General features: G+C 43.4%; 1 protein-coding gene across 2 annotated transcripts; it reads left to right on the top strand.

Moving 5' to 3' along the window:
- Window positions 1–50258: 50258 nt before the first annotated feature.
- On the top strand, window positions 50259–248664 carry LOC121287443 (pleckstrin homology domain-containing family G member 4B-like). Of its 2 annotated transcripts, XR_005945191.1 has the most exons (25): window positions 50259–50284; window positions 73989–74178; window positions 126805–127002; window positions 146735–148061; window positions 164343–164540; window positions 167632–167755; window positions 172421–172514; window positions 174601–174687; window positions 179037–179153; window positions 195714–195812; window positions 196909–197057; window positions 199372–199510; window positions 202333–202455; window positions 204501–204692; window positions 206310–207136; window positions 212345–212597; window positions 213610–213699; window positions 215164–215388; window positions 220353–220523; window positions 222807–222984; window positions 231707–231934; window positions 233973–234190; window positions 237289–237353; window positions 245400–247404; window positions 247898–248664. XR_005945191.1 is itself a non-coding variant. In XM_041205331.1 (24 exons), exons 2-23 carry the CDS (start codon window positions 74158–74160, stop codon window positions 237331–237333), a joined length of 5103 nt encoding a protein of 1700 aa, XP_041061265.1. In that variant the 5' UTR covers window positions 50259–50284; window positions 73989–74157; the 3' UTR covers window positions 237334–237353; window positions 247898–248664. The 2 variants fall into 2 exon arrangements, 1 of the variants encoding a protein (XP_041061265.1); XM_041205331.1 differs by lacking the exon at window positions 245400–247404.
- The last annotated feature ends 39694 nt before the right edge of the window (window positions 248665–288358 follow it).

Raw genomic sequence — 288358 nt, 5'->3', positions numbered from 1 at the left:
GCTACTGCAGGATTTGGTGCCATTGGGACATGGAAGGCATCCACTGCCAGTGGCTGTGAAAATGACCATGAGACTTAATTTTTAACGCCCAGAGGGCTCCACGGGTGACCTCTGTGGGATATCGCAACCTCCACCCACAAATGCATCTGTGAGGTCACGGATGCCATCTTCGCATGGGCACACAACTTTAAGCATTTTGCCCAAGACCAGGAGAGCCAGGATGCAAGAACGAATGGATTGCCCAAATCTCAGATTTCCCACAGGTGCAGGGTATCATTGACTGTACTCATGTGGCACTCAGATCTCTGTCGCAACATACAGTCAACTATGCCAACTGCAAGGGGTTCCATTTGCTGAATGTGCAGCTGGTGTGCGACCACCACAAATGCATCCTGCAGGTCTGCTCCACAGGTGACCTACATAGAAACATAAAAACTAGGAGCAGGAGTAGGCTATTTGGCCTTCGAGCCTGCTCCACCATTCAATATGATCATGGCTGATCCTCTATCTCAGCGCCAAATTCCCACTTTCTATCCACACTCCTTGATGCCCCTAATATCCAAGAATTTATCAATTTTTTTCTTGAATATACTGAGTGACCTGGCCTCCAAAGTCTTCCATTGTAGAGAATTCCACAGGTTGACCACCCTCTGAGTGAAGAAATTTTTCCTCATCTCAGTCCTAAATGGCCTGCCCCATATCCTGAGACTGTGGCCCCTGGTTCTAGACTCCCCGACCAGGGGAAACATCCTTCCTGGATCCAGTCTGTCTAGCCCTGGTAGAATTTTATACATTTCAATCAGATCCCCCCTCATTCTTCTAAACTCTAGTGAATACAGGCCCAGTCAAACCAATCTCTCCTCATACGACAGCCCTGCCATTCCCAGTATCAGCCTAGTGAAACTTTGTTGCACTTCCTGTGTGGCATGTAAATCCTTTCTCAGGTAGGGAGACCAAAACTGCATCCAATACTCCAAGTGTGATCTCACTAAGGCCTTATATAATTGCAGCAAGACATCCCTACTTCTAAACTCAAATCCTCTTGCATTGAAGGCCAACATATCATTTGCCTTCCTAACTGCTTGCTGCGCCTGCCTATTTACTTTCATTGACTGGTGTACAAAGACACCTGGATCCCTTTGTACATCCATATTTCCCAATATATGACCATTTAAACAATATTCTGACTTTCTGTTTTTCACTCCGAAGCGTATAACTTCACATTTATCCACATTATGCTGCATCTGCCATATGTTTGCCCCCACACACAACTTGTCAAAATCGCTCTGAAGCCTTCTTGCACCCTCCCCACAACTCAACCCCACTCAGTTTTGTGTCGTCAGCAAACTTGGAAATATTGCATTTGGTTCCCTCATCCAAGTCATTTAAATATATTGTGAATAACTGGGACCAAGCACTGATCCCTGCGGTACATCACTAGTCACCGCCTGCCACCTGGAAAAAGCCCCATTTATTCTCACTCTCTGTTTCCAGTCTGTCAATAATTCTCAATCCATGCCAGTATATCACCCCCAATCCCATGTGCTTTAATTTTGCCCACTAGCATCTTATGTGGGACCTTATCAAAAGCCTTCTTGAAATCCAAATGCACCAAATCTACTGATTCTCCCTTAACTATTCTGCTAGTTACATCCTCATAAAACTCCAGTAGATTAGTTAAGCATGATTTCCCTTTCATAAACCCATGCTGACTTTGTCTAATCCCGTTAAAGCTTTCCAAGTGTTCTGTTACTACATCTTTTATAATAGACTCTAGCATTTTCCCCACTACTGATGTTAGGCTACCTGGTCCATAATTCTCTGTTTTTCCTCTCCCTCCTTTTTTAAATAGGGGGGTTACATTTGCCAACCTCCAATCTGTGGAGCTACTCCAGAGCCTATAGAATTTTGGAAGATGACCACCAATGCATCCAATATTCCCAGGGCCACTTCCTTTAGTGCTCTGGGATGTAGATTACCAAGCCCTGGGGATTTTTCAGCCTTTAACACCATTAATTTCTCTAGCACCATTTTTTCACTAATACTGATTTTCTTCAATTTCTCCCTCTCACTAGACCCTTGGTTCCCTAACATTTCTGGGAAATTATTTGTGTTCTCTTTTGTGAAGACGGAACCAAAATATGCGTTCAATTCTTCTGCCATTTCTTTGTTCCCCATTATAATTTCCCCATTTCTGACCTATATGGATCTCACATGCCTCCACCCACAAGTGCATCCAGAACATCAGAAATGTCATCTTCACTAGGGCACAGAACTTTGTGTATTTCCACCAGGATCAGACAAACCAGGAAGCAGGAGTGCTAGGATTTGCGGTGATCTCCGGTTTTCTACAGGTGCAGGGTGCCATTGACTGCACTCACGTGGCACTTAGATCTCCATGGCAACAAGCAGCCCACTACGTCAACTGCAAGGGCTTCCACTCACTGAATGTTCAGCTAGTCTGCGACCACCACAAATGATTCCTAGGGAGCATCTATGGCTCCCACATCCTCAGCAGGTCTCAGATCCTTGACATCTTCCAGGTTTCACAGAGGCTGCAGTGTTGGGTTCTGCCACAACCCGGACTTTGTTGAAGCAAATGATAGGCATATTGAAAACGAGGTTCCGGTGCTCAACAGGTCTAGTGAAGCACTGCAAAACAGTCCATCGAGGTGGTGATGCATCATTGTAGCTTGCTGCGTGCTATACAGCCTGGCGCTGCAACGGGGGGAGGACCTGTCTGAGGATATGGAAGAGCTGCATGTCTCCTCCGATGAAGAGGATGTTGAAGGGGATTAGGGTGATGAGGCCCTCAAAGTGGAGGATGCCGGCGATGAGGCCATCGCGCTGGCCAGATGAGGCAGGCACGCTGCAAGGTTCATGCAGGATGATGACGAGATACAGTGAGGACAGTCCTGACAACCTCATCTTGCACCTGTGAACGTTTGATTCCTGTGTGGCTGAGTGCAGCTCACTTGCGCTCTGTGAGCAGGATCATATCATGGAGATTCAGCTGTGAAACTTTAAGTGCAACTGATCATTTGACAGCCTTCAGCACCTGTCCCCTTCAGTAGCACACTGTCACCGGACACAGATGCCGAAGAAATGGTTTCCAGCCACACCTGAAAGGTGCTGAGAGCACACAGAGAGAATGATGGAACTCTGTGACTTATGCCCATGACATTCTGGCAGCAATGACCAGCACCATTGCGGTACAGGCATTACTGATGTGTCCAGTGAGTGTGAAGCCAGATAATTACTTTGCTGTGAAGGTTACACCCTGGACAGGGAAGAGGTCCTGCACTGAGATGCTTACTGAGACTGCACTGAGATCTTGTGCAAGAACCAAGGTCTCATATCTGAATGACACGAACACTGCTCATCATAACAAGGACCCATAGGCAGGGAGACATTCTTGGGAGTTTATTGACAATAGTGAACATTATGTTCAAGTGATTAACACCCATGCCCAGTGTACTGTCAAAGAGTTTGGAGTATGCGCAGTGTTACTGATGGCCTTGCGGGAAGAGGCGCCTGTTTGTCCTGGAGAAGCGGAGTCAGAGCGAGGCGGGTATTAGAAGAATGCAAAACTCAAACCAAACATCACATCGAGATCTGGTTGAGTCACTCGATTAATCAGGGCCTGAATATCATCCGCAGTTGAATGTGGAAGGAAAAATGTTTGTCTGTACTGTCTGTAGAAAAAGATTTCGAATACATCTTCTCAACTTTCCTAACCCTGCCGCTACTTCTTGGTGCTCCCCCAATATCCACAGCGGAGGTGGAGGCAGCCTGCTGACTGCTATGCCCTGTTTGTGATGACCTTGGTGGAGGTCCCCTGGAGGGCCAAGACCTGGAGGGCCCCAACCTGCTTTGTTATCCTGCTGTGGGTCAGGTGCCATTTCCTCGGCTTGTACAGCTGGAGATGATGGGGTCACAGGAAGAGGGGACTTTGATCGGCCGGACATTCCTGGAGTCGCTTGGGTTGATGGCCCTAGGGTGCCGAGCTGTTGGTCATTCTCCCTATGGTGCCCGAGGGCCACTGGCTGACTCCTTGAGGAGAAAGAGAAACTGGAGTGAGATCGAGCAGCCCCGCACCCCTCTCACGTTGACACTGTTGGAGGCCGACTATAGTGTCAGTGATGGAGTTCAGCCTGTGCAGCAGTGCAGGAACAATGTTCTGGACCAAGGTCTCGATGGCGGGCACCATCCTGTCAGTGTTGACACTGGTGCATTGGCATGCGAGCGCTATCACCACAGACTGAAGGTGGATGGACTCATCCATCGTCCCTTGCAATTTGAGGAGGGCACCAGACATCCCTTCCTGATGTTGCTGTGATTGTCTTTGAGCTCCACCAACTGATTGAAGACTGAGTCCAGAAGGCTCATCAATTGACTCAGACTCAGCAGGTTCCATGCCTCCAGCAGTCCTCCGAGTGCCAGCGACCTTGGATGTCCCTGCCTTCCCCTGCTGTGGAACAGATTGTGAGCTGTGCTCACCAGATTGTGATCTCGAAGCTGCCCTTTATTGAGGTCCCACTGAGGTGTGTGTCATTGCACTGGTGGAGGGTGTGGGTGAGCGCTGTGATGGGTTTTCAACAGTGCTGCCTTCAGGATCCTCATCCGATGTTCTCTCAGCGCTAGGGCTGGAGTCAAGGTTGCCTGAGGGCGACATGGCAGATGTGTCTAGGAAAGAAGGTGGAGATTATTATTCTTGGCGGCCACATATCACACAGAACAGTGAACTCAGAGTAACATTGAGTGAGGGATGATCTGATGCAGGATTTTCATGTGGGTGTTTGCCGTCAACCTCACCGTCGCCGCAGGAATGGTCCAAGTCCTCTCCGACCAGATCCAAAGCACGAGTCTCGAATGGAGTGAGGACTTTGATGTCTGGCATTCCACCCCCGGTCTGGGACCTCTACTGTTCATTATGCGTGATCTTGTCCTGCACGAAGACAGATGGAGAGAGTGTGAGCAAGGCGCGTGCCAGGCCAAATAAGAAGGATGCCAGGCATGTGTGTGTTATGAGTGGAGCCATGGATGGGATGAGGAGGCGATCTCCAGAGGAGCTGAGGCCAGATGGACATGTGATGCTGTGTGAGGAAGTGAGTGGTAATGTCCCTTAAGCTGGCAGTGAGTGAGATGCCAATGAATGTGTGATGAGCTTGTGAGTGGGTTAGTTGAGATTGATGAGATGGCTGCCTTACCCTGGCAGCTTGGATGAGATCATTCATCCTTCTTCTGCACTGGATGGCTGACCTCTTGTGTGCAGTGTTGCCACTGACCACCTATGCCACTGCCTCCGAAGCTGGAGTGGTGAGATTGATGGGCCTCCTGCCATCAGAGCAGGGATAGAGGTGGACCTCCATGGCATCCAAAATGTGTCTTAATTAGACCAGTGATCACCAGTGGGGTAATTAGGTAATTATGGTGTGTGAGGAGGATTCCTGCAGGAATTTGTGAATTGGAGAGGGAGGTACGGCACTCTTCTTGACTTTTGAGGCCATGTCTTCACTGGAACAGTCGTGGGCTGGCAGCATTGAGAACTGTGTGCACAGCTGCAGTTTAAATATAGCGCCCGGAGTGAGGAAGCAGCAATGTAACAGCATGGCGGGCAAATCAGAGGCTGCCCACCAGCATTCCAGCATGTGGCTGCATAATTTATGAGGTGGGAAGGGGACGATATGGTACAAAAATCCACCATTGTGGTCAGTTCTTCATGCCCACGACCGCACTTAGTGCAATTCTTAGACGATTTTGCCCTAAGAGTGCTTTCGCTCCTAACACCATAATGGGTAGAGATAATGACATCTCATGTTAATCGCATAGTATGGATTTTTTGAAGTTAACTTTTGATACCATAGTCAACACTCATTGGTGAGAGAATAATGTCAAATGGAACATAAGGTTAGATCTCACGTAAAGAACTTGTGGGCCAAGACCTGGCTTCATGAAGGAATTGCTAACCTTTTACAACACCTTCTGGAACCAATACCACCATCCACTGCAACTGATCTAACTGGTGACCTTTGGATTGTCTGACCCACAAAATCCTGCAGGAATCCTCCCCACATACCATAACTACCTAATTATCTCACTGGTGATGACCACTGGTCTACTTGATTTTCAGGCCCAAAGTCTATCTCTCCAGCTTTACACATGTAAGTGAAAATTCCCTCTTAAATGTCTCCTATGAATTTATAATCTCATTATTTTACGAAATAGTTGAGAACCTGTTGGAAAATCATACAATTTGTGTGCAAAACTGAGGGAGGGGCTAAGTCTGAAGGAAGAGGTCCTCTGTGGAGAAATCAGAAATACAATATTTATATAGATAATGAGGCAGAGCTTTTTTGGGCACAGTCAGTGAAATGGACATAAATTGTGGCCAAAAATGTGTCCATTTTCAGAAGCTATTTCTTCCCCTTGATTCTCTGCTGAAATTCATTTTCACATCCATGGAGAGACAATATAAAATAAAGATTACAACTCTAAAGTGGGTGCAAGAGCAGAGGGACCTGGGTGTAAATGCGCATAAGTTATTGAAGGTGGCAGGGCAGGTCGGGAGAGTGGTAAAGCATACATTATCCTAGGCTTTACTAATAGGGACATAGAATATAAGAGGAAGGAGGTTATATTGAATGTGTATAAGACACTAGTTTGGCCTCAGCTGAAGTGTTACATCCAGTTCTAGGCACTGTGGTAACACAATAATGAGAAGAAAAAGGAGTGAGGGAACTTTACAGATGGTTTTAAGATAAACAATTTTACGATACAATTGAAATGGTAAATGAAAAAGAAAGTGCACAATGAATGAAAACACCTTATCTGCACATCACCACTTGGCATTATATTATAAATTTATTGTTCATAATTTAAATAAAGACGGAAGCAATTCAAAATAATTTAAATTTCTGCCACAGCTGTTATCCAAACCTGTTACATCATGTACATTTTAATTTGCATTTTACATTTTACACCTCATTGGTAACATTACTTCAAATATCTGCATAATAATCTAGGATTCTTAACTATGCTTTAAAGGAAACATTAGCTGCACCAGCACGTTATAAAGTTTCAAGACATTCCTTAATTGCTTGCCATTAAAACCAGGGATAATAATTAACTGGAACTAAATTTGAGTTTATGGTATTTAAAAGACAGCCCAACTTGCCTGTTCAGGTAAACATAAAAGACCCAATAACGCTTTTGCAGTTTAATTTTCTTTGTTCACAGTTTTAGGCAAAAAAGGAATTGGACATGGATGAAAAGCAGGTTTGACTACTTTATGCTCACATTTATTATTTTGTTAAACTTAATCAAGGCAGGCTTTTTAGTCCCTTTGTTCTTGTGCCATTCTTCATGAGAATTCTTCATTGGCTGGAGCAGTAAATGGTAATGTATGATTAATTGTTGATTAATGTTATCCAGTGAAAAAGTAATTAATATCTAACGCTTGAGCCAATGATTGGTGTTTAAGCCAAAAGCAACAGCAGCTGATTGCTGGAATGATCTTGCGAAGAATAAGACACAGGCCTCATTGCTAAAGGGAGATGATTCTGTATGTGGGTGGTCCAGTGTGATTGATGCATAAAAAGACAAAATCTATCCTAAGGCTTTTAATTGTCAATGTCTTAAAGTGGAATTCTGACCCTTGTGCCCCAGGAAGCATTTTGTGTGTGCGATTTTTTTTGTTGTTGAATACAGAGATACTCTCAAACCTATCTTGCTAATGATATTTTCATATGGGGCTAATGTAAAATCAGTTAGCCCCACAGCTGTTTGTTGAAAGGCTGTATTGATAGTTCACATCACTTCAAAGTTTCACATATGACCCATTACAGTATGGACTGCAATACCTTCTATTAAATATTATATAGTTTTATACATATTATATATATTATGTGTGCATGTCTATATATAAGTCAATATGTAAATATGGGGTGTAAATTTGTTTCTCGCCACCTGAAATCATCAAATCAGTGTAAAACATTGTGGACTTTTAAACATAAGTTACGTTGAGCATAGGTCAAGTTTCTAAAATCTCTGACACTGGTTTAAAAAACATCATAATGGAAGATGGACCCACACTCAAAACTGGCCATGGGCCAACATCAAAATAATGAGAAAGTGAGTTTCCACTGATTGCACCTGTTTGTGGCTGTTTGAGGAGGTTCTTGAAAATAAGCTCACTTTTTTCAGGCAGAAAGGCATTAGTAGGAATGTTTAAAAGTTTTTAAATTTAAAAAAACATATCTAATTTACTAAGAAACTGACTAGTGTACACCAATGAAACCAACAAATAGTTCTGTGTAGTTTTCTAAAGTCATTTTCAGTGATTTTAAAATCCAGTTACTCAGGTTAAGGGCTAGAAACTTACTAAGAATGCTTATATTTTGTGATAAACCCATTTTCAGATGTATTAGTAAAAACACAGCAGATTGCTACTCTTAAATACATCAAGGATTTCTTTTTAATGCAAGTAAGAAAGATGAACAATTGCTTTCAATTACACTAGACAGTCGCATTGGTTTGTGGAAGATTTTACATGTGCTGTTATACAGATCAGTCTGGGCGAGAAACATGAACCAGAGCTTTGCTTCTGAAAACCAGCAACATTTCAAGTGCAATTTGCACCCATTTTGCCAATTGCACCCAAAGCGGAAAATCTATCCCTAAATATATGACAGATCCAGGGTCAGTGTGAGCACCGTGTGATTTGCACAATACCACAGGCCCAGGAGTGAATCCATGGTTTCTGATCAGCAGCATCAACTATACATTCAAGGTTGGTCTCACTGCCCTAAAACTCTACTTTAGTTGACAGACCCACCTACAAGTAAGTGCCAACATCAATTTGCGTATAAAATGTGATACATTCCAGATGGGACATGTTGCTGACATATTGGTTCCAGACTGGATGCATGGAGAAGCTGCGTTATCAGTGCATACAATCCTCTTGTCTCCACACAATCATAACTAGCAATCACTAGCATGCAATAAGATTCAATTTCTGCAGGTATGTGGAGTTAATTTTCAAGTTATCCTCCCTTCCACCTTCCCCTCTTCACTCCCTCTTTCTGTCCCTTCACTCACTCTTTCTGATTCCTCCCTTTCTTTCTCCTTCCTTTTCCTCCTTCCCTAATTCCCTTCACTTCTCTCCACCCCCTCCCATTCTCCACCTAGGCCCCTTTCAATTAAAATGTCTCTAAAAATGAATCAAACTATAAAAAATTGCAGGTGAGTTAGAACTCAGTTCTTTACAGTTAAAATAACAAATGCTGGACTTTATGCAATAGCTTGGTCATGATTTGAAATGGCAGCTTAGTATTTTAATAGAAACCTATCTACAGAGTATTTTACACTTCTCAGACACTGATGCAGATTTGACACCAGATTTGGTTGGCAGTATTTAATATTGTTGTGTTGAAAAATGTATGAGCCCAAAACCGAACTTTTGCACAGAGTCCCCACAAAGCCAGTGCCAGCACTGTGAAACTTTACCATTGTTGTACCAATGCAAGCTCTGCTGCATTATTTATCATTTAGACATTTTATATCTTGTTTTCATGTGGCATTGTAAATAATACTATTCAAAAATACCTCATTAGATTGAATCCTGCAATCAATTTATACTGTCATTTGGGTAAAATTATATAATGGTGAGTGTTGGCATTCCTTTGAGAAGCTGGATAACTGGATAAATATTAGCTGCCACATTGCTGCTCATTCAACTAATTCCACTAGAAGAATAGATTTGAAATGAACTCTTCATCTTTCAGATTTAACCAATACATCTCCCCCATGTTACCAAATATTTTGACACCCATTCCATGAATTACTTAAAGGCAACCAACACAATAGTTAATTCATAATTACAAATTTGAACTCTGACATCCAGGTACACAGAATGGCTCAGGTTTTTGTGGAGTCCTGGAGACCCCGTGGAGCTCCGAAAATGCTGACCAGGACCTCATTTCTGACGGATCCAATTTTTACCAGTAGAGGAAAGGGGGAGGGGCATGATTAGCAGGAGGGAAGCACAAAGCCAGCAAGGCCATTTGAACTCAGTTTTGAGTTCAAACAGACCCCATTTTGACTGTAGTAAGGGCCTTAACTTGCAGTGTGGGAGTCATGAATTTATGGGATGGAGGTAAAAGCTCCTTAAGGTGGATAAGTTCTATATAACTATCATGATGCAAAGTTTTTTCAATTCCCAGCCCTTTAAAATTAAAATAAAACAGATTGCCGGTGTCAATGGGAGTTGAAAAAATTCTGTTTTAGCAGTTACATTAGCGGCCTGTTGACATTTTGCTAAGGGCTGTTTATGAATACTTGGTTGATTTTACCAAGCTATAATTATCTCAACAGGGGGAATCTAAGTTCACAGTTTGATGGACAGCTCAAAGAGGTTATTAAATGATTAGATGATTGTCTTTGATAAGGACTTGCGAAGAAAAGTTTCTTCTACAAGAGTTTAAGCATTAGAAGAGATTTAACTGTTATGAATGGGCTTTTATGAATGAGGGTATTTTTTTAAACAGTGAAGGCTATATTAGATTTTTAATATTAGCACGGCTCCTGGGGTCTGCCTATGCTAGTGGGTTGACATGGAGGGTATAAGGGCCAAGGATGGTGGGTGGGTTGGCATGGGTGGCATGAGTTAGCATTCAGCTGACATGGGGCTATAAGAGGCCATGGAGTAGGTGAGGGCATGGGTTGGCATTAATTTGGCATGGGAGCATGGAGGTAGCATGGGGAATGTCTAGAGATGCTGGGGTGTTACTTGTGAAGGCTGGAGGACCTAAAATTTTAATAGAACTGGATGAAATCCAAGATTATTGAAGCGGGCCTTTTAACCAGCCTGCCTTGGCCGACCCCCCGCGCCCCCCCAGAAGTGGAAGAGGAGATGAACTCGGAAGAGGTTTGCAGGCCAGGTTAAGATGGAAAAGTAAATGACTTAGCTGGAGCGTTCTGAAGGTCAAGTGTATAATGACTAAAAAACCAAGGGCAGGATTTTCGTTCTTGGCGCAGGGACATGCCTGACTCAATCGGGCATAAGATAGTGTGCGATGATGTCGGGTAAGTGTCCCGACATCATCGCGCACTCACATGAAATTTTGGTTGGCGTGCATACACGAGAGTCGGCAGCGCACCCGACGATAATTAAGAGAGCTATTAAGCCCATTAATCAATTAATTAAGTAATATTTTTTCCTGCCCATCCAAACTTATGGGTGAATCAGCCAAGCAGCATTTGGATTTTTTTAGGAAAACTCATCCACGGGTGGGATGAAGTTTCCAATATTAATTAAAAATAAATTTAAACATAATTTTTAACATGTCCCTCTTCGTGTGACTGAGTCACATGCAGGGACATGTTTCCCTTATTTTAAAATCTTTATTTTTGATTGTAAAATTCTTCAACTCTGCTCTGTGCCCTCAGGAAGCTTTCAGTGCACGCTCCCCCGTGCATGCGCAGACATTTGCGCTCATGCTCCTCCTGCCCTCACCCTGGCAGTGCTGAGCTCCTCAGCACCCCTTTCACACTGGCTGGCCGTTAATTGGCTGTTCAGTGTGAAATCATGGGCGGCGGTCCATTTTATGGCCACTCCTGGGCCTGCCTGCTGTTCTTGCTCGACAAAGGGAAAATCCTGCCCCAACTTCCGATAATGCCGTGAAGTGAGCAATATACCAGAATCCAAACATATAGTGTAAGATGTTTTTATATATGTGCAATAGATTTAGCAAATAGGAGTTGTGAGGTCACTTGGGGATTTGAAACCTGAATTATGGATCTTCAAACCAATTCATTGGGCTACAGGAAGTCAATGGATTTTGGTTAATACTGGGACAATATAAGTGTAGAACTTTGTGTGGAAGAGGAGAGTGACCATGAACTCCTGCTTACCTGAAGTTTGTGAAAACTGGAACAGGATGGCTGGTGAGCAGAACATTAGAGAAAATGACTCTTGAAGTGATGAAGACATGGATGAGGATTTAACAGTAGCGCTGGGCTTAGGGTAGTAAGTAGTTAGTGTTCCACAAATGAAACAGGATGGCCTCAATGATGGACTAGACACAAAGTCAGTTTGGGGCCATCATAACTGGGTTTTACACCACCTTGTTCAGCCAGAGCAGGTAACCAGGGAGGTTTTTTGAGTCAAAGCTAAAGGCACACACATGGTGATATGAATTGAAACAGATGGCTTCACTTTTGCCAACAATATGATATTACAAGAAGTTACCATTCATCCATTTCGAAATCTGCATTTGATAAGTGGGGTTACCTGCACTCCTGATGACTTGCCTCTGTAGCAACAATATCCAAGCTTAAAAATTAATTGGCTGTGAAGTACTTTAGGGCTTGTCAGAGCATGAAAGGCGCAATATAAATGTGTGGTCAATCTGCTGACATTCTCTTAAAGGTGTATTGCATCTCAGATTACACTTTTTAAGAGAATGTGAGTTGATTGATCCCGAAATGCAAATTATTTTTCCTTTGTTACCTTTAACTTTGTTTTGAACCTTACAACAGTGCTGTCCAATACATTAGCTATTGACTACTTGGGCTAATTGGGACTCCAGATGTAATTAATTGTATTTCTGACACCTAGATAAAAAAATGAATAATAACCACTGTCTTTCCACATGTGATCTGAATTCTTATATTCACATATGTGAACTTTAAACTTTGTGTGTGCTTCTTGGTGAATAAGAGAACATGCAGAGACTCTGTGTGCTTTTTGATCATTGTGATTATTTCCTTGGTTACTGAATGGAGGTAGACATTTATTAAGTAATTTAACCCTTGTGAATATATGTGCATTGTGTAAGCTTATGTATGACCTTTTTTTTACTAAAATTAACAAATGTAACTAAAACGTTATTACTGTGTCTCGTCAGTAATTTTTATTAAACCATGCCTTCTTAGAACACGTAATTCATCTACTTCATTTACTTCGTAATTAATAAAACATTGGGTACAATTTTCCTAACTTTGTCCCTGGCCAAACGATGGGACCAGTAGTGGGTTGGTGCCTCCTGGTATGTTCTGTCTCCCCAGCCAGTCAGGGAGGATGGGTGGAATTTCTAATTAAGGGGATCCTTGCATGGGTTACAATGAGGTCACTAACACTTGGATTTGCAGCAAGCACAGGAATGGAGAGGAGACCTGGTAAGGCTGCTCCCCCGGTCTCTCACCTCTCATATAGAGGCCCGCCTGTGACATCTGAGGGATTGAAGTGAGATAAACTCTTCCAAGAAAGGGAAGAAGAAGACAATCTCTAATTAAACAGTCATGAATAGAAGGAGCAGTGGAAGTCAGCAGCAGGAGTATGATTCTTCCAACCTGGATACAGTGCACCAAGAAGTTGCAGGACCTCAGAGGGCATGACAGGAGAGTGGCATAAGACTTCCCAATGCCAAGCCCCACACTCTGACTTTCCCAGCTTTCTCCTGCACAGCTCCCCTCCGAACAACACACCTTGCAGCTCCACTCATTCCTCTCTCTCCAGGCACCTCACATCCCCATCTGAGCAGCCAACACTCACCATCAGCCTATTGACCTCTTGCACCCATGACTTACAGCCACCCTCCACAAATGTTGCTTTTAGCTGCTATCTGCTGAAGCCATTATAAACACTCACACCTCCCTAGTTTCTCTCTTTGCAGAAGTAGAGAGTTTTCAACCTCAGGGAGAAGTAAGACCCTGGGGGTTGCCCTCCAGTGATAGGCACCTTGCCGGCCACTGGCAGTGCATGTCCATGTGCTTCATTGGCAGGGGGTCTTGTTCCAGGAATCTGTAAGTGTTCCACCTGAGGCACTGATTCTCAGTCTTGTCAAGAGAGCAGATCCTCTACTTGTAGACCCTGTGGTGGGGGCCTCGCCCCCTTCCAGCTGAATCTCTGTGTCTATTCCCATTGCCCTGCGGAGGGACAGCTGATGTGGTTGCTAGAGCTGTTGGCAGTGATATGGCTTCTGGTCTTGCCTCTCAGCAGAGGTGGATGGTGCAGCTGCAAAAGCTACTCCCATGCATGATGAAGACTGGCAGCAGGCAAGTGCAGCTGAAGGTGAGTGAAGTGTTAGGTAAGTGAAGTGCTTTCCAAGAAGTTGGCAATCAACAGTAAAGCAGCAATTGCACTCTCTGAGAAAAGAAGTGCTTTGAACAGCAGTCTCACATTGAAGGGTGGAGCCCTTCGCTTTCAGTGATCAAAGCTTTCCCAACTTTTCAGCTTCACTGAAGAATCTTTTCCCAATGCATTCACCTTGGTGCTCCTGGCAAGTTACTGAAAGGTCGGGAGGCAAATGTGCTGGTTGTTAAAGCCAGAATACTAGGTTAAAACAACAATTAAGTACCTACTAGAATTTTTCAATGCTTCACCTGACAGCTGCACTTTCAGTTCCCTGCTCACCCTCAATTCCACCCCCATGACACCCAGAAGTGGGTGGAATGATATCAAGATCTCGAGCCGACAACACTTTTAGTGGATTTAATTATTGCATGCACCTAAAGCTGCCTTCTGTTGCTTGTGAAAATTCTACCCTTTAAACAATGAAAAAGAATTTTGTTAGAAGTATTATTGATTAAAAGATGCAGAATAACTTAATTATCTTTCTGGGTTAATTGCAGAAACATGAGCATCACACCTTGCCAATGACAAATTCACAATAAAATGTATAGGCTTGAAGAAAATAATATATTAAATGCTTTCACAAGGAGGAAATGTTTAAGAGATTGGGGAGTGACACATACCAGTTTATCATCATTAGATTATCTATGAGGCCATAACAATATACCGATAAAGCTGTTGAAGTTGGGCTGTGAATTGTTTCAATTTCTGTTTAATGTCATGTTGTGTGATAATCATTATACTGCCTTGTGCAAAATGTACAAAATGCTTAATTCTTAATGGGCATTTTGCAATGTAGGTGGTATCTCTTTTAACTTTTGTAAATCGTGTCTTGTCTTTTTCTCTGCAAATTATTTTCTTTTTTTTCCCCTTTTTTTACATTCAAATCTCTCCTCACCTTCCTGGCCGAGATGATATACTGGAGATTTGTTTTCTGTCACTGCTCCTCAAAACTGACCACTAGGTGCTGTATGAGACATGGTTTCGCCTTTCTGTTTGTTTCGTCTTTCTAATGGGAGGATTTTGCTTTTGCTACTATTCTGCTGTAATCTCATGTAAATCCAATGTGGGACAGATATATCAACTTTGTTATAGAGTCCGACGAACAGAAGACTAGATGGATCTAAAACCGGAAACCGAGATATTTTGAAATGTTTCTTAAGGGAAAAAAGTAATGGAGCAGCAATGATGAATCAGACAATTAGCTTTTACTCTTAGTAACATCTCATTACTCTTTTTTCTGCTGTTTTTGTACAGGTGCTGGCATGTTCCACAAGAAATGTAGAATATCTCATTACCTAGTCTCTATTGTGAACTCCAGCAGACACAACACTATTTAAGATCATGTAACTGAGTGATACAGGCAGAGTCTGGCCAACCTGGCCTTACACTGAATCATGTCTAGTGTTAATAACTAATGTGTTGTGTAATAATCCACAAAAATAATCATACCCAAAAATCTAGGTAGGGCTGTAACAGTCATAATTTCACACCTCCACAGATTGGACTATGGACCAGTGTCTGTAAGTAACAGTTGATTTTTTTCCCCCTTTGAATGTGAAAATGAGTTGTAGAACATTGCAGTCATTACAAAGTGATTCCACAATGACTTGTCAACTTTTGTCAACTCATTTTATGTTATCCAGTTCCAGTGCTTGGCTTGAAAATTCTTTGCCAACTATTATTTATTATTTGCTGATGAGTGTCTTAAATCAATAACCAATATACAACAGATGCTTAATCAGAAAGTTACGAGATTATGATTACCCACTTATGCGGTCAATCTTAATGTAGACTAAACAATGAATACTTACAGGCTGTTTGATATCACAGAGTTGATTTCAGCTTGTATCAGCTGAATGCCAGCCCAGGATTAAAATCGATGTTGGCATGTCAAATCCAATCCTATTCTTGATCGAGTTACATTCATGTGCATTTTCCAACAAAGGTCACAGGATTGGGATAAGGAGTTGGAAGTCGGGCTATGTTTCTCCACCTCTTTAGCCCAGGGTGGCAGAGGCCAATTGCAGAACGACAGCATCTGTAACAATAATCCACACCTCTTTTTAACAAGGGCAGCCAGGGAATCCCTCAGAGCTGTTAACATTTCACTTGACCTTACTTTGCCTGAAGAGGTATTGCTGCATTGCCACTGATCGAATGCCAGTGGAGCTCTGAGGAATTTCCCAAGAAATAACCCTTGAACACTTTCCCATAAGAACTGATTTCACCAAAATACATGGTCTAAACATTAATACTTTTGATTTTTTAAAGAAAATAACCACAACATTTAGGATAAGGTTATGCAAAAACATTACCAAAGTGTTGTGACATAATGGTAAATATCTCTGAATATTGCAATGCTTCCCAGTGAGGATCATATAATTTCTTTGCTAAGTGGTTATAATACTTAGTAAGCTACAGCTAAAGTAGGTTTAGCCAGAAGAATAGTAAGAAATACTATTCCTTCCTGCTCTCTCTTGACTTTTACCGCACAATGTTTGTGCGCTCAGTGACCATGTGGAGATTCAAGTGAACATTTCATACAATAGGAATGTTCTCTACTGAATTAAAAAGGATGACAAGCCAAGCTACTAATGTTTGAAATTCGGCAGCTTGTCTTCTCAGAGTGTAAGGCTGCCAGGCTCATATAAAGTTTTGACCTTCTTCTGGTTCATGTTTTTAAGAGTTAATTAAAGCCAGAGCAAAAAAAAACGCATTCCTGAACAGTGGCTTCATCTTCTTCTCATAACACATAGACCATTGCCCAACTGCAGCCCAGAATCTGATTGTTGTCAACACAAAGAACAGCTGCTAAAAATAGGAGATGAGACTTGAAGAAGCATTCCTCAGGAAACCTTCATTCAGAGCCAATTTTGCAGCTTCTACAAAGTTTCTTTCACTGTGTAATGTTTGAAAATGTCAAAGTTGCCATAATTTAAAATAAAGTTGACTTTAGGATTGATGTTATTTACATATATGGCTGTGTAATAAACTCTAGGTTACAGGCTAAATTCATAGCTATTGGGAAGTTAAGTTTGAAGAAATCGCGATGTAGCTCTGAGCCACACTACCTTCGTGTGTGACTGTTCTGAGAGGATTATCGAATTTACCCTTGTTACTCAATAAACTTGTAGCGTTTATAAATTCTTCTGTCAGCACCTCATTACATCAACAATCTGCAACATCCTGGATGTGATGTTGTTCCCATACGCCTACTGCCCTTGTCCTTTCAGGAGGTAGTGATTGCCGGTTTTGGAGGTGCTATGAAAGAAGATGGAAATAGTTGCTGCAGTTCATCTTTTAGATGGGACACATTGCTGCCACAATAGAGGGAGTGAATGTTTAAGGTGGTGGATGGGGTGCTGATCAAGTAGGCTTTGTCCTGGATGGTGTCAATCTTCTTCAGGGTGAAGTAGTTGCACTCAACAGGCAAGTCTACTTAGAGTATTCCATTACGCTCCTGAAATGTATATATGGAAAGACTTTAGGGAGTCAGGAGGCAAGTCACTTACAACAGAATACCAAGCTAATGACCTGCTGTTCTAGCCATGGTATTTATGTAGTTGGTCCAATTAAGTTTGTGGTCAACGGTGACTCCCAGGATCCTGATGCGGCATTTGATGATGGTAATGCAATTGAACATCAGTTGGAGTCAGTCAGACTCTCTCTTGTTGGAAATGGTCATTGCTTGGAACTTGTGTGGTACAAAAATTGTTTGTCAGTTATGAGCCCCAACCTGAAAGTTGTTCCGATCTTGGTGCATGTAGGCATGGATTGCTTCATTATCTGAGGAGTTGTGAATTGAACTGAACATTCAGCAATCAACAGCAAACAATTCCACTCCTGACTCTATGATGGAGGGCAAGTCATTGATAAAGCAGTAGCAGCTGGTCACCAAGTACATTACCCTGATGATCTGACAGGATGGGGATACTTGCTGAGCCACCTCCTCCAGTTAGTTTAATTGTCCACCAGTGTTCATGACTTGCTGTGGCAGGTTTCCCAAATTTGATCTGATCCATTGGTTGCAATATTGCTTAGCATGCTGTAAATCGCATGTTTCTGCTGTTTAGCATGCATATAGTCCTGTGTTGTACCTTTAGTAGGTTGCCATCTAATTTTTCGATATCCCTAGTTTACCCCTGGCATGCCCTCCTTCATTGAATTAGGGTAGGTCCCCTGACTGGATTGTAATGAGAAAAAGAGGGATATGCAGGGCCATGAAGTTACAGATTGTGGTTGAACACAGTTCTGCTGCTGCTGGTGGCCCACAGTGCCTCATGGATGCCCTGTATTGAGTTGCTTTATTATATTTAGCATGGTGGTAGTGTACCACAATGGAGGGCACCCTCACTCTGAAGACAGGATCACCTGTAGGTCTGATGGTCATTCCTAGCAACACTCTCGTGGACAGACATATCTGCAACAGGTAGATTGGTATAAGCAAGTAGATTTTCACTTTGTGTCAATTCCCTCATCAATCTCCACTACTGCTTCCCTCCTTCCCAAGCTTAGTCTGGATGGTATGTTCTTCTGGCCTCAGCCAGCAGTGATGCAACAGACCCACACTTCAAGAAGGTATTGGAGTCTCCCACCCAGTGTTCTGTGCCTTTAATACTCTGAAGTTAAGCTCAACCTGGAGGAGCACTGATTCATCTGCTGGAGGAAGGGTGGTGGGTGGTGTTCAGCAGAACGTTTCCTTGCCTATGTTTGACCTGATGATGTGGGAGTTCATGTGTTCCTGAGTCAATGCTTAGGACTCCCAGGGCAACTCCATCCCGACTGTATACTACTGTGTGCCACATCTGCTTGGACTGTCCTGCTGGTGGCAAAGGATATACCCAGAGATAGTGATGGAGGAGTCTTGGGCATTGATTGTAAGGTATGGTTGTGTAAATTTGACTATGTCAGATTATTGCTTGTCTGGTCTGTGGGACAACTCCCTTAATTTTGGCACAAGTGACCAGATAGGGGCTTTGCAAGGTCAACTGGGTGTGCCTTTGTCATGCCTGAATTTGATGTGTCGATGCCAAGTGATTCGTCCAGTTTTATTCCGACTGTTCTTTTCTGTGAAAGCTTGATACAACTGGTTTGCTAGGCAATTTCAGAGCTAGTCACATTGCTCTGTGAGTGGAGTGTGAGCTCTTGGCCAGACCAGGTAAGAATGCTGGTTTGCTTTCTCTAAAGGACATTACTGAGCCAGTTAGGTTTTTTCCAACCATCTTCATGGTCACCATTGCTTTGTATTCCAGCTTGTATTTTAGTTAATGGAATTCAAACGTATAAACTACTGTGGTAGCTCTTGAACTCATGTCTCTGAATTATTAGCCAGGCCAGAGTTACTTGTCCAATAACATGACCAAAACGCCGCTGCATTTGTTACTGTTGTCCTGACTTACTTTAGCAAGTCTGTAGAGTGCAAAATAAAAAATATAACTGCTACAGGTATTCCCCGTTTAAAATGTGTTCTAATAACATGTATTCATTTCAGTACGGTTTGTAAATTAGGGAAATTCCCTGAATAGTGCTGCCTCCATTTTCGTTTGAGGGCAGGTTACTGCACACATTCAGTTTTTTTAAAACAAACCATCCCTTCATTTGTCTCCTCTCTCAATCCCTTCGCTTCATCCCGCTCATCGCCTCCCTCTCCTGACCCTTCAGCTCACCGTTTCCTTCTCCGGATCTTTCTGCTCACTGCTCCCATCTCCTGACTGTCCCAACTCCCCCCACTTGTTGTTTCCCTCTCTTGATCCTGCTGCTTGCTGCTTCACTCTCCTGACCCCTCACTACTTTCGCTCCCCCTGACTCTCCAGCTCACTGTTATCCTCTCTTGAGCCTCCCACTAGCTGCTTCCCTCTCCTGACACTCTTGCTTGCTGCTTCCCTTTCCTGAACTGCCCATTCACTGTTTCCTTCTCCCGACATTCCTGCTTGCTGCCTCCCTCTCTTAACCCTCCCTCTCACTGCTTCTCACTCCCAACTCTCCCACTCACTGCTCTCCTCCCTTGACCTTGTCGCTCGCTGCTTCCCTCTCCCAACCCTCCAGCTCCCTGTTTCCTTCTCCCGACCATCCCACTTGCCGCTTTCCTCCCTTAATGTTCCTGCTTCCTGCCTTTGTCTCCTGACTCTCCTATTTGCTGCTTCCCTCTCCTGATCTGTGCACTATTTTTCCTTCTCTCGCGCTTTCCACTCGCTGCTTCCCTGTCCCAACTGTCCCGCTCGCTCTTCCATCTCCAACTCTCCCGCTCGCCGTTTCCTTCTCCCGACCTTCTCGCTCGCTGCTTCCCTCTCCTGAACCTTCAGCTCACTGTTTCCTTCTCCCGACCCTCCCACTCGCCGCTTCTCCCCCCCAACTCCCCCCACTCGTTGCTTCCCTCTCTTGATCTTCCCGCTTGCTGCTTCGGTCTCCTGACCCGTCCCCGCTCACTGCTTTCGCCCCCCCACCCCCACAACCCTCCAGCTCACTGTTTCCCTCTCTCTACCCTCCCACTCGCTGTTTCCCCTCCCCCAACCTTCCTGCTTCAATCCCCCACCCCTCCTGCTCACCACCTCTCTCTCCCTCTCCCAGCCCGCCCTGCACCCCCATAAATCCTACCGCTCACCATTTCCCTCTCCCTCTCCTCACCTCTCTGCTTGCCACTTCCCTCTCCAGAACCCTTGCAACTTCCTGCTCGCCACCTTGCCCGCTGCCCCTATCCGTCTTGCTTGCCGCCCATCTTCCAAGACCTTGCTGTAAGTGAGGGCTCGGGAGAGGGATGGCAAGAGGAATGGGGTGTGTGAGGCAGTGAAGGGGATGGTGAGTGGGAAGGAGGGAGCAGGAGAGGAGTAGGTGATCGGATGTGGTGAGCATGAGCATTGGGGTGGGAAGCAGTGAGCAGCAGGGTCAGGGAGATGGCAAGCAGGAGGGTTAGTGGAGGCAGGAAACGGAAAGGGCGGGGGAGGGAAGTGGCGAGTAGAGGGGGTCAGGAAAGGGAAGTGGCGAGCAGGAGGTAAGTAGGAATGAATTAGTTATTAAGAATTAGTAAGTTAGTAAGACTTAGTAAGAGGTAGTGAGTTAGTAAGTTAGCAAGAGGATTTTTGGGCCAGTTAGGTTCAAGGCAGGTTTTTAATGTAAAAATTTCAGGTCATGAAAGTAACCCACCCTTATTACATGTTTTCTTATGGGAAAGTGATTTTTGTTTAGTACGTTGTGTTTTTACGAATACATTAGGAGTGCTAAACTCCATATAATTAGAACACTGTCACCTCTCACTTTCTCGCTGAGTTTTGGCTAATTCGGAAGGGATCCATGCCTTCTAATGGCACCGGAGCCCAGAGTCCATAGGAAATGCCCCCAAACCTGGCACCCACCATTTTCTCTGGAGGTGGTGGGGGAGCAGGGGTGGGAGGTATTTCATACACCTGCTGTTCATGGAGGCAGCTGCACATTTAAAAGTGCAGCTGTCTTCAAAAAGAAGCAATTTTTGTCATGAGCATTTCAGAAACACGATCCATGGGCTTTAGTCTTTGAGAAAAAGGTTTGCATCTACCAGAGTTCTTTGGAGAGCTAAGTTATCCTTTTGGAGAGCTCAGGTACCCCTTTGGGAGACATCTGATACCCCTTTTGGGACTGTTAAGAGTAGACCGAAATGTGTGTAAAAAGTGGATAAGTTCTGTGGAACTGTCCAGCTATGAATTCATTTAAATCTCCTGCTCATTAAATTTTGAAAAAAACAGCCTGCTCTGACTCTCAGTTGCTCTGAGAGGGGGGTTCTCAGTTGAAAAATAAACAGCATTTGCCATTTCAAGAAATGTTTGGTGACATAAGCCTGAGTGTTATCATTGTAGGATTAGTGCTGCTTGCCTACTTCTACAACCTATAATTATCACAGCAGGGGCTTGTAAATTGACAATTTGATTGACAGTTCAAAGTGGTTATAAACAGATTAGCTGTCTTTGTTGTGGGGCTATGAAGTCAAATGTTTGTTTTTATAAGGGATTATGTACTTGAAGAGTTTTAAATATACTGAATGGGCTTTTGTCATTGATAAAATATAGCAACATCTGTAATAGATATTTAGGCCTGGATTTTCACTCCCAGCTCAGGTGTGCAAACTCAGGACATTTTCTGGCTCCGTGAATCCAACCTGGGAAAAAGAGGCCCAGAAGGTCAGATTTTCATTTGGGGGTGGGGTAGTGGGGGTGGGGGGGGGGGGGGGGGGGGGTGGGGGGTGGAGGAGGTGGTCTGGATTAGAAGGTGAGCCCGCCACCCCCCTAGAATGAGTGCAGGGGCTTCCGTGTACGAAGGCAGGCTGGGCAGAAGGCCTGCCTTGGTGCCCGATACTTTGTTGAAGTTATTAAAAAAATGAATAAAACATAAAAAGCCCTCCAGCCTTCACTCCTCATACTCCCACACACCCCCACACACCCCCTATTCCCCTCATGTCACCTTACGCTCTTCTACCCACTTCCCATGGCCCCTCCTCATATGTCTTATGTCACTGTATGCCCCTCTATTCCCATGGTCCCTCATACTTCCATGCCATCATATGCCCTTCCACCCTACCCCATGGCCCCTCATTCACCCTCTGTCACTCCATGCCCCTCTACCCACATCCATTGCCCCTATAACCCCTATGCCAAATATGTCCTCCACTTATTCCCTTGGCCCTTTATAGCCCCATACCAACTTAATGCCAATTTATACCAACCTATGCCCCTCACCCACCATCCTTTGCTCTTACCTCCTCCATGCAAACTCACCTAGTGTCCACCATGGGCAAACCTCAGGAGCTATGCTGACATAAAATAATGTGTCTATTGATGATATCATGATCTAAAAAGAACTCTATTGATTAAAAAAGATTGAAGTTCCTTCAACTAATCTCTTATGAAAACAAACATTTCACTTACATCCTTCATCTCTTATGAAAACAAACTTTCTACAACCATTTGGAGCTACCAATCAAACTGCTCACTTAACAGGCACCCCACTTAGACAATGTTAGGTTGTAAATCAGTCATGCAGTGCAAATCCTATAATAATAGTCCTTAGGCTTATGTCAACAGAGTGAAATATCAAGCACTGATTTTTTAAAAATTCCACACTGTTTAAAAACATTTAAAGTCCAATAGAGTTAAACCCCTTGAGAGCTTTGATAGTTCCAATGAGTTTTCAGTTATCTGATGGCTTGACAGTTCTTTGACAGCTTTGATATTTCTTTGACGGCTTGGCATTTATGCAATTTATGCACACAATCATGCCTACTTTTAGCCAAAGGGGTACCTTACTTCTCCAATGTGCACCATGGCTATCCCAATGAGTCCAAAAGGTTCAGACCTGATCCAACCTAGTCCAATTTGCACATTTTGCGTTTCAGACATCTACCTCCCTAAAATCACGAGTGGAGGCAGATGCTGATTTATATGGGCAACTGCCTCCGTGAACCATGGATGCACATTTTAGAACCTGCCCCACCCTCACCCTGCATCCCCCGCCCCCTGAAAATGGCAAAAGCCAATTTCAGGGGTAGGACTTCCAGATTCGGGTCTCTGCCGGTATCTTCATGCAGATGGAGAGCCTCTACATCTGTACTAAAATCCAGGCCTTAGAACTTTATTTTGTTTCATCTCACTGTGACTCTTCAGCTCTGCCCATGGTGGATATTGGCTGAGTGGGCATGGAGGTCATGGGTTGGCATGAGTTGACACGAGGTAGGCATAGGGGCTCTGAAGGGCCATGGGGATGAGTGGGAGTCAGACATTGGCATGATTTGGTGCTAACTTGGCATAGGGGCTATAAAGGACTATGGGGGAGAGGGTAGAGACGCATAGGTTAACATGGAGGGTATGAGGGGCCGGGGCTGGCAGAGGGCCTTAGGTTTGCAGGGAGCAATGATGTGGCATGAGGTAGCCTGAGTTGGCATGGGTGGGGCATGGGGAGTATGTGAGGGCATGACGGGGAGGCTAGAAGGCATTTTTGTTGTTTGTTTCTATTACAACTGGGATGAATTCCCAGAGTACTAAGGTGAGCCTTTTAAACAAAGACAAAATACTGCGGATGCTGGAAATCTGAAACAAAAAAAATGCTGCAAAAACTCAGCAGATCTGACAGCATCTGTGGAGAGAAAGACAGAGTTAACATTTTGAGCCTGTATCAGCTCTGAAGATGAGTTATATGGACTCAAAAGATTAACCCTGTCTTTCTCACCACAGGTGCTTTCAGACCTGCTGAGCCTTTTAAACAGCCTGCCTTGGCACCCAGCAGCCCCTATGGCCTCCTCCACTTTGTTTCCAGGTGGCAGTGGGCCTGACTCCTGTTAGCACTCCCCCCCTCCCCCGGAACGTAAATTCTTGTCCTAAGTCATAATGTTGAAGGTTCAGGTACCACTCCAGAGCTTGAATGCAGAAATCTATGCTGACTCTCCAGTGTGGTATTGAGGAGAGTGCTTCACTATCAGGGGTGTTGTCTTTCAGATGAGACATTAAACTGAGGCCCTAGCTCCCTGCTTAGATAGATGTGAAAGATCACATGCACTGTTTAAAAAGAAAGCACAGGGGGTGTCCTGACTAATATTTATCTCTCAGTCAACATCACAAAAGAAAACAGATTGTCTGGTCTTCATCACATTGCTGCTTGTGGGAATTTGCTTTGCACAAATTAGCGCTCATGTTCCCTATGGGCACGATCTTCCAGTCGGTGAGTGGGAGCGGAGCCTGCTCGCCAACGCATAAAATTATGCGGGATGATGTCGGGTGGAATTCCCAACGTCACCCCGCGTTTTTCCATTTGCAGGTTGGCTGGGGTGCAGCTGAGTCAGCTGTGCGCCTGCTGACCTGTCAACGGCCTATTGAGGCCATTGAAAAACTAATTAAAATCATTAATGGACCTGCCCGTCCAACCTTAAGGTTAGCGGGCAGGCCAGGAGCCCTGGCGGGCTTTGGAAAAAGCATGAAACCTCATCCACGGGCAGGATGAGGTTTCATGAGGGTTTTTAAATATTTAATAAAGGTTTCAGTAAAAGTGATGGACATGTCCCAACACATATGACAGTGTCACATGAGGGGACATGTCAGGGAAATTTTGCTATCATTTCTTTAACATTTTTAAATTTGGAGCCGATTTCCGTGAGGCAGCACTTAGCCTCAGGGAGATGAGTGCGCTCTTTCACGTGCATGCGTGAAAGAGCGCACCCCACCCCCCTGCCCGCACAGGGAGTGCATAGCACTAACTGGTGTCATCACGCTGGATGGGCCTTAATTTGCCTGCCCACGTAAAATGATGGCGCACAGCCGATCTGGGGCGCCGATTGGTGGCGCGCCTGCCCGCTCCTGCACTTCCCCCCCCCCAACGGGGGGACAACCTCTCCCTATATTACGGCAATTACTGCATTTCAAAGATACACCATTCGTTGTAAAGTGCTTTGAGACCTCTGGTGGTTGTGCGAAGTGTTTTATAAATGCAAGTCCTTTTTAAATATATTATAAACATAAATAGCAGTTATTGCCTGTCACACGGTGTGATATCTTTAACGGTAAAAATAGTCCTCATTGCATCCCCAGAGCAGCAGCGGATGCATGGGCTTTCAATGCAATGCATTAGCACTTCAACATGCGCCCACATCTGGGGTCATCCAAAAGAGGGATGTTCAGATGTTATAACTCATAACTATGGTCAGAAATAATTATTCTTCTGATAACAAGTTCTTCCGCCATCACCAAGCATGGCATTTACAATAGAAAGTTCTGTGCATTCTGCAGGAACATATACATTGGGGGCAGGATCTTTCGGCGAGCTGGGGCAGGGCCCATTTGCCGACGTGTAAAATGATGCGGGATGTCAGGTCCACCCACGTCATTTCCATTTTCAGGTCGGCGGGGGCTCAGCCAAATCAGCTGTGCGCCTGCCGACCTGTCAACGGCCTATTCAGGCCATTGAAAAAGTACTTAACGTCATTAATGGACCTGCCCGTCCAACCTTAGGGTTGGTGGGCTGGCCGGGAGCCCTGGTGGGCTTAAGAAAAAGCAAGAAAACTCATCCAAGGGCAGGATGAGGATTTTTAAATATTTAATAAAGGTTTCAGTAAAAGTTATGGACATGTCCCAACTCATGTGACAGTGTCACATGAGGAGACATGTCAGGGAAATTTTGCTATCATTTGTTTAACAATTTTTAATTTGGAGCCGACCTCCCTGAAGCAGCACTTAGCCTCAGGGAGATCAGTGTCTTTATCGCGCGCATGCATGAAAGTGCACACTCCTGGCTGAGGGATGCTCCCCCGCCACTCGCACCAGGAGCGCATCGCGCTTCCTGGTGGATGTCATGCTGGGCGAGCCTTAATTGGCCCACCCACGTAAAATTGTGGCGCGTTTCCGATCGGGCGGGCCAACTGGAAGCGCACCTGCCCATGCCTGCTCCTGCACTTGCCCCCCAGTGGGGGGAAAAATTTTCCCTGGGAAATAATGTATAATTATTTGTAATGTTGCTACCAGATAACATAAAGCTTTTGCTTTGTGAAGGATACTGGAATAAAATTTGAGGTTTTGCTCCATTAGGAATCATATTCAAGGTGGTCACCTTTCAGATGAGGCAGCTGGTTCCATTTCCATTAACACTATATGAACCACCCACAACAGCATCAGCAAAACTATACATGTTAGTAATATTCATTTGCCCTTTGCTAATATACTCAGTTTCAAAATACATTAGCAGAAAAAGCTATAAGATAAAATATACTGTGAAAAAAACATTAGATCAGCTTTATTTGAATAAATTGAGATTGAGGCTCCCACACCAAGCCCCATCTCCATTTGGCTTTTTCATTACCTGACTGTATTTGTTCCATGTATTTGCTCATGCTTATATTTTTTTCCATTTAATAGTTATGTTCCATTGAATCATTTGAGTGGCATTGGTGGCACAGAGTTTGACTTCAGAACAGGAGCTCATGGATTCAAGACTTAGGGCTGTCACCTGCAACTTTCAGCAGTTAGCTTCCTCAGTTGGCAGACCAGCCACTAGAACACCTACTACTTCACTCCTAATATCATTTTTTGCTTGGGTGAGCTTGAATGGGCACCCATGGCCAGCAAAACTACATATTGCAGTCTGTTTTATCTTTAAGCTTGAAACGTTGGAGATAAACTTCACCAAGCCGCTGTCACATAGCAATTGTGAAAAAGCATTAAATTTAGATATTTGCTTGAATATTGAATATTAAGGGGTTTTTGTGGTGGTTAAGTTGACCAAAGGAGTTGATAGGTTAAATAGAAAGAAACTAGTTCCTTTGATAGGAGACTGCTGAAAAAGAGGACATAACTTTAAACTTAAGCTAGATCGTTTAGGGAAGATGTCAGGAAGCATTTCTTCACACAAAGGATAGTGGAGATTTGGAACTCCGCTCCCCCAAAACACTGTTGAGGCTTGTTCAATTAAGAAATTAAGAACTGAGATTGATAATTTTTTATTTGGCACGAGTATCAAGAGTTACGGAATTCAGCAGGTAGTTTGAATTAAGGTGGAAGTACAGCCATGATCTAATTGAATGGTGGAACAGGCTCAAGGGGCTGAATGTCCTACTCCTCTTCCTATGTTCCTTCCTAGATTCCTTTTTCTGCATGCACAAGCTTTACAAGGGAATGATAAGGAATGACCTATAATGGTGGAATATTCTGTCTTGAGAAAAGCAAAATACCTGTTGTGATGTACAGTGTTGCCATCTCACAATGTAGAAAGTGCAATTTCCCTTTGACCAGTTACACGGGGGGTCGAGTTTAGACTCATCCATTCCTGTGGTAACAGAGTCTGTGCCACAGACTTCATTCTGAGTGTGTTACCAGCTCTTGTAGGAAGATAAGAAGAAGATTTTAGTAAGATAGTGGAGTTAATGAAACTTGACTGGTTGAGAGAAATTACAAGGTTCATTCTTCAGGCTCAGCCTTACGAAAACAACCATTACGATTTTAAGAATCTTTTAAAATGCTTCTTCACCTTTCATTTTTCACAATTTGAGCCTGTAATTATGCTTGTGTTGTGTATGGACTTCAGGGGCAATTTACATTTTACTGTTGTTCATTTTTCACTATCTATCGGTGAAATAGTGAGATGAACATAAAAAAAAACTTACAGTCATGCTTCCATCTGGGGCTTATTTGATGCAATTTTCAAGTGGATCTCAAGTTAGAAATCTAATAGATCATTGAAGGCCCTCAAACAACCTGATGATTTTTTTTGGACTATTTTGTATTCCTCCTGGCCTCACATATTACCAATGTCCCTGCTACCTGACCCTCTGCTAAACCCCTCCATGGCACTTTTGCCATTGACTGATTCCACCCCAATCCCCTTTCCCCACCTCCGCTCCCTGCAGCCCCCTCCCCCCCACCACCTGACCCCCTGCCCCCCACCCCCCCACCCCACCCCCCCCCCACCACCCCCAACCTCACTAAGTTCTCCCTGTTGGCTCAGCTCTGTGGATATGCTGCCGGATTTCTGAACCATTAGAAATGATTTAGTGCTGACAGCTGGCTGATTTTATTGGAATGAGGATGAATCACCATAATCGTCCTCCTCCCGGTAAAATTGGGTGAGTTCACCTAGCACTGTCTGAATGCAAGCTCTAAATAAAAATCATCTTCTACTTTTATACCTGAACTTGCTTGTGGTAATTCCAGTAGAAAACAGCCGTTACGTATAAAGTTCCAATTTTCCAGCTATATTCAACTTTGTAATACCTCATGGGAGATAGACATTGTTTAGTTCTGTAAATTATTAAAGAAATCCAATAAGTTGTATCCTTTTCCGCTTTTACGCTTATCTCAAAGGCTTAGTTGATCAATGACCTTCTGCAAATAATGCTACAGGTTTGTTGTGTAATGACTTTATTTAGTTAGATTAAATCAACAAATACATAACTTCCTCAGAAAGTAATACAAAATGGTCACCAGGGAATGCACTTAGGAAATGTCGCTACAATTGAATCTACTTGTGTTCAAAAAGGCTCTTTATGTACACCCTGTTTTATCACTGCAATTACTGACTCATTGCAACCTTTTCCTTTGTTGTATTCCTTAACTTTTAAGGGTCGCTATTAATGACAAACTACAATTCGAGAACATATCTTCATGTAACATTTTTTGTGCATGGAAAGGTGGCTTCTAGCTCTTTATGAGACAGAGGAAAAGAATGAACACTGAAGAGAAAAATAGGAGGGTTGATGTTGTTTGTGTGTGACAGCGAAAACTAGCTGATAGCAAATCAGCAACTCATTATACATCTCTCTCCATTTATGATTACCTCATGGAAATAAAAATTGAGATTGAAACATGGTTGCCAACTCGTTATCACCTGCTCTACATTTTCGAATAAAGTCAAGAGCCTCATTGCGTTTGGAGGTGGTGACAAAGATAAAGATGAAGCGTAAGGTTTTTAGGAGACTTTTGAAATCAGGGAGGGAGATAGTGTGAAAAAGAATTAGAGAGTTGAGATTTGGATAACTGGGGCATAGTGACTGATAGAACAGTAACGAATGGGGAATTGGAGGATGAGGAATAAGTTAATGCTGGAGGAGTGGACGACAAAGTGAGGGTAAGAATCTTGGATAAAAACAAAATACTGCCGATGCTGGAAATCTGAAACAAAAACAGAAAATGCTGGAAAAACTCAGCAGGTCTAGCAATGTCTGTGGAAAGAAAAACAGAGTTAACATTTTGAGTCCGTATGACTCTTCGTCAGAGCTAAAGAGAAGAAAAAATGCTATGAAAGTTATACTGTTTAAGGGGGTTGTGGAGCAGGTGAAGCTGGATAAAAGGCCAGTGATAGCTGGGGCAAAGGAGAGATTGACAAAGATGTCATGAACAAAAGGACAAAGGAGTGTTAATGGTGATGGTACTGACTAAAGAAGATGTTGATGGTGGCATTAAGGTCAGAAAGCGGAATGTGGTAATAGCAGGACAAGGGTAAGCACTCTGGAAAGAACAACATGAACAAATGACAGGTGGCCCTTGTGAGGGTGGGGTGGGGGAAGGGGACAATGGGAAAAAGATTGAAAATAGGATAAAAGGTGAGGATAAAACAATGAATAAAAATGAAAATAAAAAAGGGGGTAAAAAAGAGGTGAAGGTGGGAGAGAAGGTTCATGGTCTGAAGTTGTTGAACTCAATGTTAAATCCAGAAGGCTGTAAAGTGCCTAATCAGAAGATAAGGTGTTGTTCCACCGAAGCCTAATGCAAACTGGAGGAATAGCACCTTATCTTTCGATTAGGCACTTTTCAGCCTTCCGGACTTAACATTGAGTTCAACAACTTCAGACTATGTCCTGCTATTATCACATTCTGCTTTTTTTACCTTAATGCCACCATCAGCACCTCCTTTAGCAAGTACCACTGCCATTAAAACCCCTTTGTCCTTTTGTTCATGACATCATTGTCAATCTCTCCTTTGCCCCCACCTATCGCTGGCCTTCTATCCAGATTCACCTGCTCTACCCCGCCCTTCAACACTATAAATTCCATCACATTTTTCTTCTCTTTAGCTCTGAAGAAGAGTCATATGGACTCAAAACGTTAACTCTGTTTTTCTCTCCACAGTTGTTGTTAGACCTGCTGAGTTTTTCCAGCATTTTCTGTTTTTGTAAAAATCTTGGAGTTACTTTCTGGGCACTGATGAGCCAAACAACTTGGGATAGATCAGAATAATAGGTATGGGTATTTTGTGTGTGAGATGACCCTACAACTTCTGAGTTGTGATTAGGGGAGGGTGGAAAATGGGATGCCAGCTAGAAGACCCTTTGAGAAGTTGAGCCCCTCGGTCTCAGCAATGTTGGGAGAAAGATAGGGATGGGACTGGAGACATTTTGTAGTTGGAATAAAATAGCCTCAAAGACAGATCAGATGTGGGGAGAAAACCTTACTGTGGGATCAAGGAGTGCACTAAATTTCCATGCCTCTTGCCGAATCCTGAGGGAGTACCTAGAAAGATTGTGAGATTCATAACAAAGGCATTCAAGTGCTACGGGGAGCAATAAAGACTGGCTTCAGTTTTGCCCATAATTAAATTGGACAAAGTTACTTCTTATCCAGGACAGGCAGTTGGAATATGCAGCACTTACTTTGGGAAAATATGAGTAGTTTTTATGAATTTGCACTTCCAGCAAGGAGCTTTGTGCATTGGTGCACACATCCAGGCCAGGAGCACAAATTAATAAAACTTATCCTGTAATAACTTTGTTATAATGCATCACTAGAACCTTGATAGTGTCCAGGTCTTGCTGCATTTGAACATGGACTGCTTCAGTATCTGAGGAGATGTGAATGGTGTTGAACATTGTGCAATCATCAACGAACGTCCCCACTTCTGACCTTATGATGGAAGGAAGGTCACTGATGAAGCAGCTGAAGATGGTTGGGCCGAAGCCACTACCCTGAGGAACTCCTGCACTGATATTCTGGAACTGAAATGGTTGACCTCCAACAACCTCTGTGCTAGGTATGATTCCAACCAGTGGACAGTTTTCCCTCTGATTCCCATTGACTTTGCTGCCACACTCGGTCAAATGCTGCCTTGATGTCAAGGGCAGTCACTCTCACTTCACCTCTGAAGTTCAGCTATTTTGTCCATGTTTGGACCAAGGTTGTAATGAGGTCAGAAGCTGGGTGAACCCAAATTGAGTGTCAGTGAGTAGGTTATTGCTGAGCAAGTGGCGCTTGATAGCACTGTTGATGACCGCTTCTAGCACTTAACTGATGATGGAGAGTAGACTGATGGGACGGTAGTTGGGAAGGTTGGATTTTTCCTTCTTTTTGTGTACAGGTTATACCTGGGCAATTTTCCACATAGCCGGGTAGATGCCAGTGTTGTAGCTGTATTCCATCAGCTTGGCTAGGGGTGCAGCAAGTTCAGGAGCACAAGTCTTCAGTACAATTGCCGGAATATTGACAGGGCCCATGCATAGCCTTTGCTATGAAGGCATAGTGCCTTCAGCCGTTTCTTGATATCACGTAGAGTGAATCGAATTGGCTGAAGACTGGCATCTGTGATGTTGAGGACCTCTGGAGGAGACTGAGATGGATCATCCACTTGGCACTTCTGGCTGGAGATTGTAGCAAATGCTTCAGCCTTATCTCTTGCACTGCTGTGCTGGACTCCTTCATCATTGAGGATGGGGATGTTTGTGGAGCCTCTTCCTCCAGTGAGTTGTTTAATTGTCCACCATCATTCACGCCTGAATGTGGCAGGACTGCAGAGCTTAGATCTGATCCACTGGTTGTGGATTTGCTTAGCTCTGCCTATCACTTGCAGCTTATGCAGTTTGGCATGCAAGCAGTCCTGTGTTGTAGCTTCACCAGGTTGACACCTCATTTTTAGGTATTCCTGATGCTGTTCCTTGCATGCCCTCCTGCACTCTTCATTGAACCAGAGTGGATCCCCAGGCCTGGTGGTAATGGTAGAGCGGGGGATATGCCAGGCCATGTGGTTACAGATGTGTTCGAGTACAATTCTGCTGCTGCTGATGGCCCACAGCGCCTCATGGATGCCTAGTTTTGAGTTGCTAGATATGTACGAAATCTATCCTATTTAACATGGTGGTAGTGCCACACAACACAATGGAGGGTATCCTCAATATGAAGTTAGGACTTTGTCACCACAAGTACTGTGCGGTGATCACTCATTATGATGTTGCTATGGACAGATGCATCTGCGGCAGGCAGTTTGGTAAGGATAATGTCAAGTATGTTTTTCCCTCTTGTTGGTTCCCTCACCACCTGCCACAGACCCTGCATAGCATTTAAGTCCTTTAGGTCTCAGCCAGCTAGCTCTGTGGAGGTGCTACCAAGCCACTCTTGGTGATGGACATTGAAGACTCAGAGTACATTCTGCGCTATTGCTATGCTCAGTGCTTCCTCCAAGTGGTGTTCAACATGAAGGGGTACTGATTCATCAGCTGAGGGGAGGTGGTGGGGGATAGGGGGTGGCGTTGTGTGGTAATCAGCAGGAGGTTTCCTTGCCCATGTTTGACCTGATGCTATGAGACTTCATGGGGTCCGGAGTCAATATTGAGGGCTCCCAGGGCAACTCCCTCCCAAATGTATACCACTGTGCTACTACCTCTGCTGAGTCTGTCTTGCTGGTGGGACAGGACACACCCAGGGATGGTGATGGAGGTGTCTGGGACATTGTCTTTAAGGCGTGGTCCCACGGGTATGATTCTGTCAGGCTGTTGCTTGACTAACCTGTGAGACAGCTCTCCCAATTTTTGCAAGGAAGAGTTTGCAAGGCTCCCTGAAGGAAAAAGGCAGTTCAGACCGGTTCTCTTATTTCCCAGTTTTTACTGGTGTTCCATTTTAAGGTATACAAGACCAGTCCAGACCAGCATTCCTATTTCCCAGTTTTTGCTATATTTTTGTTCTGGGCTGAGTTTGCCATTGTCATTTCTGGTCCCTAGGTCAATGCTGGGTGGCCCGTCCGGTTTCATTCCTTTTGGAGTCACACGTCAGCCAGACCAGCTGAGGACAGCAGATTTCCTTCCCTAAAGGGCATGGTGAACCAAATGTGTTTCTACAGCAATAATTTCATTAGACTTATAATTCCAGGTTTTTTCTTAATTGAGTTCAAAACCCTGTTGTGGTGAGAGCATTACCCTGGGTCTGGATTACTAGACCAGTGACAATACCACTACGCCATCACTACTATGCAATGGGATGGCCTGGGGAGATGAGGAAAGCCAATGTTATTCCTGATTTACTGTGGCAAAGGCTGGAATTGATGAGATAGTGAGAGGTATTTTGAGGATGCAAATGATGACAATGTTTTAATGAAGTGTTATGTTCCTTCTGTCGGGTCACTTTGCTCGTGAATACAAGTTGGCAAACAATATACTGCAGATGCAGAGACCAATATAATATGAAGCACATGCTGTTTATTAACACAAACAACAGAGCACTAACACAATGTGTGCTTTCTAAACCAGACCCTATTCTAAACTACTGATTAACCTTGTAGCCCATGCTACACAGCCATTGGGCAATACAGTTACATGGTCAATCTGCTCACATTCTCTTAAAGGTGTATTGCACCTCAGATTATCACATTCCTCCCCCTTTTCTCGAAAGTACAATTTACAACCTTTACAATATATCAACTATTTATATAAATAAACTATTTATAAATTCAGTCTCTCTGGGGGGCTTTAAACATGTCGATCGTCATAGTTCTAGAACTTTGGATGGTTTATCCGAGGCCTCCCTCTTTGGAGTTATCTGTCCACTCGGCTCTCCAGTAGGAACTGTAAGTTTGTCTCTTCAACTCTCTCAGTCTTAACAGATCCTACAGGTACTTTCAAACCAAGTGGAGTTCCTCCCACATGTGGTGTAGAATCCAACGGGAATGCTTGGCGCTTTCTTAAAGATCTGTTTCCCTTTTCCTGAGATGATCTACGTGTCTCCTGATTATCCTACCTTCGACCGATATGTGATAGGAAAGGGGTCCTGTCACTGCACTAACTTCACCTGATAGCCATTTGGGCCCATCTCCAAAGTTCTCTGCAAAAACTATGTCTCCAACAGTGAAGTTTCTTTCATGACTGTGGTGATTGTGTGCATTTTTCTGAGCCACCTGAGTTCTTTCTACCCTCCCCCCTAAATTCACCCTTATGAGGCTCAATCATGTCCTGAGCCATCACTACATCAATAACTCTGCGGGGGCAATGCCATTGGTCATGGTGGCGTAGTTCTGTAGCGGAGTAGGAAACGTGATAATCTAGTTGCAATAGATTTGCCATCCAGTTTTTTCATTCCAGACTTGAAGGTCTGGACTGCCCTCTCAGCCATACCATTGGATGCAGGGTGGTATGGTGAGGTCTTACAATGTGTTATGTTATTGAGACTTGTAAATCTTTGGAATTCCCCACTGGTGAAAGCCGTTTCATTATCAGACACTATTATTTCCGGTAACCCGTGTATCGTAAAACTCTGACGCAATCTGTCTATGGTGATCTCACCTCCTATACATCCATCCACTTCGAGTGAGCATCTATAATCAAGAGGAACATTGTGCCCAAAAAAGGTCCCATGTAGTCAATGCAGAGGTGGACCCATGGCCTTCCTGGCCATTCGTAGGGATGCAATGGAACAGAAGGGGGTGATTTCTGTACCTGTTGGCACTGTGTGCAACTCTTGACCAAATTTTCAATTTCTGAGTCCATCCCTGGCCACCATAAGTAGCTGAGCACCAACATTTTCATTCTAGAGGTGCCAGGGTGAGCACCATGCAATTCGGTCAGTAATGGCTATCTTCCTCTTGGAGGCACAATGACTTTTGCTCCACACAGCAAGATGCCATCCTAGCAGGTGAGCTGGTATCTTCTATTAAAATAGGGCTTCATTTCGTCAGACTTTGGCTCATTAGACCATCCCTGAAAGACATGTTCCCTCACGTGAGACAAAACTGGATCATGGTCTGTCCACTCTTCTATTTGTTTGGGATGTACTGGTGAATCCAGAAAGTTTAAAAACAAGACAAGGTTTTCAGGAAGATCACATTGCTGTCTATTAAAGGTAATTGGCTCAGTGCATCAGTGCAGTGCCATAAAAAGGGGGCGTGTTCTGCTTTTCTCATCTCTGCTCCACTGCAACAGAGTTTCCCGATGGACGCTGCACATTTCTGGGAAAGCCGGACTCAGGAGGTCCCGGAAGAAATGCGGAGCAGCATCGAGTTGGGGGATTTTGCAAGCACAGCGGCAATTGGACCATCATTGCTGCTGCTCAGAAGATCTGGGCCGAAAATTCAATATCATTACTCCAGGGAGGCATCAAATTACATTTTAGCTGCTTTACTACCCAATGCTCTTATTCATGTTTTTGTTCAATGTCCCTTTTCCCCACTTGCGTTTTCACTTTTGTTGTCTCATTTCCTGATTCAATTTTTATTGATCACATTTTTGCTTGTTTCTCTTTCCTTTGATCTTACCTCTTCTTTGTACTTAACTATTCCCTTTAATAATTTGGGGAAATTACATCACATTTCACTTTGCTCTTTCATTTAACCTTCAGCTCCCTTTATGTGCTCTTCTTTTGTCTTTTTAATTAGTTTGTTGTACCTTATCTTTTAATACTGCAGTTTTCTGAACTCCCCACCGTACTCCTTACTCCCGTTTTCTCCTTTTGGTTGACTCTTCTCATTGGTCCACTGAGGATACGCAGACCCGGCTGAAAAACACTTTAACCCAGAAAGCAATAGTGTGAGGTAAAGAAAACAAAAGGATCGAGGTAAGTAGTTAGCTGAGGGAGCCAATCAAATCCAGAGCAACATGGTGCGGAGGCAGCAAAGAGCTTGAACTATATGCAGAGACAAATGGAAACAATTATACAGAGGCAAGAGCGGGGAGATTTACTATGTCAGTAAATATGAATGTGTTGTACACTGAAGTTTAACCTCTATGCATAAATTTTAAGTATTGCACAAAAAACTGCCCTAGCCTTTAATTCATGTTGTAAAGTGATAATTATGGAAGTACTTTTGCCAAATTATTTTGAATTTTATTCAATGGTTTGTGCTCACTATTTGTCCAGGAACGCAAGCATTTTGAACACATTTCTTCCCTCCCCATCTTCCCCTTCTCTTACCTCTCACTGTCCTTGACGTATCAGTGATGCTGGCTACACGTTTTCCCCCGAGGTACATTTCGGATCATTCAGTTTAGTACCTATATCATGCAACTGAACAAATAGTGATCGTTCACTATCACGTTTCCAGAATACTGCTATATCAGCACAGCAGAGTTAGAGGGAATAACCGAGCATAATGATAAGGGTGAGTGTCTCCCAAAAATGGAATTAATGGAGTGGTATGTATGTAAATGTATAAAGCATTCTGAACAAAATTAAAGTTAAAAGAATTAATAACTATGTGACTTAGATTGGCACAGGATGGATTTAATGTTCCTAGTTTATAACACTTTCAGAGAGGTAGGGAGAGAAACAAATGGTTGGGGTGGCAGAGTATTTAAGGATCATTTCACAGCAGTAGAATTTAAGGGTGGTGCTAAGACAGAATTCATATGGAGAGAATTTAAAAATAGGAAGTGAAATAGTTCAATTCTCATGTGCATTACAGAACACCAAACATATGGAGATGAGCTAGAGGGGAGATCTGTAAACAGTTCAGAGAGATATGCAAGAACAACATGGCAATAATATTTGGTGATTTTAACTATCCCAAGATAGCCTGTGGTCAAGATGGGGTGTACATTTTTAGAATGTATCCAACACTGCTCCTTGATTGGGGAAAACATTCAACTGCTGGCTGCATGTTTCTCTTCTGAAAAATTGGAGGCCAGCAACTGAAAGTCTAATGTGGATATTATGCATCCATTTTCTGTCTGAATCAATTTTCATGATTGCCATTAAATGGATGCCCAACGCTTCCACCCAAAGCATGTGAGAGACTGATTAGATACGCAATCTGGGATCCAATGCCTGTTACAGGAGAGTGATAGCAGTTTTTAAAGAGAAATGAGTGAAGGAAATACAGTTCATGCCTGTCTCATTTCTCTAACTGTTGAAAGGTCTCATTAACGATCTTCAATGGGATTGCTCGAGGCTGCTCCAAGAAGCTAAGCATTTTGTTCACCTTTATAGGACCTTTGGGAGAGCAAGAAGAGTACTATTCTTCCACAAAAATCAGCTCATTCTTGAAGCCGCACCTCATTCACATCCCCAAAATGCCTTACCTGCCAGTTTAGGAAACCAAATGTTTTGCATAAAATGCATTACTTTAAATTTAATTCGAGGTGTTGTGCCCCTGAAGAGTCAGTCGCTTGCTGTATAGCAGCCTTAAAACAACTGACAGAGCACCGTGAGTTTGGGACGTCGATTAATGACATGTTAAGAGACCGATTAGTATTTGAGATTAATGAAGACGCCATTCAGAAAAGAAACAAATTTAGACTTCAGCAAGGTGCTGGAGTTGGCACTCACAATGGAAAGCACACCAACAACATGTTAATAAGACCTGAACCCAAAAGACTATCATGACCAGTATTTCATAATTCCTCTGTTTGCTATATTTCCCCTTTACACCATTTTAATTTCAGTCTGACCTTCCAGCATTCATGAAATTTATGTCAATTATGTGGCCCTCACCTACATTCTCTACTGCTTCCCCCCAGCAACCCAACTTTTCTGTTGCAGCCCCACCATCGATCTGTCCCTATTTCCTGTCTTTTATTCTATCTTCTTGTGGTAACCTGAAGTGCAATACACCTTTAAGAGAATGTGAGCAGATTGACCACATGACTATGTTACCCAATGGCTGTGTAGCATGACCTACAATGTTAATCAGTAGTTTAGAATAGGGTCTGATTTAAGAAGCACACATCATGTTAGTGCTCTGTTACTTGTGTAAATAAACAGCATGTGCTTCATTTATATTGGCCTTTGCGCCTACAGTTCATTGTTTGCCAACTCACCCACCAGTAGATAGGCTTGCAACCATGTTCGTGAGAAAAGCGACCTGACAGAAGGAACATAACTGGTGCCGAGGCAAAACACAACCAGTCAATGACTTTAAGGAAATCAGCAAAAACTCAACTGTAGTGAATCAGCCATGCCTTGCAGGGTGATTGTAAGTACAGCCCTCAGCATAGCCATCGAAGTTACCTCCCTCAAATATGCCACAGTTTAGTTGTATCGAACCATTTGATCAGACCACTGATGACTGGTCACATTTCTTCATTTTTGCCGATGACATATCGGGGGAGGAGAAGAGGCAGGGATTCCTCTTATTGACATGTGGCAGTAAAACATACAGCCTAATTCGTAATGGCACCCAACGTCCCAGATTCCAAGAGCTGGCAATTCATGTGAAAAGCCACTTTCAGCTGACCTCCTCAGTAACAACACAACATTTTAAATTTAATTCGAGGTGTCGTGCCCCTGGAGAGACAGTCACTTGCTATGTAGCAGCGTTAAAACAATTAACACAGTACTGTGAGTTCGGGACAACAATTAACAACATGTTAAGAGACCGATTAGTATGTGGGATTAATGAAGACGCCATTCAAAAAAAGGTTGTTGTCAGAAACAAAGTTAGACTTCAGCAAAGCGCTGGAGATGGCGCTCGCAATGGAGAGCGCAGTCAGGGATTCAGAAGCAACCAAGGGAGCACAAAATGGCGCCTTCCTTCATGTAGGGAGGGAGGCACCAGTTAGAAATGGTGCAAAAGTGCTGGGCTCCACGGAAAGGTGGGAAACAGCCATCATTAACAGACAAGCAAAAGTTTAACAGAGAAAATCCACATTAATAATGGCAGAAATGGAACCAGACAGCTGCAAACGAATGACAATTTAAGAGGCTCGAGTGTTTCTACTGCCATCGTAATGGGCACATTTTGCGATATTGTGAAGACAAATTGAGACAAAATTTTAAACAAAATGGTAGAAAGAATAAAAGAACCAGAAGAAACAGAGCTAGATATTTACTCATTATACAAACTTAAAAATGGGTAAAACAGAGCCAATCTACGTGATAGTGGAAGTTAATGGAAAACTCATCCAGATGGAGGTGGATACAGGGGCATCCACGACAGTTATAGGGGAACATACATTCAAATATCTGAATGGAGGAGACCACTCATTAAATCTGGAAAATTCAGATGCTAATTTAAAGACTGGTGAAGGCATAGGAGTAAGAGGTATATGCAAGTATATGAAAGCCAGTCTGTTAATTTACTCCTAACAGTGGTAGCAGGGAGGGTCCAAGCCTACTCGGTCAGAACTGGCTTAAGGAAATAAAGGTGGAGGGGACCCAGATTTTTCAACTCAGAATGAAAGATCTGCAAGAATTATTACTGAAATATGCCTCTGTTTTAAGGGACGAGCTTGGGAAGATTCAGGGGCTGCAAGCTAAAATCCATGTGGATCCAGGGGCAACCCCCAGATACTTGCATTGCGAGAAAAAGTTGATGTTGAATTTGACAGGCTAGAAAGGTTGGGATCTTACAACCTGTACAACTTTCCAAATGGGCAGCACCTATAGTTCCAGTGCTAAAGCCTGACTCGAGTGTTTGAGTATGCGAGGATTACAAGTTGACCATTAACAAAGTGGCCAGTCTTGATAGGCATCCGAAAATTTATAAATTGTACTTCAAACTGGCAGGGGGATCTGTATATACGAAACCCGACATGAGCCATGCTTACCAGCAAGGCAAGCTAGAAAAGGCCTCTCAGGATTTTGTGAGTATCAACACAAATAGGGGGTTATACCAATATACCAGATCACCCTTCAGAGTCTCATCGGCTTGTGCCATTTTCCAATGGACCATGGAAAATTTACTTCAAGGTCTACCCCATGTGGTAGTTTAACTCGATGATGTCTTAGTAACAGGACCAACTGATGAAGTCCACCTGGCTAACCTGGAAGAGATATTGAAGCATTTCTCACAAGCAGGAGTACGTTTGAAAAGAGAAAACTGTATCTTCCAAGCAAAAGAGGTGGTTTACCTGGGGCATAGGGTCGATTCACAGGGAATTCACCCAGTAGAAGAAAAGGTGAAAGCTATTCGTGAGGCGCCAGCCCTGAACAATGCCATAGAACTCAAGACCTTCTTGGGAATATTTAACTACTATGGTCGTTTTCTCCCAAATTTGTCAACAGCACTGGCTCCATTATATGGTTTACTCAAGAAAGACCACAGGTGGACTTGGCAAGCCCCACAACAACAGGCTTTTATGACAGTAAAGCAGTTGCTACATTCATCAGCCCTGTTGGAACTTTTCAACCCAAAGAAAGAATTAATTTTAACCTGCGATGCAACCCCTTACAGAGTAGAGGCAGTACTCTCCTGCCGGATGGAGGATGGCTCCGAACGGCCCATTGGCTATTTCTCAAGGACACTCAGTGTGGCAGAATGATTATTCATTAATCCATTGGCTGGGAAGCCAGATTGCAAACTTCCATAACGTGTTTAAACGTCCGGCCTTTGAATGTTAGTGAATGGGTGAGTGGATGAATGAGGGAATGGGTAAGTGGGTAGGGTGGTGAGGTAGGTGAGTGAGTGAGGTGGGTAGGTGGGAAAGGTGGGTTGATTGGTGAGTGGGTAGTTGGGTCGGGAGGGTATTCGGGGCTTTTGCGATATAGCCACGGCGTTGCGAGGGTAATCTGGAAGGTAGTTAGGGGTGTAGTCAGGGGGTTGGGGTTTAGTCGGGGGGTCAGGAAGGCATTAGGGGTGTCAGGGGGTAGTCAGGTCATGTCAATGGGTAGTCGGTGGGTCGGGGGTATAGTCAGGAGGTCAGTGTGAGTGATTGGGGTGGCAGTTCTGGTTTTAATCTAACAACTCCTGGTTAACTTTCCAGGTAAGCGTCGTGGAACTGTCCAAAGTCTCCGACCAACTCAGAGTCAGAGATCTTCACGGAGGGTCCCAGGGAGCAGGGGAATTTCCCCTCAGATGTTGAAACTTCCTGAGAAATTTCCAAGTAGCTCCACGCATCAGGTCTTCCACAGGGTCTTGAGTGCATTTTTAGTCCTAGAACATACACGTTGAAACCCTAGTTTGTATTGAGTTTGCAATGGCTGAAATTACCCGAACCATCATCAGAATAGGGATGGAAATTCACCAAGGGTTCCTGATGCTGGTCATTAGATAGGATAGTGGGATTTTGAAGTTGTCTTGTGCCCACACAACTAACTTGCCAAATGAGCCAAGAAAAATATCGCTGCCAATTTTCTATTACCCAGGACTGATTTCACACTCAATGCAAATACGTGTTGCGGTTGCTTAGTTCCCATATGACTGTGAAGAGGCAAAAAATATGGGCCAAGCATTCAGTAGTTTTTGTGGGCAATCTCCCAATCGTCCGCCATAACTTCGGTGGATGTGCCATATACACAGATGTAGAATTTAAACGCAGAAACAGGTCATTCAGCCCAACTGGTCTATATTGGTATTTCACACAAGCCTCTTTCCACACTAATTCATCAAACCCTATTCACATATCCTTCTATTCCTTTCTCCCACAAGTATTACTGGGGACGGGTGCCAACATTGAGAGAGCTGTCTCATAGACTAGTCAAGCAACAGTCTAACATTGTCCGACTCAGCAAATCATACATTGCAGCCAATGTTCCAGACACTACATTACCAACCCTTGGTATGTCCTGTCCCACCAGCAGGCCAGACTCACCAGAGAAGGGGGCACTGTGGTCTACAGTCAGGAGGGAGAGGCCATAGGAGTTCCCAACATTGATTCTGGACCGGATGAAATCTCAAGTTATCAGGTCAAATGTAGCCAAAGAAACCTCCTACCATTTACCACTTACCACCATCACTATTACAACATAAGAATTAGGAGCAGGAGTAGGCCAATTGGCTCCTTGACCTTGCTTTGCCATTCAAGAAGGTCATGGCTGATCTGACTGAGGTCTCAACTCCACATTTCTGCCTGTCAGTCATAACCCTTGACTCCTCCTTAGATCAAAAATCTGCCTAACTCAGCCTTGAATATATTCAATGACTCAGCCTCCATTGCTGTCTGAGATAGAGAATTCCAAAGATCATGACCCCCTGAGGGAAGAACTCCTTCCTCATTTCCATCTTAAAAGAAAGACCCCTTATTCTGAATCTCGTTCATGATTTCCCCATGAGGGAAAACATCCTCTCAGCATCTACACTGTCCAACCTGCTCACAATCTTATAGGTTTCAATAAGAACAGCTCTCATTCTTCTAAACTCCAGTGAGTATAGGCCCGATCTGCACAACCTTTCCTCATAAGACAACCTCTGCATCCCAAGAATCAACCTAGTGAACTTCACTGAACTGCCTCGCATCCCAATATATCTTCCTTAAGGAGACCAAAACAGTACACAGTTCTCTAGGTATGATCTCAGCTATGCTCTGTACAGTTGTAGCAAGGCTTCTTAGTTTCATACTCCATTGTCCTTGTAATAAAGGCCAACATTTGATTTGCCTTCCTAATTACTTGCTAACTTTTGTAATTCATGTACGAGGGCATCCAGATTCCTCTAAACCACAGCATCCTTTAGTCTTCTTCATTAAAATAATACTTTGCTGTTCTATTCTTCCTACCAAAGTGGACAACATTATGTTTTCCCATATTATACCCTGTCTGTCAAATTTTATTCCACTCACTTAACCTGCCTATATCTGCTTACAGACTCTTTGGGCTGGATTTTAACTAACAAAGCAGAGATCTCGCTTCAGACAATTTCCCGACTTGGCAGACCCTGCCTCTATATACATAGCCCCTGCAAGCACTATGTTTGCTTCAGGGAGGTGGGTGGAGGTGGGGGGTGGAATTGAGCCAGTTTGGAGGTGGTCACAGAGGTGGGTTGGTGCCGAGGCCATGGTTAGAAGGCCCGCTTCGGTTATTTGGGACATCAGCCTTGTTGTATTAAAAGCTGTTAGGTACTTTAGCCCTCACTCCTCACACCCCCTCACCCACTCCCCATGCTCCCTCTGTGCCTCCCATGCCAACTCATATCTCCCCTACCCCCTCCATGCACCTGCATCCCCCATGCCCCTCACCCAGCATGCACTATGTACAGAAAGAATGAGCTGTATAATGGCAATGGCAAATCTTGAAATGCTCATAGAAAAAACACCTATTCAGAAATCTGCTTTGAAAAAAAACCTGCTGCACTTGCAGCATTATAAAAGTGTCAATCAGACACTGCCATTCCTAGTTTCAGTAATAAAAGCTTTGCCCCACTTCACACCTCTTAATCTTACCCAACTTACATAGAGATATTGGAAAAAAAATCAAAAAAGGATAACTAATAATAAACTTATAAAGAGGTAAAATTAGTTAAAACTAACACTCCACCTCAATCTGTGTAAGCATATCCCTGTTGAACTGATCCATTATTGAGCCTTGGAGTTCAGGCAAGCATTCATAATGAGGCTATCTGGAAACTGTATCAGTAGAAACAGGTGGCCAGACATCTCCTGGATAATGGATTCCAGCATTTCCCAAAGACAGAAGTTAAGCTAACTGTCTTGTAGTTTCCTGCTTCCTGCCTTCATCCTATCTTGAATAGGGGAATTACATTTGCGTTTTTTGAGTCTGATGGGACCTTTTCAGAATCTCGCGGATTTTAGAAAATTAAAACTCATCTATTTAATCAGTATATTCTCACACGTAAAGCCCAGTATGCATTCTCACATATAAATTCCAGGATATATTCTCACACATATGATGGAATTTAATGCCTTCCTCTTGGTGAGTTTGGTTAATTTATTTGAGTGGGATGGTGCTGGTTGGGGATTCTGCTACATTTGTGCTTCCACCTCAATTAAGTCTGTGGTGGGAAGAATCTTGGGTGTCCTCCCACCCACTGACTATTGAAGCCCTTAAGTGGGTAATTAATACCTATGTAAGGGTCTGATCCCACCACTGCTGGTATTAACCCAATGGTGAGCAGGGTGCTTATCATGTGGAGATATTGACAAGCAAACCCTGGCCTGTTTGCTTGCGGGCTCCCAGAGGAATCCGTGGTTCAAATGTACTCAGTACTTGATTGAAGGACTGGGCGTTGGGAAGTGGTGGCCCATTGAAAGCTACCCGCTGTCAATCCTGCTGAATTCCATCAGCCACCCTCTCCCACGAACCCCACCCCACGACCCCCCTCCTGCTATCACTCACTTGTGCCTAGGTCGCTCCTGAACATGAGGCCTTCAGTGGGTGTTGTCCCAGCAGCAGCCACTGCCTCCCTGGTGGTGCTGTTAATTACAGGAGAGCTGCTAGCTTCTGATTGGCTAGCAGCTCTTGGCGACGGGACTTCTGTCCATGGGGTCCCAGGGGAAATCTTGTTAACTGCCTGAGTGCCATAGGATACAGTCTCAAAAAGAGGTGATGTGAAGGTCTTGCTGGCTCTCCAGCCAATGGCCAAGACCCCCATTGCCACCACAAGATTATAAACCCTAATACACATTCCCATACATGAAGGTCCATAACAGATGCACAAATGTAAAAAAAAACAATCTATCGTTTGTTTTTCCAGGATTCTTGTGTCTGTTAGATTATAGGAATAAATTTGATGATTTAGCAGTCCAGGCAAACCTATTCACCTGACAGTGTTGCATGTCCAAGAACGCAGGCACTAATTGGGCACACTGACAGTCATGCACTTCTGTGCCAGGATGGCTAAGTTGCAAAATGTGAGGTGTGTGTGTTCTGAACAAAGTTGAAGAGGTCATCAAAATCAACAATTTGTCAATGTTCTTGGAAATTGTCATTTTTAAGACCAACATCCGAAAGCATATTGCTTATCCAAGGAGATAGAAGCTTCTAAATTTTGATTAGATTCAGAGTGAAAACAACCTTGACAATTAAAGACAGACATCTGGCAAAGAATTTATGGAAAATAATGTACCACATTCGAGATCCACAGGCAGGCACTGAAGACTTAAAGCAGACGTAAAATAGTTGAACTAGTGTGGAGGTGTTCAAGGTGTCTGTTTGTTGACTGAATTAATCTAATGATGCAAGTGGAACTTGCATTTGTCTGCACTATTCACATGTGCCAGCTAGTTTATAAAACATTCAGCAGTTAATAAAATAGTCATTTTATCTGCTAATTATGAGTGAGGTCTTACTGAGGAATTTTCTGGGAAAGAAGAGTTGATGTTATTATCATCCTGTGCTGTTCAAATAATGAATACAGAAATTCAATACTCTGCATTTGACTCAGCTTTCACATAGTGTACTAATTCATTGGGCAAGTTTTAATATGGCCAGCATGGGATCTCTATCACCAGCTAGAGAGCTGGTGAGGGTCCAACGTGACTATTTTTCGGGAAGGCTGCCACATTAGGTTAAGTGTAACCAGGCACTTAACTGGGCAGTGGCAGGCCTTCCCCGAGATTAAGGGCCTCAGGGGCAGAGGCCCCGCCCACCAAGAGCTGCCAGCCAATTAGGCCAGCAGCTCTTCATTGCTCAGTAGCACCGTGAAGATTCTGGCTGCTACTCATTTTGCACCCACCTGAGGTCCAGGGTTGCTGAGGGACCCAGACTGTAGGAGGGGCATTGCGGGTGGGATTCATTGGAGAAGGGGGTAATTGTTTGGCAGCAAGAGAAGGGGTAGCTCTCAGTGTGCATCCCCCACCTTCCCAATGTTGGACCCCTCGATCAGGCACTGAGTTCCAGGCAACATGGGATCCCCTCTCAACCTTTGCTTTTGGGCTTCCCTATGCGAGTCCCCTTGGATTAATACTTGCAGCAATGGGATGAGTCCCTCAAGCATGCATTAATTGCCCACTTAAGGGCCTCAATAGGTTTGAGGGCTGGGATCTGGGGCTGGGGGGCAGGGTGCATGAAAGCTGATCAGGGGCCTTCCTGCCATTGACTTAATCAGGTCCTCACCTGCCACCCCCAACCTGATTAAATGCACCCCCCCACCAAACTAGCTGGTGGGGAGGGCATTAAATTCAGCCCATTAAGTCTGTAATGTTAAAGACCATTTTTGGTGTTAACTGGCCCTATGTTATCACACCCCAAATTTGAAGCATTTAAGGATAAATTTTCTTCGACGATATGTGAAAAACACTCTATAGTCCAGTGGTTGGAAAGTGCAGTTGAGGAAGTTAGTTGATAGCATGGTATTGTTGAATCATACAGCATTGAAGGATGCCATTCGGCCCATTGTGCCTGTGTCAGCTCTCTGAAAGAGCTACTAATCCTCTTACCCCGTATCCCTGGAAAATTTTTCCCTCTTAAGCATTTAACCATTACCTTTTGAAAGTTACTGTTGAATTTATTTCCACCACCCTTTAAAGCAGTGTCTTCTGGATCACAACAAACTTTGCAAGTTATCTTAAAGCTGTGTCCTCCAGTTACCAACCCTCTCCTCATTTGACTATGACAGTAGGATGCCCAGCTGTATATCAGCAGGTATGTTGTACATCAAATGTCGCTTCCAGCACAAAATCAAGACGAAGTAAGAATGGCTGGGTCCCAGTGTCACTGCCTGTTTATCCCAGTGTCGCTGCCCGTCAATCCCAGTGTCGCTGCCCGTCTATCCCAGTGTCGCTGCCCATCAATCCCAGTGTCGCTGCCCGTCTATCCCAGTGTCGCTGCCCATCTATCCCAGTGTCACTGCCCGTCAATCCCAGTGTCGCTGCCCATCTATCCCAGTGTCGCTGCCCGTCAATCCCAGTGTCGCTGCCCATCTATCCCAGTGTTGCTGCCTGTTTATCCTAGTGTCGCTGCCTGTCTATCCCAGTCTCACTGCCCACCTATCCCAGTGTCGGTGCCCAGCTATCCCTGTGTCACTGCCTGTTTATCCCAGTGTCGTTGCCCGTCTATCCCAGTGTCACTACCCATCTATCCCAGTGTTGCTGAAGGTTCGGTGATGGAAGGGCAAAAGCCTCCTAGGGCGGAATCGTCCCAGATTTGCACAAAGTGCGGTAGTGGGCGGGAAAAAAGTCGTTTTACCCGCTGGCCACATTGGCGGATTTTCGTGGCGTATCGTCCTATTCCCACCTCATTAATTATGCAGCCACAGGTAACGCGCTGTCTCGCTGGCAGGCGATCTCCGATTTGTCCGCCACACTGTTACCTTGCCACTTTTTATTGCAGAGCGCCATCTTTAAACTTGTAGCCACACACACACTTCTCAATGCTTGCAGCCCAGGACTACTCCATTGAAGACATGGTCCCAGAAGCCAAGAAGAGTGCAGCCTCCCGATTCTGTGACGCATTCCTGAGACCCCTTCTGGATGCCATGGAGCTCATCACGATGTCCTCTACCCCTGCTCTGGCCCGCAGGAGACCCATCCGTCTCACCAGTCCAGCTTGGGAGGTGGTGGCAGAGGTGGTGGCACAGGTGGTCAGTGCCAGTGCTGCACACAGAAAGTAGGCCATCCAGTGCAGGAAAAAAGATGAATGATCTCATCCGCGCTGCCATCTCATCAGACTAAACGCATACACTTACAAGGCCATCACACATTCAGTGGCATCTTACTCACTGCCAGATCAAGGGACATCACCACTCACGCTCTCATACGCACCTTCACATGTCCATCTGGCCTCATCTCCTCTGGAAACTGCCTCCTCAGCCCTCACCATCTGAAGGCCACTTGCACAGATCAACATGTGCCCCCACACACACCCTGGGATACCACTCTTCCCCAGTACAGACCTCCCTCTGCAGCCTCTTTCCTTACTTGAGGCCACTTCACCACCTTCTCCAAACAAGCCACAGCCCTGCAGCTGTTGTAAAGCCAACCCCGCCTTATGGCTGGTCTGGTAGGTAGAGACCTACCTGTGAGCCGCCCTAAAAGTGATGTGGTGCTGCCTGTGAAGCCTTGTGCTGATGACTGCGAGTGCTATCAGAAGAAGATAGGCAAACAAACCTCGAAGTCCTGAGCAAAGTGCAGCTTGCCAGGTGCATGTCGCTTATACACAGTTGTGAAACACCAATGTGTCTGGATGATCCAGCATGGGGGGATGATTCCAGTGAGCAGGGCATATAGTTAGATGCCAATGTATTAAAATGACATTCCTGACCTGCAGTAACAGGAAACGTGACCTGCCATTGATGGGTGGAGCGGGCGATTGCAAAATGCTTTCACGTCAGCATGGAACCAATTTTTGGCCTTCTTGCCATATTGTCCACCCCTCGCCCACCATAATGCCCAACGCCATTGGGCTAGAAAATTCCAGCCCTAGCTTTGTCATTTAAGAGTCCTGCATGAAGAATAATACCCTTGAGCGATATACCTAATGGCTGCTGATGCCCCTTGAACTGTCCTCCAGTGATAGTCACTGAAGGAAAGAAAAAATTGGAAAAATGGGAAGATAAGACAGTCAACATATTTAAAAAATAATAACATTCAAAACAATTAGGCAACTGTGGTAAATATATTTGTGCATCTAAATATTGTGTCCTCCAAGCCAAAAATTCAAAGAGCTTATAAATATCATAAATGCTGATTTTCAGAAAATCAAGCAAGCACTGGTGAACATCAGCATCACCCTATGTCTTTAGGCCATTTAAAACTTGCACAGATCATGTTGCCAACTTCTGTGCTCATTGATTCAGGGGCTGCTAAGGATACCACAGTAGGTCTGTCACAATGTTAACAGCCTATACAGTACAAAGTTGTTCCATACCTCACACGAATGCCATAAAGTGCCAGGAACTTGGCAAAAGGCCATTAAAATTCTTGAGGACAAATCCTTTCGAGGGTGTGTTTAACAGTTTGATGATATATCTTACAAGAGGGAGGCGTTCCCCGTCAGGAAGACCAGGCACGGAAGTCTAGAGGCGGGGTTACTTGATTAGTGAGTGGAAAGACTGGACTGTACAGTGGCAGAGTGAGCTACAGTAGCTCAGATGGAGCTGCCGGTTCAGGCAGTTCTAAACTTAGTGCTGGATATTCCAGAATTAACTTGAGCTTTATACAGCTGTGGGACACAAAATAAAAGTCAGCCGTGTCACATGAAAGGGGCTTTGTGTCTGAACAAGCTGTAAACCTATTTACAATGTGGAAGAGAGAATTTAACACATTTTTTTTCTGGCTCTCTGAGCACCATAAAGCCGTCTGAGAGAAGCATGCTCTCTCCATGGCAAGTGCAAATATTTGTTGTAAGTTTATAGTGTCCTGTGAATTAAGTGACAAAAATGAACTTCTGCTTAATAGAATGAGGTAACGTGAATTTATTTGAGCAGGAGATCTTTCATGGAACCCTTTACGTTTGGAAATCTTTAAAGAACTATGATTCTTAACTGGTACTTCAATGCTAATTGAAATGTTCAGTTGAAGTGTTTTTTTGAACTGGTAGAGAGGCTTCAAGCTTCGGGAATTTCTGAAGACAGGATTTATTTTCCCAGACCTCCTCCACTCCCTCCCCTTTTTATCAACCTACTTGTCCACTGAAGGAGTCACATTCATGCATTACTTCTCCCACTGCTAATCACTTTTCCGAGTTCAACAGAGCTCTGAATTCATCGGGTCATGCTGCATTCTCTGAGCTTGCTGCTCTGGAGAGACCTTACAGTGTGTGCAGCTGAATGCAGAACTTTGATCGTTATGAGTGGGGAGTGCTGACCCTTAGCACAGGCTTGTTCTTCTGAATACAGACGGTGTAGGCGGATCATACATCCTGAAGCAATGCAGTTGTTCAATGGGGTGTCGGCTATACTCTGAGGAAGATGGTAAAGCACTTTTTTTTCAATGTTTAAACGCTGGCTTAGAGAAGTTTATAGCTGCATACTTAGCTGGATATGTAACACTAAAGTACCGAGGACTGGAGTAACATTTGTAAACTTAAAAAAATCTAGAACAAGCTTGCAATTATTAACATATTAAGAAATATTCTTTGGAGCATTATTCAGTATTGGAAAAGTACAGGAAGGAATGTTCTGGGTATTATGTGTAAGAAAATTGCTTACTAAGCCCTTGATTGACTGCAGATATCCTGTATTGTATTTTTGTCTGCTAATGTTAGACTAAAATTTTACCTTTGGTAAGTAAAAAAAACTGTACATAAGTAAAAAGTGATGACTACCTCTGGCAGAATTATTTTGTGCATAATGTTGGAACTATTTAAATTTCAAGATTAATAGAGAGTTAATTTCTCTTCCATATTTGGCTTATTATTTTAATACCATATCCAGACACATCATGGGAATTGATTAATTTATCTTTGGGGATGTCTTGTGCATCCAGAATATGTCACACATGTGCAAATTAAAGCTGTTTATTGCCAATGACCAGCAGAACATTATTCTCAGTAGCCTTTGGCATTGCTTATAGGATTTCATAAAATCGATAGGATACAAGTAGAATAGATTATAGAAACCTGAGTATTGGATGCTAGCAAAGAAAACATTGGCGTAATCTGGTCCGGATCATGATTTTTTTTCTATTCATTTGAGGGAATATGGCCATCACTGCCAAGGCTAGCATTCATTGCCCATCCCTAATTGCCATTGAGATGGTAGTGGGGAGCTGCCTTCTTGAACCACTGCAGTTGTGTGGTGTAGGCACTCCCATAGCGCTGTTAGGTAGGGAGTTCCAAGATTTTGAAACAACAACAGTGAAGGATTGGCGATAAATTTCCAAGTCAGGATGATGCATGACTTGAAGGGAAAATTGCAGGTGTTCCCATGCACCTGCTGACCTTGTCCTTCTAAGTGTAGAGGTCACGGGTTTGGAAGTTGCTGTCGAAAGACCATTGGTGGGTTGCTGCAGTGCATCTTGTAGATGTTACACACTGCTGCCACTGCTGCTGGTGGAGAGAGAGGATGTTTAAGGTGGTGAGTGGGGTGCTACTCAAGTGGGCTTCTTTGTCCTAGATGGTGTGGAGCTTCTTGAGTGTTATTGGAGCCACACTCATTGAGGCAAGTGCAGAATATCCCATCATTATCTTGATATGAGCCTTGTAGATGGTGGACAGACCTTGGGAAGTCAGCAGGTAAGGTACTCACCTCAGAATTCCCAGTATCTGATCTGCTTTTGCAGCCATAGTATTTATATGGCTGGTCCAGTTAAATTTCTGGTTAATGATTGCCCCCTGAATGTTAATAATGGGGAATTCAGTGATGAAAATGCCATTGAATGTCAAGGGGAGGTTGTTAGATTCTCTCTTCCTTGAAATAGTCATTGCCCGACACTTGTTGGGCTCAGTGGCAAATTGACTGAGGTAGGATTGAAAGTGGGTGATGTTACAGTGGCGAAAATAGTCAGTCTGTGATGAAGAAGATTTGGGGTGGAATTTTCCTAAATCCCTGGTTGTCTCGCCACAGCGACTGAAAGTGAATGTTAAACCCAGGTGGACGGCGGTACTCTGGGTGGAATATTTTTGGCAGCAACCAATTAAGAGAATTGTTTTGTCACAGTGGAGAAATTTGACATTCCACAAATATAAAATCTGTTTTTCAGGACCAGATAGGCCGTTCATCAATAATTATAAGCTTAGCTTGTTGCTAAAAACTCAATTACACCTCATTCAACAAGGCTTAACCTTTTCAAGGGTTTTTACAGTGAGATTAATGGTGCATAAATGGAAGCTCACACTAATTCAAATGATTTCAAAAGATTTCCATCTGTGGGGACCTGAACAGTGCACCCTGTGGATAAGAAGGAAATCACTGACAGCAACCTCTGGGTTGCTTGTGTTTAACTGTGTATGAGTGGATGTCTGAAATTGCTGTCAGCTTCACAGCTGTAATGACAAAGAACTGAAACAGTTTTGTTGCCATTACAACTGCAAAATCCAGGTCATTTGCCACTGGACTATTTCCCCTCAGAATGTAACTATTCATTTGGTGAATTACTGAATCATCTTAAATCTGTGTCCTCTGGTTACTGAACTTTCAATCATTGGAAACGGTTTCTCTTTATTTATTCTTTTTAAACCCATCATAATTTGAAACAACTCTATTTAATCCCCTCTTCACCCTCTCTGCTCTAAGGAGAACAAACTCAAGTTCTTCAGTCTACCCATGTAACTGTAATCCAAAACCCCTGGAACCTTTCTAATGTAACTTGGGGGAGACGGCCTTTCAATGGTGCACCAAGGTACAACTTTGGCATTGGCATTAACAGTCTCTTTAATGATCAGTTGCTGAATTCACTCAGTATCACTGAATTGTTACAGCACAGAAGGAGGCCATTCAGCCCATCATGTCTGTGCTGGCTCTCCAAATGAGCAATGCACCTAGTGCCATTACCCCACTTTCTCCCCATAATCCTGCGCATTGTTCCTTTTCAGATAACAATATAATTCCTCCTTGAATGCCAGGATCGGTGGAAGCTTTTCCTGTATAAAAACAAAAACAAAATTGTTTGCTTTGTTTTAGCAAAAAGCTGAAATATTTTTAAAAAAATCCACACCAATGTTTGTTTGCCTAATATACTAGAAGCTTTGATTATGCTACAGGAGCAAAGAGTTGTAATGACAACTCTCTCCTTGCTACATCCTGTATCAGTCCAGCTGATGTGCTTCTCTTAACACTTTAGTAAACAAAGTGTGTCCAAGTCCTCATGGGAGTTTCCATATACCATACTGAGTCAGACCAAGGACTCAAGAAGAGTGAGAATGTTCTAGGTTCAATGCTTTATCCAAGATGATCTCACATAGTATCGGAGAGACTCCTTTAAATGGCCTCAGCATCTCTAATGAGAAGGAAAAGGACTGTAGTTGCTGAATTTTTGGTTTTAACATATGTAAACGTCCACTGAATGTTCAAATCTTACCATTGCAGTTTGAGAATTTGAATTTAATTTTAAAAATCTGTAAAAGTAGCTTTGAAGCTATCAGATTCTCGTAAAATCCCAGCTGGTAAACCTGCAATCTTTACCTGCCCTGGCCTATATGTGCTTCCAATCCCATACAAAAGTGGTTGGCTCTTAGCTGCCTTTTGAAGTGGTCGAGAAAGTCATACCATCAAATTAAACCACTATGAAGAATGCCACATAGTTCAAGAAGGCAGATTTCTAATGTTTTATTAACTATGATCATAGCATTATGTAACGTTTAATGCTTCTTAAATGAGGCAAAAATTGATAAGAATTACTTATTTTACTTAATAATCTCTACTATACATATAATGCAGTGTGAAGGTGCCTTGGGAGTTTTTACTAAATTAAAGGGGCCTACAAATGCAAGTTGTTGCTTTACCTCTAAGCTTCTGTGGCTATGTTTATTTGTCTCACTATTATTAGTTCACTAAACTTAAATACCCCTAAGAATCCATCTGTATTGTCCCATTTTAAGATTTGGTATAAGGTTTAGTTTAATAAATTTATTAGGCATAAATAAGTATGAATAAGGGGCCTAATTTATTGGACCTACATCCAATAATCTTGCAAATGTCTTGCTTTGTTCTGTCAATAAAAGTTCATGTTATTGCTTCCTGTTTTCCTCCACTTCATATCTGCAATGTTTCATCAGTCTTTTGCAAGTCAGCTTAATTAATTCTCACTTTCTTTTAGCCAATCTTGCAATTTGGGCATCGCTGGCAGGGCCAGCATTTATTGCGCACAAAAAAATAAATTATAGTGGATGATGGAAATCTGAAATAAAAACATAAAATTCTGGAAATCTGAAATTAAATGGAAAATGCTGTAAATGCTCAGCAGGTCAGGCAGTATCTAAAGAGAGAAATAGAAAGTTAACATCTCAGGTCAATGACCTTTCAACAGAACTGGAAAACAGGGGTGTAACAGGTTTAAAGTAAGTGTGGTAGCAGGAAGGTGGGGGAGAGTAGGAAAGAACAAAGGGGAAGACTTGTGATAAGAGTGGAAGTCAGTAAAGGAGTACATCGGAAGGAGTGTAAAAGGCAAGGGATGATGGTGCAAGGTAAAGAGGGGTAGGTAATGGAAAAGTAAAAGATGTGTCTAAGGGTGCTGAAAATGTCCACGGGAAAATCATTAGCAACAGCTACTGTTAGAAAAATGGGAGCAGTTGTTATGACTGAAATTGTTGATATTAATGCTAAGTCAAACAAAAACTGTAAAGCACCCAGTTGAAACATGAGGTGTGGTTCCTTAAGCTTCAGTTGAGCTTCATTTGAACAGTGTAGGAGGCCAAGGACAAAGAGGTCAGAGTGGGAGCGAATGGAGAATTAAGGTGATAAGCAATTGGAAACATGATTGCTTCACTCACCCAATCTTGCACTAGTTTCCCCAGTATAGTGGATTTATTGTCAATTTCCAGTTTCCCTTGAGAAGGCCTTCTTCTTCAACCATTGGTATCCGTGTTGTGATGGTACCACCACAAAACTGCTAGGCCAGGAGGTAAAGAGCCCTTCTTCTTTTCTCTATCCAGAGCCAGTTTGCAACATTGAATCTCATCTTACTGCTTGAACTTCTTCTCAAGTTTGCAATCTTCTGATCCTTTCCCATTCTGGAAAATTTTCTTCACAAATGGTGTTGGACATCCCTTGCTGCCAGTCAAACCATTGCTAACTCTTCTTGTACCATTAGCATTTCCATTTCTTCAGTTTTTTTTTGATATCCCCTTTATCTGGAAGTGATGTATATTCCAACAGCTGTCACTAATTATTGCTAGTTTCTGTAAGTGGTGTAGAGCTCATGATCTATATTGTTGGGTTATTTTGCTTCTTGTTCAAGCAGGCACATACATCTGGGGATTAACAGTAATCCAGTTTATGATATTGCTATTGGATTAAGTGCAGTCTCAAACCACATTCCCACATTCAGTTCAAATCAGTGCTAATACTTACACAAGCTCCAGATTCCTCAAGATAAGACAACTTTATTTATTTTGTAAAACCAGGAACAGTTTTAAAATGCAAAACATTTGACTAATACTAAAATAGACATAAATAATTTGTAACATGCTGTTCATTAAAGCCCCCACCAAATAGAATGGTCTCTTGAGATGAAATAAGCAAAATACGACAGCATCAAGTTTGTAACTTTTATATAGCACCTTTAATATAGTAAAACATACCAAGGATCCTTCACAGGATCATTATCATCAAATTTGATACTGAGCCACATGAAGAAATATTAAAGCAGATGAGCAAAAACTCATCAAAGAGGTAGGATTTAAGGATTATCTTAAATAGTCATTTAATAGTACAGAATTTGAGGATTTCTGAAAAAAGAGACATGTCAAAGCTTTTCATCTTGCACACATCCGCATAGCTCGTAAGAAATCACCAAACTGTAATGGGGGAACAATGATTTATACTGCATGAGAAGAGAATGCTGATTGATTGGTAAGTAGACTCTGATTGGTGGAAGCTTCCAGTTTGGTAATTTCTAGCAAGCTATCCTGATGAGTGCAAGACAAAAAGCTTAAATAGCATGTCTCTTTTTTCAGTGATCATCTTAAAGTAGGAAAGTGAGGTAGAGGGACAGAGAGGTTTCGGGAAGGAACTTCGGAGCTTAGGGTTCAGGCAGCTGAAGGCGCAGCCACCAATGGTGGAGCAATTTAAGTCAGGGATGCACAAGAAGCCAGAATTGGAGGATATCTTGGAGAGTTGTAGGGCTTGAGGAGATTATGGAGATAGGGAAAAACAAAGTCATGCAGAGATTTGAAAACAAGGATTTTAAAATCAAAATGTTTAGCCAGGATCCAATGTATCCCTGACATGGAAAATGCTAACATCCAAATTTCCCACACTCCTTGATAACTGAACAGTGTCTTCCGCAGTATATCTTAGATAGGAATGTTCATGTGTAAAATGTAAGTTAAAAATTCTTGCAACAGTTCCTTCTGAACAGCTTTCATTAAGAAGCAAAAATATAGGCAACTTTGAAGACTTAGCCACTTAATTGAATTGCATTTCCTTAGTTTTGAAATATAAAGACAATGAAATCATCTTTGAGCTTGATGTTACTTAATGATGACATTCATGTAAACAATTCTTGATTTTGAACTGATTGGAAGGTACCAATTCACAAAGTTGCTATTTTAAAAGGAGTATTAAAAGCATTTATGTTAAAGAGAATAACACCAATGCTAAAATAGCAAACCGAGGAATGTCACAGAAGTGCATTTGCTAATTTAGGCAGTATTATTTCTGGTGTTTAGTTTCCCAAAAGTGACTTGGACGACCTTGAACTTGGTTCTGGTTAGTGCCAATGTTACCATGGTGCTAGCTACTGCGTTAGTGCACGATAGGGATTTTGTTTATGGTACCTACTTTGTGTTGGGTGGAATTTGTTCCAGATGCTTAATGTGAAGCTTTGAATAAATAGTGGCTGGAATTTTCCAGCCCCATTGGCATCAGGCGTCATGGCAGGCGAGGATGAACAATGTGGCAAGAAGGCCAAAAATTGGTTTCACGCCGTTGTGAAACCAGTTTGCGATTGTTTGCTCCACCCATCAATGCCGGGCCGTGTTTCCCGCCGCCATATGCGGGAACCTAATTTCAATACTTTAGCATCTCATTATAAGCCCTGCTTGCTGAAATCATCCCCCTCTGTTGGATCATCCAGGTACCTGGCAAGCTGCACTTCACTCAGGACTTCGAGGTTTGTTTGCCTACCTTGCTTCAGTCAGCACTTGCAGCCTTCAATGCCAAGCTTTGCAGACAGCACCACAGAACTTTTAGGGGGGCTTACGGGTTGGGGTCTACCTACCAGACCATCTGTAAGGCAGGGGTGGCTTTTCAACGGCTTGGGAAAGGGGGAGAAGTGGCCTCAAGCAAGGGAAGAGGCTGTAAGGCGAGGGGTGTTCTGGGGAAGTAGGGGATCTCAGGATGTGTGGGAGCACATGTTGATCTGTTCAAGTGGCCTCCAGATGGTGAGGGCTGATGAGGCAGTCTCCAGAGGAGATAAGACCAAATGGAGATGCGAAGGTATGTGAGAGAGTGAGTGGTGATGTTCCTTCAGCTGGCAGTGAGTGTGTCAGTTTAGAGTGATAAGATGGTTGACTTAACTTGGCGGCACGGATGAAATCATTCATCCTTTCTCTGCACTGGATGGCCAACCTCTTGTGTGCTCCATTGGCACTGACCACCTTTGCCACCACCTCCCAAGCCGGAATGGTGAGACAGATGGACCTGCTGCAGCCAGAACAGGAGTAGAGGATATCACGGCGGGCCTCCATGGCATCCAGAAGGCATCCCAGGGATGTGTCACTGGATTGGAGGGCTGAACTCGTCTTGGCTTTTGTGGCCATGCTCACCGGAGCAGTCCTGAGTTGCAGGCATTGAGAAGTATGCATGTGGCTGCAGTTTAAATATGGCACCCTGCCTGAGGTAACGGCGTGGCAGGTAAACTGAAGGCCACCTGTCAGCAAGAGGACATGTTTCCTTTGGCTGCATAATTAATGAGGTGGGAATGGGATGACACGGTGCGAAAATTCACTATTGCAGCTGGTAGGTAAAACGACTTTTCCCCGCCCACTACCGCACTTTGTGCAAACCTGGGACGATTCCTCCCAGTGTCACAGTGACTTAGCCATCAGTAAGCTATGGTATGGAGAACCGTTGAATTCAAGAAGCTTTCCAAGTTGAACTTAATGGGATGTATCTTTTTATTTTAATAAGATCTTTTGAATAATGCTTTCATATAAATTGACTGGGTGCCAGTCCTCCTGCTGCCACCTGCAGTGATGGGTTTGGTCCTGTTGAAGTCTAAAACAGAGGGAAAGCCCACAAACAAACCTGCAAGAGCATGCTTGCTGATGATTTTGTCCATCATGTCCATTTAAAAAAATAACAGTTGTGGAGTTCAGGGTTAATTTTATTATCCACACCCAATGCTTTCAGAGTGCACAGTGCCCTATATTTGTAATAGGAACGCATTTAGCTCAGTGCAGCAGAATTGTTTCTGCAGTGCGATTGTCTGTTGATCCTGTTACTGTTTAATTTGTACAGTAATGCTGTTTGCCTTCTATAGTAGTCAGATCCCATTTTAAAACTGTGGAAACTGTAATTATTTCCTAAGGCTAGCATGCTTCACAATGACTGGCACAGCTCTGTACAGGCCAATGGGAACATCCTAATCTGTTTGGGAAGAAGTTGAAACTTCACCCGCCCAAACTGCTGTCAAAAACAAAACAACCTCCGGTCCAACTCCACATTGAACTAACTGACATTTATTCTGCAGGAGATTGCAGTGTCAGTGATGCCTCCTGACTCAACTTTCTTCAGCGATGTATGCTATCCCCTGTGGCTAAAATTGTGTCTCCTGCATCAATGGTTTGTCACTATTATGATGGATGCAGCCCCAGCACCACTCAACAACCTCAGGACAGAGTAGTTTGCTTGATTAAGCAGTCATTTAATTCAATGTGACACCCCCCCCCCACCCCACCCCCCACCCTGCCACGCCCGCCACCCCAATTTTCATTACAAGTGTGCTGTGGCTAGTGTTAGTACTACACTGTGGCAACTCACCAAGGTACCACCACCTTCCTGCATTAAGATCTTGATCATTGACAAGAACAGAAAGAGCTTCACCTCCAAGTTGATTTCCAAGTCTCACACCATCCTGACTTGGACGTATATTGCCATAGCTTCATTACCGTTGGATCGATATGGAATTCCCTATCTGACACTATTGTCGGAGTAAAATCCTAAAGGACAGCAATGGTTCAGGAAGGCCCACCAACACATTCTCAGGGCAACTAATGACGTACAATAAATATGTATTCCAATATCGCTCACATCTCTAGAATAAGGTGTTCATGAAAATAACTCTAACCATTGTTACATTTAAGTTTTGAAGTCTATTTTATTGATTGTTCTCTGCTTATCCCATTAGTTACCTCTACTTCAATCTGATCTACAAGTTTACTGTCCTAAAATAATTAAATAGTGAATACAAGATACATTTTAGAATTTGTTACTATTGGGTAGAATGTGCTGAAAGAAAATCCATTCTCAAACTATGAAAATTGGTAACTTAGCAACACAACTGACTCAACATATTGGTGTAAAACGTGTGGGGAGGGAAGGGACTGTATTGCCATGACATCCAGCACTGCATATACCTTAGCACAAGAAATACAGTGCAGTTGGCCAGTCTTCCATTTTAGTTGCTATCCATAATGGCCAGACACTGGAACGGAAAAGGTGCAGGAAGAAATTTGGAGAATTTCTTTTAAAACAAATACAAAGGATTGTTAAAGCCTTGGGCTGGACTTTTTGTCTCAGCCAGTGGCAGGAAGAGGCAGGCGTGGAATTTCCCAATGCCAGCCTCCATACTGATTCCCTGGCTCTATCCCACCATTTGCTCAAGGACAGGTTGCAGATGGTGGCAGTGTTACCCATCCACAAGTGGTGCTTAGTCTATTAAGCTAATTAAAAGCCTATTGATGTCAGTTAACGGAGGCCAACTGGGATTTACCAGTCGTCCTCCAAATCCCCGCAGGCAGTGGGGGACAGTTTACCTGCTTGGAGGGGGCCTCCCTTTGGCAATACTCCTGGAAGGCTTAGCGGCCAGACAATAAGGAATAGGTCTTCTTAAATTAGTGAGAATATAAGAAAGGCAAGGAGGGGAGGATAGGCAAAAACATCTGATTGAAACAGTAAAGTCTCAAAATGTGAGTTTGGGAGAACCCTGGACTAGATACTTGTGCATTCAGAATGTGTAGATCCCCTCTGACATTTTTGATCGAAAATATGAAGGATTAACCAAGAGAACTTAGGCAGATGCAAGTGCACCTGAGATGTACTAAGCCCATCTGCTGCTACCCACATACCTATAACGACTGATCAAGAACTGGACATTAGATGTGCTAGGCAACGTCATCTAGTCCAATTGATAGTTCTGAACCAAGAACTTAAGAAACAGTTGGCCAATCTGTTTCATTTGAGCTTATCCAAAACTCTGCTGCCCATGTGCTCCCAATGCCTTCATTGTAAAATTATGATCCTTGTTTTCAAAATCCTCCTTGACCATCCCCTTTCTATCTCTTTAATCTCCTCCAGCCCTACAACCCTCTGAGATACCTGCGCTCCTCCAATTCCGGCTTTCTGACCATCCCTGCTATTCATTGCTTCACCACTGCTGGCCATGCCATCATCTGCCTGGGCCCTCAGCTCTGGGATTGCCCCATTAAACAATTTTGCCTCTCTACCTCACTTTCCTCCTTTGAGACACTCTTTGACCAAGCATTTGGTCATCTGTCCTAATGTCTCCTAGTGTGGCTTGGTGCCAAATTTTGTTTGATAACACTTCTGTGATCCACCTTGGGACATTTTGCTACATTAAATGCAAGTTAGTTAGTATTTTGCCAGGGCCAAAAGTGAATGATTCCCCCAGTGTATTTTTTTCATATTCAGCAAATTATTAACAATTTTACAGTTTCCATACTTGGCATGTTTTCACATACAGGAATGTAGAGAGATACATCCAGGAAAATGATTAACTGTATGAATGATAAATGAGAAAATATGAGCTGTAGGCAGGAAAAGCTTTCTCATAAGCTGGGAGTAGTAAGCTAACCTGAAGGTAGTTAAGTGTTCAGGGAATGGCCGATAAACACAGATAAGGCTGTTGACTGACATTGTAGCAACTAGATTATGGATTTTCCTCAACAGAATCACACTTTGTGCAGAGAACTGAGTGAGTTTGTGTACATTTCATGCCAACCATTGATTTAATGCTTGATTGAAGTATTGTACATCCTGCCTTGCCCTCAGCTTCTTCTGTGAGTCCATGACCCCATTCTGAGACTTGTGTGCTGGGAACTGATTTAGTCATCTCTCTCCACCTCACGAAAAACATGGGTAGTTGAAACGGTTTGTATAAATAATCATTTTTTAACAAACCATGTTAGAATTTTAAATTGGCGTTTCTGTTCACAATGGTAGGCCTAATTCCTGGAAAACCCAAGCAGACTGCCAGGAGGTCATCTGTGCTACAACAGAGCATCAAATGTAGTGTACATATTTCCATTGTAGTTATAATTTTGTTTTAAAATAAATGAAAAATACTATTGTTTTGTGCACCACAAGGAACTGGGCCAATGGTTTTGTTTATATCCCTTCATGGGATGTGGGTGTTGCTGGCCAGGCCAGCATTTATTGCCCATCCCTAATTGCCCCTGAGAAGGTGGTGGTGAGCTGTTTCCTTGAATTGCACTGATGGTGCTCCATAGACTGGTCAGTAAAAAAAGAAACAACTAGCATTTATATTGTACTTTTTCACATCATCTGGATATCCCACAAAGTGCTTTACAATCAATGAATTACATTTGATTACTGTTCTTAAGCAGGGAAACATGACAACCAATCTTCCAGAAACAGGAAATGTGATAGATAATGGTATTAGTTGAGAAACACTTTGTGGTCAGTAGACCTGGAGGATAACCTGTTTATTTTTTGAATAATGCCTTGGGATCTTTTATGTCCACCTGAACCACCAGAACACACAATAATGCCTTATTTGAAAAATGGCATTTCCAACAAATGCACTGAAGTGTCATATGGGCTTAGTTTTGAAGTGGGGATTGAATTCCAGATGTTAAATTCACAGTCTCAACATGAATGTATTTTCTCTGTATGTGAGTGTAACATCTTACACTACCATGATTGTGAACTGATCTGATCCCTACTCACAGATTACAAAGTTTAGTGGTATTGAGCTGGATTTGCATGGAGTGATGGAGACTCCGTGGAAGTGAAAATAATGGTGGCTGGAACCCAATGCTGGGATCCCAACTCCATTCCCAGTTCTCCCAATTTTCACCAGTGTAGGTTAAGAGGGTGGGCTGGCTCCATAGCAGGAATATGCATCTCCTAAAGCCCCACTGTTTTCAGTCAGGCCAGCTTTTAAAGGATTTGTGGTTCATGGTCCTCAGAGGTGTCACGAACCATAGTCTGGATGAGGAAACCTTTTTAAAGGTAAGTTTTAAAGGTCTTACCAATGCCACCATGATAAGCTATGCCCCTCCACCTAACCCCCTAAGCCCCTCATAGCCTCCAAGTCAAGCTATGGCACCCCCATGCCCATTCACCCACTATACCTGTAGAAACAATTAGATGTGTGAATAAGCTTTAAAAAACACATTCATTAATTTGTAACTTCTATATTCTTAAAAAGAACCCTATGAAAGTGTCAATAATCCAGACTCTTTAAAATATCAATAGCAGAAATGCAAGCACTTGACAACTCTTTATCTTGTGTAAATAAATATTGTGCAATTAACAGAATATATCACAGAGCAAGACCTGTCAACCAAGCAATGTTTTCCCTCAGTTACAGCTGTTTCTACAGATTAATAGATGTCTGGGCTCTTAGCCGAGAATGCAAGTAGGTTTGGCTGACAGCCTAGACATCCATTAGTTTGTTGAAACAGCTACACCCCAGGGAAAACTTAGCTTGATTGATAGCTCTTGCCTTGTAATCTATTCTGTCAATAACAAACTGTTTATTTACACAAGATAAAAAATACTTTCTGCTGTTGGCACTTTAAAGGGTCTAGATGATTAACATTTTTATAGGGCCATAGTAAGAAATTTTTAAAAGAAAGTTATGAATGACTTTCTTAAAGCTTTCTCGCACATCCTATCATTAGTATAGGGTTCATTGATCTGTACAGAATGTATAGTGGACGAATGGGCATGGCAGTGCCATAGCTTGGCATGTGGTTTATGAAGGGCCATAGGGGGTGGTGGAAAGGCATGGAGGGTCTGAAGGGTTATCAGGAGGGTGAAGGGGCATGGCTTGGCATGGAGGGTATGAGAGGCCATGGGTGGTGGTAGGGGGTATGAGGTGGCATGAATTGACATGGATAGGGCATTGGGAGTGTGAATGTTGGGTGACGGGATATGAGGGGTGAGGGCTGGAGTGATTTTTTTGTTTTATTGATTTTATTATAACTGGGTTGAAGTCCCAGAGCACCAGGATGGGCCTTTTAAAAAGCTCGCTTCTGCACCCGGCAGGACCCTGTGACCATCTCTGAACTCCATCAGGGACTGGTGGGCCCAACTCCAGTTATCACCCATAATCCCCCCACTCACCCTCCCCCTAACCCCCGCTCATCTGGAACAAAAATTGTGTCTTTGCAGGCACTTCTTCCCAACGTGGGTCCGCCTTCACAGAATCACAGAATCACAGTGCAGAAGAGGCCCTTTGGCCCATCGAGTCTACACCGACACTTGAGAAACACTTGTGCAGACTTAACTTTCTTTAATGCTTATAAGGTGACTGCAGCAAGAGAGTTCTCACCAGCTAATCTGATCTACAGGTGAATCCCATCTTGAAGAAGTTGCATTGTTCAAAACTCATACGTGACAGGCAGCCAGTGGATGAGTGTTATGATAGAAACAAAATCAGATACTTCTAATGAATTCTGTTTGTGTTAAGTAGAATTTTGGCAACCAGCACTCGTAAAATGGAACAAATCTATTGATGCTTTCTGCTGGTCCCTTAAAAGATGGTGAAAATACCCTTTCACCTTCCAGGTTTCCCCATTGGAATTAAGACTAGAGTCTCACTTGGGATGCAATGAAAATCTGAAAACATATTCTGAATCTCATTTCGATCATTTTAGAACTCATCCATTAGCATAGCATGCTTTACTGCTTTTTGAATCATTGAATTCACTAATCAACTCAGTATAAAATGTGCATTAGGTAGACATTTCAAATGTCTCTGTGGATGGTAGAAGTTTATAATAGTCACATATAAAACCCTCCTGACATTTAAAAGCAATGCAAGCACAAATGCTTTGTCCTGGCAGAAAGCTTTCTTTAGTTTGAGGATTGTTGATTGCTTAGATTGTGGGATTGGTATTCCTAGATATGAATATTTCTGAATTGCAAACCCTGATAAACTGACATAGAGGAGCAGCCAAATTTTTAAACTTTCTCTGGACATTATTTCATTTTTAAATCATTTGCTCTGCTGCCTTTATCCTGCAATTTTTCAAAATTTGTGTCATCATCTTGAACCTCAAGGCATCCTACTATCATGTGTTGTTCCTTACTGAAACCCAGGTCACACTGGTTTCTGACTACTCTTTCCAATATTAATGTCAGATTTTCAATTGAAGTTTCAATCCTAAAGAGATGTCTCTACTTCAATTCAGTCTGACATAGTTTCCTTGAATTATTTGCCCAGCATTCTTGCTTTCTTTTACTCTTCTGTTCTTTCTCTCTGTGCCTGTGAAGCAACTGATGTTACTCCAGCTAACATGGAAGGTTTCATATAGCAACATTCTCCTGTCATATCTAGTACTAACCTTGATTCAATCAGTCTGCCATTCAAATGTGTAATAATATGTATTATCAGGCCTGGAGAGTGGTAATGCTTTGTTTAAGCTGCTTAAAACAAAATCAAATTTAATGTAATACCTACATTAAAATAACTCATAAAGAAATTTTACACAAAATTGTTAACCAGTGCATTATCAAAAGACATTAAAGCCCTGGCATATGTGTCAGTCTGAAACAAGTCAAGCCAATTTTTTCTCAGCTTATATCCCCTCTAAACTCACCATTAGCTCCCAAATGTAACTTTATTCAGAAGTTGTGTCAACTGCTTTCTTCTTGTCTATCCAGCAGCTATCACCTCTAGTCATTCAGCAAAATTGTCTCCGGTAACCTCAATAAATCAGCAACAATAACTTGCATTTAAATAGTGCCATTAGCATAATGAAACATTGCAAGGCATTTCAAAGGGGTGTAATCAAGCAAAAAATTGTACAGAACCAAAGAAGGAGACATTAGGTCGGTGACCAAATGCTTGGTTAAAGAGGTAGGTTTTAAATAGTTTTAACAGGGTCTGAAAGGAAGGCAGAGAGTGAAGGGAGTGGAATGGGGGTGGGGATCAGGTGTGAAGGAAGTCAGGGAATGCTCAAGAAGCCAGTGTTGGAGGAATGCAATGCTCCATGAGATTTGTACGGTTGGAGGGTGTTAAAGTGATCAGGAACAATGGAGCCAAGGAGAAATTTTAAGGGCAGAATTTTCAGCTGAGCAGGCGGGCGTGCGCCTGACCTGCTTGAGTGTAAAATAGCACATGATGACGTCAGGCGAGTGTCCAGACATCATCGCACACTTCCATGATATTTCGGCCAGCGGGCGCGTGCAGGGGCCGGAGCCGTGCCGGCCATTAATTAAGAGGCCAGCGAACGCCATTAAAAAGGCAATTAACGCCGATTTTTCATTGCCCATGTGATTTCACACGCGTCACATGGGCAAAACAGGCAGGTGGCCAGCCGACAATTTCAAACCTCATCCACGGGCAGGATCAGCAGCATTGCCAGTCTGAGCAGTGAGGGGTTTGGTAGATAGTTCATTGCTGGTGATGTATTGGTATATGGCAGTTTCATCTCTGCTCGGGGCTTCAATGTTAGCATCTCCAGACTTCAGTTCAGGGCTCCTTGGTGTCTCCAAGGACCCCGGAGAATTCAGACCATGTGGACCTTCCAGATATCAGACAGCCTTCTGTAATCCTGGTAATGGGGATTGTGGTCTCCGCTGGTGGCAGCTCCTCTGAGGAGGAAGAATGGGGCAGAAGGGAGAGGAGGCCAGGTGTCTCAATGCAGCTTCCAAGGGAGATACCTGTGGGAGGAGAGGCGCAGGCACAAGAGGTGCAGGGCCAGCAGGAAGTCCAAGGCATTAGGGGCCACAGAAGATGCCACTATCCTGTTGCCAAGGTTTACAGGCGTCGATGCAGTTACCTCAGTATGTCCGAGGTGCAATGCCAAAGGAGGCTCTGCCTCTCAAGGGAGACGGTGACCTCCATCTGTCATATTGGGCCTGAGGTCACCTCCAACTGTATGGGTGGACATCCCATGCCAGTGATTCTGAAGGTCACAGTGGTCCTCAACTTCTATGCCTTCGGCTCTTTCCAGGGCTCAGTGGGAGATCTGTCTGGAGTGTTCCAATCAGCTGTTGACAGTTGCATCGAGCTGGTGACAGACATTCTGTTCAGGTAGGTAATGACATTTATTCATTTCCATATGTTCGAGGCCAGTCAGTCTGAGTGAGGCAGAGGGTTTGCAGCAATTGCTGGCTTCCCCCGCATCCAGGGTACAATCGACTGCACACATGTGGCCACCAAGGTGCCAGCGTGTCAGCCAGGTGCTTTCGTCAACAGGAAGGGCTTCGACTCAATGAACGTGCAGATAGTGTGTGACCACAAGATGTAGATTCTACAAGTCTGTGCAAGGTACCCTGGCAGCTCCCATGACGCGTACACTCTGAGGCACTCCCAGGTGCCGAGGCTATTCATCCCAACTGGATGGATAGCTGCTGGGTGACAAGGGCTATCCATTGAAAAGGTGGCTTATGACGCCTCTCTGCCATCCAAGAACAGGGGCAGCGAAACATTACAATACGAGTCATGCCTCCACAAGGGCGGTGGTGAAGAGGACCATAGCTCTTCCTAAGATTTGCTTCCTATGCCTAGACCATTCAGGGGGAGCACTAAAATACCCTCAGAGTGGGTGTCACTGATAGTGGTTGCATGTTCCACTCTCCACAATCTGGCCCTGGCATGGGGTGGGGGGGCCCACTGGAGGAAGAGTATATTGACACAGCTCCACAGGCCACAGAGGATGAACATAGTAGTGAATCAGAAGAGGAACTCAGTGAGGAGAACGCTGGAGGCAGACCTCTGTAAACTCCAGGGAGGTAGGGACACCAGGGGTGCTTTGATCCAACGGTCCTTCAGCTAGTTTGCCAAATAAGCCCTACCACCTAATGCCAGGGCTGCCGCTTCCATCCTGGATGTCAGAGTGACCCTTTCATTTGCCCCCAAAGTCCACTCAGCACCTGAGCAATAATGTTTTGAGCCTCCCAAATCCAGCACTATATACTGGCGTACCCTACACCACATTAAATAAAAAAATGTTGCATACTCAGGCCATTACGACAAAAGGAAATTTATCTCATGTTGACAGTCAAAATAAATTGACAGAATCTTCTCTGGTCTTCAACCAGTTAAAATAAACAAAACATTGCACAGCAGAAGGTCACCTGTGACCTGTCCCTCTTGTGCTGATGCTGCTTTGTTTGTGAGTGTTACGTCTTGCTGCTTCCCCCCTCGGTGGCATCGGCATTGGCGACAACCTGCTGACTCTGCTGTCCTGTTGGCCTTGATGACTGGTGGCCATAGGAGTTTGTGCTGGCCCAGCCTGGGAGACAGTGGCCAGTTTCATTGCTGGCATCTCCCCAGTCACCGCATTCTCATCAGATGCCATGGCCATGTGCAGAGGGGCGGAGGAGCTGCTGCCGTCATCCAGAGAGCCCTGAGAGGAGCCCGCAGAGATGAAAGGCAGCTCATGCGCCAATGTGAAGTCGCTCTGGACCTGCCTGCTCGCAATTGATGTGTGGGCACCTAGCTGGAATACTGGGTACCTCGTCCATCTCCCACACTGGCATTGATCACCTGAGGTCATTGCTTGGGTGAGGGCTTGCAGGTCCGAGCACAACCCCAGGAATCCTTGATTCTGTTCCTGAAGCTGCCTCTCCATGAGAGTCGACACTCTCTCAATGGATGAGGCAGTGCGCTCGTCCAAGAGGGTCAACGCGGTGCTCATGCTCTGCATGGACTCTTCCATAGCGGAGTTCATGGCACACATATCCTCATGGACTTCCGCCAGATCCTCCCGCACATCTCACTGGACATCCAGCATCTGCTGCCTAATGGACGACTCCAGAGGATCATCATCTGCCTTTGACTCAGCATTGTCCTCCAACTGCCAACTGACTGTCCTCTCTGCCTCCACCTGCACCTCAAGCGAATGTGAAGTGCCCTCTGCTGTGCACAGACATTCTAGCTGAAGGTCTAATGCCCACCAAGGTGCTGGTATCTGGGCTAGGGCTTGGTTCAGAGAGCGGGTGTGACGCAGGTGCATCTAGAGCCTGGAGGTCCTGTGGTGTCAAGGGTGAGTCTTCAGGGTCCTGCGATTGGGTCCGTGATGGTAAACTTAAGGGAGAACCAACAACATGTCATCAGTTTAAGTCATCATACTGTCACTGTGCATGCCAGGCATCCTGGTGAGACAATGGAGATCTGCATCATGGTGCCATCATCTTTCAATGTTCAGTGGGAAATCTAATTTTGAGGCTTCTATCAATGGTGAGGCTACACAAGAATGTTTGCACCATCCAAAACTCTCACCTCTGTGCACTGCACTCTTACCTTCACCTGACACCCCAGCCTCCCCGTGGCCAGTTGACCGAAGTGCATGGCGCCTCTCCAGCTCCAAGGCGTCCTGTTCAAACCTGGATAGGATTAGGAGGTTTGGGCAGCCTCCACCTGTTCGCGACCTTTCAATGTTGTTATGGGCCATCTTTTCCTGAAAAGACAGAGGAGCTCTCTACCTGCAACGCCATTACAGCCTAGCCAATCCCACCTGAGGAGCACCTTGCAGGGCACATCCAAGTCCCGCCCCTCGGGTCGCAAGACACTCAGTCCAGACAGTCAGTGCTCACCCCCTTGGCCAGCTCTGGAGTCATTGACAGTTGACACTCAAGCTCTAACACCCCTGAGCTCCATGGGGAGACGGCCAGACCTTAACGCTGCAACACACTGTTCCATGCCAACATGGCACTCGCCCTTCCTGAGCACAGCAGGTAACTGGACGCTGGTCTGCCGCATTATATCACGGCTGCTGATTAGCACTGCTGCCTCCTCCCACGGTTTTTTTCTAAGACGCAGTGACCTCCTCCTTCCATGCCTGGGGACAAGGGTGTCTCTCCTGGCAGCCACCTCCTCCAGGAGGACCACGAGGCACTCATCAGAAAACCAGGGATTGGAGAGGAGTTGAGTGCCCATCGACCTGCCCTCCAGCCTGTTGTCTGTAGCTGCATTTGAATCCATAATTTATAATCTGCTGATGACATCATCGAAGATGTCTTAGTCACTGGCAGCCTTCCAGGGCCTGACTGTGCCAGTTTTAAACCATCTGGTGGGCCGCCATTGGACCCGGCGGCCGACAGGGTCCCTTTCCCCGCCGGCCCCTTCCTGCCCATTAAGGAGTCGCTGTTCACGCTCGGCGGGCCTTAATTTGCCTGCCAGCGTGAAATCACAGCTGGGGTCCGATCGTGGGCAGCGGCACCTTTCCCAGCTGCTCCCGTGCCCGCCGATCGCGCCCGCCTGCCGAACTCAAAATTCTGCCCTGAATGTGAGGCATTGCTAAGCCAGGACTCAGTGATGGTCAGAAAGCAGATGGGTGATGGGTGAACGTGGCTTGGTACGAGTTAGACCAGAAGTCTTTAGCATTCCAGATCAGATGTAATTTGTGCTGAGTGCCCGGATAGAGAGACCCCGGGACCTAAGTAAATTTGTCCTTGTGCTTCATCAGAATAAATAAAGTGAATTGTAGGCAGCAAGCATTATCTGTCCAGGCCTCATGAATTTCAGCCCATATTGAGGCCCTGTCTGGGCGAAGTGAGAGGAAGAGCATGGGTAGTTACATAGATCAGGAAGGACAAAACTATGGAGTGATTTGAAAAAAAGGATAAGAATTTTAAAATCAAGGCACTGCCAGACCAGGAGCCGAGCCGATGTAGATCAGTGAGATGAATCAGACTTGTTGTGAGTTCAAATGTGGACAGTTTTGGATGAGCTCCAAGATTATAAGGGACGAATGTGGGACTTTTGGTGAGGCTGCTGAAGTCTGGAAAGGCTAGGGCTGCCTCTGGACTTTAAATTGGTTATTGTTGTGCCCTTTTGGGCTTATAAAATAGTTCAACAATGTTATGACTAGGATCCTGGGTCAGAATTTAATGAGATTGGTGGGATGCCTGATGTCTGCCACCAAAACAGGTTGCACCCCCACCAACCAATCTCTGGGAGCTCTGAGGGAAATATACCACAATTGGCAATGGGAACGCTGCTATGTCGGCTCCCACTTTAGGGGTACCATTTAATTGCAGGACTTCACCCCGTAGGGTGGAAATCCTGCCCCTGAGAGCTGCCAGCCAATCAGAGGCTGGCAACTCACCATTACTGACAGGCCCACCAGTTATGATGGCCACTGCTAGTAATTCACTTGGGCCTTCACCAAGAATCCCTGGAGAAAGGTAAGTGAGGGTGGGATGCGAATTGGTGGGATTCCCCTTCCCCCTCTTCCTGATTCTGGGCCCCTTGATGAGAATGCTGAATGCCTTTGAGTATGGGATGCCCTCCACTCCACCGACTAGGCTGTAAGCAAATTGGATAGGCTGTGGAATGAGGCCATTAAGTGGGCATTAATTGCCCACTTAAGGGCCTCAGTTGGCATCTGGGAGGGAAGGCTAACCACAAGCCTTCCTGCTGCCAACTCAATTGGGCAAAAGTGGCACACGCCTCCAGGGGGAAGAGTGGTGGGCATTAAATTCCACCCCTAATATTTCATTTGAGAAATAAAAGCATTTGTTAAATATAAATTCCTTGCTCTTCCTTTGGATTCCTTCATTCTCTGTGTTGGGAAAAGGCTATCCAACAACTAACAGTAAACGAAGAAGGTGGGCATAACAGTCCTGAACTGAACCTCTTAAAACAAAGCTGTTAGTGTATGGGCTACCAAAGACATTTTCAGCATGAAAAGCGTAACAGTTTCCAACAATTCTGTGAGGAGAATTTTTATTTACTCAGTGGATTGTTGTCTCTTGAGATCTGCAGCAGGGTTCTCTGTGCAATGTCATTAATTAAAAAGTTGGCCTTTTCCACTACATTCAAAGACGTTAAGCGTGATCTTTGGATTCATTTTCTTCACACTGAATGAAGCCATTCACATGGAAACTCAGGCTCACCAGGTTAATTCAAACAGGCTTTTTAATTTAGTTTATTTCCTGTTTACACTGCAGTCTACATTTTCACAGGGGAGTTGCCAAAGTGTAGTTACAGATCTATAAGATCTTAGTTATTCTACCTTCAGCAATATGAAAGAACAGATAATTTCCTTCGTCTGTTACTAGGGAGGAGTAAATGTGAAATGAGAAGAAATATCTCACAACGAACAATTTATTTTAACAGCAAAGTATTTATCAGATATGTTTTATTTCAAATATACACTGCAGCAAACAGTCTACAGAGTCTACTTAAAAAGAACCTCTACAAATTGTAGCAAAGAACTCATGAACCAAAACGTAACAGTATCTCCTGATGGCATAAGATGATTTCCACAGCAAAATGCAGTGAATAGAGGATAGTTACATAGAAATTATGGCCTGAATTTTTCAGCTTGGCAGACAGGCACAATCAACGGGCCCGGGAGTGGTCGGGAAGCAGACCGCTGACTGCAATCAGCCCCTGACCACGAATTCACACTGGCTGGCCAATTAACAGCCAACCAGCATGAGGTGCATGCTGGAAAGCTCTGTGCTGCTGGGGTGGAGGCGTGAGGAGGTTGGGCAATGACATCGATGCGGGCGTGGGTAAGCGCTGACAGAAAGCTCCCTGAAGGCAGAGTGCTGCCTCAGGGAGCTGAAGACCTGAAACCCAGGAAATAAAGTTTTTAAATTCAGGAAAGGAATGTCCAATTATCACAATCAGGCACCTGTACATAGAGGTTATGAAAATGCTGTCCATAGTTTTCTATTTTAATTTTATTTAATAACAGAAACCTCTGGCGGGATTTTCCGCACCCGCCTGCCACCACGATCTTCCGGTCTCGCCGCAAGTCAGTGGACTTCTGGCTGGGGCATCGCCTCACCTGTGACTGGTCCTGCCTGCGATGGGGCCGGAAGATTCCGGCCTTCATCCCGCCCTTGGATGAGGTTTGCTGAAAATAGTAATGGCTGCCTGGCCAATTCGCCGTCCACCAACTGTAAGGTTGGACGGGCTATGTAAAATGGCAGACAATTGTGCCATTAATGGGCTTAATTGGTCTCTTAATTGTCAGCAGGAGCGCCTCCAACTTCTGCATGGGCCTGCTGACTGAACTATCGCATGAGCGTGGGGTGACATCGGGACGCTCGCCCGAAGTCATCTCACGCAATTTCACGCCAGCTCGGGTCGGATGTGCACCCACCCGATTAGTGTAACATTCAGCCCTATGTGTGTAAAGTCAAACCCAGTCACTTACAACAGTGATTGACCCCAGTAGTGTTTGATGGGGGATTTTGCAATCTTCTCCATTCTCATTAGGAATATTGGTGTCATTATTTGCACCCTTAAAGTTAGGCTTCCCTTTCTTTAATGACCTAGATGTTACAATGATAAACCTGCACCTTAATTTCTGTGATATAAATATCCAAAAAATCCAATAATAATGTAGTTACTATAAAAGCCTCAATTACTGAGTCAATAAAATTGTTTGAGTCAATTCAACTGAAATGGAAAAATATACCAATACACTTAGCTTTTCTTGATATCCCTGTCAAAATGCATCAACAATTCTTAGAATATTGACTCAATACTGGAATATCCTGTCATCTACCATATACTGGACAATTAATATCTGCCACAAACATACACTGCAAATTAGTTTTCATAATTTGTCAACACCACAAGCCTCTCTGTTTCAATTAAATGTAGGTTTACATTCAAACACATGTATTGAAACTGTAGAATATTTTGGTTTCATGGTGATTGTTGTGAAGTACGATTGGTGAGTTGGCATGGTTGTGCATGGATTGAGTGCTTAGCAATTAAATGAATTAATTTAAATTTGACCCTTGGGATTTGGCTGGGAGAGCATTGTGGTATTGGTCTACTTTGATTTTTTAAAAATTTGTTCATGGGATGTGGGCTTTGCTGGCTGGGCCAGCATTTATTGCCCTTGAGAAGATGTTGGTGAGCTGACTTCTTGAACCACTGCAGTTTCTGTGATGTATATCTACCCATAGGGCTGTTAGGGGGGGATTTCCAGGTTTTTGACCCAGCGACAGTGAAGGAACCGCGATATATTTCCAAGTAAGGATGGTGAGTGGCATGGAGGGGAACTTCTAGGTGGTGGTGTTCCTATTTGTCTGCTGCCCCTGTCCTTCTAGGTGGTAGTGACTGTGGGTTTGGAAGGTTCTGTCTAAAGAGCCTTGGTGAATTCCTGCAGTGCATCTTGTAGATAGTACACACTCCTGCCACTGTGCATCATTGGTAGAGGGGGTGAATGTTTGTGGATGGGGTGCCAATCAAGCGGGCTGCTTTGTCCTGGATGGTGTCAAGCTTTTTCTTGAGTGTTGTTGGAGTTGCACTTATCCAGGCAAGCGGGGAGTATTCCACCACAATCCTGACTGGTGCCTTGTGGACTGTGGACAGGCTTTGGGGAGTCAGCAGGTGAGTTACTCGCCACAGGATTCCTAGTTTTTGACCTAATTGATGATGTTGCTTGAGAGAATAGTTGTTCATAGTTGGCGTCTGGCAGGGAAGGATGTTGCTGTTAGTTCGGCTTCTTTTTTTGGGAAAATGGTTTCAATAACCAAACCAAACTGTTTCTGTTTCAACTGGAGTTTTGTGTCTAGATTGGGTTTCTTTATGGTTTGCTTGGTTCCCTAAGAGAGCTACTTTAGTCTGTAATTCATTAAAAACATTCCTCTTTATTTACAGATTTATGGCCTGAATTTTAATCTTGGCGTCTGCGTGTGATTGGCAAGCCCAGGACCGTTCGGGAAACAAACCACTGACTGCAATTGGCCCCCGACCGCGATTTCACACTAGCTAGCCAATTAATGAAAAACTCAGCGCTGCCGGGGTGGGAGCAGGAAGAAGGTTGGTGATGACGTCACCGCGGACATGGGTGAGCGCTGCGAAAGAGCTCCCTGAAGGCAGACAGCTGCCTCAGGGAGCTGCAGGCCTTCAAATTATTAAATTAAGGTTTAAAAAGCTGCCAAAATATGTCCGTGAATCACAATCAAGCACTTGAAAATATACCTAATAAAAATTATGTCCACAGATATTTATTTTTATTTTATTTCATAATGGAGATTTCATCCTGTCCTTGGATGAGTTTTGATAAAAAATGCAAAGTCCGCCTAGCCGATTCGCTTGTTCACCAATAGTAAGGTTGGGCAGGCCGCAAAAAAATCAGAGACAATTGCGCCTTTAATGGGCTTAATTGCCCTCTTAATTTTCGGCAGGCACACTTCTGACTTTTGCGCGCGCCTGCTGAGTGAAATATCGCGCGAGTGCGCAATGATGTTGGGATGCTCGCCTGATGTCATCTCGCGCGATTTTGCATACGATCAGGTTGGGCGTGCGCCCGCCCACAGGACGTAAAACTCTGCCCTATGTGTATCTCAGTAACCTTACATGAGGTTGTACTTCTGCTTCCCTCCAGATCTCAGTTACTTAATCATGTGACAGTATGTCATAGTTACATCGTCGTTACATCAGTATCAGGTGCTTCTGTGGTTAACCTTTCAGTCTACATCTCCCCGCAAGTCTTTACCCCAACTATATACATACATCCCCACATCTCCTCCCAAAGTCTTAAGCTTCACAGGATTAGCCTCCCTGGTGCCTTGATAAATCTCCCTGATCTGGTCATGATTTAGTTTTGAGGTTGGGGATGAACAGCACTCTCTTGGAGTGTCTTCCACCTGGGTGGCTGTAGAGTTTCTACTTGTTTCTGGTTGCTTGTCTCCATTCAGACCTAACTAGTATATCCTAGGTTCCATTGATTTCCTTCCCAACAATATCAAGCCCCCTTGGTTCCTTCTGATATTTCTCTGCTCCGTCTCAGTTCTATAACATCTTGGCTGTGGAATTATTTCTATTACAATGCCTTCTGTCTGCTGATCTTGTATCCATTCTCTCTCCCTGGGCTCATGCTTTGTGCCTGAAGTTGAAATTACGATCTTGATTGTCTCTAAGTTGCTCCTCATGGTTCCTAACCTTCTCACAATCATCTAAGGTGATATTAGGTTGTAGTGGTTTTTGTCGAGCTGGAAGATGTGTTCACAGCCATCAATAGTTCTGATGGTGAGAACCCCTTTTTATAGTGAGGTTCTGTAGTTAAAAAGGGCTAAGTTAATATCTTTGTTCTTTTTCATCAAATCTTTGATTGTTCAGACTGCTCTTTCTGCTTCTCCATTTGACTGAGGATATCTAGGCAAACTAGTCACATGAATGAAACCATATTCCTGTGCAAGGTTGTGGAATAGTTCCTTAGCAAACTGAGGACTATTGTGTGACTTGACAATATTTGGGATGCCATGAGCAAAGGGTTAGCATTAGGAGCATGTCTACATTTCTGTCCAAACACCCTCTAGGAAATTATTCCAATTGCCTGGTTACTCTCAAATTCAAAGTGCAGTCTGAGGATCACACATTTTTAATCATCAAATCCCAAACCATTGATTCATCAGGCAATTATCGATATTTTGAGGACAAATTTTGACACATTCCTGATCTGATTAACCAAAATGATTAATGCCCTGTTGTGACTGTGTAAGGAAGGGTAAAATGGCTCCCCTATTCTACCACTCTAGGTCTTACCATAACAGTGTTTTCTGCGAATTTCGAGAGGATGAGCTTTGCCAAAACAGCAGGAGCCCCAGTATTTACGCTTTCAGATTGCAAAGTATTAGTCAGACAGGTTTTCTTAGGTTAAATAAAGAACACAATAAGTTATAAAAACAAAAAACTGCAGATGCTGGAAATCCAAAACAAAAACAGAATTACCTGGAAAAACTCAGCAGGTCTGGCAGCATCGGCGGAGAAGAATAGAGTTGACGTTTCGAGTCCTCATGACCCTTCAACAGAACTAGGTGAATCCAAGGAGACGGGTGAGATATAAGCTGGTTTAAGGTTGGGGAAGGGGGGGTGGGTTGGGTGGGGGCCACACACACACACACACACACACACAAACATACACCCCCCACCCCCCCCACCTGACACCAGCTTATATCTCACCCCTCTCCTTGGATTCACCTAGTTCTGTTGAAGGGTCACGAGGACTCGAAACGTCAACTCTTTTCTTCTCCGCCGATGCTGCCAGACCTGCTGAGTTTTTCCAGGTAATTCTGTTTTTGAACACATTAAGTTTATTGGAATTGTTTCCTGCATTAAAAAAAACTAGATAAATCGCAATCACCTTTCATATGTCACACACATTCCTTGGGACCACATACATACTGGTACAGATGGTAGAATAAGAGGATAGGCTTAAAGGTTTTTTACAATTTGTGAAGAAGGTCAAAGGAGTACATGGTTAGCTGTCCTTTGGCTGGTCTCGATGCAGTGTTTCCACATTGCGGCCATTTTGTTCAGTTGTCTTCCTGGGTATAATTGTACGGAGCGGATTTCCACATTTTATTCCCAAAGGATCTTATTTTGCAGTTGATTTCTCTTCTTAGGATAGTTACTTTACAAATCCAGGCACAATACTTTTGAGAGAGAGAGCTAACAGCTTTTAGCAGCCAGTTTTAGTACAGCATTCTGATCACTGATCTTTCTCCTGTTTGGTAGCAGCCTCATAAAGTACTCTGCTGCCTGTATATTCCAGGGAAACTCTATGCATCCATGTTTGCTGTAGTTATTGTTTGTAGAACAGGTAATTGCATTTTGATGTCTCAATTCAGAATCTTTTGAAAAATTTCAGGGTAGTGTAAAGCCAACAGGCAATGGGGCCTTTCATAATCCCCAGGGGGTTGAGTGTCTGTTATGTTTCATCCCACTTGGTGGAATGCAAGTTTGTCTCATGTAGCAGTCTGGCTGTCTCCAGTGTCTTAAGAGGATTTCAGTTTATTTTTAAAATCCAGCCAGAAAAAAGAAAACATAGGAATAGTATCTTTTTGAAAAGAACACATCTTGTAACAGCCCCTCTGCCATTACATCATCTAACCCAATGAACAAACTATTCAATCTCTAAAACCAGTCAAGAACAATTGTACATCTAATGACATCCTGAGATAAGCTTAGTTTAAGATAATATTTCAAACTAGTTTGTGTTGACAGAAGGAACAGCTCAATTCCCTGCTTTGTTTACCTTCAAACCTTTTCAGCAATCATTCAAATCTTGTGGCATGACAGGGAAAGGCTGAATGAAGCACTGAGACTACATGCAGGTACATGAGAAAAAGAGTTGACAGGTTGTGCTAGATTCAAGCTGTGAGTTCTTGTCAACAGCAAATATAAATATTTTAATATATTCTTTGTGTTTAAATACTATTGATTTTCTGCCTTCATAGAGAACTTTTATTCCAGGTCTTAATCCTAGCAGAACCGCTGCACTCATGTGAGGTATGGAGAGGGACCACAAGGCAAGTATGGTTCCACTTATTTTAATGAATTTGAACATTGGGCAAGTGTAGGAGTTGCCTGAAGCTACCTGTTCCAAAATTGATTCCTGCCAGTTGAATTTACAGCAAACACAAGCTTTGTACAGACAATCATTAAATGGCTACACATTAAATGGGCTAAGACGCTTGTGCAGTTCTTTGACTTTACTATTATTTAAAGGATTCTTTAAAATCATTTTGCTAAACAGCTCTATAAATGGTCATCTATTTTGTACATACATCAATGAACATCATCTTGATTTAATATTTAATTCTGGAGCTTGTAGTATAATGGTCTGGCACATAAAGGGTTAATGTGGGACTGAGTATGGCACTGCCCCACAGTGATGTAAGAGAGCACATGGTTCGCACCTACTGTCATTTTACTGTTGGATCAAGCTGTGTGTACCAGGAAGCACGGAGCCAGCTCCTAGTTTTTACCCTTTACTGTATATTTGTAAATAGTTCTAAGAGTCAATAAAGGCATACAGTTAACCTACATTAACCTACATATGACTGTGAAGACTTCTTCAGACCTACCAAACTGTATCCAATGCCCTACAACAGTGTTAAACATTTTTTATTAATAGCAATGTAGGTTTAAGATGCCTTGAAGGCATTTTTCTTGAGCTTGTAAATGTTGATGTAAGGGATTTGATGACAGATTTATTTTTAATCTCTGGGGTTGTTACAGTATGACAGAAAATAGATCCCCTTGGGGAGAAAATTCAAAACCAATGGAGAAAAAAATTGCCACATCTAGATATGTGTAGACGCATTCATAAATATTTTAACTGGTTGGTATTGCTAGTAAAATTAGAATTATATTCTTACCAAACAGTGGAAATCTCTGTGAATACATGTACCCATGCTGCTATAAATAATAACTGTAGCAATTATTTTCTCTGTCCTAACACCCGATATTCATAAGTGTTGAAAAGCTTAATATTTGATGCAAGTTCATTTTCACGCACCTACAAAACTCAATGGGCAGAATTTTGCCGTCAGCGAGCAGGGGGTGGGGCCTGCTCACCGACGTGTAAAATGACGTAGAATGACATCGGACAGAACCCCCGATGTCATCCCGCCCCATTTAAATTTTCAGGAAGGCGGGCCTGAAGCAAAATCACCTGCGGGCCCACCGACCTGTCAATGGCCAATTGAGGCCATTGACAGGATCATTTAAACAGTTAAGGGACTTGCCCATCCAACGTTAACGTTGGTGGGCAGGCCAGGAGCCCCAGCGGCAAATAGAGAAAACATGAAACCTCATCCACAGACGGGATGAGGTTTCATGCAGGGTGTTAAAAATTTTAATAAAGTTAATCTGTAAATTATGAACATATCCCATCTCATGTGCCATTGTCACATGAGGGGGACATGTTAGGGAATTTTTTTTTCTATTTTTAATATTGTTCAAAGTGGAAGCGATCTCCCTGAGGCTGCACTTAGCCTCAGGGAGATGTGTGCTCTTTTGTGCGCGTGCGCGAAAGAGCGCACTCTCGCTTTTAGGGAATCCCCCCCTGCCCACACAGGAAATGCATAGCGCTTCCCGCCATGCATCACGCTGGGCGGGCCTTAATTGTCCCACCCACGTAAAATGGCAGTGTGGCCCGCTTCGCTGGCAGGGAACGGCTCCCGGCCCACTGGAGACTGGGTCGGGCCTGCCCGCCTGACAGGCAGAAAATTCTGCCCAATGTGTTCAGCGGCTTCTAATTGTCATAATTATGGACTGTTGGAACATCCAAAGGCACCCTAGATTAACACTTATTTTCCTTGGTTTCAATATGTAGAAAATCCTGATGGCAAGATGAAACCTTAGGATTCACACCAAAAAATGAACTGAATTAACTTTTACTTTTGTCTTCTCAATCTATTTGACAAACTAAAGGCCAATTTGTATACAGTTGCAGTTATTATCGGGTTTATTTGGCCGGGATGAACTCACCAGTCCATGTGTTCATGCCTGGCCTGTTATTTTTAATGAGTCATGTTAGTGATTGATTTTAGAAGAGCGGCTGACAACCTAACCATGAAGTGTCATCGTGCATGCCTATGTTTAAGGAAAAATGCACAAAACATTAGAGCAGATTCACTTTGGGTCTATTAAATGTCATGCAACACGCAGGCTGATGTCTAACATTAACAACTGGCCTCTTAATTCACTCCCACAAATTTATTTCTTAAAGCTATAGAGTTTCATTTTTCAGTATTGAGCTTCTTCAAGTGTCCAACATAAAATATGATAAAGGAGGGAAATTTGCAGATTTTTACACCAGTGAGCGGAGGTAGTTTTAACCCCAAAGAAGAGGTTGATTTGGGTTGGGTGTGAGGTTAAAGTGTTAAAAACCTCCTTCCTGACCCCAACTCACCTGTAACCAGTCCACTTCTGGTTTTAATGGGGGGGGAACCAGAGGAGGGCATGCCAATCCCTTCCAGGGAAGGAAACTTAAATAATTATAATGAGGCTGACAGCCTCTTAATTTTGCACCATTCTAAATTTAGCTCTGGATAGTCGGGTTTCTTGAGCTGTTGGACCCAGTGGGTAAATGCATTTCCACTTATCTGCTGGATCCAGCAAACATTCCTTGCCAAAGTCCTAACAAATCCCTCAACCGTCCTTATCTTTGCACATGTCCCAGCCAGAAGACAAGTAGAAAAGAAAAAAAAAATGTATATCTATGTCAACCTGGCTACTTTATAAAATTATTGGCCTGAATTTTACCTTCGGCTGGTGTGCGCTATTGGTGAGCCTGGGAGCAGTCGGGAAATGGTCCTCCAACCACAATTGATCCCCGACCGTGATTTCATGCTGCCTGGCGAATTAACAGCCAGCCAATGTGAAACATGTGATGAAAATGTCAGCGCTGCTGAGGTGGGGGCGGGAAGAGGGTAGGCGATGATGTTTCTGTGAGTGTGGGTGAGTGCTGCAAGAAAGCTCCCTGAAGGCAGGCAGCTGCCTCAGGGAGCTGCAGACCTGGAAATTATCAAATAAAGGTTTAAGAAGCTGCAAGAAAATGTCCATGCATCATAACCAAGCACCTGAAAATATAATTGATAAAAATGCTATCCATAGATATTTATTTAAATTTTATTTCATAAGGGAAATATCATCCTGCCCTTGGATGAGGTTTAATGCAAAATGGCCGCCTGGCCAATTCGCCCGTCCGCCAACCTTAGCATTGGACAGGCCACAAAAAATCAGAGACAATTGCGTCGTTAATGGGCTTAATTGCCCTCTTAATTGTCAGTGTGCGCGCTTCTGACTTTTGTGCATGCCTGTCGAGTAAAATATCCCGTGAGTGTGCAATGACATCGGGATGCTCGGCCAACGTCTTCTCTCATGATTTTACGCCTGATTGACCCGCGGGAAGTAAAACTTTGCCCATTATCTTTATTTTCAAAGTCGACAAGTCTTTCCCCATGAATATTTCCATGAATAATACCAGAGGAATTTCTAACCTTCAGAAACAAGCAGGGACTTCATTATCTTTAAAGTGGTGTTAGTGCCCTCTGTGACTGCCGACAATCAATTTCCAAAGAAATGCACCAACCAGCTTTGCATTTCTAAGGCAGAGCTCTGGCCAACAGAGACAGTTTGTCTACAAAGGACAAAAGGGACCCTGACTTCTCTGTTAAACACCTCAATGAATCTTTTGTTCAACACCCAGGAGAAGAAGTGGGAGGTTCACATGACCTCCCCCAAGCTGCTAGAACCTGTAATATTCCCATGTGGAACTGAACCCAGACAGTCTACCATTTTATCATTTAACAGGTAGCAGCAGAAAGAGCTCTGTCCAGGTGAAGTGCCTGGCTCTCATGTACAATGTGAACCATTGGAACATTGGAACTTCTGTATCTGTGCCTTCAAGACTAATTCAACTCTATGTGCCTTCTCCCATTGTGGAAGTCCTCACTTCTGGTCTCCAGCAGTCCTCCGACTGCTGGCGCCTTGGGCACTCTCTGCCTCCACTTGCTCCTCAAGTGAGTGTGATGTGCCCTCACATTTGTGCTACTACATTCTAGCTAAGGATCTAATGCCCACCAATGTGCTGGTATCTGCGCTGATGCCTGGTTAAGAGAGTGAGCGTGATGCAGGTGCATTTGAAGCCTGGCAGTCCTCTGACACCAGGGGTGGCTCATTGGGGTCCTGCGTTTGAGTGTGTGCTGGCGAATCTAAGGGAAAACAACAACATGTCATTAGTTAAAGTCATCACTTTGTTGTTGCTGTGCATGCCAGGCACCCTAGTGAGACAATGGAGATCTGCATCATGGTGCCATCGTCTTTCAATGATCAGTTTTGAGGCTCCCATCAATGATGAGACTACACAAGAATGTTTGCACCATCTGAAGCTCTCACCTCAGTGCACTGCACTCTTACCTTCGTCTGACACCCCAACCTCTCTGTGGCCAGTTGACTGAGGTGCATGCCGACTCTCCAGCTCTGAGGCGCCCTGCTCAAATCTGGATAGGATTAGAAAGTTTGGGGGGCCTCCGCCTGTCCACGACCTATCAATGATGTTAATCATCGTTTTCTCCTGAAAGGACAGAGCAGCATTGATCAGTCCACTCTCTCCCTGCAGCGCCATTGCAGCCTGGCCAGCCACACTTGAGGAACATCTTGCAGGGCACATCTGAGTTGTGGCCCTTGAGCCATAAGGCACTCAGTCCAAGTAGCCAGGGCTCACCCCCTTGACCAGCTCTGGGGTCATTGACAGTTGGCACTCAGACTCTAACACCCCTGAGCTCCACGGGGAGGTGGCCAGATCTTAACACTTCAACACACTGATCCATGCCAACACAGTACTCACCCTTCCCGAGCGCATCTAGTCATTGAACTTTTTGTGGCACTTCACCCATGTGCACCGCACAACATCATGGCTGCTGACCTGTGCTGCCACCTCCTCCCAAACTCTTTTTGTTAGGTGCAGTGGCCTCCTCCTTCCACCTCTGGGGACAAGGGTGCCCCTCCTGGCAGCCACCTTCTCCAGGAGGACCGTGAGGCACTCATCTGAAAACCAGGGGGGCCGAGTGCCTGCCCGACCTGCCCTCCCGCCTGGTGTCTCCAGCTACACTTGATGCCATAACTTCAGTTTTCACAAAGCAGAAGATGTGTTCTTCCCTGGCAGCCTTCAAGGAGCTGCCTGGGCCATTTTTAAACCTGCTTCTGGGTCGCCATTGGACCCGATGGCCGACAGGCCCCCACTCCTGCCCATCCCTTCCCGACTATTGGGAAGAGACGTTTCATGCTGGGCGGGTCTTAATTGGCCAGCGTAAAACTGCGGCCGGGGGCCGATCATGGGCGGTGGCCCGTTTCCCACCAATCGCGCTCACCTGCTAAGGGTAAAATTCAGGCCCTGGATTTCCAGGTTTTCAACTCACGACCTGCACATCCTCTCCTCTCCTCCCCTGTTCCTGGCGAGTCAAAATTCTCCCCGACTCTTAGTGATGATATTAATTAAGAGATTGGATGTTAATCCATGGTAAAAGTTACCTTAGTTTTACATACCATTTTTGTCTTTTGTATTGAATTAAATATTGACTGAAGACTGAGTTATACTTACTGGGCACTCTCCATAACTATGCTAAAATACCCATTATTAATGTGTGAGTCTTGACAGTAAGAGTTAGTAAGCTATTTAATCACAGCTGAGCCCAATCTTGCCCTTGTTCAATGCCCACAAACATGCACATGAGTATACAAAGACATGCACACACACGTAGACACACACACATATATATATATATATATATATATATATATACACACACAGGCACATGCATGCACACACATATACACACACACACACACACACACACACAGACACACAGGCACATGCACACACACACATGCACATATACACGTACATACACACATAGACACATACGCACAGACATATACACACACATGCACACACACAGAGACACATACACACACATACACACACACACATACATACGCACACACATACGTACACACACACACACACATACATACAGACCCACCTACATATACACACACATACGTACACACGCAAAGACACATTTACACACATACACACATTAGAAGTGGCTGTCCAATTTATCCCTCGCACTGGCAATCAAAACAAGTCAACTGATCGTTCAGCAATAAAGCAGAAGTAATACAGAAGCATTGCAAGCTCAAATGCGAGTGCTGGCATCAGCTGGTATATCACATGTAGCTGTTCTATGGCCCGCGGACAAAGCTGCTACTCCTTCACTAGTTACTGCAGATGACTCTTGTAATGCTGTTCCTATGTTCCTATTAAATTGTCGAAGTATTTTGTCTTGCACTCATCAGGACAGATTCACAAGAATACCAAATCTAACGAGAACAACAATTTACACTGCATGAGAAGAGGGTGCTGAATTGTTGGCAAGAGGGCTTTGATTGGTAGAGGCATTGCCATAGAGAATGCACAAGGGAACAGTTAACTGCCAAGTTTTTGTTTAAACTTAAGCCATACAGGTTGACTTTGATTGGCCAAGGCATTGCCATGGGGAATTCTGTAATACCAAGCTACTATTAAATTGTGCTCTGTGGTGATTACTGCTGGCAGATTAGAGCTGATCCTATTTTTCAAGTTGAAGCATCCTGCATAAAGTCTTAAATACCAAATTATGCCAAATTGAATTGATTGCTCTGGCAAAAGGAATATTTGTCTATATTATTTTCAAAGTATTTTTACAAAGGAGTATCAATGGTTGTTATTTATATGGACTTGCAGAAGGTATTCAACAAGGTTCCACATAAGAGACTGTTAATTAAATTGAGAATGCATAGAAATAGAGGCAACCTGTAGATTTGGATAATAAATTGATTAAGAGGTAGGAGGCAGAGAGGAGGGAAAATGGGTGTGACCTCCAATTGGTTGTATATGACTGCTAAGTTCACCATGGATCTGTGTTTGGGCTTTGGCTTTGCAGTTGATTTTTGAATGACTTGGATGAAGGAATAGACAGCTACGTATCCACGTTTTTTGATGGCATTATGTTAGGTGACATTGTAGATAGTGTAGATGGAAGCAGAAAGTTGCAAAAGGGCATTAGTTGATTAAGTAATGAATAAACAAATCTGTGGTAGATAGAGGGCCATAACTTCCGAGCTCCCAAGCATCAGGTTTGGCGGGGTACCACAAAGGTGCACTGGGGAATCTCTCTCAGAAGTTCCCAGGCAAAGGTTTGCATGACAATTGCCCAGAAGTGCACACTTTCTCTGGACACTTGCCCTGCTCTGGAAACTATCTGAAAATGTGGTTTAAATCGTGAGCTTCAGATGGTTCTGCCAGGGTTACACCAATAGTTGCTCAGAAAAAGTTTGAAGAATTAAAACCTCTTCTACCTTCCAGGTATCTATTGCAAACACCCAGACCAACCCTCAAGGGACTCTCCCCATACCCCCGACCACTCCTCACAAGGATTCCCTTCACTGCCCTGACCTCCGAACCCCCCAACTCTACCCCCTGACCTCTGACCCCTCCAATCTCCCTGACTTCTGACTCCCATACTCTCTGACCTCTAACCCCCGACCTCCAACTCCTCTATCCCCCACCCCTAACCCCCTGACTCTGAGCCCCCAACCCCCTCAACCCAACTCCTGGCCCCCTCACCCTGACCTCTGACCCCCAACCCCTGATCTCTGATTCCACCCACCCCCTGCCTTCAGATATCCCCATGCCCCCCGCCCTCTAATCCCCCCAAATCCCCAAATCATATCCACTTACTTTAGACACTTACCTCCTCCCTGCATGACAATTTCACTTGGCCCTTTAAATTTACCTGGGCATTGCCTCTCGAATCCGCTGGAACTGCACTTCACTGGGGCCTGCGAGGAGCCTTTCAATGCAGGCTCCAAGCAGCTCCAGTGAACGGAAGCATCGGGGTAATTTTCAAAGGCAGTTAAGTATGTATTTATTTCTTCTAATTCCTGTGGGCCATCTCTTTCCGATGCTATTTGGAAGTCACAGCCCAGAATTAAATGTGGGAAAGTATGAGTTTATCCACTGGCACTGTTTTAAAATTAGGGGTCGCTCTTATAGGACAGAGGTGAAGAGAATTTTTTTCTCTCAGAGGATTGTGTGGCTTTGGAACTCTCTGCCTCAGAAGGTGGTGGAGGCGGGGCCATTGAATATTTTTAAGGCGGAGGTAGATAGATTCTTGTTAGGCAAGGGAATCAAAGGTTATCAGTGGTAGATGGGAATGTGGAACTCAAAACACAAATAGATCAGCCATGATCTTATTGAATGGCGGATCAGGCTCAAGGGGCTGAGTAGCCTACCTCTGCTCCTATTTTATATGTTACGAAGGGTGAGCCATTGAGAGCTCTGTGTTGCCTCCTTTTCGAAGGCTCACCAAATTGATTGCCAGTGGGCAGCGACAGGCCTTCCCCGGGATCAAGGACCCAGGAGGTGGAAATTCCCCTCCCCCAATCAGAAGCCAGCAGCTGTGCATTTACCAGTGAGCTGGTAGCAATACGCCTACCTGAGGCTCAGGATCGCTGAGGGATCCAAGCCACAGGTAAGTGATGGTGGGATGTGGAGGGGGGAGGGCAGTTGGTAGCAAGGACAGGGGTTAGCTCTCAGTGGGCCTCCTCTTCCCGATGCCAGGCCCTTGATCAAGTACCGAGTGCCTTTGAACAAAGGAATCCCCATGAAAGCTCACAAGCAAACTCGACAGGGCTTGCTTTTCGGCTCCGAGCATGACGAGTCCACACTGGGTGTATACCAGCGGCTTTGGGATGAGGCCCTTAAGTGAGCATTAACTACCCACTTAAGCGCCTCAATTGGCTGTCCACAAGCCTTCCCATACCAGACTTAGTCGGGGCAGAGGCAGGAAGGGGCAGGGTTCCCAAGTGCTACCATCCCACTCAATTAAATGCTGCCCCCTCCACCACCACCAAACTCACTCCAGGGCAGAGCATTAAATTCCATCCAAACAGTGGTGGAAATCTGAAACTGTGTCCCCAAAAGACTGTTGAGGCTGAGTTAATTGTAAGTTTCACAACTGACATTGATAGATTTTTGGCGGATAATGGCATTAGAGATTACAGAACCATGGTGGATGCTTGGAGGTAAGATACAGATCTGCCATGACCCAGCTGAATGATGGAGCAGGATTAAGGGACTGAATGGCCTATTCCTACGTTCCTATATTTTTGTACTACTAATAGCAGCATCTAACTTGTTACCACCCAAAATCACACAAAGTATTCATGTCAGCAGAAGTGAGCAGTTGGGATCAGACAGCTGTCTGAGGAAGGCAAATTTGTTTTGGCTCAAACAATGATAGTTTGCAGTGTTTATTGGTTAATCACCCTGGGTGGGGGGCCCATTCTTTATAACCATCTCGTGTTATGGTCAGACATGACCTATTGTCTCACAGAAATGTCATTCATTGTGACAAACAGCTGATTTATTTGATTTGCCTAGTACAGTATGAAGTCAAAAGCAAAAATCAAAATACTGCAGTAAATCTGAAAATAAAGTAGAAAATGCAGGAAACACTCAACAGGTCTGGCAACATCTGTCGAGAGAAACAAATGTTTCAGGTCCTTTCATCAGAACTCTGGTCGTTCATCTGAAATGTTATCTCTGTTTTTCTCTCCACAGTTGCTGCCTGATCTGTATTTCTAGCATCTTATGTTTTTATTACAGTCAGTCACATTTCTGTAAGCTAGTCATGTCTTCAAGGAACAACGACCAACTGAGGGACAGAGACGAAATGGAATAAGGTCCTTAATTAGCTGGGGCCCTCTGTAATTGACAGCTCATTGTGGGCAAGAGCACATGGGTTTAGGTGCAGATAGAAGTTAACATTGAGGAAATTGGCAATGTGTCAGGAAGATGGGTCCAACTTGCCAACTTCTGCAATTGAACAGCAGTGCATTAGGCTGCGTATAAGCAACTTCCTTGGGAGAGGTCAGTTGTCAATTTCAATATGTTAAAAGCTCACTTAATGTGTCGTTAACATGGCTTTTACTATTTAACTGTGGGTCTAGGGGTTTCGTGGACTTCCTGGAACCTGCCAGTAAAAGTTAGGTGAGAACACAGTGGCAGTTGATGGGATTGAAGACCTGTCAGGGAAGCATGGTAAAAAATGCTGAAACCTCACAGCTGCTTCCTTGCCTGGTTGTGTGAAAGGCATTGTTCACAGTGCTTGTGCTGGAAGGTTACTTTGATAGCTTTGGAGATTTGTATGCCTGATCTCCATTTGGGAGCTCAGATCTATTCGATCAACAGAGGTGCTGCTTAGGTTGTCCAGCTTTGGACCTCAGATGATAACCAAAATGACCAGCATTAGCAAAACCAGCAGGAGCATTAGTAATTTCAGTAGGAGCTTCAGCAGCACCAGCAGGAGCATTAGCAGCACCAGCAAGAGCATTTGCAGCTTCAGCAGGAGCATTAGCAGCTCCAGCAGGAGCATTAGCAGCACCAGCAGGAGCATTAGCAGCAGGAGAAATGCCAACAACATCACCACCATTAGGAGCAGGAAGAAGTAGAAACCATGGCAGTGTGTTCTGCACAGATCTGAGGCACCACAGGAGAGGGAGAATCAGCAGAGAGGTGCAGATGAAAGGAAGTGACAATGGCCATACAGGATGTACAGACAGAGGATAAGCTTCCTCAATGTGTCAGAGCACCAGTGGCTCAGGAAGGCTCCAGGTCTCATGCCAGATGGTGAGAGACATTAGCAGTCTGCTGGAACAAGACCTGCTGTCAAGTGGACCTGCTGGTTGTGCTTCACTATTGACTGTCAAAATCACCACTGGCCTCAATTTCTTTACCTTTGGTCTTTGCAGGGCTGTGATGAAGATATTTGCAGGATCTTGCAGTCGGCGGCTGACAAGACTGATGGCTGAAGGCTTATTTGCTAGGGTGGGCTGTTATGTCATCTTTGCCACCGATGATGCCAGTCAGAATGAGCGGGTGCTCGGGTTTGTAGATCTGGTTGGCTTCCCATAGGTGCAGGGTTTCATCAACTGCTTGTTTGTGCTTCCTTCCTTGCTTGCTTGTGCGAAAGACTTTGTTCACAGTGCTTGTGCTGAGAGGTTACTTTGTAAACTTCTTATCCGCCTTGTCAGCCGCTGACTGCAAGATCCTGCAAATGTCTTTATTACAGCCCTGGAAGGATCTAAAGGTGGTGATGTAGCTGGCATGGCTCCTGCTGCTAATACTTGTGGAGACTAAGCCACCCACAGATCATCCAGGAGTGTTAATCCACTCCATCATTGTGAACCTAGTGTGAAACCACAAAAAGATGCTCATGCATGTGTGAGAAGGATTCCTGATCCTTTTGTTCTGATGCAGTTCCCCCTCCCTTATCTCTTTGCATACTGAAGCGGGTTTACCAGCTGGCTGCTTGGAGGCAAGGGATACCTACTTAAAACGTGGCTGATGACACCTATGAGAATCCCAACAAATGAGTCACAGGAGTGATGCAATGAAAGCCATATAACAGCCAGGTGTGTCATTGAACAAGCCATAGGCATACATGCTTAACCTGCCTGGACTGATCTGGAAGCATCCTTCAATACACACCAGCCAGGGTCTCCAGAACGTTCGGGGTGTGCTGTCCACTGTGTTACATTGCATAGCAGTGAGGGTTGTACATTCAGGCGGGGCAAGGTTTTGAGTACAGACCATCTTCAGATGATTCTGAGGAGGAGGAGGAGGTGGAAAGTGATGTGGTCAGTGCACCAGCAGTGGCACATGTTGCTGCGCAAGCTGCCTTCATTATTGTACAGTTTAGTTAGGTTCCATAGGTTCACATACCTGACAGCCACACGCACTTCCCCCTATCACCCTCGGCTTTGCAAACCTCCACATTCTGCGAATACCAAACGGCCCTGCAAACATCTAGGCATCACCCTCCCACACCCGCAATTCCTGTCTGCTCATTCATCACAAGTGAAAAGGCCACTTGACGTCAGCAACCAAAACCAGGCAAGATGGGTAAGTGGTGGAAAGAAATACTATTCTGTTGCTCCCAAAATAAAACACAAACTCACAAATCTAACATCATGTGACATGCCCATGTGCATTCCCTTGGGTAAATCTTTACCCTCCCAGAAGGAAAAAATAGTAAAAACTGGGAAAGAAGAGTACTGGTCCAAACTGTTTTTTCCTTCTGGGCTGTTTCTTCTGAGCACCTCCAGGTGGTGCAATCTCTGTGACATTAGCAGAGATAGAGACAGGCTGCTCAGGACCCTGCCCTCTCTGAGGAGATGCTCTCGGTTGATGTTTTCTGAGTTTTGGTGATCGTGAGAACCCCATCAAAGACTGTTCCACCTGCACCTGTGAAGGAGCAGATTCGATGATCAGGAGACAAGGCAGCATGTGTTGTACTGACTGGCGGTGTGGGAAGTGGAAGCTTTTTGTGCCGAATCTCCTTCGCCATGCCCCCTTTCACCATTATCCTTCTTGTGCCTCACACACACACACACTTCCCTGCTAGCAGTGAGCTAGAGAGCACTATACTGTAGATCAGTGGAATAATGAACAGCCAAACAGGCTAGCCTATCATGCCAGGGAAACAAAGGAGTGGCTGCAGTTGTCCTTGAGGTCAGCAGCAGCAACGTGGTGCCATGCTCATGCATTCAATGCTGAATCAGGGCAGGGAAGATAAGTACAATGGCACATTCAGCGATCCTGATATGTGCACCCTTTTCCTGATGGAAGGCCATGTGGACCATGCAGGAAGCGCTGGCAGTGCATTGTGCCCCAGTGAAGCAACACACTGTCTCCATTGAATTGCCTCCAGCAACACGGTGTCGATGAATTTTGCACCCATTGTGTCTTCAAAATGGTTCAGTGCCACATCTCGATTCAGCACAGAGATGTGTCCAGGCTGTTGGTGTATGCTGAAAGGAGGATTCACCTAGAGGCATCTGAGACCTTACAGTAATTGGTAAACGGAGGAAACTTTCTTCTTCAATTGTGACCTTTGGCACATTCTCAATTTCTATCACCCCATGACTGACGCCTTTTTTGAAATACCTAGGCTCTAAGTTCTGGAATTCCCTCCTTGAAGCCACCTCTCTACCTCTTTCTCCTCTTTTTGACAAATCTTTGAATCACATGTTCTGATATGGCTTTATGTGGCTTATTGTCTTTTTGTTTGAAAGACTCCAGTGAAGCTCCTTGGAATGTTCTACTATGTTAAAGGCACTATATAAGTGCAAATTGTTGTTATGATTCTGGGGTCAGGTTATGATTTATCTAGATATCAGTTAGTAAAAGTTGCATTTTAATTCACAGAGGCAATGAGGCTGCTTGCAGGATTATCCAGCAACACTGAATCTGAGTAATTATCAATTGTAAAAATTGCTAAAAAAATGTCACTTAATAATGAATGTTGTAGTTGCTTCACAGTGTTAATATTGATTGCCACAATTTGCCAATCTAGTCTTCTATTGGATTGATCTGATCATGTGAAATGATTGCTAAGCACTCCTAGACAGTGCTACTTTGCAGGTAGGCATTGGGACCGAATGATCTCAGCCAATATTAATTTGTTACATTATCAGGCGTGTTTGCCAATTTGAACAAGGATTGTGTGGGGGTGGGGGTGGGACTGATGTCGAATGAGTCAAAGACATGTAACAACTCATGTTCTGAGGATTTAGCCACTGCAACCAAATGTTTTGATTATTTGTCTGCAAGGAAAAGATATCGAGGTAAGTACTTAGTTTTGTTTTCACACAACATGTTGTTTAGATAGTTTGTTGTAAAGATGACCTTTCTATATTTCCCTTTATGTTTGTTATCAGCTCACTCATGAATGGCAACATTAATTTACTTCCTGTAAAATTGGGGTTAATTTTGGGCTACGATCCAGCTTGCCATATAGAATGTCATAATATATCTTTGCATTGTGGCTAGTAGATTGCGGGCTTCCATGCTCATTTCATTTTAAATATTTTATTTTTAGTTAAGATTAGTATTAAAGCATGCATTCATAAGATATTGTCCAGCTTGATTGAGTTTTAATTATCACAGCCATCAGAGTGGGATCAGAGGTTCGGTTTGTTCAGAATGGAATTGGTTTTAAACTCTTGAGTATTCCATCAATGAGGCACAGGTTTCACTTACTTTATGCTTCAATACAACTCCAACCTATCTAATCATATATTTGATGCATCTATTTTGTGTAATGTTAAATGAAATTAGAGGATTAGGAGAGTAATATATTATATATAATATGACTTGAGCTAGATAACTAGCAGACAATCCTCATTGATTCAGAGGTTCAAAGTGATTTTTTTTTCCCCTGCTGGTTAGGTTCAGACTTTTTCAAGATAGTTATACATATAGTGCTCATGGACCTTATAGGAAGTAATACTGTAAATCTTGTGTGTTATACTAGGATCTAAAACTTGTAGAAATTTCTCAAGAGCTTTATTTATAGTAATCCTTCACTGGCCAAAAGCAAACTCATTTTCTTAGAGAATAATCCAATAGAATATCAGCCAAAGGGCAGTTTCCTGAGTACTCATTTATTTGAGCTGCTGAAAGTAAATTGTTTATCTGTGTGCTGACCTCTTGAACATTTATGTAGATAAAGAATTAAAATTATAAACATTACATGAATGGTATTAAACGTAATGGCATGAATAAATATCAGTAATCTCTAATATTGAATCAGTAGGTAAAGATGTGCTCTGGTACAATTTCTCTTTGAGTGTGTTTGCATGGAATTGCTTTGGCACAACTGGGACAGGCAGTGGAAAACAGCGTTATGTTATAGGGTAGTGAATAATTGAAGGGCTAAGGCACTTCTGCATCTCTTGCTGTATACTCAGGAAGTGAAGAGGTGCTACTGTTTTGCTGTGCTGGTGCATTTTACATTACACCAATGTGCTGAAGCAAAATTTTATTTTAATTGTGGTACAAATATTACTAAGTACCCTGTACGTAGTCTTGCAAAATATCACTATATGCTCACAGTGCCCATGCTCAATGGCAGCATCACTAGGAAGGCTGTCTCTGCTGCCAGTACGACACACACTCAAGGCCCAGGATTATTACTGGATCCCAGGCCAGAGGTGAATCATGGTGGGAGATGGCTGTGGCTTGGGGGTCGCAGGGGAGGGGTGGAGATGGGGGTTGGCAGCAAGCACAGGGGTGGGGGGGGGAGGGGTTGCGGTCGTCCTCAGGGTCTTCCCTTCCCAATGCTGGGTCCCATAATCAGGCACTGAGTTGCTGCAAATGAGGGACACCCCTGGCAGCCTGCAAGCAAACCTATCAGGGTTTGCTTGTTGTGCTCCCCATATGGTGAGTCTTTCGCCGATTCATTGGCCGCTTAACATTCTCAATTGGCAGCGGCGGGAAGGCTGTCCACAGACTCAATTGGAGTGGAGGCTGAAAGGTGGAGTCCCTACCTGCTACCCTCTCACCTGATTAAATATTCCACCACCAAACTTGCCACAGGAAAGGGCACAAGGTTCCACCCTGTAATTAGGCCAAGGGACTTTGTCAGCATTGTGAATTTTGGAGGTTTTCACATTGGGGCAGATTTAATATTTGCTGCTGTGTGAATTTCTGTCAAGGTTCTACCAGACTTTTCCAATAATATGAGGATTGTCAATATTCTCTCTAGCTGCGCTAAGATACTTGGAAGAGTCTGGCAAACCAGCCCCAAGGATTCAAAACCCCATCTGATTTGAAAAGCAATTTTATTACTGGGTTCATGGTTATTGGACTCTATCATGAAAAACTTTTAATCTTTTAATAGTCTATTGCAGTTGCATGCTAGGTTAGTGAAGAGATGTCTGTTGATATATAAATCATGCCGCAATATTAAGAAATGCTAATTTGGGTTTAGGCTTCCAGTCTGTCATGGTTCATATATATATAAAAGAAATAAATAGACTGTGTCTAAATGTCACAGACAATATTCACAAACCAGCTGAAATACTATCCTCACCAATGCAGAAGGACCTGGACAAAATATTTTGTCTGGAAAAACTTAGCAGGTCTGGCAGCATCGGCGGAGAAGAAAAGAGTTGACGTTTTGAGTCCTCATGACCCCTCAACAGAGGGTCATGAGGACTCGAAACGTCAACTCTTTTCTTCTCCGCCGATGCTGCCAGACCTGCTGAGTTTTTCCAGGTAATTCTGTTTTTGTTTTGGATTTCCAGCATCCGCAATTTTTTGTTTTTATCCAAATATTTTGTCTGTTGGCTGGTGGTTTTAATTTTAATTTTTAATTAAAATATTTTAATATTTGCTCTTTATCTAAGATCTATTGTTGAGTAAGGCTGGCGCCAGTTGATGTTTTAGCCCTAAACCAATCCATTCCTTCTGACACTAGAATCCATACCTATCCGGACTTTGTCATTCCCATGATTGCAAAGCAATAGTACATTGTCGAGCTTACTGAACTTGCACTTCATACTCCAGGTTCAGTTGTGGGCTTTGACAAATGTGAAAGATGGCAGGCTTTCATCCCATTAGTCCAAGATTAGTTACAGAGTTAAAATTAAAACCTTTAACCACCTACATCATTCAATCTCCTGAGATTAAGTTCATCTTTAGGAACTAAATGATACATTTGAAACACACATTACTATTTGTGATACTTGGAAAGATACAATGGTGCATTTGGTCTCAATAGTTTCATACAAGGTTGGTGGTTGGTGCCCATTTTGCTTTAATGTTCAAATAACTTTGCTTGACTCATATCTCCTCTATGTAAACATTTGTGAATATAGAGTACTATGGTTGGTGCTGGGCATTGAAGCAGACTAATGCAAACTTCTTAGAAAAGCTAGTTGCTAACTGTGTGCTGAAATTTTTGGCCTCTCGTAACTAACTATATGTCTCCTGTCAATGCTGTTCAGCTAAAATATTGATGTTAATGTATGATAATACCACTGCATGGGAGAAATAAAAACTAAAGATGCTTAAGTGTGTATAACAGTTCAGATCAGCTAAAGAGTGTGAAAGAGATCAGTGCAAAAACAGACAGCTTCCAGTATAATATTGGAACTGGAATTTACAGGCGTATCCCACTTGACTAAAGCTGATTATATCCATTACCTTTCACCCCTAACTAAAACCCAGGAATGAGATATTTTTCACCAGTTATATTATCACAGACCAGGTGTAGGCTACTTTTTCTTGTGTCCTCTCCTTCTACAAAACTGGTGGTAAATCATGAGAGGTAATACCTTTACCAGGCACACAGGAAAAGCCACCATCATTATCCATGTTGAGTGCTCCAGAGATCAAATGCACAGCTCCTCTCAAAAAGGGATTGCAGGGAGAATATCTGCAAAGCAAAAACCTTGAATACAATCCATAGACAGTCATATTCCTCACATTTCCCACTTCCAGTGGCAGAGAAATGTATGTTTTAAGGCAAAATAACATATGCATAACAGAGAAAACCAGCATGTGCCATAAGACATATGGGACTGAATTTCATGCCCTTCTCGAGTTTGGTGATGGGGTGGCATTTAATCAGATGGGAGGGTGGCAGGTGGGGATGTCACTACCATCCCGCCTCCACCCTACATAAGTCTGTTGCAGGAAGGCCCGTGGATGGCTTTCCTGCCTCTCTGCCAATTAATGCCCACCTAAAGAGCCATGTTCCGCCGTTGCTGGTATTAACCCAGTGGCGGGTGGGGTTTCGTCAGGAGGAGCACAGCAAGCAAACTTCTGCAGGATTGTTTGTGGGCTGCCGATGGGGTTAGGAGCATGGTGTCCCCTATTGTCAGGCACACAGTGTCTTATTGAGGGACCAAGCATCAGGAAGGGGAGCCCACTAAGAGCCACCCTTCTGCCCTTGCTGCCGACTCAATGTAGCCTGCCGCACTGCCCCTATGATTCCCATCTCGTGATCCTGCACCCGCCATCCTCACCTGTGGCCTGGGATCCAGCCACTGCCTGTCTGGTCACACTGATCTTCAATAGTATTGTTGGACTCTTACTGGCCAGAAGCTCTTGGCAGGCAGCACTCCCACCTAGACCAACACGTCCTTGATCTCGGGGAAGTCCCACTGCTGTTCAGTTAAGTGCCTAGATGACATTTGATTTTTGATGTATTTTTTTCAATAGTTTTTCAATTGTTATGGGTTAGAACTTTTTTTGTTGAAGTGATTAGGTTAACCACTGGAGGTTGGAATATGAAATTTTTTTAACACACATCCCAGAATAAAACAACAGTAAGGCCTTTCAGTGTGGTTAAATTGTAAGATGTGGCCTACAGTTGGCTTTTGCTGAATAGCCTATTGATCTGTAGTAAATTATGTTTTTCAATGACACTTAGGGTTGCCAACCCTCCAAGATTGGCCTGGAGTGTCTAGGAATTGAAGATCAATCTCCAGGGGACTGCTGTATGCAATCCTGGAGAAAAATCATCAGGACAATGAAAAAGTATTTATCATTTCTTCAAACATTTCTATTCGCCAGACTTAAGAATATTGAAAATGGGGAAAGAAATAGCTGTTTGGCTGACAGTCTTTTTGCTTTCCAAGTGGAGTAGGAAGGCCGTACGTCACAAGGATGGATGTGTTGGCCAACTAATGGATAGAATGTGGGGCAAGTCATGTGATGAAACCTCCAGGAATACATGTAATCACAGTTGGCAACCCTATTGATACTTCACACAATACTGTAATAGTGCAAGTTTGTTACTGATTAAAATGCTAAGTAAGCTGTAATTTGAACAAACTTTCTACAGGATTTATATAAGAAAGTGTGTCCATAACATAACATTTCACTGAGGTTTAAATTTTGTTCTAAAGCAGCACTGGGGCAGAAAAAACAAAAGTTGAGATCCCAGTAGTTATGCTTAGTGATACAGAATCACAGTGCAGAAGAGGCCCTTCTGCCCATCGAGTCTGCACCGACATATGAGAAACACCTGACCTACCTACCTAATCCCATTTACCAGTACTTGGCCCATAGCCTTGAATGTTATGACTTGCCAAGGGCCCATCCAGGTACTTTTTAAAGGATGTGAGGCAACCCGCCTCTACCACTCTCCCAGGCAGTGCATTCCAGACCGTCACCACCCTCTGGGTAAAAAAGTTTTTCCTCACATCCCCCCTAAACCTCCTGCCCCTCACCTTGAACTTATGCCCCCTTGTGACTGACCCTTCAACTAAGGGGAACAGCTGCTCCCTATCCACCCTGTCCATGCCCCTCATAATCTTGTATACCACGATCAGGTCGCTCCTCAGTCTTCTCTGCTCCAACAAAAACAACCCAAGTATATCCAACCTCTCTTCATAACTTAAATGTTTCATCCCAGGCAACATCCTGGTGAATCTCCTCTGCACCTCCTCCAGTGCAATCACATCCTTCCTATAGTGTGGCGACCAGAACTGCACACAGTACTCCAGATGTGGCCTCACTAAGGTTCTATACAACTCCAACATAACCTCCCTACTTTTGTAATCTACAGGGTGGAGGGAGGGTTTGATCAGGCCCTGTTCCACCTACCCCCCCCACCCCACCCCACCCCAAAACTTGGTAATGGTCTCCAAGGCCCACTGTGCTAGAAGTTCAATCTTTTTCTCAGTCTCCAATCTGCTTCTCTGGCTGGACCCCACTGGTGTGAGGCCCATATTCATTTAAGCGGAGACCAGTATACCTCACCTCACTCAGTGCACTGCCCCTCTTGTAAAACATGACAGCCAATTTGCATACACCAAGTTCCTACAAACAGCAATGATTGGGTATTTTTTTAATGATGAATAAATATTGAGAGATAAATATTGGTCAGGGCACTGGGGAGAACTCCCTTACCTTTCTTTGAAAAGGGCCAGAAGCCCACCTGAGAGGGTAGATGTGGCCTCAATTGAACATCTCATCTGAAAAACAATACTTCTGACGGTGCAGCAATCCCTCAGCACTACACTGTCAGCCTAACCTTTCTGGTCAAGGGCTGAATTTTTGTTAGGAAGGCAGGAAAGAGGAGCTGTGTCTTTTTTTGGGTCAGAACCATTGCCACTGATTAAAGTTCATATTTTTGTGTAGGGAAGCCCTTAATTGATTTGGAGATGAAATGTGGGACTCATTTAACCTCTCCACAGCAGCCATCTTTGATGTAATCCACAGTTTGAGTCAAAGTCTTCCGCTTGTGAAGTACAATGGTCTACAGCTATTTGTGAGATGTCACTAAGGTCTGCAGCTGATCTTTGGAAGGATCCAGGAGTGAAGAAGTTCAAGGCCATAGTGACTGTGATGGCCGCTGGCAGGGCATGGCGGCTGATGCTGCGAGGTGTGAGTTCTTTGGTGACAAGGGCACAGATGACAGTGACCATCTTTCTGGAGAGTCACAGTCTCCTTCGGCACTGGGTCTTGGTCATATCCAGGTAGCTCCATCTTTGGTAGTAGAGCCTATGATGGGTTGACCTCCTTTGCCTTTCTGTGGAGGGTGTTTCCCCTTATTGCCACTAAGCCCAAAATCTGACAGCTGTGTCCCCATTGCCAGCTGCAGCTTTCTTTTTAGACAGGGTGGCTGTCCTATTGTAATTGATGTCCTGGGGCAGCTTTGGCTGGCTCCCCATTGTCTACCCTCCTCCCCTCAACTGTTCTGAAACTAACAGCTTCTGAACCCTGTATGCTCCTTCAATGTTCCACACTTCCACTTTAAAGAGCTTTAACAAGTTAAATTGACCTCGATGGGGAGGAGGGCGGGATTGTTGTCCCACCTTTCCCCCACCCTGGTGATTATTACCGGCACCAGGATTGGCACCTTGAAATTTATATGATGCCTGGTATTTGCAGGGCTAACCTCGGCTTCATTCCTATCTTTGTGGGGCCCCGAAAATTCAGTTGCAAGTGTCTGGAGTGTGATTTGGATCCATGACTTTCTGACTCAGAGGTGAGAATTCTGCCCACTAAGCCAAAGCTTTATGCAGCTGGCTGCTCATGATAGACTCAATTTATGATTTCTGCCCCTCCCAGTCTTGAAAGCACTTAACTTACCTTTGGTGCCTCATTCAGACATTTGGTGAATCACAGGTGAAAACTCATTCCTTGGGGCATTGGATTGTTACATCAACATATAAAGTGAAGTTTAAAGAACTTACTGAGTCCAATTTTCTACTAGAAACATTTGTCAAGCTTATCCCACTGTTGTAGCCTTTCAAAGTTAAACTATTTGTAAAACTCATTGGACAAGATGATTCCAATAGTTTTGGGACTGCAGGAGAAACTGTTGCCTATGGAGGGCAGCAGAGTAGGGCAGGAGGTAGGTAATTTGGAATTACTGCTTGATTACTATTGGGATCACAGAGTATTTATACAGCACCTCAAGAGATTCTGTAAATGGAATTGAAGCCACAATCGTGCAAAGTATATGTGGTGTGTAAAAGGAGGAGGAATAATGAGCTGAATGCTTTTTGCTAAAATGTATGAGAAACCATTTTGTATTATCTGATTTTTGGTGAATTTATTGCTCTTTTCTACTTCAAAATTCACCTCTTGATTTTGGGTCCATTCTGTATTGACAAAAAAAAAGTAGATGACGGCAGTGTTTCTTCAAAATGGGAATCAGCCCAAAATATCACATGCAAAAGAAATTGGGATCGGAAATTCTAATCTAATTTTGATTTTGTCTGTTTTGGGGGAGGTAAGAGCCAGGTGATGGATGAGAAATGTAAAAACTAGCACCTGTGTATATGAAACACAGTAAACTGATAAACACTATCAGTAATAGTATTTGATGATATGTGTCATTTGGCAGTAAGATAAATTGTATAACATGATAGGATTAGATGAAGTGGGAGGAGGCTCATGAGGAACATAAAGATCAGCTGAACGAGCTGTGTGCTGTAAATTCTATGTAAATCTATAAACAATGTAGAGCTTTTATTTTATATATTTAGAAATGCAACAATTTAACTCTGTAAGTACATTTCTCCCAATTGCAATTTATTTATACTATATATATATGTTATGAGGTGGGAGCATTAAGGTTTTACATTAAAAAAGTAATTGCTTATGAGCGTTATCGTGTGAAAAAATCTAGGTTATCAGTGAGGATGCCAGAATCCAAAGACATTTTTGTGGCATGGATCAAAATTGCCTTAAGGCAATATTGTAACACTCTTGCAAATTGTTGCAAATAGTGTTTCAAAATACTGAGTCAGAATGAATTGCATATAATAATCGTCGTCATGGCATTAAAAGCCAAAGGTGTGTTAGTGTACATAAGTATGTATCATATCCATGTGCAGCTTTTACTTTGTTATATCGCAACTATACTTCCTATGCTGAATGGCTAGTCATTAAATTTCTATTAGTCACCATCATAATTATTCTCTAACCTCTTCTCTTGCTCTCCTCTCTCGCTCAAACCAGTCCTGCCAGAGCTGTAATGCCCCATTTCCCGTTGATGACATGCCTGGCCCTTCCTCCTTCCCTTTTGTCCTTCTCCCTCTTGCTCGCCAGTTCCCTGACACTTCAGATCCTTTCCATCATCATACCAAGCCCCAGCACCTGGCCCCTAGATGACAAACTCCAGAATCCCCTCTATGGTTCTGCAAAACTCCCAGTAAAATCATCCCACTGTTACCATTCTAATGCTATACCCTCCAGAGCTATAACCTCCCCTTTCAGTATTAAAAAGTATCAAATGGCTACCTTCAGTAGATATTTCTTCTGTACCATCTTGCTGTGGATCTTCAATATGGATAATGAGTAAAAATTAAGTGCAAAGATAAAGGAAGGTAGATATTAAAACATTTACAATGGAACAATAATTTGTATTTATATAGTGCCTTAAATGTAATAGAGATTCCAAGGTGCTTCACAGAAGCATGGTAAAGCAAAATTTGACACTGAACAAGATAAGGAAATATTAAGGCGGATGACCAAAAGGTTGGTCAAAGAAGAAGTATTTTAAGAAACAGCTTAAGGGAGGAAAGAGAGGTAGGGAGGTGGAGGGGTTTGAGTAGGGAATCCCAGAGTTCAGGGTCTATGGCAGATGAAGCCACAGCCACTTATGGTGGAGCAATTACAATGGAGAATACTCAAAATGACAAAATTAGAGTGGCTCGGATATCTCGGAGCAATTTGAAAACAAGAATGGGAATTTAAAAATTGAAGTGTTTTTAATTGATAGCCAGTGTAAGTCAGCGAGCTTGCTACGAGTTAGGACAGGGACAACAGAGATTTGATGATCTAGTTTATGAAGGGTAGAATGTGGGAGGCCAGCCGGGAGCACGTTGGCATAAACATGTCTAGAGGTAACAAAAGCATGGTTGAGGGTTTCACCAGCATACGAGCTGAGGCAGAAGCAGATTGAATGTTGTTAGGGAGGTGGAATTACACAATCTTAGTGATGGAGTGAAAACATGGTTGGAATCTCATCTCAGGGTTAAATGTGACACAGTCGAGTATGATTCCTTATCTTCCTGCCAAATAACATCAACTTCTGTTTCCACCTATTGTGTGCATTCAAAGACTTCTAGGCTGCTGGATCTGTTTTAGATCTACTATGACCATAGCCTGGTTCATTGCTGTGACCTGATGCTTGTTGGAAACCTGCAGCTTGACTGCAACCTGCTCACTGTCTGGATGTAACCAGCTTTCCCTCAGGCACAGCACTTTGACTGGAAATAAAGGCATTTAGATGGTTGGTGGCTACCATGACAATCATATAACATCTAAATTTCTGACTTTGAGACAGTGAATTTGGCTGCTGTGGCCTTGATCCCACTGAAATCTGATCTACCTCTCTTGTCAGCTCAGGAACAGAACTCCCTTGCAATTTGCAACTATCTCTTTCTGCCATTTCTAAGACTATGGCCACATCACAGGCTTCTTTCCATGTTTTGCCTTTGCTCAAAAGCCTGGCTGGGATTTCGTTGTTCTTTAGGCTTCCTAAAAAAGTGTTTCTAAGTTTACGCCATACCCACGATGGTGAGAGAGTTTCTTTAGCTCAAGAATGTAATCTGCAACAGCCTCACTTGGCAACTGTTTCCTTAGATGGAGCGCAACTGTCAGTGCAATTTCATTCTTAGTCAGGCTCAGTCCAGGATCTTATTAATTTCAGCATTTTCCATCGTAGAGGTGTCTCGCGGGCAACAGTGGTTAAAGCAATCTTTATGACAAATCTTGATTGTGCCACTTTCTTAGTACATTCCCCCAACCGTGGTATAGGAAATGAATCCTTTTTGGTCACCGCATTCACCTTTTGATAGTCTGCACACAGCCTTTGTGTCCCATCCGGTTTCTGTACCATTACAATAGGCGAATTCCAGTTACTGCAACTAGACTCAACAATATTTTGAAGCATGAAGCTTCGAAGCAGTAAATTTCTTTCTGTACTTGTGATAACTTTGCCGATTTAATCTATTAGGATGTTGCCTTATCGAAGTTGAATCTTCTACAGAGATGCCATGTATAGCTAAATCTGTCTTCCCCAACTTATTTCCACAAATAGCTTTGTGTGATTGCAGTAGCTTTTCCAAATCACTTTGTGACACTTATCTGGAAGGTAACTCAAAATTACATTTAAGTTTTCAAGTACCCCCTCATTATCCAATTTAATTAGAAGAAAACCAATTTTAGAGTCTTGCATTTTTACCTCTTTCTCATTATCCACCACCACTAACATCTCCTTTTGATCCTCTTCCCTGTCAAAGTACTTTTTAAGCATATTTACATGACACACCCTCTGCTTCTTTCTTCTATCTGGAGAGTTTATTGAATAGTTTACTTCAGTCAATTTCTTTTCAATCCTACATTTAATGAATCACCTAGTACTGGTAACAAAACTAGTATTTTCTCTCCAGAAACAAAGCTGCAAGTTTTAGCTTTCTTATCTGCTTTCACTTTCATCACTTGTTGTGATATCTTTAAATGTTCCCTAACCAACTCATATGCTCTGTCTAATCTCTCTCTGAAGTTTGATATGTAACCCAGGGGAGTACTTTCTGGATTTTGACTCACCAATTTGTCACAAATCATTTTCAGTGGTTGTCTTACCTCATGACCATAAACTAGTTCAAAGGGGCTAAAACCAGGCGATGCATTAGGAGTGTCTCTAACAGTAAATAACAAGAATGGAAGTCCCCTGTCCCAATCCTGTGGATAAGCCTGGCAATATGCTGTCATCATAGTTTTTAAATTTTGATGCCATCTTTTGAAAGTCCCTTGTGATTCAGGATGGTAAGCTGTTGATTTAAACAGTTTTATCCCCAAACTATTCATTACTTACTTAAACAGCTGTGACTTAAAATTTGAACCCTGATCTGATTGTATTTCCTTAGGTAAGCCATATCTTGTAAAAAATGTAGTTAACTCTTCCACAATCTTCTTAGTTGTAATATTTCTTAAAGGTATCACTTCAGGAAACCTAGTAGATACATTCATTATTGTCAGTAAATACTGATTTCCACTTTTAGTCTTAGGGAGGTGTCCTATGCAATCAATTATAACCATGGTAAAAGGTTCTTCAACTGCTGGTATTGGGATAAAAGGTACTGTCTTAATCACTGCTTGTGGTTTCCCTATCACCTGACCTGTGTAAGATGTTCTACAGAATTTGACTACATCCCTATGCAATTCTGGCCAATAAAAATGTTTCTGTACTTAGCCCTTTAATTGATAAATCTGCAACTCCTCAAAGACAGGTAAAAGGAGGATTTCTGCAAGCATTTTTTTTTTATTATTCATTCATGAAATGTGGACATTGCTGGCCAGGACAGCATTTATTGCCCATCCCTAATTGCCCTTGAGAAGGTGGTGGTGAGCTGCCTTCTTGAATCGCTGCAGTCCATGTGATGTAGGTATACCCACAGTGCTGTTAGGGAAGGAGTTCCAGCAACAGTGAAGGAATGGCGATATATTTCCAAGCCATTGGTGAGTGGCTTGGAAGGGAACCTCCAGGTGATGGTGTTCCCAAGTATCTGCTGCCCTTGTCCTTCTAGATGGTAGTGGTTGTGGGTTTAGAAGGTGCTGTCTAAGGAGCGCTAAATGTCACCCCATTGGAATTTCATGTGCAATCTTCAGAATCTCATTTCTATATCCTAATGGGATAACAATCTGATGTACCTCCATCCAGCTTTCACTCACTGAGACATGATCCAACCTCCATTTTCTCATTAAAATATCATCATTCTGGAATACATTTTGTTTCTGTTTCGGAGTAAGCTTTCTGATATAACTGTTTTAATTGCAAATATTTTTGCTGCAACTCAATTAACTGCCTTGCGTTAAACACTTCAGCTAAATGGTCCTCTCCTGTGTCTCTCTGAACAATGTTATCAAAGACAGTGCCTGCTAATTGGATTTCAATACCTTCTTCCTGCCTTTGAACTGGCTGTCCTCCTTGTTTTCCTTGCTTCAACCTCTGTGCCTGTGATCTTGTTATCACACAATCTGGAAACTATCCAGAATGCTTCTTCTGTAACACTTCTGTTGAAGACACTTCTACAGCCTGCTCATTTACCATAGGCATCACCCATATTTGTGATCCAGTTATATCATTACCCAGAATAGATTGAATTCCTGCAATGAGCAATTTTTGCACCACCCCAACAGTCACTTCGCCAGTTTTCCTCTAACTCTTTAGATTTTCCTTCCATAATGGAATAGGTTTAGCATCTCCATGAACCTCATTTATTATCATCTGTTCCTGCAATACTCCCTCTGAAAAATATATATCGCTATCCCAAAACATGAAGCCTTGAATAGCTCCTGTGTCTCTTAAAATTTTAACTACTCCACCCTGTACATATGGAAAGACTTTACCTTCACATACAAAACCCTTAAACATTTCTGCAACATGCTCCTCAGAATTCTCTTGAGTAAACTGTGAACACATTCCCTCTTCTTTATCTATCACTTATTCTTCCTGTTTTACTTGTGCACAAACTGTTTGTTTCTCCTGTGCCTGAATATCAGAACCCACAGTACTTTTACTTCTAGGACTTTTCAGCATCCCAATAATTCCAACAGATTTTCCCTGCAATTTTCAATGCTCTGAACTCATGTGCCCCACTTTAGTACAATGAAAACATCTCAACTTTCGAATGTCACTTCTACCCTCAGCACCTTCCTTTTTATTCTGAGAAAAAACTTCCTGGGAATTTCCAGCTATTCCTCTTCCCTGACTCTCTACCTTCCTTTCACCTTCCCAGTTTCTATCCATTTCAGATTTAAAAAGGTGACAAAAAATGGTTTAGCTCTATGCACTAACTCATAATCATCAACTATCTCTGCTGCTTATCTTACAGAATCAACCCTCTGTTCCTCCACATGAGTTCCCACTACCGAAGGGATTGAATCTTTAAGTATTTTCAAAAGAATTATTTCTCTAAGAGCTGCATATGTTATCTCTGTTTTTAATGCCTGTATCCACTGGTCAAGATTATTTTGTTTTATTTTCTCAAACTCAGTATGAGTTTGCCCAGGCTGTTTTCTCATATTCCTAAATTTCTGCCTGTATGCTTCAGGAACCAACTCATATACACTCAAAATAGCTTTTCTTACCACATCATAATTCATCGCTATTTCTTCTGATAGGGAAGCATATACCTCATGCGCTCTGCCCACCAACTTAGACTGTAACAATAATGTCCAGTTCTCCTGTGGCCATTTCATCTGTTTAGCTGTCTTCTCAAATGAAATAAAGAATGATTCAATATCTTTTTCCTCAAACTTTGGAAGAGCTTGTACAAATTTAAACATCTCCCTGCTGGGTTCTGCTCTGGAGGTAAATCATTCCTCACCCCCTAGCGTCTCATTTTTAACTGCCAGTATTTTCAGTTGGAATTCTGTCTCCCTCTCTCCTTTTCTCTTTCCTCCTTTTCTATCTTCACAATTACTAACTCCTTTTCCTGTTTTCTTTCTCTCTCCTGCCTTTCTACCTGTACCCTTTGGAATGCCCTTTCTCTTTCCTTTTCTTCCAATTCAATCATTTTCATTTGCAACTGAGTTTGAGCCCATTCCAATGAACCACCCCTTGGAGAACTCTATCTCTCAGATATTCCTTCCAATTTCAAATGCTGTGCTATCACTTCAATTATGTCTGATTTCCTAGTCCCCGCAGGTAACCCCAATTGTAATTTATCCACCAACTCTGTTAACTTATTCTTGGATACTTTTTGCAACCCAGTTAGAGTTATATCTTCCACTCCCAACAAAGGTTTAGCCATGGATACAGCCATTTTTGCAGTCTCACCACTTCAAAAATACCTCACACCCATTCCTAAATTCAAAGTGCTTCTCGTACTCGTAGCCTTAAGATTCACCAATTCCAAAAATATCAAGGAATTTCAAACAAACCCTGCAAAGAGCCCCCAATTATTATGCCGATGGTAAAGGCTGAGTTGTTCAAATCCCAGAGGGAAAATTGAAACAAGCGTCATAACCCATTTTTTGCAATTTGTATGTTTTGAGATGCAGGCTTTGAATTCAGTAATAATAAGACCACCGAGTCTCCAAATGTTTCTCGTAAAACTAAATTAAGCATTTATTAATGCAAGAAACGTTGTAAGCGCATATGTATGTCTACAAAATTACTACTATAATAACCACAAAAATCCCCTAATTAATCTGATTCTCAATTACACCTCTAGTAAGTCAACAGCAAATCTCATAGAGTTAAACAGACATCCGACAAAGCACCCCCTGGACAATCATGTTCAAAATAAGTTTCCTTCAGCCCTGGGTCCTTGCAGAACAGCAGTTCAAGGCTTCTCACACTTGTTGGATCTTAAAATGCCTCTGCCGTACCCACAATCTCATTTCTCTTTTATACATATCTTTCTCTTTGAATGTAAAATTCCTATTGTATCACTAGGCTTTTAACTTTACCTCTTCTAACAATAACATCCTTTCATCCCACACATACATACACAGGTAGATACAGACACCACTAACTCTATTTTAAAAAATAATTTCCAATAACATTATGGACATTAATATCTTTTCATGGCACGAGATATCTATGCTCCTCTAATTTTGTGTATTTTGAGTATTCCCAATTGTAATTGCTCCACCATAAGTGGCTGTGGCTTCATCTGCCATTGGCCCTGGACTCTGGGATTCCCTCCCCAAACCACCTCCCTACCTCTCTTTCCTCCTTTAAGGTGCTTCTTAAAATACTTCTTAAAACCTCCTTCTTTGACCAACCTTTTGGTCATCTGCCCTAATATTTCCTTATGTCATTCAGTGTCAAATTTTGCTTTACCATGCTTCTGTGAAGCACCTTGGGATCTCTATTACATTAAAGACATGGAAAATGAAAGTAATAGGGCTGAAGGTATAATTTCAGTGCCCAAGTAGAAATAAAAGTTGGAGATTCACAACTTACTTTCATCATTGATACAACTGCTGAAGTGTCTGTTATCTCAGAGCAAAATACAAGAAGCCCCTAAGTCACATTCCCTTATACAAAACTAAAGTGAAACTGATTAGATATTTCAATAACAGTATTTCACTGTTAGGTCAAGTTAGAGTTAGGGTAGAATATGATAATACATGCTATTACTTGCCACTGATAGTAATAGGAGGGAACAAAGTCTCCCAGATGGGAAGAAATGGGCTCAAAAATAAGGTTAAATTGGGCTGAGTTATTGATAGCAGGGATTAGTAAGAGTACATCTGACATTGAGAAAGTGCTAAGAGAGCACAAAGTGGTCGTTGAGCAAGGGGGACCAAGTAATCAAATTGGACATCACAATGCTGAAGTCAAAATAAAGGACAATGGACAGCCAACAATTTGCAAGGCTAAGCCAGTGTTGATGCACAGTTAGAAACAATAAGAATTGGATAGATTAATAAGGTGAGGAGCAGTGAATGGGCTGCATCCACTGGCGGTAGTTCAAAAATCATACGTTATTTTGGATTTGTGAAGATTATAAGCAAACGGTTTTTTAATTTAGTCAATGTAAAGGTGTTCAGTAAGACAGATTTGTCAAATGCGTATTTGCAATTAGAATTAACTGACAAGAGCAAGGAACTGTTGACCATTTGTACACACAAAGGGCTGAATTTTCTGTTGGTCGGGCGGGTGGAGCTGACCCAATTGTGGGCGGGCGCGGACCCAATCTCCGCCGTGCTGCCATCTTACGCAGGCTGGCCAATTAAGGCCCGCCCAACATGACGTCTGCAGGAAAGCGCTATGCGCTTCCTGTGCGGGCGGGAGGAATTGCCTAAAATTGAGTGTGCACTATATTGCGCATGCGCACAAGAGAGCACACACATCTCCCTGAGGCTAAATGCTGCCTCAGGGAGATCGGCTCTACTTTCAACAATAGTAAAAATAGAGAAAAAAATTCCCTTACATGTCGCCTCATGTGACAATGTCACATAAGTTGGGACATGTTCATAATTCCCATTACAACTTCATTAAAATTTTAAAAACCCTACCTGAAACCTCATCCCCCCAGTGGATGAGGTTTCATGTTTTTTCTAGTTGCCGCTGGGACTCCTGGCCAACCTTTAGGTTGGACAGGCAGGTCCTTTAATTGCTTAATTGATCCTGCCAATTGGCCATTGACAGATCGGTGGGCGTGCAGATGATTTTACTGCACCCCCGCCTTCCTGAAAATTCAATTGGGGCGGGGTGACGTCAGGAGTTCTGCCCGATGTCATCCCGCATCATTTCATGCGTCGGCGAGCGGGCCCCAACCCTGCTCGCCGACTGTAAAATCCTGCCCATAGGGTTGTACCAGTTACTAAAGGTTACCATTTGGAGTGTCTACTGCATCCACAATGTTCAAGAGCATCATGGGATGAAGAAGTGTGCTGCTTCTTAGATGACATTCTAATTAGCAGTAAGACAGAGGAAGACACATTGTAAGGTTGAACAAAGTCTAAGATCAGCTTCAAGAGTATGGCATCAAAGCTAAAAAGCACAAGTGTTGCTTTATGGTGTCAAGTGTAACCTACCTGGGTCACCAAATAGTTGGTGAAGGTAACCACCCCATTCAGGGGAATTTTGAAAGCAAAGAGACCAGAGAACAAAGAACTTAAAACATTCATAGGAATTGTTGTGTGTTATTCTAAGTGCATCCCTGATTTAGCTAACACAGATGCGCCACTGTATCAACTGCTGAAAGCTGGAATAGATTGGGAGCGGTCTGTGGAGTGTCAGAAAACATTTTAAGGAGTGAAGAAAGCATTGACAAGTGATGTTGTTTTGACCCACTATGATCCCAAGAAGCAACGGGTTTTAATGTGCGATGCCTCACCACAAGAATTTGGTGTGGTGTTAACTCACACAATGGAAGACGCTGCAGAGAAGCCTGTACGCATCACATACTTTATCAAAACTAGAACAAAATTACTCACAAATAAAAAAGAGGTATTAGCGATCATTTGTGGTGTTACAAAATTCCACAAATACCTTTACGGATTTATTTGATTAACTGAACACCAAGCCCTTGCAATTGTATTTGGTTCAAAGAAGGGAAGCAAAATCGCAAGGGAAAGCACAGCTTCAGAGATGGGCATGGATATTGATGGTCCATAAATCAGTAAGTTAACAGATCATGCAAATATAGGTGTTAGACTTATAGGCGTAGGCTCATAGATGTTTACAGCACAGAAGGAGGCCATTCAGCCCATCGTGTCCACGCCGGTCAACAAAGATCTGACAACATTAATTCCATTTTCCAGTGCTTGGCCCATAGTCCTGGAGACTATGGCAATGCAAGTGAATATCTAAATACTTCTTAAATTTTACGAGAGTTTTGACTCGGCCACCCTTTCAGGCAGTGAGTTCCAGAATTCCACCACCCTCTGGGTGAAAAAAATCTCTCCTCAACTCCCCCCTTAGCCTTCTACCTCTTACCTTAAATTTATGCTCCCTGCTTTTGATCCCCCTACTAATGGAAAAAGTGCCTTTCTATCCACCATATCTATGCCCCTCATAATCATAAAAACCTCTATCAGGTTCCCTCTCAACATTCACTGCTCCCAGGAAAACAACACCAGCCTATCCAATCTTTCCACATAACCCAGACCTTCCAGCCCAGGCAGCATCCTGGTAAATCTCCTCTGCACCCTCTCCAGTGCAATCGCATCCTTCCTATAATGTGGTGACAGAACTGTACGCAGTACTCCAGTTGTGGCCTAACCAGAGTTATATACAGTTCCAGCATAATCACCCTGCTCTTGTATTCTATGCCTTGGCTAATAAAGGTAAGTATCACATATGCTTTCTTAAACACTTTACCTATCTGCCTTGCTACCCTCAGGGATCTGTCGATATGCACACCAAGGTCCCTCTGACCTTCAGTACTCTCCAGGGTCCTACCCTTCATAGTGTAATCCCTTGCCTTGTTAGCCCTCCCAATGCATTACCTCACATTTTTCCAGGTTGAATTCCATTTGCCACTGCTCTGCCCACCTGATCAGTCCATTGGTATCCTCCTGCAGTTTACAGCTATCCTCCTCACTATTTACCACCCTACCAATTTTTGTGTCATCTGTGAACTTCTTGATCATACCCCCTACATTTAAGTTCAAATAATTTATATACAACACAAACAGTAAGGGCCCCAGTACCAAGCCCTGTGGAACCCCACTGGGAACAGACTTCCAGTCACAGAAACATCCCTCTACCATCACTCTTTGTTTCCTGTCTCTTAGTCAATTTTGGATCCAACATGCCACTTTGCCTTGAATCCCACGGGCTCTTACTTTCTTGACCAGACTGCCATGAGGGACCTTATCAAAAGCCTTGCTAAAGTTCATGTAGACCACACCAAATGCATTACCCTCATCAACATTCCTGGTTATCTCCTCAAAAAATTTGATCAAATTTGTCAAACACAACCTTCCCTTAACAAATCCATGCTGACTATCTCTGATTAATCCGTATCCCTCCAAGTGTAGATATATTCTGTCCCTCAGAATTCTTTCTAGTAACTTCCCCATCACCGAGGTTAGACTGACTGACCTGTAATTTCCTGGTCTATCCCTTCCTCCTTTTTTTAATAATGGGACAACGTTAGCAGTCCTCCAGTCCTCTGGATAGAGGCCATTTGTGGCCAGAGAGGATTTGAAAATTACTGCCAGAGCCCCAGTATCTCTTCTCTTGCCTCTCTCAACAGCCTGGGATACATCGCATCTGGGCCTGCGGACTTATCCACTTTTAAGGTCACTAAACCTGCTAGTACCACCTCTTATTCTATTTAATTTCCTCCAGTATTTCACAGTCCTCCAACCTGATGTCTATACCTACGTCATCCTTTTCCATTGTGATCGACACAAAGTATTCATTTAGGACTGTACCAACGTCTTCCGGGTCCACTCACAGACTACTTCTATGGTCCCCAATTGGCCCTACTCTTTCCCTAGTTATTGTCTTGCTCTTTATATATTAAAAAAAACCCATTTGAATTTTCCTTTATTCTAACCACCAATGCTTTCTCATGCATTTTCTTAGCTTTCCTAATTTCCTTTTTAAGTTCCCCCTGCACTTTTTATACTCCCCTAAGTACTCTGCCTTATTCAGCCCTCAGTATTTGCCAGAAGCTTCTGTTTTTTTCTTAATCCTAATCTTTGTCTTTTGACATCCAGGGTTCTGCAGACTTGTTTCCACCCAACCCCACTCCCCAGCCCCTTTGTCTTTAAGGGAATATATATGTCCTGTACTCTCGCTATTTCCTCCTTGAATGCCTCCCACTGCTCTTACCCAGTTTTATCTGCAAGTAGCTGTTCCCAGTCCACTTGGGTCAAATCATATCTCATTTTAGTAAAATTAGACTTTCTCCAGTTTAGAACTTTTATTCCTGGCCCAACCTTATCCTTTTCCATAACTATCCTAAATCTAACTGAGCTATGGTCACTATCTCCAAAATGCTCCCCTACTGATACGCCTTCCACCTGCCCGGCCTCATTTCCGAATATTAGGTCCAGAACTGCCCCCTCCCTTGTTGAGCTTTCTACCTACTGGCTAAAGAAGCTGTCCTGGATTCAATGTAAGAATTTCGCTTCCTATCCTAGCTAATATTTGGATAGTTAAAAATCCCCTGCATACTGCCTTATTGTTCTTACAATTCTTTGAGATTTGATTACATATTTGATCCTCTAACTCTCCCTGATTTTTGGGGGCCTATAGTACACACCCAACAGCGTATTTGCCCTTTTATGTTTTTTACTTCTACCCATAAGGCCTCATTTGATGATCCTTCCAAGATATCAGCCCTCCTCACTGCTATAATTGATTCCTTGATCAATATTGTGACCCCCCCTCAACTCCTCTTCTATCCCCCTCTCTATCTCATCTGAACATCCTATAACCAGGATTGTTGAGCTGCCAATCCTGCCCTTTTAGCCAAGTTTCAGTCATAGCTATGATATCATATCCCATGTGCCTATCTGTACCCTCAGATCATCTCTCTTATTCTTCAGGCTCTTTGCATTAAAAAAAATCAATTTAGCTTTGCTAAACTCATTTCTTTCTTAGCTAGCCTATGTTTCCTCTGCCTTTCAGACTGACTTACTGGTGTTTTAACTCCTAATTCCATCTTAGCTTCTCTCCCCTCTGAGCTACTTTTCAGGATCCTGTCACCCTGCTAATTTAGTTTAAATCTACCCCAACAGCCTTAGAAAACCTCCCCGTGAGGTTATTGGTCCTGTTCAGATGTAACCCGTCCAATTTGTACAGGTCCCACCTTCTCCAGACATGGTCCCAATGCCCCAGGAAGCTAAGGCCCTCCCTCCTGCACCATCTCTCCAGCCACGCATTCATCAGCTCTATCCTTCTGTTCCTATACTCACTACTGCGGGGCACTAGGAGTAATCTGGAGATTACCACCTTCGAAGTCCTGCTTTCCAATTTCCTACTTAGCTCCCTAAAGTCTGTTTACAGGACATCATTTCTTTTTATTCTTATGTGATTAGTCCCAACATGGACCACGTGTTCTGGCTGTTCACCCTCCCTCTTCAGAATGACCTGCAGCCATTTCATGACATCCTTGACCCTGCCACCTAGGAGACAACATTCCATCCTGGAGTCATGTCTACAGCCGAAGAAGTGCCTGTCTACACCCCTCATTAATGAATGCCCTATCACTATTACCCTTCCACACATCTTCCTCCCCACCAGAGCGGTTGGACAACCCAGTGCCATGACCTTGGCTCTGGTTGGCCTCCACAGAGGAACCGTTGCTCTCACTATTTTCCAAGGTTGAAAAACTGTTTGCAAGCAAGATGCACCTCCTTGCTGCCAGCCTGGTCTCCTTCTTCTATCTGGCAGTCACCCATTCCCTCTCTGCGTGTGATTCCTTGAGCTGCAGGGTGACTACATCCTGAAAAGTGCTATTCATTAAACTCTGAGCCTCGTGAATGCTCCAAAACTCGGAGCTCGAGTTGCTCTAGTTGGAGGCTCCTCCTGCACACATGGTCATCCAAATTGCCAAGAATGTCTAGGATTTCCCACATTGTGCAGGATGTGCAAATCAAAGGACTGAGCTCCCCAGATAAATCTTAACTAAATAGAATATGGACCCTTGCTTTTATTTTATCCTTAATCCTACTTGAGTCTCGCTGTTTTAGCCTCTCTCTCCTAAGGTCTCACTGTTTTAACCTCTCTCCCGAAGTCTTGCTGTTTTAACCTATTTACCAAAGTCTTGTTTTACCCTTTCTCTCCTGAAGTCTCTCTGTTTTAATCTTTCTCTCCTGAAGTCTCTCTGTTTTAATCTTTCTCTCCTGAAGTCTCTCTGTTTTAACCTCTCTGTCCCGAAGTCTTGCTGTTTTAACCTCTCTCTCCTGAAGTTAAACTGAAGTCGCTTCAGCTCTCCGCACCCTTTTTAAACTGAAGTCTCCGCCAGTCTCCGCGTCCTTGTTCTGTCAAGACTTTCCATGAAGCTTGATTCACTTTGAGCCACTGAGTTACTTGTGAATTACTTTACATACGCAAATAACCTGTCAGAGAAATTAGTGAAGAATTTCACCATTATGTGATGCTCAGTAAAGTGTTCAGTTATGTCATGAATGGCTACCCTAAATAGTGTGATAATGGGAAACTACAGGAGTATTTTACACATATAATTGAACTGAGTGTAGATCAAGATTGTTGCCTTTAGGGTTTAAGAGTCTTTATTCCGCCCAGATTGAGAAAGCAGATTCAAGCCAATGGAAATGGGAAGAAGATAAGCAGACAGAGAGAGAAAGAAGCCAGATAGGTTAATTGCAAGTATGTAGGAATGAAGAAAAAATAAGTTAGCTGGTAGTGCAGAGCTTGTGTATTGCTGAAAAAGGGACATGCTATTAAAGCCTTTCATCTTGCACTCATCAGGACAGATGCAAGAATGCCAAATTTCAAAGAGAGCAACAACTTATACTGCATGAGAAAAGGTGCTGATTAGTTGGTAAGTCAAATCTGATGGTCATGGTGTCCCATGGAGAACATACCAGGGAACCAGTGTCCCCATGCCGCTGTTTAATTCAAAAAAGGCACAATGCCTGGATATTGCCCTTCAGAGTGCATATGAATATATATAACTTTTAGCAAGCCATATTGCGAGCCCAACTAATAATCTTAAAATGGTTGTTAGTGTCATTCTTAGCACACTCGGGATTGTTCAGCAAGTGCTGCCCAATTATGGAATTACATCTAATGTTAGATGTTATGTTCTCAGTTTTGCAAACCTGTGTAGGTTGAGTACGGTTAGACTCTGCCGGTTGTGAGTAGCTGAAAGGGCAAGCTAAGGCCTGATCCTAAGGCTGCCACCTTCAGACCTGAAAAGTGCCCAGGCTACCTCAAATTACCCTGGAAGTGTAAGGTACCTCAAAATGTTGAGCAACAGGGGAAGTTAACATTTCATGCTGCTACTATGCAGTAGCAACATGAGTAGTATTTTCCACTAACAGGATGATGCCATTAAGCTAAAACGAAGTTCTGCCTACCACACAATGAGTAATGTGGTATATGAATTTCAGTGCCAGTGCAATGCCAGGGTACATAGGCCATATGCCCCAATGCCTGGTGGATTGTATCAAACAACAATGGCTGCTTGCAGTGAGTCCACATGTTGGGTCTTTTCTCAGAGCATTACACAGTAGGTTGCACACTGCCTGGTTCAAGCTCAGACAGTTGCCAGGAAGATGCATAGAGTCATTAGCTAGGAAATGGAGATTGGAGATTGTAGTGGGGACCAAAGACAATGGAAATTTCTGCTTATCAAGTACTGGATTAGGACAGCAGCCTGATAATTTAGTGGTGGGTCGAGAGAAGTGATGCCAAGATAGAACTGGGTGTCGTCAGTATATATGTGAAAACTGATACTGTCTTTTTAGATGAAGTTGCCAAGAGGAAACATATGGATGAAAATAGGATAGATTCTTGGAGGACACCATAGGTAATGGTGTGGGAGCAGGAAGAGAAGCCATTGCAGGTGAATCTCCGCCTACGATTAGATAGATAAGAAGGGAATGAGGTAAGGGCAGTAGTATCCTGCTGGACAACAGTGGAGAGGCTTGCAAGGGGATGGTGTGGTCAACTGGTAAGGCTGCATACAGGTCAAGAAGGATGAAGAGAGATTGTTCAGCTTTACACAATCACATAGCATGTGATTTGTGAGTTTGATAAAAGCAGTTACAGTACGCTGGCTGGGTGGGGAGCAAATGTGCTTGAAGGTAAAGTTGGGAATGGATTTGGGACGTGACAATACATTCAGGAATTTTGGAGAGGAAAGGATGGTTGGAGCTGGGATGGTATTTTTCAATGACAGAGGGGTCAAGGGTTAATTTATTTTAAGAGGAGAAGTTTGATAATGTCAAATTTGAAGAAGACAGTACGTGAACAGTGGGAACTGTAAAGAATATTAGCTAACATGGGAATCAGGAAGGGAAGTTGGGTGGTCAGCAGTTTAGTGGGAATACAGAATCGGGGGCAAGATTTGGGTCTTCTGAACTCGAAAAGGGCAGAAGGAGAGATACATGAGCAAATAGAGATTGATGGGAGTTTAGAGTAGGCCGGGAGGTAATGTTAGAGGACCTTTGGCTTGGTGGACTAGGGGAAGGGAGGGAAGTGGCAGAGGCAGCTGATTGGATGGTATCAACCTTAGGCCGAGATTTCTGGCCCTGTTGGCACAGGCATCATGGTGGGCGGGGAAAAATATGGTGAGAAGGCCAAAAATTGGTTTCACACCATCGTGAAATCAGTTTGCAATTGTCCGCTTCACTCATCAATAGCGGGCCGCATTCCCTGCTGCCGCATGTTGGGAACTTAATTTCAGTACTTTAGCATTTCGTTATAAGCTCTGTTCACCAGAATCTCCCCCCACACTGGATCCCCTTGGCACATTGGCTTGATTGCATGCCGCTGTGTTTCACAACTGTACACAAGTGACGTGCACCTGGTGAGCTGCACTTCACTTGGGACTTAGAGGTTTGTTTGCCTACCTTGCTTCAGGCAGTACTCGCGATTATCAGCGCCAGGCTTCACAGACAGCATCACATCACTTTTAGGGGGGCTCACAGACAGGTCTCTACTTACCAGATCAGCTGTAAGGCAGGGATGGCTTTTCAATGGCCGCAGGGCTAGGACTTGCATGGAGAAGGGGGAGAAGTGGCCTCAAACAAGGAAAGAAGCTGTAGGCTAGGGCTGTACTGGGGAAGGGGGTATCCCAGGGTGTGTGTGGGATCACATGTTGATCTGTGCAACTGGCCTCAAGATGGTGAGGAATGAGGAGGCAGTCTCCAGAGGAGATGAGGTCAGATGGAGATGTGAGGGTGTGTGAGAGAGAGAGTGGGTGGTGATGTTCCTTAAGTTGGCAGTGAGTGAGATGCCAGAGAATGTGTGATGAGCTTGTGAGTGTGTAAATTTAGAATGATAAGATAGTTGCCTTGCCCCTGGCATCATGGATGAGATCATTCATCTGTCTTCTGCACTGGATGGCCGACCTCTTGTGTGCAGCATTGGCACTGACCACCATGGCCACTGCCTCTCATGCCGGAGTGGTGAGACTGATGGGCCTCCTGCAGCAGAACGGGGGTAGAGGCAATTGCGGTGGGCCTCCTTGGCATCCAGAAGGTGTCCCAGGATGCATCACTGAATTGAGGGGCTGCACTCTTTTTGGTCTTCACCGGAACAGTCCTGGGCTGCAAGCATTGAGAATTGAGTGTGCGGCTGCAGTTTAAATCTGGCGCCCTGCATGAGGAATCAGTGAGGTAATGGTGTGGCGGGCAAATCAGAAGCCGCCTGCCAGTGAGACGACGTGTTGCCTGTGGCTGCATAATTAATAAGGCAAGAATAGGGGTGGGAATGGGACAATACAGCGTGAAAACCCGCCATTGCGGCTAGCAGGTAAAACAACCTTTTTCCCCATTCACTGCTGCACTTTATTCAAATCTGGGACAATTCTGCCTTTGGTACTGGTAGACCAGACAAAGGAGAGGGGTTTAAAAAGTTGATTTGGGTAACAGAAAAGAACCTGTAGGTTATCTTTGTATTACAGAATGATTGTCTACTAGATAGGAACAGGAGTAGACCATTTGGCACCTCAAACCTGTTCTACCACTCAGTTAGGTCATGGTTAATTTGTATCACATCTCCATTTACTTGACTTTGACCAATATTGCTATACCTAACAAACATCTATCAATATCAGTCTTGAAAGCTTCAATTGCCCCAGCATTCACAACCTTTTTTGGGAGAGAATTCCAAATTTCCACAGCCGTTGTGTGTAAAAAATATTTCCTGATTTCCCTCCTGAATGGCCTCACTCTAATGTTAAGATTGGACTCCCTTGTTCTGGATACTTCCTCTCTCTATATGCAATTCTTTTAACATCTTAAACACCCGAACTAGGTCGCTGCACAACTGTCTAAACTCAAGTTTATGCAACCTGCCCTCATAATTTAACTCTTTGATTCCCTGCATCAGTTTGCTGAATATTCTGTTATGTGACACCCTCCAAGACCAAGATATCCTTCCTTTGGTTTGATACTCAGAACTGAATGCAGTTCTCCAGAGGGGCTCTGACCAAGGCTCTCGACAACTGAAGCAGCACTTCCTCTCCTTTGTCTTCTATCTCATTTGAGATAAAGCGCAACATTCAGTTAGTCTTTTTGATTACTTTTTATATCTGTGCACTAGCTTTTAGTTGTTTCTATACATGGATAACAACATGCCATTGCTTCTCTTGTTTCTGTTCTCTTGTCATTAAGAAAATATTCTGATTTGTCTTTCTTGGATCCAAAATGGATTACCTCACGTTGAACTCCTGCTAGTTTTCCTACTCACTTAATTTGCCTATTGTTTTGTTGGGTTGCCACTACTTGTGACGCGTACTGCTTAGACACCATTAAGCAGACTTGTAGAAGTTATCAAGAAGTCTTTATTAATATTACTGAACTATGTACATATTTACAGTAGAGGGTACAGATATGGAGAGGACTCCATGGCATGTCCTTACATGTTGCTACCTAGCTTTATACTCCTGAGCTAAGATGCCTTCTTACATCACCGGTGGGCGGTACTGTACTCATTCCCAGGTTAACCCTTAATGTACTGGATCCTTCCACCACACCTGTGCCCCTTCACAACTCCATCTACACAACTTACTGCTCCTCCTAACTTAGTGTAAACTTCAAACTTGGATAATAATCTCTGTATTTGTTCATCCAAGTCATTGGCATATATGATGAAAGGCTGAGACACTGATACAGTTCCCTTGGCAACACAACATATCACACGCCCTTTATCCCTATATTGTCTACTACCTCAAAACCAATTATCAACCCCTTTCCAAAAGTTACCTCCAATTCCATAATTCTTACAATATAATCTTTCAACATCTACCATTGAAAATTTAAATATGGTTTGTTCCAACAAATGAACATTTGAGTTTAACAGATCTGATAAAAGACTGCAACCCTGAAATGTTAAATTTTACAGCAAGTGAGATCAGTGAACCAGGGCACCGGGAACATGAAGTGACAGGCTTCTGTACGCCTATATAATCTTTATTGGACATAGTTAATTTAAAAAAATCTTCCAAATCCAACACACCTGTGTTTCCTAGGAACTCAAATTGCTACTAAGTGTACTTGGCAACTCAAGTCCAATTATCCTAATCCTGTTTGCTTTCTGCCATCTCCTCCCATGTCAGCTGCCTCTGAAACCTCCAGCTAGAGTCTTTGCCTCACTACTGGAGCCATATCAGAGAAATTCCTTCTGCGCCATTTCAGACTACATAGAGGGGTTTCCTGCTCAGGTTACCCCTGCACACTGTCCACCCCCTAGTCTCATGTCCAGACACATGTCAACTTGCCATGGAGCAGAGGGGAATGATTCTAGTGAAACATTCTTTAAGCAGGAGGCCCTCTATGCACCATTCAAGATCCGAGATGCAAAGAATTCCATGTGAATTTTGTGGCCTAGAAGAGTCCGTGGCTCACGTATCTATTCATCGTGAGAGCCCCTGTATAGTTACCTGATGGGGCTACTCTTAACTTTACTTACATGTTAGCTTCATGCATTGAATCTTTGGCTGTCCAGTGCGGATGGGGTTTGGGGTTAAGTCAGAGAATCTTCTCATGGGCCTGGCTAAAACAGCAATTTCTAAATCCAGGATGGGCGGGATTGACGGCAGAGAGTGGGGAGGGGTATTACTTTGACTGGGCACCTCTCTTTTTTTGGCTTTTTTTAGATTGATTAGACCATAAGTATCTTCCCTAAATTAGTGATGCCCTAAAAGGGGCATGTGCTTTGATGACTCTTGTTTGGTGGCCTTGGGACAGCCCAATGTTACCCTTATTGGTCCATTAGAAAAGGCCCATACTGCCCCACTAAGCACTCCTGGGGCTAGTTATTCATTAGCCCTATATTCAACTTCCTTCCTATCCCTGACTCCTTGCAATAACACTTCCAGAGCTTGCATATTAAACTGTCTTCCCTCACTCTGTAGCACCCCATTCTTCAGAACTTCTGTTCAAAATAGTTGTATAAATTCATAGCTGTAATGAATTGATAGAAGGCCAAAGGGTATAACTATTAAAGATAATAGGTGCTGTTCGGACTAGCAGGAGATATGAAGAGCTTGAGGCCAAAATTTCAAGTTCTGCAACCACCCTTGCTTTCTGCAGCATATCTTCAGAGAGTCTTTGCAGTAAGCATTTGTCTTTTCACTGCAAGACACCTAGCACTGTTTGAATTGTCAACAGGTAGTAACTGGGATCTCCTAAGCCTCTGCTGCAAGTACATGTGGTCCACCTCCATCATCACATTCTCTGGCTTTGTTGTGGACTGTGAAACAGCCCATGGCAATGCCAAATCCAGACAATCTGTATCACTTTGAGTTAAGCAGTTTGGACTGGTAGTGGAAATGATAAAATTTGTGATGAATGGGCCAGTTTCTGCTGGCAGTGCCAGATGTAGAAGGTTTTGACATTAGTTCCTTTCTCTCTATCTCTTTGTCTCCCTCTTTCTCTGGTTTTTGCGGAGAAAAGGAGGAATGGAGGAAAGCCCTGATTTTTTTGGAAAGGCAGGGAGGGTGCAAGGAGCAAGCCTGGAGGGGAACCTGGAAATTCTGGGATCTGATTTGGCAGGACTTCATTTTCATTTTCTCTTCTGTTTCTTGTCTGGAGCTGGCTGATTAACAGACTGATCAGCTGCTGGGCGGGATAGCCAGCTTTGAGAGTGATGTTAGAAGAACAAAGAGTCACTGGATGAATTTACTATTTCTGCATCCTCAGCAGGAAGCCATGCTCAGAGAATCAGGGCTACAATGCCAGCATTTATTCACACTACCTCCGAGTGTGGCTCCCTAAGGGTTCAGTGACCAATGTTAGCATCTTACCTTCCACCTACGCTGTCCGCAAGTGTAATCCCCACAGTAACAATGAATGTAACTACCTGAATGCAAGTGCACAGTTTTGGCTTGTAAGGGGGAGCGATGTTACTAATGTGGATAAAGTGGGATTTCCATTCGAGATTAGAAGAGATCTATCTCTGGTAGGACTGAGCCTGAAAGACAAAGCAGTTCTTGTTATACATGTATGATATTCATTTAATAGAGGTAAGAACAGTTCAAGGTGTGTTGTAAAGATATTCTGGAAATCTCTAGATATTTTGGATTTTAAACCTCAAGAAGATTGGTAAAGCATCTTTAGCTTTAAATCTACAAGCTATTCTCAGTTCTAAAATGCAGCAACTATCATTCATGTGATTGGCATTTTATTACTTTCTTAATGGAAGCAGTGTCTTTGTGGAAAAGTATTCATCATTTTTTTTTTATCTATGTCATAAATTTAATTGAAAATATCACTATCATACCAGCTAATAAAATGATTGTTTTTTTCGAACATACGAACATATGAATTAGGAGCAGGAATAGGCCACACAGCCCCTCGAGCCTGCTCCGCCATTCAATAAGTTCATGGCTGATCTAGATGTAACCTCAACCCCACATTCCTGCCTACCCCCAATAACTTTTCACCCCCTTGTCCCTTCATACATAATAAAAAAGCTAATAATAAAAAAGCTAAAAGAGAATTGTGAGCAATTTCCTATATATTTAGTAGTTTGTTAAAGATTTTATTATGGGAGAAAATTTACTCTGTGCACTCTTTCCTCTTTCCTCTCCAAAACCTTAAGCATATTGCTGCCTCCCAAATCCATGCCCATCGTTCCTGGAATTCCATGTTTGAATCCCTCCAATCAGGTTTCTGCCTCTGCCACAGTATTGAAATATCTCTTATCAAAGTCACAAACGATATCCTATGTGACTGTGACAAAGGTGAGCTTTACCTCCTTGTCCTGTCTACAGCTTTTGACATGGCTGACCATACCATCCAGCTCTAATGCTTCACCACTGTTGTCCAGCTGGATGGGGCTGCTTGGCCTGGATTCCATTCTTGTCTATCTAATCATATCCAGAGTGTCTCTTGCAATGGCTTCTTTTCCTGCTCCCCTGGTTACCCCTGGTGTCCCCCAGAGAGCTATACTTTGCCCCCTCCTAGTTCTCATCTACATGCTGCCCCTTGGCAACATCATCCGAAAACACAGAGCTGAATCTTGTGCAGATGATGGGCATCTCAGCTGCCAGCTAGAGTGCCAGCAAGACCACTGCATCACCTCTTTTGGGGAAGGCCCGCCCCATGTTGTGCAATTCAGGCACTTGGTAGGCCAGTGGCGAGCTTTCCTTGAGATCAAGGACACCGGGGGCAAAAGTTCTGCCCACTGAGAGCTGCCAGCCAATCAGAGGCCAACAGATCTTCTATACTCAGCAATGCTACCAGGGAGGTGGTGGCTGCTGGTACTACACCCACCCAAGGCCTTGGATCGAGGAGGGGCTTATGCACAGGTGAGTGATGGCAGGAGGAGAGTTGTGGAGTGGCAGTCATGGGGGAAAGGGAGGGTTGTTGGCAGCAAGGGCAGGGGGTCACTCCCAGCAGGCCCCACCATTCCTTTGAATGAGGGACCCACCTTAAAAACCCACAAGCAAATGCCCCAGGGTTTGCTTGTCATGCTCCCTGCCTGGCATGCCTTTCACTCATCGCTGGGTTAATACCAATGGCAGACAAATGAGGCCCTTTAGTGTGCATTAATTGCCCACTTTAGGGTCTCTGTTGACAACGTGGCAGGCTGTCCATTGGCCTTTCCACCACAGACGTAATCGAGCTGGAGGTGGGAAAGTGGAGGGATCTCCACCCACTAGCCTCCCAGCCCATTACAAAGCCGCCTGCCACCATTTGCCACAGGAGACTGCTTAAGATTCTGGCCACAGTGTTAGTTTTCACATGTATGCTGACCACCACCTCTCTTGACTCTTCCACTGTTGCTAAATTAACTGACTGCTTATCCGGTATTCAGTACTGGATTAGCAGAAATCTGAAGCCATGGTTTTTGGTCTGGCCAAAGCTGCGTTCCCTCGCTCCCAACTCCATCCATCTCCCTGGCAACAGCCTGAGATTAAGCAACCTGTTCAGAATCTGGATGCTACATTTGACCCTGAGATAAGCTTCAAACCAAATTTCTGTGCCATCATCAAGACCGCCTATTATCACCTCCGTAATAAAAACAAAGAACTGCGGATGCTGGAAATCCAAAACAAAAACAGAATTACCTGGAAAAACTCAGCAGGTCTGGCAGCATCGGTGGAGAAGAAAAAAGTTGACGTTTCGAGTCCTCATGACCCTTCAGAACTGGGTGAATCCAAGGAGAGGGGTGAAATATAAGCTGGTTTAAGGTGGGGGGGGCGGTGGTGGGGTTGGGTGGGGGGAGAGAAGTGGAGGGGAGTGGTGTGGTTGTAGGGACAAGCAAGCAGTGATAGGAGCAGATAATCAAAAGATGTCAAAAGATGCCACCTCTGTGCCTGACTTTGCCCCTATCTCAACTCATCTGCTGCTGAAATCCTCATTCACAACCTCTAGACTTGACTATTCCTAACTGGTCTCCTACATTTTACTCTCCATAAGCTTGAGGTCACCCAAAACTCTGCTACCCTCATTTTAACTCACACCAAGCCCTGTTTACCTATCACCCCTGTGCTTGCTGACCTACATTGGCTCCTGGTCAAATAATATCTTGATTTTAAAATCTTCATCCTTGTTTTCAAATTCCTCCATGGCCATGTGTCCTCTCTATCTGTGGCATCTCTTCCAGCCCCAAAACCCTCTTGAGATATCTGCACATATTTAATTCTGACCTCATGAACATCCCCGATTTTAATTACTCCACCACTGGTGGCCGTGCCTTCAGTTGCCTTGGCCCCAGGCTCTAGAATTCCCTCCCTACACCCATCCACCTCTCTACCTCAGACCACTTAAAACTTTCCTTTTTGACAATGGTTTTCGTCATTAAACTAATATTTCCTTATGTGGCTTGGTGTCATATTTTGTTTTTTAATACTCCTGTGAAGTGTCTTGGGACATTTTATTACGTTAAATTTGCTATACAAACATAAGTTGTTGTTTTTGAATTCATAACCATCTTCTTCATAAACAGTTTTCTTGCACAAGTGGCAGTATGCAAGTGATTAGGAAGGCAAATGGAATGTTGTCGTTTGTTGCAAGGGGGATGGAATATAAAAGTAGGGATGTTTTACTACAGTTGTACGGAGCGTTGGTGAGATCACATCTGGACTACTGTGTACAGTTTTGGTCTCCTTATTTAAGAAAGGATATAAAGGTTCACTTCATTGATACCCGGGATGGGGATGAGGGGGTGGGAGTGTTATCTTACAAGGAAATATTAGACAGGTTGGGCCTGTTTCCATTGGAGTTTAGAAGAATGAGAGGTGATCTTATTGAAATATGTAAGATCCTGAGGGAACTTGGCAGGGTGGATGCTGAAAGGATGTTTCCCCTTGTGGAAGAGACTAGAACTAGGGGATACAATTTTAAAATAAGGGGTCTCTCATTTAAGGTGGGGATGAGAAGATTTTTTTCTCTCAGAGGGTCATGTGTCATGCGAACTCTCTTTTCCAGAGAGCATTGGAATCAGGATCATTGAATATTTTTAAGGCAAAGGTAGATTCTTGACCAACAAGGGAGTTAAAGGTCATCAGTGGTAGGCAGAAAGTGGAGTTGAGGCCACAATCAGATCAGCCATGGTCTTATTGAATGGCAGAGCAGGCTCGAAGGGCCAAATGGCCTACTCCTGCTTCTGGTTAGAACATAGGAACATAGGAACATAGGAACATAGGAACATAAGAACTAGGAGCAGGAGTAGGCAATTCAGTCCCTCGAGCCTACCCCGCCATTCAATACGTTCATGGCTGACCTCATTTTGGCCTCAACTCCAATTTCCTACCCTCTCCCCATAACCTTTCAACCCATTACTAATTAAAAATCTTTCTATCTCCTCCTTAAATTTATTCAGCGTCCCGGCATCCACTGCACTCTGAGGTAGTGAATTCCACAGATTCACCACCCTTTGAGAAAAGTAATTCCTTCTCATCACTGATTTAAATCTACCACCCCTTAGCCTAAAACTATGGCCTCTCATTCTAGAATGCCCCACAAGGGGAAACATGTCTACTTTGTCTATCCCCTTTAGCATCTTATATACCTCAATTAGATCTCCTCTCATCCTTCTAAACTCTAGTGGGTATAGGCCTAAACTGCTCAATCTCTCCTCATAAGACAAGCCCCGCACTTCTGGAATCAATCTAGTGAACCTCCTCTGAACCGTCTCCAATGCAATGACATCCTTCCTCAATAAGGGGATCAAAGCTGTGCACAGTACTCCAGGTGCACCCTCACCAATGCCTTGTGCAGTTGCAACAACACTTTCCTATTTTTATACTCTATTCCTTTAGCAATAAATGCCAAAATTCCATTTGCCTTCCTTATTACCTGCTGTACATGCATATTAACTTTCAGGGATTCATACACAAGGACACCCAGATCCCTCTGCACTGAAACATTCTGAAGTTTCTCTCCATTTAAATAATAAGTCACCTTTTTATTCTTCTGACCAAAATTGATAACCTCACACTTATCCACGTTAAACTCCATCTGCCAAATTTTGGCCCATTCACCTAACCTTTCCAAATCCATTTGTAAATTTCTTATTTCTTCATTGCAACCTTCTTTCCCACCTATTTTGGTGTCATCTGCAAATTTAGCTATAGTACCTTCTATCCCTAAATCCAAGTTATTAGTGAAGATTGTAAATAGTTGGGGCCCAAGGACCGAACCCTGTGGCACCCCACTAGTTATAGCTTGCCATTCAGAAAAAGACCCATTTATCCAGACTCTCTGAATTCTGTTGGTTAGCCAATCTTCTATCCAAGCTAATATATTACCCCTAACTCCGTGTGACCTTATCTTGTGTATTAATCTTTTGTGCAGCACCTTATCAAAGGCCTTCTACAGGATCCCCATCATCCACCTTGCTTGTCACATCTTCAAAGAACTCTACCAAATTAGTCAAACATGATTTACTCTTCATAAAACATGCTGACTCTGATGGATTGCATTTTGACTTTCCAAATGCCCCATTACTACTTCCTTAATAATGGGTTCCAACAATTTCCCAATGACAGACGTTAAACTAACTGGTCTATAGTTTCCTACTTTCTGCCTCCCCCCTTTTTGAATAAGGGCATTATGTTAGCATTTTTCCAATCCACTGGAACCTTTTCAGAATCCAGGGAACTTTGGAATATTATAGCCAATGCATCCACTATCTCCGCTGCCACTTCCTTTTAGACCCCAGGAAGTAGGCCATCAGGTCCTGGGGACTTATTGCCCTTTAATCCCAATAGTTTGCTCAGTACTTTTTCTCTAGTCATGGTGATTGTTCTAAGTTCCTATTTCTCTACACCCTCTGCACTACCTGTTACTAGTGGGGTGGTGCTCGTGTCCTCCACCTTGAAAACCAAGGCAAAATATTGATTAAGCATCTCTGCCATTTCTGCGTTCCCCACTGTTAACTCCCCAGTCTCATCCTCCAAGGGACCAATATTCACTTTAGCTACTCTCTTTCCTTTTATATAGTTGTGGAAGCTTTTGCTATCAGTTTTCACATTTTGCGCTAGTTTTCTTTCATAATTTACCTTTGCTCTTTTTATTATTTTTTTAGTAACCCTTTGTTGATCTTTAAAAGTTTCCCAACCTTTCAGCCTGCGACTGACCTTTGCAATTTGCTAAGCCTTAGTTTTTGCCTTTATGTTATCTTTAACTTCCTTGGTTAGCCATGGATGCTTTTTCCCCCTCTTACATTCCAAAGAGGAAGAAAGATGATATTTAACTTGGGAGGAATTGAATATCTCCTTAAATATCTGCCACTATTCATCAACTGTCCTACTTTGTAGTCTTCCTGCCTAGTCCACTAGGGCCAAATCTGCCCTCATACCTATGTAGTTACCTTTGTCTAACTCTAGGACACTAGTGTGGGACTCAAGTTTCTCGCTCTCAAACTGAACTTGAAATTTTAGCATGCTATGATCACTCTTCCCTAGAGGATCCTTTACTATGAGATCATTATTTAATCCCATCTCATTACACAAAACCAAATCCAGAATAGCCTGCTCCTCGAGGCTACCCTTGCCAATTTGATTTGTTAGTATGTTTGTATGTAGGTATGTATGTACAAAACTCACCGAAATATGTCTCTTAAATGTTCTCCTGTAACACCAGTCTCTGTTTTTGTCTAGAGTTCATAATTAGTCTGTCAAATTGAGCAAATGTAATTTTGTATGTGTTTGGAAGAAGTAACTGATATATTTTTCTTCTTTTACTCAGAATTCACAATCGCTGGACACCTGTATTCAACGCATCCTCTCTGCTTTGTTTCCTCCGTTCGACGCCACTGCTCCCACTGTCCTCAGTCAGATCTTCAGGGTCATCGACACAATATACAAGGGAGATGGGCTTTGCTGTTTACTGGATTTCCTAATTCCAGCAAAACGTATCCTGGAGACTGTACAACAAGAGGCTTGTGTAAGTGTGGTGAACAACAACCTGTATATTTGTTAGTCTTTTAAAAAAAAAATCATCGCCAGAAGAAGTGGGAGGACATTGTTGTGATCTGAATTAATATCAACCTGTTTACTGCCTTTCTTATGTGTTCTCTTTATAAAAATAATCTGGGTCTCCTGTGCTTTACACTGTTTGGTGGACCATTCTGCTTAATGCTCAACTTGTAGAATTCCTGGTCATTGCTTAGACCATTGAATCCATCTGCATGAGGCATTATTTGGTGGAGTTTCACTGTTTGAACCAAAATGTCATAATGCACTCTGTCTAGATATAAAATAAACTAATTTGACATGCAACTGATTCATGTATACATCTGGCTGGATCATGTCAAGCACTACCAGCCTTCAATTTTCTTTGATAAAACCATTCATCACTTCAGAATCATCAGAGCAAAGATAATTCTTGTGTCATTTTCTTCATGATCGACACCCATATCCCCTGTCCCAACATGCAAGGAACTCATGGACGTCTTTGTCAGTAAGATTGAGATCATTATTGAGTTGCATTTAATGGCTTCTATCCAATTTTCCCAACCACCTCCAACCCAACCCTGAACCCACATCTTTTTCTAGTTTTTTTGCCGTTCCCCTCTTGTCTTTCAACTTGTCCATGAGACCCACTTCCAGCTTCCTTGACCCCAATCCCACTATGCTGCTGACCACCCAATCCAACATGTTTGAATCCCAGCAACACTACTAAATAGGCTTTAATCAAAGACATTTTCTGTGACTGTTACCATGTGTACTATCCTTACTTGTCATCCTCAACAACTCTTCTGGTCTTTGACTTGATTGATCTCATCATTCTCATTCAATGCTTCTCCTTTATTGTCCATCCCAGTTCTGCTCTCACTTTGTTCTGCTCTTGCCTATCAAATCATAGCCAGACCATCTTCAGCAATAGCTTCACTTCTAGACCCAACATTGCTCCCTCTGAAGATGTGCAAACATCTATTCATGGCCTCCCCCTCTTCCTTATCTATGTGCTACTCTTATGGTGGCATCATAGGTCATTTTCCACATGTAACTGACAACACTCAGCCCTAGCTCTCCATCACTTGCTTGTTCAGTATAAAGCTTGGATGAATCACAGTTTCCTCCAGTTAAACACTGGGAAGATCAAAATCGTCACCTTCGCCCCTGTCACTAATTCTGCTCTGTTGCCATTGACTATCTCCCTCTCTCCAGACACTATGACCAGGAGTAAGACAGTCGGCAGTGGCCCTACCCACTAGCTGGAAAGTTGCGGGCAAACCTGCTTCTGCCGGCACTGGAAGCCATGATGCTATTTGCTTAAGGTCATGGCTTTCACACCCCTGAAGCAGGATTTCCTGCTTTCAAGAGCTGCTGGCCAATCAGATGCAACCAGTCCCAGACCAAGCCAATGGTGGACACTGGAGAAGTGGGTAAATGGGGTGGGGGATCACTGGCGTTAGTCAGGCAGGGGGAGGATCCACTGGGAGGCCATGCATGGGGCATAGGGTGCTCAACCAGGATGCACCCTTCCTCACCTGAGCCCTCAGTCAGTCAACCTGGTTATATCTGGCAGTCTTGCCACCTGGCGCAGGCATCCCCCACTGCTGGTAAAATACCAGCGGTGGCAGGAAGAAGTTCTTAAGTGACCATTAATTGGCTACTTAAGGGCTTCAACTGGCCTGAGGTGGGTGGATCATCCAACACCTACCCCATCACTCAAAAATACCATCTGAAAGACAGCACATCTGACAGAGCAGCAGTCCTTTAGTACTGTACAGTCTAAATTCTGTGCTCTGATCCTGCGGTGGGGCTTGATTCTTTGACTTTCAGCCACTGAGACAAATATAGATTGCTGCACTTTCGGAGGTGCTGATACTTAGGCACAATATCATTCACTAAACATTCTCACCTTCGGAAACTCTCAGTTATGGATCAGAAGGTTCTGAGTTTGAGTTGTACCCAAGGATTTCAGAATATACTCCAGTGAAATGCAGAAAGTGCTTCCATATCTTGAAATATTAAACTGAAGCCTTGTTTGCTTGGTCAGATGGATGTCAAATTTTTCAAATTGCCTTGAGATTTTGATAGGGTAAAATGCTTTATAAATCAAGGCATGATTATTTAAAATATAGTAAAAGATGTTAGGATTACTTAAAGATTCTAATAAATATTTACATTTCCAAGATTTTAGTGCTTAATGAATAATAAGCTAATAAATTGGGTCAATGAGCAGTTTGCAGATTATTATTTAAAGTGAGGTTACTAATCTATTACTTCAGTAGGTTCCAAAGCTATACATTTGAGTAATTTCCTGCTTACTATACTCTGTGTAGAAGATTAAGGAACAAATTGATTAAATCAGAAGCTTTGAACATCTACCTGGACTGAGCTGCTGCAACTCAGAGATCCTGTTTAAGAGAAGATGGAAACCAATGATATTTCAAAACCTTTGTGGAAGCTGTAGGAATCTGCAATAACTTCACGAGCTAAACAATCATTAATCATTATTCTGACATATGAAAAACTCAAAAGGAAGTTGAAATTAGCTTACAGGGAATGGCTTATAACAATAATGATTCAGTGTGTGCTATGCATCACTGTGGAAGTCAGAGGTTAGGTCTATTCTTCCCTGAAAGTAGGTGAAGCAGCTAATTGATACAATAGAAGCAATTTTCAAGATGCAGCATCAGAGACCTTAATGTTTTACTGATTGTGATAAGCACGTAAGTATTGTAGATATAGCAGGATATTTAACATGTGCTGTAAGCATAAACTTAGAGGCACAAATGCAAAATTATTCAACCTGATGTGACACTAGAGATTCAAAGGGGTAGTAGATGTTAATAGTGGACAGTAGAGTGTTTTTCTCAAGTTGTCCAGAGTTTTTTTTTCTGTTTTTTTTTTTACCTGTTCTAAGAGAATGTAGGTTTGTGTGGGGGTAGCCAGGGAGTGATGGGATGGCGTGGTGGTGTGTGAAAGTTATATCATGCCAAAATGTAACAAGCTCAATGGAGCAGTTGGTCAGTTCCTGTCATTTTTCATTAGTTTGTTGGTTAGAATAGGCTCCCAAGGCTGTGCCAATTCAACTCTTTTATAAAAAAGATAAATAGCTGATCACAAATGGGGCTGAAGATTAAAGGGTTAAATTTAGACTAAGTTAATAATATTATCATGGAACACAATGGTTACTCTGTTGCTTTGGGACTGAGGATATATCATGTATATGAAGCAACCAAATAGAATTGAATAATGGAGATGAGTAGGTCGTCTGAAGTTTCACTTAATTACCTCTGAAGGCCGTGGAGACATTCTTAAGAGCCTTCCATTAGAAGATTCAGCATGTGCATAGAATCAGTTAAGTAAGCATATGCAAGATTATACACCTTCTGTAGAAGAGAGACTTACAGCACTAAACAACATTTTATGCTTCCCTCTATCCAACATTGTGGGATGTTCTGGTAATCCAGGGTTGGGTTGAAAGGCAGTTTTTCAGTTGCACAGGGAACCAGCTAATTTCTACTCGGGATTATCACACAACTTTGAGCGTTGGATGGAAGAACAGACATAAACTATATATATATATATATATATATATATGTTTATACACATACATGCAGAATCATTTTATTTAAAAAGGTAGGGGCCATACAATTCAGTTGTGTAGCTACTGTTCTTTCAGTGGTGTTTTTGTTCCAAAATGTTGTCCACAGTGCGCATTTATACTTCTGGTGTGACCGCACTGAATACAACCTTATGTAGTGCCATCTACTGACCAAATGGTCACTGACTCAGGTCTGGCACCCATGCATAAGTGGGCAGCATGCATATACCAAAAGCCATGTTACAATACAAGATGTCACGGGATAGACCATTGGGGTGCCGAGCAACACTTCTGCTGTCTGGACCACTCTGAAAGAACTCTTCTGTACTCACCAGAGCACGTGTTAAAACTCAGAGATCTTTGCTACATGCTGTACAACCTCGCCATCATGAGGAAACAGACCTTGCCACCAGCTGAAGATGAGAGAAAGTGGAGATTGAGGAAGGGAGGAAGAAATCAACACACCCCCTTTCTCATATTGAACAACTTCTCCTCTAACTCTACTCACTTCCTCCAAATAAGTTGCTATGGGTACACGCAGTGGTCTTAGCTATGGAGGCCCTTTTGTGGAACATCTTTTGTTCCAGTCTCACTGGGGCCCTCTCCCTCACCTCTTTTTGCAGTACTGACAACTGTATTGGTGCCGTTTCCTGCTTTCACCCTTAACTGGAAAATTTAATCAATTTTACCTCCATTTTCCATCTTTCACTGATGTTCACAAGATCTATCTCTGACTTTTCCCTTCTCTTCCTTGACTTCTCTGTCACCATTCCTGGCGATAGGCTATCAACCAATATTTATTATAAGGCCCTTGACTCCCACAACTACCTTGACTACACTTATTCATACCCTGCCTCCTATAAGGAATGCATTCCCAGTTTCTTCATCTCCTTCACATCTATTCTGACAACACAACTTTCCATAATGGCACTACTACCCCCACCATGGTTGACAAGGCCCTCGACTGTGTCCATTCTATTTCCCACACTTCTGCTCTCCCCCTTTCCATCCCTCCCAGAACTATGATACATTATCTGGCCCTCATCTTTCACCCCACCTGCCCATAATCAATAGGTTATCCTCTGCCATTTCCGCCACCTCCAGCTTGATGTCATCACCAAACACATCTTCCTGTCCCCTCTCCTTTTAGCATTCAGAAGCGACAGTTCCCTCTGTGACACCCAACCTGGTCCACTCCTCAATCACTGCCCTTCTCACACCACCTTTCCATGCAAATGCAGGAGATGTAACATCTGCTCTTTTACCTCCTCCCTTTCACCATCCAAGGGCCCAAACACTCCTTCCAGCTGAAATAATGGTTTACTTGTACTTCTTTCAAGTTAGTATCCTGTATTCGCTGCTCATTATGTAGTTTCCTCTACATTGAAGGACGCCAAACACAATTGGGTGACCACTTTGAGGAATGCCTTCATTCTGTCCACTAGTGTGAATCCTAAGCTCCTAACTGCCTGTCATTTTCGCTCTCCACCTTGCTCCCACTCTGAATTTTCTGCCTTTGGTCCCCTGCAATGTGTCACTGAAGCTCTGCACAAGCTTGAACAAGAGAACCTTGTCTTTCTGTCACATCCGACATCTTAACTTCCCTCTGTCACTGACCATTGCAGTGTCTGTTTGGGCACAGTGCAAAAATAAAAGGTACCACAGAATAAACATTTATAAAATTGTACATCAAACCATCCAATATTTCATACAGAAGTCAAATAATCACACTTGTGCATTCTCTTAGTGCCTGTCTTCCATGTGCCTTTGCCTGTCCCAGTACTGCTATGCAGTGCTACCCAATTGGTTGAAGCACAGCTGGCAGAAAGCAGTTAGCTTTCATTGGGGGATTCTGCAGATGACCTTTCAGGACCCCCTTGAGCAGGTCTGGTCCAGGAAAACCCAGCTGCAAACTGCATCATCTTGGCATGAAGAGCAGCAGTCAGCATTGGCTAGCTAACAGTAAAGAACCAGGGGACTGGCGGAGTGGCAGTGATGGGAACAAAAATACTGTGAACAAGCCTGTACTCCATGCTGTCAATGCTGTCCTAAAGTGACACCTCAACAATCCTCACAGCGCCTTAGAGGACAGATTTCTGGATTACTGTGATACCCAGTAGGCCTTGTTTGAACACTGGTATCCGCAGCTATGATGGCAGCAATATGAGCTGGCATAACCTCAGTCTAAGCTTCCACTGCAGCACCCAAATGTTGGGCGACTTGTGCTTGTGCTTGTACTTCGATGGAAGTTGAGATGTCACATCAGACACTGCACTGTGGATGGGTCTGTACCTTTCTTATGATGGTGGCCACTACTTTCACGCTGGAGACTAATTTGGGTGCCTGCTGAGTCATACAGCCACTCAAAAGCATGGTTGGCACAGGGCTGCATGCTACAATTATTTAAATGAGCAGGCAGCATGGCATTTGCATGGAGCCTGCATTGGAAGCAGTGGGTGTGGGTTCAACATGCACCATGAACCAAGAACCCATTTTTGAGAGTTGTCCAATTTTGACTCCAAGCAATCAGAACCAGTGCAGTTGAGCCAAACGATAATTTGTGGTGGGTTTTTTTTCCTGAATCACCCCAATTCCAATTAACTCTGATTTAAAAATCTATTTGGAATTCATTCTAGAAGAGGAAGAGGTCAGGTACTGTATGAGATAGTGCTGAATTATGATCAGATTTGTGCAGTGGACTGCATGCAAACTAATTTTTACTGACACACTTGACAGCCAGTGGGAGAAAGACAATGGTTTAATTCTACCTATTCGTTGGAATAACATAACTCAAATCTCAGGCGTGATAAGACGTGTTCTAATGAACTCAGTCTTTCAATTAAAATTTCTGTATTTCCCCCCTCATACCTGTGGCTGTACTTTCACAAACAGAAGCAGTTCAGCCTTTGTTATAGGTTTCATCTCTAATCCCCGAAGATCCACTGGGAAAGTTGAATCTACTCCATGTGATGCATATTCTAGTCACATCCTTGTTTGGAAAGTGATTGCAGGTTGTATTATTTGCATTTTGAGCTGTTTTCCCCCAGGACTCCAGTAAATCTGGAATTTATTGTTGATCACATAATCACATTTAACTTTTAAATAGTCACAACATTCAGATAATGTACACTGTGGGAGATGGTAAAGCATTTATTAAATTGAAATGCAATAAATAAACAAATTGTTGTGCTGTTTGAAATAAAAACCTCACATTTGATCTGATAGAAATTTGGGAAAACAGAACATATTTAAAACTCTACACCCTTGTTTTTAAATAAATGTATCTTACGAAGGTACAAGAGACACCATCAGTTCACCCCAACGGTGAGGCCTGAGGCCTTTAGGCCTCTCTGCGGTTGCATGTGAGTTAGGCCTAAAGAAGGACACCAAACTAATTTGTATCTGTGCTGTTGGTCCCAGTAGGGAGCAGCTCTAAGTAGCAGCATTGGAACACAACAGAGGAACAGAGGAACTGTGCCCCCATAGTTTGCTGTAATGTGCTCTCTCCTTCCTTACTGAGAGTACAAAATCAGACTGATATTACAGAAATAGAGTAAGCTTTCCATGCCACTGACTGAGCCATCTATACAGCAGGCAATGTCCTCCTGATGGTGTGTGGCCTCAAAGTTCAGCACAGAGCCACCAAAGACACCCTAAATCAATATGAAAGCTTAATTTTTCAATTAATGCAGTTAAGTTTTCAATTAACACAAGTCATCTACACAGGGGAGGTGATGGCGCAGTGGTATTGTTGCTGGACTAGTAATCCAGAGACTCAGGGTAATGCAGTGCTTTCTGCAGTTGCAGTACTCCTTCTTCGAATCCTACCATGGCAGATAGTGGAACTTGAATTCAATAAAAACCTGGAATTAAGAGTCTAAGTGACCATGAAACCATTGTTAATTTTTGTAAAAACCCATCTGGTTCACTAATGTCCTTTATGGAAGGAAATCTGCTGTCCTTACCTGATCTGGCCTTAATGTGACTCCAGACCCACAGCAATGTGGTTGACTCTGAAATGGCCTAGCAACCACTCAGTTGTATCAAACCACTACAAAGTCTCAAAAAAGGAATGAAACAGGACGGACCACCTGGCATCAACCTAGGCACCGGAAACGACAACAGCAAACTCAGCTCTTTCGATACTGTGAAGTCTTCCTTACTAACATCTGGGGGCTAGTGCCAAAATTGGGAGAGCTGTCTCACAGACTAGTCAAGTAATAGCCTGACATAGTCATCCTCACGGAACCATACCTTACAGCCAATGTCCCAGACACCACCATCACCATTCCTGGGTATGTGCTGTCCCACCAGCAAGGCAGGCCCAGCAGAGGTGGCGGTACAGTGGTATACAGTCGGGAGGGAGTTGCCCTGGGAGTCCTCAACATTGACCTCAGACCCTATGAAGTCTCATGGCATCAGGTGGAACATGGACAAGGAAAGTGCTGATTACCACGTACCGCCCTCCCTCAGTTGATGAATCAGTGCTCTTCCATGTTGAACAACACTTGGAGGAAGCACTGAAGGTGTCAAGGGTGCAGATTGTACTCTGGGTGGGGGACTTCAACGTCCATCACCAAGAGTGGCTTGGTAGCACCACTGACGGAGCTGGTCGAATCCTAAAGGACATAGCTGCTTGATTGGGTTTGTGGCAGGTGGTGAGGGAACCAACAAGAGGGAAAAACATACTTGACCTCATCCTCACCAACCTGCCTGCCGCAGATGCCTGTATAGGCAGAAGTGACTACTACACAGTATTTGTGGAAACGAAGTCCCACCTTCACACTGAGGAAACCCTCCATCAAGCTATGTGGCACTACCACTGTGCTAAATGGGATAGATTCTGAACACATCTAGCAACTCAAGACTGGGCATCCATGAGGCACTGTGGGCCATCAGCAGCAGCAGAATTGTACTCAAACACAATCTGTAACCTCAAGGCCTGGCATATTACCCACTCTGCCATTAACACCAAGACAGGCGATCAATCCTGGTTAAATGAAGAGTGCAGGAGGGCATGCTAGGAGCAACACCAGGCATATCTAAAAATGAGGTGTCAACCTGGTGAAGCTATAAAATAGGACTACATGCATGCAAAACAGTATAAGCAGCGTCATAGACAGAGCTAAGTGATCCCACAACCAATGGATCAGATCTAAGCACTGCAGTCCTGTGGCATTCAGTCGTGAATGGTGGTGGACAATAAAAAAGCTCACTGGAGGTGGAGGCTCAACAAATATCCCCATCCTTAATGATGGGGGAACCCAGCACATCAGTGCAAAAGATAAGGCTGAAGCATTTGCTACAATCTTCAGCTAGAAGTGCCAAGTGGATGATCCATCTCGGCCTCCTCTGGAGGTCCCTAGCATCACAATCTTCAGCCAATTCAATTCACTCCACATGATATCAGGAAAAGGCTGAAGGCACTGAATATTGCAAAGGCTATGGGCCCTGACAATATTTCAGCAATAGTACTGAAGACCTGTGCTCCAGAACCCCTAGCCAAGCTGTTCCAGTACAGCTACAACACTGGCATCTATCCGGCTATGTGGAAAATTGCCCAGGTATGTCCTGTACACAAAAAGCAGGACAAATCCAACTCGGCCAATTACCACCCCATCAGTCTACTCTCCATCATCAGTAAAGTGATGAAAGGGGTCATCAACAGTGCTATCAAGTGGCACTTGCTTAGCAATAACCTGCTCACCTATGCTCAGTTTGGGTTCCGCCAGGGTCCCTCAGCTCCTGACCTCATTACAGCCTTGGTTCAAACATGGACAAAAGAGCTGAACGCCTGAGGTGATGTGAGAGTGATTGCCCTTGACATCAAGGCTGCACTTGACAGAGTATGGCATTGAGGAGCTGGAGCAAAACTGGAGTCAATGGGAATCAGGGGGAAAAGTCTCTACTGGTTGGAGTCACACCTCGCACAAAGGAAGATGCTTGTGGTTGTTGCAGGTCAGTCATCTCAGCTCCAGGACGTCACTACAGGAGTTCCTCAGGGTAGTGTCCTCAGCCCAACCATCTTCAGCTGCTTCTTCAATGACCTTCTTTCCATCATAAGGTCAGAAATGGGGATGTTCACCGACGATTGCACAATGTTTAGCACCATTTCATGTCCAAATGCAACAAGACCGGGAGACTATCCAGACTTGGACTGACAAGTGGCAAGTAACATTTGCGCCACACAAATGCCAGGCAATGACAATCCCCAACAAAAGAAAATCTAACTGTCGCTCATTGGTGTTCAAAGGCATTACCATCACTGAATCCCCAGCTATCAACATCCTGGGCATTATCATTGACCAAAAACTGAACTGGACTAGCTGTATAAATACTGTGGCTACAAGAGCAGGTCAGAGGCTAGGAATCGTGTGATGAATAACTCACCTCCTGACTCCCCAAAGCCTGTCCGCCATCTACAAGGCACAAATTAGGAGTGTGATGGAATATTCCCCACTTGCCTGAATGAGTGCAGCTCCCACAACACTCAAGAAGTTTGACACCATCCAGGACACAGCAGCCCACTTGATTGGCACCCCATCCACAAATATTCACTTCCTCCACCGCCGACACACACTAGCAGCATCTACAAGATGGACTTCAGGAACTCACCAAGGCTACTTAATCAGCACCTTCCAAACCCACGACCACTCCCACCTAGAATGATGAGGGCAGCAGAGAGATGGGAACACAGCCATCTGGAAATTCCCCTCCAAGTCACTCACCATCCTGACTTGGAACTATACTGTTGTTCTTTCACTGTCACTGGGTTAAAATCCTTGGAACTCCCTTCTTAACAGCACTGCAGATGTACCTACATCACATGGACTGCAGTGGTTCAAGAAGGCAGTTCACTACCACCTTCTCAAGGGCAACTAGGGATGGGCAATAAATGCTGGCCAAGCCAGTGAAGCCCACACCCCATGAATGAATAAATAAAAAATCTGAAATTTTTAACACAATAATACCTAGTTGAGCGCATATAAGCAGATTAATAATGACTGCTTGCAGGTTTTACACAAAAGAACTAAAAGTGTTAATTAGAATGTTTGATTACCAGATGATAAAAGTAATGGCATTATGAAAAATAGAATTCAGTTTTTCCTGTTAGCCCTAGTGTCTGATCAATAAATGAGGTAAAAGCAATACTTGAATCTGAGGAATGCACTTTAGATTTTACCAAGTTTAATTTTCTACTTGAATAAAGAAATTGCTCCAGCCCCTTAAGTTTTGCTCCAAATAAGCCTTGACATGTTCGTGGCCAGAACATTCCTGTAAAACAAACTGACAGAGTCATCACTAAATGCTGAAAAAATTCACTTAGTGAAAATTGTTTTGATAATGCAATCCAATTCAAGATATTTAGTACTTCCATGTATCTGTTATTGCTGTAAATAAATGTGTCTTATTTTTTAAAGCAAAGAGTCATGAAAAATATTAGTACTATTAAAATATGATATGAAAATAGATGGAACCTATATCCTCCATCTAAATTACACTGTGCATATTGTTAAAGTCAATGCAAATTAAACAGCTGGTATTTCACAAGGAAATGTTTAAGATCTTGGAACAAAAGATTACTTGACAAGCTCTGCTGATACCTTATTAAATTCCAGTATAAGGCGAAGATTGCATTGTAGGAATATGCATATTGTTACATCCACGTGAGGAGGGGTGAAATGACTCCTCGATTTACCCTCCCCTGGTTTGACCTTAACAGTGTTCTTTTTAGTGTATTTAGAAAAAATGTGCTTCACTATTTCTGTAAGATTCCCACTATTTATCCTTTTATTTGTAACAAATTAGTTGGACAGGTTTTCTTAGGTTAAACAAAGAACAAGTTTATTGAAAGTATTTCCCAAACTAAAGAGAGCTGTCACACACAGAGCTGTCCTCCTGGGTGTAGTTGTATGATGCACATTTGCACATTTTTTTCTGAAAAGATCTCAGTTCATAGTAGATTTGTCTTCTCAGGATGATTACTTTGCAAATAGGGCACAACAAGAGAGGGAGAGAGAGAGAAGGAAGTTACATAGCTTCAAACAGCCTGTGTTCAGCACAGCATTGTCCTTTGTCCAGCTCTCTTCTGCTTGATAAGGGCCCTTGAAGTACCTTGCTGGGTGTATATTCCAGGAAAAATTCTATTAGTTCATACCTGCTGAAGTTATTGCGTCAGAACGGATAATTGCATTTTGAAGTCTCATCTCAGAAACATTTGAAAAGACACAGGATGATGTTAACTGACAGGGGATGGGATCTTTCATGCTTCCAAGGGAGATGAGTGTCTGTTTTCATCCCACTTGGTGGAATGCAAACTTGTTTGTATTGCAGCAATCTGGGCAGTTTTGTCATTTCCACAGAGGGTCCCAGTTTTTTTTTAAAGTCCAGCCAGAAAAAGACAAAGTTAGTAACTGTATCTTCAAAAAGCACATCATCGTAATAGTACTCAACATGATGCAATGTAACCATCAACAATACTGCATTGTCATACCAGGAGGCAATGTTGCTTTAACTCTTCCTTTGCATGCAGAAGTGACAGATAATAGTGATGAGCAACCAGAGCCCTTTTTACACTTTTCATCCTTACAGTGACGTTGTCAATTCAGTTCTGGCACAAGCCAAATGCAAGGAGAGTGCACCCACACATTTTGCTAACAAAGTGCTTCTCCTGCATGTAAACAACTTTCACTGCAAGCTGCTATTTCCTTTTCTCTCAGTCTCTGCATTGTGACCTCTTTAACCATGCTTGTCAAATTAGTGCCAGACTTGAAATTAGCTTTTCTTTTGTGTTGCTGATGCATAACTTGATTGAGATTGACTGAAGCTAATTTTAGTATTACGATCCTTAACATCTATCAGAGGGAAAAATGTTTAGCTCCAAAGTGACCAACCTACAGATTTATTATCTCCTTTACCATACACCCTATTTCTTTGTGAACAAGAGGTGGGTGTGTTAGAAAAGCACTTGCGTTCTGGCCCATGACCAAGGGAATGCTGAATGCAGACATTGTTGGTGGGATACACAGCTGGTCACTTGGAACTGAATTTCTACGCTGCTGCTACCCAACAGGAGGATAATAACTGTGTAGCATCCATATGATTCATTTGTTTTTCTGCAGAAATATAACTGTTTAGTATGAATATTCAGTCCAAAGCCACCCTCAACTATAAGAAGGTGAAAGTTTATTTGCTGTGTATGTTGGAAAGAGGCCTTACTTCTTTTTGGAGAATATTAATTAAATGCTGTGAATAGGAATGTTGCCAAATTTTCAAATACAGCAGAACTGAAAAGCGTAGCTCTAAACGATTCTTCAGTAATTCCCAGTAATTCTTATTGACTGAACATTAGCTCTGCCTTTTCCCTTATGGAAGCAAACATATTTCATCTATGAACAGTTGAGTTCATGTTTGCCTAAATCCTATAGATTAGCGGAACTTTATATCGTATTCAAGAGAAAACAAGCATTGCATTTGCATATTAATTCTGCTCAATCTTGCATCTGTTTGATGCATTAGGCACTGTGGTCTGTTGAAATGTGCCAGGAACCCACTTTGGCACAAACCCACCTCAAACCTTCTGGCTTCTGATGAAGGCTCCATTTATTATGTTAACTTTCTTTTATTTATTCAGACGCTGATGAATTTGCACTGTATTTCCAGAACATTCTGTTTTGATGCCCTATTTCAGGGTCTCAATCCTTTGCTCTCAGACCTCAACCAGTTGAGAGTGCAGGCCACAAATGCGAATTTGGCTTTAAAGCCCAACAATGATAACAATTTGCATATATTGTGCTGTTAATGTAAGGGAACATCGCAAAGCACTTCAAAGGGGCATTATCAAACAAAATTTGACACTGAACCACATAAGGAGACATTAGGACAATAGTCAAAAGAGGTAAGTTTGAAGTAAACTAGGTGGTCTTCTGGTAGCAGAAACACATTTTTGTACAAATTCATCAAATCTGTTGTCTAAATGTGCTACTAAAAATATTATTTTGCCAGATGGGACAGATATTTGGATACAATGTTTTCTCTCCTTATAGTGTAACCTGATTAGTAATAGGGAAAATGGCAGTAGTTGAGTTGCACTAACAATTCTACAATGCAGATTCCTTATTCAGTTTCAGAGCTGTGTTATTTATGGAGATCCCTCCTTGAAACTGTTTAGAATATTTTTCGTGAGCTCAAAGGTTTATTTCAGTCAGGCAATCATCATAAACAAACTGGCCACAAATGCCACAAGACTTTATTATTATGTGTTCCCTCTGTCAGTTCTTGTGGTTGTCTGTCCATTGTCTGTCTTAAATTCATGTCCTTTCTTTTAACGTTTCACTGCATATCATTTCAGATTTGATTTTCTATCTAGTCGTTTTGCAATTGTGAGAAAAGTGCTCAGAACGTGCAACTCACTGGCTGGGATTTTCGGTGCCCGCTGACGTCAAGCATTTTCGGTGGCGTGAGCGGACAATATGTCTAGAAGGCCAAGAATCGCTTTCACGACGCCGTGAAAACAGCTTGCCATTCCCTGCCATCAGATGTCGGGAACCACATTGTAATATGTCAGCATATCATATATGGCCAGCCCGTCAGACTCATCCCCTACCCCCCTGCCCTGCCTTGGCGGGAAAATATGCCAACGTGTTTCACAACAGCATATATAAGGCGTGCACTTGGCAGGCTGCATTTCGCTCAGGACTTCAAGGCTTGTTTGCCTACTTTGCTTCGGACAGCACTTGCGCCAAGCTTCACAGACAGCAACACATCACTTTTAGGGGGGCTTACGGGTAGGTCCCTACCTACCTGATCAGCCATTGTGGGTGACTTTTCAATGGCTGCAGGGCTAGGGCTTACTTGGGGAAGGAGGAGAAGTGGTCTCAGGCAAGGGAAGAGGCTGCAGGGTGAGGGCTGTACTGGGAAAGGAGGGTATCCCAGGGTGTGTGTGGGGGCACATGTTGATCAGTGCAAGTGGCCTCAAGATAAGAGGGCTGAGGGGGCAGCCTGCAGAGGAGATGAGGCCAGATGGACATGTGAGGGTGTCTGTGAGAGAGTGAGTTGTGATGTACCTTGAGCTGGCAGTGAGTGAGATGCCAGTGAATGTATGATGGGCTTGAGTGTGTGAATTTAGAGCAATGAGATAGTTGACATACCCTGGCTGCATGGGTAAGATCATTCATCTTTGTTATGATCCCCAGCTGAGATTCCTCTGGACAAGTCTAATCTCAGAGTGGAACCCAGCTTGAAAGATGCTAACTTTGTTTGTTTAGATACGTGGAGAGTAGTTACTGAACAGTCACAGGAATCAGCTAATGAACGTTTTACAAAAGAATAAAACATTTATTCAACAAGAAAAGATAAACTATATTACAATAGTACTTTACCAACAACTATACCTTTATAGACATATACAGATTTGTAAGGATAACACAAGTCACAAAAGCTATCTTATACTTTAATGTTCACAATCCATGTAAACCTATAGACACACCACACTCTGAAACCAAGCGACAGATGCCACCTCAAACAGATGCTATGGATCTCTCCTCAACTCCCCCCAGAAGATTGTCACACCGTGAGCCAACCACTCTCACTGAATTCCGTCCTTCACATGAGGGTTTCCAATCTCCACTTTGCAAGACCTCACCTTGGAATCTTCTGCCAAACCGACGCTTTCTCTCAGATGCCTTCCGTAAGGGTCCGCCTCCAGGGTTTTGAACTCTCCTTCTGATGTTCTTCTTCCCTGGGTCACCACATGCATTCAAGCTGTTTTCCACGCACTCTGCCTCTCTGTCTCAGCTGTCAACAGTACGCTGCTACTTCACATGCCCATAGCAAAGAGTTACAGACCTTCAGCCATCTCTTTGGACCTTCTTGCTTCTTTCAAGCTGTTCTCACTTTAAATCTGAAGCTTGGAGCCTTTCTCTCTGGCTCTCACTCTTAACTTAATAAACAGGACCTTTTCTAGGTTCCTGTCCTTTCTTTGACTACAAGGTCTCCTTTGGACTTTCCCCTCTTCCACTCTCCTGGATTTTTTGGGGTTTTCTTTAGCTTGGGGCTTCTATCTGTCCCCTTTGTTCCAGTCTCTCCTGGCAGCAACTCCAAAACCAGCTGAACTCCAACAGCTTCTAAATAATAACAGAATTACCTGGAAAAACTCAGCAGGTCTGGCAGCATCGGCGGAGAAGAAAAGAGTTGACGTTTCGAGTCCTCATGACCCTTCGAAGGGTCATGAGGACTCGAAACGTCAACTCTTTTCTTCTCCGCCGATGCTGCCAGACCTGCTGAGTTTTTCCAGGTAATTCTGTTTTTGTTTTGGATTTCCAGCATCCGCAGTTTTTTTGTTTTTAGCTTCTAAATAATAACTGCTGCCTTTCTTCTTCTGTATGTATGTCTGTGGGACGGCCCTGCCTATCTGGCCCCTTGTTGCTAGGCAACAGCACTGTTTTTCTACTCTTGTGTGTTTACCTTTACCTTATAGCCATTGTAAACTGCTCATTAGAAATGAAAGCAGCCTTTTAAAGTGAAACTATAACTTCATTTGTCCTCTCTTAACACACATAGAGAAATACAAATCAAACGTAAACTTTAAAGCTAAAACTCATTCCTAACACCCAAAAATAAAATATAACATACTTAAACTATCTCTATTTCCTAACATCCTCTATCGACATTGGATGGCTAACTTTCCCTGTGCAACATTCACACTGATCACCTCTACTATCACCTACTAAATCAGAGTGGTAATGTAGCTGCCCCTCCTGCGGCCAGAGTGGGGAAGAGGACATCACAGTTGGCCTGCACAGTGTCCAAAAGGTGCTCAAGGGCTGCAGTCTTTTTGCCTTTTGGGGCCATGTCTCCTTTACTGTACTCTTGGGCTGGAAGCACTGAGCACGGCTGTACTTTAAATGTGGTGCCTGGTGTGATGAAGCGGTGAGGTGATGGCGTGGTGGGTAAATGAGAGCCTGCCCACCACGGAAACAGCATGTTTCCCGGGAATGCACAAGTAATGCGCGTGAAAACCTGCTATCGCGGCTGGTGGGTAAAATATCATTTTACCCCTTCGCTACTGCACCTAGTGCAAATCTGGGATGATTCCACCTGCTCTGTCTTAAGACATGAAGCACAGATGCATTTAAGAGGAAGCTAGGTAAGCACATCATGGAGAAAGGAATAGAATATGTTGATTGATTTAGATGAAAATTAAATAGGGGGAGGTTTGTGTGGAACATAACTGCAGCACAGACTAATTGTGCCACATGGCCTGTCTCTGTACTGTAAATTCTATGTAAATCTATGTACAAAGATACCTATGTATCACCTTCCAAAGGTAGCTATCTCGATATATCCCTTAATACTCTCTGGTATTGGACCAAGATCACCACTCAATATTTCAACGTTGATAGTTCTGCTCCCTCGGCTTATACCCCAGTGCATGGTGAAACTCGAGGGGCTGGATTTTTGCCAAGTCAGGAAGACTTGGGAGCCTTTTAAAAATGGCAAGTGGATCCTGATTCCATGATTCCCATTCCCAGAGTTTCTGATTTTTGCAAATTCCTTTTAAAGGTGCAGGATGGCTTGAGTGGCGAGCCCACGCCCTGCACTCGCAATCTGGCTGGCTCCATTGTGGGCATAGTCATGTCCTGGTCCTCCACATGGAGTCAGGCCAGCTTTTCAAAAGGTCATGGTTCAGGGCACCTCAGAGGTGTTGTAAACTATAGTCAGCATGACCAAACCTTTTGAAAGGTAATTTAAGAAGGTCTTTATCATACTCCTCATGCCAAGATATGCCCTCCAAAAACCTCTATGGCCCCTCATGCTCCCTATGCCAAGGTATGCCCTCCAAACAATCCCTCTGGCCCCTCATTACCACTATGCCAAGGTATTCCCCCTGCTCCCCCAATGGCTACTCATGCCCCCATGCCAAGCTATGGCACCTCCATGCCCATTCAGCCACTATACACTGTATAGAAGCAATGAACCATGTAGCGACAATAGAATGTGTTTAAAAAAAAAGCTTTTAAAAGAGAACAGTTATTCATTGATAATTTTCCACTTAAAAAAACTCATTTTTACTACAGACTAATAAAAGGTCATCCAGACTCTTTGAAGTATCAATAGCTGAAACTGCAAGCACTTGAAACCCCTTTAACTTGTGTAAATAAATATTGTGAAATTGACAGCATAGATCAAAGAGCCAGAGTTAAGAATCAAGCAATATTTTCCCTGGGTGGGGTGGTTAAGATAGTGAGGTAAGGTGAGTGAGGGGATAGGGTGGCAGCTGGATAAGGTTTTGAGATCAGGTCAGGAGGAGAGTCAGGTGGTGTGGTTGAATCAAGTCAGGTTGGGGGAGTTGGGTGTCAAAAGGGGAGTCAGGCAGTCAGGAGGGAGTCGAGGCGTTGAAGGGGAAGTCAGGGAGTCAAGGGGTGTATCAGGAGGTCAGGTGGAGTCAGGGCATTAGGAGAGGGGGTTGAGAGGTCGAGGGGGATGTTGGGGTGTGTCAGTTCACGCAAGTAAGTCGGAACTGTCTGAAGTCTCCGACACTAACTCAGATTTCTTCATGGAGTTACGCATTGGAGTTCACAGTTCCTGGACAATTCCCATGGAATCATTGCATTGGGACTTCTGAGAGGCCCCGTAGTGCATCTTGGGAGGTACTTTTGGTCTCTGACTATCTGGAGACTGGAAGAACTGGGTCAATGTTATAAGTTTCTGCTCAACCTCATTTACTAAAACACAAATGTAAAATCTTCCATCAGTCATTCTGCAGCATAATAGAATGTAATTGTTTATTGTTTCTTTGGAGAAAATATATTTCTTGATATATTTAAGAGAAATAACCTGATGCAATTTAATGAACGCATCCAAAATGTAAACATTTTTATTAAGCATGTCCAGTATACTGAATCACTGAAAATGACTTAAACACATTATACTGAATCATTTACTAGTTTCAGTGTTGTAGAATAGCCAGTTTCTTAGTAAATTAAATATTTCCTAATATTTAAGAACTTTTGAAATGTTCCTGTCTGTGAATCTAAATAAAAGCTTAATTTAAAGAACCTTCACAAATGATTGCAAACGGGTAGAAACTTGCCATTCTTGTTACTTCGAACTGGGGGCATGGCATGGTTCCATAGTTGAGGGATGTCTTCTCATGCAACGTTTTTTAAACTAGCCTTAAAGATTGCAGAACTCGATTTCCACTCAAAGTAAATGAGCACTTAAAATTCCTTGATAGATGGATTGGCCAATTTTCTGACGAAAAGCACTGGTAAAGCCAACACAGAGTGGTGGAAACTCCAGCCTTATAGAAAAAAAAATTCAATTGAAACCAAGGGTTACAGACATTTTTAAAAGAAAAAGCCCAGAGCTTTTAGCTGAGAAAAGCTTTTGTCTGTTTAATTAGGTCTTGTCTAATAATTAGGTGCATCAGTAGTGCAAATACTGCTTCATTTGAACTGGAGAAACAGAGCTGAAAGCACAGGGATAATTACACTATGGTATAAGAGCCTCCCATTCAATGATCAAAGGTCATATGTTAACATTTTGTTTTCATTAATCAATAATAGCACCATGCACTCATGCACCAGGAATAGGGAAATTGCCTGAACCTCCAAATAAGCCTGATTTTCTTTTTCTTCTTCATCCTGCCTGTCGGTCACACTGACTAAAAACAATAATGTATATATCCACAAGCACATATATGCCTTAAAATTAAGCTTGTTAAACATTAGCATGTGAATGTGTAAAATCCTCATGTTCTCAAGTGCTGTTATCTTACTAAATCAGCTCGCGTACACAGACATCACAGGCTAGCTGAGTTTAAAATGAATAAAATCAGCCAAAAACCTGTCGCAACAGTTTCCTCATTCAGGCCCGTGTAAATGCAGTTGGAACCCAGTTGACATTTCAGAATCCTTTAGGTTAAGATCTCAGATGGTGGGAATTGGGTGACTCTGAAATGAATAGTAAGCCCCTCTGTTTTAACTGACAGGCAGGATTAATATCTATCTCCATATTAAGAATAACTTGCTTAAGTAGCTCACAGCCAACATTACTTATAAGTATTTTACTCTAAGTTTCTTATTAATGCAGCTTGTATGTTCTTTCCCCTCAGGCGAGATATTCAAGCCTCCTGTTCCGCCACGAAGGCTGGCCTTTGTGTCTCCACGAGAAGATAGTGATACAATTGTCATCATTCAACATCTTTCTTCTGCGACCTGGTGATTTCTATCTGCAAATTCTACCTGTTGGAAGGCAGTCTACAAGAATTGTACTGAAATGCCTGGGCAAAGACCTCTGCAGTGTGGAAGAAAAGCTTGTACCAGAAGTCTCCTACACCAATATTTTTACAGCAGAATGGTTGGGAATGATAAACCGTGATCGTTCTGGCACACCATTGCACACTTGCTTGTTAGCCACAGAGAATGGGGTTGTGAAAGTGCTTTGGACTAAAATAGTAAACCCCGAATTTGTAACTAAAGTCAAAGTAGCACCAGCATCTGGACTCAAAACTTGTTCCACTCAGGAAACGCAAAATGACTATGGTTCTGGTAGGATGACATTACAGACTGGTATGGAGACTAATTGTTTATTTAAGGCTTCCGAGCCAGACTCTGATGCTAAAGATGATAAAAATATGTCACCTAAATTGACTCGGATAGAAGGCGCAAAATGTCTGAGCCACCAGCCTGTGATATTGGGAATGGTCTCCCCAAATTTATGTGAACTCTCCAATGAAAATGTCGAAGGGGATTACGTAGATTTAATGATGTTTTCTAAAGAAAAATGTTCTGATAAGAGGACTGCACGTCCTCCATCTAAGTATAGAGAATCTTCAGTTGTTCCAATGAATGGCACATGGGCATGTGGAGGGTCAATAAGATTTGCTGCAGAACCTTGCACACCATGTTTAAATAGAAGGTCAAACAGAGATTTAGAACACAAAGAGATGAAATGTCGCTATCGTGAATCTTACATAGAAGCTCTGCAAAACCCTTTGAACTTTGGATTCAGTTTTCAGGAGACAGAGCCTTCTGAAAAGAACAAGGAAGAAGTCTTGACTAACTACAAGCTTAACAGTGGTTCAAAAAATCCAGCCTGCTGCCAGCAGAACCTGGAATCTAAGAAATCCAGTAGGCCTAAAACTCCATCACCATCTAATTCAACAAATGAGGACAGATTATTGGGACATCCCATTCCACATCGTGCCTCATTCAAGGAACCATATCGATCTACAGTCAAACATGATCCTCATATATCGTCACCATCTTCAGACATTACCAATAGACATTCACTTCCTGATGTTCAAAGGTCATGTTTGCCAACTGGTGACACTGTGTTCTCAGAAATTGTGACCAGCAGGAAAGCTGTGCAAGTTACAAAAAAGTGTTCAGTTGGTTATATATCTCCAAGAATCCGCAGACATAAATCCCAGGGAAAAGGTAAAAATATACAGAATATTGCTTATGCGTAACATCCAAGAGTATATAATTATCATGGCTATTGCCTCAACCAGGGGTCTTCAACCTATAGCTCTAGAGCCACATGCAACACTTTAATATCTCATTTGCAGTTCCCAACCTTTTCCAGTTGGTTCGCATTAAAAAAAAACAAAAGAAAATCAAGTAAAGTATAAGAGGTATTTTTATTGTGGGGTTTAAAAGCTAATCAGCATTCTGCACTTTATAGTTACACATGATTTTTTAAATGAAAAACATTGTTGTGTTATAAATAAACCTGTTCCATATAGCTGCTTCATATTTATAAATAATCCCTTTGATTCGAGGAATAAGTTTTGTGATTGCGACCATTATTGTTTCTAATGCAGCTGCAATGGTAAATTATCCCTAATGGACTATTAGAAGCTTTTTGATTACAAGAATCAATAACTGAAAAAAATGTCTTAATCTCATACATATTAAGTTAGCTTTTGTTTTAGAGATGGTTTTACATACAAAATTATAGTTAAAAAAGTGATAATTCAGAGTTAGGTATATTTTAATTTAGAGTTTTTCTCTGTTGATACATGGCCAGGATTTTATGCCTCACCACAACCCCCCCCCCCCCCACCCCCATTCGGCAGGTTCTGAGGTGGTGGGGGAGTGTGAAATTGCACGGACGAGATTCCGTCCGGATTCCTGTCTGCCCTGACATTGCAGCGATTATACGCTAGGGTGGGCAGGGCCTCGGACAGGAAGCCTACGCTTGCCCCAATGGCCACTTAAGGACCCTTTCCTGCCCAGCCTCAATTTTTAGGCTGGCGGGCAGATGAAAGCTCAGGAGGCGAAACCCGGAAATAAAGGAAGTTCGATCTCGGGCGGGACTAGGGGTACCCTCACCTAGCGACTCCCAAGCCTTCCCTAATCTCCCACCCTGGGATCCCTGATGCCTACTTTTTCCCCCAGTTCCCAGAACTTAGTCTCAGGCAGCTCCATGCAGTACCTATTCAGGCCACTGCAGCGCTGTTACTGGAGGGACTGGAGAGCTCTCCAAGGCAGGACTTCCTCCCGAGTGAGGGACGGAAGTCCCACCTTAAACCAATTAACACTCATTCGTGTAAAATGTCAATAGGGGCCCCCGATTCGCCACCCGCCATCCTAAAAATTCAGGCCATAAATTCAATGAAGTTATTTTATTTATCATATATGCAAATTGTGCATGCTACCAGGGGCCAAGCAATTTGGCATGCAGCAGTTTTCCAAGTATTCGGTTTAGAATTTCGGTCAAATTTTTGTCTTGCAGCTCCCAGTGATTTTTATTTTAGGCATTTTTTTAAAAAAGGGGTTCTTCAGGTAAAATAGACTGCCAACCTCTGGTCAGAGCTGTTACATAGGAATAAACAAAATTGCTATGTTTTCCTTTGTTTGGAAAAACTAGTTGTAATCAGGTCATCCTTTCTGAAAAGAACATTAATTAGCATTGTGCAGAGTTATTTTTTGCAAACCATTAGATGAAATAATAAGAAAAACAAGCACTTATTAATATAAAAAGTGGTGATATTCAGAGCACTCAATCTGTAATTTAGGTGGGAATTTGCTGGAAAAAATCAAAATTTTGGCCACGACGTGCTCCCTTGCAAATTGCCATGACCATTCAGCTTCATTTTGGTGTGCTTTGAAAGCATTTGAATTGTAGTAGTAATATATTTCTCACATATAACATTAATGAATGTATAATATATATTTATCAAAACCATAAATAGTTTTGTGGTGCATCTCAAGTTCTGATACTTAGCATGAAACAATATTGTACATATTTTCTAGTTAATTCAATAGAATATTAACATTCATAATAGGATTGTTTTAAATTCTAATATTCTAATATATCAATGTACTTCATGATTGCATTTTAGATTATTTATGAGAAAATTTACGTAATCTTTATCTTGCCTTTCATGCTAAGTATCAGTAATTGAGATGAAGAGTTCGAATATTTATAAGGTTGACTTTGCTTGGGACTGTTCTTATGCTGTTGTAACTTTAGTGCCAATGAGATTTTTGCTGAACATCTGAAATTCTGGTGATGGAGTGGGAGGAGCCACATATTTTTCGACAATAGCATAAATAAGGAAGAATGTCTTATTGGGCGTAACAAGTCCTTTACTGTTCCTAATCATTCCTATGTTTTTAGAATCAGAGGATCATGCAGCACAGAAAGAAGCCATTCGGCCCATCAAGTCTCTCCCAACTCTTTAAAAGAGCTACATCTTGTCATGTTCCCCGCTCTTTACCTATGCCCTGCAAACTTCTCCTTCTTAGGCCCTATGCTTGGTCATATTCACTACTTGAACAAACCATCATAGCAAATTTGTTATGAGGTTTTGAAAAAAGACATTGTTCCTTTTGGGCCGTGCATTTTCTGTCATATTCATATTGTCCCTTTTATGTTGTGCTTTATATTGGAAGAAATTTTATGCTCCCATTCAAATGCAATGTTGAACCCAGTCATTTGCTGTTGCGGCATTAGATTTACACCCAACATTAAGAAAGCAGATACCATGATTTTAAAGGGCAGTGGAGGGCTGGTGGTGCTGACATGATACCTGTGAGCCTCAAAGTGGCCAGTGAACACAGAGAGTCTGGGGGCATGAAAGGCAAGCTGATCATAATGGCTACACCTCATTGCCTTAAATTTTGTTGGTTACTTGCCTGAATGCAGGCCCATTGCAGCCAAACAAGGGTGAGAATGCTTTGAAAATTGTGCTCATGGATGGCATATCAGTGTCCTGATGCCTCTGGCATGTGCTGGAATTTTCAAATTGACGACATGGTGACGGGGAAGCTGGTGACCTGCTCGCCTCCAATTAACAGTCCATTAAGTTTCTTGAGGAGCTTGTTAACAGGCTGGGGAGGGCAAGAAGATGATTTTCAACCTGTAAATTGCCATACCCAGTGCACATTATTGTACAGCTCTCGGGTTCAATGGGAGAATAAATTAAGGGTTTTTTAATGATGGAAACTCATTGGCACTCGGGGATTGTGTTGCAGATCATGTGTAGTACCTTACAGTTGGCTGTTTGGCCATTTTTATGCATGTGAGGTTGTTGGTCCTCCAAAGTGCTGCCTTTGCTTTTCTGCAAGGCAATGTGGCAGGCCCCATTATGGCTGCCATCTGCTTTTGCTGCTCAAAATCTGCAGGCAGCTCCCATCTCCTGGTAATGCTTGGCACACACTGACTGGGTGCTGAGCTCACCACTGGGTCAGTTGGGGCATATATATTTGAAGATTGCATCAAATATGTAACACTGATGTGGTTCAGGGTTGGGAGCCAGAAATTATTGGTTTCTTGATCGCAGATTGAATAGTCAGATTCAAAAACTGGCCAACAGGCGGGAGTGAGAATTTGGCAGCAGGAAGTTGCAGCCAAAGCCCCATGGCAAGGATCCTAACAGTCAAGTAAATTGTAAATCTCAGGGATTTTTCCTTTTTTTAATTGAGCTATGAGCAATTTTGTCCATCCCTAATTGCCTTGAACTGAGTGGCTTGCTAGGCAATTGCAGAGGGCAGTTAAGAATCAATTACATTGCTGTGGGTCTGGAGTCTCATGTAAGCCAAATTTAATAAATTTCCTTCCCTAATGGACATTAGCAAGCCAGGTAGGTTTTTACAACCATCATGGCCACTTTTAGTGTTTCACTTTAGCTTTATATTCCAGATTTATTAATGGAATTGAAATTCCACTGGAGCATTAGCCTGGGCCTCTGGAATACTAGTCCAGTGACATTAACACTACAACATCATCTCCCCATGATGCAATGAATGCCAGGTTGTGATTGGAAGGAGTGGGGAGACTAGGACAAGGGAGGCTGAAGGCATCTGCCCCTCTGGGCATGCAAAAAAAAGTGAAAATGTAACAGATTACCTGCCTGGGCTTCTTCTGGCCATGTGAAGTTTGTCCTAATGTAGAAAACATCCTGACTCAGACATCCAATTAAAATTGTAGATTGGGTGCAAGTGACATCATCTGAACCCAATCTGCACATTTAAGTAGGACTACATTTCCTTCCCGTGGGTGGCAAGGAAAAGAGTAGATTAACATAGCAGCACAAGAGAAAGATTGCTGGATTGAGGGTGGTGGTGGGATTGTATAATAAGTCATTGCCCTCTTTTTAACTGTCTGTCCCCCCCCCCGCACCCCCCCCCCCCCCCCCGACCAGTTTCCACTAGGTGATGGGTGTTAAGATCATGGTGTTAAGGTTGTGATATCAAAGTTTGTTTCCCTAGTCTTCACAGCAGTATATTGTTTGGTCGGTGATGTCAGAAGCAATATTTTTGCCAAGAGCCTATTGCCCAGCTGCAGTCTGTACACAACTTGTTGTCCCATGATGCCTAACATATTGCACTGCGATGCAGTTATCTTAGTCATGCCATTGAGCAGGAAGTACTAAACAAAAACAAAACATTGGCCAGGATTTTATGGCCCTTCCCACTCAGGATATTATAGTCCCGCTGAGCTGAATGGAGATTTAAATGGCTCGCCGCATCCACTTGGGGGGAGACACACCATGGCGGGGCCATAAAATCTTAGCCATGTTATGATGGGAGAACTGCTTTCAATAAAAGTTGAAAACATAAACTCTTATCTGTCACCTTGAGCTACATAATTAGGTTTGCTGAACACCTCTGTCAGGAAGTTGATAGGGAATAAACATTAAAGTCTTCAAACAGTTAATCCATTTCTCGGTGAATGAAACTTCATGAACAAAGCTGACACAAAATTTAGACAAGTTGTAGAGGCACTTAGGAATGAGAGGCCCAAGTAATAAAATATGTGAGCTATCAGAACAATATTGCGCCTCTTCTGAGCATGGGTTAAAAGCACATTATGAATGTAATTTACATGGTGGAATGTTGCTTGGTATAGTATCAATATCCTTACACAAACTAGGAATACTCCGGGTACAAATTGGATAAATAGTTCACTTGTTCCACTCCTCAGTGCTGTCATCAAGCAATGGATTAATCTTCCATTGTTCACTGATTTTGTAGAAAACACTTTGATGCAAAGCCATAGACTGTTATGCACACCTCAGACTTTAGTAACCTTTCATCACTTCTAAAGCTGTCTTAAATTTTCTAAATCATAACAGAGCAACAGTGATTTATAAAGCAAGATACTGCAGTATGCACCTTATTACCAAACACCCTAGCCTTAGGCCATTAATTTGCACTCACACACATTGCCTAGAATCGAACTACCATATTCTACAGTGGCAGCATCCAGCCAACGCCCTAATGTTCTTCCTACTTGGCCATGTCCCAGTTCTTCAGTACACACGTTTCAGGCTGCTGCAAGTAGAGACAATGGTTTAGAGCGACAAATGCACAAAGTCCCTTCTATGTTTCAGTTTTCAATTGTTCTCTACCATGCTTGAACCAATCTTTTATAATACAAGCAGCCAAAACAGAACTGTTCCATAAACAGACAATTGACTAGCGTTTTACTCCTTTCACGTACCATTATCTTGAAAAATGAAGGCAATGTTCTTGTAATGTAAAATTAAGCCTATCACAATATTATTTTAGTGTTTCCTTCATATGATTAACTGGGATAATCCTAATGCATCCAGTTGCATTTCTGGCCCACAAGTGAAAATAGTGCATCCAGAGGATTTTTTTTTTCTCCATAGAATTTTAGTTCCAGTTCATTTTTACAAAAGACATTAACTGTTGCCCTAGTATGCTTCCGTGGAAACCAACTATTTTCCAGTACCTCACTGGCCATCATCATATATGAATCTAGACAAAGAGTACAAATAAGCTATTGAACTGCTGGAGGCATTCCCTACATGTGCTCAACTGTAACCCCAAGCATATACACTTCTCACTTGGGTCATTGGATAGTAAGTGAAAACCCTGGCTGATGTCTCCTTCCTGTCCTGGGGGCTTTAATGTCATATATCTACTATCATCTCAGCTAAATTTGGCTAATTCATCATAGCCTTGGGAACACAGAAGTTCTAGGTGAACATGCAGAGCTTAATAATATATTTTTGGAAGTCATGTGGCCATTTAATCCTATTGCAGATGTCTCTAGGCTTCAATGGCAAACAAGGAGGAATGGGAGGTATTCAGGATCTCTGGGAGCAAGTGTAAAAATAGTGTGCTGATCATCTTCAGGATAGTGAGCATCACATTACTACCAGAGTGAGACACACTGCTGTCAGTGACCTGTGCCCCACATTAAACTTTTGATACCAGTACCATACCAAAGCCATTTTTGGAGCAATGAAGAATTACATATTTGCTCACACCACTTCTTAATTAAGGAAAGAACTCTGTGCTCCCATACTTAATACAGATACAACCTCCAATTGTTAGTAAATACTTAAATTTAGGGTAGTCAGCTATATTTCTATTACTGGAAACTTCAAACCATTAAAATTGTTTTGAGAGATAAGGTTAAAAATTCTGCCACGTGTCTGTGGTTGTTATACCACAGGCAAGGGCACCTCTATTATGTGGTCACAAACAATCCAAACAATGTGAGTTTGGTAGGAAATCCAACATTTATACTTGACATTTTTCAAGTGAAAACTATTTTGCACTAGTTCAAGATATGCAGTATAACTACCATATCATATTGAATGTACAGCACAGAAACAGGCCATTCAGCCCAACAGATCCCTGCAGGTGTTTATATGTTCCACATGAGTTCCCTCTCATCCCTTACCCCTAACCCTATCAGCATATCCCTCTATTCCTTTCTACCGCATGTATTTATCTAGCTTCTCCTTAAATGTTTCAATAACTGCAGGACATTTGGTAATAGTTTAGAATTAATTAATGGTGTCAGAATACAACAAGGGAGTATTTCCATAAATTTTACCTCAGACCAGATGTTTCAGGGAAATATTTAAACATTTCATTCACATCTTTATATTGTGTACGTACGGAAGCAATGACCATGTGTTGATACAGTATACATAAAAAATGTAGCTCTTTCATTTAAGTGGTTCCTTTTCAATGCTCAACATTTTTAGCTTGCATTCCAGCCACTGATGAATTTTTGTGAGTGAAGTTGGCAACCAACTGTTTCATCATCCCTGCCCTCAGCTTCCTGATCATCAGTCTTACTTACATTGTGATCAATTTTGCCAGATGAAAGAGAATTCACCACTGACAGTTTTATTCTGCAGTGTAAATGTGGTGCTTTTGATGATGATAAATGCTAAGCACAGTGAAGCAGTAGCAGCCCTTCATCTCAGACCATAGAAAGATGGATTCAATGGCAGAGGTCATGTCCTGAGTCTTGCGAAACAAGAATAAGAGATACATTTCCAATCCTGGCATTAGAGTGTGTCCAGAGCAGACAGGATCAAATAGATGATGATTGCATGTACTATAAGTGATGTTATCCACAGTATCTGGTGCATAAATACTATACAACCTTAAGATGAAATTTTGCTATCTTGAGAAGTGCAATAGAAGAAATAATCAGAGCCATAACAGAAAATGGAAACTCACCCACAATACTTTAGCCAGCCGAGATATCTCTGGGGCAGAGATTCCACTTTGGTTGCAATTTCCCAATTGCACCCAACATATGCTTAAAATTGGACTGATTAGGATACATTCAAGTTATTGCTAAAATAAATTAGCAAAGTCATAAACATAAGACCTTCCACCATATCAGCTCAATCAGGCAGCATAACAGAGTGTAACTATTTTTTGTTCCACTTAAAACTATTCCTTAATGTATTTACATGTGACAACCTGGTGCTGTTTTGTTAATCCAGCTAAAAATAGGTTTATCAATACAAAGATGCAGTTTTAATAAGGGTGTCCTGTCCTCCCGCTGCCATTAATTTGCCTGAAAAATTGAATGCAATTCTAAGAGCCTTCCCAAACTAGTGCCATGGGAGGAATCTCGGATTTTTTGGCTATCGGGGCTTGATTCATGCAAATTAAATCTTTCACCAATGCAAAAGATCCTGGAAAACATTAGGGTAAATAGTTTTGGGTATAACTCAGCTATGTTTTAAATTCCCTAAGCTTTTGTAGTGATTTCGCCGATCGCACCCGGTTGCGCTGGAATCCGGCCTCAAATTGGAATGGAAACAAGCAGGAAACTCCCCTCTCCCTACCCATCCTCCCCTCCACCCCCAACAAATCTTCTTTTAACAGTTTTTAAGGTGGGGAAGGTATTTTTTCCTCTTCCAATTTAACAGTGTTTCTGGCAGTCAAATTGATTGTGCACTCTAGTGTACAGACATCTGTAGACCCTCCAGACTTTAAACCCTTTATCTCAAATGACCTGGCCAAGGCTGGCAAACCAATGTTGCTGAGGCAGCCCAAGTATAAATGACAATCTGGACTGGGGAAGAAATTAGGCTCCGGTTACAGGAAACACCCTGCCAGATCTTGGCAGCAGCCCCATGTAGTCAGCAAAGCATCTTACTCAGGTGAATGCTAATATTAATTACTGTCCTGAACCAAGGTCAAATTTAACACCAAAAAAACTATCTTTAGATTTGCCCCTCTGCAACTCAACTTTATTGCCAAACATACACTCTCAGTTGGAAATCTGTAAAGTTGATTCATCAAAAAAGATCCTTGCGAGTAAACTCTGCCCTATTATTTACACTCCTCCAACCTTGTCAATAGCACAAACTGGAGAAACAACACCTCATCTTCCGACTAGGCACTTTACAGCCTTCCGGACTGAATATTGAATTCAACAACTTTAGGTTGTGAGCTCCCTCCCCCATCCCCACCCCCTTTCTGTTTCCCCCTTCCTTTTTTTTCCAATAAATTATAAAGATTTTCCTTTTCCCACCTATTTCCATTATTTAAAAAAAAAATTAAAAAAAAAACCCCACTAGAGCTATACCTTGAGTGCCCTACCATCCATTCTTAATTAGCACATTTGTTTAGATAATATCACCAACTTTAACTTTAACACCTATGTGTTCTATTGTACTATTGTCGTTGACATCTTTTGATGATCTGCTTCTATCACTGCTTGTTTGTCCCCACAACCACACCCCCCCCTCCACCTCTCTCTCTCTCTATCTCTCCACCCCCCACACACACACCTTAAACCAGCTTATATTTCAACTCTTTCTTGGACTCGAACTCAAGTTCTGTCGAAGAGTCATGAGGACTCGAAACGTCAACTCTTTTCTTCTCCGCCGATGCTGCCAGACCTGCTGAGTTTTTCCAGGTAATTCTGTTTTTGTTTTGTCAATAGCACATCCAGTCTATCACTCCTATTTTCTGGCAGGTTTAGTCCCATTCCTGTCACAAAGTCCTGTTTGTATTTGGTCGTGATGCAGTAAAGCAGGTGTCATTTGTTTATGCTTTCTGCACTATTTGAAGCCATTGACAACATGCAGATTGTAAAGCATGCAAATAACACGGGCAGGAGATGATTGAAAATGAGATTGACAATGGATGATTTGGAGCTGCCATTGCAGTTACTTTTTTCAAAGTTTTATATAGAAAATGGGGGCTAAAGGTTGTTCCAATTGTGTTTTATTGTGCTCTCTTCACTCACTGCTTACTGACTGAAGGTGAAACAGCATCAGCAACAACAGTGGACTCAAACTATTATTTTCCCAACATTTGTTGGTGGTGGGGTTTATTCTCTCGTAGCTGGAGAAAACTAAGAGCAAAAACAACCTAGAACCCTTCCTCATTACTAAACAAAACACATTTATTCAATGTAAGGTTGATAGGAGAGGAATCATCTTAATCTAATCCAGTTTTGCACATGGACTTCAATGACAAGACTTGTTTTCCTCACTCCTCCATTCTCATACAGTTAATGTTCTGCAGAGGATCACTTGCATAATACAAGTTACATGAATGAAAATCTTTCTTAGTCAGAATTTATCCAGTGCGTGAATTGTTTGAACAACTAAATTAAACAAAACTAAACCTCAACTAACTGCAGAATGTCAAAGGTTCACTGAAATACAAAGAAGGGGATTCAGAACTGCTGCACTCTACCTGATTAATAGGTATTGCACCAGTACATCATTACTGAATATTCATGCTCACAAACCTTTGGTATATCTATTTAACATGTGTTTTTTCATTGTAGTTTGTTTCTAATAGATGTCTAGACTTATGAAAATAGTATTTGGCTAAGAGAATACAAAATATATTTAAAGATACGTATTTAGTTATGTAATTTGCTCCCAACCTCCCCCCCCCCAACCCCTGCACTGCCACCAATTGTGTGTGTGTGTATATATATATATATATATATATATATACATACATATATACACACACACTCTTTCTATGTAACACAGCCCAAAGATTGAAACAGAACTTGTCCAGGTAGCTCTGCCACTGACCACCATAAAGTCTTGGACTGTGAGATGAGTTGACTTCCCCTTACTTTTGTTTGCCCTTTCCTTCCTGCAAGAATTTGGCTTCTGTGCTTTGCAGCAATGGGAGCTTCGAGCTCAATTGAGAAACCTAGATGAAGTTCAATGATCATGGCATGGGTACCAAAGTTGAAAAGAGTAGAAGCGAGGACAAAGTAAATCAAGAAGTAATTGGCTGACTCTAAAGCTTATTTTAAATGTCTTCAGATTATTGATGCAAGTGGAGGACAGAATTCTGTTTTTAGTCATTTATGTTGTTCCTTGGGGGTTCCATTGTTTTTTGGTCAGAGAGTCCCATGAAATTTCAGCTGCATCTTCAAGAAAGTAACAGCAAGTAAAGTTGTGATAAAATGAGAAAGAGCGGAGGCTGGAGGTGGTCAGACAGGTGCCTGTCAGACTACAGGCAATCTCCTTGTAATAAACACAGAAAACGGCACAGCAAATCTGTCAAAATCTGAAAGGAGGAAAGATGTGTTAGCGTTAGATCCTTCATTAGAACTGAAGAAACTGTTTCTTGAACTTATCCAAGCTGTAGGAGGTGTTGGGACAGCCACTTCATATTGAAACCAAGCGTGCAAACCTGCAATCTAATGCTACAGCTTTGCTTTCTTCTACTCCCCAGCAAAGTTAAAACAATCTCACTTTCAGGTATGTGGAAATTTGAAAGGCATGTTTAAATAATATTGAGAGTAAATATTTCCTCAAGGCACAGAGAGATCTTCAAGATTAAGCTCACCCATAACAGAAAACACCAAGCTTGGTATTCAAGTTACTACTAGATATCGCCTGCACTTCTTTTAAATAAACATCTATCAGGTCACCATACTCTCTTTGTAGATTGCAATATAAAGGACGATATGGCATCTGATAAAAAACAGCAATCCTTTGAACAGGTCAGGTAATATCGTAAACTGCAAGAACAAAGGTTAAACCATTTGTTCACATCTGCTGTTCCTCAAGATGGGTTTCTACCATAAACACACTCCGGCCTGTGTTTGTTTCATAAGAACAGCAGATCTCCAGTGTTGACTTTTGATGCTTAGGTGCCAATACAACCTGTCCTTTTAAAGTCACTACTTAAGTTCTCCCTGTGCAAATCCAAATATTTATGAATGATTGTAAATTCCTGCTTGTAAACTTAAAGCTTCCACCTAGCTTTCTTCATTTTTTAAAAGATTGTTTTACATTCATAATATATTGTGCCTTCTGAATGTGACTAATGTGTGCTAGATGCAACACTTTCATGTATGCACCAGTAGATCTTCATTGTGCCCTTCACTGTACTTTGAATGATACATTGCTTTATAAAGGACAACAGCAACAATAGTTGCATCTATATAGTGCCTTTAACATAATAAAATATCCCAAGGCAACAGCAATATCACTCATTATAGTATTCTGCTGCTGCAGTAGAATTGCATGTAGTTTTGTGTGTTATGTTAAGGTCAAAAAGCTTAACTGTTGTGCATTCTATTAGTTAATTTGTTAGACAGAGCCATAATCCAAAAATTTTAGTTTTATTATATACATAAAAATGGGTCGCCTGTTACACATTTTTGTCCTTCACACTTCAAGCATCAAACTTAGGCATTACGTCTTTCCACACACAAATTCTGCATCACACTTGTACTTGATTATCTCACTTTAATTTCATAAAACAGCTCACAATAAGTGAATAAGGAAAATACTGACTAGCATGTAGCAATCAGGAAATTGAAAAACTATCAAGACTGGACTGTCAACAGTACACTACTATAAGGTGAATGTAAACCAATCAATTCAGCCCAGAAGTTTGGTAATGTTGACTTGAGCCAACACCATTGAGTTTTCCCCCAAACTTATTTACAGCTGACAGTAAAACTTCACACAAAAAGCCGATAAAAATTTAACCCATTCTCGTGCTTATTCTTATTTATATTCTTGTCACTGTCACATTATAAATCCCTGAAAAATGTTTTCTCAGGTGCTTGCTCTCTATTACGCACCTAAATAATTGATTAGAGCTTGAATTAATGGTTTGAGTTTTGTTTGCAACACTTTTCATAACTGTTTTGGTTAGTTCTAATTGGCTAGCTGTCTGTGTCAATCCAGGCAAGACTTCCCCTCTTCATTTTGGATCCAAGTTTAACTTAAGGCTCCCTTTGTTTAGAACAAAGAACAAAGAACAAAGAAAAGTACAGCACAGGAACAGGCCCTTCGGCCCTCCAAGCCTGCGCCGATCATATTGCGCATCAACTAAAACATTTTGCACTTCAGGGGTCTGTATCCCTCCATTCCCATTCTATTCATGTATTTGTCAAGCTGCCTCTTAAACACCACTATCGTACCTGCTTCCACCACCTCCCCTGGCAGCGAATTCCAGACACTCACTACCCTCTGCATAAAAAACTTGCCCCGCACATCTCCTCTATAGTTTTCTCCTCTCACCTTAAATCTATGTCCCCTAGTAATTGACTCCTCCACCCTGGGAAAAAGCTTCTGACTATCGGTCCATGCCACTCATAATTTTGTAAACTTCTGTCAAGTCAACTTCCTCAATCTCCGTCACTCTAGTGAGAACAATCCGAGTTTCTCCAACCTTTCCTCATAGCTAATAACCTCCAGACCAGGCAGCATCTTGGTAAACCTCCTCTGCACCCTCTCTAATGCCTCCATATGCTTCTGGTAATGTGGACCTGTACACCCAGATCCCTCTGCCCGTCGATGCACTTAAGGGTTCTGCCGTTTACTGTATAATTCCTGCCTGTCTAATAAAATTCCAATAAGGTCATTTTGTCTCGGGCTAGTCAGGTAGGATTCAGGAATTAGCAGCTGAAGCAGGCTACTTTTTAACACTTTGAACCCATCAGTCTGTAACTAAACCGAATGAGTTTTAGTGTTGCTTTGGTATTTATTCACATAATTCATCTTGAGACTCGAGGGGGAAAAGAGTTCTAAGAATGACCTTAGCCTTCTCCTTGCTACTTTATTTAGCGAATTCATATCTCCAAAGCCAAGCAATTGCCGCCTCATTTGCTGAGTTTAAGGATTAGTCCGCCACTTAGTCTGTAGAGGGGGCACTCTTTGGTAATGTGCAGCATTGTTTGTGTCTTTCCAAAAGTGCTCAAGGGGTTTGCTCTGAGTTCCAGGTGGTAAAGGTTGGCTGCAAAGGGGTCCTGGCCTGTCCTGACCCTACTTAGCAAGGACCACTGTCGCCCTGGTGGTTCAAAGCCTGTCATTTGACAGATGAGGTTTGTCACAAGGAACTTGTTAGTGACTTCACGTGTTTCCCATTCCTTGATCCAAAGGATGTCTGCTGGTGGATGTTGTTCAGGAAGAGTGCTCCATATGGGGCACCGAGATGGAAGGCTGGCAGTGGGTGTGTTCAACAGGTCATCATGGGGCTGTAAGTGAGGTGCAGCACAGATGGTTTCAATCATCTGGTGGATTTTTTGTCAGTTGGCAGGTGTGTGGCAGAGTGATGTGTGCAGGGGACAGATGTTGACCAGAAAGCTCCAGTTATGATGCGCATTGTTGCACTCAATTGAGTGTCAACAAAATGTGTGTGTGTGATCACCTTTGCCAGACAGATGCACAGTACCCTACTGCAGAGTACGATAGGGCAAGTGCTGAGGTCCGGAGTGTTGTGGCAAAAGTGCCACGTTGATCCAACAAGGTTGGATAGTAGGTTGTTTCTGGTTTTGACCTTTGCTGCTGTTTTCTTCAAATGTTCCTGGAAGGACAGAGTCCTATCTAGAATCACATCCAGTTATGTTAGGTTGGGATCATGCTTTAGTCTCTGGCCATCCATATGGATATGCAATTCATTTTTGGTACTGGCATTGTAGAGGTGGAATACACCGGATATGGTTTTAGAGGGATTTAACATGAGATGCCATGTGCTGCAGTGATCCGTCAACTTTGCAACATCTTTGTTAAGGATCTGGTCCAGAATGCATGGATGGAGTTTGGGTGGCACAACAGATGACATCAGCATAGATTAACTTGTGGGATGTGGTTGTTGGCAGGCAGTTTATATATACATTGAACAGGATTGGGGTTAGCACTGAGTCCTATGGTAGTCCATTGGCTTGCTTTCTCCATGCACTTCTCCCTTGCCCAAGGTGGACTCTGAATTGTTTGTTATGAAGGAGGGTTTCAACAACTGCCCTGACCCAGGTTGGAAGCATTCTGGAAAGCTTTAAGAGCAGGCCAATGTGCCATACTGTATCAAAGGCAGCTGTGAGCTCCAGTAGCACGATGCCTAACTTCAGCTTCTTTTGGAAGCGATTTCCGTTGCAGGCGCTGAATGCCAGAACTTGATCGCATGTGCTGTGTCCCTTACAGAAACCAGCTTGGTCAACAGTAAAGATGGTCTCTACTTCCAGAGGTATATGTTGCAGGATAAGACTTGCTACTGAAGTTTGATTTGAGAACAGTCGGATCCTGATGGGCATATAACTAATTTAACAAGGAATTTTCTGCTTTCGTCAGATTGAATCTTGAGAAACAGAAGATATGCATCAGGTTTATGTAGAATAAATTGCAAATGGGTGCTCTCTACATAATAAATAAGCAGCATCATTTGTTTAAATTATGTTGTGCAATATATAAATTGGTTATTCTTTGGAACTAACAGCCTCAAATGTTTATTACGTTAATTGAACTTTTTATATTTGCTGAAAATATTTAGAATTTAAATACGTTTTTCCTATCCTCCTAATTAACATTCTTTCTTATGGTAACTAATCATATTTGGTTTTCATTGTTGCTGGCTATTCTCTGGTACCTCGCTGAAGTAAATTTTCTTCACGTGTGAGCTTAAAGAGTTGTAGAACTGTGAGAGGCACCAGAGACAAGCCTGATCTATCCTTCCTTTTGTTAATAGTTACACATTCCATTGGTCTTAAACAGATGGAAATCTGGAGTGAGTACCCTTCCAATTGTTTTTAAAGTGAATTTTTGTGTGTCTCTCAAATCAACTGCCTCCAAACAGGCCAGGGGGTAACCTTCTCTTTAGACCTAAGTTAGGGGTTGGTGGTTATGAATGGTCTGCCCCTTATACAAACAACTCTGAATCAATCTTCCTTTCTACTGCAGTTGATCTATGACAGCTAGTCTTCCGCCTACATATGAGTGAAAATGACCCCTTGGGTCATCACCATCACCATCATCACCATCACTATTACCACCATCACCACCACCACCATCACCATCATCACCAACATGATTGCCACCATGAAAACCACTACCACCACCACACACATCACCACCGCCACCCTCACCACCATCATTGCCATCACCACCACCACCATTAACAACACCATCACCATCATTATCACCACCATCATCACCCTCACCACCACCATAACCATGCCATCATCACCACCATCATCGTCGTCATCACCACCACCATAACCATGCCATCATCACCTCCATAACCATTACCACCACCATCACCATCACCACCACCATCACCACTGCCATTGCCACCATGAACATCACTACCACCACCACACACATCACCACTACCACCCTCACCACCATCATTGCCATCACCACCACCACCATTGCCACCATGAATGCCACCCTCACCATCATCAGCACCACCATTACCACCACCATCATCACCATCATCGCCACTATCACCATCACCATTATCACCACTGCCACCATCACATTCCAAGGGGAACTGGTTCATAAATACCAGCCTTGCCAGTAGTGACTACATTAAAAAAAAATTGTTTGCATGAAAAATAGCTGCAGTCAGTTGTGTGTTTGCCTGGGGATATTTTACTCTGTAGGGAAGATAATTTAATTCTGTTTTATCCATCTCAAAAGAAATCTTGTGTCATGTCGTACAATTTGTTGCAAAAACACTTCACTCTTATCTTTTGTCCAACAGATTTCAGTACAGAGGTCAAGATGCAATCAGATGCTCCCCCCTCATTGAGTCAAAGAGCTGATATAATCTTACCATCTCCTGGTTCACATTTACCAATCAGTGACCTCTCCATATCAGAACATCACCAGAAGAGGTTTGCTGCACGGTTGCTAGATCTCAACAGTGATCTGCTACATTCAGGAGCCGCTTGTTTACCAGGTATCCTCCTTTCCAGTCAAACTGTCAGCAATAAATGCAAAAGCACAGACAAATTGGAGCTGAATTTTCCAGCAGCCATCAGGAAAACATGGGTGCCCTGAAATGTGCATGTCTTCAGGGTGCCTGCCGGTGTAACCTTCTGGGGGTGGCCTCCTAATTGGCCACCTATGCATTCGCTGTCCAATTTAGGATAGTAGGTGGGTTCCCGAGATACGGGGCCCAGAGAGCTTACAGCACAAGCTGGCCAGCTAGCAGCCACACCAGGAGATGTCATTGCTTCTGATGCAGGTAGGAGAGCGCGAGGGAGTGTCAAGGTGGTGGTGCTCTCTGAACAGTTCAGCAAAGTTAAAAGTGAAGAATGCCCACAACTGTCAGGCCATCATTGTGAATAGTGGAGCTCCTGCACAGGGTTGCTTGTGGCTGTGACTGTGGCCTTCTGATTCCCCCAGCACTGTGATGGGATGAGTCATAGAAGGTGTCGACAGCCCCCTGGTCTACCTCTGTTAGACCACCTCCAGGAACCTGCCAGGCTGCAGGGTGGCCCATCTGACATCAGGAAGATCTGGGCAGCTTCAACAATTTGTCCCCAAGTGGGCACTTAAGTTTCCTAATTGACTACTCACCGCTATTGGGTGGGTACCCATTGCCAGTTTAACCCAGCCTTTGGCAAAATCGCTCAGAGGCAAGAATGCATCAAGGAGGTAATGCAACACATATTTTCCCATCTTGCACCTGATCCTGCCTCCTGACCCATCTTTGAAGGACCTTTGAAAATTTAGCCCATAATCTTACGTATGAATTACAGCGTGATAACATGTTTAGAATAATGTGAAGAACATTGGAGGCATCGTTTTCCAAAAGTAGCTGTTTTGGAGCCGGAAGTTCTCAGGCCTAATGCATCTTTAAATCTCTAAGGCATATGTTGTTATTTTAATAAGAAGAAAATGTTATTCAAAAAAAATTTCACAAAATTAATCAATAGATTATTCATCTTTGATAATTCTGGGAAAAGCAGTTGCTACAGTGCAGTAAGATTACCATATACAAAATGCATTCCATAATTGTAGCCCAATAATTGAAATATGCTCCTAGATATTTTAACATGGAAATACAGGTGAGGGATTAACCCAGGAATTATAAACCAGTCAGCCTAACATGGAAAACATTTTGGAGATGATAACTAGGGGTAGAATTATTGGGCATTTAGAAAGCTGTGGTCTGAATAGCGAAAATCAGTTTCTCAAACTGTGGGTCACAACCGCCAGTGGGGTTGTGTGATGAGATTTTGGGGTTTTGAGCTCTGAGGCAGCAATGGCTACCATCGAGCTCGGACTTGTTTCTTATATCTGCGAGGACCCTTTAAATCTTTGCTTTTTTTCTATTGCTGGGCCCGGCCTAATGGACAGACTGTTGAGGCCTAATTGCTGCTACAAAAAAAGCCTGTGAAAAGCTAGGTGTTTGAAAAGCCCTGCAGTTTAAACAATCCCTACCACGCTACACATCTCCAACCTGCCCCCCCGCTCCCCCTGACCCATCCCGCACTCAAGAGTGGAGAATGGTGGTGAACTTTTCAGACAAGAGGGAGGTCTACAGTGGTGTTCTCCAATGGTCAGTAATAGGACCACTGCTCTTTTTGATACTAGGTTCACTAGATTGATTCCAGGGATGAAGGTCTTGCCCTATGAGGAAAGGCTGGGCCTATACTTGTTGGAGTTTAGAAGAATGAGAAATGATCTTATTGAAACATAAAAGATTCTGAGGGGGTTGGACTGGGTAGATGCTGAGAGATGGCAAGACAGTTTGAGAAGGATGTTAGAAAGCAGGTGGCATTTTCAATTTTGTGAATAGGGCTATAGAGTACAAAAGCAAGGAAGTTATGTTAAATCTTTATAAAATGCTGGTTCAGCCCCAGCTGGAGTATTGTGTTAAATTCTCGGCACATCACTTTAGGAAAGATCTCATGGCCCTAGATGTTAAACTTCTTCCAGCTCGTTGGTGAAGGAGACCGGAAGTCAATCTTTACTCAGTTTTAGATTTATTCACAAAACATGACATTACAAATGTACAGCTGCTAATTCTACACCCCACCATTAATATTAAAAATTTATTGTGGTTTTCAATACTGAAAGATGGCTCATGCTGAGTGGCTGAGACTTCCGAGGCCGGCTTCGTGGTCTGGGGCCAATGAGAAACTCTGTCCGATTGGGGGTCAGCTCTGATTGGAGTGCTCCACATGATTGAGCCACCTCGACAACACAAATTCAGTCAGGGCAACCCCCCCAAAATGATCACTGCCACTTTCCCTCTCTCTGACAAACTAATTGTGGCCTTGAGCCCCCTTGCTGGGACCTGCCTGACTGACATTAGCAAAACTGCCTCATTTCACCGTGGTGTCCAACCTCCAGCAATGATCTTCATGGGGAACCGGCTGCAATCCTGATAGTGGCCACCACTCCCGATGGCACTACTGGGACTGCAGAAATGCCTGCAATCTGATTGGTTATAAAATCAGCTCAGGGCTTCCTGGCCTGGCGGAGGCAGACTTGTTCCTGGCTTTTCAGCCAGGGCAGGGCCACTTTGTGTAAAATCTTGGCCTACTTTTTTGGTTACCTACCTCCCCTACGTAGAGCAGATAAATCACATTAGCACCAATATACTTGCTATAAACCATCAAGGTTGTGGCAGATTAGTCGCGCTAAGATAATAAGATAATTTTTAAAATTCGATACTGAGGAGTTTAGTACTTTCCGTAGGCATTAGAAAATGCCTACATGTATGGAAAATGAGCCAAGAACCCAAAAATTAACAGTTTACTTTCATGGATAATGGAAATGCCTCCTCCTCTTGGCAACAAAGCAGCCATGGAGAAGTTTCTCATCCTGTGACTGGACATCATAGGAGATGTGGAGAAATTGTCACTCAGTGACCGGAACTCGCATTATAAGTAAATGTTTTCTGTATACTGAAAATATATATTTGGTGCAACATGGTATTAAGCAAGTGCCAATAGTGCCAATTTAATTAGAGAGCTGGATGAATGGTGTACCAAGAACTTATTAAGTAACTTTACATTCTTTTCTAATCTCTCCAGGAAGCAGGGATAAGGCAGGGAGAGCTGTGTTACAAGTCTGCAGTGATAACAAGTTTTTGCAGAGTCAAACCTGCACCAGTGATGACCTTGCCAGACTTCTCCTGTACTTGTACAACATCCCGAGGTGAAACTTTCCTTCTGTATTGTTGCTTGATGACAGGAAACCATTGCAAACTTTAAGGAAACACACCTTTTTCAGCTCCTATTTCAGGTTTGCAAAAATAAAGCCCAATTCTGTATCGGACAGATTGCAAACAGATTGATGTGTTTAATAGCAGGAAAATCACATCTAGTCATAACAGTGGTAATGTGTTGGCCAGCCAAAAAAAAAGCAGCAGCTTCACTCAGACTTGGCTGGACTGTGCAGACCAGGCAGGAAACGAGCTTTAATCGGCTTGGTTTGGCTGGATTTAGATTCTTGCTTTAAAGAGAATGTTCTGTGGTTCAAGAAGTTCAATGCTGAAACAATGAGAAACTCAAAGTTGAGGCATGTTATAACTTATGCTTTTGACTTAGAACTCAGCACTTTCAGTGCTTACTTGTAAGGAATGGGGTCATGGTAGCACAGTGGTAATGTTACTGGGCTAATAATCTAAGGGCTTGGGAAAATGCTCTGGTGACATGAGTTTAAATCCCCACCATGAACTTAAGAGAATTTAAAAGCAGTTACTTAATAAAATCTGTAATTAGAAAAGCTTATCTATTAATAATGATCATGAAACTACCAGATTGTTGTAAAAGTCCCTCTGACTCATGAAGGTACTTTGGGGAAGGAAATCTGCTATCCTTTCTTGGTCTGGTCTACATGTTGTTAACTCTTAACTATCCTTGGAAATGGCTGACCAGTTGGATGAAGCACTGAGGATAGGAAGGTGTAGTCTGGGGACCTCAGTGTCCATTATCAAGAGTGACTTGGTAGCACTATTGCTGGCTGAGCCCTGAAGGACAAAGCTGCCAGGCCATGTTCTGAGATTGGGACCTTCTATCTTGGACTCTAGGTGTGGAACTTGGTTCTTAGACAGATTATAGATGTACTCTGGTACCTACTTAACACTTGTTTCTTAGTACTACTTCTAAACAGGTTACAAAGTAAGCACGTAGCTCTTAGACATGATTCCTACCTCTCGAGCATCTAACACATGACTGACTGGCATCAGTGGTACATCATACATTAGCACATCCCATGTGTTAACCCTTCATACTACAGACCAGGCTTCCAATACATGCTGAGGTAACCACCAAGAGGGAGAAACCTAAGTGACCTTGTCCTCACCAATCTACCGGTCACAGATGCATCTGTCCACGATTATCAATGTTAAATGGGATAGATTCGAAACAGATCTAGCAGTTTAAAACTGGGCAACCATGAAGCACTATGGACCATCAGCAGCAGCAGAATTATTCCACCATAATATGTAACCTCATGGCTTGGCATATCCCTCACTCTACCATTACCATCAAGTTAGGGGACCAACACTGATTCATTGAGGAGTGTAGGAGAGCATATTAGGAGCAGCACTAGCCATCCTTAAAAGTGAGATGCCAGCAGAGTGATATTACTTCACAGGACTATGTGCATACTAAACAGCAGAAGCGGAAGGGCAATCCCACAATCAACCAAGCTGTGCAGTTCTGTCACATTCAACCATGAATGGTGGTGCACAAATAAACAACTAACTGGAGGAGGAGGCTTCCCAAACATACCCAGCCTCAGTGATGGAGGAGCCCAGCACAACATTGCAAAAGACAAGGCTGAAGCACTTGCAACTATGTTCAGTCAAAAGTGCAAAGTGGATGATCCATCCTTGCCTTCCCTCAGGTCTCCAGCATTACAGATGCCAGATTTCAGTCAATTTGATTCACTCCACATTATATCAAGAAATGACTGAATACTGCAAGGTATTGGGCCCTGACAACATTTCAGCAATAATACTGAAGACATGTGCTCCAAAGTTGGAAATGCCCCGAGCCAAGCTCTTCCAGTACAGCATTTATTCAATAATGTGAAAAATAGCCTCAGCATGTCCTGTCCATTAAAAGCAGGACAAATTTAATTCTGGCTATTACCACCCTATTATCATACACCCAATCATCAGTTATCAAGCGGCACCTACTCAGCAATAATCTGATCACTCAGTCTCAGTTTGGGTTCTGCCAGGGCTAGTTGGTTCCACACCTCCTTACAACTTTGGCCGAAACATGGAGAAAAGAGCTGAATTCAAGTGGTGAGATAAGAGTGACTGCCCTTGCTATCAAGGTAGCATTTGACCGAGCGTGGCATCAAGGAGCCCTGGCAAAATTCAAGTCAATGTGAATCAGGGGGAAAATTCTCCACTGTTTTGAAACGATACCATGCACAAAGAAAGATGGTTGTGGTTTTTGGAGGTCAATCATCTCAGTCCCAGGACATCGCTGCAGGGGTTCCTCAGGGTAGTGTCCTAGTTCCAACCATCTTCAGCTGCTTCATCAATGATCTTCCCTCCATGATAAGGTCAGAAATGGTGGGGTTCTTCGCCGATGATTGTACAATGTTCAGCAACATTCATCACTCCTCAGATACTGAAACACTCTGTGCACACAGCAAGACCCAAACAATATTTGGGTTGGGCTGAAAGTGGCAAGTAACATTCGTACCACATAAGAAAGAATCCAACCATCTCCTCTTGATGTTCAACAGTCCCATCACTGAATTCACTACGATCAACATCCTCAGGGTCACCGTTGACCAGAAATTTAACTGGACCAGCCATATAAATACTGTGGCTACGAGAGAAGGTTAGGGGCTGGAAATTCTACAGAGAACTCACCTCCTGACACCTCAAAGCCTGTCCATCATCAACAAGGCACAAGTCAGGAATATGATGGAATACTCTCAGCTTGCCTGGATGAATACAGCTCCAACAACACTCAAAAAGCTCAGCACCATCCAAGACAAAGAAGCTCCTTGATCAGCACTCCATCCACCACTTCAGACATTCACTCCCTCCACCACTGATGCACGGTGGCAGCAGTGTGTACCATCCACAAAATGTACTGCAGCAACTCACAGGGCACCTCTGACAGCACTTTTCAAACTCACAACCTCTGCCACCTAAAAGGACAAGGACAGCAGATGTGTGGGAACACCACCACCCGCAAGTTTCCTTCTAAGCCACACACAACCCTGATTTGGAACCATATCGTCGTTCTTTAACTGTCGCCAGGTCAAAATTCTGGAACTCTCCCTAAAACCAGGTGTACCTGCACTAGGTGGACTGCAGTAGTTCAAGAAGGCAGTTCACCACAAATCCCCAGGGCCATTAGGGATGGGCAGGAAATGCTGACCTTTCCAGAGATGCTCACATCCCATGAACAAATAGAAAAAAAGGTTGCAGCCAAGCATAACTACTTGAAACTCAAAAATATTAAGTTGTCCATGTACTAGGTATGATTGTTGAGACATGGTGGGTAATTAGTACAGCAAGGGACAGTCAGTGGCAGAATGGGGTTGTAATGTTTTAAAAGTAGACTTTGTTTTATTTATTTCATTCAGTTACAGGAAAAGTGCTCTTAGTAAATACTGTCAAAATGATGCAGAAAACTGGTAAAATTGCAACGATGATCCTGGTGTGCCAACTTTATTCTGTATCCTTCTCCAAGTGCCCAGTTGCTCCAATTGTCTGTTATCTGTACCATCATTTGCAGTTAAAAAAAATCAACATTAACTATTTGGTACTGCCACCTACTGGCAATAAATTTATAATTTGGAATTTAGTTCCCCATTCGATTGTAAAGACAGATTTGCTTTTATATGTCTTTCACAGCCTTGGGATGTCCCAAAACACTTAAAAATCAATTAAGTGTTTTTTAAAGTGCTTAAAGTTTTTTTTTGACATTTCTGTAATGCAGGGAAACGTGACAGCAAAGTCCCCCAAACAGCAATGTGATAATGATCCGATAATCTTTTTTAGTGATATTTGTTGAAGGATAAATATTGGCCCCCGCACTGGGGAGAATTACTGCGGAGACTTTGAAATTTTGCCCCAGGTGCTTTAATGTCTCATCTGAAAGAGGCACCTTGAGCATGCAGCAATCCCTCAGTGCCTCACTGAAGTGTCAGCCTGGATTATTTACTCAAGTCGCTGGAGTGGGACTTGAAACCAACCTTCTGACTTAGAGGCGAGAGATATATTAGAGACCATAAAGTCACCTCCCATAACTTATCCAAACATTCAACACCAACACTTTTAATCTGCAAGTGATATTTTTATGTCTATTTGTTCACTAGATTTGGTAGCGCTGACATGATTATATTTTTTTATTAACCACCCTTGCTTACCAAGAAAAGGTGGTAACGAGTCTTTTCCTTGAACTACTGCAGTCTCTCCAGTGATGATGCTGCCATAACAGTATTAGGCAGAAGATTCCATGGTTTTGACCCAGTGGCAATAAATTAACAGTTATAAATGCCCATTAAAATGGTGTGTGTCTCACACATGATGGTGTTCTCATCATATTTAATTTCCTTTGTTCATCTAGTGATTAAATGTTTCTAAAGACCCAATCTTTAACTAATGGTTGAAAAACAAAAGGGTGGAAATTTCTTCTATTTCTTGCGAAGAGAAAAGATTCCAGCCAGGATCCCCCTACCCACCTCCCACATTTATTTGAACATCGTACCTCACTTCAGTCTTTTAGACATCCGTAGTTAATTATTCCAGTGATTATAAAAGGTAATCAAAAGCTGATGTGCAAACCTGTTTGCACAACAAAGATTCTTTAATTTTATTCTTAACCTTTCTTATCACAGGAAGGAAGTTCGGGATCTGGGATTAACAATCATTGTAGATGCCAGGAGACGGCCACCTCATGTTGCATTATTTAAAGCTTTTGGATCTCTTCAGGTGAACATAGAGAAATATTGGATATGGAATGTGCCCAGGCTATTTTTAAAGACCTCACCTCTCTTTATTTTTATTGCTATGAACATACAAATAATGACAGACAGAAAAAGACTAACTAGCTCATCCATCTTGACACACAGAACAGCGATGTGCTTCACAATGTATACACTCCCCACCTCACACAGAAACTACGTGATCTCTTGGGACAGGCAACTAATGCTAAAGAGATAAGAAATTGTTTGGGTGGGCAAATTGTTTCAAGTAAATAAATTAGGGAGGACCAGTGATCACAATCCCAAGTGGTGTAAAGGGAGAACTAGGTTAGATGTTAGGAGAAGGTGCTTCTATTTCCAGAGATTGATGGATGCATGGATTAGGATGTGTAATGAACAGAGATGAATTCAGGGAAAAAAATCTGGAAAATTCCTCTCCGACTTGAGACGATTGAAACTAGCCCAGGAGATCACTCTGGTCCTGATTTACGTTACAGGACCTTGGCTCTTGCATGAGGTGCATTGGAATCCAGCCAGAAACTAGTCCAGTTCTTGCACGAAGGAATTCAGGATGTCTCTGTTCACTACACATCCTAGTCCACACATCCATCAATCTCTGGAAATAGAAGCATCTTCTCCTAACATTTAACCTAGTTCTCCCTTTATGCCACTTAGGATTATGATCACTGGTCCTCCTTAATTTATTTACTTGAAACAATTTGTCCAAACAAACATTATCTTGTCTCTTCATCATCTTATAAATCTGAAATACATTGAGGTAACCTTCATAAATTCAAATTGAATCATTTATCTAAACCAAAGGTTCCCAGCAGTAGGGTGTGCTGTGCAATCTACTTTGACACTTCTATGTAAAGGTTGTCACCAAATTCTCTTTCTCCAATCACTTCAACCAGCTTCCCACAACTTCAAAACATTTTTTAAAAAGTGCATTTATTATATATAAAGCAAAAATAATTTGTCGTGTACAGGCTCTGAATTCCAATCTGCCAGCTGAATCTTGCAGTCAGCTATCGCCTTGTACGTCATTCCCATAATCTGCCCCGAGTTCCAATCTTCATTCCAGTCTGTTCTCCTCCCATGCAGCTGTGTGAATAATACATAAAATTGGTCAAAATGTGTTACAGAGAAAACCAGCAGAAAGAAAGAAATCAGGAGAGCAGTGAAAAGATGTAAGCAAGGAAACTGAAAATATGAATGAAGGATCGAAGAGAGGAAAATAGAAGGGAAAGAAGGCTGAATTTTATGGGGCAGGAATGAATGAAGATTTGTACCATCAGATGTTTGCCAGCATCATCCTGTCCCTGGGCCATTTTCCCAAAGGTGAAATGGGGGTGCTGGAAGGGATACCATCTGCAATTCGCGACTAACCAATTAAGTGGAGTTAATGGCCTAATAAGGCCTATTGACAGAAGTCGACTAGAATTCTCCAGTCGGCCTACAGATTCCTCAGGCATCAGCGACTAGGTCAGCTGCCTGGAGGTGACCTCCCAGCAGCGGACCAGGGTGCCAGCGTTGCAGGCAAGCTTTTAGGCATTCCCTGCCTGCTTGGCCACAGCTGTAGCTGTAGGTCACCCCGTGGAGAGGCTCCCCATCCACAATGGTGGCCCGGCTACTGAGACCATTCATTATTTTAAAACTTATAAAAGCTGCAGAGAGGGCCCCTCAAGATGGAGCTGCTCTTCCCCTCGCTCTCTTACCTGAATTGCAGGCAAGTTGCAGTAAGGTAAATTAGATGACATATCCGTAACAGAATCTGTCCTCTTTTTCTTCTATTAATGTAAACACAAGGTAAATTAGATCATCTCCATTATGGCCCTGTGATCCTCACAGCCTGATTTTCCTACTTGTGCTCCATGCAGATGAAGCTTTCAACCCATGCAGTAAAAATGAACCCTACCCCATTTAGGAAATGCTTCAGTAGCAACCAGAGGACCACCAAAATGAATATTTGACAACCTGAGTTGTGTTTGTTTATAGTTGTTTGTAGTAATAAGGCATTATTGCATAATCTCTAAATATATATTGTATTGATGTTTCCACTACTTCAATCACTTTGTTGTTCAATTCTGCAGGAATTTGCTCCCCACTCTATTCATTGTGTCCTGATATTGACAGAAAAGGAGACAACTCTCAAACTGGAGAAATATCCAGGAGTACCTGTAAGTGCTATTTATCCCACTTGAGAAATCCAAGTAGAATGGCAGAGTGATTTTAACTTGATTTCATCTGTGTCAGAATGTTTCTTCAAATCGAAAATGGTACTGATTTGTTCCATGTGGAGCAGTTATATTGGTGTTTTATGCTTTCCCATTTACACATATCTGCCCTTTGCCTGGGAGCTTGTCTGAGTCATGCCATAGCCACTCACTGCTTGTTCGGGGATGCTTGTCAGGATGGCAGCGACTTTTTTTTGTGCCAACTTCTCTACCCCATCCCATCAATGTTAGGTACTAGGTTGAGCAATACAACCAAAAAGTGCCCAGGAAAGGGTTCTTGAAGCAAGGCTTAGGACTTAAAGGAGGACCCTGGATGAAACATTATACTGCAATAACACTAAAGCAAAATGCTGCGGATGCCAGAAACATGAAATTAAGACAGAAAATATTGGAAACACTCAGCAAGTCAGGCAGCATCTTTGGAGGAAGAAAAACAGAGTTAACATTTCCAGCCTGTGACCTCTCATCAGAGCTGGAGTTAGAGGTGTAGCAGGTGTTACATCGACAGAGGCAGGGCAATGGTTGGGGGGGAGGGGGGGGTGCGCAAAGGACAAAACAGAAGGTCTGTGATAGGGTGTTAGGCAAGAGAGACAAAAGGTCTGATGGTGCAAGCGAAAAGGGAATGACAATGGAATAAATAAAGTTGTTTCTGAAGGTGATGTAAATGATAAAATGCCTATGGCAGGTGACCCAAATCTCATATAAGAAAAATGGTGTGACAACAGCAGCATTACAAACTAAAACCTTTATTCTCTAATGGAGATCTCTGTTATGAAGACCCGGTTGTGCAATCTTTAAAAAGCTGTGCGGGCACAGCTGATTCTGTGCTGGATCTGCACTTTGATGGTGACCTTTTGAGAAAGGTAGCTGCCAAGATATGGGAATGACATATATATATAGATATATGGCAGTGTGACTTGTGTCACCTCCCAAATGTACCTCCAGTGCTAGAGGATTTTCCATCAGAGCTACTTCGCAGGATACTCCAAGTCAAGTGGAAAGACAGGTGAACAAACTCCAGCATCCTCACTGAAACCAATTCCTCTAGCATCACAACCATGATCATGGCAAATCAGCTGCACTGGTTTGGAAACTGTACCTGCATGCCAAAAAGAGAAAGAGGATTCTCTTTTCACAACTTAAGGATCTCAAGGAGGGCAGTGAAGACATTGTAAGGACACTCAGAAGGCTTCATTGAAAAGGAGACAAATTGACATGGGTGTAAGGGAGGAACTTGCCAAAAACTGGCGCCTCATCCAACAAGTTGCAACATAGTCAGAAACTGACACCATAAACTCTGCTGTGGAGAAGTGATGAAAGCAGAAGGAAAGAGATCAGAACCCTGCTTCAAGAACTCCCCCTACCTCAGATCAACTTTTGTGTTCTCTGCCCAATGATCTGTGGCTCCAGGATTGGCCTCTGAATCACCTGAGGACACACGCATTGTGAAGCCTGGCAGACGTCATCCTCATTTTGACTGTATTGTTATTATCTCAGCTGACATTTCTACTAGGCAAGTCAGACCCCATGGTGGAATCCGGCTTGATTGATACTAACTTCTGTTTTTTTTGTATAGAAACGTGGAGGACGGCTACTGAACAGAGTCACAGGAGTCTGCTGATGAACATTTAACAAAAAAAAACTATTAATTAAATAAGAATTGATGAACAATATTACCCTACTCCTTCATCCTAATTCTACCTTTATAGATGTAGAGAGAAATTCGTAAAGATAACACAAGTTACAAACCCTATCTTATATTCTAATATTCACAATAAGTATACAGCCCAGGTAAACCAACAGGTGAATTGCAGACGGACACACCGCACTCCAAAACCAAGCTTCTATGAATTTCTCATCAACTCTCCAGACGTTTGTCACACCATAAGCCAACCAGTCTCACTGAACAAACTTTGGAATGCCTTCTCAAATGATGCTTTCACTCGGATATCTCCAAAAAAGATCCACCTCGAGGATTTCAAACTCTCCTTCCAATATTCCTTTTCCTTGGATCTTTACGTGCATTCAGGCTTCACCCTCCACACACACTCTCAGGTATTCAGCTGTGCCAAGCAGGACATTACTGCTCCAACTCCCGTAGTAAGGAGTCACCAAACTTTTACTGTCTCCTTGGATCTTCTGGCTTCTCACAAGCCCGCTTTGTTCCAAGTTTGCTCTCTGCAACTCTGTCTCTTTAATTTGAAGCCTTTTCCTCTGCTTCTTAATAGTAACTTCATTTAATACAATCTGTTTCTGATTCCTGTCCTTGTTCCTTGACTTAACTATCCTGTTGGGACATCTTTCTGTCACACTCCCTGGTTTTGGGGATTTTCTTCTTTTCTTTGGGACCTGCTCCCTGCAGCCCCCACCCTGCTTCGTGTGGCACTTTCTGTGGAATGGTATGTTCTTCTGGGTCACCACAGCCTCTTTATGCTGTTTCACTTTTATTTTATTTTTTTTCTGTGTAAGCAGAGAGCTGGCTTCCAAACCTAAAAAACAAAAATTTAAGATGAACTGCGCATGTGTGTAGGGCCATTTACCGGCTTGAAGATGTGACCATGCACAAACTGCTGAGGATGTGATGGCAAAGTGGTATTATCACTGGACTAATATTCTAGCAACCCAGGGCAATGCGCTGGGGACCCAGATTCAAACTCCACCATGCTAGATGGTCAAATTCAATAAAAGCCTGGAATTAAAAGTCTAATGGTGACTATGAAACCATTACTGTTTGTCATAAAGACACATTTGGCTCACTAGGCTGGTATTATCTAGAAGAAGAAGCCAAAGAATGCTGTGTGGCCATTCCAGGACTGGTGTATGCACAGAGACTGTTGGGCCCAATGGGAACTGTAGTTTCCAAACTCCAAGGCCTGATCTCTGTCTTTAATAGGAATGGCCTGAAATGGTTGAATTCAGTGTTGATTCCAGAAGATTGTTAAGTGCTTAATTGAAAGATAACACATGTTTCCTTGAACTTATATTGAACTTCATTAGTATAAGAGAGCCAAGGGCCAAGAGATCGAGTGGGAGTTGGGTGGAGGGTTATACTACTAATTACTAGTTTGCCCCACAGAGGAATCTTTTAGATATATGCAAAATCCTTACTAACATCTGGGGGCTTGTGCCAAAATTGGGAGAGCTGTCTCACAGACTAGTCAAGCAACAGCCTGACATAGCCATCCTCACAGAATCATACCTTAGAGCCAATGTCCCAGACACCACCATCACCATCCTTGGGTATGCACTGTTCCACCAGCAGCACAGACCCAGCAGTGGTGGTGGCACAGCGGTATACGGCCAGGAGGGAGTAACCCTGAGAGTTCTCAACATTAACTCTTGACCCCATGGAGCCTCAAGGCAATAGGTCAAACATGGGCAAGGCAAGCTCCTGCTTACTCATTGTCCTCCCTCAGCTGATGCATCAGTGCTCCTCCATATTTAGCACCACTTGGAAGAAGCACTGAGGGTAGCAAGGGCACAGAGTGTACTTTGGGTGGGGACTTCAATGTCTCTCACGAAGAGTTACTTGATAGCACTGCTACTGACTGACCTGATCGAGTCCTAAAGGACATAGCTGCTAGACTGGGCCTGCGGCAGGTGGTGAGAGAACCAACAAAGGGGAAAAGCCTACTTGACCTCATCCTCACCAATCTACCTGTTGCAGATGCATCTGTCTGTGTCAGTGTCAGTCAGAGTGAGGCATTACAACCTACTGCTAAATGAGATAGATTCAGAACAGAACTAGGAACTCAAAACTGGGTATCCATTTTGCACTGTGAGCCATCAGCGGTAGCAGAATTGCATTCAACCACAACCTGTAATCTCATGGCCCAGCATATCCCTCACTCTGAGATCCGTGTGTGTGTGTGTGTGTCATCACGTCTTTTATTATTCTTTCTCAGGTTAAGGAACTAATAAGCTTACTCTTTCTTTGACACAAGAAAGCCTGGTTTGATTGGCTCCTCGTTAGAAAGTTACATTTGGATTAGAAAAGGCGTTTATGGGGAAAATAAATTTTAAAAAAGCTTTGTGCGACCAACCAAGGGAGCTGAATAAAGGAGAGCCAGTTCATTCCTCCTCATCCTGTCGTAACATTTTCATTCATTTAAATTGATGAAATCTCAATGTTTGTGGACCCACTATTTTCTAGCTCAGTCCAGACTTAGGAACTGGTCCTTATAGGATAAGGACCTTGTCTGAAGAAAAGATGAGTTATGTTCTTCAATCTATAATTGCTCTTTAATATATAACTTGTATTTATATGGTGCATGTTGTTTTTGTTTTATTAGATTGAAGTTTTGACTTCCTTGAAAGCCCTGCATAAGTTCATTGACAGCAACCAGCTAACTGAGCATCAGGAGGGGACATTTCCTTACAATCACTCTGAGTGGATACAATTCCGTGCGGTCAGTAATACATCACTAAGAAACTTCATTAGTTTTAATAGAGCATAAACATGTAGATTATGTTACATTTTGTGTTCATGTCAAAGATCCTAAAAAATGATGATAATGCTTTTTATTGATTATGCCTCTTTAAATGTGAAGTCCTATTTTTTGATCCATAATTCAGTTAAATATGTACCTCTGGTACCTCTCACGCACCTTCTTATGTTGTCGATATTGGGCCTGCATTGGGTTGATTAGTCTGGGCTATGAAAGATCATGGGAGCATGTGTCAGGGATGTTTATAGGCTTTGGGTGAAAAAGGCCATGCAGAATAACGTATTTGGAACAATTACAAGATGACATTTTAATTTTTTTTCTTTTTATCTGTGGGAGACACAGACAAGGTTATATTTATTCCCCATCCCTAGTTGCCCTGGATACATGTCTTCTTGAACCACTGCAGTCCTTAAAGTGACTCCCACAATGGTGTTGGGTGGACAGTTCCATAATTCTGATTCAGTGACAATGAAAGAACAGTGGTGTGGGCCCAGGTCGGGCTGGTGTGTGACTTAGAGGGAAGGCAGGAGTTGTGATGTTCCCATAACATTGCTACTCTTTTTTTTGGTATTAGATGCTGCAGAAGTGACAGGTGCTTTTGAACTAACCTTGGTGAGTTGCTGCAGTACATTCTGCTGATCATACATACGGCAGCCATCAGTGCACTAGTGATGGAGGATATGGATATTGGGTGGAATTTTCCATGCCCGCTGGTGGTGGGCTAAACAGGTGACGTGTGCAGACAATATGGTGCAATCTGTTTCACGATGGCGGGAAGGCAGGTTGCGATCGTCCTCACATTTTCTGCCAACGGTCGTCAGGGAGCTCATTGTAATACATCAGCATATCATTAAAAGGCCATCCCGTCAGGCTCTTGCAACCACGTCCATCAACGTTGGTGGGAAAGCACAGGCAACGTGCACTTAGCGGTCTTCACTTTGGGGGAACAGGAGGTAAGTGAGCAGCATTGTTTTGTAGAGCTCGCCAGGGTTGCCTGTTGCTTTGCAGGCTTCAGGGGCTCCAGGAGTTGGGGTTAAGTGCTGCCCTGACACAGAGGCGACTGTTATCGGGTGAGGGTGTGCGGGGGCAACTGCTTTTCAGCCTTGAAGGCGACTGTTGTTGGGGGGCAACTGCTGCCCTGCTGTTGGATCTTGCGCATAAGAAATTGAGGTTGGGGGTGCAGGGTAAGCGAGGGAAGTGGCCACACAGTAGGGGCACCTGTATAAACTGACCATTTCTCTGCAACTGAGACAGTTCAGATGCAGCCACAGTGATATGATTGGGGTTGCGCTCCAAGACTGCCCACCCAGACAAGAAATACAGAGACACCAAAGTGCCCCAAGTGCTCCAGATCTTACCTCCCCCTCTCCCCCGCACAGACTGCGAGTCCACGCCCACTTTACTGGACCGCGGAGCAGTTGGACTACACAAGTTACACAATCTCCTTGCAAACGCTAGCCGTGTAGCAGTCACTGCTCGAGGCGCTCACAGCCCCTTGCAATCTCAGCATCCCGATTAGGAGCAGAGTCCCCCATGTTGCAGGTTGACAGGGCAGCCATGCAGCGCACTTATCACTAGCCATCTGAGGGGCTACCAGCAATCTCTGGGGAACATTAAGGGGCTGTAACGCAAGGCCATGAATGGTGTTAAGTACACCCATGATAACCACTTCTCTTTCTCTTTCATGCCGCAGGAGGACCACATCAGGAGCATGGAGCTTGGTGACCTAGCTGTATGCCTGATGGCCTACAGAATGTGTAGAAAATGGAGGAGAGAGTGATTGAGGCTCCTGGCTGCGCAAAGGCAGGAGCAGCAATCTCAGAAAGAATGGGCAGCAGGGGCTCCCGCACATGCTGCCCAGGAGTGACAGCGAGCCGTGGCCAGTTGGCACCTAGTGACACCCAGGGTCTATAGACAGTGCCTGTCATTCCTGCAGATGACCAAGAATCAGTGTCGCCGACAACTGCACATGTCTAGGGACCTGGATGCTCATACCTGCCACTTACTGCAGGACTTGGCACCAAGGGGACATGGAAGGCATTCACTGTCAGTGGTTGTGAAAGTGACAGTGGTGCTCAATTTCTATGCCAGTGGCTCCTTTCAGAGCTCCACAGGTGACCACCCACAAATGTATCCATGAGGTCAAGGATGCCATCTTCTCAAGGGCACACAACTTTGTGCATTTCACCCGGGACCGGGACAGCCAGGATGTAAGGGCCATTGGATTCTCCCAGATCTCAGGATTCCCACAGGTTCAGGGTGTGATTGACTGCATCCATGTGCTGCTCAGGTCTCCGTCGCTGCACACGGTGGACTATATCAACCGCAAGGGACTCCACTCACTGAACGTGCAGCTTATATGCGACCACCGGAAACGCATCCTGCACGTATGCACACAGTTTCCAGGGAGTGTGCACAGTGCCTACATCCTCAGTCGGTCACAGATCCCTGGAGTCTTCTAGGTTCCACAGAGGCTGCAGGGATGGCTCCTCAGGGACAAGGGCTACCTGCAGAGGATGTGGCTGATGACACTCTTGTGGCAGCCTCAGACTGCAGCAAAGTGACGCTATAATGAGGCTCATGCTGCAACTCACAACTTGGTGGAGCATATCATTGGGATGCTGAAGATGAGGCTCCAGTGCCTGGACCGGTCTGGTGGAGCCCTGCAATATAAACCACAGAGGGTGTCACGCAATGTCATCGTCTGTTGTGCCCTTTACAACCTGGCGATGCAATGAGGAGAGAAGCTGGCTGAGATGGAAGAATTGCACGTCTCCTCGGATGAGGAGGACGCTGAGAGGGGTGAGGGTGAGGAGGTGCTTGGAGGTGACGATGATGGGGATGAGGCCCCCGCACTGCCCAGATGTAGCAGGTGCACTTGGGAGGCCCTCATAGCTGCTAGATTGGTGGAGGATGATGATGACATGCTGTAAGGAGACCCCATAGATCCTCACATCACATCTGTGAACGTTTGATTCCAGTCTGGTTTATGGCGGAGCACAAACCCTTTGTGATAATGCTCCTTCAACCTGGAGACACAGTGGAGGCCCTAATAGTTACTCGATTGCAGAAGGATGATGATGACATGCAATGAGGACACTCCATAAATCATCACATAGCCTCTAAGAATGTCTGATCCTGTCTGCCCAAGGACAGCTCGCTTGCACTCTGTGATCAGGGTCATATCATAGAGATGCAGCCATGAAACTTTAGAAGCATCTGATACTTTGTCCGCCTTCAGCACCTGACCCCTTCAGGAGCACAGCATCACTGGTCACAGATACTGAAGAGATGGGGGCCAGCTCCACCTCAAAGGTGCTCAGAGCACACACAGAATGACGGAACACTGTAGCGCTTGCCCACTACATTCTGGCAGCAATGACAAGCACTGCCGAGGTGCAGGCATCACTAATGTGCCCAGGGAGTGTGAGGCTGGGCCATCACTTTGGTCTGAAGGCTGCACAAAGCACAGGGAAGAGGCCCCGGACTGAGACACCTGCCTTTATCTTGTGCAGAAAGGTTTCACATCTGAGTGATAAGAACAAGGAGCCATAAGCAGGGAGACATTCTTTGGAGTTTATTTACAATAGTGAACAGTATGTTCAAGTGATTAACACCCGTGCCCAGGCTGTGCAACTAATTCTCCTTAACTTTACTAACCCTGCCGCTACATCTTGGTGCTCCCTGGATATCCACAGCAGAGGTGGAGGCAGCCTGCTGACTGCGAGACCCTGGCTGTGATGACCTTGGCGGCTGTCCTCTGGAGAGCTGAGACTTGGAGGGCCCCGGCCTGCTTTTGGGGTCATGCTGTGTGGCAGTGGCACCCTCATCGGCCTGTGGAGCTGGAGCTGCGGAGGTCACAGGAAGAGGGGATTCGGATTGGCTGGACACACTTGGAGTCACCTGGTTGGGTGGGCCTAGGGTATGCACCTGCTGATCCTCCTCCCTGTGGTTGCCCAAGGGCCCCAGGCTGACTCCGTGAGTGGAAGGCATAGCCGGAGTGAGACCGAGCTGCCCTGCACCTCTCTTGCGTATATACTGTTGGAGGCCAACTATGGTATTAGCAATGGAGTTGAGCCCGCGCAGCAGTGCAGGAGCGACGGTCCTGGACAAAGGTTTCCATAGTAGCCGCCACCCTACCAACATTGATCTCGGTGTGTTGGCATGCCGACGCTATCATTTAAGCCTGAAGGCAAACGGACTCCTCTATTGTGCCTTGCAATCTGAGAAGTGCAGCGGATATCCCTTCCTGATATTCCCGAGCTTGTCTTTGCAGCTCCAGCAACTGTGGCATAACCGAATCCAGAGGCTCGTCATCTGGCTCGGACTCAGCAAATTTCTGGCCTCCAGCAGTCCTCCGAGTGCCAGACACCTGGCAAGTCCCTGATGTGTATCAGACAGTGTGAAGTGCTCAACAAAAACAGAATTACCTGGAAAAACTCAGCAGGTCTGGCAGCATCGGCGGAGAAGAAAAAAAAGTGTGAAGTGCTCGCCAGGTTGTGGTCCCGGGGCTACTTCAAAGCTAGATCCCACCAAGGTGTGTGTCTCTGTGCTGATGGAGGGTGTGGGTGAGTGCTGTGATGGGACTTCAGGGAGGGTGCCTCCAGATTCTTGTCCAGAGGTTTTTCCGTGGCTTGCTTGGCGGCCCTGGGTTGTGGACTCTGTCGGCTGTTTCCCAGAGGTGCCTGCGGAAGCAATGGGAGATAATTAGTGCATGGCAGTGGCCTGTGAAAGAGGGCACATCACTCAGAGCATGGTTGTCTAATGGATGTTGCACTGCTGGATCCTCACTTGGTAGAGCAGCACCAACCTCACCGTCAGCACATCAACGGTCCTGATCCTCGCCGGCCAGCTGGATGGCTCTGTTTTCAAAGTCCGTGAAGACCTTGGTTTCGGGCATTCCGCCACCGGTCTGTGACCTCTCTCTCTCTTGTTGTGTGCCAGCTTGTCCTGTATGGATAAAGATGAGGTAAGCAGGATGCCAGCCAGGCCGGATGAAAAGTATGCCTGGCCTGTGTCGGTGGTGAATTGTCCCATGGATGGGATGAGGGCAATGACGGTGTATGTGAGAGAATGAACGGTGGTATCCGTTGAACTGGCAGTGAGTGAGGGTCCTGTGGATGTGTGATGCGTTTGTGATTGTATGAGTTGAGAGTGGTGAGAAGAGTGACTTAAACAGGCGGCATTGGGTGGCTTCTCCTCTTCTGAATGGCATTGGCGCTGACCACTGTTGCCACCGCCTTCCAAGCTGGATTGGCTACGTTGCTGCCCATCCTGCCAGCAGAGTGGGGGTATATGACATCGCACTGGGCCTCCATGGCATCCAGCAGTTGCTCGAGGGATCCGTCGTTGAAGCGGGGGGCTGTGGTCTTTTTTTCTTTGCTGGCCATGTCTCCCAGGCAGCAGTGATGAGTTGGGAGCAATGAGTGCTGTGCTTGCAGCTGGACTTTAAATATGGCAGCCGGCGTGATGCAGCAGCAGGGTGATGGCCAGGAGGCAAATGAGAGCCCTCCTGCCATGGAAACGACGTGTTTCCCAGGAGTGCATAAATAATGAGGCAGGTTTGTGATGATACGGCGTGAAAACCCACAATCGCTGACAGTGGGTAAAACGTCATTTTACCCGCCCGTTACCGCACTTCGTGCAAATCTGGAACATTCTGCCCATTGAGTCCAATGGTAGGGCATAAATTAAACAAACTGCTCTGTCCTGGATGGTGTCAAACTTATTGAATGTTGTTGCAGCTGCACAGCCCATCCAAGCACTGACATCACACTCCTGACCAGAGTCTTGTAGATGCTCAAGGGGCTGGCAAAGGTCACTGGGTGAACCACTCATAGTGGTGTACTTAGCTCTGTCCTGCTTTTGTGAACATGGTATAGATATGGATGGCCCAGTTTAGCTTCCATTGACCCTCCGAGAGGCACCTATACTCCCAAAATAAATTGATTGGTCATGTATTACATTGTGGCACCTTGCTGTGTGTTATGACCCATGCAGTTGGTAAAGCAGAGTTATTTATAAGTCCCAGAGGAAAGCTTTAAACAACTGTCATAACCTATAATTTTAAGTGTTATGTTTGAGATGCGACTCTAAACTCAGGAATCAGGCCACCAGTTCTCAAGGTTTTACATTAAACCAAATGAAACATTTTATTAATTTACACAGGTTAATATATACTCATGGCTACAAATTACTACTATCATAACTTTTAACAAATACCCAAACTAACTCCATAAAGGCAACAACAACCCATAGACTTAACCAAACACCAGGCAAAGCATTTTCACTGCATGAATTCAAAATTAGGTTCTTTTCACTGTGGAGCCAGTTGGAGGCTTGCAGCTGCCTTTTGATCTTACATTGCCTCTGCCTGCACACCCTAAAACTACTGAAGTTATACTTACCACCCCCATTGAGTGTTAATTCTCACTGTATCAACAACTTCTTTAAACTTTACCTTTTAACAATGGAACCCTTTTCATAGTACCAATTTTATTAGTAATATAAACATGTTGCTTGGTAGCTTTTAGCAAGGCGTCAATTTTCACCCCACTTCTTGAATGCTCTATTCAAAAAATGCAAATATACGCTATCTCTCTGTTTACATCTCAAACTAGTACATCAAAAGACCCAGACTAGCTGACTTTAATCCAATTAAGACATACCTGCAGTTTTTTTTAAAAAGAAAAATATTTTCCAAAATATTACATACATTAATAGCTTCATGACTCTGTGCCGAAATTTGCTATCCATTTGCTTTTAAAACAACAGTGCCTACAGTTCACAAATTCATTGAATGTGAAGAGCTTTGGAACAGCCTGGGAATGTGAAAGGAACTATATGTAATTTGTAATTATAGTTACCAGAGCAGTGAGGCCACATAAAGCCTCAGGGAATTGTCCAATTACGTTGCAGCTTTTATTGCTAAACCACATAGTTTCTGCACCCTCCAATTCACTTGCACAAAATATTCCATCAATAGTTCCCCTAAGAAATGTTGTGGAAGTGAAAGGCTTTTCTGTCAGAACCAGGTTAGGAATCAGCATTGGGAGATCAACTGGGTCCTGACCCTTCATCGAGATGGAAGTGAATCTCTGATGTGATTTTTTAGCGCAAGGCCACTTAAGGGCCGAGGGCGTGCTTGTTGTTCAATTGGTGGGTGAGCTCCTAAGGCTGGAGAATCTATAGGAGAATTACAGCAATGTTGGAGAGGGAGAGACAGTGTTGGGGGGTGGGAGTGGAGACGGTGGGCGGGGGGTGGGGGGCGCGCATGAGGCAGGTGGTGTCTCTATCTTGAGGAGTCCTCCGAGCACTTCTTCAAAATATAAAAACAGAAAGAGCACACAGCTACCAGGTAATCTGCTGCAGAGGGCAGCCTGCGGTCACACTTGTCACCATGGTAGCTGTCGGAGGAAAGAGTCACTGGACTGCTGGATCCCTGCTACCAGGTGGCACCCTCCTCTCATTACTGTGTTTTGGCCACCACAGGGGACCTGCCTGCCAAGTGGAAAATTCCAGTTGGCATGGGACAGGGGCCTCAACAGGCCCCTTAGTTACTTTCATTGGTTATCTGCTGATGTTGGAGTGCAGCCATTCTATCCTTACCCAGCCTTTTTGAAACCGTGCCAGCAAACCAGTACGCTGTTCAGCGGCAAGAATTTCCAGGCCCATCCCTCCAGTTCTGTCCCCACTGGGCTTCGGAAATCAAGCCCAAGGTGTTCAGAACACTTAGGAAAGGAAAGAATGGGGTATGGTGAGGGTGGGGTTGGGAGGGGTGGGGGATGGTGTGACAGTGTGATGAAGGAGAATATTTGTGTGCTTAAGAAAGTAGGTGTTCTGGACGGGTCAAGGGCAGAATCTATTTGGTTAGAATCAAGAAACAATAATGCAAACTGGCAATAATTTTCAATACCTCGCTGGCTCTCTGGCCACAGGAGAGGTGCCAGGGGACTGGAGGACAGCCAATGTGGTACTGTTATTCAGGAAGGGAGGAAGGGATAAACCAGGGAACTACAGGCTAGTCAGTCTAACCTCAGTGGTAGGGAAGCTGTTGGAAGCAATTCTGAGGGACAGAATTATCTACACTTGGAGAGGCAGGGATCGATCAAGGACAGTCAGCTTGGCTTTGTTAAGAGTAGGTCATGTCTGACCAATTTCATTGAATTTTTCAGAGAGGTGACTAGGTGTGTAGATGAGGGTAATGCATTTGACGTAGTGTCCTTGGACTTCAACAAGGCTCTTGATAAGATTCCACATGGGAGACTGATAATGAAGTTAAGAGCCCTTGGGATCCAAGGCAATTTGGCAAATTGGATCCAGAATTGGCTGAGTGGCAAGAAGCAGAGGTTGATGGTCGAGGGGTGTTTTTATGACTGGATGCCTGTGTCCAGTGGGGTTCCACAAGGATCGGTGTTGGGTCCCTTGCTATTGGTGGTATATAGAAATGATTTAGACTTGAAGGTAGGAAGGTTGATCAGTAAGTTCGCGGATGACACGAAAATTGGTGGGGTGATAAATGGTGAGGAGGATAGCCTTAGGTTACAGGAGGATATAGATGGGCTGGTCAGATGGGCTGATCAGTGGCAAATGGAATTTAAACTGGATAAATGTGGGGTGATGCACTTGGGCAGGACAAACAAGGCACAGGAATACACGATGACCCTGGGAAATACTGAGGATTAAAGGGACCTTGGTGTGCATGTCCACTGGTCCCTTAAGGTAGCAGGACAGGTAGATAAGGTGGTTAAGAAGGCATATGGGATACTTGCCTTTATTAGCCAAGGCATAGAATATAAGAGCAGAGAAGTTCTGCTGGAACTGTATAAAATGCTGGCTAGGCCACAGCTAGAGTATTGCGTGAAGTTCTGGAATCCGTATTATAGGAAAGATGTGATTGTACTAGAAAGAGTGCAGAGGAGATTTGCCAGGATGTTGCCTGGGCTGGAGAGTTTTAGTTATGGGGAGAGATTGGATAGACGGATCATTTTCCCTTGAGCAGAGGAGATTGAGGGGGGACATGATTGAGGTGTATAAAATTATGATGGGTATTGATAGGGTAGACAGGAAGGAACTTTTCCCCTTGGTGGAGAGACCAATAACCAGGGGGCATAGATTTAAGATAAGGGGCAGGAGGTTTAAAAGTGAGGAAGAATTTTTTCACCCAGATGGTCGTGGGAATCTGGAACTCACTGCCTGAAAGGGTGGTAGAGACAGATACCGTCATAACATTTAAGAGTTATTTGGATATGCACTTGCGATGCCATGGCATACAAGGCTATGGGCCCAGTGCTGGAAAATGGGATTAGAATAGTTAGGTACTTGTTTGACTGGTGCAGTCTCAATGAGGCAAAGGGCCTTTTTCTGTGCTGTAGACCTCTATGACTATGACTCTAATAAGCATTATCATTGCATCACTGAATGTATTCTATAGGCCCCTAAATAGTGGGAAAGATATAGAAGAAAAACATTGCAAGGAAAGTACAGAGAGGTAGGAAAACTATAGAGGAATGATAATGGGAGACTTCAATTATTCCAATATAGACTGGAATAGTAATATCCTAAAGGGCAGAGAGGAGGGATAGTTTTTGAGTGCTTTCAGTGGGGTATTATTGATAAGTATCGTTTCTGGCCCACTTGAGGGTGGATGCATTGCCAAACCTGGTTCTGGATGAATGAGGTGGGTCAAGTAGGTCAAATATCTGTAGAGCAACATCTTGGAGATGCTGATCACAGTATCAGAAGGTTTACGATCAATCTTAGTGTAAAACTATTTAATTGGATTAATTGGATCGGGGCAATTTCAGTGGGATGAGAATGGATCTGACCTGGGTAAAAGATTGGCAGGCAATTGTAAAGGAACAATGGATGCCTTTAAGGGGGAGATGGTTCAGGTACAGTCACTGTTCATTCCCATGAGTGGGAATGGATGCAGCATCCAAAGCCCAGGGCTCCCTTGATGATGAAAAAGAGAGTTAAATGGATGTGGCAGATGTCAGGTTGACAATACAAATGAGAGTCAGGGTGAATATAGAAAATTCAGAGGGGAAGTGAAAAATAAAAAGGAGAGGCAAAGAAGGAGTGTGAGAAAAGTCTGACAGCCAACAGAAATGGGAGTCCAAAAGACATCTATAGGTGTATAAAAAGTAAAAGTGTAGTGAGAGGAGGGATGGGACCACCTGGGGATGAAAAGGGGACATATGTATGGAGACAGAAGATGGCTGAGTACTTTGCATCTGTTTTTACAAAGGAAGAAGTTACTGCCTAGGTCATAGCAAAAGAGGAGGTAGCTGAGACACTGGAAGGGCTAACAATTGATAAAGAGGGTATATCAGAATGGCTGGCTGTACTTAAAGTTGATAAGTCAACAGGATCAGATCAGGTGCATCTGAGGATACTGAGGGAAGTTAGGGTGGAAATTGCGGAGCCATGGGCCATGATCTTCTAATTCTCCTTAGATACAGGGGTTGTACCAAAGGACTGGAGAATTGCAAATGTTACACCATGTTCAAAGCAGAATTTAATGATGAATCCAGCAACTACAAGCCAGTCAGTTTAATTTCAGTGGTGGGGAAGTTTATCATCTGGGACAAAATTAACAGTCGCTTGCTCAAGCAATGATTCATTAAGGAAAACCAGCATGGATTTGTTATAGGCAAATCATGTTCAACTAATGTGATTGAGTTTTTTGATATGGTAACAAAGAGGTTTGATGAGGGGAATGCAGCTGATGCAGTGTGCAAGGACGTCCAAAAGGCATTCTATAAAGTATCACATAATAGGTTTGTCAACAAAGTTGAAGCCCATTGAATAAAACGGACAGTGGCACTTGATGCCACTCAACGCCACTTTGAAGTAGATGATCAGCCATGATCTAAGTGAATGACAGAGCAGGCTCGACGCTTTGGGACACATCAGAAGTCCCAATGCACTGACTTTGTGGGATTTGCTCGAGAGGTTTGAACTTCCAAGGTTAATTCCCCTGCTCCCTGCGACTTTCTGAAAAAGTCTGCAACTCTGAGTTAGCCAGGAAATGTTAGATAGAAAAATCCTAGTCTACCTCCTGGGTAACTACACAACTGACCTCCCCACCGCATCCTCATCCTGACTACACTACTACCTCCTGACTCCCCTCTCGACTTCCCCCAACCCAACCTCAAACCCCAATTCCCCCCTGACCTGGCCTCACCTTATCGGTCCACCCACCTGCCACTCTGCCATCCTACCAACCTGCCACCTTACCTGCCTATCACCCTATCCACCTGCCACTCTACCCACCTACTACCTCACCCACCTCCTGCCCTACCAAACTGCCTCCTATCCACCTACCATCCTACCCACCTGCTACCCTGCCCTCCTGCAACCCTGCCCACTTCCCTCACCCACCCTATCTCCTTACCTCACCCAGCCTACCCACTTACCTGACAAATTCTGCCCCCTTACCCACCTACACATTCATCCATGCACCCAGGCACTCAGACACTAACACACTGAAAAGCTATGATTTTCAGTGGGTTAGTGAACACTACAGAATAGGGCAGTTTTTGCCAAAAAAAAGAGGGCATGTCTTGACTTCCCCCGATGAAACAGCACTAGGATGGAGCGGATGGATTGAAGTTATTTCTGAAGAAGCCAGGATCAGAAGTCCTGGCCAGAAATGCGGAGCTCCAGCATGGCGCAGCAGAGTGGCAGTCCAATGGGGATTGGTGCTTCTTGGCAGATTCGGCCCATTGAGTATTGCAATTGTTTTGAGGCATCTCAGAGTGGAAATGATGCATGAAGAAAAGTTGAATTTTATTGCACTTTCTGTAATATTCAGTTTGAAATGTTTTGGAATATACTTTTACAAATTTTCTGAACCAAGTATATTTTTGGGAAGAAAGGCTACCTGATTAGGCAGCAACAGGATCCTGAAAATCTGATTGGGCCTCCTTTCGATACAGGATCCTGAGGCTGTGATGTGCACTACAGGAGTTAGTGATCATAGCAGTGATCATGTCAGCTTTTAAAGAATAGGTTAGCTAAGTAGTTCAAGGAACATAGGATAAAGGGATATGGGAATACAGCTAGCCACTTGGGATTAGGACAACTGCTGACTTGGAAAGTAAACACCAACACGGGTTGTGCTAAGTGGCCAGCTTCTGCATTGTAATTCTATAAAAGACTGATTCCTTGACGTTTATCTTGTATCCTTCACCTAAGTGAAAAATATCACTAAAATGTTAAGAAGCAAAAGCTAGTAGCTATACACTTTACTACGCATGCTTTCTCACATAGATTGTTCTGTATTTGACAAGAGATGCAATTGTAACAGTTTGCTGATAATCGTTAGTGAACCACATCATGGAGTAAATTACAATTTTACAGTATTGAATCTTCAATATAATGATGCCAGATGTTTCCATTCCATCATACTGAGTGCAACAGTTTGCATGAATAAATGTTTATTGAATCAAATAGCTACAGGGTAATGGTTTTAATAGAGCTCTTTTAATTAATGCCAGTACAATACCTTCAGTAATGCAGCCTGGTGTCAAAGGCTTCAGTACGACCGTGCCAGATGTTATCGTTTCATCATGTTGAATGCACTACAATCTGTATGAATAAACATGCGCTGGAAAATATATCACCGCTGGCTTCCCCTTCTTTACTCATGTTGACTACTTCGCTGTGATGAAAGATTCAAACACCAGGGCACATAAGAATAAAATTAATAAGTTAGGAATGGAAGAAAAATCATACATAACTTCTTCATATAAATAGTTACAACATTGTGAAATAGATTTAAGAGACTTTAAGGAACGTAAGGCAATCCTACTCCTTGTATGATCGATTTGATCTTCTGGGCTAGTTTTGGTTGCTTGAGAGGAATTTTCCACTCTCCCCCAACCCCACCTCCCACCCACATGGTTGTCCATGTTTTTGAGTTTTTCCTGCCTCCCTCAGAGAATTCATCCCTGTGGGGGATGAGGGTGCAGGCGGCTTTAGAAGGATTTAATTATAATGCAACTGGCATTATGAGTGTGGGACAGGATTGAGGAACCAGATGGCCTTTTCCTGACCATCATTTTTTTTGATACAAGAAAAAAAATTGCAAAAGAAAGGCGGTTTGATCAGTCGAAGCACAACCCTTTGGTCCTCTGACCCTCCTCTTTTGGAGAAAGGGCTTGTTCTGATCATCCCAAGGCCTAAGACTTTACCACCATGCTAAAGGATTTGTTCCAAATGTTCATCATTGAATAGAAATATTTCTTTCAAACATCTGTTTTTAAACCACTTCAGTCCAATTTCAATCTCTTGGCTCTACTTTCCCAACTTGAAGTAATCTCATTGACTTGTCCTATCTTTACCAATAGATATTTAATACTTCAGTGAGATCTCCCTTAAGCTCCTCTAATCTTACTTTATATTTCAATTCCTTTTTATTTGGAAAGAGTTATATTGCTCTTTTGGCATGTGACCAAAATTCAACACTGCATTCCCAGTGTGGTCTGACCAATGCATTTAAGTGTTCCAGTATAACTTTATTGCCCTTTTATATAATCCAGTCACATTGTCATGAGGTTGAAAGTGATGAGAGAACCATCAATCTCAAGTCCCTTAGTAAGCCCCTCTGTAAATTCACTCCCAGTTGGTGTATTCTTGAGATATATATGTCTTAAATAATGTGCAATACTTTATATTTACCCATGTTTAATTTTCCAATTATAGTGTTGCCAGCAAATTTGATAAACTTGCCTTTAGTGTACAGATATTTAATGTGAATTGGGGGAACAAAGTTTCAGAAAGTGCTGACGCTTGTTCTGCTATTAACACATTCTGCTACCTGACCTTTATGCCACTATTAACACCTGCTTTAGTCTTTAACACTATCATTACCACTCTATTTGCCTTGTGTTCATGACATCCTTGTTATTTAATTTCTAATGATGTCCACCCCATCCCTGACCTATTTTGCTCTACCTGCCCCAACCCCTCTCTTCAATAGCGTATAACCCATCACATTTCTGTGTCTCTTCAGCTCTGTACAGATAGTGTACAGATATTTAATGTGAATTGGGGGAACAAAGTTTCAGAAAGTGCTGACGCTTGTTCTGCTATTAACACATTCTGCTACCTGACCTTTATGCCACTATTAACACCTGCTTTAGTCTTTAACACTATCATTACCACTCTATTTGCCTTGTGTTCATGACATCCTTGTTATTTAATTTCTAATGATGTCCACCCCATCCCTGACCTATTTTGCTCTACCTGCCCCAACCCCTCTCTTCAATAGCGTATAACCCATCACATTTCTGTGTCTCTTCAGCTCTGAAGAAGTCATACAGTTTCGAAACCTTAACTCTGTTTCTCTCCCCACAGATTCTGCCAGATCTGCTGAGATTTTCCAGCATTTCCTGTTTTTATTTCAGAGTTTGCTGTGGAATCCCACTCAGCAGCTAACTCAAGTCTGAGGTGCTTCCTGCCCTGGATCCCCCTGCTTTCCTTTTATAATCAAGTTCTGATCCAGTTGCTGTGGGAGTAGCGCAGGCATTCATTTATTTACTGGAGATGTAGAGTGCTAATACACTAAAGAATTAGAGAGATTGTACACTAGTATATCAATGTATGCTGGTATATTAACATGCTGCAGAGTTAATGCAGGGACACACTAACAGGGGTAACTTTCTAGCGCACTATTGCACTGAAGGGTAGAACTTTTAAAAGCAGATTCTACGAATGGCTGAAATATTCAGCAGGACCTACTGACATTAACCTCTGAATTCTAACCATGCACCTGTGGGCCAAGATTTAATGAATAATTGGTAGCTTTGCCCATTGCCCACCTTGGCCAGCCCTGGAAGCCATGACTCTGTTTTACATTGTTTAGCTAATTAATTGCCTGAGGTAGTGGCTTCCACCACACTGAGGCAGGATTTCCCTCCTCCAAGAGCCATCGGCCACTTGAAAGGCTGGCAGCTCCTCAGTCCCAGCAGCACCACCAGGGCAGGTGGCCACTTTTGGCACTGCAGAACACCCTGGTTCTGAGGCATCACAGGAGGCCTGGAAGGGAAATGAGTGGGATGGGCTTATCAGGGAATGGGTGTCCATCGCAAGGCAGAAGCAGAACCGATCAGAAAGGCATAACCTCCAGCCCACAGGAAGGCTGCCAGGGAATACCTGGTGGCTTCACCGTGTGGTGTGATGCCATCTACCTTTAGCAAAATACCAGCAGCAGTGGGATGAGGCCCTTAAGTGGCATTTAATTGGCACTTAAGGACCTCAATTGGTCAGAAGGTGGAAGGCTGTCTACCGCCTCCCTTGTCTCTGGCAGTGAGCACAGTGCCCCCCACCATCCCACCTGATTTTACACCTCTCCTGCCTGCCTGCCAGCCTGGAGGGGGTTGGGGTGGTTGGGGAATAAAGGCAAGATCTTGGTCTGAAAAGTTCCATGCTGGGAAGGTGATTTTTTGAAATCTTTTCGCTGATTTATCCAATGAATTAGTTAGGTAATTTGTGATGTTTTGGGTTTTTTTACTCCCCAATGCGACAATCCAATTTTAAACTTTGTGAAACCTAATTTATGATCTATCCAGCTGGAAACATCAAATGAATGAACTCTCATTCTTTTAAAAATTGACAGTATTGAGTTTCTGCCACCAGGTGTCAGTCTTGTACTTTGTAATACTGTGACAAACAATTGAAACAATGGAGGCACACTATAGCAAATAATTCATATAAAGAGGAAAGAACATATAATCATATAGCACCTTTCACAACCTCAGGACTCCCAAATCATTTCACAACCGGTAATATCTTTGTGATGTAGTCACTATTATAATATTGGAAGTTCAGCAGCAAAGTTTCACACAGCAAGGGTTCATAAACAGCAATGAGACAAATAAAATTGCTCTACTGATGTTGGTTTAGGGATAAATATTGGCCAAGACATCAGGGGGAATGCTACTGCTCATGGAATGCCTTGAAATCTTCCCCATTCACCTGAGAGACACTCAGTTTACCATCTCATCTGAAAGACAGCACCTTTGACAGTGCGACACTCCTCAGCACTGTATTGATGTGCCAACCTACCTTATGTTGAAGTCTGTTAAGTGCAGCTTAATCTATGACTTTCTGACTCAGGCTGACACGTATGGAGGATCTTGTCCACTGGCACGTTAGCACTTCAGACTCTCTCACTCTGCTGCTCTCATACTGCAGTCAAAATTTCAGGAGGAAACTGTGGTCTCACTTCAAAGATAGAATCCAGCCACTACTTCCCAAACTTGCTTAAAAATAAAATTTACTCTGATCCCTCCACTAATGCACCATGTTCCAGGAGCATCAAATGTATCTGCCCAAAATTTCACTCAGCGGGTAAGCAGGCAAAGATTTACAGTTATCTATAAACTTAGTGTTGCATTTAAAGGGTTTTTAGATAAGGGGTAAAGATGCTGATTGAATTTTATGCGTGGCTCCAGTGAGTAACATTTACAAAGGATATTTGTTGAACATAAATTGTACTTTCTGTCATTGCAGAAACTCGAGTTGTTTGTCACAAACTGCAGAGAAGCTTCCACTTTGTTGCTGGACACCATTAGAACATTTGAGTCTAACAAACCTGGTATCAGTGCACAGGTACATATCAAACAAAAGACAAAACAGAATAGGAATGTGCCAGAAAAGACAAAGATGAAGCAGAGATAACATTGATTACAACACTCTCTGAGGAGTTGTCAGCTACTTCGGACTGTATGATGGCCCAATTCTGGCGAGTGTACTTGCATCTAACATGGGGACATTGACTATTGATGGAAATGGGTTAAAAATTCACAAAACTATTTAATTTATCCATTATTTGATGTGGTCATTGACCATCCAGCCATAGGTAAATGATGATGGAGTCAGGTTAGTGCATTATCGGGCAATACAATGATGGCAAGATATCTATTTTCTTTTGTAGAGAGAAAGTTGATGATCAGTCATTGTAATTGCCTGAGCATTACTGCCCAGGCCTAAAAACAGTTTTGTGGATCAATTACCCTTTGTATAAATGGTCCGATTTTCATATACAATAGATTCAAGCTGAAACCGTCCCTCAATGTTTATTTGATTGAAAATTGGTTCCAGTATTAACTTGTTAGACTCAGTTTCTCAGATTGAGGAATTCAAACCACTAGTCAACCTTATAATGAAGACATTAACTCATTTAAGTAAACAGCTTCACACCTGCATTAAAATAGTATCTGGAAGAAAATTAAACAAATAAATTGTTTACATGCTTACGAGGATTTTGTGGATATTTGAGATAACCCAAGAGGATCTTAATGTTGAAATATTAAACCTGTCTCTTCTCTAGCTTTTATGTTCACATGTTTAAATTTTGCACATTGATCCTTCCCTACATGTGTTTGCATGAAGTTAGGGTTTTAGACAATTCTCTCATCAGTTGACAGTGGGGAGGGGAGGAGAAGCAGCAGTAGCAGAGAGAAAATAAACGTCTTGCATTTGGACACAAATCAATCACAGATCACATTTTCTGAGTGCAAATTGAATTGTGATTGAATTGTGTAGGGATAATTACATTAATAAAGCATCTTAATTGCCATTTTACCCAGCTGCAATATTATTGAAGGTCTTCTATTCTGATTGTAAACGTGAGGTGTCCATAGTATTATTGGTTTATGACAACTTCCATTCTGCAGCTGTAATTTTATCTTTTCTTTGTTTAAAGGAAGTTATTGATTGCATCAGTAAGCACAAGACAATGATGAAGCATGTTCTGCAAGATGCCCGATTGGTTACTTTACAGTTGGAAGGTGGAGCAATTCTTGCCAGGCTCAAGAAAGAGGAATCGAGATTCAGTTTCTCTGAGGATTACAGGTGGGAACCTGAATGTTTTTGATTCTAATTACCAAGAGTACCATTGTATTGGCATCAATATAATTATCAACTGCATATTCATTGTTTGAAACTACTTACAAACAACGAATAATGCATAGAATATTAATGTAGTGTGCACTGCCACCGAAGCCCTATTTCACACTTCTATCACTTCTGGGTTCAACTTATCATTTATTCCTTGTCAAGTTTCCAGGTTCTACCCTACAGAAGTTGCAACTTGTACACAACTGTGTGAGCCGCCTTCTACCCCATACCTGTTCAGCTATCACCTCGATTCTGGGTGACTTCTACCAGCTTCCCAATCTCCAAAGAATTGGTTTGAAAATCTGACTTCTTGTTTACAAATTCTTCCACATCCTCATCCACCCTCCTTCTGTGGTCTGAATGTCTCAGCTCACTCCCGCTGCTTTTCTCATGCAATCTACTGAGCATCCTACTCATCATCAATGACAAAGCCTTCAGTCAACAAGGCCCTGCACTTTGGAATTCCCTTCCTAAACTCCTCCATCTCATTCAATTATGCTTGACTTTCAAAAGCATCCTCAAAATCCAAATCTTCATGCATATCTTCAGTCACTTACCCTAATTTTAGTTCCATTCTACAAAGCCATCTTTATGAAGTGTCATAAGATTTTTTTAGGGCTTTATAGAAGTACACCAAGGATAATTACATTCTATGGATGTCCACTTGTGATTTATCCTTTCTTACCCACTTGCCTCTGCCTTTGACTCTTGGTGCTTCTTGTGCCTATAATATCCCCTGATCCTTCCTCAGTGCTCACCTGATCTTCCCACTTAGTTCTTTCTTATCAAATCTTCCACTATGTTGCCTATCTGCCTGTCTCTTCCACAATCTGCACTCATGGTGGCCTATTCAGTCATGCTGTTGTTCTTGCTGTGAGAGAAAAGGATTGATACTAGACAGTTGGGTTTTCTCCAATGGATGCTGGGCTCTGAAACTACTGTAGAGAAAAGACAGCTTGATAGCACGATGAAGCTCCACTTCCCAGATCCTCCTCTCAACCTTTCCCGACTCTGTGAGACCATTTTTCCCCCTTTTCCCTCCTAATTTCATATTATGGATAAAATCTAACAGAAAGAATGACTCTAAACAGGGTAAGAACACTCAAATTTTAGTCTTGAAATGTTTAGATGAGAATAATTCTTATGTAATTTTCCCCAAAACACCAACAACTCAGGAGGATTACTAGTGATTTCGGGAATATGATCGGGATTTATCGTTTATTGATGAAAGGAGTTAATAATTGTGGAATGTAAGTTAACTTTGGTGTAACAGAGGATTTATCATGAACAAGATGGTTTGAAACAAAACCCAATTAAAATAGGTGATCATCTGCTTGATCTATTAGCCTCTTCTTTCAGATGCATACTTATTTATTTCCTTCTTTTAGCTGAGAGTGTTGGTCAATGGATTACTCCACGGCCACACCAGTGACAATTCACAGCTTTGCTTGTAGGCATGGAAAGCAATTTTTATGACCTTTGCCCTGGGGAGTACCCATTCACTGTGCACAGGTGTAAACCATCTCACCTGCCACAGGTTGTATGTCTAATCTGTCTATTTTGATTTTGTGTTGTATTTGAACAGTCACTTCTTAATAAACTGCGTTAAACCACTTGTGACTCCTTGACCCTCTTTTGGGTAAACTGTGGCCCTTGATAACATCATTCATCTCTCCCACCACCGAGGCTTCCAACCTCACCTCGAAGCCCCTCCTCCCCTTTCCTCCCTCCTCTACCTCCCCGCCACCCCTTTCATGGACTCTGCGGTCGGAATCCTCTCTTTCCCAGGATTGGGCTATCTCTCCCTGGAACACAAACTTAACTTTGCCCCCTGACCTTCTCCACAGTGTTTTCTGATCAACTGGAAGTCAAGCCTGCCAATCAGGCTAGGGGCTGGGCATGGCACTTATCGCTGATGGCACGTTAAGTGCTGTACTCCACAGAGTGTGGGGGATACTAAATTCCAGATTCCTTGCCCTCTGCCAGCTCCCCTACCCCCACCCTCAATTCCCAGAAGGTCAGGTAAGTTAAAGTAACCCCCCACCCCAATATTTCCACAAAGCAGAAATGCCTTTTTCCACTATATCATCCACCAACCAATGAAATTTGGAGTAACTGATATTTGTTTACAGGGATATAATTTCATGTTCACTAACTTCTTACTGGTTGTTTATTATGTAAACCCTCTTACCATGATAGTACTGTAAATGTATATGATTTAAATCTTCTCACTTGCATGATTTATAACCTTTCCTCCTTTTATTTGCAGGGACACCATTGATTCAATAACGCCTCTCTACAATATAGTGGAGGAGAATGTCCATACTCTAGTAATGAGGTCCAACCAGTGTCTGCAGCACCTAGAGTTCTTGCTGGATTTGAGGAGACTGGAGGACAAATTCAAACAGGTTTGGGATTAGCTTAGTCAAGGTACAGTCTCCAGCAAGATAATAAGACTTGAGGCTTAGCATCCTTTTATTTGATTGTTGTTTTAATTATCAGTGGTAGCATTGTACCCTTACATGCTAGTGCAATAGCAAAAACCATAGAATACTGTTTTTCGGTGTGTCTATTTCTTATCAGTGAATTTACATTGTTGTGAAGGGAGTTAATCATGTGGTGTTTGCAAGCTAGTTTTGACTCCAGTTAAAATACGTTTTACTATAAGTTTACCCACAGTAACTTATAAGCTAATATTCCTGTATTAATTCCATATTATTTGACCCTTAGTCCTTTAGGCATCAGCACCCACAGAATGGGTTTTTTCTCTGCGTTGTTATAAATGTGATACATCAAATTTAATAGAGATGACTGATTTGATGGATGAAGGAAATACAATAGATGTGGTATATTTGGATTTTCAGAAAGCTTTTGATGAAGCATCTCATCACAAACTTGTTAGAGGTTTGGCCAGCAGTGAAAAAGATTTTAATGCAACTTACTGTGGGGAAGTATAGTGCATTTGGAGGAAAATGAAGGATAGCACTGAGAAGATGCTGCGGAAATATGGATGAACAGAAAGACTAAGGATTATATTACACATTTCCATGAACAAAGAAAAGAAAGACTTGGGGCGGAATTTTCCATTTCTCGGGCATGCCTGACCCAATCGTGGGCGGTCGTAGAGCCGATAGCCAGCAGTGATCAGAGCTGCACCTCCATTTTAAGTGGGTGGACCAATTAAGGTCCACCCAGCGTGACGTCTGCTGGGAAGCGCTATGCACTCCCTGTGCAGGCGGGGGGGATTCCCTAAAATCGAATATGCACTCCTTCGCATGTGCACGAAAGAGCACGCTCATCTCCCTGAGGCTAAGTGCAGCCTCAGGGAGATCGCCTCGACTTTTATAAAAATTAAAAATAGAGAAGAAAAAAATCCCTTACATGTCCCCTCATGTGACAATGTCACATGAGTTGAGACATGTTCATAATTTCCATAACAATTTTATTACAATTTTTAAAACCCTACATGAAACCTTATCCCACCAGTGGACGAGGTTTCGTGTTTTATTTATTTGCCGCTGGGGCTCCTGGCCTGCCCACCAACCTTAAGGTTGGATGGGCAGGTCCTTTAATTGCTTAACTGATCCTGTCAATGGCCTCAATTGGCCATTGACAGGTCGGCGGGAGCGCAGCTGGTTTTGCTGCACCCCCGCCTTCCTGAAAATTTAAACGGGGCGTGTCAGGGGTTCCGCCCGACATCATCCCTCTTCATTTTACTAGCCAGTGAGCGCGCCCCCCCACCCCCACTCTCGGATGGTGAAATTCTGCCCTAGAATTGAAGTGAGATTAGAAAAGTCATGAAAAGGCCAGAAACGATTTAAATTTTATGAATAGGTGCATTGGGTTCAAGTTCAAAATTGGAATGATAAATTTATGCAAGGCACAGGTTAGGCTACTATTACGGGTACTGTGCACTTTGAGGCAACCAGCTGTAAAAGGAACATCAATGCCTTGGAGATTCAGCAAAGCTTAATTAGAGATAAAACAATCATATGGGGAAGAGGAGACTTCAGACACTACGGCTGATTTTAACAATGTTGGGGGTGGGGGTGGTGGTCTAGAACCAGGGGACGCAATCTCACAGTAAGGGGTAGGACATTTAGGAACATAGGAATTAGGAGCAGGAGCAGGCCATTTGGCTCTTTGAGCCTGCTCTGCCATTCAATAAAATCATGGCTGATCTGGTTGTGATTTCAAATCCATTTTCCTATCTGCTGCTCATAACCCTTGACTCCCTTGTCTATCAAAAATCTGTCTAACTCTGCCTTGAATAAATTCAATGACCCAGCCTCCACTGCTCTCTGGGCAAGAGAATTCTACAGACTAATGATCCTCTGAGAGAAAAAATTCTCCTCATCTCAGTCTTAATTGGGACCCGTTATTCTTAAACTGTGCCCCCTAGTTATAGTCTCCCCCACAAGTGGGAACATCCTCCTGGTATTTACCATGTCAAGTCCCCTCAGGATCTTTTATGTTCTGATTAGCTCATCTCTCATTCTTCTAAATTCCAATGGGTATAGGCCTGACCTGTTCAACCTTTTGTCATAAGATAAGCCCTTCATTCCAGGAATGAGTCGAGTGAACCTTCTCTGTACTGTTTCTAATGCCATTACATTTTTTTTCAAACTGTACAAAACTGTTTTCCAGATGTGGTCTCACCAATGCCCTGTACAGCTACAGTAAATCTCCCTTACTTTTATATTCTTTTTATATTTTATATTTTATATTCTCCATGCAATAAATAACAACAATCCATTTGCCTTCCTAATCACTTGCTGTACCTGAATACTAACATTTTGTGATTCTTGTACCAGGACATCCGGATCCCACTGTACCAGCAATTTCTGAAATCTCTTTTCATTTAAATAGCGTACTGTTTTTCTATTCTTCCTGCCAAAGTGAACAAGCTCACATTTTCCCTCTTGATATTCCTTCTGCCAAATTTTTACCCACTCACTTAACCTGCCTATATCCCTTTGCAGACTCACTACCTCCTCTTGACAATTTACTTTCCTACCTTTCTTTGTGTCATCAGCAAATTTAGCTGCCGTACATTCAGCCTCTTCATCCAAATCAATGATGTAGGTTGTAACTAGTCAAAGCTCCAACACTGAACCCTGTGGCACTCCACCAGTTGTAGCTTGCCAACCTGAAAATCCCTACTCTCTGCTTAAGTTAAATTGATTATTGGAGAATGTTTTGCTTATGATCTTATTGTTTTATTTTACAGCAAAACAATTGGCTTCTTTGTGAAGGTGAATCATATTTGCAGGATTTAGTTACAAATGGAGAGTCACTCAATACCATGCAACAAACACAGCATAATTTCTCTGGATTCTTTATGTTGGCCACAGTAAGTCATATTTAGCACTGCTTCATTTGACTATATCTGTATGTTTTATTGTACAGTAGGCATTTTCCCAATGAAAAAACTCTTAAATATTGAATGCTTATTCACCATCCAGATGGTGTATAAGGCTGGCCAATATTTACTTGAAATGGGTTAATACCTGCATTAAAAATGAATAGAGGGATTTAAAACAATCATATCATGTGTTGACATAGAAGCAGGACCGATCAGAAAATATACCCCTGTGTATTTTCACTGAATAGCTTCTTATAATCGTGCATTTTTAGTTGTTAAACTCAAGAGATAATCCTCAACATGAAAGATTTTCATGGAGTTACTCCATGTATAGAAGAGTTCGATTCCATTTGTTGTTTAAAACGGAAGTAGTTGCTGTCAGTTTATGTGCACAGTACACAAAAAGAACATTTATTAAACAATAAAATACTCCTCAGGTAACCAAACTGCCAAGAAGCAATGCAAACATTAGGACAGGAGATAAGAACTAGCCAATTAAATGGTCTCCTTTGTTAACAGGATCCAAGCTGGTTGGTGAAGCTGAAACCAAGACACAGGGCACCATTTACCCCTGGTCGGGAGTGATGTGCGGGACTAGGCGTGGGTAGGCGGGTTCCCGATTGGCGCCCCCGGTTGGGGGCATGCCGCCATTTTATGTGGGCGGGCCAATTAAGGCCCACCCAGCATGATGTCCACCAGGAAGCGCTATGCGCTCTCTGGGTGGCGGGGGGGGCGGAGGGTGCAGATTCCCTGAGCCAGGAGTGCTGCCTCAGGGAGGTCGGCTCAAATGTGAAATGCAGTTTAAATAGAATTTTTTTTTTGCCATATCCCCCCATGTGACACTATCACATGAGCTGGGACATGCCCATAACATTTATTTTAAAATATTCTGAAATTTTTAAATCCCTCATGAAACCTTATCCCGCCTGTGAATAAGGTTTCATGTTTTTTCTGAAGCCTGCCAGGGCTCCTGGCCTGCCCGCCAACCTTAAGGTTGGACTGGCAGGTCCATTATGATTTCAATTACTTTTTTAATGGGCTTAATAGGCCGTTGACAGGTCGGCGACCTAAAAATGTAAATGATGCGGGATGGCATTAGGACGCCCGCCTGACGTCACCCCGTGTAATTTTACACATCAGCAAGTGGGCCCCGTCCCCCCGCTCGCTGACCGGAAGATGCAGCCCACAGAGTTTTTCCCTTGTTGAGGGAGTTTATTGACTTGTTCAGTCTCGCAGCTCTCCTCCTATTACACCCAGTGTCCTAGCTCTCCCCTATTTCTATTTTCTCAAAGATAATTAATACCCATCACCTGTTTCTCTTAACCTTTACAATGTAATTGACATTAACAAACCTAAAGAGTGTAACTGATAAGATAGTGACATCTGCAGCCATGGCTATGACATAAATTACAATTTGTGAGATCTTCCTTGATGCTATAATGTTTTAATGGACAGCAACCGCAGAAATCCACTGTTTATTTTATGCATATTTCATTTAATTTAGAAAATTCAGAATTCTGATAGGCAAACTTTATGTGGTAACTCAACTTTCATTGTACGAATTATTGAGCTGATCTGTCAGTTCTGCACACACTGTATTCAATATGTTTACAGTGTTAAGACTTATTTCAGGTATGTTACCACTTAGATCCTGAATTACAAGTAGCTCATCAGTGAGTGGATGAATAACAGCTACATAAAAGATGTTGATAATTTAATAAAGGCACAAAATGAATGGAGGGAATAGGGCAAAATTATGTTTAATAAAGCTAAAATTTTGTTCTAAGCTCTGGAATTCCAGCTTTGCCCCCCTCTGTATCTCGAGCTCTTGCTCCTCCTTTAAGACACTGCTTAAAAACCTGCTTCACCTATACTAATATCTCCTTATGGGGTTTGGTATCAAACTTTATTTGGTGGCACATCTGTGACAGGCCTTGGGACATCCAAGGTGCCATATAAATGCAGTTGTTTTTCTTGAGTCCAGCGATTAGTAATTTTTCACTCCTCAATTTCCCTGCAATTATATCTTACAGCAGGAATATAAAAAGGGCTTGGAGCTGTTGAAAGAAGCAGACCTACTGGATGGTTTTTCATATCCTGAGTTTTCAGTGTTCAAAGATATGGTGGAAAATTTCAAACTACGACTGAACAACTTTCACATTAGAGCTAAGAGGCGTCAAGTAGAATTGGAGGCTCTAGTTAACTTATACACCTACTGTGATAAGGTTTGTATCAAGATAATCGTAACTCGAGGAACTATAAAATAAGTGGTTTGCTTATGGAATTTCTTCCTATGATGTTACAAAATGCATGAGCTAAATAAAATATACTAAAATCCACACTTGCCATTCTACATTTTTCCTTAACAAGACTGACTGGCACTTGAAAAATAAACTTTCAGGTATTTACACTAACCAACATATAGAATTAAGGAGAGAATTTGTGGGGCTGATCCTCATTCATAGGTTCTAAAAGATTAAAAGTGATGCTAATCCCACCAAAATGGTCAAGCACAACAGCACTTAATTTTCCAATTTGAGTTAAGAGAGATAATTATATGGGATTTCAGAAGTGGCGCTAGTTAAATTGCTCTTGCAGAGTGACAGCACAAGCTCAATGAAAACTAAATGGGCTCCTTCTGTGCTCTAATCATTCTATGACTCTATGAATTCCATCACTATCCTTCTCTCGGTTCATTATACCCCCAAGTTTTGTGTCACCTTCAATTTTTGAAACGGTGCCCTGTATACCCAAGTCCAAATCATTAATACATGTCCAAAAAACAGTTGTTCTAGTGCCAACCCCAGATAGACCCCACAGTTTACCTTCCTCCAGTCCAGTTTACCACAACTTGCTGTTTCCTGTCACTCAGCTGACTTCGTACGCGCTGTCCCTTTTATTCCATGGGCATCAACTCTGCTAGCAAGCCTATTTTATAGCACTTTTTCAAACACCCTCATAAACTGTTTGTTACCTTATCAAAAAAATCAAGCAAGTCAGTTAAATACACTTTGCCTTTAAAAAGTCTGTCCTGCTTTCCTTAATTAATCTGCACTTGTCCAAGTAACTGCTAATTCCGTCCTGGATTATCACTTCAAAAAGCCTTGCCCCAAGATTAATCTGACTGGCCTATAGCTGCTGAGTTTATTCTTATGCCACCTTTTAAACAACTCACGCCTCGCAGAGACACTCAGTGTCTCTAATTGGGTGTTGATCTTCCCTCTAGGCCAATTAGGTCATTTACATTCAAATATTACTTTGGAATTCATCCAGGTGTTGGGTTCCCAGTCCCACTTTGAAAATCCAGGCCACAGAAACTCTGGAGAAATGTGGTAAATTACTTTTACCTCAATTCTCTCATATTTCCATGAATCCCTTGCCAAAGTTAAAGTGGTCAATCGGGGGAACCTTCTTGAGGTTAACTGATGTAGGTCTACTTGTTTCTCAATCTGTATATTTTGTTTCATACATGTGGTGAGTAAGGTAAGTTACAGCCCCACCTTACATGTGTCTGTAGTTGAAATCCATTCTTCCTCAGACTTCAGACTGCAAATATATACACAAATAGCTAAAAGAAGCCCAAGGAAAACTGTTAAGGATGTAGGCTCTATAATTTTGTCATGCATGATTAATATATATTGAATGCAAATAACAGAAAATGCTAGAAGTATACAGTAGGTCAGTCAATGACTTGAGAGAGAAAATAAATGGGTTTCTTTAAGCCTGGTCATCTGTTCTCTCCACTGGTGCTCACTAATGTGCTGTTTTTCTTTCAGGTTTCCAGCATCTGCTGTATTTTCCTTTTTACTAATTTATATTGCATGTTTGTCCTCTTTTATTAGGCCACAAAGTTTGCAGAGGAATGTAAATATTACTTGAACCAGTCGGGAATGTGCAATGAAGCAATGTTGGAACATCTTGAGAGTTATCATCAGAAGTTTACAGAGTTCTCTGTTGAAAAATTTCAGCAAATGAAGAGCCAGGTTCATAGCCTAAACAGTACTAAAGGGATGAAGATGTGGAATGTCACCTGGTTGAAGTGTCAGGAGGTCAGGCAACTCCTTGAGGAAAAACTGGAATTTTGTAGGAAGACCCTAAAAGCCGATAGAACTCCTTCGTTGGACATTAATGGAGAGTCAAAGGGTACTGGTCAGAAGTGTAATAAGGATATAATCACAAGTTGCTCTCATGTGTCTGGGAGCTCAAGGCCAGAAAACTATGCAATCTGGCAGAGAAAGGAAAATTGTAAGCCTTTGTCTGCCAGGAACATTCAGAGCCATAAAGAAAGTACAACAAATAAACCAAACAGAGAACCAGCGAACTCTTCAATGTTTAACTGGCCCCTGTGGCTGCACTCAAGTGAAGTTTCCAGTGATGAGAACAGATCACAGATCTGTTCTCTTCCTTCTTATTCAGATCCTGTCTTCTCTCCTCCTATTCGGCACAAAGGTTACCCTTCAAAGAAGATCATGCAGGCAGCACAGGGTTTCCAATTGTCACGGCATGCAAGCTTCTACTCCGAAGACAAAGGTCCAAAGAATACGACAACTAATAGAAATAGCAGCGGTGCTACTCCAGTTATGAGTCCTGTCCTAAGTAGAATTCCAGGACCAAGTTTGAAACATGGAACAATACAGGAATTGAAAAAGGAAATAAAAACAACTTCCTAGTAAGGATATAACTTTGATATTTGGGATGCAACTTGTCCCTTAGATGTTAATATAAGAAACCAATTACATTTTTTTTCCTCAGATGAATTTTCAGACAATTAAGTTTCAACTCCTCAATTCCTAAAGCTTCTCCACCACCTAAAAGGCACAAATAGCAGCATCATAAATACTCTCCGCTTGCCTGGATGGGTCCAACTGCTGCAACACTGAAGAAGCCCAGCACCATCCAGGATGAAACAGTCCACTTGATTGGCACCATATTTGCCAGCTTAAACATCCGCCTGCACCTTTACTCACTGGGGTGAGAGAAGGGATGGGAAACCAGTGCGACTGGATCCCTGTCCCAAATACCTCTGCTGTATCCCTAGATAACCAGATGGCAGAAGTTTCAATATGGCTGAAATCCATATTGAGATGCATAGATACACCCTTTCAGGGCCTCAGACATTGGCCCAACCCAAGACCACAAAGTCTTGGGGAGACCCTCTGCTTTATGTTCCAGTGGGAGTGTCTGTGGCATTAAGGCTTTAGAAAAGAAGTCATAAATTCTGGTATTTAGGCATGGTGATTCTGTCCTTGAAACCAAAGCAAAACTGCTCCTAACAGCTCCCTTTGCAAGGTGGTTACATTCACTTATAAGTTGGAGATCGGGTCATGATCCCAGCTTGAATTGCTCTGGTGAATCTAATTTTTGCTGGTGAATGGTGCAGTACGTCTAGTCTTACTAGGTGCTAACATTATGTCAGGTTCAATGTGGGAATACAGGAACTTGCAACATATTCAAGTCTGGGCCTAATTTTCAACCATTGCACTGGAAGCTATAGCAGAGCTGTGTCGGAGGGCCATGAAAATTTGCAATTTCCTTCAACTATTTACTCATCATCCACTATTTATCTTTCCTTCACTCTCTGTTTACCTCCCATTTTTTCTCCCTCTCTCTTCCCATATGCCTCACAGACATTCATCTGCTTCAGCTGTGTTGGCATCAGAGTCTAACATCTATATTCCACCAACATTTATAAATGTGGTTAACAATGTTATAATTACCAGATAATTTGTTCCTTGTGATATTAGTTGAAGGACAGATATTGGCCAGGACACCCGGGATAACTCTCCTGCTCTTCTTTGAATGGAGCCATGGTGTTTTTTACATCCACCAACAGGCAGATGGGACCACGGTTTAATGTCTCACCTGATGCATCTCCAACAGTGCAGCACTCCCTCAGTACTGCACTGGAGTGTCTGCCTTGATTTTTATATGTTCCAGCCTTGGACCGGGAACTTGAACTTGGAACCTTGTGGTTCAGAGGCCAGAGCGCTACCAACTGAGCAGCAGCTGACACTCTCATTGCCTTCCATTATTCTCTTAATTCAGGATTAATTTAAGGGTATTTTGGGATTGCACTGAGTTATATTTTACTCTTTTAGGGCACCACTATTTTGCTGTATTTTGTTTAAGCAAATACTGTCAAATTCTTATATGTGTAGTATTTGCACCACAAAAATGCCACACAACGACCATCTCCAACAAGGGAGAACCTAACCATCATTGAATCCCCACTATCAACACCCTAGACTAGCTATATTAATACTGTGGCTACAAGAGCAGGTCAGACACTGGAAATACTGTGGCGAGTACCTCCTGACTCCGCCAGTGTCTGCCCTCTATTTATAAGGCACAAGTCAGGAGTGTGATGGAATGCCCTCCACTTGTCTGGATGAGTGCAGCTTCAACCACACCCTAGAAGCTCAGAACCATCTAGAACAAAACAGCCCGCTTGATTGGCACTCCATTCACCACCTTAAACATTCACTCCCTTCACCACTGATGCACAGTGGCAGTAATGTGTACCATCTACAAGATACACTGCAGCAACTTGCTAAAGCTCTTTTGAAAGCAGCTTCAAAACTGCATTCTCTGCCACCTAGAAGTACAAAGCCAGCAGATGCATGGGAAACACCACAACTTGCAAGTTCCCCTCCAAACCACACATCATTACTTTGCTTTCAGATGAAATCTGACAAGATAAAAATATCAGTATCTTTTTTGCTGGTTATTTCCTTGGCGAATATTGAAGATTATAAATATTGAAAGTACACTGTTACCACTTGCGTTTCTGTAGTTTTGCTCAGCTAATCATACAGTTATAATCACACTTATTTAAGTGGCACATTCTACAACTAAGGAAAATTGCATGGACATTTAGCTCTGAGGACAATTGGGCAGTGTTCTTTAATACTACTAAAGCTAGCGATGTAGAGTTGATTGACTCTAAATCTGGATGTACATGTGGTTAAACTTGATGCAAGGCTAGGATGCCACTGGGTAGGAAATACGTGAAGATGTTAGAGTAACTGGGATTCTGCAAGGAGTTAGAATAATCTTCGGAATGTGAAACAGGTGGGGTGGGGGGTTGGAGGGGGGGGGGGTCGGGGGTGGGATGCTGCTATCAGTACTTTGAGTGAAAAGCACCAGGATACTAGCTAATTCTTTGGCTGAAGCATCCTGTGTATTGTGGGGCAGAGCCCAAGGGCAGAATTTTTCCGTTGGCGAGCTGGGGGCGAGGCCCGCTCGCCGACATGAAAATGATGCAGGATGACGTAGGGGGGAGCCCCCGATGTCATGCTGCCCCATTTAAATATTCAGGAAGGCAGGGGGATAGTGAAATCAGCTGTCCACCCACTGACCTGTCAATGGCCAATTGAGGCCATTGACAGGGTAGTTAAATCAATTAAAGGCCCTGCCCGTCCAACCTTAAGGTTGGTGGGCAGGCCAGGAGCCCCCGCGGGCTTCTGAAAAAACATCCACCGGCGGGATGAGGTTTCGTGTCGATTTTTAAAAATTTTAATAAAGTTTCTGTGATATTTATTAACATGTCCCATCTCAGGGGGACATGTTAATAATTTTTTTATTTTTCTATTTTTAAACTTTCAAAAACTTTTAACACTCTCCCTGAGGCAGCACTTAGTTTCAGGGAGATGTGTGCTCTTTCGCAGGGGCCCGTTTTGGCGGCGGTGATCGGCTGCCCACCCGCCGCCGAGCCGGTGGGGCCCGCCAGCCCGTCAAGGGCAAAGTTCTGCCCCAAGTGGAAAGCCTGTGGAAGGGTCAGTGCAGAAGAACATGGGGTGATCAGATTGAATACTGGAAGATGGGGATCAACTGACACATCAGTATATCGGTCCACTGGTCATTTGTATGCATCAAGCTGTAGGAATTCTAGTCTGATTTGAGCTTTGTGATTCTCCAAAGAGGGAAGGAGATATCAAATTTACAGAGGAGTTTATGGAGAATTTTGTGATTTTTTTTTTCTTTTATCCCCTTTCGACACGTTGATCTCACCCCCTACTCCTCGGGCAACTTTTCATCCTTTGAGCACCGTACTTTCTTCCATTTCTCTTTTGAAATTCTAATTCTCTATCACTCTTCCAAGCCTTGTCTCTATCTGGTTGGATGAAGTGACAAATTGAATGGACACTGAGCCCTGATCTTTGCTCCTGAGTCAGGTACTTGGGAAGTTTTTTTTTATTCATTCATGCGATGTGGGCATTGCTGGGCAAGCCAGCATTTATTGCCCGTCCTGAATTGCCCTTGTTCAGAGGGCACTTAAGAGTCAACCATGTTGCTGTGGGTCTGGAGTCACATGTAGACCAGACCAGGTAAGGACAGCAGATTTCCTTATCAGTGAGCCAGATGGGTTTTTACAACAATCAACAATGGTTTTTTGGTCGTCATTAGACTATTAATTCTAGATTTTTATTGAACTCAGATTCCACCATCTGCCATGGCAGGATATGAATCCAGTCCTCAGAGCATTATCCTGGGTCTCTGGATTACTAATCCAGTGACAATGCCACTACGCCATTGCCTCCCCCTAATCTCCTGGTTTGCTGCACCCATCTTGAGAGAAACTCACTGGGTACAGGATGGAGTCAGGCCTTCCAACTCTAGATGCAAAGGCCACAGGTGCTGCCAAGTGCCAAGACAGGCTGTTTAATAGGGCCACCTTGGTTCTCTGGGACTTTGGCCTAGTTGTTTGGTTAAATATTAAACCTTCTAGCCCTCACTCCTCACATGTCATCACCCCCATCCAGTCCCATTGGCCCATCCATGCCAATCTATGCCAACCCTCATGGCCCCTTATAGCCCCTATGTCAATACATGCCAACACATCCACCAACCTTTCCTCTTGCACCCTCGATGCCAATTCATGCCTTATCCACCATGCCTCAGGAGCCATGCTGAGATGAAATAAAATAAAGGTTTAAATATCTATTGTTGCCTTTATTATATTAAAACACACTCACATTTGTGAAAGCCGATTCAAATCATTTAAATCCCCTCAAGCACTACAATCCCCTCAAGCACTACAAAAGCAAACTGTATTCGTAACTCCACATCAAAGACAGCTAATCCTTTTAGAACCTCTTTGAGCTGACAATCTAACTGTGAATTTTGGATCCCCTACTGAGACAATGATAGGTTTTGGGAAACAGCAAAGCACCTAATGATAGCACTTGAGGTAATATCAATAGCTATTGTATATGCTAGATTTTTTTCTACTCTCACTGACACAGACAGCCTTTTTTTTAATTTTTAAAGGTCTAGGGATTTAAAGAGCTTCAGAGTGTTTTTAATCTCTCACTGACACAGGCAGGCTGTTTTTATAAATTTTTTGAGGGCTGGGGATTTAAATAACTTCACACCATGACAGTTCTACTGATCTTATCCATCCTTCAAAAGCATTTGTGACTACTACAAAAATTCATAATTCTGACAGTGCCTGCTAAGGCCCTTGGTACTGTGAAAATGAGCACTGAGTTCAAATGGCGCTTCTGAATTCGGGTTTTCCTCGTGTGCAAATCATGCCTCACTACCTTTCCCCTACAAATGAAAATGGGCTGTCGGAAATGACGGGTGGGACCTCTGGGTCTCGTCCATCATTTTGTGCACTCTGTGGAGTCTCCACAACTCTGCGAGAATCTGAACCGAAGTACTCAAAGTGCAAAGATCTTCAGTTCCCCTGCAATAACATTTTTCACCTTAAAAAGCACATTCTGAATAATGAAATATGAGCTGGCAAAGTTAACATGTTGATCCATAAATATTTTGATGTGATAACTTTTTAACATAAGAATCAATAGTTAAGATTGTTCATTGGGTTTTCTTTGAGACTTATTTTTGCTTTCTGTTCCTTGCTAATTCGAAGTAATAAGCTGCAGCATATTATGGAAGAGATATTAATCACTGAGAGAGAGTATGTCCGCTCCCTTGGTTATATTGTTGAACACTACTTCCCTGAGATGGAGCGCCTGGATCTCCCCCAGGATCTGCGGGGACAGCGAGGGGCTATCTTCGGAAACCTGGAGAAGCTGTATGATTTCCACAGCCATTACTTCCTGAAGGAGTTGGAGAGCTGTGCAAGGGAGCCCATCAGAGTAGGACGCTGCTTCATCAGACATGTGAGTTGGTAACAAGATTTATTTTATCTTGGCTCCTGATATACTAGCTGACTCTCCTTAGCATTATTTATCAGCATAAACACTGTGGTTCCTCAGCTTATCTCCTAATTTCCAATTCTGCTATCTCCCTTTCTTCACCCTGCTCCTGTATTCCTCCATTCTATTTTTGTTATATATGCATCAAGCCTCTTCTTAAATGCTATTGCTTCAACACTCCAGGTTTTCCCACTTCCTTTAGTATTTTAGTTTTATTTTGGCCTACATAGGTCTCTAATTTTTATTGCAGCTGGGATGTCTTACCAGTTCTGTTTTCTGGACTCTCACCCAATGTAACACATTATAACAATACCAACAGCAGGAAAAACTCAGTAATCTTTAGTAACATTATTGCTTAATTTGCCTCCATGAAGTAACTCATGCCTTGAATCTCTAATTCTACCACATATTCTAAAAAATAGTGATAAAAACAAAGCTTTGTTTTCTTTAGAAGCAAAACCGATATCTGTTTGATTATGAAATTCAAAACTGAATGCTGAGTAGAATAAATGGGCAAAGTTTTCCCCCCATTGTGGGGGGATGTGTGGGAGCGGGCGTGGACAGGCAGCCTTCTGATCGGCCGCCATTTTTTGTGGGTGGGCTAATTAAGGCCTGCCCAGCGTGACGTCTGCGTGGAAGCGCTGTGCGCTCCCTGTGCGGGTGGTGGGGGGGGTGGGGAGGGGGGTGCGGGTGGGGGGCGTGGAATGGCAAATGCGGAAGTGCGCTCCTTCGCACATATGATTCAGCTGCACCTCCACTAACCTGAAAATGCAAATGACATGGAATGACGTCGGCAGTCCCACCCGGCATCATTCTGTCATTTTACACATCGGCAAGTGGCACCCCCACCCCCCCCCCCCCCCCCCCCCCCCCCCCCGCCCCCTCCCCGCATGCTGATGGGAAAATTCTTGCCAATGAGTCAAAAGAGATAGCTTCATTCTTCACAAGACTTTTCATCTACTCTCTTTTATTCTAGGAGGACCAGTTTGGACTTTATGCGTTGTACAGCAAGAACAAACCGCGATCAGATTTCCTACTCAGCAGCCATGGGATCAGCTTCTTCAGAGTACGTGGTCCAATTATGTAGGGCCCTTATATTAATGAGGCCCCAACTATTTTCAGGATCCTGACAGCCCTCCTGAAAATTGCTTAATCCAATATGGCACACTTCCAGGCATAGACTGGACATTGGGGATTGCGTTTCAAAGTTTGCCTCCCTAACATCAATGTTACTTCCAAACAAGGGAGAATCCAAGTTCAATTTCTCATTTCCATCCTCCCAACTCATGCTTTGCACTATTCAAGGCTGTATATCACACAGCCTGATGTAAGCTAAACTCTCCTTTATGTTATCCATCTCCCAGAGCATCAATTTGAAAATTTCTATATACTATACAAATTATAATTGTTGACTGTATGAGAAATTAATAATTTAACACTGAATTGAGGATTTGAACTAAGGCTTGCAAAATTAATTTTACTGAGGAACTTAGTAAGCTTTCTTGTGTCGGGAATAAAGGAGTTATGATGATTTTTTTTTATCCTTTACAATTACTCCTTCCACCTTTCCCTAAGGTTTGCAACAGCTCTAAATCTGAGCAGAAAGTCTGCTTCTAGAGTTTTGCTAATCCCATCTGGAAACTAGTTATTGGAACATATCGGATAGAAATCAGGAAATGACTTATATGCTGTGGGGAAGGGTTTTGTAAAGGTCTCTGATTACCTTTTCAGTTTTTGATAGGCGAATATGTGAAGTTTTCAACACAGGTTCAATGTATTGTTTTGCTAAATTTGTTCCCAGAACTTAGTTCACACAAGATATTTTGCGTGAGTGTGTTGGCATCTCAGGATGGAGAGAGTAAAATATCTTAATATATTGATAACCAAAAAAATGGTTGCTTTCTAAAGCATTTCAGCACATCTCTTGGAAATGCCACCTCTTCCCCGCCCCACTCCCCCAACCCCACCCAAGGCGTTTTGCCTGATATGGCCATTCCTTCAATGGAAAAGGAAGGCAATGAGAAAAATAGTAATCTGGCAGATATTTTACTTGTGATGACAATACTCTACATCTTCAGTAATCAGAGGAGGCTTGGTTAGTAAAATGTTTTCGAAAGCACAAGTGATTAGACTAATATTGTCAGCACTTTTTTTTACAACGCTCATCAAACCAGGGTGCTGAATTGGGGGGCTTAAATAAAATCATTTAATTTTATAATGACAAAACATGCCTACAACGTATAGAATTTAGCCCAAGATTTCGAGCATAAGTCATGAAAATATCACGGTCAGAACCACTCAACTTCCTTCAAAGTGGGGAACCTGCAAGAGTACAATGGAATAAGTTTTCCATTATATCATGACCAAGCTTAAGACCATTACAGCCTTAGTAAAATTCACTGGGTGGGTAGCCAAAGCTTTGCCAGTAACATCTATCAAGATGGGATTCAGAAATATTTCTACCTGAACCATTGCACTGGCAAATTCAGCAATGAAATGGCTTAAACTTGTTTTCTTTCTCCTGGCATAGGCCAAACAACTGGAATTAGGCGACAAGCTGGACCTGGCATCCTACCTATTGAAACCTATTCAGAGAATCAGCAAATACAACTTACTCCTGAGAGATATGTTCAAAGAGTGCAGCACAGCCCAGGAGAAGGAGTGCAAGGAGCTCCAGGCAGCCCATGAGATTGTATGTTTCCAGCTCCGCCATGGAAATGATTTACTTGCTATGGATGATATACAGGAGTGCGATGTAAGTTTAGATTCACTTTAGAATGGTGAAGCTTTTTACTCTTCTTTTGAAATTCAGACCTTTTTTTAATTACATGTTCAACCAAGAACAAGAATACTATGAAAATTACAACATGGTTATCACCTCCTCTACAATTTATGACTGTTATAAATTCCCCAGTATTTCAAAATTCTGAGAATGTCTGATTTATTAATAATGTAAGGGTACGATATGATTATTTGCAATACTCTGTCATCCAGATGGGATGATATATTTTGTGTTGTCACTTTGCATTTTTCCACTATCTGCTGAGTACGCAAATGAGCTGTGACAGTAAGTGTCAGTGTACTATTTAATTGTGAGCGTGTAACATCCAAACTCAGTGTTGTCCTCAACAAAAACAGAATTACCTGAAAAAACAGTTCTGTTGAAGGGTCATGAGGACTCGAAACGTCAACTCTTTTCTTCTCCGCCGATGCTGCCAGACCTGCTGAGTTTTTCCAGGTAATTCTGTTTTTTGTTTTGGATTTCCAGCATCCGCAGTTTTTTTGTTTTTATCTCAGTGTTGTCCTCACCCAGTATCCATCTGGGTGGATGAGCGGAATTTAATGCTGGCTGAGGGAGTGGAGAATGAGGTGGGAGGGGCATTGAATCGCACGTGTCAGTTCTCCAATGTCGGGATAAAAGGCCCAAATTATCCTGGCAGCAGGGAGAGAGTGGGACAGCAATATCAACGCAATGCGGCAGGAAGGTAAGTTTAATGGTTTTGCGTATTATTATAATCCATTAACGTGGAATCTTTTGCGATTAAATGGTACATTTGGGTTTAAATGTGAGGTAAATGGGGATCACGGGCCTTCAGTTTCCCAGCTGTTTAAATCTGGCAGTGTACAGATGAGTCTGTCTATGTGGGGAAGGTGAGTCACTTGGATCTGCCTGCCACAACTCAGCCATTTTCTTTGAAAAGAAGAAAGAAGGCTGTGGTCCATCGTGGGAAGGAATAGGAGCAGGAGTAGACCTCGTGGCCAATCGAGCCTGCTCCACCATTCAATACGATCAAGGCTGATCTTGGGCTTCAACTCCATTTTCCTGTCTGCTCCCCATATCCTTAATTCCCTGAAAGATCAAAAGTCTGTCTATCTCAACCTAAAATGTGTTCAACAACATGAGGGGCAAGGTTCACTGTGGGGAGTTTGAGAGTTACTGCAGAGGGGCAGGGTCACTGTGGGGAGGTCAAGGGTCAGCCTGGGGAGGACAAAGGTCACTGCAGGAAGATCAAGGCTCATCTCGGAAAGGACAAGGGTCACTGCAGGGGGTTGAGGGTCATCTCATGGAGGGGCAGATTTAACTGGCTGCAGTAGCTTGGTGACTGTGAAAGAGATGCAGCAAACATAGACACCAGATGTTTCCTGAAGACCAGGGACCCAGTGGAGGACCCATCCTTGCCAGAGTCTTTACATCTGTAGAGCTTTTGGAGCCAATAATGGGTCTTGTCCACCCATTGATCCTGGGACTCCGGGTGGAGGAGTGATGCACCGGGAGGCTGATACTGGGTCCAGAGGCACAAATGGCAGCTGGTTCAAAAGTGGAGCTTGGTCATTAATGTTCATTTGGTGCATGACCGCAGGAGACATATCCTCTAGGTGTTTGCTCGCCGTTCCCAGGGAGCTGTCATGATCCTTACATTCCTCACCACTCCCATGTATAACAGTTCTTTGAGGCCCCTGGATGCTTGCAGGGATGGATTCTGGGTGACAGCTCAAGATCTGGCTGATGATGCCAGTGAGACACCCTTGGATTCCAGCTAAGGAGTGTTTTAGTGAATCTCATGGATCCACAAGGGCGATGACTGATCAGACCATTGGCTTGTTAAAAATGAGGTTGCATTGCCTGGACTGGCTTTACAGTATACTCTTCAGAGGGTCACCCGGATCATCATTGTCTGCTGTGCGTTACACAACCTCACGCAGCTGGGTGGTGTGGGGGGTGGTGGTTAGTGGAGGAAGGGGGTGAGGGGTGGAGGCCCTTGCTGACTACTGAGCTGGAGGAGCCACACTCATCATGAGCAAGATGGGGAGAAGGGAGCAGAGCAAGCAGCTCAACACATCGAGTTTCCTGCACCAGATATGAGAGTAATAGAAAGATGCGAGTCGGAGCTCCCCGAGTCTGTCGTTCAGATCAGATTCCAGTAGACATTATGCCTTTGGCAAGCCCTACACTTTAGACTTTTCACCAAAGGGATACCTGCATCTCATCTCAAGAGCAACTCACTATTGTACATTGATAAACCACTCCACGCTTGCCACCCCAACCATGGAGAGGTGACTATAGCCTTCACCCATTCAGGCTTGCTACTTATTCTGCTGGCACTCACATAGCTAGCTAGGTGACAACATTAAGACCATCCAATACACACTACCATAAACTATCACATGAAGATTGAACTCCTGCATCACCCTGGGGCACCGACCTGCTCATTCTCATACGTTTAGAAACACTATGACAGGGTGCAATCCCAACATCTGCAGCTAAGCTGGAGACTGGCTGTTGTGTGTGATGCCCCATTACCTAAGATTACCTTAACTGCTAATCTCTGATTGCCTGAGCCTAGAGAGCCCCGGTATGTTGCACAGGCACAAGGGCATCATCTTTGGCCACGGCTAGTCAAGGCACTGGGGTCACTGACAGAATGGATGAGGAGTGACTGCTCACTCTCAGAGTGCCCTGAGAGGAGCACCCATTAGTGACAGACTGGCATTCCCACTCCTGCTCAGTGGCTAAGGATATCTCCCTTAATGCCAGAAGAGGAGGGACACCTTGCGTGGTGTCCAGACATGTCGCTCCTCTCACCTGGCCACTGCTGTTTAGAGATTATGACCAGAGTGATGGTATGCAGATCCAAGTGCATACCCAGCAACCACTGAGAGGTGCTGAATCTGGCTCTCCATGACGGTCAGCACCATCTCCATGTAGAGAGCCATTCACACTCATACCTGAGACATGGCAGAACTCGTGGCCTGGATAGACTCTTCTGTGTCCGCACATGACTGTGCATAGTATCTGGCAGCTCTGTCAGATGTTCACCTGCCTGTTGCTGCACCTTCAGAAGGTTTCATGTGGCCGTGACCAGAGGCAAGGCATCAGCCTGGGGCTGAGCATGGGCCTGGTCTCCAACAGTCTTTTGACCATCAGGCCCCTTGGCTGTCACAGCCTCCGTCAGCTCCTCCATATGCCTGTGGTGTGCTCACCAGATTGTGACCCTGATTCTAACCACCATCACATGCCCACCAAGGTGACTAATGAGTGCTGCTGGAGGGTGCGGGGGAAAGATAATGTTGCGCCCTTTGAGGCTTCAACATCCTCCTCCCTAAAGGTGGACTGTGGGGTCACAGACCATGGAGCAAGCCCTCTGCCTGGAATACGAGGACTTGCATTGGAGAACACAGAATTAGGTTCACATTATTCATAAATCCTCTTCCAATCTCTCCCCGACATGCATCTCCTGTCTGCTCAGTGGATGACACCAAGCATGAGGCCTCCTCACTCTCTTCTCTCTGCAATCCTACTTTCCCATCCACAATTATCGGGCTCTCCCTGCTCTCCAGCTGGTTTCACTGCCTCCTCTTCAGCAACTGTTAACATCTTAATGTTGGCACTTCCCCGCCTGGCTTTGCCCGTTCTCTGCTGTTGTGTGCCATCTTTCCTTGCAGAAAGTAGGGCAGAATGAGTTTATGCTTAATGGACAAGTAATACCTTTATCAGGATACACTCCTCTGACAGGTAATGAGGCCTCCCAGATAACTCGTCCACACTCTCACTCCCACAGTGTTTACACTACAATGAAAGCAAAAGTCTGTACCTTCCCTCCCACATACATCCATGCCTCATGATGCATCTGTTGAGGAGTATTATATTTCTTTTGCCCTCCTGCTTGGTTCCCCACTGCGCTGAGACCCATTGCTTGTTGCCCTAATGAGAGCCACATTGTTCTAATGGCACTGTCTTACTTACCATGGTGGCGTGGAGGAGGTCATTGATCCTCTTTTCACATTGCCCCCAGGTGTGTCAGTGGGCCCCATGACTGCTGACCTCTGCTGCAATCTCCGTCCAGGCTTTCTTGGTCAGGTGGGAGAGTCTCCTGATGCTGTCTGTGGGGAAGAGCACTGATGATTTTGGGGTCCAGTGACAGGGGGGAAGGTTCAGCCAGGACAGTTGACCATGAGTTGGATCCCTTTCAGCCTCTGCAACACCGAAGCTGCTGCCTTGTAGCCACTGCAGGCATGTCAGGGTGCTGCTTAAAAATGGCGCCTGGACATCCGACCCCAACAGATAATGGCGGACCCCAATACTTCCATCCCTCCCCCACTGCATAATTGTCTGGGTTTTGTGCCTCTGCTGCGTTTTTGGCTGTCCACCTCACAAATGTGGTCAGCCAGCAATTCCTGCCACGTTTGGGTCCGCCACGAGGACCCACACTGGTACGACTAAATTCCATCCTATGAATAATGATCAAGAGTGAGGATCATAGCTGAATACTCTTCTTGAAGCTTGTTGTGAATCTGAGCCGACACCAACTAACCCAACACAAACTCAGAGTGCATAGCTAGAACTTTTGTGATCTGTAATTTTCTGCATCCCACCAGAGACTGCACATAGCCACTGATCCATAGGAAGTTCTAATGCATCTCATTTATCAGTTAAGTTTAAATGTTGGGCTCATAACAACATCATGGCACAACTGAGCACATCTTTATAGATTTTCAAACTTGCTAGAAGTCATTTTACCATTTAGAAATCGCGCCACTCTATCAATTTTCCATTTTATCTAAATTTGAAACAGCTGATTCAGTATAAGAGCAAATAGCAAAAAGGAAAATCCAGCAGCCTCTACAATGAAATGGTCTCATTTTCTGCTTTAAGTAATCAATTCCTGCAGCAAGGAACAGAGGAAATCAGAGTGCTAATGACAAACATCTTGTTCCTAGGTGAACCTAAAGGAGCAGGGCCAGTTATTACGTCAAGATGAATTTGTTGTATGGTGTGGACGAAAGAAGTGGTACAGACACATCTTCCTCTTTGATGATCTCATACTCTTCAGCAAGACCAGAAAGACAGAAGGAAGCAATGACATCTACATTTACAAACAATCCTTTAAGGTGCAGATAGTACATTTTCTTGTTTTTAAATTTTCTCCACTATTTTGTTTTATGGAAACTTATCAAAGGTCCAGTTGGGAATTTTTATATCTGACAGCTGGGAAAACATTTAAAGCGTCCTTTCAAACTGTGCAAGATTATTGCCAAGATATCTTATGAATTAGTTAGGTAGCCTTATAGGTAGCCTTTTCAATGTATTAGCATGAAAGCATGAATTAAAAAGCAAAGTTATGATGTTATAACAATACTACTGATCTCATGTTTATAAATTTTTGTGCACATCCCATTCTTCTGCAAGAACTATTTACAGGGACTTTAAGGAATCTGGCTGAAATAAAACTATTTTGATGAAGTAGTAACTTCACTTTTAAAGACCATAAATAAATTATGGCAAAATTATAATTAGTTAGCATTGGCTAAATTCTCTTGCCTTTTCGCATGAGAAGCTGAATGCTGTGTTTTATAGCAGGTACAGCAGGTTATGTTTTTTTTGGCTAAGTTAGAACCACTGCAACTTAAGTTTAGTTTCTGTTAGTAAGATTAAGATCAGAGTTTAAATACAGATTGTAAAGTGCACGCTCATTTCAATGTTAGATCAATCATTAGCTTGCTCAGTTTTTATAGATTGTTCTTCCAGCTGCATCTGTAACAAGATGGTGTGGGACTTTTGCAGCCTGATCATATATTGGCAGATCTTCCACACAGTTTTCATAATAACATATATAATATGTCATGAAATAACATAAAATACTCAATATATTATTCTTCTAACCTATCAATAACCAGCACAACACCAACTCTTCAGTATCCACTTGAGTAGAATCTAAAGATGGAAGGGATGTGTGGGTGGAATAGGGAGCATACATTTTCCGACCTCTTGAGTAAAATCAATTGTCAACTCTTTCAAAAATCCAGCGCAGACACAATGGGCCAAATGGCCTCCTTATGTGTTGTCAGGTGCTATGAAGTTTAACTGTGCTATGATTATCTCTCTTAAGGGTCACAAGTTTCACTGTTCAACAAATATAGACCCAGTTAGTTAGAGGTTAATTGCTTTTGCTTAGGGAACATTGCAGATTGGAATATATTTGTCAGTCTCAGGTTGCAGGACAGACGTTCAGGCGGAAAACATCCATTCACTTTAAGGCTGTTATATATCTGCAACAAAGCATGACATCTGAATTCTATCCCACACACATAGATGAAGAAGTTTTTAACATATAATTTCTATGTATCTGTCTGTCTGTTTATCTATCTCTGACCTCATTGAAAGTTACAAAATTCTTACAGGATGTGACAGGGCAGATGTAGATAGGATATTTTCCCTGGCTGGTAAGTCTAGAACCAGGGGACATAGTCTCAAAACAAGAGGCAGGCTATTTAATACTGAGATGAGGAAGAATTTCTTCACTCAGAGGGTCGTGAATCTTTGGAATTTTTTACCCCAGAGGGCTTTGGAAGCTTAATCATTGAGCACTTTCAAGACAGAAATTGATAGATTTCTGGAGACTAATGATTTCAAGGGTTCTGGAGTTAGCACAGGAAAGTGGCTTTGATGGAGCTGATCAGCCATCATCTACTTGATGTACTGTTACCACAGCATGTGAATTAAGTGCACTGATTTTTACTCAACTGTGAACTGTTATAGTGGAGTCCAGTCACAACTTGGATCAGATTGGATCCCTGTTTGCTTTAAGTCTAACAAAATGAAGTAATATTAGTGCTGTAATGTCCTGTACATTAATTAAATGCAGCTACATACTATTGGGAATATTTGTTAACCAGTAGGTGTACCATATCATTGCAAATTTAAAGTCTGGAACACAGTTGCGATGTTCAGTTGCTAAGGGAGAGTTTTGTCCAATTTGACCTCTGCTCCTACTGTCTGTGGAGAAATAGTCTATAACTATGGAAATCTGAGGGCAATCAGAAGACTACTGTAGCAGCTACTGGCTCCTGATCCAAAAACTGACATTAATTTGATGAAAGATTGTTTTGCAATAAAATAAAAAATGAAACTGTGAAATGTGATGCCTTGACTTTGATTTGTGGAGTGTGATAGAAGCAAGGCTTTTCTATATTCCATACATCAGGATTATATATGTTTGCTTTAGGATTAAACAGCAAATATAACAGATGATGATTCTGTTTAGAAGATGGGCAAGTAAGTCTTGAGCTCCCAATGGATAAATAAATACAACGCAAACTAAAATGCATTGCTGCGTGATTGACACAATTAATGTTGACGTATTGTGTGATATGTAATACTATTTTGCATTCCAGACTTCTGAAATTGGACTGACACATAACTCTGGTGAAAGTGGGCTGTGTTTTGAAATTTGGTTCAGAAGACAGAAGTCCCGGGATACTTATGTCTTTCATGCTCCAACTCCAGAGATAAAACAAGCATGGATAGATGACTTGGACAAGATATTATGGAACCAAGCTGTGAGGAACAGGGGTCAGTAAATTAATAACAATTAATAGAAAAGTAGGTGAATGCTGCAAGGCCTGTAATAATCTTGAGTGTAAATTCAAACCCCTCTATTTATATTAACTTCATTTGTGTTGTTGTATTCTTTGTTTTTCCATAACAGTGTCATCTTTTTTGGCATTTTGGTGATGTCTTGAACACATTTTGTGTGATGCCATTGAGCACAAGATACATGCTTTTGTAGCTATTGAAAGCAAGATGCCAGTAACATGACTGGCAGAAGAAAATTACAGTTATCTGGTGATTAGATAATTCAGTGTCTTGGATATTTACAACAATATGTAGAGGGCCAGCACAACCATTACCTTTATTCTTAACAATTTACTCTGAAAATCATGGATAGTAAATGTGTGGTCCACCACTTCATTTTCTTACTGGGTATGACTACTGAACTTCACAAATCTAAATTTAGTTTTGTTGAATCAAGCTTGTTCAGACTTGGGTTATTGTGAATCTTTTGCAGCAAATGTCAACAGAAAGAAAAGAACTTAGCAACACAACCACACAAGAATCTTAGTTCAGTTGCATGAGGTTGGTTAGTGATGTGTGTTATGGCTAGCGGATGGTAAATGCTGAGCTGTTCAAATCCCAGAGGGAAACTTGAAACAACTGCCACAACTATTTTGCAATTTGTATTTATTTTGAGATGCGTGCCTTGAATTCAACAGTAATAAGACCACCAAATCTTCTAGGTTTCTTACAAGATAAAAGTAAACCTTTATTAATAAAAAAAATATTTTAAGCACATACATAGGTTTACAAATTACTACAATGATAACTCCTAGCTTTCCTAGTTAATATAACTCCCAGTTCCACTTCCGTTAAGGAAACAGTAAAACACATAAAAGAACCAGGCAAAGTAATACGATACCCTGAATAGTCAAATTCAAAGTGAGTTTTCTTAACTTTAGTTTGTGTAGGCAGCAACTTGAGGCTTAGAGGTTGGAGGCTTTTCATATTTGTTAGATCTTAGACTGCCTTCCACTTACACATAAACTCATCTCCTTTATACAGGTTTCTCCCTTTTTAATATAAATCCCATTGTCCTAATATGTCTTTTCAACTCTACTTCTCTAATAATAAAAATCTTTCATAGTACCAATTTGAACTGTAAACTTTGGGAAAAATAAACACACTGGCTTCTTCTGATTAATGTAACATTTCACCACCTCTTTTGAAATTCAAATTGCTGTGGTTTATCTAAAAATGCAAATTTTCCCTTTACATCTCATATTCTAAAACTCCAGCCATGTTTACCTGTTTAACATTTCAAACCTAGCTTCTGTACTGATACATCAAATTCTCCAGACCAGCTGTCTTTAATTCAATTAAGTCCCACACTCACACACACAAACAAACACTTTTCCTACCTTACAATAAATTCCAATAACATAATGAAGATTATTATATTTTCCCAACAATGTGTCAGTTTAAGTGGCTCCTACTGAAAGTATTGCACCTTGTGCTCTTTGTGGTGACAATGTAGTCTGAATGATCTCTAACATTGGAAACCATCTGAACAATTTTGAAATCTCCTTAGCCCATTTTAGCCTCTGCACAAAAAGGCAGAGCATATTCCTTGACTGTGTGATGTGGTCTCCTTACTAAACATGCAGTCTATTTTTTTTAAAACCTGGCTTTGATGCTTTTTTTTTATCTCCCTTTTTCAAATTGGTGGCTGTGCCTTAAGCTGCCTAGGTCCAATGCTCTTCCTTCCCTAATTCTCTCCAACTCTCTACCTCGCTCTACTTCTTTAAGTCTCTCCTCAAAACTTACCTGTTTGGCCAAGCTTTTGTTCACCTGTGCTAATAACTCCTTATACGGTTCAGTGCCAAATTATGTCTGACAACGTTCCTGTGAACACCTTGGGATGTTTTCACTATATTGAAAGTGCTACAAAAGTACAAGTTGTTGTTGCTGTTGTATTAGTCTGTCCCTTGCTTCCAGGAGAGGCTCTGTATGCTGTTTTATAATTTGTTTGCTGGAGCTCCATTGATGATTCAGTTGGTGATGTTTGTGCTGAGTTAACTGGCTTAACTAAGTAGTAATTCAACACTTAGCCCCCGAGTCCCATAGACAGGTGATGGTGGTGTGAGGGTGGGGGCGCAAGGGTGTACTAGGGGGAAATCAGCCAGATTGTCAGTTCTACTTGCAACCTCGTGAAGTTTACTGTAAGTGCTGATGTGGGGATATCAGGGGAGTTACTGGGTCAAACTTGGCTTTGACACTGCCATGATAAAATGGCTTGTTGACACTGCCTGTCAAGGCACATATTAGGAACAGTCAGTGGGTTAATTCGAGGATTGCCAGCGATTGTATCCAAGCATGAGTCATTGCTTGAAACAGAATAATAAGGGAAGGAAAAACAATTGTCAGCTTTTCTTAAAAAAAAATCTTTTATTTTTCCATAATTGTTCTGGCAGCATTAACTAACTGTTCAAGCACAGGATTCAGTCAGTGATTAAAATATTCAAGTATGGTAGTATACATCCTGATACCTATTCTGAACTGTCAACCTAAACATTAACACATTAAATTAATAATTAATTTGATTACTTAAAATAAATTCTCAAGGAATTCCAAGTTAAAATGGAAAATCTCAGAATTCTGTCTACCATAGATGGACCAACGTGCAGTATTGACAACCAACAGAGAGTTGCAAAACATTTGTGATCAAATTAGGATCTTTACTGCAACATTACTCTTTAAATACAGGACTCCTCGGCCTGAATTTTTAGCTCAGTGGGCGGGTGCGATCAGCAGACCCTGGCACGGTCAGGAAATGGACCGCCGACCCTGGTCGCCCACCGACTGCGCTTGAAAGCTCAGCGCTGCTGGAGTGGAGGCGGGAGGAGGGTGGGCGATGATGTCAACATGGGCAGGGCAAGCACTGAGAGAAAGCTCCCTGAAGGCAGAGTGCTGCCTCAAGGAGCTGAAGACCTGAAAACCAGGAAATAAAGTTTTTAAAATCAGGAAAAAAATGTCCAAGCATCACAATCAGGCACCTGGACATATAGGTTATGAAATTGCTATCCGCAGATTTCTATTTTTACTTTATTTAATAATGGAAACCTGATCCCGCACTTGGATGAGGTTTGCTGAAAAATGTAAAGGCCACCTGGCCGATTTTCCTGTCCGCCAACCGTAATGTTGGACGGGCTACGTAAAGTGGCAGATAATTGCACCATTAATGGGCTTAATTGCCCTCTTAACTGTCAGCAGGCGCACTTCTGACTTTTGCATGCTCCTGCTGACCAAAATATCGCAGGATGATGTTGTGACACTTGCCCGATGTCATCTCGCGCAACTTCACGTCCAATTGTGTTGGGCGTGTGCCTGCCCGATCAACATAAAATTCAGCTGCTAATTTTTCTTTCAACAGACTTTAACAGAATCAAAACGTCTCAGTCTGGAAAAAGCAACGGGGCTGTCTATGTGTAAAAACAGGGCTAGGAATTTAAAAACAAAATTTATCAAGAGCCTGGGTTTGTGATAATTTTATAGTCATAGTATATGAAAGTTTAATTGGGAACTTTTTTCTCCTGAGTTGAAATGACAAGTTTACATCTGATTCGCTCAATATTATTCAATGAATAAACACTCTATTTCCTTGAAATCTTTCTCTGTAATAATCTCAGCATCTATCATTGAAGAACATTGTTTCCTAACTACTAATCTTGTTCCATAACAAAGTATTTGGTTAGGATTTAAGTTTCAGTAGCAACATTACACCTGCTCCTTCCTTGGCCTGAATTTTCCAGCACCCCCCCACCCTGCCCACCCCACCCCCACGGTGAGTAGTTCCCCCATGGTGGGACCGGCGAGCCATTGAAATCTCCAGTCATTTTGGCGGGAACAGAAGATCCCACCAGCATGAGGAGCTGGAAAATTCTGGCCCTTCGGTTTAAGTTCGGGCAGTGGCCTGCCCATTGGAATTAAACTATGTAGAAACTCTGGAGGGCATAGACTGTTATCGCCTTCATTTATAGAACCAATGCTGACGTATTCTCTTAATTCGCCTGACAGCTTTTCTAAAACCTCTTCAAGTTTAGTGAATCTTCATTTTTGGGGCAGAAAATGGCTTTCGAAGAATAACTTTTATCAAGTAATTGTCTCCGCTATTTTGCCAAACATAGCCAATTCCACCATCTCATCCACCCCTCCTCTCCCATCCCCAACCCAGACCATTCCATCCTTCCCATGCTGTCACTGTCATTCCATCTTCATCACATTCCTTTCATCCCTCGAATGCCATCCACGAGAGAGGATCTCATTCAAACACACAAAATTCTTATAGGGCACGACAGGGTAGATGCAGGAAGGATGGGGGACCTAGAACCAGGGGGCACGTAAGGGGTTGGCCATTTAGGACTGCGATAAGGAGGAATTTCTTCACTTAGAAGGTGGTAAATATTTGGAATTCTCTTCTCCAGAGGACTGTGGAGGCTCAATCATTGAGTATGTTCAAGACTGAGATCGATAGATTTCTACATATTAAAAACATCAAGAGATACAGGGATAATGCAGGGAAATTGTATTGAAGTAGAAGGTCAGCCATGATCTCATTGAATGGCAGAGAGGCTCAAAGGACTGAATGGCCTACTCCCACCCCTATTTTTTATGTTCTCATGTTTATCTCCATCCTGCTATTGCCATCCACATCCCTCCCATCAATCTCATCTCATCCTGCATGGAAACAATCTCCCCAACCATGGTAACTTTCTTGTTGGGCTCCCCTTACCTTCCACTGTTTCTGTTCTCTGCAAAACCCCTATCCCTCATTATCTTATTGGTGACGATTTGTGCATTTTCTGAAAGAGTTAAGGAAATATACGGAACCAAGAAGACTTTTTATTCATAATACTTGATGAGTAATTGTAAAACAAAGCCTCAGGAGATTCCAAAAGACCCTCTGATCCACTGTAAGGTTTTATGATTCCATGTAAGAAATCAGATTGTAAATCAACCTGGAATGCTTCTACCGCAGACAACAATGGGTTAATTCAAATATTGAAATAAATACAAAATAGTTAAATGGAACTAATTGGACAACAGAAGATGGCAGACATACATTTGCTCACATTAATGAAAGTTTAGTATGACTGTAAAAATGAGCTTTTCCACTAAAATTCATCATAAGAGGAAAATATATTCCAGGAGTCTTTAATTTCAAGCCACTTAAGTTCTGATGCTTTTGTCTGAAGTACTTTCACCGGCAAATCTAGACATAGATCTGTTGTGGCACTGGCCACAAATCATCCCTGAAAAGAAACTTCAGTTCAAATGCTTGCATTAAAACATCTGGACATGCATTGGAAAGTACATGGAATTGGTGCGTGCTTTAACTCTCCCATTATAACAGGATGTCCGCTAACTGGCATGGATTGTGCTGCTAGTTCCAAGTAGCTTATCTTTACATCACTCTTCAGAGTCTGAAAATTGTTTCTCTTCATCAGTTTTTTTATAAGCTTATGTATTAATAAAATGTAAAACAGCCCCTATCAATGTTGAAATTCCTTCTTTAGAACTCCAGATGCAGGAGAGGGTGTTTATGGGCATTGGCAGTAAGCCATTTATGGACATCAAACCTAGCGAAGCAGCCATCAGTGACAGATCGGTTGACTGCGTCACAAAAGGGAAAGGTATGAGCTTAACTTGGAGGTTAGCTGAACTCTGTGAGGGACTGGTTTCTGCAGTGTGTCAGAACATTGTCCTTTTGCCTTTGGGACCTGAGTTCAAAGCCTTCTCCCCAAGCATTTTCAGGAAAAGGAGCTTTGGTAATCTCAACTCGTAAAACTCCAAAGATGCAAAAGAAATTATTTTAATTCAACAATAACTGGTATCAAATTGAAAACTTTCTTCAAGATCACAAGAACAGAATTTTAGAAATTGAAATGCTCCTCTGTGGTTAAGTTTAAGGTACCTTATGCATAGGGAAGTTGGAATGGATTCGACCTTTGCCACGGCTAGCCTTGATGCGATTGTTGCCATCACTAGACACATAATAGAAACGTGTTTTATTCCTTGCCATTCATTATGTGCTGTTATATCTTGAAAAACACACATGTCCAGTAAAATATATAAAGCACAAAGTTTTATTCATAATGGAGAAATTATAGTATTTTATAGCTATGAAAGACTGCACTATTACAATTGACTGATGTGGATGTTTGTTAAATACTAATATTGTTTTCATGGTCATTTTTTCAGTATTTTTTTTCTTAAACCCTCTTATAATATCAAAAGGGACTTTATGGCCAAGAGAAAATGTATTATTTTACATGCATTGTGCATATTTTCTGTTTTTAACAGCAGCCTTCACACATTATAGGAGTTAATCCAATCCTGGAACTATGCGCTTGCTGTGTTTTTATAATGATACTTGGAAGTCAGACACTTACGGTGGTGCTACATGAGACATGAAACTCAGGTTATATATATGTATTGGTCACCCGGGAGCTCACTTCCCCTGCCAGGAATACCTTTCTCTGTTATTAAGCCTTGCCATCCACATTGCTCCCTTAATCTCATCCCATCCTCCATGGAAACAATCTCCTCAGCTATGGTTAAGCTCTAGTATTCCAGCTAAACTTGAAGATTGAAATAAAGTGTTTATAAAACTATTGTTTTTAAAATTGCTGTTTCTTTATGCTGGGCTCTGATCATTTTATGTGGGTGCCATTGGTTGGCTAGCATTTATTGCTCATCCCTAAATGCCCTTGTTCATAGGGCATTTAAGAGTCAACCACATTGCTATGGTCACATGTAGGCCAGACTAGCAGATTTCCTTCCCTAAAGGACATTAGTGATCCAGATGGGTTTTTACAACAATGGCTTCATGGTTATCATTAGACTTTTAATTCCAGATCTTTGTTGAATTCGAATTCCACCATCTGCTGTGGTAGGACTTAAACCCAGGTCCCTAGACCTTTACCTTGCAGTCTTTGGATTACTGGTCCACTATGCCATCATCTCCCCCTGGATCAAAGGGGAAGTACCACACCCCACATGTTGATATCACAAGATCTACTGGCATCTAATGAGTACCGAATCTACACTCTGCCAAATGCTTCAAGCATTATATCAGATCAACTAGTCTCATTATCATCGAGATAATTCTTTATATTGTTTGTCATCAAAGCTCAGCACTGCTGCATGTCACATTTGCCTCAGACTTTTGGACCTTGCTCACTATAATGCCTAAGTCAGATCTGCCATGTTTGACAAAACAAAATGATTTGTAAAGCAGGATTACAAATTGTACAAAAACCACAGTTACTTCTGGTCAGGATTACCAATCCAAATATATTCAGTCATTTCCTTTCCAAGATCATCAAGGATTTAACAGTACTGAGCAACAAAAATACTATACCATAAACATCAGCAGGGCAAATTGGTTATCTTCCCAATGCCACCTCACCCATGCAGAAAGATTCTAACTTTGACAGTACCAAGCCTCAGATGGTATAGGTTAATGTCACTGCCTGGGACTGCAGGGGCATCATTCAGCCTCACCTAGCCCTTCCTTTGTCTTGATGGGTGCTGAAGAACCAAGGAATCTTGGTACCCTTTAGCTTAATGGATCTCCCATTGGAAAGCTTTGGAAATTTGTGGAGGGCCCCTCAAAAAGTTCAATATTAACTAATGCAATTTCTGTTTTATGAGTTTGATTTTCCTCTCATGTCTTCCTGAACAACTTTGGTACACTTATCTGAAAATTTTGAAGAAGATTTATACAATGCATCTTATTTCCTGGAAGTAACAGAGACCATCAGGCACACCTTCACTTGCTTGTAGCTCTCTGAGTGATTCAGTCCATTAGCAGGGAGCTTCACTTTATAACATGCTCGGACATACATTGTTGGCCTTCAAAATGTCCCAAGTGAAAGTGACAATCAACCCATGTAGACATTGTGAAGCATTGTCTTGCTGTGTAGAGCATTTCCAATCCCTTTGAAAGACTAAGCAGTTACTTATTTTGTAAGTTTCTAGATCTGGAGCAAACCACTGTTAGAACAGTAACAGTAACAGATGTGAAAATAGCACATCAAAGATCATTCCACCCATTCTAAATTAGGTTCCAATTGATAACATCTATAAAGTACTACGTGAAAAAGCACCATTATGTTCCTTCCACATTATTACCGAAAACTATCCTACTGGAAGTATGTTCCTTTCTTCAAATCACTGCATTACTTTTTGAGCATCTTACAATGTGTACAGGATGTTAGATGAAGGAAAATGAATTATTAACATTGTAAAATTTTCTTTGCATAAATAATATACGTCATAAATTGCAGTTGCTCCTGAATTCCCCCCTCAGACCTTGCAGTTGATATATTGTTATTCCTATTAGGATAAGGATCTTGATTGATTAAGTACCTGATTGAAGATTTCTAACAGGCTTTTGATCTAGGTGTATATAATGCCATAGCAGCAGGCTGCCAAATGCATTACACCCAAAGTATCCAATGTCAAAATATTAAAATTTACCTAGTACATGGTTTCCCCAGAACCAATGCAAACCTGGATTAACTCCTATTTTGCATGGAGGATGCATGTTATTCATAAAATGAAGAAGATTTTGCAAGGTAGATAGTGTAACGTTTTGTGCTGATTACATTTTTGCCACACAGTGTATTTTTGATTTCCTTTCGAAAGCCAACATTGCTAGTTATATCTATTCCAGAGGACACCAAGAGACCAAATTCCATAGGCTCCAATGGCAGTGCCTCCTCCTCGGGAAGCCAGACTTCCTCATCATCTTCTGGCATTGGTTCCCTCAATGTGCCCATTTGCTCCTCTTCACCATCGACTTCAAGAAGCAATGCTGGCATCAACAACTGTCTTTATAGTACACAAACACGCATTGAGGAAGATGACCTGGAGAATGACCCTAGTGGAAGACCTTTTATGAGTGAGTGACAAAATCATAAGCATTAATAAGACATTCAGCATCGTTTGATGCATTCTTTGTAAGGAAGGAGGTTAACCTTTTAAGGCAATGAATGTTGTTAAATATCTTGGTAATAAGACACCATGCTGTGCTTTTGACCAAGCACCCTCATAGGTCGAACCATGGATTGGCAAAACGAGGGTGTTTGCTCTGATGCTGTGGTTAAGCTGACAGTTTAAGTAGAACTGCTAATCACATCTGGAAAGCAGAAATAAAGGAGTTTGCAAGAAGGGATGGTCTGGTTATATATCTTAACACTTCATTACATTGCAAGAGTTCACATACCTTTTTGGTTGAGCAGTTGAACGTGAGGTGTAAAAATTAAACAGGGATATAGAGATATTTCCAAAAAAGGGGAATGGGAGGTGCGAAAAGTATGACAGTATTACATTTGATCACTGCATATTTTTCTACAGGAAGGAGGAAAGGTTTGTGGAGATCTGCTTATCCACGAGTCAACAGCTGGTGTTGCTAAGTGGAGAATGGCAGACCATTTCCAATCTTCCCTCCTGTCAAGATGGAAGCCCTCATTACTGGGCTGTAGTCTATCTAACAACCCAAGGCTGAGATATGAGGAAATGGGAGTGTCAGATAGCTGGAGCTTTTAGACTTGAACCCTTCTTTTGGAGCCAAACCAGGAGCTGCTAAGTTACCCTTCTGTCAGTTTTCTCAAGGGTAATTTTGGCTTTGGGCAATAGTGTAAAATGGGTGATTTTGGACCAGCCTGATCCGACTTCACTTCTTTAAATATTGTTCAAAGCCAAAACGATCTCCATCATGTTCTCTTCAGATTCCATCTGCTTACAAGAATCCCATTTGTACACAGCTCACTATTATGTCACATAATACAGCAACCTAGCAGCATAGTATAGCTGATGTCACTCTTAGGGTTGTCAACTGTGATTAAATATATTCCTGAAGGTTTCATCAGTGACTTGCCCCCACGGTCTTGCCATTAGTCTCCAAGACATCCATTCTTGTGATGCATTACCTTCCTACACCAATTGGAAAGCAAAAAGACTCATGATGCTTGCCTATCAGCAAAACAGCCTTTGTTTCTCCATTTTCAACATTTTTATATCTGGTGAAGAGAAATATTCAAAGGAAATAACAAAAAAAACATTTTTTTCATGTCCTGATGATTTTTCTCCGGGTTTGCACACAGCAGTGTCCTGGAGATTGATCTTCAATTCCTGGACATACCAGGCCAATCCTGCAGGGAAGGAAACCCTAGTCACTTTGATACTCCTGGCCCATCGAATCACCAGTTGACACAATTCACGTTAGACACAAATCAGGAATGGAGGGAAGTGAGATTGGCAAACCAATCAAAGGCAGAATGTGTTTGGCAACAGTATTGTGAAGGTAGCTTTTCTCTGCTCAGGGCTTCCCTAGTTCATGTAACATGGAGTGACAGTTTAGAAGTTGCAGCACAGATCCAGGCTATTCTAGACAACTAGTCTTTGTATGTGTTTACTGTCTAAATAATTCTAATCACAAGTCTTGTACCACTTGACTCCATGGTGCTACTTATTAGCAGTGTAGTATAATTTTTCAAATTCACAGATACTAGTTATTCTTCAGGGGTTTCATATTTTTATGCAGTGGAAATTATCAATTGTTTATTAATCCGTCTGAAATAGGAGGTGAATTTCCAGTTGGAGATGAGGTTCTATCAATCACCTGCTATAACCTTGGTGGAAGAGTCAGAGTCACACAAAAATGGTGTAAAGACCAATAACACTGTGTTTCTGGGTCTTACATTGCTCACTCTTCAAGATTGCAGCAGATGAAGGGGGACATTTACCCTCATAATAATAGGTTCCTATTCCAGTAAATCCCAAACCAGATGGAGTAATCAATGGAAATGTGTGAAAAACATTCTCATCATCTTCGTCGGAAGAACTTGCTATGTGAGGAGATTTTGCTGCGTACTCCGTAGGCAGCTTGAAGGACCGAGTCGATGACATTGTGACTTAGCTTTTCTTTTCATTCACAGCTGAGAGTTCGGAAACATCCTCCCAGTGTAACTCCACAGAAAGTGTTAGCGGTTTCAGCAGCTCTGAACAAAGCAGCCTTTCCCTAACTGGAGGAGAGACAGAGGAAGTGACTACTCTCTGCTCAGCATCATACAAGCCCAGTCCAGATCCATGCTCACTCTGTGCACCTTCATTGCTGCCAAAGGAAGAACTACCATTTGGAAATTTGATCAAAAAAGTAAGTGTATTATCTCAGATGGATTTTTGCATTATCTTTTCCTGTCTCCCATGCACTGGACCTAAAAATGCTGCCAAATCCCCATACAAAATAAAGCAAATTGATGGCAATTTTATTTCTTCCTCCAGTTTTCTACCCTTCATTCTTATAGGATGTTGGCTGATCCTGGGGTACAATTGCAAGGCCAGAATTTTTGGCTCGGCGAGCGGGGGTGAGGCCCGCTCACTGAGGCGTAAAATGACACAGGGTAACGGCGGGTACGTGCCCGACGTCATCGTGTGATATTTAGTCGGCTGCATGCCCGCCGGTCAATAGCCTATTAAGGCCTGTTAAAACTAAACTAATAAACTGAGCTGCCCGTCCAATCTTAAGGTTGGCGGGCAGGCAAAGAGCCCAGGCAGCCTTCTCATTTTTCATGGAATCTCATCCACGACCGGGATGAGGTTTCATGAAGTGTTTAAAAATTGAATTAAAATTTTTATAAAAATTCATTGACATGTCCCTGCTCATGTGACACTGTCTTAAATTTTTTTAAATTTTATTTATTCAGATGTTTAAAGCTTAAGCTAATCTCCCTGAGGCATCTCTGTGCCTCGGGGAGATTTCTGCACTCTTTGGCGTGCATGCGCAAAGGATTGCAGGCCCTGGCTCAGGGAACCCCTTCCCGCCCACACAGGGAGTGCTCAGCACTTCCCGGCCCGCGTCACGCTGGACAGGCCTTAGTGCCCATCCGCAGCTGCTCCAGACCCGCCTGCCCGAAGGGGAGAAAATTCTCCCCTTGATCTTCATGTATGGCCTTGTTCTACAATGGCCATTGCTTTAAATCGTCATCTTTTCCTGGGAGCTTAATGAAACATCTGGATACTTTCAGCGTAAGATTTTGTTTCAGATTAATTTTTCTGTTGTTTTTATCTAATATTTTTAGAACCTCATCTTTAATTTTTAATTATTGTTCCAGCATTCCACTCTGTAAATTTTCTTTTTAAGAGGCTTTTGTACTTAAAGGCGAACTTCACCTCGACAAATAAAACGGGGCGTTTAATGTCATTTATTCAAACACAATAACACAGTTTTGCTTCATGAAGTTGTGGTAAAATATTCTAGAGTTACAGGTGCAAAAATAATATAACTGGAGTAAAACACAATGGCATGAGCTACATTTGGGGTTACATTTTACATGCCCTCGCTGGGTGTGTTTTCGGCCGGGGGGGGCATGTAAAATAGAGCAGGTGCCTTCCCACCCAACTCCAAGCTCATCCCCATAATACGGGGGGTGGGCAGGCACCAAAATCAGCTGCTGACTTTGCTTCAGGGGCAGAAAACCCTTTTCCCCTACCACCCCTTATTATTCAGCCTTGGCTGAATCAATCTAATGTCGGTCAACTTGGGGCAGGATTTTTCCGCAGGCTTTGAGACCCCATTTTCAGGCTCAAATGGGGCTGGAAGCTTGCACTCTCTGGGAAGCAGCCACTCACCTGTGATTTTCCACAAAGTAGTGGCCAGAGGGCAGGTTTGCTGTCCAATTAAGGATGCCAGACTGACTCTCGAAGTTAGACGGCCAATAGGAAGCCCTCCAGCAGTGAAGATGCAGGAGTTGGTTTTTCAAGGTATGCAAGGGAAAGGGGGCAGCCATTTTGAGATGTTCTGTTACCAACTTTTTTAAATATGAAAGTAAAACCCATTTTCAGCCAGGCCATCATTGTGGAGATGAGGCCTGTGGCTGCAGATGTAGCCAATCAGGATCGGAAGTCCTTTATGCCTACCTGTGGAGCGCTGACCCCTGGCCTCTAGGCAGCTGCCCTGTTCCCCGATGCCTTCAGGGACCTGGAGGTTGATTGGAAAATTTCAGTCAGCCTCTGACCAATAGGCCTTTAACAGAGTCAATTAACTACCTGCCGCTCACAGGTGAGTAGCTTTGTTACTCCTCAACCTAGTTTCTGGGCTGGAGCTGGAGAACTGGCACACTGGTTGGCAGCATAAAATTTTGTACCTGCCCACCTCTGTGTCCTCCCCCAGTCTCTATCAGTTTTGTAGGCAGGCCTAAAGTGGGTGTGAAATATTTACCTATAATTAGCTGTTAAGTATCCCATTAATAAATATTTTGTTTTGTTCTGGTGTTGAAAGTAACTTGAGTGTTATGAAGACAGAAGCCAGTAGCCTTCTCCAGAACCACTTCTGTAGGAAGTCTGTGGGGCTATTTTCTCTCTGTGATCTTTGGTATAGTTGTGTTGATCAGAGTAGATTGGCAATTCTTGCAGTTTATACTCAGTAGTAGCATCAATTACTCAATGCCAAAGTATTTATAATGAGCAAGGAGTGGATGTCAAGAAGGAAATGATTCATGCCTCACAACTGTCGTCCCACACTTCTTACTTAGATTAAAATGTATTTCACTACAGGTTGACCTAAGTGCAGTGGATGGCAAACACAATGCCACCTGTATGGCTGCTCCATTTCTTCTAAACTTCATACGAATCAGTTTTAAAAAGTCTGTTTGATTCAAGCTGTATTCCGCTAGGCTGAAAAAAGACATGGGGCAGCATCTTCCCCCCATTGGGGGTACATGTGCGGGAGCGTGGGCAGGCGGTTTCCCAATACTGGGGGCACGCTGCCATTTTATGTGGCTGGGCCAATTAAGGCCCGCCCAGCATGATGTCCGTTCGGAAGCGCTGAGCACTCCATGTGCGGGCGGGGTGGGATTCCCTGAGCCGGGAGTGCGCTCTTTCGCACACACACGCGAAACAGCGCACAGAATTCCCTGAGGCAAAGTGCTGCCTTAGGAACTTATAGAGATAGAGAACCCAATTATAGAAGGCCTCACACACCGAGTGTTTTGAAGACCTTTACATTGATACTCTGGAAGATCTTGGCTCATGTATAAAATTGAGAGATTGAATCAGCATTTTCTTTTTCTCTAAGTTTAGTTAAAACACTACTTCCTTCCATAATTTTAGACCAACATTTTGGACCATAATCGCCTTGTGTATGTTCACATGAGTAGCCATGTAAAATCCCTAAGGGCATGTTTAAAGCATGGGTTGACCATTATAAGTCTGATTATATTTAGAACTTAAATTGACTACTTTACTTTGATCTAGGATAAATCATCAGAAGTGCATATGAACCGTTCAACAGATGTCTGATGCTCTGAAGAACCAATTTGGTAAATATTTTCACCTAAAAAATCATCACGGTTGGGATAGCTCCACAGACATAATTTATTCATTATTTCTAGAGACTAGAAGAACAAAGAATAGTTCATAAGGAGCACCATATATGTGTGCATAGTCACAAATAGCAATAATCCTTTGCAGAAACATTACTGCCATCTTCTTAAGGGTTAATACTACATATTTTAAGAGTGGGTAAATGACATAATTTAAAATGATTACGGTGGAAACAATAATTATCAGTAAGATGTATCAATGTGGCTTTGAGGTGCAGCATATGAAGATACCTACATGTAACTCAGTAAACAATAGAGCAAGACATTGCCTCCACCATTATTATCAGAGCATTCATTATCAGACATACGACACAGGGTTTATCCATGCAAACCATCTGCTTCATATAGGCAGCAAGCAGTTTCGGATCAATGGGTGAAAACTGGCACTGACTCCAGTTCCCCTCCTTCAGCAAAGTGACCAGTTTCCTCTTCAGTGCTACTTTTCATTCCTCCCCTCGGTGCTGCTCCCAATTCCTTTTCCCTGTGGACAGGAACTCATTTTAGTTTTATAAGATAATTCCTGACGACATGCGCAAGGGCATTCAATCTCTTGGAGTAGCCAGAGCCCAGAGCGGCATTGAGAGGAATTAGGAGAAAGATTGCTAGCTTGAACTGGTGAGGGCGATCAGAAATTAGGTGAAAATTTAGTGCCAGCTTAATTTGGAGAGCACAAGGTGTACCAGCATAAACTGATCTGAGGGGAGAGAGAAGTGTGCCAAAATGAAAGGGAGGTGGGTGTGGATTGGGGTGCGTGGTAGTCTGATGAAGGAGAGAAGACAAGAGTGTGAAGGTGAACTCCGATTGGATACCTGGGTCCCAGTGACTGGACCAGGGGAGGACAGAAGTATCACTTTGACAATCATAAATTAGTCGTTTGGTAGTACAAAACTTGAGTATTGCTGAAAAAGAGAAAGTTTTTGTCAAAGCTTTTCATCTTGCACTCATCAGGATAATTCACTAGAAAAATACCACTGTCAGGGGAAACAACATATTTATATCATATGAGGAGAGAGTGCTGATAGGTTGGCAAGTGGACTCTGATTGATAGAGGCGATGTCATGGAGAACGCACCAGTTGATGGTGACTGACAATTAACTGCCAAACATTGTTTGAAATTTAAACAAGACAGGTTGACTCTGATTGGTTAAGACATTGCCCTGGGGAATGAACATGCAAATTGCTGTCACTTATTTTGTTTAGCTGAAACAGGCGCAGTGTGTGTACATGTTCTTTCTATCTGCAAAGAACAGGGCCCTGTGCATTAATATACGTAGCTTTCAGTACACGCAAATACACCATATTGTGAGCCCGACTGACAATCTTAAATTGGTTGACAGCATAATTCTCAGCGCATTGAGGATTATTTAGCCAATATGTCCAATCATGGAATCACCTCTAATGCTGGACGCTGTTTTGAGTTTTGCAAGCACAGGCTGGTTGGGTATGAACTGTATCCTGTCCATTGCAACCAGCAGCTGGGAGATGCTGTTTGATATGATCCGCCAGTCTTTGGGGTGTACGGCCTACATATCTAGCATCACACTGGCACTGAAATTCATATACCACATTACTCATTTGGGTGATAGCCAGAAAGTTTTTTCAGCTTGATGGCAGCAATCAGTTCGTGGTGAATACCATTTGTGTTGCTCTTGCATTGTAGCAAAGTGAAACAGCTAGCTTCACCTGCTGCTCAAATTTTTGAGATACCTTGCCTTCCCAGGGTAGGGCCGGAGCCATTTGCTCATTGTGCAAGTTTTATGCTGAAGTAGGGCACGTCAAAGACATCCTGCAGGATAATGGCTACCCTGCTCAAATCATTTTGCACTGTATATCATGCAACCTAAAGAACAGGACCAAGGCCGTCACCTTCGGCCCTGAAAAGTGCCCAGTCTACCTCAGATTACCCTGGAAAGGCAAACATCTAAAAAATTTGAGCAACAGGTGAAGCTAGCTGTTTCACAATGTTACTATGCTATAGCAACGTGAGTGGTATTCGCCACTAACAGGATGCTGCAGTCAAGCCAAAAAGACATTCTGCCTATCATGCAAATGAGTAATGTGGTGTATGAATTTCAGTGCCAATGTGATACCAGGTATGAGGAACATATGTCCCAAAGACTGTCGGATAGTATCAAACAGCATTTCCCTTCCACTGTTTGCAATGGGCAAGGTATAGACGTGTGGTAGCCCATGCTTTCAAAATTCAAAACACAGTGCTCAACATCAGACATGATTGTGCAATTGGACAAGACTTGCTAAATAATCCTCAGGCTTGCAGTTTCATACATTTCCAGAAGCTACATATTTTAATAAACAGGGCCTTGTTCTTTTCAGATAGAAAGAACATTTACACACATTGTGCCTGTTTCAGCTAAACAAAATAAGTGACAGCTATTCACTGGTTCATTCCCCAGGGCAATGTCTTGACCAATCAAAGTCAAGCTGCCTGGTTTAAATTTCAAACAATGCTTGGCAGTTAATTGTCAGTCACCATCAAACTGGTGCATTTTCCATGGCCTCTATCAATCAGAGTCCACTTGCCAACCAATCAGCACTCTCTTCTCATACAATATAAATATGTTGTTTCCCCTGACATTGGTATTTTCTCGCAAATTGCCCTGATGGGTTCAAGATAAAAAGCTTAGACAAAAAATGTCTCTTTTCAGCAATAACAGCTTACAGCTCCTTTGCAAAAAATGAAGGGAAATCCCCTGCAATATTATTCACAATCATTGGATAAAAGCTGAAATGTTGGATGCACCTTTCGCTTAACCTTCGACAGGCCTATCCCTTGTTGGGATTTCCATGTAGCTGGATAATTGTAGATATATTTCAGGTCATTTTTGAGTTGACAGCTTTTTTGACTCTGAGTCAACTTTTTCTAATTTCCCAATTTGGCAAGTATGAGGAAGAAGGGAGAAAAAGGAAGTGAGCAGAGGTGAGACTAAATTATCCTGAAGAGAATGATTCATAAGTATCCTCCAGCTGACCCCACAGCTGGATGAGAAGAGGCATTGCCAATGATTCACGAAGTGGTCATCATCCAGCTCTTTCGATGAGGAACTGATGCAGAACTCACAGGTTGTAAAGGAGAAGGAAGAAAAGATGAAAGAAAGCAGCAATAGACTAATTCTAACTAGTCAGCAACAATCAAACTTAATAATCAAAAGAAAAGGACTCTTTAGGTGGCTGCATATATTTTAGCTATAAATTTATTTTATATTGAACCAATTAGGTTGTTGATAATTTAACCACACTAGCTTAATCTCCAGATCAGAGTAACCAATGTGATAAGACTCATCCTGGAACAATTGTCATTGAAGGGACACAGTTCCTTAAACAACTAAATGCACACTATTGCCAAAAAATGTGTTGTATTAGACCTGTTATCCCTTGCAACGTATCAATCAGGCAGTACTTTTTGCGTGAAGACACAATATAATGTCATTGCTCAAACATTCCAGCGGTTCGCTAAGCATGTTGAATATATTTTATACAAAGGATAATGCATTGCCTTGTCATTTAATTGGTATTGTATGTTCACATGAGTAATAGCACTGATCAGATTGTTATAATACAATAATAACACTGATTGACAGCCTCTAAAAATATAACGTAGGCACCAGCTTCATGGGGTAATAGCCCTGTGCTCTTTAATATGCCCTATATTTTAAAAGAATATTTAAAAGACAATTTTTGCTTCTGCTATATTTTGTATCTTTTGATATATGAGTTCTAATGTGTTCCTGTAGAATATACTTTGGAAAGCTAATGATGACATAAATCATTTGAACCAATGCTGTCCTGAGTTATGCCTTAGGAGCATAATGTTCCACCCTGGCGGATAGTCCTGGATTTATAAGAGGTGCATTTGATCTTCTGCACTCCCTGGTCCATGGTTTTCTGTCCTTTAATGGGTGGAAAATTGTACAAATCTATCAACCCATTTCCTCTCTCTCCATGTTTCGATTTTAAAATTTAGAACTGACCACTGAGTAGACCTCATGTAATGCAGCATGCATTTTGAACTGAAAGTGGCCAGTGAGAATTTTATAAAGCAGCTCGAATAAAGACAACCTGCCCATGTCTTATGTCCTGAACCATTGTACTCCAGACTCTAGTCTTGCCTGCATTGATGGAGTGAAGATGAATCATTAGCCCTTGCAGAATCCATGTCCTAAGAGATGGGTGAGGAGGAACTGTTAATTTGCCAGTAACCTATTTCCATTATAGCCAAGTAAAAGTAATGGAACCACAGACAGCATCATCACTTTTGAAACAAAAAAGACACCAAAGATGCAGCAACAGTCTGCCATTTTTCCTCAGCCTGTAGTTTAACAAGTCCTTAGTCTTAGATCTTGACAAATGGGAATTACTAGGGGAATATAATTCCCTCTCCAAGCACACGTTAACTTATCGTTAATTTGTTGCTTGCTAATCTCAGACTTCTAAAGATGAGCAACTCAGTTGTGTAGAAAAGCTAGAGAAGATGGGGTTGTTACAACAAAGTTTAATGGGAGAATTAATAGAAACATTCAAAATTATGAGGGGTTTTGACAGAGTAGATGGGGAGTAATTGGCAGAAAGGTTGATGACCACAATAGATTTAAAATAGTTGGCAAAAAAAGCCAGGGGAGAATCTTCACTCAGTGATCTGAAATAGCCTGAAAAGGAAGCATATTCAATAGTAACTTTCAAAAGGTAAGTGAATACATATCTAAAAAGGAAAAAAAAATATACTGGGATACAGGGACAGAACAGGCAAGTGATACTAATTATATAGCTCTTTCAAAGAACTAGCATAGGTACAATGAGCAAATGACCACCTCCTGTGCTGTATAATCCAATGGTTCTGCATTCAGTTCATAAAGCATTTGGTATCCTGGGCTTTATTAATAGGGGCATAGAGTACAAGAGCAAGGAGGTAATGCTGAATTTATATAAAACACTTGTTAGATATCAGTTGGAGTATTGTGTGCAGCTCTAGGCACCACGTTATAGGAAGGATGTTATCGCATTGGAGAGAGTGCAGAAGAAATTTACACAAATGGTTCCAGGGATGAGAAACTTCAGTTACAAGACAGAGTGGAGTGGTTGGGATTGTTCTCCTTGGAGAAAAGAAGGCTAAGAGGAGATTTGATAGAGATGTTCAAAATCATGAGGGAGCTGGACAGAGTAAGTAGGGACAAGCTGTTCCCACTCATAAAAGGATCAAGAATGAGAGGGCACAGGTTTAAAGTGATTTGCAAAAAAAGCAAATGTGACATGAGAAGAAACTTTTTCACACAACCAGTTGTTCGGGACTGGAATGCACTGCCTGGAAGTGTGGAACCTGGACGCAGGTTCAATCGAGGCTTTCAAGAGGGGATTAGATGATTATTTGAATAGAAATAATGTGCAGGGGAAGGGGAAAAGGCAGGGCAATGGCATTAGGTCATAATGCTCATTTGGAGAGCCGATGCAGACATGATGGGCCAAATTGCCTCCTTCTGTGCAGTTAAAATTCTGTGATTCAAATTGAATCATCTGTTTGGATATCAGAGTGGAGACTCATGCATTCTCAATGGGAAGCTGCACTGCACCAGAATTGAATGCAAGTTGCACTGCTTCTCCTCCATCTTGTGGTGGGAGAGTGTCATCAGTGAACTTACACGCATTGGTAAAGTTGAGGGTGTGTGGTGATTGTTGCTTTAAGGTCAGCCTTACTGAGTAAGGGTCACATGGTCAGAACAGCCAATCAACACTCAGCGTGAGGAAAGGCGTTTTCCTAGTCTACAGAATTTTAGCGTTGCTAGAGGCATGCAGCTAATCCAGCAGCTCTGTAAATAAACTTCGCTGTTCAACTAAAGCCCCATGGTAGTACATCTCTATATCTGGCAATGAGGTTAAATGCTCCTGGCACTGCATCTCACCCTACAACTGTGAGTTTCTCATTTTCAAGAAAGGAAAAAATATATATATACTCACCAGGCTGTCTCTCTTTGGGAGGATCGACCCATTTGACTCCTCCACAGAGAACTGGACACAATGCCAATATTTCCAGGCCAATGAAATAGGAGAGGAGGCAAAGCGCAAAGCAATTCTCTTGAGTGTCTGTGGGAGTCAAACCTACAACCTCATCCACATTCTCACAGCCCCAACTCATTCAGTGGGCTTGTGGATTTAATGAAAGGCCATTTTAAGCCCAAACCATCAGTCGCTATGCAAAGATTCAAATTTAAGACAAGGATGAAGGCCCCAGGCATAGGATCGTGACTTATATTGAAGCAATTGTCAGAGCATTTTGGATTTTTGATTTTTGGAGTGACCTTGAATGGCATGCTACAGGATTGGTTAGTTTGTGGCATCCGCGACGATGCCATTCAGCATTGATTGCTGGCAGAAGTCGACATATATTTCAAACGAGCAATGGAGATTGCACTGGCCACGGAAAGTGCTGAAAAAGATTCTTGGGAGCTATAGAGCTTGCAAAATGTCACCGTTTGCCAGTTAGGGCAGGAACCTGCTGCCAGGCATGGTGCCTAAACCGCAGAAGCAGCCACATGGTGGGAATAATTTCCAATCACACAGAAATCAAACAAAATACCAGAGACAATCAGACAGGGATCCTGAAGTTGAAATATTACCGATGTGGGTGTAACCACACCCCTGAAACATGTAGATTTAAGGAGGCCGAGCACTATTACTCTTGCAAAAGAGAACATTTGATAAAGCAGTGCAGAGCTAAGTCCAGACTGACAAGTAACTGGCCGACAATGATGTTAGAAATACATAATGTGAAAAATTCTGAAATAACTGATTCTGACATTCACTATCTTTTTAATCTTAAAGCGGTCAAGGCAGATCCTATTACTGTTATACTCCATGTAAATGGGAAGCCTGTAGTTATGGAGGTGGATATAGGAGCATCAGCCACAGTAATAGGTGAGCACATATTTCAGTACCTGAGAGAAGGTACCCAACACTTAGGCCTGGAAAGAACTTCTGCCCAGTTGAAGACTTAATGGGAGAAGCCATAAAAGTAAAAGGCACCGCCATTGTGCCTGTGAGCTATGGGCAGCAGTCAGCCCAGCTCCCTGCAATATTAGTGACTGAGGAAGGACCAAGCTTCTGGGCCATGATTGGCTAAAATAAGACAAGTGAAACTGGTCTGAGACTTTTCAAGTGTGGCAGGAGGACTGCTAGAATTGTTTAAAAAAATGACAGCATCTTTCACAATCCATTAGAAAAATCAAAGGCTTGCAAGCCAAGATTTATGTTGATCCAGAGGCAACTCCCCAATTTTTTAAGGCAAGACCGGTACCATATGCCTTTAGAGATAAAGAGAATGCTGAGTTAAACTCAGCATTGGTTGAAAGAACTAGGCATCTTACAGTGGTTCAATTTTTGGAATGGGCAGCACCTATCGTGCCCATACTGAACATGGATAAGACTGTCCGCATTTACAGCAGTTATAAGCTAACAGCTAATCGGGCCACCAAGTTGGATAAATATCCAATTCCAAGAATTGAAGATTTGTACACAAAGCGGGCAGGAGGTCAATCCTATATTAAGTTGGATATGAGCCACGCATACCAGCATCTCGACTTAGATAACTCATCCCGGGGATATGTCACAACAAATACATACAAGGGCCTATTCCAGTATACATGCCTTTCTTCTGGCATGTCCTTGGCATATTCAATATTTCAAAGGACGAAGGAAAGTTCGGTACAGGGATTACCTTGGGTTATACTATACCTTGACGATGTCCTCATAACTAGATCAACAGAGGCCGAGCATTTAGCAAATTCAGAGAAGGTATTAAAAAGATTTATGGAGTCTGCCTAAAAAAAGGAGAAATGCACTTTCCAAGCCACCAAGGTTACCTATCTGGGGCACCGTGTAGATGCACAAGGATTACACCCCATGAAAGCAAAGATTAAGGCAATAAAAGAGACGCCTTCCCTCACAAATATCACCAAACTCAATTTATTTTTACAGATGGTAAACTATTACGGGCAATTTTTACCCAACTGATCAACTGTACTGGCCCCCTCGCACATACTGCTGAAGAAACACCATCATTGGTCCTGGAAGGCTCCACAGGAGGAAGCCTTCAACAGAGTAAAACAACTGCTGCACTCCTCAACCTTGTTAGTGCACTTCAACCCATCTAAAGAATTGATATTGACCTGCGACGTCTCTCCATATGGCATTGGTGCAGTGTTGTCCTATGAAATGGACAACGGCTCTGAGAGGCCAATAGGTTACATATCAAGATCCCGCTCAGTGGCCAAGAAAGGTTATTTGCAGATCAGAAGGAAGGACAGTCAATAGTATTTGGAATTATAAAATTCAACCTGTAAGTACATGGCAGGCACTTTACTATCATCTCTGATCATAAACCGCTTTTGGGCCTTTTCAAAGAAGACAAGGCTATCCCACTGATAGCCTTGGCAAGAATTCAGTGATGGGCATCAATTCTGTCCACCTATGAATACACTTTCAAGCACCGACCTGGGATATACATAGCAAACATGGACGCTCTTAGCCACCTATCCTTGCAAGAAAGCATCTCATGTACCCCAAGAAATCATTCCTGCATTGAATTTTTTTAGACACATCGCCCATCTGCGCCAAACGGGTCAGGAACTCGACCAATTGAGATCCACTCCTGTCCAAAGTGAGAGACTAGATGTTTACAGGATGGTTAAATGAGTCAGTCTCTGAGGAAATGAAACCATTTTTTTACCTACAAATACGAATTAAGTTGTCAGGATGGCATCATAGCCTGGGGAGCAAGAGTAGCCACTCCTTTACCAGGCAGGAACTGCTCCTAATCGAATACACAGCACTCATCCTGGCATCTCTAAATTGACAGTGCTCACCAGGAGTTACTTGTGGTGGCCTGGTATAAATGCAGATATTGAGAAGTTAGTCAAGCACTGTCAACAGTGCCAACTGCATCAAAAGTTGCCAGCCGCAGCCCAAATATACCCTTGGGAACGGCTTGGCCGGCCATGGGTGTGGACCCATATAGACTACATGGGTCCATTCCTAGGCACAATGTTTTTGATCATAATTGATGCACACTCAAAATGGATGGAGATTTTTGAGGTGAAATCACCTATGTCACATGCTGACATCGAAAGGTTACGCCAATGCTTTCCGATTCACGGATTGCCCGAAGTTATTGTATCAGACAATGGAGCCATATTTACAAGTGCTGAATTTCAGAACTTCACCAGTCTAAACAGTATTAAACACATCCAAACTGCACCTTACCACTCAACATCAAACGGACTAGCTGAGAGAGCCATCCAAACTTTCAAATCAGGACTAAAAAATTGTCGGGAGGAACCTTAGAAACCAAAATCTCATGCTTCCATCTTAGCTACCACACAACTCTACATGCAACAACTGGAGTTCCACCAGCAGAACTGCTTAGGCATCGTCTCAGAATGAGACTGACCCTCGTAGTTCCAGATTTGTCAGGGAGGGTAGAGAAGAACCAAGGTAATCAGAAAGCAAGCCACAATTCGCATGCAGAACCCAGAAATTTATAGTAGATGAAGCCATATATGTAATAAATTTCAGTAGCAGTCCAAGTTGGACCCAGGAATTATTGTCTGTGAGACCGGACCCCTTTCATACCAAGTGGATTTGGAAGGCTGGATTGTGCGTAAACACTTGGATCACCTGAGGAGCAGGGAGACAGTTCCACAGTCAGTTTCCATCAAAGAATGTTATCGAACCCATAAGCACCGCAGTACCTGATCGACCTGTTATAGACATAACTGATGTCTCCATTGAATCAAATAGCGATGAACTGCCTGTGCCAAAAGAGGTACCTGTCGCAGTTCCTGTTAGTTCAATCCTGTAGGAGAGCCTCAGGCTACAGAATTATGGCACTCTGCCTGGAACAGAAAATCCTCTCAACAACTTGATTTGTAATTACTGGACCTATCTATATAACTGTATAATTTGAATTCATGACAAAGTGCAGGTATGATTGTTTCTAAGATTTTTGATATTGTTTTCTATTCACCTGTGTAAAGTAATTTGTGTAAATAAAGAATGTAAAACAAGGAATTAAAGTGGGGTGGGGGGGGGTAGGTGTGGGGGATGTGGTGCTTGTTGCTTGTTGCATTAAGGCCAGCCTACTGAATAAGGGCCATGTGGTCAGAACAACCAATCGACACTGAACGCAGGGAGACTTATAAGGGTGAAGTTTTCCTAGTCTAGACCATGTATTGTAGCCTTGCTAGAAGCATGCAGGTAATCCAACAACTCTGTAAGTAAAGTTTGCTGTTCAACTAAAGAAGCCTTGGCAGCACATCTCTACAGAATGTGTGTGTGTGCATGTCATTTATCGATGCCAGCTCATGTACCCCATTGTTTTATGAATGCACAATTTTGTAAAAGGAGAATTTTGTGGAATGTGCAATAGTCATATTATAAAGTGGTAGTATATAATTTTAATCTTGTTATTTTCCTAGGCCTAAGAATCAATGAATCACTGGTGAAACAGGCTGGTTGTTGGTATTCCAACTGCTGCTGAGCTCTGAAATGTAATTCCAGTTCAAGTTGCAACAAATAATAGATTTACAGGAGGTTGCTGTGCCATCTGGGCTTTGTCCTGACAGATTGTTGTTTTTGCTTGCTGGAAAACAGATGCTGCTGTATAGCAGAATTCTAAAATAAAAGCCTCTTTACAAAGGTACATAGATACAGGTGATTCTCAGGTGGTTGCGACATAAGCCTTGGCCAAGAAACTTCCCAAGGTCATCGTATCGAAGAGGGAATAATTCTCCCTGGACAAACGCTAGGAATTTTCAGCGCCCTCTTCACAGTACGTGAACCTGTAACATAGCATTTCGTCATGTTTTCCATCCTCAATGTCGGCTCCATGAGGTTCAGAATCACAAGTCCCAACAAAAGAAGGAAGATCCATCAATTAAAGGAGGGACATTCATCCAGGGAAATTTGATTTTGGAGAAAATGGCCCTAAGGACAGGTTTAAAGAGGGAGGGCATAGTAACATTTTCATTTAACTATTAAATCATATATAAATATATTTTAATATCCATTAAAATGATCAATTAATATTACTTTGTATATTGTACTATTGTCTTCTATTGCATACCTGTTCGCTTTAATCACAACATTGTTGTAAAATATAGACAAGTGTAAGTTAAGTTGTCAGTACTTATGTTTCCTATTTTTACATGTTTACCATATTAAAAAGAACCATGGATTTTCTTGATGTTGATGATCTTTTGACCCCAGTTTGTCTTTTTATTTACTATTCTAACGTGGCCTCATTCTTAAATATGTTTTTCAAATTTAATTCATGCCCCAGTTCTACCGCAAGTGTCTGCTATAAAGCAAAACAGAATCAGCAGACCTGAGTTATACCGCTGCCTCCATGGACTTGCTGACGAAACAAGATGGTGCTCCATGCATATGTGATTGCATGAATGCACTGTACACTCCACCAAATGGCACTGAACTGGTGGCTCAACCTTTATTATCACGGAAACTTGAGTTTTCAAAACAGCAAAAAATTCCCTAAAACAATTCAATTGATTGTCTGGTTATCTTAGGATTAATTCTAAACAAGCCATAGTTAAACTCTGGTGGATACGCAGCCATAGCAATATTTGCCAAGCTCTTGTCACAATTTTTCACAGTTGGCCTAAATTTGACATGACTCCCAAGTTATCCCACACAACTTGGGCAGAATTCTCTGCTGGACTGGCACTGGTTCCTGGTTTGGTTCAAGTGGACTTGGATGAGAAATCAATCTAGGAATTGCTTTGCTGGCATTTCTGGGATTCTCCCCCTAATATGAGCGGGAGTCTTTAAATAGCAGGGAGGAAAAAACTGTGCAGCATATTTTACATCTTTTGCTTTCTAACACTGCTGGGCTTAAGGAATAATGTTGTGTTTCTAGCATAGGGGTTACTATGGTGATGGAAGAACATTTAACATTTTAAAGAACCGCAGAAATCAGGCATAGGATGATCACACAAGAATCAATGCCTAGGTTAAAACGATGATTTTAGGAAATGAGAAAGTAATTTTGAAAACATTAATGCCAGGCCTAGAGGCTATTGGTCAGGCAACTCTGCAGCCAAGACCCACTGCCACCGTTTTCCAATTCTTACCTTGGTGGGCACACTGACCTTGGTAATTCAGCTGGAAGTGCAACCACAGAACAGGTGGAATGCCCATCTGACCAACTGGGTACCAGTGTTCCACTGGAAATGGTTTCAACCTCACATCGATGAAAACTGTGCAATACAATTGCATTATTATTCTTGCTTTAAGTTATTCCAAATCCCCATCAAATGTCCCCCTGTCCTTGAGTTATTTGCATCACAATATTATCTACTGTAAAATATTCAGGTAATGATTAATATCCTTTGGTATAATTTCCTCTAATTTTATCAAAAAGATGTGAGTGTAAATTATATAATTTTGTACTCATGTCAACTTTGTGTTAAAAGTAACAAGTAGAGTAAAAGACATCCCTTAGTTGCTGTACTGTGTCTTTTTCATGTAAATTAGAATTAGTCTGTTAATAACTGCTGAATTTTCTGGAGTTACTAAGTAATTTCCATTCTATGCAGACTGTAACATTGTTGCTACGCAACTGAAAATGTATTAAAGGTTTAATTCAAGCCATTTGGTATTGGAAGCTGTGTCCCATTTGTGTTTCTCTTCTAAAATGAATCGTTCAGTTGCAAACTAACCTGGAGACAGCAAACGTTATGAGTGTTCATTGAGATTAATGGTACTGGAACATCAAATGGTCCCAGAGCTGTCTGATCCCTTCAACACATTTGATGAAAATGCATTTGAATTAAATTGAGTTTACTAAATTATTGTGTTGCGGCAAATGCCTCAGGAATACACAAATATGTAAAAAAAATGTTGCTTGTGGTGCAGGCAGTGCTTATCAAATGTGTTGTAATAGTCTGACACACTTTGGAAGTAGTATGCCACCAATAATAGATGTTATGCTTTGATAATCATGTACCGCACCAGGTAACATTAAATCCACAATAGGATGTTACCAAAATTACTCAATAATAAAATGTTTTGCCTAAATAAAGGAAACACTTACTCTCTGTAATGTTTCATAACCTCAGGACATCATCGAGCCAATGCATTTGAAGGATTGTACTATAGGTGAGGCAGCAGCCAAACTGTACACAGCACAATCCCACAGACAGCAATTAGATCATTTCTTTTTTAGTGATGTTGGTTGAGGGATAAATACTGGCCAAGATATTGGGGAAACTACACCTCTTCTAAATAGTGCAATGGGACTGGAGTGCAGAGGCTGGAGTGCTTCATCATCCCCAGAAACGACATTTTGATTTAATTAAATAAGTTTTCTTTGGCGTTTTGTTTCTGTTACAGTGCTCCTTTAAGGGGCTGTAGAGTATTAAGAGAAACTGGGTTAGTCGGTAGGAGGCAGACATATATAATGCTGCATTCTGTAAATAAACTAGTTTCCATCTAGTTTAACAGTTTATATGGCATGGGATCTAGTTAACAATGGGATCTATTGTATTCACCTGCAAGGACAGACAGTGCTTCAGTTTAACATCTCATTTGAAAGATACCTCCAAAAGTGCAGCACTCTCTCAGTGTAAAAAAACAGGATGTCAGTCTAGATCCTGTACTCAAGTTTCTGGATTGGAACTTGAACTAAGAGCCTTCTGATTAAGAGGTGAGAGTGCTATTAACTGAGCCACAGCTGACACCAATATGGTTTCTTATTTAGCTTAAAGTTAGTATTCATTTTTATTTTTTAGAAGATTATATATGCCCATTTTTTATTGGTCTGTCTGTCCCAAATTTCTCCCACTTCATTGGTCTACAAAGTTCATTAACAGAATTAATGTTGGATTAGATGGGCTAGGTGACAGAGCTTGGACAATAGGAGGGGCATTGGATTAAAGGAAGCTGGTTGGAGCTGAGGTCATGATGATTTTCATTGTTTTAGAGTAACTGTAAATAAATTATCAAAAAAATGATTTCCATCTAGTTTCACACTTATTAGGGCATGGGGCCTAGTTAACAATGGTAGCTATTGCATTCATCTGATAGGACAGACGGTGCTTCAATTTAACATCTCGTTTGAAAGATATGGCACCTCCAAAAATGCAGCACTCCCTCATTGCTGAAGTGCCAGAGCACTTGTGTTTTGTTTTAATGAAACTTCAACTGTGAACTGAACCCCAGACTTCGGCTGCAACACATGTTTTCTTCAATCACCAAGGGTAGGTGATAGCAGCAGGCCCTGGTGCCAAATCCAGTTACCCAACTGTTTGAACAATTTGGTGAAACACTTTAATTGTCCTATAAATGGGCTAACACAAACCAGATTCCCAGTCCTTGGTGATGGGAGAAAACGTGTGTTGCTGCCAAAGTCTGGGGTTCAGTGCACAGTTGAAGTTTCGTTGAAACAAAACACAAGCGCTCTGGCACTTCAGCGATGAAACAGTATTGAGACCAGCTGGCATTAGCTGAGCTGGAGAGAGAATTTAGAGGTAGACACTCCGCCTGGCCAGGGAAGGGAGGGAGAGCCTCAAGTAGTTGATAGTGACTGGCTCATTCAGAGAGAGGAAGTGGTTCACTGGCACTCGGGCCTCTGCAGTTGGGAAATAAACACAATCAACTTGAGGGCAGGGAGGGATTGGTAAAAGCATGAACAGTGAAGACAAGCAGTGTATGTAGAGATAGGACAAAACACACTCCCAGCATCCAGTTTTACCAAAGAGAAAGAATATTCAATTCAAAAATATTCTGAATGTTCTAAACCATGTAGGAAAGATGTAAAAACTGAAACTTGTGGCCAAGTCAAATGTATAATATTTACAGAACCAAATAGGAGACACTTTGAGATATGAAGCTTTAGTCCCAGCCTTATTTTTTTGAATTGTGCAAAATTGAGTGTATCAGTAAAGTGAAGGATGTCAAAATGGGCAAGGAAAAATAAAAGAGATCTGAAATGAAAAAGAAATTAAATTAGCTAAGTATGGAAAAATGTTCATAAGTCCAGTTGAATTTGAACTAATTATGCAAATTAATGAGGAAAGCAGTGTATAGTTTTGACATGCGAAGCACCGTCAGTGACACACACTGAGGAAGTGAATTAACACTGAGGAGATTTTGGCAGATTGGAAAGAGGCAAGTGTAGTTCCAGTATTGAAGTATATGTGGTCGCAACAGGTCATTTAGCCCAGGTCCCATGATTCAATCAATAATCAGAAACAGGATGGAATGGTACCTGTATATGAGTACAGCAAACACTGCTTTAGAAGAGCTAGATCTTGTCTGACCAATTTCACAAGTTGTTGAGGAGATAACACCCCAAACTGATGGGGAATGGAGCCAGATGATTTGAGAGCTGATAAAGCAATATCTTTTTATCTGTGTGCACCATATGCAAACCCTGATTATTCTTTGAGTCCTGTTGAATATGATGCAGCCCAATGCATTGGGCATGTGTGTGTTTTGAGTCACACATGGAATAATTTTGTTCTTTGACTTTGGGTGATAAAGTATAAAGGGCAATATTGGAACAGTCATGCCTTAAACATCTCAGTCCCGATTCTCATTTCCATTTATGTACTTCAAAATTATGCCAGAATATGTACAAGGTTTACCATAACTTAGAACTTTACTTAAAGAGGGCATCTCTCTATAATGTGATGAAGGAGGCAGGAGAATTAACTGATGGGCTGACAGAATATTTGTTTAAATCAGCTGTTTGTTGTGACGGGCAGTTCCCTTCAGTTTGGTCCTTGTTCTTGAAGGGATACTGTTGTCATTTCTATTTTTGTCTTGTAATGCAAAATAATGTATTTAAAATGCATGGAGTTTTTTTGCGGCAATGCATCTTTTGTCAGTGTCTGTTTGGCTGTCGCTTTAGGGAGGTCACTCCCTCCAGGTCTGCCCATTGGTGATGATTATTATTTGCTGGTTCTGGAATTAAGATATCAAGTTGTATGAACGTCACTCCATCTGGACATATCCTCGTGTCAACACCCATATATACAGGGCCAGGATCTCTTACCTTAACCAAAGTGACAAAATCTCCAAGCTCAGACTTACGTTTTGAAAGAAGCTATCCATAAACTCTATAGGCTCTTGCAGCAAGACTTAGGGGGCAGTTCCCAGACAGGGCTGTGCAAATAGCTGTCAAAGATACAACTGCATTGAACTTCCCCAGGTCAAAATCCTTCCAAGCAAATGTCCCTCCATTGCATCTCCTAACATTTAGTCCACAATTGTAGTAAGCAGGGTGTACTGTTTTCCAATATCTCAACTTCCATCTTATTTCTTATTGAAAGGAAGAATGTGCCTCCCACTTCTTACGTAGGAGGGTTCCGATATATGCATGACGTCTTTAACTGCACCTGTGGCCATACGTGTCTTTAGCCCAAAGGTAACACCATTCATGAATGGGAAAGGTAATCACTGTAGAGATGGCCTGAGGCCAGATGAGCAGAATTGATTACCAATTGATTTCCTTGGCAACTCCCAAGATTCATTCTTCCTCTACTAGCCAATGGGGGAGAATTTATTTACATTCCCTTCAAATCTTCAAGGATAGTTTCATGTAAATCAAGGATATGCTTTGAAATCTGTGGCTTATGACATCAGTACAGACATAAACTGAGGAGAAATACAATGTAGCTCATGCATTTATAACCTTGGTATACTGAAGCAGTGCACTGGCTGAGCAAATGCTGTATTACAGCCCAGTCCAGGTTTATAAGGTTATTGTGCTTACTGTGTCATTCATATGCTCTGTAAAATGGTAATGTAACAATGAAGTGAAGAAAGGCAGCAAGAAGTTGAAGAAGCAAATGAAGTCAACCAACTGAGCAACCTATCAACCTGCTTGCGGTCACCAAACACAAATTAATTTGCAAACATTTCATTCATAGTCTTTTCCTATCAATCTCCCTCTTGTTGCTCAGTCTCCACAACAAATCAAATTTTCCTTAGGTTAGAGTCCAGTTGTATATCAGTACATACAAAGTGAACTTTCCACCTTACTATCAATCAGTGGACCTTTGCATGGCCCACCGTGCAAGTTTTTTCAGTGGGGAAGATTTTCAACTGGCCTCCTGGTGTAAAACTGCAACTCAACTGTCCTTTATAGAAACTGCCCAATTTTCATAAGAATAGACAAATGTTTTCTATAATAGGTGGCCAAGACACAGTAGCAGATTTATGGTTGGGCCATAAATTAAAAAGCTGTCCAAATGTCTTTAGGTTAAACATACTTCTGATAAGTACCTTGCTGCAAATGTGTATTTGTGAATATTGGGTGGAAACAGAATTTGTCTCAGCTATGAAGGCAACCATAGTTGAGTTAAATTTAAAGCAAAATTCTGCAGATAATGGAAATCTGAAATAAAAACTGAAAATGCTGGAAAAGCTTAGCAGGTCTGGCAGCATCTGTGGAGAGAGAGACAAGAGTTCACGCTTCGAGACCGAAACACCCTTCTTCAGAGTCGTTTCTCTCTCCACAGATGCTGCCAGACATGCAGAGTTTTTCCAGCATTTTCTGTTTTTATTATCATAGTTGAATAACCTTGGAGCACTCGTCATTCAAGGCTCACACATGAATAATGGTCACTTGAATGAATTACTAGTGGGTGTGTGACACTGGTGAAATCTTAATCCATCAACAATGAGCCTGGTGGAAGGGGACAAGGTTCAAAGAGGAAGATTGTGAGAAAAACAAATGCAGATCTGGAGTAAGTTCCTAAATGTTGAATCCATTTAAAGATAGGCTTTTCATCACACTTCCACTTCCAGCAAGGTTTATTCCCTGACTTTGAGAGTCTCACTGTATTTGAGCTGTCAAAATGCCTAATCTCCCAAGACGATGTTGAAACCATATCTATTCCACTTATTTACCCAATAATTTAAACTCAATGGAATATGTTCAGGAACATGTTGAGTTTTTATAATTGAACAACTGTGGACCATCCATCAAATATCTGTGACATTAAAACTGGTGATTTGTTAACTGCACAAAAAATAGCATTTTAACTGTCTCTGACACTTTTCATGCAGATCAGGCTGCATGGGGCAAGTCTAGGGGTTCGCAGGATTTATCATATCAAGTTGTGTTCTGCCACATCATTTAACCAAATCAGTGGAATTGTTATGGCAGGGGGATGGTAAATACCAAGCTGCCCAAATCCCAGAGGGAAACTTGAAGCAACTGCCACAGCTATTTGCAATTTTACTTATTTTGAGATGCAGGCTTTGAATTCAGTAAAAAGAAGGCCACCAATTCTTATAGGTTTCTTACAAAACTAAATTAAGCCTTTATTAATAGAAGAAATGATTTTGAGCATATACATAGATCTACAAATTGCTACTATGATAACTTCTAAATCCTCTAATTAATCTGAACCCCAGTTATACCTCCATTAAGGCAACAGTGAGACACATAGGACAGAATTTTGCCATCATTGGGTGAGCTTGGTGGGAATGGGCGGGAACAGTCGGGCAGCTACGATTTCACACTAGCCGGCCAATTTAGGCTTGCCCAGCGTGAAATGCAACTCATCACTGGCCGGGAAGGGCCGAATGGGGCCGGGGGCGGGGACCCGTTGGCCGCTGGGTCCAATGGCAACCCAGCAGCTGGCTTAAAAATGGCCCAGGCAGCCCCCGAAAGGCTGCCAGGGAAGGAAATCTGTCTGTTGTTGTAAAGATGGCCTCAAGTGTGACAGCAAGCACCAGGTGGGAGGGCAGGTCGGGTTCGGGTGGGCACTTGGCTGCCACACTGCCCTCCTGGAGGAGGTGAGTGCCAGAAGGGACACCCTTGTCCCCAAGGATGGGAGGGGGCCACTGCACCTCACAAAGAAAGCATGGGAGGAGGTGGCAGCCCAGGTGAGCAGCCATGACATGGAGCGGTGCACCTGGGTGCAGTTCTGGAAGCACGTAAATCAGCTGCTGTGCTCAGAAAGGGTGAGTACCATGCTGGTATGGGTCAGTGTGTTGAATTGTTTTGTCTGACTGTCCCACCCACCCCCACCCCCACACACAACCCCCACCCCGTGGAGCTCAGGGGTGTTAGAGTCTGAGTGCCAACTGCCAAGGGAATCAGTCCTGGCAGCTTTGATGGCTCGAGGGCCACAACTTGGATGTGCCCTGTGAGGTGCTCCTTTGCTGGGGTTGGCCAGGCTGCAATGGTGCTGCAGGTACAGAGTGGACTAATCAATGCTCCACTGTCCTTTCAGGAGAAGACATCCCATAACAATATTGGGTGGCCACGGACTGGTGGAGGACCCCCACACCTCCTCATCCTCTCCTGGTATGAGCAAGAGGCCTTGGAGCTTGAGAGGTGCCATGCACCTTAATCAAGTAGCCACAGTGAGGCTGGGGTGTCAGATGAAGGTAAGAACGCAGTGCACTGACGTTAAAAATTTTGGCTTGTACAACCATGCTAATGTAGTCTTTTCATTGATGTGAGCCTCGAACCTAGAGCCTGCATTGATCATTGAAAGATGAGGGCACAGGTCTTCGTTGCCTCACCAGGGTGCCTGGCATGCACAGTAACAATGTGATGACTTTAACTAATGCCATGTCCTTCTTCTCCCTTTTAGGTTCACCAGCAGGTGTTCACTCTCCAAACACTGAAGGGCCACCCCTGACCTCAGAGGACCACCATGCTCCCCAAGCATCTGCGTCACACCTGATCTCTGAATCAGGCACCAGTGCAGATGTCAGCACCTCGGTGGGCACTAGTTTCGCAGCTAGTATCTCGGTGCATATCGGTGAGGGCGCTTCACATTCGCTTGAGGTGCAGGCAGAGGCAGAGAATGCCCAGGGCACTGGCAGTCAGAGGACTGCTGAAGACCAGGATGATGCTCAGTCAAAAGCAGATGATGAGCCTCTGGAGTCATCCATTAGGCAGCAGATGCTGGATGTCCAGCAGGGTGTGTGGGAGGATCTGGCGGAGATCCATGATGGTAAACGTGCCATGGTCTCCATTGTTGAGGAGCCCCTGTGAGCGTGAGCACTGCGTTGACCCTCATGGCCAAGTGCAATGCCTCCTCTATGGAGATAGTGGCAACTCTCATGGAGAGGCTGCTCCAGGGACAGAATCAGGGTTTCCTGGGATTGTGCTCAGACCTGCAATCCCTCACATAGGCACTGACCTCAGCTGGTCAGAGTCCGTGTGGGAGATGGATGGGGCACCCTGTATTCCAGTTAGGTGCCTGTCCATCACTGGTGAGCAGGGAGGTCCACAGCAACCACACATTGGCACACGAGCTGCTTGTCATCTCTGCGGGCTCCTCTCAGGGCACTCTGGATGATGGCAGCAGCTCCTCCGTCCCTCTGCCAGTGACTGCCACATCTGATGAGGATGCAGCGACTGGGGAGATGCCAGCCATGGCACTGGCCACTCCCTCCCAGGTGAGGCCAGCCCAGGCTCCACTGGCCAAAGGATGCCCGCCAAGGCCAACAAGACAGCAGAGTCAGCAGGCTGTCTCCAGTGCTGGTACCAGCGAGGGGGGAGCACCCAGACGTAGCACTTGTAAACATAAGTTTAAAGCACCTTGGTCACAGGTGATTTTTTGTTCTCCCATTTTGTTTTTCTTTTTTTAATGGTGTGACAACCAACACCAGATATTGCCCCGTTCAAGACTATGTGAGTTCCAACATTAAATTACATTTGTTTTTGTGCTATTGGCCTGAGTATGCTTCACTTGTTTTATAGGTGCAGGCTACACCAGTATGTAATGTTGGACATGGATGGCTCGAACTTTTATTGCACTGACACTGAGTGTATCTTGGGGGTAAAAGAAAAGGGTCATTTCTGCGATCCAGGATGGTGGCGGCAGCCCTGGCAGGAGGTGGTAGTTCTTATTTGGCAGCCTGGCTGAAGGAGCGTTGGATCAAGGCATCCTTGGTGTCCCTGCCTCGCTCGAGGTTACCGAGATCTGATTCCACGCCCTCAGCATTCTCCTCACTGTGCTCCTCTTCTGACTCACTACCGGATTCATTATCTGTGGCCTGTGCAGCTGCGTCAAGATCTTCTTCCTCCAGTGGGTCCCCTCCTTGGCTGTGCCAGTTTGTGGAGAGTGCAGCATGCAGCCACTATCAGTGACAACCACTTTGGGGGGTATTGTGGTGCTCCCCCTGAACGGTCCTGGCGTCGGAAGCACATCTTGAGAAGACCTATGGTTCTCTCTACAACCGTCCTTGTGGAGGCATGGCTCCTGTTGTACTGCTGCTCCGTCTCTATTCTTGGATGGCAGAGAAACATTAGGAGCCCTTGTCACCCAGCAGCCGTCCATCCAGTTGGGCTGGAGCACGGAATAGCCTTGGCACCTGGGAGTGTCTGAGGATATAAGAGTCATGGGAACTGCCAGGGTACAAACTTGCAGAATCTGCATCCTTTAGTCAAGCACTCTCTGGACGTTCAGTGAGTGGAATCCCTTCCTGTTGACGAAGGCACCCAGCTGACCCGCTGGCACCTTGATGGCCACATGTGTGTAGCCAATGGCACCCTGGGCATGGGGGAACCCAGCAATTGCTGCAAGGCCTCTAGCTCATTCAACCTGGCTGGCTTCATTCGTACGGAAATGACTGAAAGTCAATGCAGCCTGAACAGAGCTTCTGTCACCAGCTTGACGCAACTGTGGACAGCTGATTGGGACACTCCACACAGATCCCCCACTGACCCCTGGAAAGAGCCAGAGGCATAGAAGTCGAGGGCAGCTGGGGCCTTCAGAGCCACTGGCATGGGGTGTCCACCCACACAGTCAGAACTAACCTCAGGCTGATCATCTGACAAATGGAGATAATGGCCTCCCTTGAGAGATGGAGCCTCTTTCGGCATTGCACCTTGGACATATTGAAATAGCTGCATCACTGCCCGTAAACCCTAGCAACAGGATAGTGGTATCTTCTGCGGTCCCCTTTGCCCTGGACTACCTGCTGGCCCTGCGCCTCTTGTGCCTGCACCTCTCCTCCCACAGGTCCCTTCCCTGGAAGCTGCACTGGGACACCTGGCCTCCTCTCCCTTCTGCCCATCTCTTCCTCCTCAGAGGAGGTGCCTCCAGCAAAGACCACAATCCAGGGTGACAGAAGTCTGTCTGATACCTGGAAGGGTCCACACGATCTGAATCCTCAGGGGGCCTGGAAGGCACCAGTGAGTCCAGAAATGAAGCCTGCAAATGCTAAGAATGAAGCCCCGATCAGAGGTGAAGCTGCCAAGTCTCAATAAGCCACCAGCAGCAAGTTATCTCCAAAACTCCTCACTACTCACATTGTCAATGCTGCTGACCCTTCTTATCCCACCCGTGGATGAGGTTTTGCAAATTATGGCCTGCCCGCCTGCCCGTTTTGTCCATGTGATGAGAAAAAAATCACATGGCAACGTAAAATCGCCATCAGTTGGGTTGTCAAGGGCCTTAACTGGCCTGTTAATTAATGGCAGGTGCGATCTGACTCCTGCATGTGCCCGCTGAGCGAAATATCACGCAAGTGTGCAATGATGTCAGGACACTCACCCAATGTCATTGCGTGTCATTTTATGCTCGAGGGGGTTGGGCACACGCCCACCCGCTCAGTGAAATTCTGCCCATAGATTTTAAAAGACCCAGGCAAAATAACACACAATACCCTGAACAGTTGAATTCAAAGTGAGCTTTTCTTAGTTTCAGTTCCTTGTAGACAGCAGCTTGAGGCTTAGATGCTGGAGGCTTTTCACACTTGTGTTAGATCTTAGAATTCCTGCCTTTACGCACAACCTTTGCTCCTTTATACATATTTTCCCCTTTGGATGCAAATTCCCATTGTTTCACTATGTCTTTACCTCTCTAATAATAAAATCTGTCATTGTACTAATTTTACCAACAATTTTTGGGAAAAATAAATACAGTGGCCAGAATTTTCTGCGTGACGCGCGGTGACGTCGGGCGAGCGTCCTGATGTCAACACGCGCCACCACGATATTTCACTGGGCAGGCGCGCGATGAAGTTGAATGTGCATCCGCCATTAATTAATGGGCTAGTTAAGGCCCTTAAATCGTCAATCGACAGTGATTTTCAGTTGCCCATACAATCTTCGGGTCAGCGCACGGGCACAACGGGCAAGCGGGTAACAGACTTTTTAATCCAACTCATCCATGGGCGGGATGAGAAGGCTCAGTGGGGTTGTTGATCTGGTCTATGAGTGTTTATTGCAGAAAGTTTTTTAAAATTCTCTGTGTGATCTGTAGCAGTTCAGAATGAACTCAGCAGCTTTCTGTGTACTTTGAACTTTCAGGTCAGCACGCTGCAGTCAGTAATCTTTCTCGGGCCTGCAGCTTTCCGGAGGCCTCCCTTTAGCTTGGGTGTGGGTTCTGACCAGTCCACTGGAGGCAGCTCCTCTGAGGAGGAAGGAAGGGCTAGAATAAGGAGGAGGTCAGGAGTGCACAATCAACCTCCAGGGGAGCCACCTTTGGGAGGCCAGGCGCAGGCACAAGGGGCACTGGGCCAAGAGATTGTCCAAGGTGGAAGGGGCCACAGAAGATGCCATTATCTTGCTGCCAGAGTAAACAGGCGGCGAAGCAGCTACCTCAATATGATTGAGGTGCAGTTCCAAAGGAGGCTCCAACTGTCAAGGGAGACAGTCAACTGCATCTGTCAGATGATTGGCCCTGAGATCTTTCCTAACTGTGTGTGTTGACACCCCATGCCAGCGGCTCTGAAGGTCACAGTTGCCCTGAACTTCTGTGCCTCTGGCTCCTCCCAGGGCTTGGTGGGTGATCTTTGCAGTGTCTCCCAATCAGCTGTCCACATTTGTGTCAAGCAGGTCACAGACGCTCTGTTCAAGCATGCATTGACCTTCAACCACTTCTGCTGGAACCAGGCAAGTCAGGCACAGCGAGCCAGAGGCATCGCAGCCATTGCTGGCTTCCCCTGCGTCCAGGGTGCAATAGACTGTATACACATGGCCATCAAGGCGCCAGCAGGTGAGCCCGGTGCCTTCGTCAACAGGAAGGGCTTCCATTCCATGAACGTGCAGATAGTATGTGATCACAGGATGCTGATTCTACAAGTCTGTGCAAGGTACCCAGGCAGCTCCCATGACACCTACATCCTCAGACGCTCCTAGGTGCTGAGGCTCTTTAGTTCTCCAGCCTGGCTTGATGGATGGCTGCTGGGTGACAAGGGCTATCCCCTCAGAAGGTGGCTCATGATGCCTCTCCGCCATCGAATATCAGAAGCTGAGCAGCGGTACAATAGGAGCCACGGCTCCACAAGTGCTGTTGTGGAGACAGACACGGGTCTTCTCAAGATGCACTTCCGATGCCTGGACTGCTCAGGGGGCCCAATCCAGTACCCCTCAGATCGTGTGTCGCTGATAGTGGTTGCATGCTGCGCTCTCCACAATCTTGTGCTGGAAAGGCGGGATGCTGTGGACGATGAAGATGTCGACGCAGTGAATGCGGCTGCACATGATGAATCCAGCACTGATTCGGAGGATGAGGAAGCATAGGGCAATGATGAGGGGCCGATTGCTGACCCAGGACTACACCAAAGAGGCAGGGACACCCGGGAGACTTTAATCCAAAGAAACATCAGCTAGCTGCACACAAATGGATCAGGAGGACCAGCCTTGCCTGGTGCTTCCATATTCGCCACTTAAGTGCTAAATCTGCCAGGTCATCAGCTGCAACTAAGGGCTTTGGACATAAACTTCCACTCAAACACACAAGACATGTATGTAAAACATACAAATGCAGAACAAAGGAGGCTCCTTCAGCCATGGTAACATATCTGGATTTACTTCTCACCATCAGAAGTTCTCACAAAGTCAAAACAAAACTTTAATCAAGCAGAAACAAATAATAACTCCCTAATCTAGGGCCAACAGAAAAGCACCAGTGAGAAACCCGTGGTGTGCCTAAGGTGCCTTATGCTTACATTTATGGGTGCTACGTCTTGGTGCCGCCCCATCACAAGGAGTAGCATCTGAGACAGCCTGCTGACTCTGCTGTCCTGTTGGCCTTGATGACTTTGGTGGTCATCCTCTGGCCCGTGGAGCCTGTGCTGGCCCCACCTGGGAGGGATCTGTCAGGTCCACAGCTGGCATCTCCCCACTTGTCACAGCCGCACCGGATGAAGCGGTCACTAGGAGACAGGCAGAGTAGCTGGTGCCCTCATCCGAAGCGCCATGAGAGGAGCCTGCAGATGTGACAGGCAGCTGCTCCATCGATGTGAGGTCCCCCTGGATCTCCCTGCTCACCATCAATAGATGGGCAACGAGCCAAGAAGCTTGAAGCCCACACCATCTCCCACATTGGCACTGACCAGCTGTGACCACTGGTGCTGTGAGGGCTTGCAGGTCCAAGCGCAACCCCAAGAGGACTTGATTGTTCCCCTGGAGGTGCCTTTCCACAAGAGTCGCCACTCTCTCCATGGAGGAAGCATAGTGCTCTGACATGAGGCTCATTGCATCAGTGATGCTCCGCGTGGATTCCTCCACCACCGACACCAAATGAACCACAGCCTCATGTATTGCCCCCAGATGTTCCTGCACACCCGGCCGCATTTCCTGCAGCTGCTGCATCACAGACGACTCCAGAGGCACATCATCATGCACCGATTGAGTGCCTGGTCCCATGCAGTTCTCCGATAGCTGGCGCCATTGGCACGCTCTGTCTCTGCCATTTCCTCCAGCGATTGTGAAGTGAGTGCCCTCTCCACTATGCCCTGGGACACCAGCCAATGTTACAATGCCCACCGATGTGCTAGTATCTGCACTGGTGCCTGCGTCGCAGAACTGGTGCGACGCAGGTGAAAGTTGAGGGCCCTCAGGTGTGAGAGGGGGCATTTGCAATTGCTTCTGGTGGCCATGCTCTGAGGTTGCTGAAATTAACAAAAAGGACAGTGGATCAGTTGGTGTCCACACAGTGACACACTTCATCCCTTTCCCCCGGCTCATTCTGAGCTCAACCTTCCAGAACCTATGGACACAAATATTGGTGGGGTGGCAAATAGTCTGGAGGATACACTTACATTACAGGTGGATACAGACGGGCTAGTCAAGTGGCCTAAGGAATGCCAAATGGAACGTTATGTGGATAAGTGTGAGATGAGGCACTTGGGCAGGAGAAACAAGGTACGAGAATACACGATGAATGGTAGGACTGTGGAAAGAAAGGAGGATCAGAGGGACCTTGCTGTGCATGTCGACAGGCCCATTAAGGTAGCAGGACGGGTACATAAGGTTTTGAAGAAGGTAAATGCCATATTTGCCTTTATTAGCCGAGGAATGGAATATAAGAATAGGGAGGTAATGTTCCAAGTGCAGAAAATGCTGCCTAGGCCACAGCTATAGTCCTGCATGCAGTTGTGAAATGCACTTCACGGGAGGGATGTGATTAGAGTGGAGAGTGTGCAGAGGTCGTTGACCTGGCTGGGCTGGAGAGTTTGACTTATGAGGAGACATAGCATAGACTGGGGCTATTTCCCCTGGAGCAGAGGAGATTGAGGGGTGACATCATTGAGGTTCATTACATTATGAGGGGCATGGATAGAGTTGACAGAAAGGAACTTTCCCCCTTGGCGGAGGGATGAGTAACCAGGTGGCATAGATTTAAGGTAAGGGGCATGAGGTTGACAGGTGATGAACAACTTTTGTGCGCAGAGTGTGTTGGGAATGTGAAACTCACTGGCTGAAAGGATGATGGATGCAGAAACCCTCCCAACATGTAAAAAGTTTTTGGATGTGCAGTTGCGATGTCATGACATACAAGGCCATGGGCATAGTGCTGGGAAATGGGATAAGGAACAATTTGTCTATGATCCACACCTCTGACTCTATCACTCTGTGACCGAGAAATGCTGCGACAATAACAAATTTAACAATCATTAGTGCTATGGATGTTGGAAGGATCTCACTGTTGGCCTCAAATACCTGGCTGTTCCACCCCAGTCTCACCGACACCAGTTGACCTGGATGCATGGCGCCTCTCAAGCTCCAGAACCTCCTGTTCGAAACGGCTTAATATCATGATGTGAGCCTGGCCACCTCCAGTCCTCGACCACTCAACATTGTGAGCATTCTTCTCCTGAATAACAGAGAAGACCATTCGTTGCGCCAATTTGCACATGGACCCTGCACGCGCACACCACACCCCAACCACAGTGGCCCATATCAGGCCTCCAGTGCCTCCTCTTCCTACTACTGCTCCCAACCGCACACCCACCCCCATTCCCCCGCCAGGGCCACCTTGGACACATACTGCGTTCTGCGTCCATCACTTTAGGAAACACACAGTCTTAGCTCCCATAGCAAGGAGGCACAAATACGTGCAGCATCGAGGGCAGCAGATGGTTCTTGGCCATGACACCTTGAGGGTCCTCTCCCCCAATCTCATCACCGTGAATAGGACATGTGTTGGAGTTCTGAGTATGCACCTAGCTACATCTCCTGCAGGTTGCCCCCAAACTAGTCATGTGCATCTAAGAGCAACACTTGGTGCGGGGGAGAACTCATCTCCTCATGAACCACTCAGCCTGACCTAAGCATGGGTACTATCTGCTAGCCCACCCAGTGTACGAGAAATGCCCAACATGATTCAATGCAGTCACGACAGTAAGACTTGGGGTGCGGGGGCCTCAAAAGCTAAGGCTACCTGCTGGGTTAAATGCCCCATGCCAACATGGTGCTTACCCTGCCAGAGCGTAACAAATCGTTGAAGCGCTTGCAACACTGGATCCAGGTGCACTGCACCACATTGAAGGAGCTCACCACCTCTGCCACCTCCTCCCAGGCACGTTTCGTCACATGGGGGGGGCCTCCTCCTCCCATCCTGGGGGAACAACACCTCCCACCGTGCTGCCACCTCCTCGAGGAGAGCAGCAAGGCAATCATCAGAAAGGTGAGGAGTATATTGTTCCCCCGCTGGACTTGCTGCAGCTTGCCCTGCTCAGCTGACCCCCTGTGGTGTGATCTGGAAGTAGCCATTGTGAGCACCTACAGGAGGCTGCCAGGCCTTCCTTTAAACAGACTGCCAGGTCACCATTGGACCCAGCGGTCAGTGCACGCCCGCCGCCGCCCGCACATTCCCGCTATTCATGGAAATCGTCAAATACACTGGGCGGGCCTTAATTGGCCCACCCGCCCAAAATGGCGGCGTGGCCCCGATCGTGGGCGCCGATTGGATCCCGGCCCACCCACAGGCGCTCCTGCTCCATCTGCCCAACAGGCTGAAAATTCTGCCCACTGTCTCTTAACTTGTCCTGGCTAGGAGAAGCATTTCATTCCCTCTTTTGAATTCAAGCTAGCTTGGTTTATTTAAAAATGCAAATGTTCCCTCTATCTTTTTCCTAAAATTTCCCCATGTTTACCTACTTCACATTTCAAACCTAGCCTATCTTCTGATACATAAAAGCCTTCAGATCTGCTGTCTTTAATTCAATTAAATCACACACACACACACACACACACACACACACATATAGACACAGACCCCACTCTTACTCTGCTTTACAATAAATTCCAATAACATTATGAAAATTATTATGTCTTCTTGACAGAAATGTAGAGCAGAGAACCAGGCCCGTCAGCCCAAATGGTCCATACCAGTGTTTATGCTCTGCATGAACCTCTTCCCACCCTGTTTATCTAACCCCATCAACATCCTCTTATATTTCACCTTTATTCTGAATCTAACCTTCTAAAAAATAAAATGCATCAATAAAAAGTTGACCATAAATTGAAGGAAATATAGCATAGGAGGAGGCTAGTGGTCCATTGTGCCTTAGCTGGGGTGAGCTCTTTAACAGGAGTTACCTCTTCAATTCCATTTCTTGCATTCGTGCTATATCCTTTTATGTTCTTCTTTATCAAATATTTCATCCAATTCTCTTTTTTTTATAGTTTCTGCCTTATGAGGCACTTGTAGAACATTCCATTTAATAAGAATCCCGGGTTAAAGGATTTCCTCTAACTTTCCTCTTATTCTTGTAGTGATTGTTCCAGTGACTCTTCTCTGAGTCCTTTCCGTTCTTCTAACACTCTTAATATGTAGAATTGCCCAGAAGCGAAGGCATCATTCACACTGTGGCCTACCCAGTATGAAATTATCATACAGTTTCTTACCTTTTTATTCAAAGTCCCTATAAGCGTGGTCTGGTGGTGCAGTGGGTAGCATCCCTTCTTCTGAGCTAGGAGCTTTGGGTTTGAGTTCCACTCCAGCACTTCATGACCAAGGAAAGTGCATTCATAATGTGGCCAAACAGGTCGAGTGTCAACCTATAAATCCTTCCAACACAGGCAGTAAGAGTGGGAGAGATTCCTGGTCATGTGATGGAAAGAAGATTGGAGCCTGTGCCATCACTATCCACTGCTCTAGACTACAACATGCATGTTAAAAAGTGCATGATGTCATAGCAACTCAGACTCCCACGCCACCTTATATAAAAGCACAAAACCTTATTCACCTTTTTGTGGCCTTATACTTGCACTCCCATCTTTAAAATACAATGGACAGAATTTTCCGAGCTTGCTGGCAGCGGGCCTGATAGGTGGCATGTGCAGAAAATATGGTGCAGCCTGCTTCACGACTGCGTGAAGGCAGCTCACGGTCCTCTGGTCAGCCTGCTGACGGTGGGCTGCATTTCCTGCCATCAGTCGGCAGGGAGCTAATTGTAATACATTAGCATATAATTAAAAGGCCATCTCGCCAGGCCCTTGGAAGCCTGCTGCCTAGTCCGTCCATGTCGGTGGGAAAGCACGCTGACGTGTTTCACAACAGCACGCAGGCGACGTGCACTTGGTGGCCTCAATTTGGGGGAACTGAGGTGAGTGAGCAGTAGCATTCACCACAGCTCACCCATTGTTTACAGGCCTCAGGGCGCCAGGGGGCAAGGGGGGGTGGAGTGGGTGGGGGGGGTGGGCGGCAGCAAGTGCTGGCCAGCCTTGGAGGCAATAGCTGAGGGAGGGGGTGTCTAGGGGCAAGTGCTGGCCAGCCTCAAGGCGACTGCTGAGTGGGGAGGGGGTGCTGTCTGTGGGCAAGTGCTGGCTCGGAGGCAACCATTGTCGGTGGTGGTGGGGGGCGGTGGCGGTCAAGTGCTGCCCTGGCACTGCATCCCGTGCATCGGCAATCGAGGTTGGGGTCAGGGTAAGCGAGGAAGTGGCCACACATTAGGGACACTTGTATAAACTGACCATGCCTCTGCAACTGAGACAGATGAGGCACAGCCACAGTGATATGATTGGATTGTCTGATGGATGTTGCACTGCTGGGTCCTCACTTGATAGAGCAGTACCAACCTCACAGTGAGCACAGGACCGGTCCTGGTCATCACTGGCCAGCTGGATGGCTCTATTTTCAAATTCTGTCAGAACTTTGATCTCTGGCATCCCTCCACCTGTCTGTGACCTTTCCCTCCTGTTGTGAGCCAGTTCGTCCTGCATGGATAGAGATGGGGAGAATGTATCAGGATGCCTGCCAGGCCAGATGATGAGCATGCCTGGCCTGTGTGGGTGGTGAATGTTCCCATGGACAGGCTGAGAACAATGATGGTGTGTGTGAAAGAATGAATGGTGATGTCCCTTGCACTAGCAGTGAGTGAGGACTCTGTGGGTGTGTGATGGGTTTGTGAGTGTGTGAGTTGGGAGTGATGAAAAGAGTGACTTAACCTAGCGGAACGGAAGAGATCATTTGCTGCACTGGGTGGCTGTCCTCCTCTGTAGGGCGTTCGCGCTGACCAACACTGCAACCACCTCCCAAGCCGGGTTGGTGACTTTGCCGCCCACACTGCGGCCAGAGTGGGGATAGAGCACATCTCATTGGGCCTCCACGGCATCCAGCAGTCGCTCGAGGGACCCGTTGTTGAAGCTGGGGGCTGCAGTCTTTTTTCCTTTGCTGGCCATGTCTCCTAGGCAGCAGTGGTGAGCTGGTGGCGATGAGCACTTTGCTGGTGGTTGCCTTTTAAAGATGGTGGCCGGTGTGACACAACAGCAGGGTGATGGTAGGTGGGCGAATGAGAGCCCGCCCTCCTTGGAAACGGTGTGTTTTGTGGAAGTGAATAGATAATGAGGCGGGCTCAGGAAGATATGGTGTGAAAACCCGCCATTTTTGTTGGTGGGTAGGAATCCATTTTACTTGCCCACGACCACACTTAGTGCAAATCTGGAAAAATTCTGCCCTATGTATCAGCACCGCTTAATTTCTGCTATTACACTCTGTTAAGAGCCTTAACTTCTAAGAGTATACACCTTTTTAATGCTCTTTTTCCCAAGTGTAATGCTTTATCTTTCTCTGCATTCAACTACATCCAGCATCAATCCATTCTTTTGCTGACCATCCTAATTTGATATCATCATTAAACTTAATATTCACCTTGTACTTATTTCCAATTCATTTAAAAAAGAATAAAACAATTAGAAGCAATTCCAACACAGATCCCACATTGGACCAAACTAAAAAGGGAAACATCTTTCGCAACCATATACAAATGTTTAAGGAAAAATCTTAAAAGTTTTAAACTTTAAGGGTAGTAGCCAAATGGAATTAACCCAAGAATCCAGTGACAGCTTTGGTTCTGATTCCAGAACAGATCCTGCTGGGATAAAATCCCAGCCAAGTCTTGTTTCCTTCTGCCACAGAAATGTTGAACAACTTTCTGATTGCCTGGACTGTTACCTTTAAGGTTCCAGACTAGGCAGTCTGATTTTTGAGGTGCTTTCTGAAAATTTCTAAAGTGCAAATCAGTCATCAATCACTTACTTCTGTGCCTTGTGATGTAGTGTTATTCCCTATTAAAGTTTCCGATTAATTTTCACCTGCTGTACACCAAACCTCAGAGATCAAGTCACAGTCGCACTCCCTCTCTCCCACAGCTCTCAATTTTGTCAATAAAGGCTAGTTCTATTGTTCACGCCATAAAGGAACCTGGAATAATGTTATCTATTGAGTCCACTCCATTCAAACCCAACATGAATGTACTGTCAACCATTTCCATTAACCTACTGCCAATTGTTGATACTGTAAGCAATCTTCTTCCTCTACCTCCCCTGGAAAAAAAAAACCTCTCAACCTATCTTCTCGACAAATATTGATCTGGTTCCCTTTTACAACGACTAATTGGTCCCAAATGAATGATCCTTTCTCTTTTATTCCACAAGGACAGCAAGTTTTTCCTAATCTTTATGTCGGTGGAATGTACACTTGTGTTCCCCAGTCTGATACGCAACGCTCAACTTAAGTAACTACCTGATTGACATTAGTGGAATTGGACCTTCAACCTCATCTACAGTTTTCACTATTTTATGGAACTGTATCCTTGTCGTTTGTCTCTGAATGCACCTATATCTTTTCTTGGTGCTTTTCTGATGTCTAATTTGCCTTATTGATACCAGTTTCAAACTGACCAGATTTAATACTGCCTCCCTGAATTATCGAAACTGCCACGTGCCTCTTGTGCCTTCAGTAACCCACCCAGTGTAAGCTGGCAACACTTATATGGCTTCCTCGACACACAGTGAGAGTTCTTTTAACTTCCAGCAGTCAGAGTCCTAGATTTTCACAATGACAGGGAGCAAAAATGGCAGAGGAGGCCAAAATCCAGAAGCCTCATCCCCAAACATGGCACCTACCATTTTCACAAGCGTGGGAATGGGGACAGGTTACATGTCATACATGTCTATTTTATGGAGCTGCCCATGTAAATCAGCAGCTGCCTCCACTCATATATGCTTTTGGTAACCCAGCTATGTGAAACATGATGTGTGCAGATTAGACCTGGTAGGAGCAGGCCGGAACTTTGTGGATTTGCTTGGATAGCTAGGATACATTTTTGGTGAGGTGAAGGGTCCTGTTTGTAATTTGCTCCACAGTTGAATTAACTGCCCCAGAAATGGCAAATATTCAAGAGCAACTGTCTACCTTTAACCCAACAGAGTAGGAGGCTGGGGCTGCTGGACATGGCATGGCAATTTTTTTGCCCATGATTGACTCATGCATCTAGGTGGCAGGAAGAACAATGCACTTGAGAAGGGCGCATTGTGTTTTGCGCTAAGGAAGATGTAAGATGGGTATGTCAACCTTGCATATAGCTGCCATAGAAACAAGTCAATTATGTGAGCAGGTAGTGACCAGAGGGAGGGCACAAGAGCAGGAGGAAGAGGCAGTGCCATGCGCACCTAGAAGGAGGAGGAGGATATGGGGGACAAGCAGGTATTACCCTGTGGGAAGGGTGTACCGACCTTGGATGTCATACCTCAATATGATGGAGACCTGGTGCCGAAGGTGACTGAGGCTAAGCATGAAGTGGTCACCAAGGTCCAGCAACAACGCAAACCACATTCCATCGACTGCCATGCCCTACCAGTGGCTGTAAAGATAAGTATCGCTCCCAATTTTTATACCTCACACTCTTTTCTGAGATCATCAGGAGAGCTGTCTGGTAAATCCCAGTTAGCAGCACACAGCTGCTTTAAGGTTGTAACTGATATCCTCTTTGCTCGTGTGGAGGGTCACATTAATTTCCCTACAGATTTGGTGTCTCAGATGCAGAAAGCTACAACCTTTGCCCAATTAGCAGGCTTCCCTCAAGTACAGGATGTTATTGCTTGCATCCATGTTGCCACAAAGACTCCAACTCAACATTCAGGCACCTTCATCAACCGAAAGTCCTTCCACTCACAAGTGGTTTGTGATCACAACAAAGTCTTCCTTCAATTCTTTGCAAGGTTCTCTGGCAGCTGGGGCTCCTTCATACTGAGGAGCTCCCAACTCCATCAGCTACTTTAGCCACCAATGCAGACCCGTATTTGGCTTCCAAGGGACAAGAACGTCACCTTAAGAATTTGGCTAATGACCCCCTTTAGAAGCCCTCACGTTACCAGGGCTGGTTCTGTGCAGGAGGGGCTTATCGCCAGGTGCTTCCTTGTGCAAAATGGATACACATAGGATCCTGTGATCTCACATTAACATCAGGCAGTCCCTGGTGAACAACTTCCAACTAATGAACCTTTCACATGGGAGCCACACTTACTCAGGGGATTGCCCATCCCCAAAAACGGGAGAAAAAAAAAATCAATTACTTAAATTCAATAAATGCTGATTTGATTGTAAGTGTCAACATAGAAGCAGGATAAGGCCACAACTGGCAACAACAGCACATTGATTGAACATACGTAGACTCCTTTCTAGCCAATGGTCCAGTTCCTGGAGTGGAAGCCATATGCAAAATTATTAACTTCCATACCTCAGCTACCCTCACAAAGCACATCCTCTGCCAACGAGAAAGCAAAAGCACCCAAAGCAGTGGGGACAGCAGAGGGCAATATTTGCTGGAGTATACATGCCATCCCAACCAGTGCTTCCTACACATAGGCCAATGTGTAACTCTGACATGTGGATGACTGCTTTGTAACCAATACTCTTGCTTGAGATTCACCTGTTGACCTCCATCTGTCTGTGGAGCCGGATCATAGAGCTGAAAGTCAAGCATAGATGGACAATGAATGATGCAAGGAGCATCATTAAGCATTTGAACACTGCAACCTTATGTGAAAGACCAGAGGAGGAAGAAGCCTTCCACTGCCTCAAAGATGTATTAACATCCTTGTTCCTGATGATGTCAATGTGAGGTAGACCTCAGCTTGCCAGCCTCAGTGTCACTGGCAGGAATGTCACTCATTATGTTAACATTCTTATTGAGTTTTGTAGTGTACAAGCACATACTAAGACAACCACGAGTGTATGTAAATATATTTAAATAGTGCTCAATTGTGATATTTAGAAATTGAAAAGTGTAACCATGGTGAGCCCGTTGGTGCTCTAGGCTAGATAGTGCCCTTCACTCTTGCACACGCCTATGAAGTTCCCTTGTGTTGCCTTGGAGGGGATGGAGAAAGACTGCTCACCTCTTCTTCCATACGGTAACGAGAAGCGTGGTGACCTGTGTCATTGTGCATGCATCTTTTGGGACCCCCTTCAGACTGCGGCCTCTGCATTTCTGCATGAGCGGCAATGGTCACTTGTTGAGTTGACTCTCTGAGAGGGCAGACCCTCAGGCAGGAAATTCAGAACCCAAAAGCACTGGATCCAAATTTAAAGGGGCAGTGCGCAACTGAGGTGCAGAGGTGCCATCCCTTAAAGTGGTATCACAGATCTGAGTTCCTAAGGGGAGATCACTTAGGAGGCTACCTGCAAGGAAGGGGAGAGGTAGTGGCAGCATGGGCATCATGCACTCAGTCCTCCTTCATCTACGAGCTCTGGAGGATATGCGTCAGCTGGGACTGTGACATCTCAGACCTCTGTTGAACCCATTGATGCCACTGAATTATTATGACAGCGGAGGAACCTTCCTCCCTGCACTTTGGGGCATCTTTTCGTGCTGGAGGAAAATAAATTCAGATGCTGGAGATTCAAACTGCAGAGCTTTCTTAAAAAATTTGCAAGATGACTTCTAACCCTAATAAAGAGCTGGGTGCCCTTTCAGCATGTTGGCAGCTCTTGCCTGGTCACTAGCTGATGGAGGCTTCCTGAATTCAAAGCTGTCCCCACCATGTGACCTGATGGCAAACGCGCGTCACTTGCATTCATGAGCCTGTTGCTGACCGCCTCAGACATACACCAGATCCCTGATAACTTTCAGGCCCACAGGCAGGTGCCAGGACCAGAGGACCGAATCCAGCCCTTTGCTTCTTTTGGTCCTTATTCTTCAGACAAGATGTTAAACTAAGCTCCAATCAACGGTGATGTTTTATAGGGAATAGACATCAGTTTCGGCAGCTTCAGGCTCTGCTGAATTTTTCATTCAGTCATGTTGGTTTGCTGCTTTATGGGCTGTTTCAACTTCACCCTGCATTATTTTACTAAGTGACCTTTCTAATGGCAGTAATGACATTCTGCATCCTTGAATCTGCAGGTGTCTGATATGTGGTCCCTCCCTACATCTATAACAGATTAACCTTGGAGTCGCTGCTGAAGTGTTTCTACAAGGCCTTTTCGTGTTTGTAACAGCAGACATTACATCTCGCTTCGATGCTGTGGGTTTGGTTTTTGTGCCATGTTCGATGGTAAGTTCCCGCCCCACATGAAGAACGGCACCATGTTGTATGTGTTGCAAAGGCTGTGAGTCTTTCGCAGCACTTTCCATGGTGAGGGAGATTTCGAGGCCGCGCTTCAAATCGATGTCAACTTCTGCCCGCAAACAGCGTTGAATGACACTGTCATGAACCCCACAAACTAATCGGTTACACAGCAAATCATTTAGTCTGTCCCTGAAGTCGCAGCGTTCAGTCAATTGCTTCAACTTCACTATATAGGTTGCAGTGGACCCTCCCAAGGTCCTAACTCTGGAATTAAACTTAAACCTCTGCATTATTACAGATGGCTTTGGCTGTAAATGCATTTTCATGCGGCTTACTAATTAATTAAAGGACTTAGAATTTGAGTGCATTCAGGGCCGTCAGGCTGCGGACACAATTGTATGCCATGCTACCACATACATTCAAAAGGATGGCTTTCTGTTTTTCCTCTGCAGTAATTTTGTTCACTACAAAATAAAAACCAAGGTGCTATACAAACTGGCTCCAGTCTTCCATAGTCGCATTGTAAGGATCGATTCTGCCGAAGTGTGGCATGACTAATGAGCCTTCTTTTCTTAAGATTCGATGTACTCACATTAACAAGGCAAGGGGCTGTGTCAGAGCTATTTTATCCTGGCCGCTAAATGTAATGACTTGATGGACTGGACAGGTTTCAACATGAAATGGGTAAACTTTATTACAGAGGGTTTTTCAGATGCTACGTGTTCGATCAGGATCATCGACAGGAAGCCCCACCCCCTGGTTACATGTGCTTAAGACTCATTGGTCGGAGCCTTCAAGGACATCACGTGACACCTGATAGACAGTAGGAGAGGCTATAGCTTTAGTTACTAAACTTGGAAATCTTTACTCTAGAGGCTTGTGGCTAATCGAAGATTTAGTATATTCAAAGCTGAGAGCGATTGATTTTTGGACACTCAGGAAATGAAGGTATATGTGCATAAGATGGGAAAGTTGAGTTGAGGTAGATCAGCGACGAAGCAGGCTCAATGGACCATATATATGGCTTACTCCTACTCATGTTTCTTATGTTTTCATGTTCTTAACACCAAAAGACACAGGTTAATGGGTGACACATCTACTTGTTATTTGCTCTGTGTAAAATGGCCACCATATTGAACAATTTTAATGATGTTGAAACAATAATGTGAACACAGTTCTATGGTTTTGTTAATCCTTTATTTTTCAATTTAATTGCTGACCAATTCAAAATTTACCTGATACATATCGAAAGCAATCTATGTTCCTTAAAAATCTTCTGGAAAATTGGGTGCATAGAAATCATAATATATGAAGTCAGAAGGATCTCAATTCTGAAAATGAAGTCACACCAGAGGGAGCCAATTTACAAATGAGTGAATGCACATTTTCAGAGCTGTCCAGCAGATGGTAGCAAAGCTCAGCTTCAGTCTCGAGCAGGATTCAGTAAATGGAATTCTCTCCGAAAAGGGCAGAACCCAAGATTGCTCATTTACGAGTAGTTTCAAATCTACTGTTGATGTGTATACTTGCACATTGTCATCTGGGAAGGATGTCAAACATAAAAGCATTAAAATGGAAAGAAACCTGATGTTTTTGCAATTAGCTTGGGAATGGATAAGGAACTGGCTGAATGGTGCTGGTTAGAGGAGCAATGTCAGCTGGCTGAAGTCTTGGAATCATTGAATGGCTGCAGCAGAGAAGGAGGCCATTTGGCCCACCGCGTCCACACGAGCCCCCTGTAAGAACAATTTAGCTACTCCCATTCCTCTGCCCTTTTTCTGTAGCCCTGTAAATCCAGGCAAGGGGAGAGTATTCCATTACACAGCGGCAGTGAAGGAACAGCAATATATTTCCATGTCAGGATGGTGAGTGGCTTGGAGAGGAACTTCCAGGCAGTGGCATCTGTTTGCTGCCCTGTCCTACTAGATGGTAGTGGTTGTGAGTTTGGAGGATGCTGACTTAGGAGCTAGTGAGTTCCTGCAGTGCTTCTTATAGCTGGTACACACTGCTGCTACTGTGCGTCGGTGGTGGAGGGAGTGAATGCTTGTGGATGGGGTGCCAATCAAGTGGGCTGCTTTGTCCTGGATGGTGTCAAGCTTCTTGAGTGTTGTGGGACCTGCACTCATCCAGGCAAGTGGAGAACATTCCATCACACTCCTGACTTGTGTCTTGTAGATGCTGGACAGACTTTGGTGAGTTAGGAGGTGAGTTACTCACCACAGGATTCTTAGCCTCTTAACTGCTCTTGTAGCCACAATATTTATATGGTTAGGCCAGTTCAGTTTTTGGCCAATGGTAACTCCCAGGATATTGATAGTGGGGGATCCAATGATGGGAATGCCATTGGATGTCAAGGGGTAGTGGTTGGATTCTCTCTTGTTGGAATGGTTATTGCCTGGCACTTGTGTGGCATGAAAGTTACTTGCCACTTGTCAGCCCAAGCCTGGGTATTGTCCAGGCCTTGTTATGGTTGGACATTGACTGCTTCAGTTTCTGAGGAGTCGTGAATGGTGCTGAACACTGTGCAATCGTCATTGAACATCCCCACTTCTGACCTTATGATGGAAGGAAGGTCATTGATGAAGGAGCTGAAGATAGTTGCATCTAGAACACTACTCTGAGAAACTCCTGCAGTGATGTCCTGGAACCGAGATGGTTGACCTGCAACAACCACAACCATCTTCTTTTGTGCTAGGTATGACTCCAACTAGTGGAGTCTAATTCCCATTGACTCCAGTTTTGCGAGGGCTCCTTGATGCCACACTCAGTTTAATGCTGCCTTGACATCGAGGGCAGAAACTCTCACCTCACCTTGGGAATTCAGCTCTTTTATCTAAGTTTGAATCAAGACTGTAATGAGGTCAGGAGCTGAGTGGCCCTGGTGGAACCCAAACTGGGTGTCAGTAAGCAGGTTATTGCTAAGTATATGCCGCTTGATAGCACTGTTGATGACACTTTAGTGATGATGAAGAGTAGACAGATGGGGCAGTATTGGCTGGGTTGAATTTGTCCTGCTTTTTGTGTACAGTACACACCTGGGCAATTTTCCACATAGCCAGGTAGACGCTAGTGCTGTAGTTGTACCGAAACAGCTTGGCTGGGAGCATGGCAAGTTCTGGAGCACAAGTCTTCAGTACTATTGCTGGAATATTGTCAGGGCCCATAGCCTTTGTAGTATTCACTGCCTTCAGCCGTTTCTTGATATCACATGGAATGAATCGAATTGGCTGAAGACTATCATCTGTGATGCTGGGGACATCCGGAGGAGGCTGAGATGGATCATCCACTTGGCACTTCTGGCTGAAGATTGTTGTGAATACTTCAGCCTTGTCTTTGCACTTATTTGCTGAGCTCTCCCATCATTGAGGATGGGAATATTTATGGAGCCTCCTCCTTTAGTGAGTTGTTTAATTGTCCATCACCATTCACGATTGGATGTAGCAAGACTGCAAAGCTTATATCTGATTTGTTGGTTATGGAATCACATAGCTCTATCTATCTTTCGCTGATTATACTGTTTGGCATGCAAGTAGCCCTGTCTTGTAGCTTCACCAGGTTGACACCTCATTTTTAGGTATGCCTGGTGCTGCTCCTGACATGCCCTCCTGCACTCTTCATTGAACCAGGATTGATACCCTGGCTCGATGGTAATGGTAGAGTGGGGGATATGCCAGGCCATGAGGATACAGATTGTGGTTGAGTACCATTCTGCTGCTGCTGATGGCCCACAGCACCTCATGGTTGCCCAGTCTTGAGTTGCTAGATCTGTTCGAAATCTATCCCATTTAGCACGGTGGTACTGCCACACAACACTACTGCTACTGACACTTGACCCACCTCTTTCCCCAGAACCAGATGCAGCAATGCCTTCTTCCTGGTTGGACCGGAAACATACTGACCTAGAAAATTCCTCTCACATGCCTTTGGGCTGGACTTTTTCAGTCCCGCCACTGGTGGGCAGCGTGGTGAGTGGGACAGGAAAATTTGGAGTTTGGCCAAAAGTCAGTTTCCCGCCAGCATAAAAATAGTTTGAAATTTCCTGCTGCTGACTTTCATGGTGAGCTGGGTAGCCCGCCGTATCATGTCGGCAACTATACTTGAATGCATTTGAATATCATGAATACTTATTAAAAACCCAGCTCACTGGAATCACGCCCCCACTCCAGAGCCAGCCACACTGGCAGATATTTAGACGCGTAGTTCACAAGCGCATAAAAGTGATGTGTACCTGGTGAACTGCACTTCACTCGCGGCCTCGAGGTGTGCGTGTGCAGTGCTCGCCTACCTTTCCCTATGTTGCGCTAATGGCTGCTCTGACTCCGTGCCAAGGCTGCTCAGGCAAGACCAGCAGGGATGCAAGTTTTGGGGGAAGAGTGTAGCACAGCCAAGGCTGCTTAGTCAAGACCAAGGGGAAAGCATAGGGTGTGGGGGGAGGAGTGGGTTAGTGTTGAATGGTGAAGGCTTAACTTTCGGTGGGTAGGGTGTTTGCTGAGGCAAGACAGAGGCAATTGAAGGGGCTGGTTGGCAATGATTTGACTGGGGGTGGGGAAAGCAGAGCCCAGGGGAAAAGATGCACAGAGGCAATGACTGGGGGGCTGTGGGTGATGACTGGGCATAATGAACTCTGATACTTACCTTGAGTTTGTGAGTCACAGTTCTGGAACTACAGTTCTGGCTGGCCTCGTGACTTCTGCGCATGCGCCAGCCAGGAATTGGTCACACATACGTAGTTTGTCCATTTTCATGCCTTTAGGCCAGGAGCCAGCCCTGTGAAGATGCGCAGAAGTGAAAAAAGCAAAGAAGTGCAACAGTGCAAAACTGCAGGCCAGGTGACCTAGAGCCAGAGCACCCTTAAAGAGAAGGTGTCCCAGGGAGCAGCACTTGGGGAGGGGTTAGGGAGAAGGTCCCAAATCAAGAAGAAGGTCCCAAACCAGGAAATGGGACAGAAACAGGTCCCAGAAGAAAGTCCCAGGCAGGGACAAAGACAGGAATCAGAGGTAGATCCAACTGAGTCAGGATAGACAACAAAGGCAGAGAAAGAGGCTCTGAGTTAAAGAAAGAGCTATGAAGAGCAGACTTGAAGCAAAGTAGGCTTGAGACAAGCCAAGAAAACTGAGAGGGAAGCCAAAGGTTGATGACTCTGTGCTGTGGGCCATAAGGGCAAAGTAACCTTATGGAGCTGTGGTGTTCCGATTGGCACGGCCAGAGATCTAAAAGTGTGTTTGGTAGATGAAGTGTTAGTGTACTCAGATGTTCATGAGAAAGGAATCTTAGGAGGAGAGATTGAAACCCTGGAGGTGGATCCTGGTTAAGCCATCCAAGTGGAAGCAATGTTTGGAGAGAATTCCAAGGCAAGTTCTTCAAATGTGGAGATTTAAAACCCTCATGAGAAAATCAGAGTTTCAATTAGACCAGTTGGTTCATGGTGTGACAGGCGCCCGGGTAAGTTGTTGAGAAATCCATAGAATCTGCTTTGGTTGCATCTGTCATGTACTTTGGAGTGTGGTGTGTCTAGCCACACTTCACCAGTTGGTTCACATGTACTGCATGCTTACCCTGAATATTAGAGTATAAGAGAGTTATGGTAAATTGCTTTATCTTTCTGAATTTGTATGTACCTGTAAAGATATGGCTGGGGTGAAAGAATAATAAATATTTAAATCATTTTCTTGTGTTCATATTGAGATCTTTCCAACCTCTTTGTCGGGTGTAATATAGTTCATTTTTTTAATAAATTTTTTTTTGTGTTAAAAGTTCATCAACAGATTCCTGTGAATTTATTCAGTAACTTTCCTCCATTGTTTAAGTAAAAGTTAGGATTTATCAGGCCAGGTTCCCCTCTGGAATCTGACTTGTCCAGTAGTGACATGAGCTGGGATTATAACATTGGAGAAGAGAGCACAGAGTCACAGAGATACATGATGGGTGAGGCGGGCGGGGCGGAGGGTGTTGACTGGGGAAGAGAGCACAGAGACACATGCAGGTCTGGGAGGTGGGTGGGGGGGCGGGGAGTTGGGTTGTGGCTGGGAAATTAGTCATAGCAAGAAAGCATAGTCAGCCCTGGGCAGAAGTGCCACACTTAGAGGGCTGTGCATGGCACGTCTGTGCTGGCCCCAGTCCAGGGAGAGGGAGAGCTTGTCGGTGCTGTGTCAGTTGTGCTCAGCATAGTGTGCAGGACGTGGGCATTCCCTCACACACGTCGGCCCTGGGGGTTGGTGGCTTGATACTAGGCCACAGATGGCACAATCACAGTCTGGGAAGGCAACTGGAACCTGTTGATGGGGAACAAGTAATGTAGTGGGGGGGCACTTGGTGGTCTCAAGGGGGCATCTCGGTAAGTCACAGTGCAATATGGGGAGGGATCAGGTCTACATGGGGCATTGAGATATCAACACCAACCAGTTTTGGGGGGAGGAGAGGGATATCAACCACAATCACTATGGGCTCCATGATTAGAGGGGGACGGAGGACAGTGATCGGAGGGAGGAAAACCTGCACATTATGCTTTTCCAGCACAATGGGAAGAACTTTCACGGTCACAAGGGGATTTGGAAGCTGGTCTCATAGTAAAACCACAGCACCACCATTTTTCAAGCTCATACAATGACGCAGTTGAAAAACAAGCTATGAAAAATGTCGCCAGGGGACGACTATCAGGCCTGATGGGAAAAGTCAGCTACTGAACCTTTAGGTCAATTGAAGGGGTACCCTAATAATTTCCACTTTACTAAATGGAGAGTGTGACACACCTGAAAAAGGTTAGGAACATTCAAACGCCACTTGAAACATTGGGACTCCCTAGCTCAAGTTGCACATTCTTGCAAGAAACTATTCCAGTTTGATGCCAAGTTTTGATTGGGTTCCAATGATCCTTTGTCCCTCTCATGGGAAAGTGCAAGGGTCCGAAAGATCCAACTGTAAAGGTGCAATGGGCAAAGTGCATAACCCTCATGCCCCAAAGACCTCAATACCTCGCAGTAGGCAGATTAAGGCTTTGGATGCCACCCCCTGCCCCTGATTACTGTCATGATATTAGTGCAAGTTTGGGCTGTAGTCTAAAATAAGGATTCAAGCTGACAGTTCCTTCACTGAGGCTGCTATTGGCTGGCAGCACTCAGTCATTTTGGGGAAGACGGGGAGGGGAGTCTCTACTGGTGATCCTTAAGGCACTGCTACCACTGCAAGGGCTGATTTAGGGATGGAATGGCTGGGACAAGTGCAACCCATGGGCTTCACAATGACTCCCCAGCTTGCGAATGGAAGGTAAACATGCTTATGTTCATTCATGTCTCTGTTCAATGTTTCACAGAGATGAGCAGGAGTGGAGAATTAAGAGAAGAGGCAGCATCGCATTTTTCCTGGCAACCAGGCAACTGAGAATAGGGAGAAGGAGAAGGGCCCGTCGCCTTCAGGTTAGGCAAAGGGAAATGCCTTACCCTGATGCACAGGGGCCTACAGGTCTCCCTGGAGACCCTGAGGATGAGGCTGATGGACTACAGAGGGTGTGACAAAGATGCTTCTCATTCCTCCAGATGAGCAAGAGACAGTACTGTAGACATCTTTGCTTGTCAACGGATGTGGTGGCTCACATCTGCCACATTCTGCAGGAGGAGTTGACTCTGCAGGGACTTGGAAGCCATCCATTGCCAGTGGCTTAAAGCTGACCACTGCTCTGATCATTTTTGCAAGCAGCTTGTTCCAGGGTTTCACTGGGGACCTCTGTAGGCTATTTCAAGCATCTTTGCGTAAGTGCATCATCCTCTGGTACCATGTGCTAATTGGGCATTGGCGACCATGGACTCCCATTGGATCAGTCCGTGATTACACTTGGCAAAGTACTGCCGTGTTTGCCGTTGCCTTCTGCAGTATGGCTGACCAGGAAACTCTCCCGCTCTTACCACCTGTCATCAGGTGTATTCGGAGGATTTACAAGATGAAAATCAACCCGTTTGGCCACAGTGAGAATGCACCTTCCACAGCTGTCAAGTCCTGAAGTGGAACTTGAATCCGAAGCATCTGGCCCTGAGGCTGGGACATTTCCCTGCAAACTTGTTCCTTTATATCCTTCCGTTTTCTGGCTTACAGAATACAGTCAGCAGTGTAGTGGCATCTTGGTTCTTTCTTATCTCTAACAAAATCAATTCTGTCCTTGACTCCTTGTGGACATCATCTCTTCCCAGAACTGTAACATTCTCCTTAATCAGTGAAGCACTGAACTGGTTTTCCAGGAGTCTCTGGAACCACTCGGGTTTGCCAGTGGCATACTGAGCCCTGTTGACTCTGCAAAGCCCTGTTGACATCTGGGGGTTTGTGCCAAAATTGGGAGAGCTATTCCACAGACTAGTCAAGCAACATAGAAATATAGATAAACAGAAGCAGGAGTAGGTCATTCGGCCCTTTGAGCCTGCTCCGCCATTTAATGTGATCATGGCTGATTCTCCATCTCAATGCCATACTCCTGCTTTCTCCCCATACCCCTTGATGTCTTTCGAGTCCAGAAATCTATCTATTTCCTTCTTAACTATATTCAGTGACTTGGCCTCCACAGCCTTCTGTGGTAGAGAACTCCTCAGGTTCACCACCCTCTGAGCGAAGAAGTTTCTCCTCATCTCAGTCCTAAATGGCCTACCCCTTATCCTGAGATTGTGACCCTTTGTTCTAGACCCCCCAGCCAGAGGAAGCATTATCCCTGCATCCAGTCTGTCAAGTCCTGTCAGAATTTTATACGTTTCAATGAGATCCCCTCTCATTCTTCTAAACTCCAGTGAATACAGGCCTAGTCAGCCCAATCTCTCCTCATACGGCAATCCTGCCATCCCAGGGATCAGTGTGGTGAACCTTTGCTGCACTCCCTCTATGGCAAGTATATTCTTTCTTAGGCAAGGAGACCAAAACTACACACAGGATTTTTCGCTCATTGAGCGGGTGCGCGCCTGACCCAAACAAGCGTAAGATGATGCGCAATGACTTCAGGTGAGCACCCTGATGTCATCGCACAATATTTCGGTTGGCAGGCATGCGCAGGAGTCAGCAGGGCGTCTGCTGACAATTGACAGGCCAATAAGGCCATTGAAGTACCAACTGAATTAATTTTTTTGCTGCCCATTCAACCTTACAATTGGCGGGCAGGCGAAAAGGCCAAAAAAAACGGCATTTGGGTTTTTTAGGAAATCTCATCCATGGGTGGGATGAAGTTTCCAACAGCAATTGAAATTAAATTAAAATTGTAACATTTCATTAATGACATGTCCCTGCTTATGCCCCTGCACAGTGTCACATGAGGGGACAAGTTTTTTAACATTTTAAAATTCTTTATTTTTCATTTTTAAATCTTCTGTTCCCTGAGGCAGCTCTGTGCCTCAGGGAGCTTTCATTGCATGCACTCGCCTTCCCCATCCCCAACATAGGCAGCGCTGAGTGCTGCAGCGTGTGTTTCACACTGGGCGGACCTTAATTGGCCCACCAGTGTGAAATTGTGGTCACGGCTTGATTGCGAGCGGCGGTCAACATTCCAACCGCTCCTGCTTGCCCCCATCTTGCCTGCCCAATGTGGGCAAAATTCTGCTCTAGGTGTGGCCTCACCAAGACCCTGTACAGCTGCAGTAAGACATCCTTGTTCCTGTGCTCAAGTCCTCTCTCAGTGAAGGCCAGCATACCATTTGCCTTCTTAACTGCTTTCTGCACCTTGCTTTCAGTGATTGGTGTACAAGGACAATCAGGTCCCTTTGTACATGAATATTTCCCAATCTATCACCATTTAAATAATACTCTGCCCTTCTGTTTTTCTGACCAAAGTGGATAACTTCACACTTATCCACATTATACTGCATCTGCCATATGTTTGCCCACTCAAAAACAGAATTACCTGGAAAAACTCAGCAGGTCTGGCAGCATCAGCAGAGAAGAAAAGAGTTGACGTTTCGAGTCTTCATGACCCTTCAACAGAACTGGGTGAATCCAAGGAAGGGGTGAAATATAAGCTGGTTTAAGGTGTGTGTGTTGGGGGGTGGGGTTGGGGGGGGGGTGGGTTTGGGTGGGGGGAGAGAAGTGGAGGGGGTGTGGTTTTGTTTTGGATTTCTAGCATCTGCAATTTTTTGTTTTTATTTTTATATTTGCCCACTCACTCAACTTGTCTAAATTGCCTTGAAGCCTCTTAACCTCCTCACCACTTACATTCCCACCTAGTTTTGTGCCATCAGCAAACTTGGAAATATTACATTTGGTCCCCTTACCCAAATCATTGATATATATTGTGAATAGCTAGGGCCTAAACACTGATCCCTGCAGTACCCCCACTAGTCAACGCCTGCCATTCTGAAAAAGACCCATTTATTCTTACTCTCTGTTTCCTGTCTACTAACCAATTCTCAATCCATGCCAATATATTACCCGCAATCCCATGTGCTTTAATTTTGCACACTAACATCTTGTGCGGGACTTTATCCAAAGCTTTCTGAAAATCCAAATACACCACATCCACTGGCTCTTCCTTATCTATTCTGCTAGTTACGTCCTCAAAAAACTCCAGTAGGTTTGTCAAACATGATTTCCCCTTCATAAATCCATGTTGACTTTGTCTAATCCCATTGATATTTTCTAAGTGTCCTGTTGTCACGTCCTTTATAATAGACTCAAGCATTTTCCCTACCAACAGCCTGACATAGCTGTACTCATGGAATCACAACTGGTGTTAGCTCCCAGGTGTGTAGATGAGGATAGTGCAGTTGATGTAGTTTATATGGATTTCAGCAAAGCCTTTGACAAGGTCCAACATGGGAGAATTGTGAAGAAGGCAAATGCACATCGGATACTTGGTAATTTGATAAGGTGGATTCAAAATTGGCTTAGTTGTAGGAGACAGAGGGTGATGACAGAAGGAAGCTTTAGTGACTCGAAGCCAGTGTGCAGTGGCATACCACAGGAATCTGTGCTGGGTCCCCTATTATTTGTCATTTATATAAACACCCTCACCGACCTGCTTAACCAGGACAAGTTATTGCCTGACGTGTCCTCACTGTCTCTGCAGCGAGGGGAGGTGGGTTATGGTCTGCTCACCCCAGCTTCTGCCCTTTACTATGTGGGGGGTAGGCTTAGTAAGTTTGCGGATGACACAAAGATTGGCCGGGTGGTTAACAGTGAGGTTGAGTGCCTTGGGCTACAGGAAGATATAGACAGGATGGTCAAATGGGCAGATAAGTGGCAGATGGAATTTAACCCTGAAAAGTGTGAGGTGATACACTTTGGAAGGAGTAATTTGACAAGGAAGTATTCAATGAATGGCACTAGGAAGTTCTGAGGAACAAAGGGACCTTGGTGTGTGTGTCCATAGACCTCTGAAGGTGGAGGGGCATGTTAGTGGGGTGGTGAAAAAGGCATATGGGACACTTGCCTTTATCAATCAAGGCATAGATTACAAAAGTAGGGAGGTGATGTTGGAGTTGTATAGAACCTTAGTGAGGCCGCAGCTGGAGTACTGTGTGCAGTTCTGGTTGCCACATTATAGGAAGGATGTGATTGCACTGGAGGGGGTGCAGAGGAGATTCACCAGGATGTTGCCTGGGATGAAACATTTAAGTTATGAAGAGAGGTTGGATAGTCTTGGGTTGTTTTCGTTGGAGCAGAGAAGACTGAGGGGCGACCTGATCGAAGTGTACATGATTATGAGGGGCATGGACAAGGTGGATAGGGAGCAGCTGTTCCCCTTAGTTGAAGGGTCAGTAACAAGGGGACATAAGTTCAAGGTGAGGAGCAGGAGGTTTAGGGAGGATGTGAGGAAAAACTTTTTTACCCAGAGGGTGGTGACGGTCTGGAATGCACTGCTTGGGAGGGTGGTGGAGGCAGGTTGCCTCACATCCTTTAAAGCACTTGGCATGTCATAACATTCAAGACTATGGGTCAAGTGCTGGTAAATGGGATTAGGTAGGTAGGTCAGATGTTTTTCACGTGTCGGTGCTGACTCGATGGGCCGAAGGGCCTCTTCTGCACTATGTGATTCTGTGAAAGGGCCAACCCTGTGGTTATGTGACTTGGAGCAGCTATCCTTTTTGGTTCAGCAGAAAATCCATTTTAAAAACCAGCAATAAGAATAAAGTTTTGAACATACAGTGTTGGATTTCTTTTCATATCATTGCAGCCCAACAATAGGAATACCCAAACCTGCAATTTCCCCTGCAAGCCACAAACCATCCGGATTTGGAAATATATCATCGTTCCTTCACTGTTTGCGAAGTGGGCCGCACCACCATTTTATGTGGGCAGGCCAGTTAAGGCCCGCCCAGCGTGACGTCTGGCAGGAAGTGCTATGTACTCCCTGTGCGGGCGGGGGGGATTCCCTAAAATCGAGAGTGCGCTTTGCCGCGCATGTGCATAAAAGAGTGCACATCTCCCTTAGGCTAAGAGCAGCCTCAGAGAGATCGCTTCCACTTTGAAAAAGATTAAAAATAGAAAAAAAAACATTCCCTAACATGTCCTACTCATGTGACTATGTCACATGAGATGGGACATGTTCATAATTTACAGAAAAACTTTATTAAAATTCTTAAAACCCTGCATGAAACCTCATCCCGCTGGTGGATGAGGTTTCAAGTTTTCTCTATTAGCCACTGGGGCTCCTGGCCTGCCTGTTAACCTTAAGGTTGGACGGGCAGGTCCTTTAATTGTTTAAATGATCCTGTCAATGGCCTCAATTGGCCACTGACACGTCGCGGGTGGTCAGCTGATTTTGCTGTGCCCCCGCCTTCCTGAAAGTTTAAATGGGGCGCGATGATATCGGGGGTTCCGCCCGACATCATCCCGCGTCATTTTACATGTCGGCGAGCGGGCCCTGCCCCTTGCTCGCCAACGGCAAAATTCTGCCCCTAGTTATTGAAACAACACTTCCTTCTGCACTGCTAGTACTGGAAAATTGCACAGTAAATAATCGGATAATTGGCACTGCTTCATAACATTTAAATTGTTGCCTGGTGTTGTTAAAATGCATTGATCTTGACCTTTAATTGTTATGCTCCATTAGATGCCACATCATGAGATGTCACTGCACTCTCAATATATCACAGACAGATAAAGCCATAAAGTATTAATTTTTGAGATGAATTATATTGAACAAACTTAAGCAGAATCAAGATAAGCTTTTAATCCTGCAGTCGTTTCTGACCTGTAGTACCACACATATGGACACACACACTAAGGAATTTCAGAACTGGAGTGGACATTCAGCCCCCTGAGCCTGTTCCAGCTTTCAGTTAGATCATAGATGATCTGTTGCTAAATCCCACTTGTCCACACACAAGGCTTGTTGGCTTGACTTATTTCAATAAGCACTTTTTCTGAAAAAAGAAGAGCAAACATAGGAAAAAGAGTGATTGTCAATGATTAGTTCATGGAGATGGTTCCCTTTAAAGGAGGAGACAGCTGAAATGCTCAGTTGAATTTGTGTGGAACATAAACACGAGAATGACAATATATTTATATAGCACCTTTAAGCTAATAAAACATTCCAATGTACTTCACAATAACATTATAAACAAAAGTAAGACTCCAAACCACATAAAGAGATATTAGATGAGATGACTAAAAGTTTGGTGAAAAGGGTAGGTTTTAAAGAGTGCCTTAAAGGAGGAAAGTGATGTATGGGAATGATCAAGAGGCCAGAATTCAAAGAAAGTATAAATTTCAAAGGATTGTGTGGTGGAGGTTATACAGATAGGAAGGGGTGAGGTCATGGAGAGATTTAAAAACAAAGACGAGAATTTTCAAATCAAGATGTTGCTTGATCAGGAGCAAATGTAGGTCAGCGAGCACAGAAGTGCTAGGTGAACAGGACTTGATGTGAGTTAAGAAATGGCAGGAGAGTTTTGGATGACCTCAGGTTTACAGAGGGTGTAATATACATTGAAATAGTCAAGCCTTGAGGTACTGAAAGCTTCCTGTTTCAGCAGCAGTTGAGCTGAGACAGGGACAAAGTTGGCTGATATTATGGGAGTGGAAAATCTGCACGAATGTCACTTGCTACTTGTCAGGTCAAGCCTGGATATTGCTGCATTTGAACATGGAGTGCTTCAGTATCTGAGTATATGAACATTCTGCACACATCAGTGAACATTGCCACTTCTGACTTTATAATGGTAGGTCATTGATAAAGCAGCTGAAGATGGTTAGGCCCAGGACACTACCCTGAGGAACTCCTGCAGTGATATCACAAAGCTGATAAGACTGACCTCCAACAATCACAACCATGGTCCTTTGTGCTAGGTATGACATCAACCAGCGGAGAGGTTTCTCCCTGATTACCAGTTTTGCTAGGGCTCCTTGATGTCATACTCAGTCAAATGCTGCCTTGATGTCTGGGCAGTCACTCTCATCTCACCTCTGAAGATTAGGTCTTTTGTCCTTGTTTGAACTAAGGCTGTAATGAGGTCAGAAGTTGAGTGACCCTGGCATGACACAAACTGAGCATCAGTGACCAGGTTATTGCTAAGCAAGTGCCGCTTAATAGTGCTGTTGATGCCCCCTTCCATCACTTTACTTGAAGAAGACACCCCCTCCAATCCAGCAACTATCACATAGGCCAGTTGAAGAGGAGAAGTTACAATCCCCAATCACACAGTGACCACAGAGACTCAGGCTTCCTTTAACTGGTTTTATTCAAGCTTAGGCAAGGGAGCTGCAATCATTCCTAAGAATGAAGACCCAGCTCCCAGATTGATTATATTTCATTACTTTTCTACTTTTTCTTAACATAATACATTTGAGTGCATTTGAATACATCCAATCGGTAACTGACACACAGGTCCCATGTTAACACTATCCTATTGAGTGCATAAACATGTGATTTTGCTAACCAATTATTCTAAAG

This window comes from Carcharodon carcharias, chromosome 14 (genome assembly GCF_017639515.1).
Source record: "Carcharodon carcharias isolate sCarCar2 chromosome 14, sCarCar2.pri, whole genome shotgun sequence".
NCBI lineage: Eukaryota > Metazoa > Chordata > Chondrichthyes > Lamniformes > Lamnidae > Carcharodon > Carcharodon carcharias.
Note: the sequence above shows the minus strand (reverse complement) of the source record. Positions and strands in the feature narration are given on the sequence as shown.

Excerpts from the sequence above, each read along its gene's own strand:
- LOC121287443 (XM_041205331.1), top strand. The coding sequence starts at position 74,158 with ATGACGTCACCGCGGACATGG. Across the intron at positions 199,511-202,332 it reads TGGAGGACAAATTCAAACAG|CAAAACAATTGGCTTCTTTG; the intron begins GTTTGGGATTAG and ends TTTATTTTACAG. Across the intron at positions 220,524-222,806 it reads TTTACAAACAATCCTTTAAG|ACTTCTGAAATTGGACTGAC; the intron begins GTGCAGATAGTA and ends TTTGCATTCCAG.